Below are 288,358 nucleotides of genomic sequence, written 5' to 3'. Positions count from 1 at the left end.
GTCGTACACGTCGATGAGCCAAAACATTATGACTACCTGCTTAATAGCCTGTTTGCCTGTCTTTGCAACAAAATACATCACTGGTTGTGCTTATCAGGGATCCGACAGTTTGTCCGTAAGTTTGAGGAGATATGTGGTGGCGCAACGGTTAAGTAATTAGCGTAAATAACGAGCTGCTGATTTACGTGCGCGGTGATGGCGCCTGTTAGGAACTTAGACTAATTCCACAGGATTTACGTCAGGCGAAATTGGTCGCCTAGACTTCAACGTGAATTCACTTTAATGCTCCACAAACCACCTTAACTCAGTTCTGGCTCCGAGACGCGGACAACTGTATTGCTGGAAGCTGACATCGCCGTCGGGGAAGACACCAAGCATGAGGGGACGCAGGTGGTTCGCAGCTGTCAGTGTGTCTTCCATTACTACCACAGGTCCCATGCAAGCGCGGGAGAATGTCTCCTATTTCAGTTTACTGCTCCCACCAGCCTGCGTCCGTGGCGTGCTGCACTTTTCGAGCCGCCGTTCACCTCAGTGAGTTGGTGGAGACGGTCATCACACTGAACTGGAACTCTGGAGGAAGACGGTTCAAAACCTCGTCAGGCCAGCAAAAATTACTTTCTCCGTGGTTTCCCTAAATCGCTCCAGGCAAATGCCACGGTGGTCCCCTTGAAAGGGCATGGCCGATTTCCTTCCCCATCCGTGAAACAATCAGAGGCTGTGCTCCTTCTCTAATGACCTCATTGTCTACGTAACATTAAACCCAAATGTCGCTTTCCTTCAGTCAGTACATGAGGTCAGTCTCGTTTTGCTTCGGCTGTAGCTGGTTGTTCCTTCCCGTTTCCACTTCACAATCACTTTACCAACGTTTAGACAGTGCATTGACTTTCCTTGAGCGGTACCACAACGACGGTGATGATTTCTTGAGCCAAATTGTTACGGGCGATGAAACATGGGTGGCCTACGTCACACCAGAATCAAAGCAACAGTCCATGGAAGTTGAGCGAGGGCATCGTTTTGCTGCAAGACAATGCCCGTCCGCATGTGGCGAATCAGACCAAAGATCTCATCACATCTTTTCTATGGGAAACTCTAGATCATCCTCCGTACAGCCCCGATCTTGCGCCTAGTGACTACCATCTGTTCCTTCACTTGAAGAAACACCTGGGCGGTCAGAGTCTTCAAGACGATGACGAAGTCAAAACAGTGGTGACGCAGTCGTTAAAAAGTCAGGTGGAAGACTTCTATGAGGAGGGTATTCAAAACATGGTACAACGTTATGACACGTACCTCAATATTGACGGAAATTCTGTAGAAAAGTAGTTTAAGGTACAGGCTTTCATTTAAAACTAAGATTATTGAGATACCTTAGCACGTCTTTTTTTAATTTCAAAACGGTACTTACTTTTAAAAAAAAAACACGCCTCGTACGTAAGCAGAAACGACAATTTCAAATCGCATTTTATGAAATCCATAGAACGTCCCATTTTAAAAGATAAGTTAGTTACCTCACAAAAATATAGCTTAATACATGAGGTCCGTCTACAATATGTTAGACATTGTTATAAAAATGTATTATTTCTTACTGTATGTGCAGAAAAAACGTGTCTTTCAAGACACAATAGTGATACACTCAGCATGTCGTACATCATCTGTACGAGGGAATAGAGAAAGCGCTGGGCACGGCAGCTTCGTAGGAGCACGTACAATTTGTAATATTTCGATTGTCCTGTGTTTGCAAGACTTATAAAATTCATGCTCCTAAACGCAAACTGCCTCAGACACATCGTGATAAACAACAGTCTATTGCATAACCATATTACACTGACTATAACTGCTGTGCTAAAGATGTCCACAGTCATTAAACGAACATACCTGTGAGAATCTGTGTTGAACGTCCGAGTAGAGCCGCAGTCGATCTGACGCCTGTGATTTGCGATCCACGGGTTTTCAGAACTCAGACGTTTGTTGATGGCTTATCTCGTTACTGCGTCGTCGCTGGGCGCTCTCAATGTATTTCACGGTTTCTTAAAGAGTTTGCTGAATGAAGACGGACACATGCGTGTTGCTCGCCATTCGACTAGTCGCAAACCGTTGCTAAGCAACGGCATGGTCCGCTGCAGAGACCCATATATTGTTAAGAACACTGTCCAGCAATAAAAACAGTGCGTAACTAGGCTGTGACGTCTGTGAGAATGCCTCTGAAGGGAAGGAAAAAAAAAAATGAGAAAATATGAAAGTGGGAAAGAAAAGTGGAAAATTAGTAAAACTTATCAGACAAGACAACTCTAGTGCTATGTTAAAACGAATGGGTTGCGGATGTGAGTAGAAATGCCTAAGATTGCATAAGATGAACATGAAGGAAAGCGACCTAACGTCATCCAGGGCGCTTGGAAGCAGGAGAGGTTGCGTTTTTGTGGGAAGGGGCGATGGAGCTACATGACCAGCTCGACAGAATGTTCTGGAAGGACGACAGGGCACGGGAGACGAGCGTGATTGCGAGGGATTGCATCAGACGAGCCTATATAAGCACGGCCGCTGGTGCTGCTAGAGAGATTTCTTCGACAGTTGCCTCAGACGCTGGACCTGAGTTACTCTGCCCTCGAGACGGGACTTAGATTCTCGTGGCACTTAGCTGCACAGGGTACTTGCAGGGTTGCCCAACTAACACTCAATGTGTTGGTGCCTCTTAGGGTTCGACAGTGGTCTTATCCTACCTCGTGTTTCATCTCAGTTATTTCATCAGAAGTATACGTTCTTTATCCCACTGAGTTCCCTCATCTGCAAAGAATTTCCAGCTTGTTTTCCAGCACGAGGACTTCGAGTTGAACGAGCCACTTCATTACTGGATTTAGCGTCTAGCACCCATCCTGATCCGCTCACAGGAAACTACAGACGCGACAGGTTGTTTTGGAAATCTTTCTGACGTTAAGATGTGATAAGCACTTACTTTACTTGCCCAGGTCGTAGATCAGTCTTGAACATGAGTTAACTGAATCTATAGGAAGAATGGGACAAAATATGAGCAAGTGTTTTTGGTCAATGCTATGACAGAGCATTCATCATGACTGGCGTATATGATGTTGTGAAAAAAAGAATCGAATAACAGTTTGATTTTATTCCTTAAAGGCGCTTCAGAGGCTAAGGGGCTACTCAAAAAACATCCCTATATTTTGAAACGGTTGAGAGCAGTTTGGTGTCTGCACGCTACAGTGATGAACGATTTGTGGGTGACGTCTTGTTAAGCTGGAAAAGGAGGGGGCATGCTGGAGGAGTAGGAGACCTCACTATAGGCATTTGTCCTGGGGTCACTGAGAACCCAGACACCACCATCGGCCTGGTGCCACATCAAACGGACCAGACGAAACGTTTCCATTGATCCACCATCCAATGTCGATGAACATCTGCCCCCCGTAATCGGAATTTACGATTTAGCCAACGTGGGAACAAGTTGGGATTGTATGCCTCGTTGCCCCTTGTCCAACAATGTGCACTGAATGGTGTGCTCTGAAACATTTGCGCGTGCACCAGCATCGTACTCTGCCGTCAGATTTGCTACAGCCCACCGCCTATCTGCATCTGCATCTACATGACCTCTCTGAGATTCACACTTAAGTGACTGGCAGAGCGTTCATCGAATCACTCTCAGACTACAAGCTGTATGAGAAAAGTAACTAGACTGACAACGCTGCAAGCGATCTGGCAACTCTGTGTTGTTCTGCTTCTGTAGGCCGGCGTGTTCATCCCTTCCAGATGCTCAGTCCGAGTTTCAGCTTTATGCAGCCATCACATGATTTTTGTGAGCACCATCAGTGAAGATGTGTTTTTGTTGTGTGTTAAGAAAATAGAACAGCGGAATTTAGAGCAACATTATGCCATCATATTTTGCGTTAAACTTGCGGAACCGGCGCATTTGACCTCTGAATAGTTGAAGCAGGCCTATGGGGAACATTTCTTGTCAAGAGCACAAGTTTTTCGCTGGAAAAAATCATTCTTGGAAGGCCGAGAACGCGTTGAAGATGAACCTCGCTCAGGGAGACTTTCAGCTTCAGAAACGTGTGCGAGCTCTGTTGAGATCAGACCGACATTTACCAATAAAGATGATGGGTGACCTTTTAAACACTTTAACCGTACATTAAATTTTGACCGAAGTTTTATACATGCGAAAGGTTTGTGCCAAAATGGTGCAGGAAATCCTCATAACTGAGCAGAAGGAGAATTGAAGAAAGATGTCCGTTCATCTTGTTGAGATGATTGCCAACGACCACGAATGATTCAGTTGTGCTATCAGAGGTAACCTGTTTTTTTTTAGTACGATCATGAGACAAAGAGGCAATGTGTGGAGTGACACGCTGAGACATCTCCTCGACCGAAAAAAGTTCGAATGAGCAAATCAAAGATCAAAACAATGTTGATTTCCTTTTTTGACAGTAGGGGTACCGTGCGTAAAGAATTTGCTCTTCTAGCACAAATTGTCAACCGACTCTTTTCCAGAGATGTTCTGAAAAGGCTCTGGAAAAGGGTGAACCTAATGAGAGCGGACAATGCAGACAAGTGGATGCTGCAGGATGACAACGCCCCAGATCACACGGTTACTTCCACCACTGAATTTTTGACTGCAAAAGGCATTCATGTTGTTCCACACACCCCTGAGACCTTGTGATTTTCTTTCTTTTTCCGAAATTGAAAAATGTTTTAAAAGGACGTCATTTTGGGACTCTGGAGAATCTGCAAAAGAATGTGACTGACATATAAAGGTCATACCAGTTGAAGTCTCTCAGCGCTGCTACCAAGACTGGGAACAAAGACTCCATCAGTGTAAAGCTGCTGAAGTGGACAACTCTGAAGGGGACAATATTGTTGTCTGAAAAAAAACTTTGGTAGATAAAAATTGAGTCTCATTACTTTTCTCTCACCCCGAGCAGCCCGCGTTTAAAACGAACACTTAAATCTTCAATGCAAGCTCTGTTTTCTCTTATTTTATCACAATGATCATTTTTTGCTATGTAGGCGGGCGTCAATAAAATATTGTCGCATACGAAGGAGGAGCCGGCTGCGTTGGACGAGCGGTTCTAGGCGCTTCAGTTCCTTAACCGCGCTGCTGTTACGGTCGCAGGTTCGAATCCTGCCTCGGGCTTGAATGTGTGTGATGTCCTTAGGACAGTTAATTTTAAGTAGTTCTAAATCTAGGGGACTGATGACGTCAGACGTTAAGTCTCATAGTGCTTAGAGCCATTTGAACCATTTTCTCGGAGGAGGAAGCTGCCGATTCAAATTTCGCAGAAAAACCTCGCCGCAACGAAAAACGCCTGTGTTTTAATGATTACCACCCTAATTCACGCATCAAATCCGTGGCACTTTCTCCCCTATTTCGCGATAATACAAAACGAGTTGTCCTCCTCTGAACTTTTTCTATGTCCTCCGCCAATCCTATTTTTAAGGATCCCATACTGTGTAGCAGTACTCTAGCACAGGACGGAAAAGAGTAGTGTAGACAGTCTCTTTGGTGGGTTCGTCGCATCTTCTAAGTGTTCTGCCAGTGAAACGGAGTCTTTCGTTCGCCTTCCTCACAACACTTTCCTTGTGATGGTTCCAGTTTAACTTGTTCGTAATTGTAATACCTATCTACTTATCTCAATCGACTACATTTACATTTGCATTATATATCGCGTAACGGAAATTTAAATGATACTTTCTTGTTCTCATGTGGAGGACCGCACACTTTTTATTGTATAGGGTCAGCTACCACTTTTAGCAAGACACACATACTTGTCTGAATCACTATGCAATTTGTATTGACCTCCTGATTACTTTACTAGACGATAAGCAACAGTACCAACTCCAAACAATCTAAAAAAGATGCTCAAATTGTCACCTAAACCGTTTACACAGGGTGTTTCCGTAAGAGCGTGCAAAAATGTAACAGGGCGTAGAGACCGCTCCACTGAACAATTTGGGGTAGAGGACGTGGAGTCGGAGAAGCTGGCTTAAGGAGGTATGGAAGTAAACTTGTCTACCGCTTTGTGTAGCTTTACAATTTTCCAGCTTATTTACAGCTAGCATGCGTACAAGTATACACGTGCTGCGCTGTTTATTTAAATGTACATTCCTTATTTCCTGCAAGGTGACAGTCTCATTGGGCCATATCTTCTTCCTGGCCGTCTGAATGGCCACTTGTACTTGAGGTTCGTGCAAAGAGATCTACCTGAGTTGCTGAAGAACGTACCCTTGGCTGTTCGTGAGAGGATGTGGATACAACACAACAGTCCACCGCCTAGCTTCAGTGTGAATGTCCGCAGCCATCTCCATGCTGTATTTCCTGGTTGCTGAATTGGAAGGGTAGATCCTATTTCACGGCCTGCGAGGTCACCTGGCCTGAAACCCCCTTATTATTTCCTATGAGAATATCTAAAGTCACTTGCGTATGAGCCCCAGTGGATGCGGAGATGGAATTAGTTGCCAGAAGCCAGAATTGTAGCTGTATGTGATGTGACCCGAAACAAAAAAATGGTTCAAATGGCTCTGAGCACTATGGGACTTAACATCTGAGGTCATCAATCCCCTAGAACTTAGAACTACTTAAACCTAACTAACCTAAGGACATCACACACATCCATGCCCGAGACAGGATTCGAACCTGCGAGCGTAGCGGTCGCGTGGTTCCGGACTGTAGCGCCTAGAACCGCTCGGCCACTCCGGCCGACTGATCCGAAACACACCAGGGATATTTTTAAGGTGCGTCAGAATCTTGTTCACCGATGTCATGCTTGCATTGAGGTTGACGGTCCTCAGTTTCAGTACGTTTTGTAAGATACAGCACAAATATTACGTCCATTGTGTCAATGATGATATTTGCAGTTAACTGTAACTAATCTAAATAAAAAAGTACACAGTAGTGTGATAACTGTATTCCTGTTATCTCCTTAAGTTGGCTTCTCTGATCCCAGGCTCCCTGCCTCAAATTGTTCAGTGGAGCACCCTCTATGTCCTGTTAAATTTTTGCACGCGCTTACGGAAACACCGTGTATAGATTAGAAACATCAGAGGGCCTATAGCACTTCCTTGGGCAACGCCAGATATCAGTTCTGTTTTAGTCGATCACTTCCTGTCAGTTACCACTAACGGTGACCCTTCTGAGAGGAAATCACGAATCCAGTCGTACAACTAAGGCAATGATTCATAGGCTCTCAGTTTAATAAGAAGTTTCTTGCGGGGAAATGTGTCAAAAGCTTCGAAAATCTAGAAAAAATTGAATCAATTTGAGATCCCTTGTTGGTAGCACTCATTACTCTGCGAAAATAAAGAGCCTGTTGCGTTTCACGGTAAAGATATTTTCTGAATCCTTGCTCTGTGTCAACAGATCGTTTCTTAATGTTTGAACAGAGTAAGTGTTTCAAAATCCTACTGAAAATGAACATGAGTGATGTACTCTATGTGATCAAAAGTATCCGGACACCTGGATGAAAATGACTTACAAGTTCGTGGCACTCTCCATCGGTAATGCAGGAACTCAATATGCTGTTGGCCCACCCTTAGCCTTAATGACAGTTTCCACTCTTGCAGGCATACGTTCAATCGGGTGCTGAAAGGTTTCTTGGGGAATGGCAGCCCATTCTTCACGGAGTGCTCCACTGAGGAGAGGTGTCGATGTCGGTCGGTGATGCCTGGCACGAAGTCGGCGTTTCAAAACATCCTAAAGTTGTTCTATAGGTTTCAGATCAGGACACTGTACAGGCCAGTCCATTACAGGGGTGCTACTGTCGTGTAACCACTCCGCCACAGGCCGTGCATTATGAACAGGTGCTCGATCGTGTTGAAAGATGCAATCGCCATCCCCGAATTGCTCTTCAACAGTAGGAAGCAAGAAGGCGCATAAAACATCAATGTAGGCCTGTGCTGTGATATTGCCATGCAAAGCAACACGAGGTGCAAGCCCCTCCATGAAAAACATAACCACACCACAACACCACCGCTTCCGAATTTTACTTTGGCACTGGACACGCTGGCAGATGACGTTCACCGATCTTTCGCCATACCCACACCCTGCCATCGGATCGCCACATTATGTACTGTGATTCGTCACTCCATACAGCGTTTTTCCACTGTTCAATCGTCCAATATTTACTCTCCTTATACGAAGCTAGGCGAGGTTTGGCATTTACCGGCGTGATGTGTAGCTTATGAGCAGTCGCTCGACCATGAAATCCAAGTTTTCTCTCCTCCCACCCAACTGTCATAGTACATGCAGTGGATCCTGATGCAGTTTGGAATTCCTGTGTAATGGTCTGGATAGATGTCTGCCTACTACACATTACAAAGCTCTTCAACTGTCGGCACCCTCTGTCACTCAACAGACGAGGTCGGTCTGTACGCTTTTGTGCTATAAGTGTCCCTTCAAGTTTCCACTTATCTATCACATCGGAAACAGTGGATCTAGTGATGCTTAGGAGGTTGTAAATCGCGCGTACGGACGTATGACACAACTGACACCAAATCACCTGACCACGTTAGAAGTTCGTGAGTTTCGCGGAGCGCCCCATTCTGCTCTCTCACGATGTCTAATGACTACTGAGGTCGCTGATATGGATTACCTGGCAGTAGGTGGCAGTACAATGCACATAATAAGAAAAACGTATTTTTTGGGGTGTCCGGATAGTTTTGATCACATAGAGTATGTCCATGATTCATCGTATTACTATTATTTCCTTTCTTGAGTATTTGTGTGACCTGTGCACCTTAAAATGCTACAGGGTATAACAGTTAATAGCAAACATTCTTCTTCGTTTCTCTGTGATCACCGGTGCTGGAGAAGCTGGAGAAAAAAAAAATTGGATGTGTCTGTTGCACCAAAATTTGCTGCAACTTGCTGAGTGCTTGGTGGTATAGTTAACAATTTGGTAGTATCAACAGAAATTTCAAGAAATTCAGGTTGACACGACGTTTCTCTTTCAGAATTGTATGTTTATTGCGTGATATAGTTACAAAACTGTTAGAAAACCGGCTCACAAAACTGTCGTAAAACTGAGACACTGATGGCTGATTCGACACTGCTTGTTTTAACGATGAATGCCTGCGTCACCCATTATTACACAAGAAAATTTATGTGCTGGTGTATACAGACTGACAGCACGGAATTACGTATTAATTCGTTCTTCTCACATTGAAGCATGAAGTTTTACACGGCTTTTAGCTTTTAGTATTGAAATTCGTAAAATCAGTTCGTCAACAATGTTTTTATAAAGTTGCTTTTATCATGAACATTGTCCGCAACTCGTGGTCGTGGGGTAGCGTTCTCGCTTCCTGTGGCGGATTCCCGGGTTCGATTCCCGGCGGGTCAGGGATTTTCTCTGCCTCGTGCTGACTGGGTGTTGTGTGCTGTCCTTAGGTTAGTTAGGTTTAAGTAGTTCTAAGTTCTAGTGGACTAATGACCATAGATGTTAAGTCCCATAGTGCTCAGAGCCATTTGAACCATCCTGAACATTAGTAGTTGTAAAATGTTTCCAACATGTAAATGTGTTGTTTTTTTACATAAATACTGACGGAAAGCTAATTTCAGTTCTTGTGAACGGTATTCTGGAATTACAAAATGATAATTGTCTATGTTTTATGTTCAAGTATAGATTACTAATAATCGAACCAGAGAAGAAATGTAATGAAATTAATGACAGTATAATAAACGGATCTTTAAAGTGATCAGATAACTGAAATAACTGAAACCCGGCGTAGGAATCCGTGGCCGCATATGTCGCGGCGATCTCTGCAAGGAAAAGTTCCTATTAATCCACTGGAATCTTCGGCGTGTTTACCTGATGTCTTAGCCTGTTTGTCTGTTGGTTTGTTTCCCTCATGGCGTGGCTGTTATGCGGTGCTGCCTGTCATTTAGGGGAACCCTGTGGCAGACAGTACACTTTTAACCCTTCCAGTCTTTAGTCACAGATATTTTGTCTAACGAGCGGTCGTATACGATTACTAAGTATTGAGCTATCATATCAGCATACTGTAAAAGGAACCTAATTTTATTGATAGACAATCTGAACCGAGTGCCCAGGCCTCCGACCTCTATATTCTGTGTTGAGACGTGGACGTTCTACACATTATAGCCTCTCGTGTTTTCTCCGTCCTTCAACCACTTTTCGTGCTTGCTCACAACAGTAATACGCCGAGAGCCGACCAGATTTACCGTTTCCGAGATTCTCGTTCCCACTTTGTCGAACTCGCTTTTTTCAGTGGATTTCGCCGTTTGCGGGCCGTAACGTCGCTAGAATCATTCCGCATTCGTGTGTGCTCCGAATATGTATCTTCCGTAACGCGTCACGTGCCCTAAATATCTAGAGAAAGTATCACTACTGATCACCATAACTCTTGTCATAAATTCTATGGAGATTTCGTTATGTGAAAGGACAAGAGGCTTGAGTATAGCTGGATAATGGATTTGCAAAACAAACCGTCTGAACAGGGCTAGAAGGCCCAACGGTACCGACCGGCCACCGTGTCATCCACACCTCTTAGGCGTCACCGGATGCGGATCGGCATGTGGTTAGCACACTGCTCTCCCAGCAGTTGTCCGTTTTCGTGACCGGTGCCTCTGCTTCTCAATCAGTTGGCCTTACAAGGGCTGAGCGCACCCAGATTGCCAACAACATTCGGTAGAACCCGGATGATGATCCATCCAAGTGCTAGCCAAGCCCGACAGCGCTTAACTTGGGTGATCTGACGAGAAGCGGTGTTACCACAGCGGCAAGGCCATTGTTGTAATGGATTTAACCTGAACATTTAAATTAAAATATCCTGTTACAGTACTTGCGTATGTCAATATGTTTAGAAGTTAAAATCTTCAATAATGCGTGTAATAATTTCATAAATGACTCAAAATCGTAAGATAGAGCTCATTGTATCGCGACTATTACTATGAACTTCACGCCAGTTCTGCTTCTGTAGCACAAGCTTCAAATTGCTAATCACTGTAGAGTTGGAGGGTGTATTTTGTATTACTTCTTAATCTAAATGGCAACTCTGGCTTCCACTTCGCTTCTCAGGCGCCTAAATAACTAGAGTACGTTACGAAAATTTCTTGCTCAACGTGAGCAAACAGAAATGAAACGAAACTACACAAACGTGCTTGTAACGTTCCAAGTGTAACGTTCTTTAAAAATAATAACTTTGCGATTACGCCGAATAAACGTCTGAACTGTGGAATGGATACAGAACTCGAATTGTCGTCTGGCATGTTGTAACTGCAAGTGGTGTGCTTACTCTGTGTTATTGTTGGCAAACTTTACGAATGGATTGGGCAACGCAACTCCCAATACCAACAGAGAAATACAATCACTGCAAAATACATTCATGCCCTTAGGCACTGAATCATCTGGCCCAGTTCAAAACTGATAACTTTGGTCCCTATGCACATAAAAAATAAATTAAATTGTCTTACCTCTAGAGCAGCAATAGTGGAACGCGATATATTCTGGTACATGCTAGCTGCAGGCTCAACAGTGTGCAGTGCTGGCCATAATAGTTGAAACGCACATGAAACTCACTTGGCTGATAAACAAGAACATTTAAGAAAATCTAACTTCTTTGAAAAGTATATGACCTGGACTGGGAGGCGGTACTGATTATGGTGAATTACTAATGCTCAGTTTTTTCTCCTTTTTTTAGCAAAATTGTATTGCAAGTTAAGTTTTGCTTTTCAGAAACATCTGACAAATGAAGTTACATTACTCACAATTGATTAACAAACAATGATATTTAAACAGCAAGTATTATATAACTTCATTAATCCAACATAAATGCAAATCACCAAATAACACATAGCTCTGTTAACAAATCTTAAAAGCATTTCAAAAATGAAATATCTAGCTAGCCTTTTTCTCAAAACCGTTTACGTACATTGTGGAGTTACTCAACAATTCTAAATTATCAGCCAACTCGTCTATTCTAACGCGCTGGAAAAAACAGAAATAATAATTATTGAACATCTGTACCTTATTTGCGTGAACACTTCTTCTTCCATGTTCAAGAATTTTGACATACCTACATTAATCTGACTCTTGGTGGCTTCACACAGCACACCTCAAAGACTGCCTACTCCATCGTCTTTCCCTCACAGACAGCTACCTACTGCTGTGCGCCAAGTGCTCTTACTTCAACAGAGCAGTATCTTTGGCTCTGTGGTCGCGCACAGTCAGCGATGCGCATTATCGAGCCTGTCAGAGACATTCATCGTTTATAGTATCCTAGTTCCATTTTAATTCATTTATTTTCTTATCTTATTCTGGTGCCACATAGAAGTGTGCCCCAGTATACTCCTTTCATGCTTGACAAATAGAGAAACGAGTCGCAACCATACTGTCACACACCACTGATAATCAGACAGGCAGCCACATCGTTTGCGCGAATCGCTTGCGATCCATCAGATTCCTGGGATTTCTCTGGCACCAGCAACCAGCAAGCGATTAGCCCACACACGTTGTAAGAGTTCTGTAATTAAAGAATTTGTTGCTAGCGCACTCGAGTTGATGTAATTTCGATGTATTGCTCACGCGCAGCCTGGGATATGTAAGCTAGAAGAGAGTCTGAGACCAAAGAGCAGTATTGACTGCAGTAGGAACTGTGTAGCAGTAGCAGTATGTTGTTAGCGAGCAGTCTGGTCTGGTGTATCGTGTTGGCTGGGCCGGTCGTGTGCAGCGATGGCGGAGCCTGAGAGTTATAGGATAAGGTAAAAGCAGCCTCCCGCATATATAGTATTGTTACATCAAGTCCCATGTAAATGTTTAAAAAAAATCTGTTAATAATAATCTTTCTCATAAAAAGTAACTTTCGACATTTATCTCAATTTAAAGAATTCACTAATTTCTCCACTCCTTGGCAATCCCGATTATTGAAAAGAAAAGTCAGTTCTTTCCTTTTTTATAAGACAAATCTATCGGCCAGCATTGCACTTAGCTGCGCCAGGAAAATTTCTTATAGGAGCAGATATATACGCGTTATCCGGCGATCTAATTAAGGTAAGATTTTTCAGTTTATTCAGAATGATGTATCAGGGCCATGACGCAGCATTGCTGACGTCCAAAATTTACCAGGTTAAATTGACTGTCAATTATTGAAAGGTTATAGGTTTGTCACATTGTATTATATTTTCGCTGTTGGGTAGTTACGCTATTATTCATATTATTTTATTTTGTGGGGAGATTACACTATTTTATTTTGTGGGGAGGTTACAACGTGAGATCTACGAAGCGATCGGTCGCCCCTGCGACGGATCGCTAGGATCAGTCGCTCGCGTGTGGGGGCCTTTAGAGTCTTTTATATAAAACAAAGGGGGCTCTCTTACAGTCCTCCCTATTATCCATTTCTTCTTCTTCTGTCTCTATAAATAAGATCGTCATTTTTGTACCTCAGAGTTAACTGCGAATAATAATGTTGATATTGGGATAGTAATAAGCACCCTTGGCGCAGATAAACAACTAAAAGATTTGAAAGCAAATAAATCACCAGATCCGGATAGAGTCCCCATTCAGTTTTACAGAGAGTACTCAACGGCACTGGCCCCTTATCTAGCTTGGGTTTATCGTGAATCTCTCGCCCAGCACAAAGTCCCCAAAGCGCAGGTAGGCCTAACTCCAGTACATAAGAAGGGTAAAAAAACGGATCCGCCAAATTCGGCTTGTTAACTCCTGTTTGCTGCAGAATCCTTTAACATATTCTCAGTTTCGAATATATTAACCTTTCTTGAGACTGATAATCTTATGTCAAAGAATCAGCATGGTTTTAGAAAGCTTCGCTCGTGCGAAACTCAGTTTTCCCTTTGCTCGCACGATATGCCGCGAACTATGGCTGAAGAGCAACAGGCAGATTCCAAATTTATAGGTTTCCGGAAAGTATTTGACACGGTTCCCCGTTGCAGGCCGTTAACGAAGGTACGAGCATATGGAATAAATTTACAGATATGTGAGTGGCTCGAAGACTTCTTAAGCAGTAGAACCCAGTATGTTATCCTCGACGCCGAGTGTTCAAGGGTACCGCTAAGAGCGCCCCAGGGAAGCGTGGTGGGACCGCTGTTGTTCTTTATATACATAAATGATTTGGCGGACGGGGTGGGCAGAAATCTGCGGTTGTTTGTTGATGTTGCTGTGGTATATGGTAAGGTGTCGAAGTTGAGTGACTGTAGGAAGATACAAGACTACTTAGACAAAATTTCCAGTTAATGCGACGAATGGCAGCTAGCTCTAAATATGGAAAAATGTAAGTTGACGCGGATGAGTAGGAAAAACAAACCTGTAATGTTCAGATATAGTGTTACTAGTGTCCCACTTGACACAGTCAAGTCGTTTAAATATCTGGGCGTAACGTTGCAAAGTTACATGAAATGGAACGAGCATGTGAGAACTGTGGTAAGGATGGCGAATGGTCCACTTTATTGAGAGAATTTAAGGAAAGAGTGGTTCACCTGTAAAGGACGCTGGTGAGGCCTATTCTTGAGTACTGCTGGAGTGTTTGGGATCCGTACCATGTCGGGACGAAGGAGACATCGAAGCATTTCAGAGGCGGGCTGCTAGATTTGTTATCGGTAGGTTCGAACAACACGTGACTGTTGCGGAAATGCTTCGGAAACTCAAATGAGAATCCCTGGAGGGAAGGCGACGTTCTTTTTGAAACACGCTATTGAGAAAATTTAGAGAACCGGCATTTGAAGCTGATTGCAGAACGATTCTACCGCCGCCAACATACATTGCGCGTAAGTACCACGAAGATAAGATATGAGAAATTAGGGCCCCTGCGGAGGCATATAGATAGTCGTTTTTCCTTCTCTCTATTTGCGATTGGACAAGGAAAGGAAATGACTAGTGGTGGTACGGGATAGCCTCCGCCGTGCATCGTACGGTGGCTTGAGGAGTATCTAAGATGTAGATATAGATGTATATGAAATGAGTTATTGTCTTACTGGAATGTACCTCATCAATCATGAATAACCAGTACAGATTTAGTCTGTGTTTCAGCAGTTCAATTCCGCTTGGAAGCGAAACACTGGTGCTCCGAAGACTACGCGCCCTCAGCGTGCTATCAAACGCGTGACTGCATCCTTTCTATCTAAATTATTGTATATACGAAGTCCGATTATTCTTGCTGGGCTCTATGACGTATTTTGTCGCATTGTACTGCATATTAACACGGTTCGCAATCACCTAACTTATCGCTTTCCTACAGCGAAATTTGTGCTTGGTTTAATCAGAATAGGAAATTTAACAGGCAACAAAGCTCGGGTTCAGGTTCAGTGTGGAGCTTTGTTTGGATCCAGTCCTAACCGCAAACTAACATGATCATTTTTATTCGTGCTGTAACCTTTGTGATTCATCCCACCTCCGGACAATTGACATTCTCAGGTGAAATGCAATGTAGCATGCCATCTTTATACTGATCTTTTTACAGGATAAATCACACAAACCAGGTTATTTACATCAGCCTTATTGGCAAACACTGAAGATCTTACACATTTCTCTGCGGAAAGGCCAAAGCTACTTCATCTTCTGTCATTTTCTCCACAGTATAAACTATGTGCTAAATTCCGTGTGGTATCACAGACCTGGTGTGATATTCCGTATGCTTGCATTTTGTGCAGTAGTCAGCTCCGGAAATGTATCGAACACCAAGAAACCCAGTGCTACAATGTGGGCACCATTACCTACTGTGTTTTCTATCTCACGAGCTGAATTTCGTAAGGTGACTGTTTGTAGGAACAATGTTGACATTTTTTCAGCTTCACCAACCAGCTTCGTTGTGGGTTTTAGGTGGTTTCCGATACCCATTTAGGCGAAAGTCTATGTCACCAATACTTCTGCGGGACGCTATTAAAAACCAGCGAAGACGGAAATACACTGAACGTATTTCACTCGCACACAGATATTTGCTGAAAACGGAGTTTCTCTTACTGGTTTCATGTGAGGTTGTGATGTGAGGAAGAGCATGTAAACCAAGAAACAAAAATTATATTCAAAATGTTCAAGTGCTGTTTAAATGCAGACCCTGTAGTGTCAGGAAGAAGAGCGAAGAGAAACAGTTTCATGCAGAATTATGAAACTCGTTCTCGAAATCGTAAGATTTCTGACAACAGAAGAAGACATCGTTCAAGTGATTTGCATATCGCTGTTGTTTGGAAGCACTAGCAGATTGTCTATTCGGTGTAGAGAAAATGAAACTGACCCAGAAGATATTTTTAAGACTGACACGCGACTTTATTAACGAACAGGAGAAGTGTCCATCACGGAAAATGCTGGAAACCATGATTTCATGCACCAATCGGCTGCTGTCACGTGTTTGGTCATGCGCATCTCTCGGAAGCTCTGTCCCGAATACTTCGCTGTGTCATTACGTCTGAGTGAGTGACTGGGGCAGATTTGCTTAGTGGCCAGATGGATGCAACACAAAATGGTGCTCACGATCCAACGGGACATGTTCATTTTTGAGTGTTATGCGAAGCTCAGTTCGTGCTGCACTGTTTGCTGAAGTGTTTAAGACCGGAAGTGTTTAGTCGAAACCTCCAGCAGTCTGAAATGAAAACTTAGCGGCAAAGTGGCGCGAAACTGACTCTGTATCGAACAAAAACCGTAATTATCGGCAAGGTATTTGAACACCAGAAACATTTCTCTAAAGAAGATAAGTCTGGAACAAAGTCCTACGAAATTTCAACGCCGTTTTTCTGTGCAAGTGGGAATGAAAACATCACCATGTCGAAACATTATCAATGAGGACCCGAATCTGTTACCTTACAAATTTACTATTGTGCATGCGTTAAGGGGGAACATTCACGAAATTGACCACAAATGTCAATTTTCAATTGATTTTTTATCTATTAGTAGAAGTCATGGACAATGAATTCACAAAGTTTCGATGATGAAGTCACATCCGAAGTGCCTGGAATATAATAAAATGTGTAACGCGACCTTATTGCCACGCCTACTTTTTGAAGCAAAACTGAATACAAGCTCGCTGAACAACGATTCCGTGGATTAATTTCCAGCAAGCTTACACGTGATACATCTAAAAGGCTGTGACAGATACTCTTTGGTTTAACAGATCATCTGTGAATCTGTTCCGTATCTTAATTCACTTATACGGAAACGATGTCCTAAAACTACTCTTTCATCTGCTACAGCTGTCAGGTTTGCAACTTATGGTATACTTCTTGTATTTAATGATGGAAACGTATGGAGCATGAAAGTATTAGAGACAGTGGATCTTTACGACAGGGAATTTTACTCAAGGCGTCATGAGAAATATTGATTTACAGCGCCTCTCTGCAGCTGAAAAGTCAGTTGATAACCTGGTAAAGGGGGGAAGGGAGAAAACAAGACACGAGAATAGTCGCCGTACCGAAAGAGGACCCTGATGACAAATCTGAGGCCTTCTGAAGAGATGAAATATGGAAATACGTTAGGTTGAATCTTAAATTGCATTTCCTGAAAATTATGTTTACTAAAGTTTGTGCACGTTCTCTGAGAATCTATAAAGGCTAGAATTGAGAAGTTTTGTACGTTTATTTCTATAAACCCAATAAAATATTGTCTCAAAAGTAAATTCGAAGCTGAGATACGGGGCAAAGTGCTTGGAATTTTGCGTGGACTTTATATTATGCTTACAGATTTATAATTACAAAATTATTAAAATATAACACAAGGAACAGCAAATGTGTTAATTTTATGTAAATCATGGTACAAAATTTCATTGTCGAATCTTAAAAACTGTGTATTTGGTGCGTCTTTTAAATTGTGTGTGTTATCCATGCACATCCCCCTTTAAAGCGTCCAGACGAATCATCGCATATTGAGTTTTGGCGGTGGTTTTTGAATGAAGTGAAATCAAGACTTTTGGATTCCCAGTTTTCATTTCTTCAGCCGATGCTTGCTTCAGTCCGTCAGTGTACGTGAACACAAAGACCATATACCATCATGCATCGGAAAACAACCATCTTACTGAAAATATTTTCCGGGTGACTTCTGTTTTGCCCGCCCTGTGAATGTGAGAACTTAAATCTGTGCAAAAATTGTGGTTTCGTCGGTTGAATAAACAAATTTTAAAAAGTAGAAATAGTTTTTCTCGTAGCCAACTATGATCGCTATCAGTCTACTATATGCGAAGAAAAGTAGTGTAGTGACATCTGGGACGCATCTTCTTTATGGGTAGACAACATCGTGTTTACAGGCTTTATACAAACATTAATCGTATTGCGTACAGCCGTGGGAAGGTAGTAGGTAGCAATCTCAGACTAGCTGAGCCGTGTTCGCCCACAGAGCGCTAGGAATTACGTAAATACTAATCCAAGGTGACCTGCAGATCTGTATTCCCAGAAGAACCAAGGTACAAAATGTGCTCCTCGCCACAGACAGAGGAAATGCATTTATTGTCCGCGTACAGATTAAAGCTTAAAATTGTCGTACGTGCGTGTAGTCGTCTGCTGAAACGCTGGTAATTGTATTAAGACTATACTCGCTTTCGTAACGCAGGTGGACCGTGTGCATTTCCGGCGAGATGCGTCATCCGGCGTGGACTCATTGTGCCCCTTTGTTGTCGGTGGGTTCCTAGACGCGTGACGTAGTTGCACCGTTCTGACGTCAAAAGAATGACTTCATTTTCTGTTGACGCCAGTGACGTCACTACACGCGTCTGCTCGGTGTGACTGTTTCTGTGACGACAGCGCTACCTCCAGCCCACCTGCCGTGGGAGTCGCCTTCCTGCTGGATGTGTGCCTCACTTCCTGTCTAATTAGAAAAACACAGCGCATGCGGCCTTCAACACGCAATTACAATTCCAGAAACTTGTCAACATGAAACGAAGTCTTGCGTACTCTTCTTCTTGAATTTACGAGCAGAGGCTACCTTTCTTCACGCAGTACGTACACGAATTATAGCAGTTATTGTATGTTGTACGTGGAGCTGTTTACTGTCTTATTTCCAGCTGATGGTAGGAGCAACACTGACACGGCCCGCCATTACGACTTCCAAACGACAGTTTGAAACCCGTCAGAATGAGTCGGACAGTACCCACTGGTGTGCAAAGCCTAAAGACGAAAGTAACTTTGATGTGACGTGTCACTCCTAAGTAACAAAGCTCCATGAAACTCGGATTATACTAGAAAGAACTTCTACTGCATAGTACAGAAGGTAACTGAAAGAAATACGCAATGAGACGAACAGACAACAATTACGCTGAAGTCACAGTGATTCATGGTTGCCCCATGGACGCTGACGCTACAAATGGCGGAACATGCTGCTTAACAGGGTATGCGACTACTACAGACAGACTCTGCAACGTGCTTCCACGCTGGCCACAGGGTCGGTTAGGAGTTCTTGTGGCAGGCCGTTCCATTCCTACACCAGAGCATTTGACAACTGCTGTGTAGTAGTTGGGGCGTGTGGACTTGCAGCAATACGTCAGCTCAATGAATTCCACATGTGCTCAAAGGCGTTTACAAGTAAGTCAGCAGGTCAGTCCATTCGCCGAATGTCCTCTCGTTTCAAAAGCTCCACCACCTGCGCAGTACGATACGGTCGCCCGCTGCCATAGTTGAAAATGAAGCCAAGGCTTAATGCGCCCTGAAAAGATGCACCCGGGGGAGGAGGGTACCTTGTTCGAAGACTCGGAGGTCTGTACACCCACGCAACTTTAACACTCCGTTGCTCGCGTGGATGACACTCATCATCCACATGACTTTCCCGCTCAATTTTGTCTGACAGCGCTGGACTGAGTTCGCGCCATTTTCAGTACCTTTCTGTTAACTCTCCGGCTGTTAGCTCCAATCATTGTTGGCTTTCAGTTACGGAAGATACATTGTTTGTGAAACATTATTGTAGTCTGGAGGACACTTGTCATCCGCGCGAGCTGTGCTACCACAATCTGAAACAAAGTAAGTCTGTATTACTTCATTACTTTCCTAGATTCAATCGATCTTTCATGTGCGTAAATTTAGACGTATTGAAACTGACTGCAGTTACACGCCATGTCACCAAGTATTCTCTTCATTTTTAAATTGTGGAAGAAATGTCAAAGGCAAAAAGCCTCGGACAGAGTTTAGTAGAGATCCTAATGTATGCCGCGCGACAGCTACGGTCGCTGGTTCGAATTCTGCCTCGGGCATGGATGTGTGCGATGTCCTTAGGTTAGTTAGGTTTCAGTAGTTCTAAGTTCTAGGGGACTGATGACCTCAGATGTTAAGTCCCATAGTGCTCAGAGCCATTTGAACCATTTTTTCCTAATGTATGGTTGGAATCGTTCAGTGAGCTGAGTGATGAAGATGCTCACAGTGATAGTGCTGGCTCAGAGACTGAGGATTCTGTTCATGAAAGCGGTCATGATAAAGGGACAGAACAAGAAGTGTCAGAAAATGATGAATACCAATCACAGGAAGAAGTAACTCAAGAGGATGCATATTTTTAGGGAAAGATGGAATAACTAAACGGAGGAAAAATAAATATCCTACCAGTGTTAGCAGCAGATCTTGTAATTTTATTACGCATTTGCCTGGACCAAAAAATCAAGCTCGTGTAAAAAAGACAGAAATAGAAATTCTGCATTTGTTCTTGGATGAAAACATAATAAGCATTATCTGAACATGCACTAATATATATATATATATATATATATATATATATATATATATATATATATATATATATATATATATATCAATTAAGTTCGTGGTAACTTCTCTAGGGAAAGGGACTCTAAAGAAACAGATGCGATAGAGATCAGAGTTTTCATTGGTTTGTATATCTATATGGATCTATGACATGTTCTAGAAAGAGTATATCGAAATTTTGGGATAACACAAAGGGAAACGGACTTGAATCAGGATATTTGTGCATAAGTGAAAACCGATTCAAGTTTCTGCTGAGATGTCTGCGGTTTGGTAATACCCGTTATAAAGGTGTTTGCAGAGAGACTGACAAGCTTTGTTGCTATCAGACACGTACTTGAACTGTTCACGAACAATTGTCAAAAATATTTTTCACCTAGTGAATATCTTACTGTTGACGAACAGCTTTTGGCATTTAGAGGAAACCGCCCATTCAGGCAATACTTTCCTAACAAACCAACAAAGTATGGGTTAAAAGTGTTTGCTTTGGTTGATGTGAAAGCATCTTACACTTTGAATTTAGTACCGTACGTCGCTAAGCAACAAGAGGGACCATGTGATGCCAGTAATTCAACTGAAGATATTATTCTTCGAATGGTCAAACTGTTTCAAACGTTTGAATATATTATACTGTGTACAAATACTAAATGTATTTATATAGATTCAATAAAAAAATCATAAAACCAGTCATAACTACCGTTCAAAGTATACAAATAGACCGCTTGCTTTGTGGATGACATCAGTCATCCGTGCAAGTGACGATGTCACGAATTTTCGCGCGAGTATCAGACGGTTACGTATATTCAAACCATAACACCTGGATCACCAAAAACGAACATGGTTGGTTCAAATAGCTCTCAGCACTATGGGGCTTAACATCTTAGGTCATCAGTCCCCCAGAACTTAGAACTACTTAAACCTAACTAACCTAAGGACATCACACACATCCATGCCCGAGGCAGGATTCGAACCTGCGACCGTAGCAGTCCCGCGGTCCCGGACTGCAGCGCCTAGAACCGCTCGGCCATCGTGGCCGGCAACCAACATGGTCAACAATGTTCCTGGGTGCATTTCGTGATCCCACCTCTCACCATATGAGGGTACCTCAAGCATTCTCGAATATGAACGTTTTGGCGTTATGGTATGGGGAGGCTTAATGTTGTATAGATATAATGATCTGGACGTCCTAGTGTCATTAATGAAGACTTGACGCAAAAGTTGACGAGGCAATTCGCCAAAACAGGCGCTGCACTATTGACGAACTGCATCATAAATTTGCACAAGTTTCAAGATCAGTAGTTTTTCACATTGTTACTGACAATCTTCAATACAAAAAAATGTGTGCGAGAAGGGTGCCGAAAATGCTGACAAAAGAACACAGAACGAAGCAAATGCGACATTCATTGTCCGTTTCGGAGCGCTATCACAAGGATGGTGACGAGTTCTTGAGTCACAGTGTGACCGGTGATGAAACGTGGATTGTGCCCTCCACCCCAGAGAATAAATGGCGATCCAGTAAATGGCATCATTCAAATTCCTCTACGAAACCACGAAAATTCAAACAAAAACCTTCAACACGGGAAATCATGGCCAAAGTTTTTTGGGACCGGAACTCATTCTTCTGCGAGACCAGTGCCAAGAGGAAAGGTAATAAATGCTGAGAAATACTGTGAAACATCATTGAAGCTTAGGCGCGCTATTAAAAATCCCCGATGGGGACTGCTCTCTAGCGACGTCGTTCTGCTTCGCGACAATGCTCGGCGTCGTGTTACAGCAACAACAAAGACAACTGGAGAAGTTTCACTGCAAATTACTGGATCATCCACCATACAGCCTTGACTTCGCACCACCAGACTTCCATCTGCTTCTACAACTGAAGGAATTTCTTGGTGGAATGGGCTTGGAAGATGATGATATGTTGAAAGAAACTGTTACCAACTGGTTTAACTGTCAGGCGACAGAGTTCTTTGATGCTGGAATCCAAAAGCTGGAGCCACTACTCGACAATGTTTAAATGTTCATGGTGACTGTGATGAAAAGTGAAAAAATGTACATATTGTAGTTTGTGAAACAGTTTACGTTCATAAGTAATGTTTCTCTTACTCCCTTACAAATCGATTCTTACTTTAAAAATGACCTTTGTACAACTCCCTACGTATCACTCCCATAGGGATCGTGAGGGTAAGATTAGCTTAATTACAGCACCCACAGAGGCATTTAAACAATAATCTTTTCTGCGCTCCATTCGTGAATGAAAAGGGGGAAACACCTAATTATTGGTACAGTGCGACGTATCCTCAGCCATGCACTTCACAGTTGTTTGCAATGTACACACACAAATGTAGACTAGGTAACGTCACATTCCAATTGAAAGTAGAATGCTTTGTGATCTCGCAGTACGAGCAGGGAAAGTGATGGCGAAGAATTATCTCCCTAAAATTTGTCAACATCGTCAGTTTTACTGATAATGAGGACAAGAAAGGTGTGATAGTACCGACAGAGCAAGCGACGGAATGCAAAAACCAATGGTGACAAGCAGAAATTAAGTAAGTCAATCACGCGTAAATTATGGAAAGAGTGGTAAGATGCCGAGTGGAGTAAGATTCAACTACTTTGTCCCAAAGCAGAATAAGGAAAATTGACACAGTAAATTTTTCCGTGGATGACATATACTGGCCGCGCGGAATTAGCCGAGCGGTCTTCGGCGCTGCAGTCATGTGCGGGTGGTCCCGACGGAGGCTCAAGTCCTCCCACGGGGATAGGTGTGTGTGTTTGTCCTTAGGATAATTTAGGGTAAGTAGCATGTAAGCTTAGGGACTGATGACATTAGCAGTTAAGTCCCATAAGATTTCACACGCATTTGAACTTTTTTTTTTTTTTTACATATACTGACATGACGAAAGCCATGATATTGCGATATGCAGATATACAGGTTTCGGTAGTATCGGGTACACAAGATATAAAAGGAGAGTGCACTGGCGGACTTGTCATTTGTACTCTGGTGATTCATATAGAAATGTTCCCACCGTGATTATGGCCGCTCGACGTGAATTAAAAGACTTTGAACGCGGAATGGTAGACGGTGCTAGATACATGGGTCATTCCATTTCGGAAATTGTTAGCGAACTCAGTATTCCGAGTTCCACAGTGTCAAGACTGTGACAAGAATACCAAGTTTCAGGCATTCGGACAACAGAGTGGCCGATAGCCTTCACATAACGACAGAGAGCAGCGGCGTTTCCTTAGAGTTGTCAGTGCTAACGGACAAACAACACTGAGTGAAATAACCGTTGAAATCCATATGGGACGTACGACGAACGTATTCGTTAGAACAGTGCAGCGGCATTTGGCGTTAATAGGCTATGGCAGCAGACTACCAACACGACTGCCTTTGATATCAATACGACGTGGCCTGCAGTGTCTCTCCTGGGGTCGAGACCATATTTGTTGGACCCTAGACGATTGGTAAACCGTTGCCTGGGCAGATGAGTACCCGTAGTGCGGCGCAGACCCGACGAATCCATGGACGCAAGGCACTGTGCAAGCTGCTGATGACTCCATAATGGTGTGGACTGTGTTTACATGGAATGGACTAGGTCCTCTAGTCCAGCTGAACGCATCATTGACCGGAAATGATTATGTTCGGCTACTTGTAGACCAGTGGTACCCATCCATGGACTTCATGTTCCCAAACAACGATGGAATTTTTATCGATGACAATGCGCCATGTCCGAGGTGAAACGTAACAACCCATTAAGGCCCACTGAACACATACATTCTCCAAATTAATTCGGGATCACTCATGTAAATAAAAAAGCTCGTAATATGTAATATATGCCTGAATAAATTTATAGCAACAAAAATAATTACTACATTATATTTACCTTAAAGTGGAGAAGCTCTCAAAATTAAGGGAATATTTTCCATCAAGGGAGCATCTAGTAATTAATAAAAAATGTAAATGCATTACTGTAATTACGTACCAGAGAAGTTATTATGGAATAAAATAACAGACATGTACTAATATTGTAGCGTACTTACTGTTCTGGAGCAGACATACATTTATATACATATTTTCAGTTTTTATATGTCAATTTTAAATGTTAATTAATCATAAAATGATTCTAAGCAATGCCGAGGATTGTTTGGGGTTGTTTAGATTGTATATATAGGGGTATCCATATTGGCATAGGAAAGTCAGTCTGGTTTTGGTTTTTGAGCAGTGAGCATATAGCTGCTCCATTTGGATTATAAGTATTGTTTGCCTTTGTAATGATGCTTTGATTTTGTTTTGAAAGTAGAATAAATATATTAAAACATAATACGAGATTAATTTTAAAATTAGCTTTTCCGAAGTTAAATGTTACAGTTACTGAAAACTTAGGACTTGGTCTGCAATAGATCATCAGAAAGGATGAGTACACAAGCCCCAACATAAATGTTTAACCCAAGAATAGTTACGTTTTATGTGGTGTATGGAGCTGGGAAGCATTGTAATTCTGTAAACTAATCTTCTATTTTCTTTCAGAGTTAATTCGCTTGTTGAAATACACTCCTGGAAATGGAAAAAAAGAACACATTGACACCGGTGTGTCAGACCCACCATACTTGCTCAGGACACTGCGAGAGGGCTATACAAGCAATGATCACACGCACGGCACAGCGGACACACCAGGAACCGCGGTGTTGGCCGTCGAATGGCGCTAGCTGCGCAGCATTTGTGCACCGCCGCCGTCAGTGTCAGCCAGTTTGCCGTGGCATACGGAGCTCCATCGCAGTCTTTAACACTGGTAGCATGCCGCGACAGCGTGGACGTGAACCGTATGTGCAGTTGACGGACTTTGAGCGAGGGCGTATAGTGGGCATGCGGGAGGCCGGGTGGACGTACCGCCGAATTGCTCAACACGTGGGGCGTGAGGTCTCCACAGTACATCGATGTTGTCGCCAGTGGTCGGCGGAAGGTGCACGTGCCCGTCGACCTGGGACCGGACCGCAGCGACGCACGGATGCACGCCAACACCGTAGGATCCCACGCAGTGCCGTAGGGGACCGCACCGCCACTTCCCAGCAAATTAGGGACACTGTTGCTCCTGGGGTATCGGCGAGGACCATTCGCAAGCGTCTCCATGAAGCTGGGCTACGGTCCCGCACACCGTTAGGCCGTCTTCCGCTCACGCCCCAACATCGTGCAGCCCGCCTCCAGTGGTGTCGCGACAGGCGTGAATGGAGGGACGAATGGAGACGTGTCGTCTTCAGCGATGACAGTCGCTTCTGCCTTGATGCCAATGATGGTCGTATGCGTGTTTGGCGCCGTGCAGGTGAGCGCCACAAACAGGAGGCCTCGGAAAAGTGCGGGATGGGCTGCAATGTCAAAGGGTGCTTGGCAATTACAGGACGTGCTTGGATCAAGGAACAGTCGGAATCATAGTTGTAAATTGTTGTAGTTGCGCTGGAAAAGTCCCTGAGCTTCAAGCGCTAATAGAAAGCACAGAAGCTGATATCGTTATAGGTACAGAAAGCTGGCTAAATCCTGAAGTAAGTTCTGCAGAAATTTTTACGAAGTCTCAGGAAAGATAGATTAGGCAGAATTGGTGGTGGAGTGTTTGTGTCTGTCAGTAGTGGTTTATCTTGTAGTGAAGTCGAAGTAGATACTCCGTGCAAATTGGTGTGGGTGGAGGTTATACTTAACAGCCGAATTAAGTTAATAATTGGCTCCTTCTACCGACCTCCAGACTCCGATGATACAGTTGCGGAACAGTTCAGAGAAAGTTTGAGTCTCGTAACAAATAAATACCCCACTCATACGGTTATAGTTGGTGGGGACTTCAACCTACCCTCGGTATGTTGGCAAAAATACTTGTTCAAAGCCGGTGGTAGGCAGAAAACGTCTTCCGAGATTGTCCTAAATGCGTTCTCCGAAAATTATTTCGAGCAGTTAGTCCACGAACCCACGCGAATTGTAAATGGTTCCGAAAACATACTTGACCTCTTGGCCACAAACAATCCAGAGCTGATAGAGAGCATCATGACTGATACAGGGATTAGTGATCACAAGGTCATTGTAGCTAGGCTCAATACCATTTCTTCCAAATCCATCAGAAACAAACGCAAAATAATTTTATTTAAAAAAGCGGATAAAGTGCCACTAGAAGCCTTCCTAAAAGACAATTTCCATTCCTTCCGAACTGACTATGCGAATGTAGACGAGATGTCGCTCAAATTCAAAGATATAGTAGCAACAGCAATTGAGATATTCATACCTCATAAATTGGTAAGAGATGGAACGGATCCCCCGTGGTACACAAAAAAGTTCCGAACGCTATTGCAGAGGCAACGGAAAAAGCATGCGAAGTTCAAAAGAACGCGAAATCCTGAAGATGGGCTAAAATTTACAGACGCGCGAAATTTGGCACGTACTTCGATGCGAGATGCCTTTAATAGGTTCCACAACGAAACATTGTCTCGAAATTTGGTAGAAAATCCGAAGAAATTCTGGTCGTATGTAAAGTACACAAGCGGCAAGACGCAGTCAATACCTTCGCTGCGCAGTGCCGATGGTACTGTTATCGACGACTGTGCCGCTAAAGCGGAGTTATTGAACGCAGTTTTCCGAAATTCCTTCACCAGGGAAGACGAATGGAATATTCCAGAAATTGAAACACGAACATCTGCTAGCATGAGTTTCTTAGAAGTAGATACCTTAGGGGTTGCGAAGCAACTCAAATCGCTTGATACGGGCAAGTCTTCAGGTCCAGATTGTATACCGATTAGGTTCCTTTCAGATTACGCTGATACTATAGCTCCCTACTTAGCACTCATATACAACCGCTCGCTCACCGATAGATCTGTACCTACAGATTGGAAAATTGCGCAGGTCGCACCAGTGTTCAAGAAGGGTAGTAGGAGTAATCCATTTAACTACAGACCTATATCATTGACGTCGGTTTGCAGTAGGGTTTTGGAGCATATACTGTATTCAAACATTATGAATCACCTCGAAGGGAACGATCTATTGACACGTAATCAGCATGGCTTCAGAAAACATCGCTCTTGTGCAGCTAGCTCTTTATTCGCACGAAGTAATGACCGCTATCGACAGGGGATCTCAAGTTGATTCTGTATTTCTAGATTTCCGGAAAGCTTTTGACACCGTTCCTCACAAGCGACTTCTAATCAAGCTGCGGAGCTATGGGGTATCGTCTCAGTTGTGCGACTGGATTCGTGATTTCCTGTTAGGAAGGTCGCAGTTCGTAGTAATAGACGGCAAATCATCGAGTAAAACTGAAGTGATATCAGGTGTTCCCCAGGGAAGCGTCCTGGGACCTCTGCTGTTCCTGATCTATATAAATGACCTGGGTGACAATCTGAGCAGTTCTCTTAGACTGTTCGCAGATGATGCTGTAATTTACCGTCTAGTAAGGTCATCCGAAGACCAGTATCAGCTGCAAAGCGATTTAGAAAAGATTGCTGTGTGGTGTGTCAGGTGGCAGTTGACGCTAAATAACGAAAAGTGTGAGATGATCCACATGAGTTCCAAAAGAAATCCGTTGGAATTCGATTACTCGATAAATAGTACAATTCTCAAGGCTGTCAATTCAACTAAGTACCTGGGTGTTAAAATTACGAACAACTTCAGTTGGAAGGACCACATAGATAATATTGTCGGGAAGGCGAGCCAAAGGTTGCGTTTCATTGGCAGGACACTTAGAAGATGCAACAAGTCCACTAAAGAGACAGCTTACACGACACTCGTTCGTCGTCTGTTAGAATATTGCTGCGCGGTGTGGGATCCTTACCAGGTGGGATTGACGGAGGACATCGAGAGGGTGCAAAGAAGGGCAGCTCGTTTTGTATTATCGCGTTATAGGGGAGAGAGTGTGGCAGATATGATACGCGAGTTGGGATGGAAGTCATTACAGCATAGACGTTTTTCGTCGCGCGAGAGCTTTTTACGTAATTTCAGTCACCAACTTTCTCTTCCGAATGCGAAAATATTTTGTTGAGCCCAACCTACATAGGTAGGAATGATCATCAAAATAAAATAAGAGAAATCAGAGCTCGAACAGAAAGGTTTAGGTGTTCGTTTTTCCCGCTCGCTGTTCGGGAGTGGAATAGTAGAGAGATTGTATGATTGTGGTTCGATGAACCCTCTGCCAAGCACTTAAATGTGAATTGCAGAGTAGTCATGTAGATGTAGATGTAGATGTAGATGTAGACTGCATACGACCGAGGCACACAGGGCCAACACCCGGCATCATGGTGTGGGGAGCGATCTCCTACACTGGCCGTACACCTCTGGTGATCGTCGAGGGGACACTGAATAGTGCACAGTACATCCAAACCGTCAACGAACCCATCGTTCTACCATTCCTAGACCGCCAAGGGAACTTGCTGTTCCAACAGGACAATGCACGTCCGCATGTATCCCGTGCCACCCAACGTGCTCTAGAAGGTGTAAGTCAACTACCCTGGCCAGCAAGATCTCCGGATCTGTCCCCCATTGAGCATGTTTGGGACTGGATGAAGCGTCGTCTCACGCGGTCTGCACGTCCAGCACGAACGCTGGTCCAACTGAGGCGCCAGGTGGAAATGGCATGGCAAGCCGTTCCACAGGACTACATCCAGCATCTCTACGATCGTCTCCATGGGAGAATAGCAGCCTGCATTGCTGCGAAAGGTGGATATACACTGTACTAGTGCCGACATTGTGCATGCTCTGTTGCCTGTGTCTATGTGCCTGTGGTTCTGTCAGTGTGATCATGTGATGTATCTGACCCCAGGAATGTGTCAATAAAGTTTCCCCTTCCTGGGACAATGGATTCACGGTGTTCTTATTTCAATTTCCAGGAGTGTATATTCCTTTTTTTATGCAACTGGACAATGAAGAAAGTGAGTAACACTATAAAGGACTTAATGATATTTATGTGAAAACGCAACTTGGAGAACTAACTGTGAGTACAAAACGTATTTATTAGTTTACTTGTAGGAAATTTTGACTGCAATTGTTTACAGGGAGAACAATAGGGAAGTTGACCATAATGGGGAGGTTAATGGAAAAGTGCAAAATAGCGTAGATGTTACTGATAACAATGTAGGTATTAGTGCAACGAACCAGGAAATAGACGACATGGGAGAGGACAGTGATCAAAGTAGTGTATGTTCACCCTTTCTTGGATTTCAACCTAATGTATCACCTTTGGATAGTTTAGTTTAGATTATGGAAGAACAAAAACGATCACTGAATGAACAACACGGTCAATTGACGAACATAGAATCACTCTTAATCAAAAACTTGATTCGATCGATAAAAAATTAGACAAACAAGGAATCGAAATTCGTGAGACAAAAGAAAGTTAAGAAAAATGATGGGAAAAAGTAGACGAAAATACAAGAAATGTGTAGACTATACAAGGTGAAATTGTCACCTTGGAACAGGAACACCAAGATTTCGAAGAGAGGTTAGATTCTGTGGACAATTTCGAAAAGGTTGTTACTGCAGAAGTGTTACAATTTAAAAAAACTCAACAAAAATCACGTAAAGAAATTCATGCAAACATGCGAAAGTATACAAAATTTCACTAAAGTTTATGTGAGAATTTCATACAATTTAAAGAGGAAGTATGAACTTTCTTAGCCCAAATTTCGAACTTCAAATCTAAATTCCAAGAAGTCGAAGTTTCTGTTGCTATGAAATCGTTTTGTACTTACAATCTATTGTGGAACAATGTCAACATAAAAACATATTCAGGGGAGGGAAATATACATCCAGTTGATTTTATGTGCCAGATTAAAGATAATTTCGAAAATAGAATGAGTGATAAATTGAAAATTAATTTTTTTAAGTTTTTAGATGGGCAATCAAACCCGAAATGTCGTTTAATGGGGTAGAACATGAATTCATCAACAAATTCTGGTCAGAAATTCGAATGGGTCAAATTTCAAACTGGGTAGTGGACACATGAAAATCTTTTGTGAACAACAATTACGAACTTTGGTGCATCTTGATAAACCACTAGACGAGTTTCTTTTTCTTGTTATCTAGATACGAGTACAAACTTTGGGCAGGTTTAATAATATGTGGTTTGATAATACAACCAGAGTATGAATTTTGAGGGGAGTTCGTGTCATATCTACTCATTATGTCTGAGCAGTTATAATGAAACTCTGTTAATTATGTTTTGGATATAATACTCTCATTGCGCTGATAATTTGGTAAAAGGTTGACACATGTATGAATTTTAAGGAGAATTGATGTGAAGTTCACTTTTGATGTCTGTGTAGTTATAGGGAAACTTTCTCACTTAACAACTGAGATGTGATTACAATTAGGTTAGACTGATTATAATCTCCTATATGTGTTCTCATTTGGCTTGTCCTGTTACTACACCAATTATGTGAAAGTCACTGGATAGATGTTGATTCACTACCATTCATGAAAATATTCTAAATCGTGATCTTGTCCTTTACATGTATTGGAACTACAGTGTACCTGCAAAATAACATGGCTCAAAAGAATTTACTATGTTTGTCACATCAGTGACTCTGTCTGTGGAATGAGCATTATGATTAACCATTGTTAGTCTTCTTCAATTATTGTAATATCCTTTTTGTACTATACGTTAGGGAGAAGGTTTGCTAAATGTCTGGAATCTGTATATGTCATGCTATCTGTTTGGTATAGATATAAGATGTTCCTTGTTATAATGTCCTCTCAAATCGGCAATCTGGCAAGCTATAAATCTCATGTAATGCAGGATATTTGGACTGAAAACTTGTAGTGGTGAAGAAAGTAAATTAGGTATATATATATATATATATATATATATATATATATATATATATATATATATATATATATATATATATATATATATATATATATATAAATCGATCAGGTTTCTACGCATTGTAATTCGAGATTTCCATATTCAAATCTTATTGAAAATACTCTAATGACCACTAAAGATTTATATGTAATGAGTAGCAAAGGAAAAACTAAAGATTGAGGATTTATATTCATGGTATAGCTTTGGTTCTTGCAGACATCTACTTTCAATTGAAGTCTAGTTGATTCATTATTACGGAACTGATGTGGAAATATATATTTATCATACATTTAGAATGGCTGAAGTATTTTCCTCCTAATTTTGACCTATTCATACGTTACCAGTGGTACTTTACCCTTTGCCTTAACCTATGTTGGAATTTGCCTTACCTATGCCCAGTTTTCCAAACTGTCAGATCTGATGATCCTGCATTATGTCAAATGTGGTTATGATCAATGAGAAGTCTGTCAACTAGTTGTTGAGCAATATGTGTTCTGGAAGTAACCTGCTGATACTCAATTTACCGATGTAAATTGAACTCTACAGTTACATGTGACCATGTTGACTCATAGTTACCACTAAAAAAGTATGAAAATTTGAAACGACTACATCTAACCTATGAGAACATGATGCCTTTGACAGTTGTTGTGGGCAAATCCTTTTATCCATCATTGTGGCTTCCTGACCTGAAATTATCATGTCAATTCATTTACTCTGAAGTCTGAGTTTGACTTATAAGAAAGTAAGGACTTTTGATCCTGCAAATTGTACAGTCATTATGTCTTGATGTATTTCAACAGTTGAAAACTGACTTAATTTTTCCATGAAACTAGATGTCTGAAAGACTAACAATTACTGTTTCTTGTAAGTTGCTTGACAACCACTTCCACTTGATATGATACACACTGTAGTCATTTTGTTTGATCTGATCTATCTAGACTTAATATAATGATATACTGTTACAGGTAATGTAATTCTTTTTACTCGCTTATTGTCAATGTATTCTCAAGCTTACGGGAGTTTATCTGTATGCACTGCTGCTTGTAATACCTTCCGCCTATACTTAATACAATGATATACTGTTCAATGCAACATGGTTCACAGTACCCACTCATTATCAATGCTCTTTTCCTTTGGAAAAAATTACTTTAGTTACATCTATAACTTATGGGAACAAAGTTAGAACTAGTAAAGTATTGACATATATTATACCATGATATGCTGTCACATGCAAACTAATTCTCTGTAATCATAAGAGGTAAAAGCTTTCTTGTGGCATACAGCATATCCCAGCTATTATTAACAGCAATATCATGACTATATTTGATTCTATCACTCTGCTAATGACTGTTTATTTATACGTACTGCCACTTGAAAAACATATATATCTTGTATCTCTGCTTTATATAAAATTCTGTAACATTAAAAACGCATGAACTATGTCCTTGAACTTAAAGTAAGACATATATGCCTTGCCAATTGGAAAGGAAGCTTATATATCACTTGGATGAGATTCCAGTAACTTTAATTTTATATCTCAGACCTTCCTCCTGCTTAATTTTGAAAGTGTAACAAAAATTTCTTTTGTTACTATCACACTTGACTTTGTGGTGTTTAGTAAATATATTCATGCATAAGAAAGCATTTCATATAATGTAAACATTGTAACACTTGGTTGATCTGCCCAAAGAGGCAGTTGACGTTGTTTATTTACTAACATGGGATATGCTGTAATTAGATGTATTTGGCTCCCTTAATTCTATATTTTCATGTTTATGTACTAAATATGATTGAGCTGCATCACACATAAGAGGAACATAATAATTGTGTACCTCAGTTTAGATTTTCCATTATCAGTGATGACACAGGTTTCTGTATTTTCATATGTATGTAATTAATTATGTTAAAGAAGATCAGGTATTAGAGGGATTGCTAGTACATCACATGGTATTATCCAGCATTTGTTTCTTGTACTGGCCAACTTAGTGTTAAATATGACATTTACTTTGTCTGGCAGAATGTTAATTGCTTACCCTTCATCGATTAGTCAATAGCGAGTGTTGGGGTTAATTTTTGGGGACTGGGAAGGTGAATCTGTAGCAAGTCCGTTCTGCAGGGAATGCTGATCACTCTTCTCCCTCCAGCCCCACAGGGAAGTACTGGAACAGTAGGGGCCCTAGGGGAAGGGGGGATAGGGGGGGTTTCATGACTTTTGGGTCTGTCATCTTTTCTTTTTTATTCTTCTGCGCCAACACTCCGCTTCTTCTATTTCATTTCTTACTTCTCAGCAGAGTACCAAAATATCCATCCCTCTATCCATAGGCATATGTCTCTATCACTGAGACCCTTCTCATTTACCGTGTCAGCCTATTAGGTGACTAAAGCCTAGTTTATAGGAGGATCCGGGAAACAAGCTAACATTTCTGCGTTATTAAAAGTAACTATGCTCTGTCATATTATTTTATTCATTATGTCTGATTTTGTTGTATGTTGTCACCCAAATGGTAAACATTTACTTATGTATTTATTTTGCTATATACCAACACTCGAAGTTGTGAACACTTACTTATATGCAAGTATGTTCTGTCAATACATTTTTGTGATGAATGGCTCGCTTACATTATTCTCTGCTACATCGTTATGTTTCATTAGTTATGCTGGTCTAATCTGTGGGATCTCTCATATTTTTTTCTTCAACTCCAACACTCCGAATCTTCTATTTCATTTCTTACTTCTCACTAGAGTACCAAGCTATCCTTCCCACTGTCCACATGCATATGTCTCTGTTGCTGAGACCCTTCTAATTTACCATGTCAGCCTATTAAGTGACGAAAGCCTATTTTATAGGAGGATCCAGAAAATAAGCTAACATTTCTGCATTATAAATGTAACTATACTTTGTCATACCACATTATTTATCTATGTCTGACTTGGTTGTGTATTGGCACCCAAATGGTGATCATCTACTTATGTATTTTTTTCGTTTTCCTTGTTGCTATATAGCAGCACTCAAAAATGTGAAGATTTTCTTATATGCAAGTATGCTCTGCAATGCTTTTTAATAATTGTGAGGAATGGATCACTTTCTATACCTTGTACTACCATGCATAATGATTGTTAATTATCATGAGGAATGGCTCACTTACTACACTCATTATAACCATGCATAATGTCTTTTAATTATCGCGAGGAACGGCTCACTTACACTACTCTCTATCACATATATATATATATATATATATATATATATATATATATATATATATATATATATATTCATGACTGTTGGGGTGTGTGTACCACTATATGTTACCACTTACTGTGAAGGAAGAGGCAATGATTGTAATTGTGTAAATATTCATAAAAATAATGATTATATGGTTTGAAAAGACAGAAATGAAGCATTGGAAGTGTCTTGACAAATGTAAAATAGTAAGTTTGGTCATTGGTCAAACATTCCGTTCTGTAAAGCAGTCTGCAAACTGCCAAAAATCATGATTTTCTGTAAAGCTTCCTACGAACTGCCACAATATAAAGATTTTCTGTAAAGCAGTCTGCATACTGTAAATTACATCATACAGTTAAGAAATAAATTTATCTTTGAACCACTCAGTAACAATTTTATACAATGCTTCATATTAATTTACATATTTAATCAAATACTGGATTTATTCATACCATAAGTAAAATGCTTGTTCCTCCATGTGTCAGGAAGAGTTTTGTTCAACTTTCAGTTTCACAAATCCTTTTGGGGGTGTTGAAACGTAACAACCCATTAAAACCCACTGAACACATACATTCTCCAAATTAATTTGGGATCACTCATATAAATAAAAAAGGTTGTAATATGTAATATATGCCTGAATAAATATATAGCAACAAAAATAATTACTACATTTTATTTACTTTAAAGTGGAGAAGTTCTCTAAATTAAGGGAACATTTTCCATGAAGGGGGCCTCAAGTAGTTAATAAAAAATGTAAATGCATTATTGTAATTATGTATTCGAGAAGTTATTATCGAATAAAATAACTGACATGTACTAATATCACAGTGTACTGACTGTTCTTTATCAGACATACGTTTATATGTGTATTTTTAGTTTGTATATGTCAATTTTAATTGTTAATTAATCAAAAAATGATTCTAAGCAGTGCTGAGGATTGTTCAGGATTGTTTAGATTATATATATAGGGGTAGCCATATTGGCATAGGAAAGTCAATGTGGTTTTGGTTTTTGAGCATTGAGCATGTAGCTGCTCCTTTTGTGTTGTAAGTATTGTTTGCCATTGTAAAGATGCTTTGATTTTGGTTTGAAAGTATAATAAATACATTAAAACCTAATAAAAGAGTAATTTTAAAATTAACTTTTTCGAAGTTAAATATTACAGTTACTGAAAACTTAGGACTTCAGCTGCCACAGATCGTCATTAAGGGTGAGTACACAAACCCCAATATAAATGTTTAACCTAAGAATAGTTACGTTTTAGAGGACCACAGTTGTTCATGATTGGTTTGACAAACGTTGTGGACAATTCGAACGAATTATTTGGCCATCCAGGTCGCCCGACGTGAATCCCATTGAACATTTATGGAATATAATCGAGAGGTTAGTTCGTGCACCAGCAACACTTTCGCAATTATGGATGGCTGTAGACGCAACATGGCTCGATATTTCTGCAGGAGACTTAAAGAGTCTATGTCACGTTGAGCTGGTGCACTACACCGGGCAAAAACAAGGTTCAACACGATATTTGTAGGTATCCCATAACTTTTTCCACCTCAGTGTAGATATGTGTGACGTTAGGCAACAATTTCTGCGATTTTATGAACATCATAAGGCAATATCATCTTTGAAAAAAACTTCGCAGCTGTTGTCTCTCAGAAAGAAACTATTCCATCGACGGGATTTTGTTTTAAAAGATGCAACAGTGAACAAGTCATTATGTGCAGACTTATAAAAGAATCGTCAGAATTCTGGGGACCAGTGGTTTACTTAGACCAGGGTTTCCGAAATTGTGTTCTGTGGAACACTGCATCAAGTGCTCCGCGGAAAACAGTGAATAACACGGCATTTGTCCGACTTTTGGACGATACTAACCATTTGCTTTAAATTTTGTTGTGATTTCTATCTTATTATTTATGATTTAAATTCTGAAGTAAACACGGAATAAAAATTTTTTTTCATTTTTAAAAATCTTATCAACCTCCAAAATAAACAAGGTGTTCCATCAAGGCACCAAGATTCTCAAAGTGTTCCATCAGAGGAACAGTTTCGTGACCTCAGACTAAGACGAACCGTGGACTTATACACACTACACTGCAAGTAGTTGTCGCATGGTGGAGCTGCCTCCATTTCTCATAAGAGATAATGGGTGAGAGAGGAGGAGAAATTGTTTCATGTGCTTGCAGCAAACATCAAGAGAAAAATTCATTGAAGCCTGTAGCAGATGACCCTGATAAGCATTTTCTACTGTCATTATTAGATGGTTTTAAACCTTTGCCATAGCACTTGAAGATGGACTCCAAATTTGAAATAATGTAAGTTTTGAGTTCACAGTTTACACTTCATTAGAAAACTGTAATTTTCAATTGACTTCATGCAAACCAATACCTATTCACTCAAATCCCCCTATTACTGTCCTTGCATCCAGTCCAAGCCCAAGTACATCAAATCGTCATACCACAGTTTCTCCTATATCATCTGATTCATCAGTGGTCCCTGAATTATTCTGTCAGTAGTTTAATTATCGAAAAGTTGGTCATATACCAGAGCAGATTACTCTTAAACATACCTTAAAGTAAATGTACATACAAAATAGGAATTTTATCTACCATAAAGTAATCTGGTAATATACTACTAGTACCCATTTATGCACTTTTCTCTATTAGATTAGCCATTACCAGAGCAAATACACACACACACACACACACACATATATATATATATACTCCTGGAAATTGAAATAAGAACACCGTGAATTCATTGTCCCAGGAACGGGAAACTTTATTGACACATTCCTGGGGTCAGATACATCACATGATCACACTGACAGAACCACAGGCACATAGACACAGGCAACAGAGCATGCACAATGTCGGCACTAGTACAGTGTATATCCACCTTTCGCAGCAATGCAGGCTGCTATTCTCCCATGGAGACGATCGTAGAGATGCTGGATGTAGTCCTGTGGAACGGCTTGCCATGCCATTTCCACCTGGCGCCTCAGTTGGACCAGCGTTCGTGCTGGACGTGCAGACCGCGTGAGACGACGCTTCATCCAGTCCCAAACATGCTCAGTGGGGGACACATCCGGAGATCTTGCTGGCCACGGTAGTTGACTTACACCTTCTAGAGCACGTTGGGTGGCTCGGGATACATGCGGACGTGCATTGTCCTGTTGGAACAGCAAGTTCCCTTGCCGGTCTAGGAATGGTAGAACGATGGGTTCGGCGGTACGTCCACCCGGCCTCCCGCATGCCCACTATACGCCCTCGCTCAAAGTCCGTCAACTGCATATACGGTTCACGTCCACGCTGTCGCGGCATGCTACCAGTGTTAAATACTGCGATGGAGCTCCGTATGCCACGGCAAACTGGCTGACACTGACGGCGGCGGTGCACAAATGCTGCGCAGCTAGCGCCATTCGACGGCCAACACCGCGGTTCCTTGTGTGTCCGCTGTGCCGTGCGTGTGATCATTGCTTGTACAGCCCTCTCGCAGTGTCCGGAGCAAGTATGGTGGGTCTGACACACCGGTGTCAATGTGTTCTTTTTTCCATTTCCAGGATTTTATTGCTGTCTGCCACGAATTCATCTCAGGCTAGCACTTGCAACATAGGTACCCAATTATTTCCTTGATGGATTCCTGTCTTTGTCTTCCTCTTCAGTTTTTACCCTCTCCCTCTAGTATAACAAAAGAGTTATTCCTTGATGTCTTAACAGATATCCTCTCTCTTCTTCTCGTCAGTGTTTTCCATATATTCCTTTCCTCGCCGATTATGCTGCAAACCTCCTCATTCTTTACCTTATCAACCGACCTAATCATTTGATCTCAATTCCTTATAAACTGAAAAGAAATTTCCTTATTTCATTTAAGTACTTAACATGGGATACTCCACTATTTTCGTTGATGTCGGTGGTGTTTGTATTTTCCTTTCAATAATAAAACGAAACGCAATACTCCTCATCAGAGTACAATTCCATAATTGTCTCGGACAGGCACAGAGAAGTCTCTTACCACAGAGCTTCTGCTCGCTGCCCAGTCGAGTGCCCGGCAATTCGTCTCCGCAACCCAAACGCTCCATAGACGCGCATTTCAGCGGCTGATCCATTGGACTTAATCGCTGCGATGAAATCTCCAGTGTGGAAGCTGCCTAAGACCTCGCAGAGTACAGACGTTGATGTGGGATAGTGGCAATATATACTATAGAAAACCAGAAGTTGAAAGATTCACGACGCAATCACTCACGTTACAGTAATTGATTTCATGCTTTTGTGTCTTCCTTATCTTCTCGTTTTCGCAACAGATCGCTTGAGAACTTGATATTTGTTCTACGAGTGTTCTCCTAAAAGAGAGACTAAATAAGCGAAAGCAAAATTCGTTTCGGTTTTACAATACCTAGATGCACAACAAGCCTGCACTGCACACAGATAATAATGCAAATAGAAGGAAACAGTATTTGAACTAAAATTATTTTAACAATGAAACATTCAGCACTGTTGGAGAACTTGTAGATATTATAAGGTACTTAAAAAGGTAACAAGACTCAAAAGGACAAACTGGTAAGGCGTCATATACCGTATTAAATACGACCGGTGCTCAATAAGTAACAGAATACTTTTTCTGAAACCAGTTTGGTTTTATTTGGGGTTCCATCAAACCATATTATTTCCCACTTTTTTGGCTACAAAACGCTATTTTTCAACGTAATATCCGCTTAGTGGGACGGCCTTACTCCACCTTATTGGGAGTGCCTGTATGCCTGCATGGTACCACCCTACTCGTCGACGTCAGAGCCAACGTCTTGCTGCGTAAGTAACCTCCCCATCATCAACGTACTGCTTCCTGTGGAGTGCATCCTTCATGCAGCCAAACAGATGAAAGTCACAAGGTGCGAGATCCGGGCTGTAGGGTGGATGAGGAAGAATAGTCTAGTGAAGTTTTGTATGCTCCTTTCGTGTGCACTGACTTGTATGAGGCATTGCATTGCTATGGAGGAGGAGAAATTGAAGATGGTCCTTCTTTGCTCTTTGGCGAGGAACTCTGTGGGCACACACCTTTGAATACCCCAACTAATGGGTGAGTGTCAGCACTACCATCAGAACTTCTGGTTCAGCAGCAACGTGTTTGATTGTGATACGTCCAGGGAGAGTGTCCACACATTCCAACATTGCAGGAGTCACAGTTGTATGCAGCAGGTCGGCATGTGAGACGTCGTATAGGTTTGCGCGACCTTGTTGCGATGATGACAGACACCTCACCCAGCGACTCACCCTCCTTTTGTTCAATGCCAGGTCTCTGCAGGCATCCTGGAAGCGCCTATGAATATCTGCGATGCTCTGGTTTTACTCCAAAAGAAACTCTATGACAGCTCTGTGCTTGGAACGTACCTCCGTCACAGACGCTATTTTGAAGGCTTTGTATAGCGGCGCCACCGATCGGAACTTCAGAAACTATAGGTGCTGAGGCAGGAATAATCCGTGTTGTCTCACAACAAATTCTGCAGTTTTTCAACCGAAACTGGCCGACAGAAAACTGTGTTGCATTACTTATTGAACACTTCTCGTATTATATAGTTTGGTGTGTCTGTATGGAATTACCAGCCCAGGGAAACAAATGTTGATTATATTAATGTTTGGATGACATTTTTCTTACTTTTACAGTGCTCAGCAATGTGGACAATTTACTATACAGTAAAGTGGGGCAAGATTGCACAGTTAAGGTTTAGTTAGCCACGCACTGAAGGAAACTTCACAAATTACAATTGTATTTTAATTGACATTTCATCTGAATTTTGCCTATTACGTAAAATAGTCCGAAAGTCATATGTATAATTTAAACTGTAATTTGCACTTAGAAAAAAGAGTAATGCAAATATGCAGTCTTACCCGACCTTGGGATAAGAGTGCATTTCTTGTGAGGTAAATTAATTTGCACATTGTTATTAAATGAGCAAAATATATGTGTCATTCAGTTCTTCTTCATCGTTTAATTTATAGTATACATAAACATAATACAGGGTTCATCATTTTGGTTTGCAGCTCCTTGGGTTGGCCGTGTTTGCAGTTGAAATTGTTGGATGTGAGGTCCGCCTGTTATGCAAAACACCGTTTTTTCTCAGTACCCAAACATGTTTCGGCACTTCTGTGTCATCATCAGGGGGTTTTCGTTTTTATTTATTCTGTAATGTGAACATTTTTCTTAAATGGTTATAAAATTATGTGGATGTTTAGTTCAAACAATAGATGGTTTCTTTGGTTTCTTTTGTAAATACCTTTACATTTGGTGTGCATGAATTTTCCAGATCACTTGTGTGTTTATTACTACAGGTAGCTTGTCCCCAAACGATGTCGAGGAGAAAGTATTTTGCTAGGAGTTAACCTATCTTCTAGAATGTAATTTAGTTTGTCACGATGTTTTCGCTCCTATATGCGTTTTTACTTAGGTTTTCGTGTGGCAACCACTTTCATTCTCTGGATAGTGATGAGGTGTTGTGATGCACACATAACTATAACAAGTATTTTCCACAAATAACGTAGTAAAACACTTTTCACTTCACCAAAACACAGTGTGATTGTGGTTTATTGTGTCTCCCAGCCCACTCAGTGTTAATTTGTTCACCAGAGAGTTCGGCGGCAAATTTGAGTTTTCTTTGCATTTTATCTTTGTTTATGCATGCATGCATGCGTGTGTGTGTGTGCGTGTTTGTGTGTGTGTGTATGTGTTTTCTGTGCACTTCTTAGCTGTATGTGTTGTCTTTTACATGGTATTCCTTTTGTGCGTAAATGATGCGTCTTTGCAGATTTTAATGCGTCCATTTTTCGTGTGTGTGTGTGTGTGTGTGTGTGTGTGTGTGTGTGTGTGTATGTGTGTGTGTGTGTGTGTGTGTAGATTATAACCTGTTTGTGCTGCTTTGTTTGTAAAGTTCCTTTAATGTGTTAAATAGTGTGCCCTTGCAGAGTGTATTGTATTCGTTTAGGACCTGTTTTCCTTCTGCTAGTGCCTTCTGTATATGGAAGTTTTCCTCAATGGTCAGTTTGCTGTACAGGCTTTGGCTGTGCAAATGGACGCTGTCTGGGCTGGGACTCACAACAAACGACAATCACACTGTGTCCATAAAGTCCCTTTACAATTCAAAATTTTATAACAACGGCAGTTGTTGAAATATTTTAACAACATTTCTTTTATTGTAATCAGTGTTTATAAAAATTTTTTGGCAATGTTTAATAGACCCCTGCAAGGGCCCTTTTAGTTGCATGAAGCATATTAAGATGGTACTCGATCTCTTGCAATGTTCGTTGTAGCATAGCATCATCAATGGTGGCCATGGCATTATGAATGCTTTTCTGCAAGTCAGCAGTGTCCCGTATCTGTGTCTGATAAACGATATCTTTTACATACCCCCATAAAAAGAAGTCCAAGGGAATGATATCTGGAGAACGCGGTGGCCAAGGAATTGGCCCATCCCTCGCAATCCATCTGCCTGTAAATGTTTCATTAAGAAACCGACGAACATGCAGTTCCCAATGTGGTGGTGCACCATCTTGCTGGAAAATGTCAGTTGGTTGTAAGCCAATAAATTTTGTTGTTACATATTCGGGCAGCAGGTCGAGGTAAACGTCTGCAGTAATTGTTGACTCCTTGAAGAAAAATTGACCAATTATTCGGTTGCATATGATTCCACACCACACATTCACTTTTGGACTATCCTGGTGGAGCTCCCTAGTTACATGGGGGTGTTCAGATCCCCAGATTCTCACATTGTGTCTGTTCAGTTTCCCAGAAACATGAAGAGTTTCCTCGTCACTGAAACTAATTCACTTGAGAATGCTTCATCCTCCAAACGGCGTTCCAGCATGCTGAGTGCAAACTCTGTCCGTTTTGACTTGTTAGTTGGCTCAAATGTCTGTAACAGTTGCATTCAGTAAGCGTACAGCCATAATTTCTTGTGGTAGACCATATGCACAGTTGAATGTGGTAGTTGCAACTGTCTGGCAGCAGTGCGGATGGACTTCGTAGGTGAATGAGTGAAGACGTTTAAAACGCGATCGATGTGTTCCTCGGATATTCTTGGTCGCCCGCTCCTTCCTTTATCCAACACTGTCTCTGTCTCCATAAATTTTTTGTGCCATGCACAGATTGAAGGGCGCGATGGTGGATCTCTTCCATACTTCGTTCTGAAGCTTCGTCGAGTCTGAACACCCGACTTTATCTCAATAAACCAGGACACATATTTAGCCTTCTCTTGAGGAGTTGCCATTTTGTAGATATTCAATTCCTTCCATCAACAGAGTATCTGAAACACAAAATTTTAGTATAAATAAAAACATTAGCAAACATTCATTACAATAAAAGAAATTTTGTTAAAATATTTCAACAACTGACGTAATAAAATTTTGAAATTGTAAAGGGACTTTATGGACACCCTGTACGTCTTGTTTCTCAACATATCACAGCTACTTTTGATACAAGATTTGATGTAATGAACAATCCTATGGCGTGTGAATAAAAACCTGCAAAAACTTTCCAATCGGAGGAAAATCTGTTTAACAGAGATCACAAATAAAGTTTCCAGAACCTTCATAACCAGAGGAGGATTCATGCCACCACTCCTCGCGCTAGAGACATTGTGTACACTCTTCTTCTGGAGGATCATTGTACTTTTCAGTAGTGCTGTCTGGACAGTGGAAAGTTTGTGGATTTTTAGTCTTCTTATTTAAGTTATGCTTTGCTTTCTTTTTGTTTGCTTCATCTGAATCAAACAATTTCCTCTTTGGTTTCATTCTTTTTTGTTCTGTTGATTCGGATTCCAGCGGGTTCTTGAATGTGTGCCGGATACTATTTCTGACTTTTCCCATTTCTTCTGTCGTTTTTGGAAATTTTTTTCTTCTTGGCAAAGGAATTATTTCTTTTGGATAAACGTAGGTACTTCGTCCTGGCTATGATTCACTTGTAGATGTCTGTGAAGTTTGACTCTGGAGAGACCCAGTTTCAACTGTGGATGCATCATTAAATTTCTCACTCTCGTCTGCAACAGTCGAAGCCATGAAATCTTCCTCGGTAAATATGCGACTATCGACTGGATATATATCGCATATCTCGAACGCTTTTGTTGTCTTCGTTCTTTTGTAACCGTTTCCCAACAATTCAGCAATAAATTCTTTCGCAATTACGTATGCAGGGTGATTTATGAGCCACTGGTCGCATACTTGTGAACAAAAGTTCTTCAGCAGCTTGAAAAAGCAGTAATCCAATGACCGCAGTTTGTGGCTGTTGTGGCTGCTGTGTGGAGGAATGGTAAGCCCATGACTGTTACAGTCCTTCCAATAAACGACGGCAGTCGTACTCAAATGTGACGAGTGATTGTCCAAAATAAACAAGGCTGGATTTTCTTCTGCTGGCTATATATGTTTCTCAAACTGTTGTGGCCATGTGAGATGCATATGTGAGTTGATATACCCAGTGTCCAAACACATCATTAGTGATCCAGGAGAGGCACCACTCTTCAAACTCTCCTTCGTCATTTTCTAAGGAAATATTATTTCTGGAGGGATGTAAGCCTCCCCCCACACCCCAGCTCTCATACAATATGCAACCTTTATCAACTGACCTCTTCTCCAGATGCAATTTTGCCTTTGTGCTTCTTGCCGCATGTTGCAGTCACTTTCGAAAGTTTGTAAGGATTTACTTCGGGAATTAAACTGATAAATACTAAATATTTGAACTTTTTTGGAATTCGTAGATTGTAATCAGAAAACGGCAGTCAGTATTGCACATTTAGTTCGATCAAAACTTGTGAAACACTCAGTTCTAATCAGTGAATGCCGCGGACAATTTTAAAGCCAGATAATATTAGACGGTCTTATAAAGGCGCTCAGACACATTTTCTGCAGTGAGATCGTCACACAAATTTTCTCTGTGAGCTTTTTATAGCGTTATCTGGAATACTTGCAGCCGAGAGCTGCCATGAAGCAGATACGTTTTTTGGAGTGATTCAACTTCTTTACAACCTGTTTAGTAGCGGTCTACCTGTTCTGAAACAGTCTTGAAAGTTCTTTATATTCCATGTTTGATACCATTTGGAGTGACCTGATCGACGCCGAAATACCAATTGCACCCCATTTGGATAAGATTGGCATTGCTGCTGAAACTCTCAGTTAGTTAAATTCGTCAGATCAAACACATTCTGTGGTATGACGTATTTCGGATAGTGTGGGCCATGGATTAATTTAGCTAAAGATGTTGGTACAAAATGACTATAGAAGCATATTACTATAAGATGCAAATACTACCATTGATATTGAGGTAAGACACTTTGAGAGGTTATTAAATGGCTTAAAATATCTTCGCGAAAATTAGGAGGCCGTTCTCCCAGGTCTAAAGTTGCTGCCAATGCAATTAATATCGATCCTGAATTTCTGGAGGTGCGCAGTAAGAAAAGGAAGTCATTTCATTCTAAACCCAGGAATGAAGTGGCAGAAGATTTATTCAAGATAAATGCATTTATGCTATTGTTCACTCTCTAATGTCTAGCTTGAGAGCCCAATTAGAAACAGTGAAGATTTTAGATGAAACTTTTGGGTTTTATGGAAATACTTAAAGGTGACTAACGAACAGGTCGCTGAGGCATGCAAGTTATTTATCAGTGAATACCCATATGATGTCACAAGAGATTTAGAAGAAGAAATTAAATATCTGAAAATAACTCATACTTCAGAATCTGAATACATTACCTTGGAACTATTAGAACAGTCGAATCAGATGCACAAGATTAAAATTTTAAGCTTGTTACCAAAAGTATGTGTATGTATGCACATCTTTTACACTCTTCCAGTAACTGTAGCTGAAGTAGAAATGTCTTTCAGCACTCTGACTAGTGTTAAAATGTGCGTCAGATCAACTATGCGACTACAACATCTAAACAGATTTGGAAACAAGGAAACTGAATGTACGAGGGTTGCCCAGAAAGTAATGCACTGCATTTATTTCTTCAACAATTCTTTATTGAATGTAATGAAATGATCGTATGGCATTGTTATCCGGGAGGCCCCATGCAGGGAAGTTCGGCTGCCGTATTGCAAGTCCTTTTTACTTGACGCCATTTCGGCGACTTGCAAGCCAATGATGATGAAATGTCATCACGAGGCAGAGAAAATCTCTGACCCCACCGGGAATCGAACACGGGACCCCGTGCGCGGGAAGCGAAGACGCTACCGCAAGACCACGAGATGCGGACATGGAATGCAATGTGAATTACACATACGAAAGAATAGTGTTTTATCTACACAGCCTATTTTTCCACACAATCTCCATCCTGTTCTGTGGCCTTTCTCCAGCGCGAAACAAGAGAATGTATGCCCTGTCTGTACTAATCCTTATAGTGGCGGAGCCAGTGTTTCACTCTGTGTATCACCTCCTCCTCATCCTCCTCCAAATGTCTTCCTCGAATGACGTCCCTTAATGGCCCAAACAAGTGGAAGTCCGAGGGGGCTAAGTCAGGACTGTAGCATGGATGGGGTAACACTGTCAAATCCTGTTTCGCGATGTGTTCAGCAGTCCTCAGAACTGTGTAGGACCAAGCGTCATCGTGATGCTACAAAACCTCTTCTGGTTGCTGTGAGGCCGAAGTCGACGGAAGCGTGCCTTGAGTTTTGTTGATGTATTGACATTTGCTTCTGAATTAATGGTACCGCCTCTTAGCATCACATCAATGAGAATCACGCATTCACAGACACAGAACACGGTGATCATGGCCTTACTGGCGGAAGCACCGGGACAAGAAGGCCGTCCCTTCAGCTTCAAAACGTTGCAACAAATGAAGACAAATGTTTTTTCTGTGCGGTTTGTGGTCCACCGTTAGACAATGCGGGATCCATCTTGCACACAGTTTTGAATATCCAAAGTGCGGATAATTGCATCCACACTTACTTTGCTTATTGGCAGATGCATAACTAACTGCCGAGTCGTAATGCGTCTGTCCTCGCGAATGGCAACATTAACTCGCTGCAAACATGTCAGGTGTGACAACCGTGGGTTGTCTCCACGACCACTGCAAATCGTGCAGCTCCGCCGAATCATCTTCTGATGACTTCACCCTCCGCGCCCAGCGACTAACTGTATCTCTGCAACAGCAGATTCTCCATAGACTTTGCACAAGCGTTTGTGAATATTCCAAACGGTTTCTTTTTCTGCAGTGAGAAATTAAATGACGGCACGTTGCTTGTAACGTATCACCTACAAACGCAATTTTGAAACTGTCCTGCAGCTACACTATCTGTCGGGAGTGACAAAAACTTGGCGCACGCACTTAGGAATCTTCAAATAATACATATGTAACGTTTCGCATTGATAGAATTTTCGGTTGAGAGAAAAATGCGGTGCATTACCTTCAGGGCAACCCTCGTGATTTGCCAATGCAACTAAACTTTGATGCTACTATCCAAACATTTCCTGGACAAAAAGCTCGCAAAGCGGCATTGACAGTGCTGTAGGCAAGTATGTTATAATATGCTCCCCGTAGCACTACTCATGGCGGTTTATATGCCAGTGCGCTGATGTCTATTTACTGCCACGCCACGGAACCCTCCAATATCGCAGCGTTAATGGCACCAGACCTCTCACCAATGTGCAGTTCAGTGTAATACTAAGCCTTTTGTTTTAAAGTGAAGTTAAAATGAATTAAACCAATCTAAAAAAATAAAATTGTATGAAGCTTACAAACGTTTTACAGCAATTCATTACTGAGCAGCCCCTGAAGCCGAACTTCTAAGTTTGTAAGTCATATCAGTTTTCTGCCTCACCACTGCCATTCTCTCCTCTCTTACATAGATTGTCTCTTTTTGTCTTTCTTTGACACTGCCACTCTCTCCAGCGTACCTTGGCAGCACAAAATTCTGTATTCTTCTCCAAATCAATCGATGCACCTTTCCAAAAATGGTTCAAATGGCTCTGAGCACTATGGGACTTAACATCTATGGTCATCAGTCCCCTAGAACTTAGAACTACTTAAACCTAAATAACCTAAGGACATCACACAACACCCAGCCAGATACACCTTTCCATTTTTCGTCTCTAGTGTTTGGTGTTAGCTTCATATCGATGGCTGCAAGATGTTATATCGATGTCATAGCGTGTTCCAACATTGCTAGCCGTAGCTACTAGTCCATAATTTTTTTATTCCTGCCTTAAGGAACTAAAGAGAGCTTTATAATTGTGATTTACAGTTTTGAAGTGTGAAAGATAGTAAGCAATGATTTCGACCGACATTTGACAAATGGTTGTCATTTCTTCAGACTTAAGACAACAATGCAGAGTCTTCATTGTAGCATATTGCGTCCATGTTTGGTTCTTTCGTGCATTCACCGAAGAAGTACATATTCCGAACAAAGCTGCTGAAAATTGCGGATTTAGATGGACGTTGTAGCTGTTTTTCCGATGTTTTGTTTGTTGTTGTGTTCGGTGATGCTGTCATTTTTAGGTTATATTAACTGAAAGAGAGGAAGTAGATATCTATTACCTATTTACGATGCGAAGATATCGGCCTGCATGGGAATCCGAACCACAATTATCTGGTAAGTTTCTGATTTACCAAGGTTTCTAAGTACTTCACTTGATGCAAACTAGAGTTTCAATCTGGTGTAAAAAGCTATAAACAAGCGGTTTGCATTCTATTTTTAGAATAAATGCAGCTATGACGAAATCAGCTGAACGATATCGTACCATTATGATAGTGCGTATTGAGTGAGATCAGTGAACTCTTGATAGAGCGTTGAAATATGAAAGGTTGAGGACTGGCTTGTGTTTTTATTTATACTGGGTTGGCTCGGTAGGTTTTCGTGTTGTTTTGTATGCCATTAAAATAAGAATTAACTACGTATTAATGGAAACTGGATTGCTGGCGTTATGGGCTAATTTTCGTTTTGGCGGAATAATCAGATTCGCTCCCTAAAGCGCCTGTAGACGATAGGACCAGACGATGCTGACCAAACCACACACCATGGATCGACCGAAAATACACATAAATCTCTTTAGTGTGATCTTTAGTCTTTCTGTATTGTCGTCTGAGGCCCCTTTTTGTTTGATTGGTGTTGCCATGTTGCCCCAAGACATACATGACACCTATTTCGTGAAATTAAACTCATATAGCCTCTATTTTTTTGCTGGTTGACTTTAATGTTGCAAAAAAAAAAATACTGTTGCAATTTAATTATGGTAACACGTATTGACTCGATGCCAAACTTGAGACACGAAAATTTGTACTGAGTATAGAAGGATTCTAGAATTCAATGTTTATTTGATAAGTGAAACACCAGTGTGCCTATTTTTCACTGTTTAACAGGAAATGAACATTTTTTTAAAATTTTCATAGTTGTGTTTCTGCGTTCAGTATAAGTAATCCAATGTTACTGTACGCAACGTAACAAAAACTGCTTTAAACGATGGAAGTTGTGCATAGGGTTTAATTTCGGTTGGCACCTCCCAGGTAATTTATTTTGAACGCGATAAAGCAAGTCCACACCGGAGATTTAAAATAGTGCACGTGTATTAAATCGCAATGTAACTATAATTTACCGCTGCGCCTGCGCCAGTGAATGTGGTAATGGGCGACTAACGTGATGTGATGAAATATCTTCACTATCATTCATCGCTAAGTGTTTTATTCATAAGTACGGGACACATGTTCAGCGAGTCATTACAATGCTAAATGAAATTTTCACTCTGCAGCGGAGTGTATGAAACTTCCTGGCAGATTAAAACTGTGTGAGGGGCCGAGACTCGAACTCTGGACCTATGCCTTTCGCAGGCAAGTGCACTACCAATTGAGCTACCCAATCACGACTCACGGATGCCCCGTCCTCACCGTGAGTTCGAGTCTCGGCCCGCCACACTGTTTTAATCTGCCAGGAAGTTTCAGCTGCAATGCAACTGGCTGAACGTTGCGACTGGCGGCAGTTAAAAACATGATCTCGAAGTAACTAGGACTACCGAAATGGGCTGATATATCGAGCAGAAATTGGGAGAAAAGCGAGACTGCTATGGGGACAGACGGTAAAACTTCATTTTTATGTTAAAATCTTGTAGGTTTTTTTGTTTTGATTATAAGCAATTATGTTTCAGAAACCTGAAATTCGTAACAGTCCTCTGAGAAAAAAGATTTCTCATTGAACGTTTTTTTCAAAAATTGGAAACTGATTTTTGGGGGGGGCGGAGGGGGAGGGGATTGTATGATTGAAGAGGTGCGTTCGTGGCTCCCGGCACCTAAAATTTTCAAATTAAGCACTGGACTTGCGTCAACTTCTGTGCTTTTTAGCTTTATCGTTCACTGCCCCCAACGTTGAGATCTCCTTTCTGGCTTCTCGAAAAAAAGCATTTTCTGGCCACACCCCAGACCACTAGTGGAAAAAAATGTCATCAATTTTAAGACGATCGAACAATGACTTGCTTCTGCCTCGAATAAATTCGTAGATGTATTTTTCTAAAATAAAAAAGAGAATGTCAAGTAACAAAATAGTGATCTAAAGAGAAAACTAAAGAGACACAACTTCTGTATTTACTAATTTAACTTAACAGTAGAATGGAACTCAAAAGTTCTTCATTTGACGGGATATAATGTTTACCATAGGCTGGTAAATGCTCTTTCGTTAAATTTTCAACATTTTTTACTTCATCATTGTCAAACAGTGAAAAGGCAGAAATTTTATCAACCAAATACTATAAATACTGGCCTCGTCTCTAAAGCCGTTTTTGAGATACTTTTATCAATTTTTACGTAAGCCTACCACCGACTTCAAAAAGCACAAGCCTTGGTAGGATGCTTTTAATGCCAAAATAGATTGAATCAGTGGCTTGATGTAGGGTGTCACGATGAGCAGGCAAACGTCTAACAGCGCTGCTGCCTTATCCTTGCTCGTAATTTAGCACTGAACACAAACTAATATTTTTACGGAATAAATAGCTCTCGCCTTCCATCGAGCTTGGAGTATTGGACCTGTGTGTCGAATCTTAATTCACTTTTGTCACAGTAATCTCTGTCAATCATGGAGGTAAAAAGAGAAGGGAGGTGTCATTACGTCACCGACTTGAAGCCGATGTCCGCCACCTTAACTAGAGCCGCGGGTATACATCCACGTAACTTCACTTTCCCGAGCCTAGTTCCGACAATGTTGGGTGCTTAAATTACGTGGAGGCTTGGTTGATTCATCAAAAATGCCTGTTTACGTTGTTTACGGGTGTACTAATTGATCCAGTTGTAATCTAATGTTGAAAGGAATAAAATTTCAGCCGGCCGGTGTGACCGAGCGGTTCTAGGCGCTTCAGTCTGGAACCGCGCGACCGCTACGGTCGCAGATTCGAATCCTTCCTCGGGCATGGATGTGTGAGCTGGTGCTGTCCTTAGGTTAGTTAGGTTTAAGTCGTTCTAAGTTCTAGGGGACTGATGACCTCAGATGTTAAGCCCCATAGTGCTCAGAGCCATTTGAACTGTGTTTTGAATAAAATTTCATTCGTAAATGGGGCAATTCAAGCAATATTTACTTTTGTACATATGAATTATTGTTGCACTGTTTACTTTTATTGTAATGGTTTTATTTGACTTTAGATTTGCTCTGGGCCAACTCTAGGGGGGAGGGCGAACTGTGCCATAGCCCAGAGCGGCAGATTTTTGGGGGCGGCAAATACGTCTTGCATAAATAAAGAAATGTGAGAATAGGTGGGAAACACAAATTATTCATAAAATCAAGGGTCTTACTGAAAATTATCTACCGTACAGAAACAGTGTGCTCAGATTTACGAAAGAAACGTTGACTCCCACAAAAAATTGGAAATATTTATTATTGAACAAATTGATAAATGGTTCAAATGGCTCTGAGCACTATGGGACTTAACATCGATGGTCATCAGTCCCGTAGAACTTAGAACCACTCAAACCTAACTAACCTAAGAACATCACACAACACCCAGCCATCACGAGGCAGAGAAAATCCCTGACCCCGCCGGGAATCGAACCCGGGCGTGGGAAGCGAGAACGCTACCGCATGACCACGAGATGCGGGCTGAACAAATTGATATAGATAATAGTTCTATTCGTATGTACAATAAAAACGCGTATATAATCACATAATATTCTATTACTCTTGCTCAAAAGTACGTTTCATTTGTCACACGTAGAACATCACTGGTTGTTATCTCGTTCCCATAACGGATTCGTGAAACAGGTGACAGTCGTATAGCGCCGATGTTAGCGAATTAAAAAAAAAAAAAAAAAAAACGGACTTGAAGTTTTAAGTAGACCATTTGGCTACTGTTTAGTTACTTAACAGTATCTGAACGAATCTTCCACAGACTTCCCCAAGTCAGTTTATGACATGGAGCAATTTTAAACATAATAATATGTTCACTGTGGAGTCCTTCATTTTCAAAAGTACAACAAAGATGTTTAAAAATATGGCCTCTCTTTCTCTTTAATTTGTACTAGGATTATGCATTGTTGTTGTTTTGGTCTTCAGTCCTGAGACTGGTTTGATGCAACTCACCATGCTACTCTATCTTGTGCAAGCTTCTTCATCTCCCAGTACCTACTGCAACCTACATCCTTCTGAATCTGCTTAGTGTAGTCATCTCTTGGTCTCCCTCTACGATTTTTACCCTCCATGCTGCCCTCCAATACTAAATTGGTGATCCCTTGATGCCTCAGAACATGTCCTACCAACCGATCCCTTCTTCTGGTCAAGTTGTGCCACAAACTTCTCTTCTCCCCAATCCTGTTCAATACTTCCTCATTAGTTATGTGATCTACCCATCTAATCTTCAGCATTCTTCTGTAGCACCACATTTCGAAAGCTTCTATTCTCTTCTTGTCCAAAGTATTTATCGTCCATGTTTCACTTCCATACATGGCTACACTCCATACAAATACTTTCAGAAATGACTTCCTGACACTTAAATCTATACTCGATGTTAACAAATTTCTCTTCTTCAGAAACGCTTTCCTTGCCATTGCCAGTCTACATTTTATATCCTCTCTACTTCGACCATCATCAGTTATTTTGCTCCCCAAATAGCAAAACTCCTTTACTACTTTAAGTGTCTCATTTCCTAATCTAATTCCCTCAGCATCACCCAACTTAATTCGACTACATTCCATTATCCTCGTTTTGCTTTTGTTGATGTTCATGTTATATCCTCCTTTCAAGACACTATCAATTCCGTTCAACTGCTCTTCCAAGTCCTTTGCTGTCCCTGACAGAATTACGATGTCGTCGGCGAACGTCTACATTTTGATTTCTTCTCCGAGTTTTTCTTTTGTTTCCTTCACTGCTTGCTCAATATACAGATTGAATAACATCGGGGAGAGACTACAACCCTGTATTACTCCCTTCCCAACCACTACTTCCCTTTCATGTCCCTCGACTCTTTATAACTGCCATCTGGTTTCTGTACAAATTGTAAATAGCCTTTCGCTCCCTGTATTTTACCCCTGCTACCTTCAGAATTTGAAAGAGAATATTCCAGTCAGCATTGTCAAAAGCTTTCCCTAAGTCTACAAATGCTAGAAACGTAGGTTTGCCCTTCCTTAATCTAGCTTCTAAGATAAGTCGTAGGGTCAGTATTGCCTCACGTGTTCCAACATTTCTACGGAATCCAAATTGATCTTACCCGAGGTCGGCTTCTACTAGTTTTTCCATTCGTCTGTAAAGAATTCGCGTTAGTATTTTGCAGCTGTGACTTATTAAATTTATAGTTCGGTAATTTTCACATCTGTCAACACCTGCTTTCTTTGGGATTGGAATTATTATATTCTTCTTGAAGTCTGAGAGTAATTCGCCTGTCTCATAGATCTTGCTCACCAGATGGTAGAGTTTTGTCAGGACTGGCTCTCCCAAGACTGTCAGTAGTTCCAATGGAATGTTGTCTACTCCGGGGGCCTTGTTTCGACTCAGGTCTTTTAGTGCTCTGTCAAACTCTTCACACAGTATCGTATTTCCCATTTCATCTTCATCTACATTCTCTTCCATTTCCATAATATTGTCCTCAAGTATATCGCCCTTGTATAGACCCTCTATATTCTCCTTCCACCTTTCTGCTTTCCCTTCTTTGCTTAGAACTGGGTTTCCATCTGAGGCCTTGATGTTCATACAAGTGATTCTCTTATCTCCAAAGGTCTCTTTAATTTTCCTGTAAGCGGTATCTATCTTACCCTCGTGAGATAAGCCTCTACATCCTTACATTTGTCCTCTAGCCATCCCTGCTTAACCATTTTGCACTTCCTGTCGATCTCATTTTTGAGACGTCTGTATTCCTTTTTGCCTGCTTCATTTACTGCATTTTTATATTTATGCATGTTTTCTATTTACATTATTGTAATTTTTTTTAAAAAAAGCTATGAAGCAGGCTGTGCATTGAAATGCCGAAGACTGCTTTGATGGTTCATATTTCTCTGCAACAAAATGCAAATCTTGTACTACACATAATCCATTCAAAATGCTATGTTTGCTTGGCATTAGCATTAAAATTTAGAGAATGTTTCATAAAAACTGAAATTATGTTTGAAATGTTGGATAATTTTCAAATAAATAAGTAAAATTAACACAAAAATCTGGATACTCTCTTTTAGAGGTTTTAGTTAATTAATACTGAGTCTTGGGGATGTTTCGACTTGCGTTTACGGGGCAAATATTTTTGGGAGTTGGCAGCCGTGCACAGTAGATACGCCGTCTCAGTTGGCATTTTCATTATAGTATAGCGGCAATGGTGGCTTGCATTGTTTGTAAATAGCTAAGTGGCGAGTTAAGTGTTTGATAGAGTGGTCGAATTGTGGATTGTGGCACCAATATAGGTCTGTATGTGTTGCACTTATTGGAGACATTTTATTTGAGAGACACGGTTTACTTTCATCTCTTCACTTCGAACAATAATGGTATAGGTAAAGACAGCTCTATCACCGTCCGTATCATTCCTTTTGGAGGGTGTTCAGTAAAGGCAATAACGATTGTGTTAAAAGCTGATAATTATACATTCAGCAGTCAGTGCCAACGTATTATTAGTTTGGTGTGAAAACGTTTTCTCACTGTGACGCGACGTGTTTTGATTAGGCCGTAAATTATTGCAAATTGTATAAACTGTTGCAGTGTCTGACGGCAAGAAACGCCTTTCAGGCTGCCAGTATAGGAAAAGACGAGCAGAAAGAGAAAATGTAGACAAAAAATTGAAGTATTCTGTAGATAAATTATTCCAACCTAAAGAAGACTTTGATCAGAATGATCCAGGCACAAATCCAGACGCAGACGTAAATCAGGGTAAGCCTTAGATAGATGAAGAAGTACCTAGAACGTCGCTGGGTAAACATGATATTGTATGCAAGCTCTCTGATGAATGTGAAACTGTTTCAGCTGATTATAGCAAGCCCTCATCTGATACTTAAACTGTCAGTGATGTAGTTGATTCAGAACCCGCAAAATGGCCCGACAAAACACATGATTTTGTTAGAGCCTCCAGAACAGATAACGGAAATTGTTCAGAAGAAATAGTTTATTCTAAAAGTTAAAATGCTCCTTTTTGTTTCAGCTATAAACTCTTTTCGAACATTACAAAATTATAGTTTTCAGGTGGTTGTAATAACTGGTGGCACATTTCTGAGACATTAGTTAGCCACAGTAGGTCCCAAGTGCACTTAGAATCGCACCAAAACTGGATAGAGCTCGCCAATTACAATCTCACCAAGTGGGTAGAGCTCGGTAAAAGATTAAAATCTGTCAATACTGTCGATGCAGGAACCCTGCAGATATTAAATGCAGAAACTCGGCATTGGAAAGGTGTAATAGAACGCCTTATAGCAGTTATCCAGTTTTTGGTTAGACAGTGGTTTCCCTTCAGAAGAGCTTCTGACAAACCGTTCACACACAACAAAGGAAATTTTTAAAAATTGGTCGAATTATTTGGTGAATTTGAGTCAGTTCTCGGCGAAAATAGGAGAGCAACGCTTTGTGAAAGTAAGTTTCGTCATTATCTGGATACAAACATACAAAATGAAATAATTCGCATTCTCCACCAAAAAATTAAGAATAAAATTTTGTCTTTATTGAGATCTAAATATTGTAGTTTAAAAAATTTGCCTTTATTGAGATCTGCTAAATATTGTAGTTTAATTTTGGGCTGTACACCAGATAGTTCTGATTTTGTGCAAATGACAATGATAGTGCTTTTTGTGATCTTGGCGTGAGCGATGTAAATATTAGTGAACATACTCTTGGATTTGTACTTGGAAGAGATACGTCTGGTTGGGGGCGTACAGGGGTAGTCTTAAAACAGTTAGCGGAAGTGAAAATACCTTTGGAGGACATGAGGGGCCAGGGCTATGATATCGGTTCTAACATGAAGACTCATCTCATTCTAATGAGAATTTACTATGCCAAGGCTGGAAAGCAAGCTGTTTGTAACGCCGTTATAGACTGATTAAAGAATTACAATATAAGAATTTCGATAGGAATACACAACACGTTAATATTAGTTATGTCAATATAACAGGACCGATCTCGAGGCTCATTCACAGTCGTCCTTGGTATCGTTGGCTGTTACGGTATGGGATATATTTGTTTGTAGTTTAAGTCCTTTTCCAGCCTGTATTTTTTGTAGGCTATATCTTAAATTATATTTGGTATTGTAGCAGAATTTAGGTGTGCTTGTACCAGAAATAACGTTGGCTATCAACATTGCCACGGAGTTGCGCAAACGCGTGCCGCATGCGCAGTGGCAGATAGCACAGAGGCTTGAAACGTAAATGTAGTCGTGTAAACTTCGCTTTTTAAAGCCAACGAAAGTGCCTTGTGTGTTAAATATTTCCTGTAAAGTGATCATCACGTAGCAACAAAAAGCGTTCTGCCACCTACAGATACAAAGTACCTTTAGTTGAGCACTGCAATCATATATATATATATATACTTATGGTGACGTATTTATTATAGTAAACTTGCTGCAGGCACTATAAGCATACAGGATATTATTCACGGTGTCTGATGCGGTTCTATTTTCAATGTCTACACAGAGGTGAATGTAATGTTCAACAGTTTAATTTAGCATTTTAAGGTGGATTTTAGCCCCGAAGTGCGGCGCATAAAGCAAAAACAATAAACATAGGGTGCCTAGAGACGATTCCTATTGATCAAGTACCTTAATCACAATAAACTTGTAAGTCAATCTGTCGGCTAAAACCACGCATCTACAGTCGACAGCTATCGCCGTAGATCGCGCCAAGGTCGCGTTACTGCTCGTTAGTGCACAGACTGAACGGTAGATGGCGTTGAGCGTTGTGCATACTGGATTCGCGTAAAAAAACTGAAAAAAGACTACCTAGGAGAGTAACTAAGACACAATGCTGCATTTCATAAGCAACAAAAGCATTTTTAATATATAATATCGATTCTTAGTTGTGTTAAACCTTTCATTTTATAATATATGGTATATGTGCTCGAATAGAAGCACGAACTTAACGTTTACTTAATGATACCTGAAGCACGTTCTGGTTTAAAAAGGGTGTTCGCCACTTTCATGGTGCATGGGCCTTTACGGCTCGTGGGGTATGGCTATCAAGACATACCCAACACATAATTTTTGTATTTGTGGGGCAGTTGGCTGCCAATAAGCACTGACGCCCCCGCAATATGAAACGAAATATTGGGAGATTGGATACCAACATACATACAGTGTACAATAACACCGATCCGTTTGTGTTAAAAGTTCCCTCTCCAACAGAGGCACTCTTACACTTTGTAATTGGTGAATAAATCATAATTTCTGATACATTGTCATTATGGACCCACCGAACTGGCTCATCCGCGCCGAGTCGGGAAACAAAATTTCCTTGCTTTATGTCAAAGCTTATAGCCATGGAGTCATTTGCAAATGGATACCCAATATAACTCCCAGACTATTAATTCAGAATCAGTTGAAAGCCAGAATACGTCGTTACTCCACTTGCAATTTAAAATACCAGGTGCACTGCGTTTCAAAAGCTTCCAGCAGCACTGTACATTCACTTTGCAAAGTTTTTTACTGTTGTTAGCAACCAGTGTTAAAAACTACTATAAATGTGAACATAGAATGTATTTGCATGTATCTGAATATTGTGTGTGAGATAGCAAACTGCGTAAAACTCAGAAAAACTATACTCACCTGAGCTAAGCATATTAGAGTACTGTTAAAAAAGTGATAGAATTCATTCGTTTTTGAAAATCACTACTGTTTCTAGAAGTGTCTGTGCGCAATAACCAAATCTACATCACAGTTCAGTTTTTATTTCATTAAACACACACACACACACACACACACTGTGAGTGTCTTTCATGCATGAATACCCATTAAATGTCCTAGGCACATCATCAGTAAAGTTGTGTGTTCATTTTCCTGGAAGACTCTGTGCAGAATCAATTAAAATATGAATCAAGTGTACATATGTATGCCCAGTTTTCATTTCATTAAGATTGAAATAGTAATGAACAGGTATAGGACCTTCATGAATAGTGCTCTGTAAGTGTGCAATTACTAAATGAATTGAGTCTAAGACCTGCAGAAATCTAAGCACCTCCACACTTCCTTTGATAGATAGTCCTTAATGAAGAGAGTACAATGCCTTTTTTTTAAAAAATATTGTAACCATCTAATTGAGTCTGGGTGTGCTCCAGTATCACAAGGTGTTTTACTGTTTGGCTAAAACGAGAACCATATTGCCTCACGAGGTTTGCTTACCAAGACATACCCAACATATATTTTTTTTAAATGTGAGGCAGTTGGCCATACAGCACAAATAAACTATTGACTAAACCACAACTGAGTGCTACTCATAGAACTCATGGGAAGTCCAAAATATACCTATACTGAATACTTCACAAGTCAGGTTAACTATTCAAGTTGCTGCATAGATTATCACCGTCTTATTCACATGTTGCATATCATGGGCTTTAACCTCCCTTTGGTGGAAAATTAGATGTTTTCTCAGGCAGTGTGGGTAGGGAAAATGCCAGCCAGTCTTTCAGGAGGCTGTGTTTCATAGATTCGATGTATGTAGAATTAGTTGTCATGCAGAGGTCTGTTCTGAATTGGATGGTCCCATACTACAGATTTTAGTCATTTCATTTGATGATGGCATGAGTGCACTGCCATTTGTGATAAGTCTTATTGGCTGCAGTACTCAGTAATTTCTGCAAGTTCATTTCAAGCTACTATGCTCTCTTCTAAAAACTTGTCAGTATGATGTAACATTTGTGATTACTGCAGTGGCTGTTTATTTTTAGGTGTTTGCATGGTCCTCTTATTGTGTGTTCTACAGCTAACTTGAAATAGCTTACTGTGCATCTTTCATTGACCTCTACTGCTACCTGCACCCTAACTTCAACAGATGCTCTTTTGTCAGTAATCTCAGTTTGTTTAGTGCTACTTACCTCAGATAACTCATTAGTATATTCTCCTTCCTCCTTGCATCTTCACTCACCTTAAAATTCAGAATCACAACCAATTCAAATGAAAAACACATCAGTAGTCATAATCTGAATACTACGATTCAAGGACTGAAAAGCTCTGTTACTAAAATGGCATGAAGCAGTGTTGTTTGCACAATTCCATGACAAGTATTAATGTATTTAAACAAGACTCAGGGTTTACAAAATGTAGGTACTATTTGCATTGAAAAATGCCAGTGTGATCAATGAAGAAGGGCAATATGAATGGTCAAATGACTGTATATCACGAATATCTGAAACATATACCTTAACATGGAAGAAACCAACTATCACACAACACTGTTAAAGACAGGAATCTGGGAATATACTACTGCTCCCTATGTATGGCTTCCGTAGCAAGATTTGACTAATTACAGTATGCACAGGGGCATTTAAGCAGTCATTCTTCCTATACACTGTGAACGGAATTAGAAGAAATCTTAATTCAGTGTACAATGCGAAGTACCCTCTGCCTTGTACTTCATAGTCAACTGCAGAAAGTGGGTGTAAGTGTAAGAATTAAGCTAACAGTGGTACATGAACAGTAGATATTTAGTATAGCTGAAGCAGCAGCTGTCTTTCTTATTTACTTGGTTCAATTTAGCCGACAAACATGAGTAACATTAAGCACTTTAGTGTTATTTTATTGTTAATACTCAGCATAGATTGACTTCCTTGTCTTTCGTTAATGTATTCCTTGACTTGCTATCCTTCCCTGATGGTTCTCTTTTGTGATGTCTACGGAGTATGATGAGTCACCCAAGTCAACCAATCAATGAAAACCTCCATGCTTCGAACCTCTGTTGGCTCTAGGGATTTTTCTCTGTCTCATGTCACTTCTGTCATCTCTAGAAATGGTTTACTCTGATGAGAAATGCCAAGTTGCAGTGTAGTTCAGAGTACATGTTAAACTGTTAAGTTCCCCTCTGACAGACTGTGTAAGTCAGTTCAGTTCAAAGATCAGAGAAAGGCAAAGGCCTATCAACTCTAATATGACCATGTAGATTAAGGCATTGCAGTGTTCAAACCAATCTTTGGGTGAATAGAGGTATACCTTTTCTTAATTTCATACATTGTCATATATCTTGACCTGTGATAAATCAAGGTATACTGCATTTGGGCAGAAAGAACTCCCTATTTTGTATTTTAAGATTTCCTATATTGCTGCAGTGGAAGTTATAGACACTAAAGTATGACACTTTTTTCATATTCCAGATCCTGTGAAGCGCCATGGAGATGCCAGGACAATTAAGCATTGAGAAGAGAGCCACAGTTTGCAACAAGATATGAGGTGTGTCAATCTGTGACTCAGGTCCAAATGTGGTGAAGGGGTCAATACGGGAAGCAAGCTGTTCTGGATGCAAAAACAAAAATTGCCACAGAAAATTAATGCCTACTGGAGGTGTCACGGACACAAAGAGACCAGGAAGGTCCTCAACTTCGGTGTCAGAGAAAAAGGTGGCCACATTGAGGGAGATGTTCAAGCCAAACCCCTCAAAATCAACAAGGTGGGCTGCAAGAGAGAGCGGTGTCACATACTGTTCTGTACGTACAATTGTTCACAAAGTCACATTACAAACTGTGGAAGATTCATTATTCAAATATTGTACCCAAATGACTGAGATAGGCTTGTAGAATTTTGTGAAATGATTTTCGCGTGCCATGATTGTCTACAACTGTATGAAAAAATTCAGTGGAGTGATAATACTGTTTCATGTGGGGGGGGGGGGGGGGGGGAGGGGGGGCAGAGGTTAATTGCAAAGGGACCATTTAAAAAAATTAGGGAAAGCTGAAAGCAAGAGAGTGGTGTGGCCTGACTTCTTCCTGCATTATTGGACCTTGCCTGTTGAGAAACACTACTGACACTGAAAGATATCTAGAAATGTTAGAAAATTTTGTATTGCCTACAATTTCTTAATGAGACATGTCACATGAACTGTTGTTTATGCAAGATGGAGTTCCCCACAATATGCTTTGTCTGTGTTCACAGGACAATGGATAGATCGAAGAAGCCTCAACAAAACGACCAGCACAAACCCCAACCTCACCCACTGAATTTCTGTTTATGGAGGGGGGGGGGGGGGGGGGGGGGAGACGTGTATCACAGCATAGGCCTACAATAAACTCTTGGCAAACTTGAGAAAGAGATTTGTGCAGTCATGAGTGATATTCCTGCTGAGTTCTTGAGGAAGGTCACAGCAAACATACCTGTTCATTTAAGACAGCATCTAGAAAATACTGGAGCATATAAGGAGTTGTAACTTTTGGAAAGACAATGATATATAATAAATCATAAATTAGCAGAAATTTGTATTTATACCTACAATGTTGTAGGAGAGGAAAAATAGAAATAGAATTACTTTCTGCCCACCCTGTAGAATATCAGCTGCCTTAAGTTGCAATATTCTTATTTTCTGAAACATAGTGATGTTCTGAACCACAGTGCCAGTCTTGGTAGTGACTGGGCCTATGATATAGGTTGTGACTCAGACCACTAATGTTAACTTCGTACAGTTGTTCCGGCGTTATGATCAACGATGTGTTTACTGACCAATGTTGACAGTGCTGTGAGGCGAGTTAATATGAGTCTTGAGAGGGCACTGGTGACTTTTTGGTGCCATTGGAGAGTATCTATACTAGACAAAGCCTACACCTGCCTAGGATTGGGAAGGAATAGTTCGTTAAGCTAAAAAGTGCTAGTATACCAAGTGGATCTGGACTCAAGGCCAAATTCCAATGATAAATTTGCAGAATGAGTAGACTTTTTCTAAGGTGAAATCATGTAGGAGGAAAGGTTTTAATAAATGGGAAATGAAGATCAGAAGGAGCAGTAAGCTTATTTCGCCAAAACATTAGAAGAATTAAGTCGATGAATTGCTAATAGATCTTGACTCGGACATTTTTATGCCTCAAAAGTACCTCTTATCTAATTTCTATGCAAAGACTTCACTGCAGAGGAGAAGTGTGGCCAATATTCCCAAATGCAATGATTCATTCAAAATAATCGGAATTCCAAATATTGTAAAGACCAAGTATTTGAAGACTGTGTAGGAGAGTGAGTTTTCAAGGAAAACCTTTGTGTCATACACCGTTGGAGATGACCCCGTTCAGACTACAGGGTTTTACTCTCAGAGTTGACACTGTGCTAGGTTCAGTTCTTACAAAGTGCATAAAGTTGAATTTGTGTCGAAATTTCATTATGAACTTACTTTCTTATTCTTCAGGGAATAGAATGTTAATGGATTTACTTGAAGCACAATCATGGGCAATACTTTGTGGGGTTGTTCTCAAGTTGAAGGGCACAATGTGACTAAAATTAGCAATGGCCTTTCAGGTCATGGTGCATTGATAGTAATACTCTGAACTGAATCAAGGCAGAGCCATATTGTCAAGTACTAAATAAAATATTTAAGAGCTAAGTGCACCTACAATACAGATGGTGGTGGTGGTTAGTGTTTAACGTCCCGTCGACAACGAGGTCATTAGAGACGGAGCGCAAGCTCGAGTTAGGGAAGGATTGGGAAGGAAATCGGCCGTGCCCTTTCAAAGGAACCATCCCGGCATTTGCCTGAAACGATTTAGGGAAATCACAGAAAACCTAAATCAGGATGACCGGAGACGGGATTGAACCGTCGTCCTCCCGAATCCGAGTCCAGTGTGCTAACCACTGCGCCACCTCGCTCGGTACAATACAGACATTTGAATCTTATCTCAAAGGCAAACTTAGCAAGAAGTCTACAATACAAATGACTATCAGTAAATATACATTTCATAACATATTTATCAGTTTCTTTAATAACTAAAAATTGCATGTATGTATGTATGCAGTAATAATAAGAAACCAATTTGGATAATTAATGTTATTAGAATATCATGTAAGATGGAGTGGAGGCTACTGTATCATAATATGAAGGAAAGAATTGCCCGGTTACAAAATTTCACAGCTGATAATACTGGAAAGTGCTAAAGAATGTAATCAGACAGGCTAAAGCACTGCATTAAAGCATGAGAATAAAAACTTCGCCCAAGTTTTCCTGCACAGCTGATGGGCTAACACTCCTGAAAAAAAGGTTCTGGTAGAAGTCATGCTGTGAGGAGGGTCTTAAGTCATGTCTTGATAGGTCAAGTCAGAAGAGTATTTTACGCAAAAGGCAAGGTTCTGGGTTCGAGTATCAGTCGGACAAACAGTCAGTCATTCAGTCTGGAAGTAATAGCAATTTGCTTTATACATGTACAGAGGTAGGGGATAGATAGATAGAGAGAGAGAGAGAGAGAGAGAGAGAGAGAGCAGTTATAAAGGTTTTATAAATGGTATGTGTTATTTTATAAACAGATTTTATTTTAAGAATCTTTTTAAAGGTGAGGCACATAATTCATATGTTTTTTGTTATTCACACACTTCATGGTATACAACTTTCATTAATTTTATTGCCACAAACATATAATACTATGGAGAGTGAAACAGAATTTTTTTTTTTTTTTTTCCACTCAGCAGACAGCTTAAACCGAAGGTGACTAGAAGATCTGTGTTAAATAAACCTCCCTTCATGTAGCTTATAAAATTATTTTATGGTACATAGTATGTTGTACAGTTAACAAATATCACAAATAATGTCAAAAATAAGGTGCACAGTGCCAAGTAAAATCATCAGTTTTAAAAAGCAATGTCACAAAAATAGGGATGTAGAAAATGACGGTGGCTACAAACAAGCTAAAATAAACTTTTCCCCGTTTCTTCCTGTGGAAAACAACCACTGTGGATCACAATTTAAGTTAATAATACTAACAAGATTTTTAGGCTTAAGTCAAATAGCAATAAAGGAATACATATTTTCTATTACAATACATTGCATGTTACATATTAGTATAATCTTTCTTAAACAAAAATGTTTGATGTAGATAATATGCAACAAAAGAACCAGCCTGAGAATAAGTCAACTTTGTCACAGGAACATAGTTCTCCATATTAATGCAATCGTGAAACATCTGTGATCACAGATCAGAAAAAAAGAGGTGGCTCCATTTTTGACATTTCTCTTAACTGTCATGTAGATATAAAATTTCAGGCTACCAACTGTTTATATTTACACAAACTCTTTAAAGGATTAATTTATTCACAAATGATCAAGAGATCAGATCCACAGCCACCTAAGTGAAAAATCCTACCTAGCAAAACTAATTCAGTCTGAATTCTGATTTTTTTTCTCTCCATTACAAAGGAACTTGGAGCTTAATCACAAACAAACACTGATAATAAACAATTTGCATATTTTACTTAAAAGGCACTGGTATCCGATTTTAACATCCACATAAAAACTGGTATCCAGCTGTCCCAGCTCATGTTCCAGTAATAAACACCAGCAAATGACTTCAAAAAAGCACAACATTAACAGTATGCTACGTCCTGGAAGCAATACTACTATTCTGTTAAAAAGAGGTGGAATCTGGACAGCACTAATCTGTATTAATAAATAATTAACTTTGCAGAAATGTTATTTGTACATAACTCTGCTTTTAAACTAATATAGTTGTGTAAAAATATTTATTTGAAGACAAATTTTATGTTAATGCACTATTATTTGTGCTACTTTAACAATGTGATGAAAGTAGTACTCTCTCAACACAGCCACTGGCATCTTCTGTACATAGTCTCGGGCAGTGACTCGCATGACCAGAGATAACTTGTACACTGAGGTCAGAACATTCACTGTCTTCTCTTCCCAATCGCATAACACTCGACAACTGTACAGGAAGCTCTTACACGTTATACTTCCAAGTACGTATACTGCTGTTTTCACTGCATTTTCGAAACCTCAAACTTTGTTGTCATGATTTCCTGGAGGGAGGAAAAAAGCAAATGTTATTAAATTACTTTTCTGAATTATATCTGTTTAAGAAGCTAAATAAACAATTATTTAAGTATATAATAAAGAAATCTGTTTTGAGATTTTGAACACGAACACTGAAATAATAACAGTTTTATCACACTTTAAAGTGACAAATAAATCGAAAGTAAGTATATTTTATCAGCAAACATTGGAAACTACAGGTTGGAATAACATCGATATAAGGAAAAAAACTGCTATCTGTGGCAGCTTGGACCAGAATGCAGATGGTGATCATGTAAGCATGAGGTGTGCTTGCTTGTGTGAATGAATTCTGATTTTGTGTGTGTGTGTGTGTGTGTGTGTGTGTGTGTGTGTGTGTGTGTGTGTGTGTTTATACTTTTATTATGAAGGTCAGGCGAAAAGCTAATATGTAAGTGTCTCTTAGTTTTGGATGTCTGCAACTTAACATATTATCTTTACAGTAAGTAGCAATCTATCTGTTATATTTTATCACCATTAGCAGTAACTTGTGTTGTATGTTACAATGCACGGTCATTAAGGATATGTGACTTAAGAAGTTATGAACTTCACATTAACAAGGCACTAGTGACTAGTGGGTCTGTCATAATTTTTCTTTCCTTTTCAAACAAGTTTCCACTTTTGGCTACTTAAAACCAGTCCTGTATTTCTTTTTTCTTGCCTACCTGCCATACCCAAAGCTCTCAGGTATCCGTACTAAAGTTTTATACAAAAGCCACTGTAGTCTATTCCTGAACCAACTACACCTGCCTACCTGTAATATCCAACCTTTCCATATTCCTTGTGAAATTCTCCACAGTTTTATTTTCTGGTGGTTTAATTTCATCTTGCTTATACTGATTCATCCCAAAACATGTCCCATGAGTCTGCATTTCCATTTTCACAGTCATTTAACACATCATCCTCTCACAGCTGGTTACAATGTTTCCACAACAAGCTCTTCTCCTTTTGCTTACTACCATCTTCAACTGATTGATGCTGTCTTTTTTTCTAAATTCAATCCAACACAGTAATCACTTTCCTTAGCAACTTTCTATAGGTTTTGTCCTATTGTCATTAGGCACTTTCCTTCTCACTATGAATGCAACATTCCCAAACATAAACATTCCCCACTTACCCATACAATACTACCTTCCCCAGTGTAGTCCTCACAGCAAACATACCTTATCTGCAGTGTTTCTTCTTTCAAAGAGAAACCTACAAACAAATCTGCAGAACTGTTACGGTTACCAGCAATGCATCTCCTCCTGCCTAATAGTTTATGAGAGGTGTGAGTAGGACTCATGCTTTCAGGGTTCCATACAAACCTATTTATGTATAAAGGGTGGCCAGAAACATCTTAAAAGCTTGTAATGATGTTGCAGGGTAGATTGTGCTGAAAAATAATTCTTAAGGAAAAAATTCGATACATTGTGCCATTTCTGAGTTAATGCAATAAAGATAGCCAATTAGGTCATTGTGTGCACAAATTCAAGCCACCTGTCACATACAATTAGTGTCCTCTCATAGCGTAGATGATAGTACACGAGACTGCTCAGCCTTCGGCTTGGGTTCGATCCTTACTACTACAGCATGTCTTATTTTGTATTGCTCTCTTGTTGAGTTTTAGAGCACTGTTCGTGACTCCATTCTCTGGCAGGCCACCTGAATTTGCACACAGAACAACCTGACTGGCTAACTTAAGTGCTAATTAACTCTGAAACAGTGCATAGGCCTACAATAAACTCTTGGCAAACTTGAGAAAGAGATTTGTGCAGTCATGAGTGATATTCCTGCTGAGTTCTTGAGGAAGGTCACAGCAAACATACCTGTTCATTTAAGACAGCATCTAGAAAATACTGGAGCATATAAGGAGTTGTAACTTTTGGAAAGACAATGATATATAATAAATCATAAATTAGCAGAAATTTGTATTTATACCTACAATGTTGTAGGAGAGGAAAAATAGAAATAGAATTACTTTCTGCCCACCCTGTAGAATATCAGCTGCCTTAAGTTGCAATATTCTTATTTTCTGAAACATAGTGATGTTCTGAACCACAGTGCCAGTCTTGGTAGTGACTGGGCCTATGATATAGGTTGTGACTCAGACCACTAATGTTAACTTCGTACAGTTGTTCCGGCGTTATGATCAACGATGTGTTTACTGACCAATGTTGACAGTGCTGTGAGGCGAGTTAATATGAGTCTTGAGAGGGCACTGGTGACTTTTTGGTGCCATTGGAGAGTATCTATACTAGACAAAGCCTACACCTGCCTAGGATTGGGAAGGAATAGTTCGTTAAGCTAAAAAGTGCTAGTATACCAAGTGGATCTGGACTCAAGGCCAAATTCCAATGATAAATTTGCAGAATGAGTAGACTTTTTCTAAGGTGAAATCATGTAGGAGGAAAGGTTTTAATAAATGGGAAATGAAGATCAGAAGGAGCAGTAAGCTTATTTCGCCAAAACATTAGAAGAATTAAGTCGATGAATTGCTAATAGATCTTGACTCGGACATTTTTATGCCTCAAAAGTACCTCTTATCTAATTTCTATGCAAAGACTTCACTGCAGAGGAGAAGTGTGGCCAATATTCCCAAATGCAATGATTCATTCAAAATAATCGGAATTCCAAATATTGTAAAGACCAAGTATTTGAAGACTGTGTAGGAGAGTGAGTTTTCAAGGAAAACCTTTGTGTCATACACCGTTGGAGATGACCCCGTTCAGACTACAGGGTTTTACTCTCAGAGTTGACACTGTGCTAGGTTCAGTTCTTACAAAGTGCATAAAGTTGAATTTGTGTCGAAATTTCATTATGAACTTACTTTCTTATTCTTCAGGGAATAGAATGTTAATGGATTTACTTGAAGCACAATCATGGGCAATACTTTGTGGGGTTGTTCTCAAGTTGAAGGGCACAATGTGACTAAAATTAGCAATGGCCTTTCAGGTCATGGTGCATTGATAGTAATACTCTGAACTGAATCAAGGCAGAGCCATATTGTCAAGTACTAAATAAAATATTTAAGAGCTAAGTGCACCTACAATACAGATGGTGGTGGTGGTTAGTGTTTAACGTCCCGTCGACAACGAGGTCATTAGAGACGGAGCGCAAGCTCGAGTTAGGGAAGGATTGGGAAGGAAATCGGCCGTGCCCTTTCAAAGGAACCATCCCGGCATTTGCCTGAAACGATTTAGGGAAATCACAGAAAACCTAAATCAGGATGACCGGAGACGGGATTGAACCGTCGTCCTCCCGAATCCGAGTCCAGTGTGCTAACCACTGCGCCACCTCGCTCGGTACAATACAGACATTTGAATCTTATCTCAAAGGCAAACTTAGCAAGAAGTCTACAATACAAATGACTATCAGTAAATATACATTTCATAACATATTTATCAGTTTCTTTAATAACTAAAAATTGCATGTATGTATGTATGCAGTAATAATAAGAAACCAATTTGGATAATTAATGTTATTAGAATATCATGTAAGATGGAGTGGAGGCTACTGTATCATAATATGAAGGAAAGAATTGCCCGGTTACAAAATTTCACAGCTGATAATACTGGAAAGTGCTAAAGAATGTAATCAGACAGGCTAAAGCACTGCATTAAAGCATGAGAATAAAAACTTCGCCCAAGTTTTCCTGCACAGCTGATGGGCTAACACTCCTGAAAAAAAGGTTCTGGTAGAAGTCATGCTGTGAGGAGGGTCTTAAGTCATGTCTTGATAGGTCAAGTCAGAAGAGTATTTTACGCAAAAGGCAAGGTTCTGGGTTCGAGTATCAGTCGGACAAACAGTCAGTCATTCAGTCTGGAAGTAATAGCAATTTGCTTTATACATGTACAGAGGTAGGGGATAGATAGATAGAGAGAGAGAGAGAGAGAGAGAGAGAGAGAGCAGTTATAAAGGTTTTATAAATGGTATGTGTTATTTTATAAACAGATTTTATTTTAAGAATCTTTTTAAAGGTGAGGCACATAATTCATATGTTTTTTGTTATTCACACACTTCATGGTATACAACTTTCATTAATTTTATTGCCACAAACATATAATACTATGGAGAGTGAAACAGAATTTTTTTTTTTTTTTTTCCACTCAGCAGACAGCTTAAACCGAAGGTGACTAGAAGATCTGTGTTAAATAAACCTCCCTTCATGTAGCTTATAAAATTATTTTATGGTACATAGTATGTTGTACAGTTAACAAATATCACAAATAATGTCAAAAATAAGGTGCACAGTGCCAAGTAAAATCATCAGTTTTAAAAAGCAATGTCACAAAAATAGGGATGTAGAAAATGACGGTGGCTACAAACAAGCTAAAATAAACTTTTCCCCGTTTCTTCCTGTGGAAAACAACCACTGTGGATCACAATTTAAGTTAATAATACTAACAAGATTTTTAGGCTTAAGTCAAATAGCAATAAAGGAATACATATTTTCTATTACAATACATTGCATGTTACATATTAGTATAATCTTTCTTAAACAAAAATGTTTGATGTAGATAATATGCAACAAAAGAACCAGCCTGAGAATAAGTCAACTTTGTCACAGGAACATAGTTCTCCATATTAATGCAATCGTGAAACATCTGTGATCACAGATCAGAAAAAAAGAGGTGGCTCCATTTTTGACATTTCTCTTAACTGTCATGTAGATATAAAATTTCAGGCTACCAACTGTTTATATTTACACAAACTCTTTAAAGGATTAATTTATTCACAAATGATCAAGAGATCAGATCCACAGCCACCTAAGTGAAAAATCCTACCTAGCAAAACTAATTCAGTCTGAATTCTGATTTTTTTTCTCTCCATTACAAAGGAACTTGGAGCTTAATCACAAACAAACACTGATAATAAACAATTTGCATATTTTACTTAAAAGGCACTGGTATCCGATTTTAACATCCACATAAAAACTGGTATCCAGCTGTCCCAGCTCATGTTCCAGTAATAAACACCAGCAAATGACTTCAAAAAAGCACAACATTAACAGTATGCTACGTCCTGGAAGCAATACTACTATTCTGTTAAAAAGAGGTGGAATCTGGACAGCACTAATCTGTATTAATAAATAATTAACTTTGCAGAAATGTTATTTGTACATAACTCTGCTTTTAAACTAATATAGTTGTGTAAAAATATTTATTTGAAGACAAATTTTATGTTAATGCACTATTATTTGTGCTACTTTAACAATGTGATGAAAGTAGTACTCTCTCAACACAGCCACTGGCATCTTCTGTACATAGTCTCGGGCAGTGACTCGCATGACCAGAGATAACTTGTACACTGAGGTCAGAACATTCACTGTCTTCTCTTCCCAATCGCATAACACTCGACAACTGTACAGGAAGCTCTTACACGTTATACTTCCAAGTACGTATACTGCTGTTTTCACTGCATTTTCGAAACCTCAAACTTTGTTGTCATGATTTCCTGGAGGGAGGAAAAAAGCAAATGTTATTAAATTACTTTTCTGAATTATATCTGTTTAAGAAGCTAAATAAACAATTATTTAAGTATATAATAAAGAAATCTGTTTTGAGATTTTGAACACGAACACTGAAATAATAACAGTTTTATCACACTTTAAAGTGACAAATAAATCGAAAGTAAGTATATTTTATCAGCAAACATTGGAAACTACAGGTTGGAATAACATCGATATAAGGAAAAAAACTGCTATCTGTGGCAGCTTGGACCAGAATGCAGATGGTGATCATGTAAGCATGAGGTGTGCTTGCTTGTGTGAATGAATTCTGATTTTGTGTGTGTGTGTGTGTGTGTGTGTGTGTGTGTGTGTGTGTGTGTGTGTGTTTATACTTTTATTATGAAGGTCAGGCGAAAAGCTAATATGTAAGTGTCTCTTAGTTTTGGATGTCTGCAACTTAACATATTATCTTTACAGTAAGTAGCAATCTATCTGTTATATTTTATCACCATTAGCAGTAACTTGTGTTGTATGTTACAATGCACGGTCATTAAGGATATGTGACTTAAGAAGTTATGAACTTCACATTAACAAGGCACTAGTGACTAGTGGGTCTGTCATAATTTTTCTTTCCTTTTCAAACAAGTTTCCACTTTTGGCTACTTAAAACCAGTCCTGTATTTCTTTTTTCTTGCCTACCTGCCATACCCAAAGCTCTCAGGTATCCGTACTAAAGTTTTATACAAAAGCCACTGTAGTCTATTCCTGAACCAACTACACCTGCCTACCTGTAATATCCAACCTTTCCATATTCCTTGTGAAATTCTCCACAGTTTTATTTTCTGGTGGTTTAATTTCATCTTGCTTATACTGATTCATCCCAAAACATGTCCCATGAGTCTGCATTTCCATTTTCACAGTCATTTAACACATCATCCTCTCACAGCTGGTTACAATGTTTCCACAACAAGCTCTTCTCCTTTTGCTTACTACCATCTTCAACTGATTGATGCTGTCTTTTTTTCTAAATTCAATCCAACACAGTAATCACTTTCCTTAGCAACTTTCTATAGGTTTTGTCCTATTGTCATTAGGCACTTTCCTTCTCACTATGAATGCAACATTCCCAAACATAAACATTCCCCACTTACCCATACAATACTACCTTCCCCAGTGTAGTCCTCACAGCAAACATACCTTATCTGCAGTGTTTCTTCTTTCAAAGAGAAACCTACAAACAAATCTGCAGAACTGTTACGGTTACCAGCAATGCATCTCCTCCTGCCTAATAGTTTATGAGAGGTGTGAGTAGGACTCATGCTTTCAGGGTTCCATACAAACCTATTTATGTATAAAGGGTGGCCAGAAACATCTTAAAAGCTTGTAATGATGTTGCAGGGTAGATTGTGCTGAAAAATAATTCTTAAGGAAAAAATTCGATACATTGTGCCATTTCTGAGTTAATGCAATAAAGATAGCCAATTAGGTCATTGTGTGCACAAATTCAAGCCACCTGTCACATACAATTAGTGTCCTCTCATAGCGTAGATGATAGTACACGAGACTGCTCAGCCTTCGGCTTGGGTTCGATCCTTACTACTACAGCATGTCTTATTTTGTATTGCTCTCTTGTTGAGTTTTAGAGCACTGTTCGTGACTCCATTCTCTGGCAGGCCACCTGAATTTGCACACAGAACAACCTGACTGGCTAACTTAAGTGCTAATTAACTCTGAAACAGTGCAGTGTGCCGAGTGTTTTTCTTAACAATTATTTCTCAGCACAAACTACCCTGCAACACCCTTACAACCTTTCCAGCCTGTTTCTAACTGCTTTCTATTAGTCACCACTTTGGTGAGTTGGGTGTCCCTAACCTATCGCCATTATCCAACTGGAGGAAGGGGACCCACAGTTTAATGTGGAATCCAAACCATGTATTGTTTCTGGTGTCTCCTCGCATCACTGAGGGGTGAAAGCTAGGATAAACCGAAGACTGAAAAATCTGTGGTCAGACCAAGATATGATCCAGAGACATCTCAATTTCCAGGCATATGCTTTACCGCTAGAACACCAGGTCCAACATGTGTATAGGAAAGTTCATCTATAGGTTTTGACGAGTAAGTTCAAAGTATGCGACATAAATAATCTTATATTTTGATTGCACTGGCTTGAAGATTCTCCCCCCCCCCCCCCCCCCCAGCTTCAAGGGACCACACCTTACTATGTGTTAATTCAACTTGATACCTGTACCCATTCCTGAGAAAAAAGGGGTCTTAACAGTTGGACGGATGGACAAGAAAGTGATGTTATGTTTTTACTGATGGAATGACCCCCTAGTATGTCAGTTATAGAGGGATTGTATTCCTTAATGTAAGCTACAAAATTATATGTCAGTGTCTACTCAAGAATGATCCCAACGGCAGAAGCAATTATAGGCAGAAGGAATTACAGGAAATTATCAATGTTATTTCAGAAGTAACAGATCAGCCTGTTTTACTCAAACAGATAACCAAGAAAGGCTGGGGACATATCATAGACATTCACATGGTTTTTGTTGACTTCAAAAAAGCTTATGAGAGCACATGTAAGTGTACAATTACCAATGCCTAGAACAAGTTTCAAATTCCAAAAAAGTTAATGTGTCATATGCAGCTATTTTTATAGGTTTCCTTGCACATAAAGTTCAGTACAGGAATGCAAAGATCCCAAACTGGTCTTAAGACAAGGAGACACACTCTGTCCAAATATTTGTTAACTTAATTTTAACAAAGATAGAAAGGGAACTAAAAAAATAAACCTAGCTGGAATAAGACTTGATAATACAATTAATTGGCTTGTGTATGTGGATGATGATGGCGTAATAAGTGACTGTGAAGCGCATTTGCAGTTCATGACAAGCAAGAAAAGCAGGTTTACAAATTGAGGAGGAGAAGGCTGAATACATGGTCATGAGCAAGGCATGCAATGTCCGTTGATGAATTCTTTTTTAAAAGAACAGACTTAATTAAATATTTGTAAAGCATTTATAGTGAACATAATGGAAATTGAGATTAGGGCAAGAATCACAGCAGCAAACAGAGCAATATTTCGGCTTACATTATGTGAAATAAAACTATATCAGTGTAATTTCCCAGTACTTCTACATGGGTCTGAAACATTTACATCACAGAAAACAGTTGCACAAAATGAAGCTCTTTGAGAGAAAGATATCAAGGACAATATTTGCCCCATGTTGATATTGGCCAAAGAAAGACGATATATGTGGGCAGAACATTTAATTAGGATGGAAGAGGTAACACTACAGCGAGTAGCATTCTCAGGATCCGTGGAGGGCAAAAGGAAGGCCACAGATGAGGTGGAAGGACGATAACTGGAATATGGATGCGATTGGACTGAGAAAAGGAGAGTGGACCACGAAAGCCAGGAACAGAAATGATTGGTGGCGAAACATATCAAATGCGTACGGTCTCCCGGGCTCCAAAGCGACAACTGAGAATAATACACTGAGCAGTTTAAGCAGAGAGATAATCCCATTATCCCTTAACTGTATCTTGTAGATCCATATACTGAACAAATTCAGCACCTATGGTGGTGAACTGCGAGTGATTTTCAGAGTTTTGGAAAAGGTGAGATGTATTCCAACTATGGAATTCTTATCCTCTATCCGAGAGCCCTGAAAGCCATCCAGTGCATTTTACCTAGCCCTTTCCACAACACCCTCTTTCACCTACACTACCTATGGGAAGATTGGCACAGGACACTTAACTACCGACTAGTGACTTTCCATATTTTTCTGGCAATGGCAATTAGCAATTTGAAAGTCTAATAAATTTCTGTTCAGGTTGTCATCCACCCCTAAAAATTTCCACACACGCTTCCAACCATCTACTGACAATGCTCTGAAAAAGCAAGCCCCACTTTTGGATATTCCTTACTACATCTTACGTGTTTCAAACTTTTATTACATCCCAGTGTAACACCACATCTATTTATATATAATTTCTATTTACTTCACCTGTAGTGATAATGACCCAAGTGTTGTGCACCTCTAATGAACACAACTACCATCTCTTCAACACTATTATTCTAGATGTGCAACTGATGACTGTGGTGTGCAATAGTAGCCTAAAATTTGTAGTTTTATCATATTATGATGGATGTTGCATATTCAAAAGAATATTACTGAAAGATACTGTGGCGACAAAAGCTTATGCTCATATACATCGCTACCACAGAAATGAGAGTACAGTCTTTTACAATGTCTCAAAGGATGTGAGATGAAGCTACGTATCTGAAAGGTATGAGAACTGGATCCAACTGCTGATTAGCATATAACAGAAACTGATTACAGCAATACATAATGGTATGCAATTACTCTATGATAACTGACTATATGTACTGCGAAGAAAATCATTGTTATTACTATTATAAATATGGAATCAGCACTAGGGAGCCTTCTCTGCAATGATCTGATTTGATGAAATCACAGATGGCATACGGATATATAAACTGCAGCACTCCTCAAATCTCTGTCCAAGTATGTTGATTTATTTTTTCTATGCTGTATCACTTCACTTCATGAGACTGACAAAATCACTTCACCTCATTTTCCCACTGAGGGACTGATCCACCTCAAAATGCATCAGTGAACAGTTACACTATTAACCTCCATCCTTTTGAAATCAGAAAGATAGAAGAAGACATAACTTACCTCATCTGAATCCAAGATAGGTAATGCACTGTAAAGAAGGGAAAGACTCATTTTAGCTCCAATATACAAACGTAATTAACATAGAGTATTTAATATGGCTTATTCACTATTGAAAAATCATTCTACAGGTACAAAAAATAAACTTTATCCTCATGATAAGTAACACATACGTGTCAGGCACAGATGATGGGATGTTTTCTTCAACCCATTTCAGGTCATCTTCCTGCAAAGAAACATAAAACATGACTTTAAAAAATTGGAGAAAAATACCGTATATGAGTCAAGTATAAGGCTGCAAAGCCACCACCAAAAATGTGATCGTCCTTGCACAAACAACAAAGAACAGTTACAACATACAACTTTGTGTTAAACATACATTGCTGATGCTCAATACTTCAGCTTTGTAACTGTAATAATCTTTGAGCTGATTTGCCGTTGTTGTTGTTGTTGTTGTGGTCTTCAGTCCAGAGACTGGTTCCGGCTACTCTATACTGAGCAAGTTTCTTGATCTCCAAGTAACTACTGCAAGCTACATCCTTCTGAATCTGCCTTAGTGTAATCTCTTGGTTTCCTTTATGATTTTTACCCTCCACTCTGCCCCTCCAATACTAAATTAGTGATCCCTTGATGCCTCAGAACATGTCCTACCATCCAATCCCTTCTTCTGGTCAAGTTGTACCACAAATTCCTCTTCTCCCCAATTCTGTTCAGTACCTCCTCATTAGTTATGTGATTTACCAATCTAATCTTCAGCATTCTTCTGTGGCACTGCATTTCGAAAGCTTCTATTCTCTTCTTGTCTAAACTATTTATCATCCATATTTCACTTCCATTCGTAGCTACGCTCCATACAAAGACTTTCAGAAATTTGTCCTTACTCTAACAAATACACTAAACTGTGGTGCTGCTGCTGAAGACATGGGTATGATACAAAAATAATGGTGCTGTGTATCAAATTTCATCTCTGAATCGAACTCAAGACTTTTAGTTAGAAAGATGTAAAACAAGAGCCCCAAGAAATGAATAGTAGAATAAAGACAAATGCATTGTTTAATAGCTAAGATACTTTTAATACACATAAAGTAAAGCACTTACAAAAGCTAACAAAATGCAAACTGTATCAAAACTAAAATGCGAGATTGTGAATCCTCTGTTAAACATGCTTTCTAATTTACAATACTACTTGCAGTGGTTAGTTGAGAATGGCTATGTGAGCCAAAGAGACAATTGCATAACACACAAACAGCAGAACATTCACAGTTTTTTAAATCTCCAATCAAACTATGAACATGTTATAATACATAGTGACGAAAGAAGCAATGAAAATGAAAAAGGATTAAGTTCCACAAAAAGTCGATAATTTGGTACCATTAGAAAATGTATTCCCATGTATGTACAACACGTAAAAACTTAGCAAATCATTAATTTTGTTCGATGGTGAGACATTTTTAATTTCCTACATATGGTGGTTGGTTGGTTTCATGTTCCATAGACCATTTATACGACTAGTCATAATGTAAATAGGCTACATGTTGACTATTTTAAAGAGTTTTTTATGTATTTTTATTTATTTAGTTTTTAAATTACAGATGGGGATTATTAACTCCTAACACCATCTTTTACACGAACAGAAATTCTTCTTCAGAATGGAAGGAGTTATCAAGGAGAAGCTTCAACTTGTTTTCAAATATAACATTATTGTCCAGCAGAGATTTTACGTCACTGGATCAGCAATCAAAAATTCTGGTTACAGCATTGTCCCCTTTTTCTGCTAAAGGCAACTGTAATGTGGAGTAAAGAATGTCATTTTTTTCTTCTGGTATTGTAATTAAGTACATCATTGCTCCGGTTTACCTATAGTGGATCATTCATAAAAAAAAAAAACCTTTATGTGAGGAAATAAACTCACAACTTCTTAAACAGACGTCTACACGATGGATGAGCATCACATATTAATCTTACTACACAATGAAGGCTTTCTTTTCTGAAGATGAGTTACCCCAGTATTGTATTCCATATGACATTACTGAATGAAAAGACACAAAATATGTTATCATACTGATTTTGTCTCCCCCCAGGATTTGCAAGACCAAGTGCAAATGTGGCTGAACTAGGTCGTTGTGTGTGTTCTACATTTTTTTATTATTTTTTTTAGTTTAAATTGTGATCAGAAGGGACACCTAAAATGTTTTTGAAGTTTCATCCTTGTCTATTATTTTCTCACCATGTGTTGTGCTGGTGTAGTATCTTTAGATGTGCACAACTGAATATTTCGTATCTTTTTGAGATCGAGATCATTTGCAGAAAACCATTCAAATATACTTTCAAGAACATTATTTACCATTTATTCTTTTTTCTGTATGTGTTTGGACTGGTTACAATACTGGTGTCATCTACAAAAAGAAATAATTCTTCTTGTATATCAGATGGAAGGTCATTTAAATACTAGAAACAATAGTGAGTGTTAAGACCAAGACTTGGGGAACCCCATATGTGATTTCTCACCCATTTATATTGGCTGAATTACTGAGTACATCTTTCTGCATTCTTTCGGTTTGATACATCACCATCCATTGGTTAACAGTGCCAATTTCATGAAACATCAATTTATTTAGGAGAATGTTATGATACATGTAGTTAAGTGCCTTAAGTTACAGAAAATACCAAACAGTGGCATTATTTAATGCTTGCAAAATGTTGAAAGTGAACTTGTAAATGGCACTGAGCATCTCTTATGAAGTCCAAGTTGTGATTTAATGAGAGTAATAGTGTTGCTCAGGAGGGATGCCATTCTGGAATACATCACCATCTCTTCGGAAAATGTTTATTAGTAAAATGAGTCAAGCAGTTATTAACATTTACAGACAGACTTAACAATAGCATATTACAATATCTTTGGTAAAATGCTCTTGAGTTAATGCTGAATTACAGATTTCAGAAGGGACAAAGCATATCACGTGAGAACAAGTGTTTAATACCTCATTGGAAATACCACCAGATAGATAAAATTTACTTTTGAGAGAATGCACAATTTTCTCAATTTCACTAGGAGATGGCAAAACATTTGTTTGGTTGAATTTTATGAGAATTGCTTTTGCAACATACTGCTTTGATTTTTCTCTTGAACTGCTTGCCCTGTGTTTTCTACTACATTGGAAAAAAATGAGTTTTAAACATACTTTCTACTTATGACAGCATTTGTAGCCCTCCTACTTTCATCAATAGTGATGTTACCCAGTTCTGTAGCCTGTTGTCCTGTCTATCATAATTATTAATTTCTGATGTGATGTTCCTTGACTTATAACAACTTTTCTTAGTAATTTTGAGTACTTTTTGTAGTGTGCAATATTGCAGAACGTTTACTTGTTCTTGCAAACAGGTAATTTCCATTTTCCTTTCACCAACTGCTTCCCCTCTTGTAATCTATGGTTTTTTAGATGGCTGATAAATTTCCTTTCTGACTAACTTAAGAGGAAACCTGTTTTTCAAATAATGATACGAACTTATCATGGAATAGATTAACCTTTACAATAGCATTTGGTTTGGTTTACTACAAACTTCATCCCATGCCAACTCTTGTAAACTATCCTTAAAAATATTTGTGCTGGAGTGCTCAGTTATTAAAACAACTCTGAGCACTATGGGACTAACTTCTGAGGTCATCAGTCCCATAGAACTTACAACTACTTAAACCTAACTAACCTAAGGACATCACACGCATCCATGCCCGAGGCAGGATTTAAACCTGCGACCGTAGTGGTCGCAGTTCCAGACTGTAGGGCCTAGAACCACTCGACCACCTGCTCAGTTATTCTAATTGATTTTCAATGAGGGGAATGTGTACTGTTTTATCCCAATTAACTGTGCGTCATGGTAAGGGAGTTCATTTGCTAAAAGGTATAGAGTTATTTTCTTGCTTTGAGCTTTGTCAAAGGAAACATTATCAATTAGAGTCCTGCTATCTTAATTGAACTATACTGGAAGGTTAATGAGATGAAATTTTAGGATCCAAATAACGTTTCCAGATCGTTTTTCCTATTAATCCTTTAGAAAATCTACATTGAAATGTCACAATTGACTACTTGTTGCTGCATGACAGATAGCATAGTAAGGAATCCACATGTCAAACAGTTCAAAATTTCCCAGTGGAAATCTAAACAGTTACAATTAACATAAACTGTTTTTCGGTATTCATTTAGAAGCACACACTTCCATGTGCTGATCACCACAGAATCTGCTTCTTTAAATATTTCTGAACTTGTGTTTTCTATTTGTATAAGAGACAACTCCTTTTCCTGTATTAGTTCTACATGAGTACGATGCTAACACGTAATCTTGTGTTTTTAACAACACTAACCATGCAGGTATATGATGCTCAGGTAGGCACTGTATGTCTACCTTTTCAGACTTCTCTATAAATTTACCAAACAGACAAGAAACTCTTCTACCTTATTACTCAATCATCTAGTACTCAGACAAGATAAGCTAATCTCACTTTTCCCTATGTTATTGAGCTTTCTGCAGAGCTCTAATGTTTATTTCTTTCACAGTTATCAACAAATTGTCAGTATTCACACAGCCAGTTGATGATATTGTTATCAGGCCAAAGACTGGTTTGGTGTAGCTCTCAACAGTAGCTTGTCTTGTAGAGGATATAATTCACACCATTAGTTCTCTGTCATATAAAACACTGCTTAGGGAATAATATGCAAGATATTACAACACAATGACTAGCAAGTCAGAAGTAAAAAGAAGGCAAGCATACCAGAGTTGAATCATGATTTGTAAAGAGTGCCACACCTATTAAGTATGGTACAATTAGGAAATTGAGCTACTCTCAAGAGCTCCCAATCAAATGCAAGAGCTCCCAATCAAATGCATGCAGCCAACAGAAAAGTTCTGGAAGGAGGAGGGGGGGAGTCAAAAATCAGTATCTTATACAAACAACTTTTCAGCAAAAACAATTTTTGAAAATACAATGTTATTGGATACATAAAAAAAGACTACTCACCAAGTGGTGGCAGGAGAACACACAAAAGGTATCAAAATTTTCAAGTTCAAGGTTTGAAGGGGTAGGAAAAAGGGTGAAGGAAAAGGACTAGTGAGGCGTAGCAAATAGTAAGTCTCCTCTGGACTGGGGTCCCGGGGGACTTTCCCGAACTCTCCTCATTTCTTACATCTCACCAGTCCTTTTGCTTCGTCCCTCTAACTACTTCGTCAACCCGTGTTCCAGAAGAAGGAGCCACTGGCTCCAAAAACTTGTATATTTCAAAACCAATGTATGTGTGATCTGCTGCTGCCGCCTGGTAAGTAGATGGATGATGGAGCAAAATGCAGGCCTGTATTTAACCCTTTCAGTGCCAAATACGATCTAATTGGATCGCGCGGTACGCACAAAAAGTGCCAGGTATGATCTAATCGTACTGCCATTTTTGCACACTTACTTTCAAACTAAGGCAGATTGTGGTATATCGATGTCAGGAAGACAAACGAAGGTCAAAAAATAGTCGTCAAGTACTTCGTTCGATTGTCTTTGCCAATAATCAATATTTTCAAGTTTCAAACACAAGGTTGTTTTTTCATTCATTTCGAAGGTAATATGGTGCACCGCTTCACATTTTTGGAATTGCCAGGCCCCAAACATGTACCAATAAATGCTAAGCCAACTGATTTTTTTAACTTGTTTCCCCCCACCCCCAATGCAACTGTTGACAATAGTGGCAACGAAAACAAACAGATGTGCCCGGCTATTTCAAACTTATCAGTGAACTCTTGTGAGAAAGTAGTATCCTTCCTCAGTGCCAGAAAAGAGGGCTTTTGTGGCAGTAATACTAAGTATGGGACTCGTAAAGAAACAGACAATTTTTAGTTACTGGTCCACAGACGAAAATATGGCAACTCCATGGTTTACCCGAATGTTTTTGCGAAATAGATTTCAGTAGCACCTAAAATTTTTCCACTTGATAGATAATACAAAATTGCACCCTCCTGGGCATTAAGTGTATGACCCCAATGCAAAGTTTGATATTATGCTGAACATTGTCAATAATGTGTTTCGTCACCATTATACGCCTCATCAACAGTTGAGTGTTGACAAAAGTCTTGTTGGCTCTACAACTCATTCTCAACTCATCCAGTATCTCCGTAATAAACATCACCACAGATGGGGTGTTAAGTTCTGGGTGCTATGTGGTTCTGTGGTAAACTACTGCCTTGGATTTTGTGTGTACTGTGGAGCAAGATGTGAAGCTGACAGAGTGGAGGTAAAATAGCACGTATTAGGCTATTTAGTTATTGCAAAATTACTTGCTCTTAGTAATTACATGAACAAGGGGTACCACATTTTCTGTGACAATTTCAATTCCAGTAGTGGAAAAACTGTATTCCATGGGAACCTTCTTCACTGGCACAATACGGAGGAACAGAAAATTCGTCCCACCTAATCTTCTTTCCAAATTTGATATTGGGCATGTCAAATTCTTTAGAAAGGCCTTTGTGCTTCTCTGTGGCTTCAGGGAAAAGAAGTCACAGAAAAATCCAGTTCTGTTGATCAGTTCCTCCTCTACTGCAACAGTGTCAGAGAGAAGTATTTGCAAATGACAACCAATAAAGAAACCTGATGTCATATTTCAATATAATAAATACATGGGAGGGATTAATTCCTCAGATATGACGATGTACTGTTATCTGGATGAGAGGAAGACTGTAAAACTGCGGAAGAAAAGTGATTATCAGCAATAACTGACAGAATGTTTCTGAATGCTTACTTTCTTTATAAAGAAAATCTATATTCGTCCGAGATACCACTCACACGTCTGAAATTCAACAGCAAAATCATCTGCACTTTGTCCCAGATACAAAACTTAGCACCTACTACACCAAGTGCAAATGCGGCACCCCCACAGTGTATGGTGTAGAAATATTACTGGGAAAGAAGGAGCGAGCCTGTGTTGTGTGGCTCTACAAAAGATATGAGGCAACAATCAAGAACAATGTGTGTACTCTGTAAGAAGGGATTACATCCCAAATGTGTTTGTCAACATGTATGTGTCAATACATGGCCCTAAGACTTAATTGGTATTATAGATGTTTTGCCCATTTTTCGCATCAGTTTTTTCAGGGTGCATTATTTTCTAAAATGTGACAGAAACACATCACCAAAAATTATATCATTCAGAATACTATGTATATTGATAATATGAAGACAAATTTTAAGTTCAGTTATATTACATGTGGCTAAATATGACTTAAAACCAAAGTTTTAATTGTTTCCGTACAAAAATACTAATACAAATATTGTTTTCTTTAGAAGTATGAGGCCTAATAGTGTTCTCTGCTCATATTCCTGTAGCTGAAGGTTCTAACTATAAAATTGAGGTCCTATGATAAATGGTTCAGATTTTATGGTAAGTTTAACAAACTTCTGCAATTCACTACAAAATTGCCTGGCACTTTTCAGCTGATTCCTTGAAAATCGCACGGCACCAAAAGGATTAATGTGTAACTGCCAGAAATTTCATCATTGTATCTCTGTTAGTTATTATTCAGTGCTGTATTGAGCAGAATGTTGTGTTGTACAGTTTGTGAATTTCGAGATGACAGAGTTAGAGGAGCAGCAATGTGTCTGTATTAAATGTTGTGTTAAACTCAAGAAAACCTTTACAGAGACACACCAATGATGCAAAAAGCCTACGGCGATGAGTGCTTAAGCCATACTCATTGTTATAAATGGTTCACTCAATTAAAAATGGCTGGACGGAGTTAAAGATGACACAGGTTCAAAACACCTTTCGATGTCTACCAACAACAATCATGTCAGGAACATCAATGAAATTGTGCATGCCAACTGAAAAATGACTGTCCACAAGGTTGCAGAAGGATGTAACATTTCAGTTGGATCGTGTCATAAAATTCTGACAAAGCATCCTGGAATGTATCGTGTTGTCGCCAAGTTTGTCCCACAAAATCGCAGTTTGTCCCACAATGCATGAGTAAAGATCAGGAAGACCTTCGCCTCACAATCTGTGAAGAGCTTTTGGATCACACAAATAAGAACAAGATGTTCCTCAAGAGAACCATAACTGGTGATGAGACATGGTGCTACAGTTACAATGTTGAGACCAAGGTACAATTTCCACAATTGGTCATGAAAGGTTGTAAAAGGCCTAAAGAAGCTCACCAAGTCACGTAAAATGTCTATAAACCATGCTGATAGTTTTCTTTGCCTTTGAAGCATTAGTTCTTTATAAATTTGTGCCACAGGGACAAACTGTTAATGGTACTACTGGGACATATTGCAATGCCTGTGACAGAATGACAGAAGGAAACGGTTTGAAATGTGGGGGGACAATTCATGGCTCTAGCATAATGATAATGCACCTGAACTTTCATCCCTGTTGGTGTGTGACTATTGCACAAACAAAACCAAATCATTGTGCTGCCTCATCCTCTGTACTCTCCACACCTGGCCCATGCAGACTTTTTTTTTATTTCCAAAGTTGAAAACTTGGTTGAAAAGACAAAGATTTGGCAATGACATACGAGATCAAAGAAAATTCGCAGTCGGTGCTTTGCATGATCCAACAAGAGGCATACCAAAACTGATTCCAGAAGTGAAAACAGTGTTGGGTGTGTTGTATCAATTGTGAAAAAGACAATGCACAATAACTAAAAGGTAAGCACAGATAAATTTTGTGGACAGAGTTCCAGAATTTTTTTTGAACAGTCCTCGTATTCCAAGGCTGCAATGCTGGGATGTCCAATCTGATGTTACTGTGCTAGGATGATCTGAAAATAACTGATATGAATAATGTTGAATGTATTACGAAAGTTTGCATGTTAGTATTTAAATTCAGGATATATGCTCCTGGACATTCCTGACTACAGAATTACAGAACTAATTTTACATGCACCAATGGTCAAATCACTGTTGACTGTACTATCATGTTCGTCATTTCTATCTTAGTAATGAATATTCATGAGAAAGCTAATTTTGGAATTTGTGATTGATATTTCCTTATAAAACAAATCATTATTCTACACAAATGCTGCTGGATTCTGAGAAACACTGGTCCTTCACAACTGAATTTTTCCCTCCTCCAAATCGAGATTTAAGATGTTGAGATGGCTGGATGGTGTTGTGTTATAAACATAGATCAAAGTATATGAGGATGATTATGCCACTGGCCTTTAAAAATTGCCTCACGAGTTTGTATGATGAAAAATTAGGAATTTCCCCAGAAGTTCAAAAATTAAACTGTGAATTTCTTTTCTTTTCTTTTTTAGGTGTGTCTCTTCTCTACTACATCCTCCCTCTTAGGGATACTTGTACAAATGCATAGTAGAACAGCTGTGGAGGTTGGGGAATATAAATGGAAGTAGTGGTAAGCTGAGACTTAAGATTCAGTTCATGAGATATACTCAGCCATGAGAATGGCAATGTGCTGCCCACAAAAGATATGGATACAGTAACAGACTTCTTTATTTACATGATATAGTTTTACATTGTCACCAATGGTCATCACAGTGCGTACTCTGTTACAGAGTAAAAATATGTGATACTTCAAGGAAATTAACTTAGAGACAGATATATAGTTGTGGTTATCTGATCGCAAGAAGGACTTCTAGAGTGTCAGCCCATCAACAGTAAAAACTCACTGAGGTGGACCATTCTTTGACAACAAGCTTCAGTTTGTCATGAAAACCACTGAATTACTGCAATATCACTTTCCACACATTAAGTACAAGTTGCTGAAGTTAACATATGTTAACATATCATCTCCTGAACCTAATTATTTATGAATGACCTGCACCCACAAAAATCAGCATACACTGACACGTCATCATCATTATTATCATGTTTGCTGTACACAGTGTGGCAGTGAATCTTTGACAGTCGAAAAAAAAAAAAAAATATTTGGACAGTTTTGAAATTTAGTTTTGGAGAAAACTGTTTAAAACAGAACGGACTGACACTGATTAATAACCAGAATAATAGAAAAGGAAAGAAAACTAATTGAAATGAAAAGACTGACACAATCATCTATGCTGGGACATGTATTCCAAAGAAACTGCATGCAATGAAAGGTCATCTAAGTAAAGATTGTTGGGAAGACAGGGAAAGAGAAACAAAGGCACTGGATAGACAGAGGAAACTAAACATGGATGAAATTACCAGCAGGTTACTGAAGAGGCATAGAAGAGAGGTAAGAGGACGGAATGCAGTACACATCTGCCTTAAGACGTATCTACCAGTGGTGAGATATGGTGTGTAACTTACATCCTCTTTTGTACTGTAGACAAAATTATTTTCATCTATAAATGAACTGGGTGTAGTATTCTGTGATTTTTATATATTCCAGAAATTGCTCATACTGCCTTTCGCTCCAGCATGAGCCTTACTGTTCTCGTAATCTTCTCCCCACATGATGATGAACAACATGAGCAACAGTCAAATGTTAACAAGGTTGGGAAAAGTTTTGCTGTTCAGATGGCTCTGAGCACTAGGGGACTTAACATCTGAGTCATCAGTCCCCTAGAAATTAGAACTATTTAAATCTAACTAACCTAAGGACATCACATACATCCACACCCAAGGCAGGATTCGAACCTGCGACTATAGCGGTTCCAGATTGAAGCGCCTAGAACCGCTTGGCCACACTGGCTGGCAGTTTTGCTGTTACTGGTTCAGCTGTCTGAGGGCAATTCCACTGCACCACATTCAGTATTCAAGTCTGGTACTTCACTCTTTAACATAAGCCTTGAGATGCTTAACAGCAAATTCCACTTCTCATTCAGCACAAGAAGTTTTTTCTCTTAAGGGTTACTTTTGCCATCCTCCACTGCGCTAATTTATCAAGCATGAGTTTAAATTTTAGTATCTTTTATCAAATTAAATTCTTAGCTTCTTATGAAGTTTTTTTTAACAAACAATTCTATTTAGAGCTTATGACAAAATTATTCTAAGTAGAGAAACAAAACGCATGATACTTACAACAGAATTAGAAGACTTTGGCTTAGGAGAATTACTCCTGTTGCCTCGCATTTTCACCCCTAAAATAAAAAACAGGTGTTAATGTAGAACACAACCTAAATACAAAACAAAAGGTTTCCAGCAATGATATTTGTTTTACAAACCAAAAGCATCATTGACAAATTGTTCATCCTCCTCGTCGTCATCTTCTGGTGCATCTAAGAGTGGTGTGAAAGCATACCTGAAGCAACCACAGAGATGAAAAACATGAGAAAGCAGAACATAACCACATAATCCACATCACACACAACGAAATACAAAAAACAACTATAAAAGGAAGACAAAGTTCCAATCATAAAATTACATTTTTCTTAAGTGACATCGTACTGACATAATGTAAATAATGAAAATTTTGGACATATCACAGAAATTCATCAAACTTATGTCTGACATTTTAATAATAAAGGATGATGACCAAAGCCAGGGTACTTTAGTGCATTGTATCTGCAACTTTGCTTCCAATACACAGATAGGAATTCTTAGGAACAGCCTGAACATGCAGTAACTGGTTATAACATGAAACACCACAAACGTAAATGTTTCCATAAACTGCACAACTGAACTGAAGGCATCTGGACAAGTATTCTTGACGTAATAATGGAGTATCACAGCACCTTGATTGCCTGTGCTTCTCATTTATCATATTAATAATGATATTTTTTGTTAAAAAATTAATACTCACTTCAATAGAATTAGACAGAAAGCAACTACATTGGTACAAAATACTCTCCATCTGGCACTGTACAGTTCTTACAGTTTGTTTCAGTCAATTGGTACGTGCATTGTTCAAATGCTGTTTTCGCTTCAACTGACTTGATATTATCAATAGCGCATAAATATTGCTTGGTCAATGGCTGCATCAAAACATGATAGGAACCTCATGGAAATGTTCATTCCTAGCACATTTTGATACAGCAATCGCCCAAGAAATATTCAGGGGCTACTGATATGGATAGCAAAAAGTTACCTTCCTCCCCCCAACAAATAGACATCTGAGGACCTCATTCGAATTATAATTCTTCATTCTTTGTTCTTTTGTTTTCTTCCAGTATGCTGTTATCTGTTCACTATATTTCTTCTTTCTGCTATCAGACCATTTTGAATCAGCCTTTTTAGCTACACTGTCGTGGAATCTTTCCATTTTCAATACTTTTCCTGAAAGTATTCTGTTATTTATATCTCCTATTTTTATACTATTTCTTTCTAAATCATCCTTTACTTCGCTGAACCAGCTTGTTGTGGATTTCTTCCCCCACAAATATTTGAGAATGTTATCAGTTAATTTACGTCCTGCATTTGCAATAAATGTCCAACAAACACGATTTTTCTTTCTCTCATTACATTTTAAATATTTTCTATATTTTGTTATATTTCGGCATTACTTCATAATGTTGCTTATGGTTATTACATGAGAATGAAGACTTGGTTGTCTTGCCAGCTGACAAAGGGAATGCCACCATTGTTCTGAACTCTGCAAACTACCACCTGAAGATGCTATATTTATTAGAAGACACCACGTACCGCAAGCTTAGTCGTGATCCCACACAGGCCATTGTCAGAAAGATAGGGAAGTTATTACAGAATTCTGGTTTGCCAGATGAAGTGGTAAAGAAATTAACACCTTGTGCGTTGTGTATTATCAGCTGTGAAATCAAACTATAATATTAGCCAGGAGGAAGCAGCCGAGACTCGTTTAAACAATAACAATTTCAACAGAGATCAGGGGTACACACTCAGGAGGGCATGGGGGCGGGCGTTGGACATCGAAAGAAAGCAAAGACAGATGCATGGCACGGGAGTGGCTGTTTCAAACGTGGCGCCTGCCCTTGGCACCACCTGACGTCACCGGTGCTGCCATGTGCAAAAGCTCTGCTAGCTGCCCAGGTTGATTTACACACGCGCCACACTGGGTTTATCTGGTTGGCTGCTGCTGATGTTATCATGCCTATATAAGTGAGAAACCGCAGTAGCCCCGGCAGTCAGTGAACTCCTGACGACGATGGTTCAGTGAACTCCTGACGACGATGGTGGAGATGGTCATGAAAAGGACGATGGTGGAGATGGTCATGAAAAGCTCAAGGATTTTATTCGAATTGACGCGGCTTGAAAACCAAGAACATTTTATTCACGATTTCCAGTTGGGTTTGTGTCTTGTATACCAAAGAAAAACAAACCTGTATTGCTCATATCTAGTCTTCCCCACAATGCTCAGATTGATGAATGGACTGGAGAGAAGAAGAAATCAGAGATAAAAATGCTTTATAATTGAATGAAAGGTGGAGTAGGCATTGTAAACAAGTTGTATGATGTAAGACCCAATACAAGAAAATTTCCTCAGACAGTGTTCCATGCAAATTGAATAGGGTTGGCATAAACACTGATATTGTTCATCAATAAAATAATAATAAGACCCAAAAACATTCTAATTTTATCAAAACACAAAGCCATATACTTGTCAATGAATATCTGATAGCCCGAAAAGAAATACCTGGATTCCAGAGGACTTTGCATACGAGAATCTGAGAGTTCAGCAGAGAATCTTCACAGGAATTGACTGCCAGGCTGATTTATTACTGATTATGTGACTAATTTCCCATCTTTTCTTAAAACAGCACCAATAAATACTTATGACTCACCACATCCTTGACATACTGTCTTTCTTTTATCACCTCCTCGCCGGGTTAAGATTCTACAAAAACCTCAAACTTCAGAAAAACAGTCTAAATCGAAATTCAAAGTCTGGAATGAAATACTCTAAACACTCTTCCCAAGTTGATTACATGTATTTTTCTCCAAATCACAGGCAAAATCAAGCTGAAATTTGGTGATTAGTACTACATCAAGTTTATTCCAATTCAACTTTACGTTTGACACAGAATATTATGAAACTATAAATATAGCTTGTCCAGTTGTCTTGTAATTTAGAGGCACTACATCTGTAAGTTTCTCACTTCCACACATCTCCATCTTGACACTAGGTACAAATACTAGAAACATCACAGCAAAATACAGGGTGTAACACAAAGCTATAGCCAAACTTTCAGGAAACAATTCTTACATGTACAGGACGAAAATATGTTACATGGATGTGGGTCAGGAAATGCTTTATTTCCATATTAGAGCTCAGTTTCTACAAGTCACCAACACAATCTTCAAAATGATGCCTGATCTGTGGATAGCACATGTGGGGTTGACACATTGTTGCGATAAAGTACAGGGTTGTCACACTGTTGAATGAAAATCAGCTACTGTTAGTGCCTGCACACACTGCACATGGAACGGATACAGTAGATTCTCATGTAGCACTTTCAGACAGACATGTGGTCAACATTACTTGTTGCACCTGCCATATGCTGACACCAAGGTTGTAGTCAACTGCACAAAGAAATTACTCCTACAGTGAAGATGTCCACGTCCTACATCTCCCCCAGCCATGTGTAGTAGGCTTGAATGTCCCACGTTCCCAAAGACTATAATCAACTGCTTCACATTTGCTCTGTTGGGGCACTACCATTCTGGAAATCTCCTCCACAGTACCATGGTCATTACTATTTGCCAATCCATACAGCAAATGGGCATCTACCAACTCCACATTTGAGTACTCTTCCACTGCATTTTACCGGAAAGCATGTCTGGGGCAAATTCGGAAGAGCTGATGCTATGTGTATGATACTAGTAAAGGAATGAAGTCAGCTGCATGTCAACACAAGCAATGAAGTGAATCTGATATCAACATTATCTTTGTTTAATTGGAACAAAAATCACTGGTGGTGAACCTAAGAATTACAGCTTACTGTACATTCTAACTAAACGTAACCAAGAGGTTATTTTGAAAATTTCATGTAATGCTGGTACGTCCTGTTTCTGTGTTTTTTGATTAATGAGATTATGAAGAAGTAGAAAATTAGCTCAAACATTAAAATAAATTGTTTCTTGACCCATGTCTATATAACATTTTATTCCTCTATGTGCGAGGAATGTTTCCTGAAAGTTTTGCCATGCCTTTTTGTTGCACCCTGTACACCTGTGCTTTTGTCAAACACAGCAGAAAAACCACAAACTTCAAGTGTTTCTTCCAGAGCTAATAAAATATCTATGAACTGCACCGCATGAACTGCTGCAGCAACTCTATAGCAAGAATTTTTTAGACATAGTGTTTCCTGAGGCATTGCCTTTAAGTGTGGCGACTAGCTTTCCGTAAGTTTCAACTTCTACCTGTTCCTGATCCACTGTGAAGAAGTGTAGTGTTGTGCACGTTATACTTCCTGGTAGAATTTGATATGCTCAAACAAATTAATCCAGATAATCAGAGATGTCTTCTCAAATAATAGAGGCATGACACTCCAACTAGTTAAACCTATTGTCATAATCAGAACAAATTGATCAAAGCAAATGTTATATCTGTTTCAAAGCCTTGTGAGCAGAGAACAGAACGACACTTCTCTCTAACACGGGCACCAGGCAGCGAGCAGTCGAAAGTGCTCCCAAGTTGGTAGCAAGCCAGTGCTTGTGCTGCTTTACCGCATTAATAGATACATATTGTTCAAGCAGCACAGTTACTAATTTTAAATAAATTTTATGTCATTTACTGTTGTTAGTTGCTAACAAAAATTGAAAGCCTCTGATGATGCTCTTTCACGAAGCACGCATTTATCTATGCACATAACCAAACCAAAATACTGAGTGCAGGTGCAATTGATGATATAACATACCTTTGGTTGTTGTTTGTTGGTCTCCACAGCACCATTATGACTAACAGGATAATAGAAAATAAAAGATGCCAGTAAGCATCATCAACCCATAGTTCTTTCCAGTCCTGAAAGAAAACAAGACTATTACTAAAGAACTTGCTTGGCCTTCATTAATGATGAAGAATATCAAAATTTCATCCACCAATTCCTAATTGTTCATAACAAATATAAAACTGAACTGTGGTTAAAAATTATCCCAGGCTGTGTAGCAGTATCTTAGCATCAAAACTAAAAACGTAATGTCTACATTTCCAGACCATCCAGTGTCTTTGTTGAGGTTGTGTACTGTCATGTATCGCTACTTCACATTATTGTTTGTGTTATTTTGTTGAAAACTGACATGGTGGGGCCATGGCTGCATGAAAATACAGTTTAATTCTCACAATAAAGTAAAAACAGTGGCTGGTTGCCATGTTTACTTTATTAAAAGAATTAAGCTGTGTTGTTTCTATATTTGGCTATCTCACTTCTTGTTGTTCCCACTTGTAGCTGTTCCAAGCATGTGTGTGTGGGTGCTGCAACCCCAAATGTTGTTAGTACACACACAAATAATTTCTAAATTGGCTATCCCACTGTACCAATGCAATTACTAAAATATAGTCAATCTCCTCTAGAATGTATAGTAAGAAGCTGTTCAATAACACATTTTCACTAGTGCACTATTCAGTCTCTCTCTATGTTATCTCTCTCTCTCTCTCTTTTTAATTGAGAAACACAAAGAGAAAAACAGTTCTGTGAGATGCTTTAATGACTATAGTACACTTCAATGGAAACACGGCATACACCTTACTGTTCACAGTAATTGATAAGCATCTACACAACTTATTTCAAACAAATACAATCTCCCTCCATCTCTTCCACCTAGCCACCACATGAAAACTTTCCACGAACTCCTTACTTCCTTACTGGCTCCAATGACTCTAAATCTCTTACAAATGAGCTCAGTATCATGGTCTCATAAATAAGCCTCTCACTTTCATTCTGCCTGCATAAAATGGCCGCATTACCGTAATCCTGAACCACAATGCAGCAATGGCTTCTCTTACCTATATAAGTGGGAACTATCAATCCAGTACATCAGAAGTTCTCTCAATTCCCTTGGCATAAACCTCTAAGGTCTCCTTAATTCCATTTCATAAATATCTCTTTCTCTTCTACCACTTTGCACATCATCCTGTCAAAATGCCACCTCCTTCCCATCATTCTCCTCTAGCTCTCAGTTCTGTGAACGACACCTTTTCACTCCATATTTTCTACTTCCACCTGTCTTTCCCTCCAATATTCCTCCACACATCTCCCCATGCCTACCTCCTTCCTTGCCAATATTACTGCTTCTCAGTGTGTTTCAGAGCACACTGTTGAACTTGGAACTCCACAGTAGAGCAGTGCTGTGTGTTCACACGTCGACACAAAACATCGTCAATTACAATTGCAGCAGTCATGGGACCATTGGGATTCGATCGTCGCTCAATGTAAACAGGTCGGCTCTTCGGGTGAATCACATTTTTGCTACATTAGGTCGACGGTTGTCTCCACAAACACCATCATTGAGGTGAACAGCAGCTCAAAACATGTTGCACTCTATGGTCGCAGGCTGGTAGGAGCAGTATTATGCTATGGGAGACATTCTCCGGTGTTTGTATGAGACCAGTGGTAGTAATTCTAGACATGCTGACAGCTGCGAACCACCTGCATCCCCTCATGCTTGATGGTGATGTCATCTTTCGGCAATATCACTGTGTGTCTCAGAGCCAGAACCATGCTATAGAGGTTTGAGGAGCATGTTGATGTCTCAGCAACGAAATTAGTCTGATGTAAATCCTATGGAATCCACCTGGGATGCTATCGAATATTGTCTAAGCATAAATCAGCAGCCCATTATTTTTGCGAATTACATGATCCATGCTTAGATATCTAACACTACATCTGCACTAACCTACCAACGAATTGTCGGATCCCTTATATGCAGAATCAGTTATGCATTTCATTCCACAGAAAGACAAATGAGCTATTAACCAGGTGGTCACTATGTTTTGGCTCATCAATGGGTATTTCAACATTAAAGTTTCTATCAAAAGCCAAACTAATTAATAATATCTCAGACAGCTGTCTGGGCCAGTATCAAGAATTAACAGGATTTAAAAAAGGATGTAAGGAATCTGATGGCTGTGGTACACAGCCAAAAGAAAACACCCACATATAAGTATCTTTGGTGATGCATTAGGTTTCTAAGTTATCGAGGGCCAAAGTTCATTATATAACATACAGTTATTTCTACGTCATAAGTCACCAATATCACAAAACAGCTCAAAAACCTAACTACTTACCGTTAAGCAGTTTGTGAATCTGTGGTATTTTATTGAATACAGCATGAATATTACAGAAGCACCCACAGCAAATATAAGTGTGTTGGTGAAATGGTGGTATAATGAAAGCTTCACCAAATTCCTGTGAAGAGCAAAAGTGAAAATTAGATGTAAGTAACAATTGCGACAAATCAAAACACATTTTAGGTCTGTCATTATTCATCACTTCAAGGAAAATGTTCTTACATACTTCACAATTTATCAAGGATACATTATTTCACTTTTTGACTAGTTTGCACTACAATTTAAGGTTCTTGGCCACAGTCTAAAGTTAGTGAATCATTTTCTTTGTTTTAATGATGTATACCTAGAAATAAACAAGAGAAGAAAAGTAAAACCTACTTCAAAAGGAAATTCACCACAAAACACTACCTGAACATATTACAATGATGAGTAACAACCAAAGTCGAAAAGCAGAAGCTAGTTTTGTACAATGGTGGCGTGTAGGCCTTTTATAAAACATTGACACATGGGAAGTAACTTGTGACAAATTTTACAAAATTAATAGTAAAGAAGTAAGCATAAAGAATTCAAAGATAATCCCTACAAACTTGCACTCTGCTCTGATTTTACACATGTACAATTTTTCATGATAGTTCAACAGGAAATAACGGTCTTATGCTGCAGTGAACTATTATGTATCATCTAGTTTTCATGCAAGATGCTTCCACTACGTAAAAAAAAGACAGTGTACTGAGCCTTAAAAAGAAGTTATGCCTCCTCCTCCTCCTCCTCCTCCTCCAGAGTCCACACCTGTTTTTTCCCCTCTTTTGCTGCATCAAATAAACATGATTAATTTTCTGTGGTGGGTAACACTTTTAAATTTCTTATGTCTTCCAGCGTCTTCATAGTACCAGTTGCATACTGTTTAATCATTTTTTGTTGTTGCATGATTTACACACTTTTTTACTCCTGTTTATTGAAACAGTGGAATTAAAAGAAACAAAAATATTAACCTTCAATATTCTAATTGCAGTCCGTCTACCTGGGTCTACTATTGCATCTTCCTGAGCCTACTATTTGTGAGCCAAAACATCAAGTCATATAGTCAATGCAGTGACATATATAATCTGGGGTAGAATATTAACCTTCCTGCTAAAACATGGAATATCAGGATACGTCACAAGCCATCTCGTACACAACACTTAGCTAAAAAAAAATTGTTGTTTTCCTTATGAATCAGGTTCATTTGGTTTGCACACATAACGGACACTAGTGCTGTTTTCTGGAATTGGTATTCTAACCACCGACTCTCAGTATTTATTCCTTAATGAAATTTGTTGCAAATAATGTGTGTGTATTTCCAACCAATATCTCAATACATAGTGTCTATTCTAGGAATAAGAACAATCTACATATAGACCTAAAATCACTTTCCTTGGTCTAAAAAGAAGCCCAATACCCAAACACACACATTTTCAATACATTGCCAGCAACCATTAACAATTTGGTTTCACGTATAGCACATTTCAAAGATAGTTTGAAAGACTTTTTGGTAGACAACTTCTTGTACTAGACAGATTAATATCTTAACAGGGAGTGTTAGACAAGCTTATGTAAAAATGTCTGTCAGATTCCAGTTTTGACAACACTTTGTCACAACAATCATGAGTAGGTATTTTGAGTGTGATAAATTTCTTGAAAGTGCAGAACTATGTTTTAATCTGACAGTGTTTTAATTCTGTAAATATTAGTAGTTCCATTTTACTGTAATGTATTCACATATGTTGACAATCTCATAACAAATGATCAGGGAAGTGAGTATAACATGCAAGTGTTTTTTATGGTATATTCTATATTTTTCACATTATACTTTCTGACATGCTCCCCATCCACAAGAATCATCTCATTTTTGAGTCTGTAGAGGGAAAACTGAAGGTAATCTAATCTACTTTGTGGGACAGAAAACAAACAAGACATGTTGAATCCAACAGTGCCCTGTGAAGGACAGCTACGTTTTGTAGTAGCTTTACTAATAACAGAACAATGATGACACTATTCTCTTTTAATTTTCCCTCATTATACCTAAAACATGAAGCATCTGAGTATTAGTAAACTGACTTTCTTATTGAGGTTATCAGGACAAACCTTTTCATATATTACACAACACAAAGTATGACTGACGCATCAACAAAAACTGCAGTGTGTAACAGTTAGTTTTATAATCAGTTTTGTATTAGTAATCTCATAATTCAATAATGTCAGCAAATCATAAAGCAGAAAATCAGCTTACCTACGAAGTCTCAAAGTTCTAGTTGTTTGAACAAGACTAGTAAATATCCACCAACAAATGATAGAGTCGAGAACAGCAAGTGGAATGCCAGATATAAGAACTTGATTGCTGCGGTCATTCTTCTGGTGCATAACACGGAGATAGCTTTCTATTGATGCTAAGACAAAATATAGAAGTCCAGTCCCCACAACACGGTGCAGCATTGGACCAAGCCGTGGCCTGAAAACACAAAGAGATATTGAAAGTAAATGTACACTTTGAAACAACATATCACACAAAGATATATGGACTCATAAGTACAAGCCCTCCTATCAACTGTGACAAGCAGCTATGGAAGAGCAGACCAAAAAGGATCTGAAGGATTACTCTTGGACTTGTTAAACCTAGGATCGTAAGCTAAGAAATGAAGGCACAATAGGAGAAAACAAATTGTGTAGGAAAGATACAACAGCTGAATAAAATATCTCGCCGCCCACCTGGCCTTAATTTACATTAATTTCTTCCATCTCAGCTTTTCTTCGCTGTAACTACTCTTTGGCTTCACTCTGTTTTAGTTTTCTACATCTTTCATTGTCTTTTCCATCTATTTTTCACTGCCTGCCCCCTCCCACCTCTGTTACGTACAACGCACTTAACTTCTCACTCTTTTAACTTGTGCACGATGTTTTAGTAGTAATCTCTGTATTACATATTACCCTGTCTTCCACCTTTAAGCTATCATGATTTTAAATCTCATCACATGCAGTCCCCAACAATCAGTCTTTCCTTCTCATCCCGTGTTTAAGCCTCCCCCTGACCAGTTCTGGGTGACTTTCCCAAAATCTACACCTTTTCCTAGACCTCTCCAGTCCTTATCCTTCACCCTTCTTCCTTCCCCTTCAACCGTTCTGCCTGAGGAAGGAACCACTGGCTCCGAAAGCTTGCCTATCGCAACAGTGTTTTGTGTGTATGTTCTGCTGTCGCTTGGTGAGTAGATTTTTTATCTATCCAATCAAATAAAAAATTTATCCAGGTACAACAACAAAATGGAAAGGATAGATTGCTACTTATCACGTGGAGGAGCCACTGGGTCACTGACAGGCATAATGAAAATTCAGAAGTTAAACACACACACACACACACACACACACACACACACTAGCACAATATGCACACACTTGTGCTTCTGTGAATTTTCTATGTTCTATCCTTTTCCTACTGTTGTTATTCTATCCTGAACTTTCCATTGTTCAAACCATCCACATGTGTATTTTTAGAACAAGACAAATATCTTGAGAGGAATATTGGCTGAATTTTTTGTTTCCCATCCCAGAAGGTAGCAAGCAATATCAAAACTGAATTTAATACTAATTTTCATGGATACCTAATGATCATGAACCTGGCTCAATTATAGAAAGTATTAGCCTTCAATGTTAAAATAGTTGTGGTGCATGGCTGAAGACTCTTACAATAACAAAGAGGAGGAAAGGATGTGAATGATGAAATATTCCTTCATATCTGTGACAAGTGGACCTTGGTTAACAGACTATTTTCCTATGTTAAAAATATGATTCAGATTGTTGTTCTTCTGATTGATTGTAACTTGGTCACGTGATTGAAATGTTCTGTTACTGGTTGATGCTCTGGTGACATCACAGACTAGAAGTATGATGAAGCTATATGTGTGTTATAGGAGCGTTAGCCGAAGTTATGAGGTGTTCAGTACTTTTTCTGCAAATAGTTTAGCTGTTTAGTGATGGAAAATGCAATTACAACTTTTAAGTAACAATAGAAAGGGATTTTGTGAATACTGATAGCGGAAGCCTTGGGAAAGTTTATGCGGTTGTGCTCCACCCATTTAGAGCAGTGACATGTGCCACGAAGGACAATCTTTCCTGTTCCCTGTAACATCATTAAACTTGCTCAAAACTAAGGAATTGTGGAACTTTTGCAAATGAGTCCACATATTAAATTGTTGACTGTCAGTCATGAGCTATGACCCAAAGCACAATAAAATTATTCTTGGCAAAGCTTAGTGCTGATTTCCTACGTGGAAGACAGTGATTCTACATCTATTGGTTGTTATGTGGCACAGCAGATACAGCATTGGACTGCAGATGAAGATGTCACATGTTCAAATCCCAGATGGGTCATGTGTTTTTAAAGTTTTACATAAAATAGCAAAACTGTAGCAGTTGTTTCGATTGTGGGACATGTTATATATAGCTTCACATTAGTCTCAGTCTGAGAAATGGACAACAGAGGACAAACTCATTACATTTGATATGCCCACAGTAAAACAAGGAGTAGGATGATGAGTTTATACAGAGAGATATAAAGCGTCTACAACAGTCACATGACACAAATGTAAGGGCTGTAATGTTTGTGAGTGTATACTAACGTTACCATCTGAAGCAGACCTACTTCATCTTCATGTAAGATGACAAACCCACGGTAAGTTAATATTAACTTCAAAGGGGAACACATTTTTAATTAAGTTGGTGAACTTGTATGTCAACATCATGGCAATTTGTCGGTCCAATTTCAACCAAATTTCACACATCTTCTCATTCTCTGGAACACTCAAAAACAACTTTTCAGGAGTTTTTATAGATGTATTTGTACAATATGGTACTACACATTGTTTGTAACCCATTTTCCGAAATGTAAATTCCAGAAGAAGACGTAACTGTGAATTAGTGTTATGACAGTCGGAGTGGTCAGCAAGCCAGTGATGTCACGACTCGAATGGAGTGTTTTAGTGGGGTTGCAACTTTTTTGAATTTCAATTTCATTTTTATAAAAGAATACTGACACTCAAGCGGAAAAAAACCATGTCATGAGAACAAAATGACATAATTAATCATTAAGACAATTTCCAGAAGACCGTCAAATACCTTATGGTGAAAATTTTATGGCTGTATAAAAAGGTTGAAAGATCCATTATTGTTTGGTTACATAATTAGTTGTGAATCACTGTACACAACAATAAAATACTTAGGAATACCGATCTGGAGTGCTTGAAATGAAATAACCACATAAAGCTGGTTGTAAGAAAATGAGTTGTCAGGCAGCCAGTCATCCAACGGACCCGAGTGCCTCGCCATATTGAGTTCAACTTTACCTGGACTCTGGAGATGCTAAAGTGGCCCTGTCCACAATATATGTAAAAGTAGCATTGTGATCGCACCTAGAGGATAATGTGACATCGACTAGCTGCAGTGTCATCCTCTGCCATCTGGCATCATTTGGATGCAGTATGGAGGGGCACGGTGTCAGCAAACTACTCTCAGTTGCACAGATACTCAGTCAAGTAGCTCCGGAATTGACTGCATGATGCTGAGTGTACCCCTTTTCAGTCCTCCCACCAGAAAAAAAAATCTCTGTCAATAATGGGAACTGCACTTGGGTTCTCTGTATGGCAGCCATGTGCACTGCCTGCTCAGCTATGGAGCAGACATTCCACAGGACATGCCATGTAAAATCATTCGATAATTTGCAATTAGATTGAAGTTGTGATTCATACATTTGTAGCCGAAGTTGGTAAACACTTGACCACAGTAAACACATGAAAACTGTAGATTAAGTTCAAATTGGCTGCAGTCCACACAAATTTACTATGTACAAATCAATTGTTTTCACTATGTGAAATAACTAGTCTATTAAGAAGCATCAAGAATACGCAGCTGAGGTGATGGCATGCTGTCATACAAAATATGGACTTATCCACACAAAAATAGTACCTCTCACGCAATCCAAAATGATCTGACCATTCAGATTTAAATTTTTTTTAATCAATATTAGTTTACCAACATGAATTGCATGTAAATAGAACTGCACTGAAACATTTAAGCAGTTGTGTGTGTAACTCGTAATAGATTGTAGAAAATATGAGCTTCCCTTTCCTGAAATTCGAGATAATCCCGCCTTTTGTGATAGGCACAGAGGAGACAGCAGAATATCACTCTGGAATAAACTGAGAACAAGTATTCAAGTTATGGAAAATAAAATATTTTCTAACAAAACCTATACAAGTTATATAAAAATGATCCTTCGGTTATACTACCAGATACTTCTAATTCTTGAGTATCCCTAACTGTGCCATTGTTTTACATTTTTATTATATGGTCTGCTAATGTAATATTGAAATAGGTTTCCTGGCTGATTTCCATCACATACACACTCAAGTCATCACTTAATATTTATCTGCATGCCCCATGCTAACTTTGAACATTCTGCTTGTCATTTGCCCTCCAATCCAATTTAGTATGCTAAAAGTGGACATCATAGATATGTATACAGTGAAGAGTAAGCCACAGATGCAATCACAACAGCATTTTGGGCGATGATGAATTGACCTAATGGCTAGTCACCAAAAGGTTTCTGCATATATTCTTGACAATCCTGGTCCTCGCAACTAACTGTTTACTATGACAGTTCAGTAATACAGAACATAGCACTTTGTGAAGGAAATACTTGGTGATTTTGACTCAATTTAAATATCATTTGTGGCTTTTGTCATTTGTGATGAACTTGAGTTTTCACAATATCATTTGTTATATTAAATTTTATAATGGTTATCCATTTCATACTCTTGTGCTTCACTCGAGGAAAGAGTTTATAGCTGACTTTCGTCTTCTTATATGTAACTATTTTCTAAGGTGTTTTCAATCAACAGACATGTAAATTGTTAAGCAGTAACTGCACAAGTAGTTATCTGTATCAAAAGGAGAAGCCACCTGTGAAAACTATGAAACTGCAAGAAGACAACTGGCATGTACTTACTTTTATAAGGTGAATTTTCTGTACTATCACTGAACATACTTACCAGAAGAAATAAAAAGTATTCCTAGCTTTTGGAATTGTTTGTTCCGTCTTTACGGAGGAAAAAATCATTCCAAAAACTTGAAATCTGGGAATTTTTTCTCTCTTTGTAATAGTGTATCTCAACAATATCAAGATGAGTTGTTATGCATTAGTGTCATAATAACAACATAGAATCATCCATGACTTACTTGACAATGCCAAAACCTAAACTGACAATGATTACCAACATGCGTGCCAACATTCGTTTTGCACAAGAAACCAGCTCAGCCATCAAAACAGCACCCTTTACAGACTGCCCCGTTGAATTTATGCTTTGATATTCTGCATAGAATGTGGCCTGCAGAAATGAAAAGACATGTCACAATCAGCCAATAATTCATAACAGTGTACAAAAACAAAGAACTATTCTAAAGAAACATTCAAACTTATCACAACTCTTTAAAAAAATCAGATTTGTTAGAAACATTTATAGCTTAATTTCATGCTTTATGTATAAAATAACTGTGGAAATTCAAACAAAATGATTTGTGGAAAGATGGCAATGAGACCAAGGGTGAGTACAGCATGACGCCAATTACAATTTACTAATAAAGAAAAATCCACAACACATGCAACCAGATAAAAAGCATCAAGTCATCTGCCTTTTTTGATTACTGAGGAATCTACATCTACATACATACATACTCCACAAGCCACAGTACGGTGCATGACAGAGGGGTACTTGACACCACTACTAGTCATTTCCTTTCCTGTTCCACTTGCAAAAAGAGTGAGGGAAAAACGACTTCCTATATGCCTCTATACCTAATCTCACATACCTTACCTTCATGATCCTTAAGCAAAATGTATGTTGGTGGCAGCAGAATTGTTCTGCAGTCACCTTCATATGGCAGTTATCTAAATTTTCTTAACAGTGTTCCTCGAAAAGAACGTTGTCCCCCATGGATTCCCGTTTGATTTCCCGAAGCATCTCCATAATACCTGCGTGTTGTTTGAACCTACTAATAACAAATCTATAGCTCGCTTCTGAATTGCTTTGAAGTCTTCTTTTGATCTGACCTGGTACTTATACCAAACACTCAAGCAGTACTCAAGAATAGGTTGGACTAGTGTCCTAAGTTTCCCAAAATTCTCCCAATAAACCAATGTTAACCATTCACCTTCCCTACCACAACCCTCAAATGCTTGTTCCATTTGGTATCACTTTGCAACGTTCCAGCAAGATATAAAATGTGTGTTTGTCAATAGTGCACTACTAAGCAGTATTTAAACGTCGGGGTATGTTTACCTACTCATCTGCATTAACTTGCATTTTTCTACATTTAGTGCTAGCTGCTCCACTTATCATACCAACTAGTAATTTTTTCTGACTTGTCTTGTATCCTTCTACAGTCACTCTACTTTGCTACCTTCTCTTATACCACAGCACCTTATACGCCAGATCGTTTATGTATATAGGAAATAACAGTGGTCCTATTACAAATCCCTGAGGGATATCTGATGATACTCTTGTCTCTGACAAACATTCACCGTTGAGGACAACATACTGGGTTCTATTACTTAAGTAATTTTCCAGCCATTCACATATTTGGGAACCTATTCCATATGTTCATAACTTCGTTACCAGCCTGCATTGGGACACCATAAAAATGTTTTTCGGCTTTCATTTTACTATCTTCAACTGCAACACCAGACTGGTCAACAAGTGACTGGATGGAAACCTTAGACCCACTTAGTGATTTGACATAGGGTCAGGATTTTCTTGGGTTTTTGGCCAGATCTTTTACTGAGGTATGACAGTGGTAGTAGTTGTATGTTTGAGGCATACAGCATTTCATATACACATTTCATATACACTCACATCTCTACTAACCTCAGCCTGTCATCATTGGCATGTTTTCTTAGATTGCAACAGCCTTTGCTTCCTCAGCATTTTCCCAATTTCATTGTTAAACCATGGTGAGTTTTCTTTATCCTTAATTCACTTACTAGGCACATAGTTCTCCACACAATGATTTACAACCTGTTAAAACTTTGCCTATAATTCCCCTGTGACCATCTTACTTGAAATAAGTGATGTCAGTTCCTTGTCTAAGTGAGATGCTAACAACTGCTTATCTGCTCTTTCTAGCAAAAACACTCTGCTAGCCTTCTTGACTGATTTATTAACTTTCGTAACAATAGTTGCTATAATGACCTCATGATCACTAATCCCTACCTCTATACTGACATTGTGGATAAGGTCCAGTCTGTTTGTAGCTACAAGGTCTAAGATATTTGCATTGCCTATGGTCTGCCAAACTATCTGCTAAAGAGTGTTTTCAGAAAATGCGCTCACAAGAACTTCACAAGACTGTATAACTGCAATGAATCCATAGACACCCTTGCCTGTATTCAGTAGGTTGAAGTTGCCTCCAACTACGACGACGGGAGTGGGGGTGGGGGTGGGGGGAGAAAGTGGGGGAGTATCCAACAATAAGGAGTTGAGCAACATAAATGAAAGTTGGTAGACATCCTTCTGCATCTTAAGGAAGAGGAGATTAGTGTTTAATGTCCTGCTAACAACGAGTTCATTAGGTCATTAAAGATGGAGCACAAGTTCGGATTAGGAAAGAAAACCAGCTGTGCCCTTTCTAAGTAGCTATCCTGACATTTGCCAGAAGCAATTTACGAAAATCACAGAAAATCTATACCAGCATGGCCAGATGCGGGTTTGAAACATTGTAGTCCTGAATGCGCGCCCAGTGTGCTAACCACTGCACCATCTCGCTCGGTCTACATTTGAAAGATGATGTCTATTTGAATCTCACACCAGTCACATAAGAGTGGCACTAGTTGTGGCATTATGAGGATGCAAATCAGGTTTGCTTTAAATGCATGCTCTAATGGTTGTGAGCATTAGTTACCTTTGAGGTTGGACCTGGTGAGCTGATATTAGTCAAGAATGCCTTTAAGGTGACAGAGACGGCATAATCAATACTTCACCAAGTGAGTTTGAACAAGGTCATGTAATAGGGCTATAAGAAGCTGGATGTTCCTTCTGCGATATTGCAGAAACACGTGACAGGATCATAACCACAGTACATGATTGCTGGCAGTGGTGGTCTAGAGACTGTACAGCCTTGAGAAGACCACTTTATGGATGATCATGTAACACTACTGAAGAGGAAGACCATTGTGTTCAGCGCATGGTTTCGTGCATCATACTGCATCTGCAGCAGCAATTTGTGCAGCAGTTGACACCAGTGTGACACAATAAATTGTTACAAGTCAGTTACTTTAAAGACAGCTCTGAGCCAGACACCCTGTAGCGTGCATTCCAGCGACTCCAAACCACCACGATTTTCAGCTTTAGTAGTGTCAAGTGAGAACTCACTGGAGAGCAGGGTGGAGGTATGTTGTTTTTTAGTCAGGAGGCACCCATCTGAGGGCTAGACACACTGGATCTGCACCTGCAGATATGGTCTGGGGTTGCAACTTCGTATTACAGCAACAGTTCTCTCGTAGTTATCACACACACCCTAACTGCAAAATTGTACATCAATCTGGTGATTCAACCTGTTGTGAACAGAATTTCAGAGGAGTTTTCCAACATAATAACACTCACCTAAATACCATGGTTGTAACCCAACCTGCTCTACAGAGTGTTGGCATGTTGTCCATGTTGTCTTGGCCTGCTTGATCACTAGATCTGTCTCTAATCGAGCACATATGGGACACACCATCAGACGACAACTCTGGGGTCATCCACAAACGGTATTGACCATCCCCGGATTGATCAAACAAGTGCAACAGGCACCTGTACAACACAACACATGCATGTTTGCATGGCTGCACTTGGCGTTCTGGCAGTTACATTGGTTATTAATGTATCAGCATTTCACACCTGCAATGGCTTATTTCACACTTACATTAACCTGTGATCTTGCAATGTTAATCACTTAGATACGTTACCTAGACAAATGTATTCCCAATGTTTCATTACTATACATCATTTTTTTTTCTGTGTTACACACAACCAGGTAACCTCACTGTCACATTCAACTTCGACGTCAATAGTGACAATATTTTTGTCAACAGCAATGAGCACTCCCCCTCCTATGGCATCTAATCAAGCCACCAGGATTCCACAATAAATAAGCAACATAAATCACAACCTTAAAGAAGAAGTGAGAGCACTTATAGATAGTTCCTTGAACAAAAGTATTACTATGGCTATTATCACTGTTATGGATACAAAAATACTTCATGCATCTCCCTGAATACTCACGAGAGTCAAAAAAACATTATTGGTTCAAATGGCTCTAAGCACTATGCGAATTAACTAGCGGTCACATGGTTCCAGACTGAAGCGCCTAGATCCACACAGCCACACTGGCCGGCAATTATTGGTAGGTTTATCACACACACTATACAGCCCATAGCTAACGCCATCCAATGGTCACACGTTTGAGATTCTATAGGTAAGTAATCTTACTCAATCTGTCAAATTTTCATGATTCTATTAACAACTTATGGCGGTGGACTAAAGTGCCATTAGTCACTATTAGTAATAATAACCACTGGCACTTCAGTTCATTAAGGATACAGGGTACTTTTCTCACTCAATATTATGTAAAAATCAACACCTATTTTCTTTCAGGCACTGTTTATAATGTATAGGTTTTACAGATTTCTTTTGTTGATATCAGGTAATGCAGCACGCTTTCTAAACAAATTGGAAGTATTTTGAATATTTTTGAACCTGCTTCAGGTTATTAAAAAAATTACAAAGAAACTGACAATTTTTTCCCAAATGCTTCATCAAATTGAGGCCCAATTTAATCCATTTGAAAGAGTCCAAATTTGCATGAAATGATGGCTGAGGTACTAGACCTATTTAATTCCACCTATTATTAGGATAAAAAATATCACATCTTACATTTTAATAAATTTTTCCTAATAAAAATGTTTTTTTTTTCTATAATTTTGTTGATTCTGCAATAAAGCTTAGGTCTACTGCATAAGTATTGGCCATTGCAAGTTACAGAAAAAAATTAGAGAAATGCTTTATAAACTTCAGGAAATATTTGTACCTGAATTCTGAAAAATACAACTTGCGGGAAATGAAGATATAAGATTCTATAATTTTCAATGCGATAGGGTCTGCAGCTGCGATGAATTTTTTTGAATGATTTCATGAATCCTTCAGCTGCCATTTTCTTTATTTCCTGTACAGTTGTACAATTTCGGCCTTAGGCCATTTTCAAGTATTTTATGGATGATTTTTTGGTAACATATTATGTCATATATGTCATTACTCCTATGACATCATGTTATGCTTATAAATTAGTTTGAGGTGTTCACGCTGTTTTAGGAGCATGTTACTTTCAAGCAGTTATTGCAAAGCTCTTATCATATATAATTCCAATTGAACTGTGCCTCATAACATTTTTGAAGCATAATCTTCCTCCTGCAGCATTTCTTCATCTTCAAGCTCCCTCTTGGCATTCCTTTTAGCACTTCTTGCTTCTTTGGTAACTTGAAGAGCGAACCTTTCAGCTTCATGCACCCATTGTCTGTCATACACAAGCAATTGATCTTCCATATTAGAGCAACATTTTATGCCTAAATTTCTCAGGACTTCCAACCTCCCTATCACTCCATCTTTGAAATATATCACTGCTTCTAGTACACAAACTTTTAATGTATTTAGTCCTACAAAAACATTCTTGGTTAATCTTTCCTGAATGTTTTTGAAACTCTCATTTGTATTCTGAGTGCCTCCATGAAAACATTTACTAAAACAGGGTCACTCAGGTCTCTAACAACTGGTTTTATTTCACTAATAACAGGCTCAGGAATAGAATGCTTATGATGGTATATTTGACCACTTTCTTTTGCTTTTTGGTAACCACACCAAGAATCTGCTCCTTTAGGGCAAAGTCCATGAACAGGGTGGTCATCTGTAGGCAACTTACCAAAGTATGTGGCTCATACAGCTTTTCTCATTGCTGTAACATCATTCAGAGATGCATTTCGTCTAATGGCCAGTCCTTAACAACTTTGAAGAAGGTGTATTTCAGTTTCTGTCAATCTGTCTCAGCCAGACAGAGATTTTCCATCAGACAGCAACTTTCCTTTCATTTCTCTTCGTAGCTTCTTCAATCTATCACCCATCATCTTTTGCACATGTCCACAACACTCCAGTTTTGTTACCGAGGTATCACCATAAACATTGAACTCATTAATTTTATTGAAAGCTTCCCATCACCCAGGTACTTCATATAGCTAACATTATAAACATTTTTAGAGCTTCATCACACTCCATACCTCCACTGTAAACATCATAATTCTTAGAACAATGATGTTCAATATGTCCTTCAGTTTTACCATGGCAGGTATGTCAGTAATTAGATAAGCATTCAACATCAACAACTCTTCCATTCTCCAGAGAAATAGCACTTACAACACCATTCAAGGAACGATGTCCTCAACATTGTCATGTCCCATCAAGTGCAACAGCAATGTCCCCTGTTCCACCAATACTTACAGTTTCTTCTACTGCATGTTTCATAGATGCTTTACACACAACCGTCAAGGCACCCAAAAGTATTTTTATGCACTTGCTGAACCTACTGGGAGGAAGAGGAACGCCCATTCAAACCACAAAATGCTTTAGCAGCCTTTTTTCCTTTTCTTATTGCATGCATTGCATACACTAACTTCAAATTCACATCATATGAATTATGCACAATGCTTTGAGTCATTTCTGAGGTAGATTTATTGCAGGATCTACACAGAACAATTAATTTTGACACTAAACCCTTCCTGCTACTTTGTTGTTCAGTTATTTCCAGACAGCCCACTCCATCACATTGTTTACGTTTTGCGACTTCCTTTTATCAAAGAAGATAAGATACCCACATCAACAGCAACAAATCCACTAAAAACAGTGTCATTGTTAACACAAAAATTTGAATCACCAGGAGGCATGCCATGTGGGAGTTTCTTCCCTGAAGAACTGATACATAGGTTACATTCGACAGTGTGGCTTGCTTTGTTTGTGAACTGGTTACCACGGAATTTCCTTTTATTGCATTTCTTAATGTGTGGCATAGTTCATATTTATTGCACATATGTACTTCCACAAATATATGTAGCACTTGGGCAACAAACATTCAGCAACATGTGGACAAACTGCTTCAGTGAAACAGAAGTAAATGCTAGCAAAGATAATCATTTACATACACTAGAAACCTGCATTGGTACCAACATATACAATGTATCATACATATAATTGCTGGAAACAGAAAGTTCACAGTTCTTTTTGAAATGAAACTGGTTTCTCTAGCAGAAATAAAGGGGGCGTGGCAGCATACGTGACCGTAACTTTAAAATTTAATGTGTATATATAGGTCATTTTTCATTTGACACCCTATAATGTATATATCAATGTAATCAGGAAAGACTATAGAATTTAATAAAGTCAGAAAAAAAATTTTGATTTTTCCACCATTTATGAGTACCTGTATCCTTATTGTTACGAATATAATAGAGGGCAACATTCCACGTGGGAAAAAATATATCTAAAAACAAAGATGATGTAACTTACCGTTGGTATGTTGATAGATCTTTGTTGTACATGCTAAAGAGAAGAATTTCTCAATCTCATGTGCAGAATGCCGAGTCAGAAGACTGTGCATCGGTGGTGAAGGAAGCAGAGTAAAAGTGGGAATGGGAAATCCTTGGTGGAATTTAAATAATGGAAGAAGTAAAATATAAATGATAAGTTAATGTTCAATAGACCATATTAAACATGTTCGTATTGTGCTTGGTGGAATGTTTGAAGTGCAATGCAGGTCTCTCAGGCTTACTCTTGGTAACTTACCAAGTAGGGTGCCTTGGGGAAGACAGGTATGGTGTTAAGTGTCCTAGCCACAACAGGGTTCATCCCTTGTGAGTGGTTGCAATACTCAAGACAGATGAAAGACCCTGAGCTTACATTCTCATTTAGCACATGAAACCCAAGTCCTGGCTCCATACAAGAGGACGCTCAGCACGCAAGCTTGATGAATGAGTATTTTTGTGGTCATCATAAGATGTTGACACTGAAGCTTCCCGAAAGTGTTAACAGCTTTGAAAACTCTATGTTTATCTAATCAGCCAGAGAGGGTTCCGACAATAGCGAGCCTAGGTAGCAGAATTTGTAGACTATATTCAACAAGGAGTCATCCAATCTTATGGCAGACAAAACTGTGTATCCTTGCACCATAACCACAGTCTTCTCAACATTCACAGACATAAGGAAGAGCTTGTATGTGGCAGCAAATTTATTCACAAGTCTTTGAAGGTTTTATTGAGTACGTGCTACAAATGGTGCATCAGCAGCAAATAAAAAGTAGTTTACAAGTCCTGATGGTAGCACTAGTATATGAGTAACTAAATGTGAAGTTTCCCCGTCAGTAATGGTATGTAGACGGATGCCTATGTTTGTTTCACCAAAAGCAACTTTGAGAAACAGCAACAAGAATATATTAAACCAGGTAGGAACCAGTACACAGCCTTCTTTGCATAACAAATGGATCAGTTATGGCAAATATTACAGCATCCACCATATCATCATGAAAAGAGCTTTCCATCTTCTAGAGTTTTGGAGAACATTCTATCTTCACTGGAAAAGTCTGACTTGGTCAAATGCCTTTTTTCTATCTTGATCAAAACAATAAATAACAGAGTCTACAGCACACTGCACTTTTCCTGAACCTCCAAAAGTGTGGAGATAATTTCAGGAGTAGATTACCAAGTTTGACACCTCATCAAGACTCACAGTACACATTTTCAGTGAGCTTCTCCAATATGCCTAACTTTGCAAGGGCAAACACTTTCTGAAGATACTCAGCTGTTAAATTCCACACTAGAAATTTTGATTATTGTGATCGGCTTTATCTTTATACAGAGTGACAATGTTGGCATTGCACAATACACTCAGCTCAACATTTCAGTAAAAGGTTGTAGAGCACTTGGAGGAGCAGCGTAATTTTGAGAAGTTCTCTGTGGATGTTGTCTTTGCCAGAGCATTTCTGCATTTGAACAGCATAACAGCTATTTGAGGCTCCTTTTTTCTATTCTTGAAAAGCTGTATGACTACAAGGGTAGTGATAACGTTTTTAATTTTCACCTCAAAAGAATTAAGTTATATAGTTAAATTTTTTGTTTGTTTGCATGTACCATGCCCACAGTTCTTGTACACATTACAATCCTAAGCCCACAGTACCATAACAGGTAAAGAAGTCACAACAAAATATTGCAGCCCACAGGTAAAGTGGAGTATTGTGCAGTAATTTGTTTTACTGCCTCTGAAGTGCGCAGCAGCAATCCAACATCATAGGACAGCTGTTAGGTGATGCAGACATTTCCAGTGTGGTGAAACAAGTCTGAATGATGTCGAACAAAGTGGCTTACCATCTCCCCACAAAGAACTGTAAATTGCAAGACAAGTGAAAGCTCCGATATTCTAAGACTGCATGTCACAACGGAGACAATAGTGGGCAAAGTCATTGATAAGTTTTCAACATCTTGCAAGACATTTTGACCATGGCAAAGTTAGCTGCCTACTGGGTTCCGTAACTGCTCACACTCATTAAAAAAGCTGCCAAACCAGTAAGCAGCAGAAAAGTTGCAGATACGTCCGACCAATTGAGAAAACTTCTTTAGCTGCCTAATGACCATGGATGAGGGGTGAGTATCACTATGATTCCAAGACACACACACTCACTCATGTCCAGAAAAATACAGAGCACACTGAATGACAGGAGACAGGAAGTTCATATTCAGAGGAAATGTACATTAGTATGTTCTGCACAAATGGTTAGCATATCTCACATTTTTCGATTGTCAACAAGTCTGGCAGATCAGTGCAACAGGCTGACATCCTGTGACACCAAGAAGGCACGGGTCCATGCATCAACATGCAATCATGCATTGTCTTGCTCACAAATGGGGTCTGGGGTGTTGTGCAGAAAGGGTACAGCTACAGGTCGCAGGATGTCAATCACGTAATGGATGTCAATCACGTATTTACATTGGTCACAGTGCCCTCGACATGCAACAACTGTGATTTGTGGATGAACCCAATAGCACCCCCCAGCATAAGGCCTTAAGCTGGTGACGTATATCTTGTGCGTATGCAGTCACTGTGGTGCCGTTTCCCCCATCTGCGGCAAACTAAAATGAGGTCATCAGTTTCAAACAAAAAGAACCAGGACTTGACAGAAAACACTATCTGATGCCATTCTTGTCCTCAGTGATGTAGTACCATATGCCATTGCCATCTAGCATGTTTCAGCACATTTGTCAATGTAGGCAGAAAAGTGGACGACACGCATGTAGCCCACGCCCTAATAAATTGCAATGGACTGTCACTCCTAATAGTTGGTTGGTTTGTGAGATTAAAGGGACCAGACTACTATGGTCATAGGTCCCTTGTTCCATAAAAACAAACCACCCGAAGAGAATAAAAAAACGAACAACAGGAAAGACAGCAGACGAAACAGGACATGAAATACTCTGACAGAGACCAGACAAAACAAATTAAAACAGACAGTGTGACAGTGGTTGGCCGACCGTGGAGAAAAAGAGGAAAAGTGGAGAAAAAGAGGAAAAGCCAACCACCAAGAACACTTTAAAAACTCAGTTTAAAATCAGAGGCTGAAAGCCAGAATCAACACTAAAAAAACTCAGATTAAAGGATAAAAACCCTCTGCCTGAATAAAACACAAAACCAAGTCCACCATGGCAGAGTCATCTGATAAAAGAGCAGAGAGCGTGTCAGGCATTGCAAAAGTCTGCCTCAGCACGGTTAAAAGGGCGCACTCCGACAGAATATGGACCACCGTCAAGGACGCCCCACAACGACAAAGAGGGGGATCCTCACGACACAGTAAATAACTGTGCGTGAGTCAGGTGTGGCCAATGCAGAGCCGACGAAGAACGACTGAGTCCCTGCGGTTGGCTCGCATGGATGACCGCCACACAGCCGTCGTGTCCTTGACGGCACGGAGTTTGTTAGGGGTGGTCAGACCGCACCATTCAGCATCCCAAAACGAGATAACTTTGCGGTGTAAGACTGCCCACAAATCAGCCGCCAGGAGGCCAATCTCCAGAGATGGCGCACTGGTGGCCTCTTTCGCCAGGCGGTCAACAGTTTCATTGCCGGGTATACCAACATGGCCTGGGGTCCAACCAAAGACCACAGACCTGCCGCTATGGGCGAGAGTATGCAGGGACTCCTGGATAGCCATCACCAGACGAGAACGAGGGAAACACTGGTCGAGAGCTTGTAAACCGCTCAGGGAATCGCTACAGATAACAAAGGACTCACATGAGCAGGAGCGGATATACTCTAGGGCACGAAAGATGGCGACCAGCTTAGCAGTGTAAACACTGCAGCCAGCTGGCAACGAACGTTGTTCAGAATGGTCCCCTAGAGTTAGTGCATAACCGACTAGACCAGCAACCATCGAACGGTCGGTGTAGACAACGCCAGAGCCCTGATACGTGGCCAGGATGGAATAAAAGCGGCGTCGGAAGACCTCTGGAGGGACTGAATCCTTCGGGCCATGTGCCAAGTCGAGCCGAAGGCAAGGGCGAGGCACACACCACGGGGGTGTACGCACAGGGGCCCGGAAAGGAGGTGGAACAGGGAAACACCCAAGCCAGGAAAGAAGCTGTTTGACACGTACGGCGATCGGACAACCCAACCAGGGCCGAAGTTCTGGCAGATGAATGACTGACTGCGGGAAGAGGACACGATAATTTGGATGCCCGGGCAAGCTAAAAACATGGGCAGCATAAGCAGCCAGTAATTGTTGGCGCCGTAACCGCAGTGGAGGGACACCTGCCTCCACAAGTATGCTGTCCACAGGGCTGGTTCGGAAGGCACCAGTGGCAAGGCGTATCCTGCTGTGGAGGATTGGGTCCAGCACCCGCAACGCAGATGGGGATGCTGAGCCATAAGCCAGACTCCCGTAGTCCAGACGGGACTGGATTAACGCCTGGTAAAGCCGTAGGAGAGTAGATCGGTCGGCACCCCACCTGGTGTGGCTCAGGCATCGCATAGCATTTAGATGCCACCAACACGCCTGTTTAAGCTGCCGAATATGAGGCAGCCAAGTCAACCGGGCATCAAAAACCATCCCCAAAAACCTATGTGACTCCACCACTTTAAGAAGCTCGCTGTCAAGATATAGCCGCGGCTCCGGGTGAACAGTGCGTCGCCGGCAGAAATGCATAACGCAGGTCTTGGCTGCGGAAAACTGAAAACCATGCGCTACAGCCCAAGAGTGCGCCTTGCGGATTGCGCCCTGTAGCCGACGTTCAGTAGCTGCAATGCCAATAGAGCTGTAGTAAAGGCAGAAGTCGTCAGCATACAGGGAAGCGGAGACAGTATTTCCCACGGCCGCAGCGAGCTCGTTAATAGCTATTAAAAACAGACACACACTGAGAACAGAACCCTGTGGCACACCGTTCTCCTGGACTTGGGAGGAACTATATGAGGCCGCGACGTGCGCGCGGAAGGTATGATACGACAGAAAATTGCGGATATAGATCGGCAGAGGGGCCCGAAGACCCCATCCATGAAGCGTAGAAAGGATGTGATGACGCCATGTCGTATCATACGCCTTCCGCATGTCGAAAAAGACAGCAACCAGATGCTGACGGCGGGCAAAGGCGTACGGATGGCCGACTCCAGGCTCACCAGATTGTCGGCGGCGGAGCGGCCTTTACGGAACCCACCCTGAGACGGAGCCAGAAGGCCTCGAGACTCCAGTACCCAATTCAAGCGCCGGCTCACCATCCGTTCAAGCAACTTGCAAAGAACGTTGGTGAGGCTAATGGGACGGTAGCTGTCCACCTCCAAAGGGTTCTTCCCTGGTTTCAGAATGGGGACAACAAGACTTTCCCGCCATTGCGACGGAAACTCACCCTCGACCCAAATGCGGTTGTAAAGATTGAGGAGGCGTCGCTGGCAGTCCACTGAAAGGTGTTTCAGCATCGGAGAGTGGATGCTATCTGGCCCAGGAGCGGTATCAGGACAAGCGGCGAGGGCACTTCGAAATTCCCACTCACTGAATGGAACATTGTACAATCCGACGTTCTATCCGCTCCTTAATGGAGCGGAAGCCCAAGGGGTAGTTGGCAGAAGTGGAAGTCATAGCAAAGTGCTCTGCCAAGCGGTTTGCAATGACATCGGAGTCAGTACAAACTGCTCCATTCAGTGAGAGCGCAGGGGCACTGACAGGGGTCCGATAGCCATAGAGGCGAGAGGCGGCGAATCTTGGCCCAGACCTGCGATGGAGTGACATGGAGGCCAATGGTGGACACATACCGCTCCCAGCACTCCTGCTTGCGTTGTTGGCGGATAATGCAGCGGGCTTGCGCACGCAGCCGTTTGAAGGCGATAAGGTGGTCGATTGAGGGATGTCGCTTGTGACGCTGGAGCGCCCGCCGGCAAGCTTTAATCGCTTCAGCAATCTCAGGCGACCACCAAGGCACAGTCCGCCGCCGAAGGGACCCAGAAGAACGGGGAATGGCAGATTCGGCGGCAGTAACGATGCCGGTGGTGACCGATTGAACCACTGCATCAATGGCGTCGTTAGAGAGATGCTCAATAGCAGTAGTGGAGGAGAACAAGTCCCAGTCAGCCTGATTCATAGCCCATCTGCTAGGGCGCCCAGAAGACTGACACTGTGGCAGTGACAGAAAGATCGGAAAGTGGTCACTACCATACAGGTCGTCATGCACTCTCCATTGGACAGACGGTAAGAGGCTAGGGCTACAGATGGAAAGGTCAATGGCGGAGTATGTGCCATGCGCCACACTGAAGTGTGTGAAGGCACCATCATTTAAGATTGAGAGATCGAGCTGCGCCAATAAATGCTCAACGATGGCGCCTCGACCTGTTGCCACTGACCCACCCCACAGATGGTTATGGGCGTTAAAGTCGCCCAGTAACAGGAAAGGTGGAGGCAATTGAGCTATCAGAGCAGCCAGGACATGCTGCGCGACATCACGATCCGGTGGAAGGTAAAGACTGCAGACGGTAACAGCCTGTGGCATCCACACCCGAACAGCGACAGTCTCTAAAGGTGTGTGGAGAGGTACAGACTCGCTGTGAAGAGAGTTCAGGACATAGATGCAGATGCCACCAGACACCCTTTCATAAGCTGCCCGGTTCTTATAATAACCCCGATAGCCACGGAGGGCGGGGGTTCGCCTTGCCGGAAACCAAGTTTCCTGCAGAGCAATACAGAGGAAAGGGTGAAGGCTAATAAGTTGGCGGAGCTCAGCTAGATGGTGGAAGAAACCGCTGCAGTTCCACTGGAGGATGGTGTTGTCCATGGCTGAGAAAGGCTTGACAGGACTGGGAAGGGAGATTACGCCGCTGGGTCACCTGCTGCCTCCGATTTAGCACCTGTGATAGTGCTTTCCATGGCATCTGATGGAGCAGCGAGATCGAGGTCCTCAGCGGACGCCAGAATCTCCACCGCATCCTAAGACGCAGAGCTGGAAGGTTGCGGTGGGATGGCTGCCACCGCGAGTTCCTTGGGCTGAGAGCTCTTCTTGGGTTTCTCACGCCGTTCCTTGGGTCACACCGGCTGGGAGGGCTTCACCGATTCAGTCTCCGGGACGGAGGAGGATCGTGAAGCCCTACGACCAGCTGATTGCGGGCAGTTACGCCATTGTCGGTCGTCAGGCTTCTCGCTGGTGGAAACCTGGGAAGGGAGGGACCCAAGGGACCCCTTGCGAGCGTGAGAAGCCGAAGAAGTTGGACACTTCTCCGGCTTCGAAGTGGGGACGGACGTCCCCGATGGGTGGGATGGTGTTGCTCCTGAGGTAGATGGCGCAGGAGCAACCCGGTGGGTAGAGCCCCCCACTGGCGAGGGGGCAGGAGGAGTTTTACTACTCGTCGATCCGGCCACAATTGGAGAAACAGACGGGGCTAGCACAGGTGTTGTAGCAGCAGCATAGGAAGATGTCATTCTCACAGGATGGAGTCGGTCGTATTTCCTCTTGGCCTCAGTATAGGTTAGTCGGTCCAGGGTCTTGTATTCCATGATTTTACGCTCTTTCTGGAAAATTCGGCAGTCTGGCGAGCTAGGTGAATGGTGCTCCCCGCAGTCGACACAGATAGGAGGCGGGGCACATTGAGTATTGGGATGTGATGGGCGTCCGCAATCTCGACATGTGAGGCTGGAAATGCAGCGAGAAGACATATGGCCGAACTTCCAGCACTTAAAGCACCGCATCGGGGGAGGGATATAGGGCTTAACGTCACATCGGTAGACCATCACCTTGACTTTTTCCGGTAATGTATCCCCTTCGAAGGCCAAGATGAAGGCACCGGTAGCAATCTGATTTTCCTTCAGACCCCGACAAACGCGCCGGACGAAATGTACACCTCGGCGCTCTAAATTGGCGCGCAGCTCTTCATCGGACTGCAAAAGAAGATCCCTATGGTAAATAACTCCCTGGACCATATTTAAACTCTTATGGGGTGTGACCGTAACGGCAACATCCCCCAACTTGTCACAAGCGAGTAACCGTCGTGACTGGGCAGAGGATGCCGTTTGTATCAGGACTGACCCAGAGCGCATTTTTGACAAGCCCTCCACCTCCCCAAACTTGTCCTCTAACTGCTCGACGAAGAACTGAGGCTTTGTGGAGAGAAAAGACTCCCCATCAACCCTTGTACAAACTAAGAAGTGGGCCGAATAACTGCTACTGCCATCCTGAGACTTACGTTCCTCCCACGTTGTGGCCAGGGAGGGGAATGTTTTCGGATCGTACTTCTGAGCATTAAACTGAGCCCGAGAACGCTTAGAGACTGCTGGCGGCTGGCCACCAGCGAGAGACGATGTACCACGCTTCATTGCGGGTCATCCGCCCTGATGCCACCTACTCCGACCAAGGGCCCTCCCCACGGGCGCCACCCAGCCACGGCAAGAGCCACCTGGCAGGATGGCCGTTGCCGGGAGTCACGATACCCCAGGAGGATAGGCATCTACTCCTTGGCATACGTGGCGAGTTAACGGCGTAGGCATCAGTAGAGCGATCCCTGTGTTGCCAGGGGGCTACAACCAACAGGGTACATGGTGGCCCCACCACAACGGACTGGCTACCGTGCTGGATGTTAGGTAACATGTGGTCCATGGTCGCCGTCGGTGCAGAAAGAGGCACTGCACAGTGCAAGGTGTTATCTGCACGCAGAAAAAGAGTCATGCCCAAGAGATGGAGAGCGGACAGGACTGCAGTTCAACGGTGTATAAGCTGGAGAAACGTCTGATCGCAAGATGGACACAATGCACCAAGTAAGGCGCCCTTCCCCAATCGGCTCGCTCTTCGGAAAATTTTGAGAGATGGAGGTCAAACCCAACAGGGGACCATCATATAAGGCCGAAAAGTTTGAGACTCCTTTTCGTCGCCTCTTACGACAGGCAGGAATACCGTGGGCCTATTCTAACCCCCGAACCCGCAGGGGGTCACTCCTAATAGTGTATATTACACTGATCCATTGTTTTGACAGCAGAGGAGGACACAGGTCTGTCCTGCAATACCACTCAGATGTGTCAACCTTCTCAAGGGGGGAGGATGAAACATTCTCCACACACGTTGCACTGTTGAAACAGTTCCTTCCATATGAGCAGCAATTTCCCGAATGGGTGCGCCACATTCTCTCATGCCAATAATGTGCCCTCTAAAAATCACTGATTTAATGGTACGGTTAGCTCTTATCTCTGTGAGGCATTCTGCGCATCTGCTCAAGTGACACGATCCATTACCTTTGATTTATAGTGACAACGAGAGCCAGAGTCACATTTTACCAGTAGGTGGTGTTGCACTGCAATATCAATGTTGATCTTGAACCCACAGGCCAACATTGTTCAAATGCTAATCATTTCTGCAGGACACACTAATATACATGTTCTGTAAATATGAACATCCAATCTCTAGTCATTCCAGGTGTTCTGTTCTTTTCTGGACATCGATGTAGTGGTAAAGCAAGCAGTGGAAAAGTGGATTCCTTAAGGCCGAAAAAGGTGAACACCCACTGCCATCAGGCATTGTGAAGATGAGTGTTTTTTTTGGGACTGCCATGGCAATGTACTGAAAGACAATACTCATAAGGACAAATCATCACAGGAGCATACTACTGAAACCTCTCCATGAGGTTATGGGAGGCTATCAACATGAACCATCACAGGAAACTGTCCAAGTGGGTGTCTCGACTCAATGGCAACACCGCGGTTCATTCTGAACAGTAGACAACCACACATACTGCTTCTTTGGAGCCATATCCTTGCATAGATGATCTTAATACTTTACAATACTGTTATCTGCAAATTTACTAATGTGGTCCACAGAACAACTCTAAATCTTCACAATATTTTACCTTTTCAAGCATACCCAGAAGTATTACTCCGCCAATCCAAAACTGAATTCTTAGAAGATCTCGCCACTGACAGAAAGAAACAATAAGCCAAGCAATTCCGTAAAGAACATACACCACACACATGGCTCCATAAAACTGTGAACAGAAAAAAAAGATAGAAATAAATCATCACAATAAGACATCAGTATCACATTACATAACATAAAAAGTATGTCAATAAGAATACACTTTCATGTGTGAAACAGTGACTTACTGCAAGAAGTGGCCAATCAGCAGCAGAAAGATAACCATGTGGACCTTTCATATCTATCTGAATAGAAACATTGCAAGGTTTCTCTGGTTTTTCTACAACGACATTGAGGAGATACATACCATCCCTTGGAATTGCTATTATAATTTTGTGGTCATGTTCAACCTGCAAAGATTAACCAATGCAAAAGCATTATAAAATTATAATTGCAGCTTCAAAAAAAGTCCACAATAACAGTAAATGATAAAATTAAGGCTCAACAGTGCCCATAAAAGGTTGATCGATTATGTTTTAGGATTTGATGAGCAAATCTGTATCCTTTCCAGCAAATAGTATTAACATGAGTTTGAGCAGGACTTTGAGTTTGAACACAAGACTATTCACAAAGTGATTACTGTACTTTTATACATATCAATTAAAGATAGAGTAGATGGTCTTACACTGTCCTGGTTGTCAAGCTTCAGTGATGTTGCTTTGGGCTCTGTCTTTTGTGGGGGCTTCTTATCTACATTATCTTGTTTTTCTGCTATAGTTCCACCTTCACTGTCAGGACTCCTCTTTTTCCTGGTTTTACTTGCAGAGCCATTACCATCTCCTTGAGTTTTCTCCTTTGTATTGCCCTGCTGCAAAGCTTTTGATACTGCTCCTTCAGACACGAAGGACTGCAAAATAAAAGAGCGTTGGTTTTCCGGTAAGATGGCTGTGTACGGTGGTAGTAGCAGTAGTGACTAAAGTAAAAATTACTCCACCAAGCAATGAAATCAAGCCCTGCAACACTGGCCAAGAACTAAAACACACACAGCTGAAAGGGTTGCATACTCCCAATTTGTAAAGGAACTAGGTAAAAATTACTTCTGTTCTATTCTCTCAAACAAAATCACTTCTGTTCTATTCTCTTAAACACCAGAAGTATTTACCACTTTACAAGTTCCTTATCGCATTATGTGCAGCATTTAAGTTACATAACACATACAAGATGACATAAACCTATTGGCAACTTTGGGTAAGAGACACTGAATTGTAGCTTGTGATTTAGAAATCATAGAAATGTAGCACGGATATCATGCTCTCAGCCTTCAAAAAATAACTAATGTTAATAATAATTAAACTTTGGCAACAGAGATCCTAAATGCTCCATGCCAAGATAAAGGAAGTCACAGATGAGTAACAAATCTTAAAACACACATACAACTAGGCTCAGCTGGCCCAGCTGATAGTACCACATATCGGTCACTTGCCAGGGTAACAGTGAAGACCTCAATTGTAGTGAAGGCAGAAAAGGTGGTCTCTGGACAGCAAAGCTGGCAAAAGGGGTAGTCTGCTTTCCAACACTAAATGAAAAAGGGGCAAAACAGCTCCACATGTTGGTGGCGGTATCCTGGCTGTGTCTGTTTCACATGTTAGTGGTGGCTGAATCAATAAAATTCCCATTTAACAAACTGGTCTTATTTTGGGTATTCAGAGATAACCCTGGATTTTCTGCTCTCAACAATTTACACCGTTTCCATCTTCATCTTCGTATCATTCCAGCATACCTGGCAGTTGTTTATGATTAATTTGCCTCTATTTTGCTCTGTCTTGATAGATTTCTTATCTTGATATTGTTTCACAGTTTTCTCCTCTGGTCTTCAGATATAGCCATTATCTGCTGCGTCATCATTTTGGTTTCTTTCTCCCGCAAATTTCTATCCAAGTATTGTTTTATACAGGCAGCTATCCTTCATCCTCTTCACATATCTAAACCACTTGAACCATGCGGTACTCTGTCTCTCAGACACTAACAGATCAACCAGTATCTCTCCTCTGATATCTTCATTCATAATTTTCATCTCTTCTAGTCTTCTACAACACTGATTGCTGAAACTTGTTTTCACATGCCTGTAACTTGCTGAAATCTGCCTCATTAACTACACAGCACTCCAAGCTGTCTGTCGTAATAGGCAGGAGACATGTTTTAAACATGGTCTCACAGGAACTCCCTTGTCCTACACAAGATTCTGCACTTGATGAAAAAACTTAGATCTCTTTCTTACTCTGTGCTGTAGTTCTAGTATGGCAGTTTCATTCCTCAATTTAGTACCTCCCAGGTAACTGAAAGCTTCCACACATTCAGTTCTCTCTCCAACTAGCATCAGGTTGCCCTGGGCAGACGTCCTGTTCATAATCGTTGCTACAGTTTTGCTCTTGCTTACTGTCAGCTGGTACTCTTTTAAACTGGAAGTCCCATTCATCAAATCATTCCTGTACCCCGAGTTGTGTTTCTCCCCAAATAGCTAAATGAGAAGGCCTCCCAGTGGGTAGACCTGATCAGCTGGTGCAAGTCTTTTGAGGTGACGTGTCGATGAGGATGAAATGATGATGATAAAGATGACACAAACACCCAGTCCCTGAGTTTCAGGTAGCTGGGGGAACAACAGTCAGCCTCATTAACTTAAGACACCACAATTTGGTGGTACGTGATGGGCTTTCTATTTTCCTACACATATCATGCATCAGCATGTGATCAGTGTCCACCTGGACTGAGGAATGTAATATTTTTGTGTGTTATTAATTTTCTGTATGTAACTGTTTGTTATAGATGATGTATGTGAGGAGGTGGCTGTCTGGCAATTGATGCTTACATCTCCAGCAAAGCAGTGTAATGCATGGCGATGAGTATGCACCCATATCGAGTTTCATGAAAGTGCACATGAATAATATGAATGCTGTTGAAAAAAATGATGACACTAGTCTTCTGTTCAGTTTAATGGTTCTGAACAGGTCTGTCATGACTGTAGAGGGAGTACCATTTTTAATGTGTCACAGGTTGTTGTTCTTGTTGTCTTCAGTCCTGAGACTGGTAAGAACTCAAAATATGTCATTAACTGGCAGGAGTGTTAGCCTTTGGGGAGGCAGGCATATTACTTCACACAGGGTATGTCAAATGCTTGATCTGACATTTGACACTATCACAGAAACAATTAAGTCAGGCCCTAGTTCTCGTTAAATGAGTCCCCGGGTTCCTATAGACAATTTTGGTGGTTTTGTGAGTATTCAGAATTGACAGTATTGCAATGATAATATATCTTCTTCAGAGAGGTTTTACACCAGGTAGTACTTGGGTAGGGCGGTCAGTGGCCATGAATATTTTATATTTGTGATCATCATGAAGATCTAATATGTTGGAAGATTTTGGTAACTGGCAGAATTCCAATACTGTTTTGTAGGGGGGGGAATAGTAGAGCTGCAGAGAACCCCCTGATGAATTGAGTGGGCCTTTCCTAAGTAGCCATAACCACAGAGTCTACTCTAGGGATTTATTTGTTGAGTAGCAGAATAAATTCTTGTTGTTGTTGTTGTCTTCAGTCCTGAGACTGGTTTGATGCAGCTCTCCATGCTACTCTATCCTGTGCAAGCTGCTTCATCTCCCAGTACCTACTGCAACCTACATCCTTCTGAATCTGCTTAGTGTACTCATCTCTCGGTCTCCCTCTACGATTTTTACCCTCCACGCTGCCCTCCAATGCTAAATTTGTGATCCCTTGATGCCTCAAAACATGTCCTACCAACCGATCCCTTCTTCTAGTCAAGTTGTGCCACAAACTTCTCTTCTCCCCAATCCTATTCAATACCTCCTCATTAGTTACGTGCTCTATCCACCTTATCTTCAGTATTCTTCTGTAGCACCACATTTCGAAAGCTTCTATTCTCTTCTTGTCCAAACTAGTTATCGTCCATGTTTCACTTCCATACATGGCTACACTCCAAACAAATACTTTCAGAAACGACTTCCTGATACATAAATCTATATTCGATGTTAACAAATTTCTCTTCTTCAGAAACGCTTTCCTTGCCATTGCCAGTCTACATTTTATATCCTCTCTACTTCGACCATCATCAGTTATTTTACTTCCTAAATAGCAAAAGTCCTTTACTACTTTAAGTGTCTCATTTCCCAGTCTAATTCCCTCTGCATCACCCGATTTAATTTGACTACATTCCATTATCCTCATTTTGCTTAATAATCACAAAAACTGATAGTGGTTAGAGGATTGGATGCTTACTAAACAGTGAACAAGATCCCAAACTCTGCCAGAAAGAGACAAAATAGTGAGCCCATGATTGGAACCATTAACTGAAAAAGATATGTATCATTTTCCTTGAAATACATTTGTGTTGAGAGGCCAAACTTTTCTGCAGTCTTAGTGGAGCACAGTTAAATAGGGGCCAAAGCCTGACCTGGTCAGTTTTACTGAAATATTTTTAGATAAAAAAAGGGGCCACTGTAGCAAGTTTGCTAACAGTACTTAGTGGGGAACACATCTTGAAGTATGTAATAGTTCGCATTCCATGGGTAAAAATTTTTTATGATATTTAAAATCAAAGTAAGTTTTGAATTCTGATTTTACCCCCCCCCCCCCCCAGTTAACTTAAGTAATGAAGGAATAATAAAAGCAGATAGAAAGAAAAATCTTACTTAAAAACAAGGAAGAAAGAATTACAAGAAAAATAATTTGAACTGGAGGAAAAGTAAAGCTTTATTCGTGATCACTTTACAGTTAAATATTATGCAGATAAGCTAGTACTCAGAGACTCAAATGAAATTTGATTTAAAAAAAAAAAAAAAAAAAAAAAAAAAAAAAAAAAAAAAAAAAAAAAAAAAAAAAAAAAAGGTTAAAAAAATTAAAAAATTCCCAAGATTATAAAGGATTATTAAGAGTGGTACAAGTGCATCACTAGTTTGATATTGAGAGCTTTAAGCAAGATAGGTATGACTATTGAGCTTATATTAAAGGCATCAATGTTTGATAAGTAAAAGAAACTGAAAAGAATGGCTCATAACTGAAAGCAAAAGAAAGAAAAATCATAAATAAAGGAACCGTTTAATATGATACACCAATGATGTTATTAATGGTTATATTGCTGACACTAATTGCACAGAATTTTTGTTAGATTGAGTTGCTAAATAACTTCACATTTGATCAACACAGATAGTAAATATTATTTTACTTGGATACAAATATGTCAAATTCGTATGACAAACAATTCATTTGGCTGATGAGGATATTGTGTATCGCAACACGTCAGAGTACAATTGTCAGTTATTTTTCTTCATCCTGTCAGCAATGTGTCTTGAAGGCAATGTAATACTATGGTGGTACAATTTAAAATGTGCTTGGAGTAATGTCAAGGAGATTGTCCTTTTTTGTGTTTAATTTTGCTGTGAGATGAGACATAACTGGACAAGGAGGACTCTCTCAAGAGTAAACTTATTTTTATTTGGTAATAAAATCAGTGGATCATGTGTTTTAATATCAGTAGCCACACCACGGATGAATACTTACTGAATACAGCACTCGGTAATTGTACAAAGTGACCTAGTGCATAAAAGAAGGCAGTAGGATTCACTACAAACAACAACCTTAGGTAGATGCAATTTATTGGGAATGAATACCTGTAGGGAATCAATACTTATGTTAGGTGTCAAAGTGGAGCTTTTGGAGTAAAGAGATAGTACAAACATCTCTTGAGAACCATTTTGGTTATTTACTGAACACATGCCTTAGTGATGTTCTACAAGAATAGACAAAGGATTACTATTTAGAATTAAATTACATGTATGTAAGGTGGTAGAAACTAGTTTCATTTTGTGTGTGCTACTTTTAAAATTTGCCATACCAACTGAACTTGGCTCATTAGAACAGTTCAAACAATGGTCTGATAGCAGTGCCTAAACAAAGTAGACATGTTTATCACACTGGTGCAAATAAATTTTATATATCTGTCCTGGGACAAGAGGTCAGGGTACAGTAGAGCAAGGCTAAAGATTTACAAAACTGGGTGTCTACAGAGTAGTCAATCCCCAGTGAGTCTCCACTGTTTAACTGCTTACGCATTTCTCAGCTTGTCAGTATTAAAAGTACTACTATCAGCTTACCCCTTTGGTCACCTCACCTTGCCCTGTGTTGCAAGGGCCACTACATCTAATAGCGTCCCGTAGTAAACAGCGCATTGATTCGACGGGGCTGTTCTCCATCTCAGCATGTTATGAGAAAGTGGTACAGCAACTTATGTCTCCAGATTGAAATTTTCACTCAGCAGTGGAGTGTGCACTGATATTAAATTTCCTGGCAAATTAAAACTGGGTGGTGGACTGAGACTCAAACTCAGAACCTTTGCCTTTCACGGGCAAGTGCTCTACCATCTGAGCTATCCAAGCACAACTCACAACTTGTCCTCAAAGCTTTAATTTCGCCAGTACCTTGTCTCCTATCTTCCAAACTTCACAGAAGCTCTCCTGCAGACCTTGCAGAACTAGCACTCCTGGAAGAAAGGATACTGCGAAGTCATGGCTTAACCATAGCATGGAGGATGTTTCCACAAAGAAATTTTCACTCTGCAGCGGGGTATGTGGTAATATGAAACTTTCTCGCAGATTAAATCTGTGTGCCGGACCGAGACTCAAACTCAAGACCTTTGTCTTTCATGGGCAAGTGCTCTACCATATGAGCTACGCAAGGAAGGTAGGAGACGAGGTACTGAAAGAAATAAAGCTATGAGGATGGGTCGTGAGTCATGTTTGGGTATCTCAGGTGGCAGAGCAAATATCCCAAGATCGAGTCTTGGTCTGGCACAAAGTTTTAATCTGCCAGGAAGTTTCAGCAACTTACATCGTTAGTAGTTAATTCACTGTGGGCGCAAAATATTTTCAGTTAGATGCCTTTTCCATTTTTGGTTTGAACAAAACACATTTTGTGTCCCAGTCAGTCCCCTCTCAAGAATTGGGCTCCTTACTACTGCCATACAATCAGCTCTTTGAGAATACCTTGGGACTGGCAGAAAATTTCAGGCCATATGTCTCCCTTAGCTGGCAAGCAATACCTAACTTTTATCAACCCTGTCCCATTCCTTTCGACATGAGTGACGAAATCAAAGCTGAGTTGCACAGTTGGTAGGATCTCAGCATCATTCCTCCTGTTTTGTTGAGTCAGTGGGCCATCCCTTTGGTGATGATTCAGACGCCAGACAGCACCGTGTGCCTTTGCACTGAGACAGCCAATGCACAATGTGTCACGGAGCCATATCCAATTTAATGGCCAGAGGAGCTGTTGGCAAAGTTGTCTGGAAAACAATATTTTCCATGCATTGACTTACACAATGCATACCTGCATTTGCTATTTGATGCCGTTTCTCACAATTTCTTGGTGCTACACACACCCTTAGGGGTTTACCAATTTAATCACTTGCTCTTTGGAATTTTGTTTGCACCAGGAATTTATCAATGATATTTGGAGCAACTGAATCAGAATATTTCCTGTTTCATCAACTACCTCAATGACATCTGGTTCAGGCACTCCATGTGAGAAAAACATTTATGAAATCTGCAGGTCATTTTGCAAGACCTTCTGGAGAACAGCCTTCACTATATATCGGAAAAATGTAGTTTCTTCCCCAAAAGCGCAGGAACCTCAAGGATCTCCTGTCTCTTTTGGGGCAAGTTTCTTATTTTACTTAGTTTATTCCCCACACCTCATACATCTGCCATCCTCCCAACTGGCTTCACCAGAAGGGTGTCAAATCTGTATGGTCTGGAGACTATCAATGGGGTTTTCAGTCCCTCAAGCAGTTTTTGTGCTCTGCTCCCTATACGGCTCCTTTTACACCTGTTAAATCATTAATTCTGGCCGCCGGCATGTGCCTATATGGCGGAGTTGTGGTCCCATCACATCAGCACTTAGAGGGCACCAAGCAGCCCATCACAGATCAAAGATGCTTTCAGCAGTGCATTATAATTACTCACAGGTGAAAAGGAGCTACTTCTTTTGCTTGTTGACATAAAAAAGTTTCAGGTTCTCTTGTATGGAGCAAAGTTCCTACTCATCACTGACTGATGCAGAGTCAAAATCTCATTCTGGAAACATCCCCAAGGCTGTGGCTAAGCCATGTCTCAGCAATCCATTTCTTTCAGGAGTGCTAGTCCTGCATGGTTCACAGGAGAGCTTCTGTAAAGTTTGGAAGGTAGGAGACGAGGTACTGGTGGAAGTAAAGCTGTGGGGACAGGGCATGAGTTGTGCTTGGGTAGCTCAGTTGGTAGAGCACTTTCCCGCGAAAGGCAAAGGTCCGAGTTCGAGTCTCAGTCCGGCACACAATTTTAATCTGCCAGGAAGTTTCATATCAGCGCACACTCCGCTGTAGAGTGAAAATCTCATTCCAAATGAAGAAGTTCATGTCTGCATAAAAGAGCTGTCATTATGCATTGTCTAGTTCTCCAGCACTGTACCAGGTGATGCCAATTAATGGCTGCAATTTGTCAGAACATATGCATGGACACCAACTGAGGGGATTTGTTGCAACCTGAGATGAATGCACTGGACTGTCATAGTCTGCGCCATTTTACTTACGGTGCCACCATTTGAGCCAGTCTTTTGATCAGCACCAGGGGTGGCTGCCAGATGAAGTGGTGAGCCACAAAGGTCAGCATTTGTTAGTGGTAGATGTGAGCTGGAAGCAGCTGAGCTGTCATTCTAATCAGTTGTGTCTGCGAACTGTTGACCCTGTGACACTGCCATCTCCACACTCCCAGGTGACATGATCGGTAGCAGCAATTTCCAAATAGGAGGCTCCTAATTCCAACAGCATGCACAAACGCTGCTATCCCTACTGCGCTCTTTGCCATCCTATTTTCGTCTATGGAATACAACGCCGGTGGTAATCACTCCTGCGACCACCTCTCTGGAGCCCATAGAATTTGAACTGACACCCTCCTTTCCCCACTTGGCCATCAATGAGTCCTTGCCCCCACTGATGGAGGCAGACCAGCCTTTGCAACAGCCTCTGCATCCCTCTGCCATTCCACAGGTGTGAGCAGCGTTGGCATTACCTACTTTGGGGGTAGATCTGGGGCTGGGGACCCTGTACCCTCTCTGGTTTTGCAATGGAGGTCGTGGCACAAACCTGAGCATTTTTGGCCCTATGTGGTCTTTTAAGGAGTGATGGATTTAGTATCCCTCACCAGCACACATCGAAGTGTGGCAGGCAGTTATGGATGGTTTGTAAAGCAGAAGGGAGGCAGAACCACTGATCCCGCTGAGCCTCACAAGTTCCCTACTTGCGCAAGCAACATCCTGCAAATGATGAGTAGAGATTTCCTACCCTTTTCTTCTTTCTTCAAATACCAAAAACTTCTGACAGTTGGATGGTTGGGGGAAAGCGACCGAACTGTGAGGTCATCGGTCCCTTGTTCCCAGTATAACAATTACCCAAGGGAAAGAAGACAACAAAGATGATGTACGGCACAATAACAGGAGAAAGGAAGAACCAGAAGTACAACAAACACTACAATGGACAAAACATGACAAGAAAACCAAACAGAGACGAAAGAGACAGGGAGAGGAGATTAAAAACAAGAAAGCGGATTACCATGGCTGGCTGAACATGAGAATAATAAAGGAGAAGCCAGGCACTCTGCAACACATTAAACCCTCTACCGTAAAAGCCCTAGTGTGGAGGACACAGAGGGACAAAGGACATGTGCTAAAACAGATCAAATGATAAAACCCACGCTCATGAATGAAATGTAAAAACTAAAACATCGCCCAACACCAACGGTAGGGTGCTGGAAACATTAAAAGTCCACCATAGAACGGCTAAAACTGGGCAGTCCAGCAAGAGGTCGACAACTGTCATTTGGGAGCCACAGCGATACTGAGCTGGGTCCTCGCAATGGAGGAGGTAACCATGTGTGAGCCACGTACGGTCAATGCGGAATCTGTGGTGTCGCAACTAGTGTGCAATCGCCCATTTGTCTATTAAAAGCTTTACTTCAGAATGTATGTGGGCTGCAATGTAAGCTGGTAGAGTATTATACAGTCAGTAACAGACGAGTTGTGTCCAGCAGACTGACATCACGACCAGCTGTTGCAGCTGTGCGTGTGAAAGCAGTGGAGTAGTGCTGGCAGGCCACTTACATTATACGAAACTAAAAATACTAATAAATAATAAAGGAATAACCTGAGGAAAGTCATATTTGATGTACATCCTTCTGTTGTGAAAACAAACAATATGTCAAAGTCTGATATCAAAAATAGTTGTATTTTGGAAGTTAGTAAAATTAAAAAAAAAGAATGTAATTTTCCGGCAGTCAAGAATTTAAATAAATACAGTGATGTAATAGTTCACCTTCAGTGACTATGTACGATGATCTGATAACACTTTCAGTGTTCATATATAAATTTGGAAAGTTTTTAGTTTCAGAAAACCTCTGTGACTTTTCTATAATAATAATTTCAAGAATCCTAAGTAAATATGTATATTGTATGAATGCAGAGTCTCGCAGCGATAACATTGAATAAAATGTTCTCGGGTTTCCAACTGCATCAATTGGTTAAAACTACACGAGCTTTCGGCCAAGCACTCCTTGGCCCTTATATACGCTAGCTGCCGACTGTGACGTCACAGGCGCCCGTGACATTGCCATATATGGGCATGTTTTGAGTCAGCGTTCGATGTGCACTCTTCAACCTCTCGATCGCTGCATCCCAGCTGAGCTGTAAACCACCATCTCTATTCAGGGTGTTTGTGGTAATTTTTATTTTAATAGCTTCCTGTATTATACTGTCCCAGAAGCCGTTAGTGCGAGCCACAAGAGAGGTATCGTCAAATTTTATGTGGTGACCGTTTTCTAACGCATGCTCAGCTAATGCAGATTTCTCTGCATAGCGTAGGCGATAGTACCTCTCATGTTCTTTCCTGCGTTGTTCCACAGTGCGCACTGTTTGTCCAATGTACTTCTGGCCACACTTAGGCTTCTATGGTGCAGTATCTATGGCAATATCCTCAAAATTCTCCATGAAGAACATCATATAAAAAACACAGCAGAATCAGCCGTACTTTGTAAGTAACGTGGTCGAGCTATTTAGTCGACCTATTTAGGCACACTCTTACGTCATCCTACTTTGTGTACAACGGCCAGTATTACGATCCACAGACGGCGTAGCAATGGGTAGCCCGTTGGCTCCAGCTGTTGCAAATCTCTTCATGGAGAATTTTGAGGATATTGCCATAGATACTGCGTCACTGAAACCTACGTGTTTCTTTCGATACGTTGACGACACTTTCGTCATTTGGCCACACGGACGTGAGAAATTAGACGAGTTTTTGGAACACCTCAATGGCATCAACAGTAATATCCAGTTCACCATGGAGGTGGAAAAAGATAATGCATTGAACTTCCTTGACGTCCTTGTCCACCGTAAACGAAATGGGTGCCTTGGCCACAGCATTTACAGAAAAAACCCACCCACACAGACCTGTATCTGCACGCTACCAGCCATCATCATCTAGCACTAAAGCACACAGTATTGCAAACATTGGCACATCGTGCTAGAGTAATATCAGACGACGACAACCTGCCCCACGAACTGAGCCACCTACACAAGGTTTCCAGGAATAAGGGCTACAGCACCCATCAAGTGAAAGAAGTGATTTCTGGGAAATATCAGAATAAGACCAGCAACGAAGAGCAGGAAAAGGAATTTATTTTTCTGCCATTCTGTGGCTCTGTGTCGGGCAAGATAAGCCGCCTGTTGAAAAGACACAAAATCAAATCAATCTTCAGACCACCAATGAAAATCCGTCAATTACTGAGACCAGTTAAAGACTCTATAGGTCTCAGAACACCTGGAGTTTACGAAATGCCTTGTGAGTGTGGCCTGAAGTACATCGGATAAACAGTGCGCACTGTGGAACAATGCAGGAAAGAACATGAGAGGTATTATCGCCTACGCTATGCAGAGAAATCTGCGTTAGCTGAGTATGCGTTAGAAAACGGTTACCACATAAAATTTGATGATACATCTGTCATGGCTCGCACTAACTGCTTCTGGGACAGTATAATACAGGAAGCTATTAAAATAAAAATTACCACAAACCCCCTGAAGAGAGACGGTGGCTTACAGCTCAGCACTGCGTGGGATCCAACGATCGAGCGGTTGAAGAGGGCACATCGAATGCTGACTCAAAACATGCCCATATATGTCACGGGCACCAGTGACGTCATAGCCGGCAGCTAGCGTATATAAGGGCGCACCAACAGCCCACTGGCGGTCATAACACTTGACAATGGCCAAGGAGTGCTTGGCCGAAAGCTCGTGTAGTTTTAACCAATTGACGCGGTTGGAAACCCGAGAACATTTTATTAAATATGTATATTGTGTGTTAGGGTGCGTGTGAATGAGAATGCGTGCGTGAGAGTATGTGGGACGTTCCGCATTATTAAAAATCATTCATGTAATTCTCTACAGGAACTGGCAAGTGTTCCAACTCTGTAACATGGGAAAGAATGTCCGATGTCCAAGTATGTATGCTTATGTACAAGATAGCCAGAACATTTGCGACTACATAATAAATTTCCAGATGGAGAGTAAAGCTTATAGTTAATTTTGTTTTGTTTATTTAATTAGAGAGCTTTGTGTTACTTAATTTGATGACGTCAATGAGCCTAGAGAAGTGGTTGATGCTTGCTAGATTTTGGCGCAAGCCGCGCCCTAGAAATGAGTTCTCATTGGTCGTAAGTGGTGACAGCCAATGAGAAACGAGACGGTTGGCTGCCTAGCGAGGAGATATAGTTTTGAGTGTGGGAGAGTAAGAGGAGAGTTGTGAGCTAGCTTTGATTGGAGGCGGTTATGATGCTGGATGTGACTTTTGGCATTATGTGTAAGATGAAGTCTTGGGATGACTTCCGCATTATGGTCCAGTGTTAATGGTATCTCGTAGTGACCAGAAACTGTTTATGAAAACTTTAGAGTGTTGTGATAATTCGTTCCGATGAAAATCGCGAGTGAACTTTGAATTATATAGCGTGGCTGTACTGAGTATTTTCTTACTGAGTATTTTATGATGAGCATAAACTTGTACTAAGGACAACCACTGAATATCGTGTGCAGAAGTAATTGGTCGATCATTGACTGTGTTACAAGTAATTGGTTTCGGAATTTGGGAAGGTAAAATTTCTGGCTGCTTTAGGTATGGTGATAACTGTGAGCAAAAACTTTAGTAATTTTCGTAAATGTGGGCTGATGATCTTGCTTAACGGCAATAAAGATCTATTGAAGGTTTAAATTTGAACTTCATGTTTAAAGTACGAGTGACATCCCCTTTCCGAATCATTTCTTTAAAGTACATAGACAATTTTCAGCAAATTTTACTTATAGCGGCTTCCGGCGTGTAGCTATGAGGTTACAGTTTCCTCAACACCGCTTTTCTGTGATGTCGCAAGTAGCTGCAGTCAGGAGTTCACGTGCGAAGATCTACCGCTGTAAAGAGGTAGGTGAACAAAAAGTATAAAAAAAATTGCATTGCAGCAGCAACATAATAATTCGTCAAAATTGGTGCATCGCACACACGCACATAATAATCTGTCGCAAGTCTACAAAGGACAGCTGATAACCTGTGAGAAGCCCGCAGAAAAGACTTCCACACATTCGCAATCTCCTCAATGACACGCAGTTTGTTGTGCATACTGTTATGCCACTCCGTCTCTCAAGGCTGAAAAACCTTGAGGCGTTGGACAGAATGCAGGTCAGTTTCAGAAATGCCCATCTCCAGGAGCAGTTTCCACGTAGTCCTTTGGCCAACCTGTCAGCAAGTTCGATGCCTGGGATACCGATGTGTCCTGGGGTCCACATCAACACCACTTAACAACTGGACCATTCCAGGGCAGAGATGGACTCCTGAATGTTTGCTACTAAAGGATGGGAAGGGTAGCACTGGCCAATAGCGTGTAAGCTGCTTAGGGAGACAGAACAGAGAAGAAAGACTCACTAGAACCCGAACGGGTGTACTGAAGTGCACGATATATGGTCACAAGCTCTGCAGTGAATACACTGCAGCCAGCAGGCAAGGAATGCTGTTCAATATGGCCTCTGTGGATATAGGTGAAACCAACATTACCATCAGCCATCGGTGTAAACAACTTCAAAGCCCCGGAACACGTCAAGAATCGAGGGGAAGTGACAGTGGAGAGTGGCAAGGTTAACAGAGTCCCTAGGGCCATGCAAAAGGTCCATACAAAGCTTCAGCTGAGGTATACACAATGGAGATGTACGTGAATGGACCTCAAGTAAAGGTGGTAAATGGAAGGACTCCAGTTCAGAGAGAATGGATCACACACGAACCACAATCGTGAAGCCTAACCTGGGTTGCCGAGGCAGCAGATGAACTGCCATGGTTGGGAAAAGGAGACGGTAATTCAGATGCTCAGGAGAGCAACAAATGTATGCAACATAACTGGCGAGCAGTTGTGCATGCCAGATACGCAATGGAGGGACTCCGGCCTCCACCAGGTCACTAGTAACCCAACTCGTTCTAAAAGCTCCCGTCGCTAGGCAAACACCACAGTGGTGCAATGGGTCGAGAAAATGCAATGCTGAGGGCTCCACCGAACTGTAAACCAGACTCACGTAGTCAAGGCAGGATTGAACAAGGGCTCTGTACAGCAGCAGCAGCATAGAACAATCTGCACCCCAGTTGATGTTGCTCGGGCAGCAGAGAGCATTGAGAAGCTGATGAAGGTGAGGTAGCCAAGTCAATCGGGCATCAAAAACCAGTCCTAAGAATTGACACATCTCCACTACAGTGAGTGGATTGTCATTCAGGTTCCAGACGAACAGTGCGACATCAACGGATGTGCAGGACACCACAATTCTCTTGGTCTTAGGGGGGCTTCTTTCTGGATTTCTCTCGCTGATCCTTGGGTTTCTCTGGTTGGGAGAGCTTCACTGATTCAGTCTCCGGAACTGAGGAGGATCGTTAAGCCCTATGATCAGCTGCTTTAAGGGCACTTCAGCCACTGGCGGGTGACATCTTTCCCACTAGCAGAAACCTTGGAAGGGGTTGACCCAAGGGACCCCTTCCTAGCAAGAGGAGTCAAAGAAGACTTAAGACTTACACTTCTCTGGCTGAGAAGTGGGGACTGAGGTCAGTCAGTCCAGGGTCTTGTATTCCATGATTTTCCTTTCTCACTGTAAAATATTGCAGTCTGGTGAGCAAGAGGAATGAAGCTCTCCACAGTTGACACAGATGGGAGATGGGGCACATGGAGTATTGGGATGGGATGGACGTCCACAATATCAACATGTGATGATGGAAGTACAGCGGAAAGACATATGGCCGAGCTTCCAGAAATTAAAGCATCGCATTGGGAGAGGGATATCGCAGTGGTAGACCATCACCTTGACCTTCTTGGGTAATGTGTCATCCTCGAAGGCGAAGATGAAGGCACCGGTGATAACCTGATTATCCCTTGGACCCCAGTGGGAACGCTGGATGAAATGAACTCCTCATCGCTCTAAGTTGGCATGCAGCTCGTCGTCAAACTGCAAAAGAAGGTCCCTGTGGAATATAATACCCTGAACCATATTTAACCTCTTATGAGGCACGATGGTAACGGAAAAATCCCCCAGCTTGTCACAAGAGAGTAATACCCGGGACTGGGCAAAGGATGCTGTTTTATCAAGACTGACCCTGACCGCATTTTGGACAAGCCCTCTACCTCCCCAAACTTTACCTCTACAAGCTCTACAAAAAATTGAGGCTTCATCGAGAGAAAGGAGTCCCCATCAGTTCTCATACATATGAGGTACCAGGGCGAATAAGGTTCCCTGGCATCCTTAGCTTTAGCTTGGTGTTCCTCGCACAGTGTGGCCAGGGAGAGGAACGATTTAGCATCATATTGTCTTGCATTGTACTGAGACTTGCAACACTTAGTGACAGCTGGCGTTTGAACACCAGCAAGTGACGACGTGGTATGCTTCATCGCGCATCATCCTCCCTGATGCCACCCACTCCGACCAGGGGCCCTCCCCAAGGGGCACCGCCCAGCTGCAGCAAAGGCCACCTGGCAGGATAGCCATTGCCGGGAGTCCCGATGCCCAAGGTGGCAGGCATCTACTCCTTGGCATATGTGGGGAGTTAATGGTTCAGGCGTCAGCAGAGCAATCCCTGTGTAGTCAGGGGTTACAGCCAACAGGGTACATGGCGGCACCACCACAACAAACTGGCTACTGTGCTGGATATGAAGTGCAAAGAATTCCATGGTCCTAGCTGGCGTAGAAAACTACACTGCATAGTTGGTGGAGGAAAAGCACCCAGGAAGGTGTCCTCATTGAAGAGAAAGTGAGCTAAAGATCTCAATGCACAATGGACCACGCAAGACGCGCTTTCACCAATTGGCTCGCTCTTTGGGAAAATTTTGAAAAATGGAGGTCAAACCCTACAGGGGACTATCACAAAAAGACCGAAAGAATCCTTTTAGTCGCCTCTTAAAACAGACAGAAATACCTCGGGCCTATTCTGACCCCCAGGCCCGCAGGAGGGACAAACTTCTGAAAGAGCATAAAGAGTTCCTTACTTTGGGAGCAAAATTTGTCAGGAAAGCAGCACTTTCTTCTACAGTTCAAGCAAGTGAAACATTATTGCACAACAAATGCAACGTCTTTTAAGGTACACACCTGCCTCGAATTCATGCATCTAAATATCTTCCTGGTCTCTGAAGTTTTGTTGTCAGCTGGGACCTGAGCTTCAATGATTTCATCATCGTATTCCTATGGAAAAAAAAGAAAAAAAAAAATTAGTGAGCTTTGCAGGAACAATGAAAGGTAAGTATCTGCAGAGAAACAAGATTATTGAACTGACTTACAGGGCTCCCTCGCTGAAAAATCTCACTCCAGCAATGCAGTTCATACATTGTTGCTTTTAGCACCAAATCAGTTTCTGATGAGTCAGAAGAGCAATCAACTGCAAACAATAAGGCAACTCAGAATTGAATGGATGTTATCTGAAAACAATTCTAAATATTCAAAGGGAAGAAAAACAGTTATGTATTTCATTGTTTTATTTCATTTAAAAATAAAATTTTAGATTGTGCATAATAAGTTTTAGCAGCTGTGCCTGTTCATTTACTTACTTATTAACTACAAAGCTCAATTAAGAATAAAAATAAACAGTAGTTACAATCAATTTTCAAACTACTGGAGACCCCTCAAAATATATAATTATTCCACAGTACTACAGATACATCTGTTTCCGTACAGCGATTCTGATTAACAAGGAATGCATGAAGTTGGCACTTAATGTCAGGAAGAAGTGGCACCTAACTTCATCTAACTACATTCTGATACAAATGATAACACTAAAGGTCAGGCACGTAAATTTGTAATGAAGTTTTACAAGTAAAAAGCATGTTTCATAGTTGGAATATCTTCCATGGACAACACACTACCACAGTAGTCTGAGCATTGTATGTTAAGACTGTGTGTCAGTATCTCTCTCTCTCTCTCTCTCTCTCTCTCTCTCTCTCTCTCTCTCTCTCTCTCTCTCACACACACACACACACACACACACACACAAGGAAAACAGTCACACATGTGGCATTAAAAAACATGTTTCAGAACTGTATCTCAAATAGCTGTATTCAGCCCTGATATACTGTTGTTCTTGTTGAACTACACATTTTGTGAAAAGAAGCTCCCACTTTCAGGTTCATGGCAAAAATATTTTCCTCCCATTAAAATATATCCAATATCATGCCTCTATCAACACATTAAAGTATAACATTGGGTACCTATGTGTTCTGGGTGTCACGAGTGCACCCTGATTATTGGACAGTGTTGTATGTTAAAAGTAAGACAAAAGTATGGTGTCCTGTATTCCATCAAGTGGCCAGGAAAACTTTTAATGATTGGTGGAACAGCTGACCAAGATATGATGTTGGATTTGTTTTAGTGGGGGAAGTCAGTTAATTTCATTGCAATGTAATACACTTCTGTGTTGACATGAGAACTTTTAATGTCTCGTGAACACATCACATAAACATGACGTTTTCACATAAACATGATTGTGTGTGTGTGTGTGTGTGTGTGTGTGTGTGTGTGTGTGTGTGTGTGTGTTAGGAGGAGATTTAACGGAATTCTGTTACACTGAACTAAGGGTAAAAACTTCAGTTCACAAGAAAAACAATATCACATGCTTGCAATATCAATGATATCTAACAATTGCTAACTCTTGTATGTGAAAATGGACAATATTTGCATACTGTGTCAGAACAAGACTCTTAAAAATTTAGCTGTTAAGATCTGCCCTGATACTGTAGAAAGAGCAAAGAATTATTTTTTATGAATTAATTACTCCATCACACATTTTCACCACAAATATATTGTGTCAATAGTGATGGAGAGATTTAATAAAGGTGGTCAGAGGCCAGTGACGAGCTTGGCTATACAGCATTGAAAAATATTATCCTGGCCATGATTTTGCACTGTTTCAAGAAATGTGGATTCAACAAGAAGCCACACAACCAACAGTAGGAGACTGGAGAAATGGGCTTGGGTTTCCACAATACATTGGGTCTTCTTTCTGACTCAGGAGAAAATACGACATTTGACTGTTTCTTACATTTTGATATCACACGGAAGTCTATAGGGCCTGACACTGAAAAATTCTGACTGTTCCAGATGACAAGAATGAAGAGAATAATGATTCAGAAGAATATGAAAATTGGGATGAAGAAGAAGAAGAAGAAGAAGAAGAAGAAGGAGAGAAAACAATTACATTGTTACTTTGAAAGAGGCAAAGTCTCACTGGAAACATTGCACAAGTATGTCCTTACAACGGAAGTAGACAATGGTGTAGTTTTAACATTGCTTGCAAAAGAGAATGTGGAGCTTCACCAAGAATGCTAGAGTTTACTGAGGTAGCAGAAGATCACTAATTTCTTTGCAAAATAAAACTTAAGTTTCTTGTGTAATTTCAGAAATTCTGTTTTCCCTTCCGCCTGAAATGTTAAAATAGATAAAAGTTAATAAAACTGGTAAAAAAAAGATTATTTTCCTTTTGACCATATAGAGGAGATGTTGAGTTGCAGATAGTCACAACAAAAAGACTGCTTGGCTTTTGGCCAAAAGACCTTCCGATGTAGGAAAGACACACACATTCATACAAAAAGACTGCTATACATTTAAGCTTTCAGCCAAAAAAACACCTCCTTCACAAGACAACACACACACACACACGCACGCACGCACGATCACTGTTCCTGGCCAATGTAGTTGGCTGTAGCTGTGGCCAGGGGCAGTGATTTCATGTGTGTGTTTTCTACTTCTGAAGGATGTCTTCTGAGCGAAAGCTTAAATGCATAGCAGTCTTTTTGTTGTGCCTGTCTGAGACTCAATGGCTCCTCTATATGGTGAGTAGCAATATACCATTTCACAGTATTGTTGTTATTCCATACTGTTTGAATTTCCTTCCAAGTTTATTACTTTTTGCCTCCTCCTCCTCCTCCCCTCACCAACTCCACCTGATGTAATCTCCCACCACAGTCATGCTATAGATATTTTAGAATCATGCTGTCACTTTTTTCTGGTTTTTCAATGTTTGCGTCTACTTGTCACATCAGCTCTGATCAAACAGCCTCTAGTAGGATTGACATTGTTTGTTTTCTCCTGTTCTGGATTATCTTTGATTTGTATCTTCCATCTTTCCTGGCAACTGTTGTTATTTGACACTTCATAAGTTCAATGCTTCTTCAGTTTTTCTCATGTCCAACCAGTACTTTTTAAATGCATGTTCTTTTAATGCCTGGTTTTTCAATTTCTGTTGCCCTAGGTTGCTTTCTTTGGTAAAACCTTTTTATTTTTAGTTATGATCAACATTACAGATTTGGTTGCACAGTGGATTTTATAGGAAGATTCATTTGTTGTAACCCCAGTTCATCTCAGGGCCAGTTCTAGGGTGGGGTGGAGGCATGACAATGCCCAGGGAGCCAGGTTTTTGAGGTAGTTAGGAAAAAAACTTTACCAATATACTTCAAATTTTCACACAATACTCTAATAAAATTTGCATTTCTAAAGGCTATTTTTTTGAAAGATCCTTGACTTGCGCCATAGGGTGGTGGGGTTTCGGGTTCCGCGGAATAGGTCAGTTCACTACACTCAGCTGGCGGCTACACGGGTAGCCGAGGCTGTGTGGCGTGGACTGGGCGGTTTTGTAGGTTAGAAGGCCTCGGGAAAATACGCGATGGGCTGCAATCTCAAAGGATGCATGGCAAGTACAGGACATGCTTGGCTCAAGGAACAGTCGGAATTGTAGTTGTAAATTGTTGTAGTTGTGCTGGGTAAGTCCGTGAGCTTCAAGCGCTAATAGGAAGCACAGAAGCTGAAATCGTTATAGGTACAGAAAGCTGGCTAAAGCCTGAAATAAGTTCTGCAGAAATTTTTACGAAGTCTCAGACGGTGTTCGGGAAAGATAAAATAGGCAGAATTGGTGGTGGAGTGTTTGTGTCTGTCAGTAGTGGTTTATCTTGTAGTGAAGTCGAAGTAGATACTCCTCGTGAATTGGTATGGGTGGAGGTTATACTCAGCACCCGAACTAAGTTAATAATTGGCTCCTTCTACCAACCCCGACTCCGATGATATAGTTGCTGAACAGTTCAGAGAAAATTTGAGTCTTGTAACAAATAAATACCCCACTCATAGTTGGTGAGGACTTCAACCATCCCTCAACATGTTGGCAAAAATACTTGTTCAAAACCGGTGGTATGCAGAAAACATCTTCCGAGATTGTCCTAAATGATTTCTCCGAAAATTATTTCGAGCAGTTAGTCCACGAACCCACGTGAATTGTAAATGGTTGCGAAAACACACTTGACCTCTTAGCCAAAAACAATCCAGAGCTAATAGAGAGCATCATGACTGATACAGGGATTAGTGATCACATGGTCGTCGTAGCTAGGGTCAATACCATTTCTTCCAAATCCACCAGAAACAAACACAAAATAATTTTAATTAAAAAAGCGGATAAAGTGTCACTAGCAGCCTTCCTAAGCGACAATCTCCATTCCTGCCGAACTGACTATGCAAATGTAGACGAGATGTGGCTCAAATTCAAAGATATAGTAGCAACAGCAATTGGGAGATTCATCCTCATAAATTGATAAGAGACGGAACTGATCCCCCATGGTACACAAAACAGGTCCGAACGCTGTTGAAGAGGCAACAGAAAAAGCATGCGAAGTTCAGAAGAACGCGAAATCTCAAAGATTGGCTAAAATTTTCAGACGCGTGAAATTTGGCACAGACATCAATGCGAGATGCCTTTAATAGGTTCTGCAACAAAACATTGTCTTGAAATTTGGTAGAAAATCCGAAGAAGTTCTGGTCGTATGTAAAGTACACAGCAGCAAGACGCAGTCAATACCTTCGCTGCGCAGTGCCGATGGTACTGTTACCGACGACTGTGCTGCTGAAGCGGAGTTATTGAATGCAGTTTTCAGAAATTCCTTCACCAGGGAAGACGAATGCAATATTCCAGAATTTGAAACATGAACAGCTGCTAGCATGAGTTTCTTAGAAGTAGATACCTTAGGAGTTGCGAAGCAACTCAAATCGCTTGATACGAGCAAGTCTTCAGGTCCAGATTGCATACCGATTAGGTTCCTTTCCGATTACGCTCCCTACATAGCAATCATATACAACTGCTCGCTTACCGATAGATCAGTACCTACAGGGTGGAAAATTGCGCAGGTCGCACCACTGTTTAAGAAGGGTAGTAGGAGTAATCGATCGAACTACAGACCTATATCATTGACGTCGGTTTGTAGTAGGGTTTTGGAGCATATACTGTATTCAAACATTATGAATCACCTCGAAGGGAACGATCTATTGATACTTAATCAGCATGGTTTCAGAAAACATCGTTCTTATGCAATGCAGCTAGCTCTTTATTCGCACAAAGTAATGGCCGCTAACAACAGGGGATCTCAAGTTGATTCTATATTTCTAGATTTCTGGAAAGCTTTTGACACCATTCCTCACAAGTGACTTCTAATCAAGCTGAGGGCCTATGGGGTATCGTCTCAGTTGTACAACTGGATTCATGATTTCCTGTCTGGAAGGTCACAGTTCGTAGTAATAGACGGCAAATCATCAAGTAAAACTGAAGTGATATCATGTGTTCCCCAGGGAAGCGTCCTGGGATCTCTGCTGTTCCTGAACTATATAAATGACCTGGGTGACAATCTGAGCAGTTTTCTTAGGTTGTTCGCAGATGATGCTGTAATTTACCATTTAGTGAGGTCATCCGAAGACCAGTATCAGTTGCAAAGCGATTTAGAAAAGATTGCTGTATGGTGTGGCAGGTGGCAGTTGACGCTAAATAACGAAAAGTGTGAGTTCCAAAAGAAATCCACTGGAATTTGATTACTCGATAAATAGTACAATTCTCAAGGCTGTCAATTCAACTAAGTACCTGGGTGTTAAAATTACAAACAACTTCAGTTGGAAAGACCACATAGATAATATTGTGGGGAAGGCGAGCCAAAGGTTGCATTTCATTGGCAGGACACTTAGAAGATGCAACAAGTCCACTAAAGAGACAGCTTACACTACACTCGTTCGTCCTTTGTTAGAATATTGCTGCGCGGTGTGGGATCCTTACCAGGTGGGATTGACGGAGGGCATCGAAAGGGTGCAAAAAAAGGCAGCTCTTTTTGTATTATCGCGTAATAGGGGAGAGAGTGTGGCAGATATGACACGCGAATTGGGATGGAAGTCATTACAGCAAAGACGCTTTTCGTCACGGCGAGATCTATTTACGTAATTTCAGTCACCAACTTTCTCTTCCGGATGCGAAAATATTTCGTTGTCGTTGAGCCCAACCTACATAGATATAAAAGGAGGGAAGTCAGAGCTCCAACAGAAAGGTTTAGGTGTTCGTTTTTCTTGTGCGCTGTTCGGAAGTGGAATGGTAGAGAGATAGTATGATTGTGGTTCGATGAACCCTCTGCCAAGCACTTAAATGTGAATTGCAGAGTAATCATGTATATGTAGATGAATATATAAATATATTAGGACATAATATGCAAATGTTGTTAGCAAAAATCTCGAAAATTTCTTGATCTATTTACTTCAAATTCTTGCACAATACTCTGATAAACCTCCAGACAGATATGAGCCATATATTGTTATATAAAAAAGACACTGCAGTTTTTCTATTAAAACTGATTGTCAGAAAAAAAGTGCTGTGTTGCAGAAACACATGGTTATTTTTCTTTCTCCAAAGCAATTTTAGCAACAATATCGGGGCATTTAAATCATTAGACAAGCTGTTTCTCCTGTATATATTCTTTCTTCTTACATATAATTTTAAACACAATTTGTATGCACAACAATGTGCTGTTTCAATTTATTCCTCATAGTTGGTTTTAACAGAAAACAGGAGACTTATACATTCCTGGAAATGGAAAAAAGAACACATTGACACCGGTGTGTCAGACCCACCATACTTGCTCCGGACACTGCGAGAGGGCTGTACAAGCAATGATCACACGCACGGCACAGCGGACACACCAGGAACCGCGGTGTTGGCCGCCGAATGGCGCTAGCTGCACAGCATTTGTGCACCGCCGCCGTCAGTGTCAGCCAGTTTTCCGTGACATACGGAGCTCCATCGCAGTCTTTAACACTGGTAGCATGCCGCGACAGCGTGGACGTGAACCTAATGTGCAGTTGACGGACTTTGAGCGTGGGCGTATAGTGGGCATGCAGGAGGCCGGGTGGACGTACCGCCGAATTGCTCAACACGTGGGGCGTGAGGTCTCCACAGTCCATCGATGTTGTCGCCAGTGGTCGGCGGAAGGTGCACGTGCCCGTCGACCTGGGACCGGACCGCAGCGACGCACGGATGCACGCCAAGACCGTAGGATCCTACGCAGTGCCGTAGGGGACCGCACCGCCACTTCCCAGCAAATTAGGGACACTGTTGCTCCTGGGGTATCGGCGAGGACCATTCGCAACCGTCTCCATGAAGCTGGGCTACGGTCCCGCACACCGTTAGGCCGTCTTCCACTCACGCCCCAACATTGTGCAGCCCGCCTCCAGTGGTGTCGCGACAGGCGTGAATGGAGGGACGAATGGAGACGTGTCGTCTTCAGCGATGAGAGTCGCTTCTGCCTTGGTGCCAATGATGGTCGTATGCGTGTTTGGCGCCGTGCAGGTGAACGCCACAATCAGGACTGCATACGACCGAGGCACACAGGGCCAACACCCGGCATCATGGTGTGGGGAGCGATCTCCTACACTGGCCGTATACCTCTGGTGATCGTCGAGGGGACACTGAATAGTGCACATTACATCCAAACCGTCATCGAACCCATCGTTCTACCATTCCTAGACCAGCAAGGGAACTTGCTGTTCCAACAGGACAATGCACGTCCGCATGTATCCCGTGCCACCCAACGTGCTCTAGAAGGTGCAGGTCAACTACCCTGGCCAGCAAGATCTCCGGATCTGTCCCCCATTGAGCATGTTTGGGACTGGATGAAGCGGCGTCTCACGCGGTCTCCACGTCCAGCACAAACGCTGGTCCAACTGAGGCGCCAGGTGGGAATGGCATGGCAAGCCGTTCCACAGGACTACATCCAGCATCTCTACGATCGTCTCCATGGGAGAATAGCAGCCTGCATTGCTGCGAAAGGTGGATATACACTGTACTAGTGCCGACATTGTGCATGCTCTGTTGCCTGTGTCTATGTGCCTGTGGTTCTGTCAGTGAGATCATGTGATGTATCTGACCCCAGGAATGTGTCAATACAGTTTCCCCTTCCTGGGACAATGAATTCACGGTGTTCTTATTTCAATTTCCAGGAGTGTACATATAGCTTATTGATTTATGATTAGAATACTACTATTAAGTCTGAATTGTCTGAAACTTTGTATTTCTATCCATTTGAAGATTAAAACCATGCAAAATACTATTGCTGAATTGCTATACTGATAAATCCAGTACCTGAAAAAGTCTCTCTCATGGCCTCTATACCAATGACCCAATTGATTTAACCATTAACTTTAAGAGACTTCAATTCGTAATCAAGGTTTCCTTAGCAACACCAATAAACAAAACTCAAAGTCTGACAAAAGAGGAGATGGGCAAAGAAGGAGGAGGAAATGAACGTAGATAGGGGGAAGGAGGAGATGGACAGAGAGAGGAAGGAGAATGAGAACAAGAGAGAGAGGGAGGAGGGAGTGATGGGCAGAGAAAAGGATAGGGAACGAGATAGATATAGAAAGGGTAAGGAACGGATTAAGACGTACATCCAATTCCCATACACATTTAGCAATTGCAAACCTTTGTCGGGTTCACTTGACATTCATAAAATCCACTGTCTTACAGGATGACAAATGAAGCACTGCAGTTCGTCACCGTGGGCTGCGTCTTTCAAAATACTAAAGCTTGCTAGCAGCATGTTGTCATCCCTATTTCTAAAATGCATGTACACAACGCTGTCATGACAGATCACATGGCTGCATCCCCAATACATGGTTCCATACAGATCGGAGAAGCGATCACTATGATATGTTTTGTTTTGGACCCACCCGCTACACTGGAATCTGGCAGTTTTTAATACATGACATACTGTCCTTCAGCGGTGTTTTGTTTTGATCGAAAATGAATGCTAGCAAAAAAAAGATTCAGAGATTTTCAAATAGAGCTGAAGTGGTTAGTAATACCCTAGAGGAATAATCATAGCTGTGGTTTCCCCACCTACAAGGTTGTTTGCATTAGAGGAATGTGTCGACTTAGATTTAATATATTTAATATGTCAATATCTTAAAGCACTGCCATGATGTGTGTTTTTATTAATATAACTCTTTCAAATGCCTTTGTTAGGCAACAAAATATGAACAACAAATACATGGTGAGAGGAGTATTATGTCAGACAGAAAAGACAAGCTTAGGAAACTGGCTATGGCTCTTCAAGAACAATCTGGCATTTACCTGAAGCAATTTACAGAAGCCACTGAGAATTTGGAAACTCTGGTTGCCTGCTGACAACTATTATTGGATAACAAGCAGTCAAATGAAAATGAGGCACATGGAAAAAAGTAAGTAAACTGTGTATTATATAAAACTAAATCGCCGTAACTGTAAATACATTTATCCCGCTGTGAGACAATACAGTCAAAGCCTGCATGGAAAAATGTTTGTGGTTGTATAAAGAGCCATTATTGTACCCAGGCATGCACCTCTTTGTGAGAAGCAAATCGATGGCCGTGAATCTCTTTCTTTATGTCTCCACACATATCTTAATTGTGTTGGGAGGGATCAGAGCTGTTTGGAGGATGTATAGAGGGTGCCTGTCAACATGCATTAGGAGCACTTCAGTTTTTGCAGTGTGTCCACATACCACTGTGTGTTAATTGTGGCACAGTGCTCCAGAAAGTCAATGAGCAGGAGGCCCTTGCAGTTAAAGAAAACGGTCACCATGACTTTCACAGTGCTGGTATGCACGAGTTTGGATTTTTTCTGTGTGGATGAATCCAAATGTATTGCCTCTGGCAATTGCTCTCCAGCTCTAAATGATCACACCACACATTATCACCTGTGACAATATGGGGCACGGAACGACCATCTTAATCAGGATACTGTTCCCAGTTCTCCTGTGATTATGACATTCTGCCCAACTTCTGCTCTTCTGGTTAAGTGTGCGGAGCCCACTATGACAGATTTTTCAGAACTTCACTTGCTATGACACAATGGTGTGAGCAGTAGCATGACTGATGCCCAACATGAGCAAAATGTCTTTCACCATCCACTGTCAGTCATTTCTAAGCTGGTCCTGGCTTTCAAAAACATCCGTCCCGGCCTTCTCAAAATCATTTGTTCCATGCAAACATATGCAAAAGTGACATACTGTGTTCGCCATACAAAGCAGGTAGTTGGACATGAATTTCACTTCATGAAACCCTCTCCACAGTTAAAATTCATACTGCACCTCGCTGTTCCTCTTTTCTGGACCCCACAGTAAAGTCTGATGCACACACAACTCGCTTACCTCACATTGAACACATCTATCAAACATATGCCCCCATCGGTGATTGTTCACACTGTTCCTTACTGCTTCCCAGTAGAAAGCACTCGTATACAAACACCTACCTGCATTACCAATGTCCACGCAATGCTCATTATATAGTCTGCCTCGTGGTCATTTGGCTGCCTTTATATATACACTAAGCAGATACAATGAGTATGTGTTGACAAACAAAGAAAACACACACACACACACACACACACACACACACACACACACAAATAAATTTGTTCTTACCTCTTACAGTTGCCACTGATCCATTGAACAAACTCTTGGGAATAGACTCATGATATTCTTCAATCATCTAAAAAGTAAGAAAAATTGAGTAGAATATTCCCTCCAAATGGCAATAAACAAACAAAAAATGCATAAGAAACAACAGAGGACACACACAATCCTCCTGGCACAAATCTGAGTACAGACAAATATTATTTTGGCTAATGGGATGACTTAATGCTCGATGCCTCCACTTGGAATTATTAAACCAGTTTCAAAATGATACTGTCGATATGTTATTAATAACTCAATGAGCGTGTGCTTGTAGCAACTGAAAACAAAAAGGTAATGTTTTGGATTAGCATTCCAGCATGACTCAGTTTTAATCTGCCAGGAAGTTAAATTGGAAATTCCTTTGGGAAGGGAATCTAAAGGTACTATAAGCAAAAGCAGCCAATCAGCTGATTGCCTCTACTTTCCTGGACTCCAGATTGATAGAGAAAATCTGGGGAGTGTAAAATAATTTTTACTCCATCAAACAAATAAAAAGTAAAAGATACTGGACCCAACTAATAGCAAAGGTGAATTCCAGTCCCGGATTTATGGCATTACTGCACGCCTCACTGGAAATGCTAGCTATTCCTTGCTCTGATCACAAAACATCTTGTCCCTATTCTATAGCTTATGACTTAAGTTCAGACACTGTTCAAGCAGTAATTAAAATCTGGTTACTGTGGGAGCAACTTGGCCTTATCAGCATCTCGTTGTTGTTGTGGTGGTCTTCAGTCCTGAGACTGGTTTGATACAGCTCTCCATGCAACTCTATCCTGTGCAAGCTGCTTCATCTCCCAGTACTTACTGCAACCTACATCCTCCTGAATCTGCTTAGTGTATTCATCTCTTGGTCTCCTCCTGTGATTTTTACCCTCCACGCTGCCCTCCAGTGCTAAATTTGTGATGCCTTGATGCCTCAGAACATGTCCTACCAACTGGTCCCTTCTTCTTGACAAGTTGTGTCACAAACTCCTCTTTTCCCCAATTCTATTCAATACCTCCTCATTAGTTATGTGATCTACCCATCTATCTTCAGCATTTTTCTGTAGCACACATTTCGAAAGCGATTCTCTTCTTGTCCAAACTATTTATCGTCCATGTTCCACTTCCATACATGGCTACACTCCATACAAATACTTTCAGAAATGACTTCCTGACACTTAAATCTATACTTGGTGCTAACAAATTTCGCTTCTTCAGAAACACTTTCCTTGCCATTGCCAGTCCACAATTTATATCCTCTCTACTTCGAACATCGTGAGTTATTTGGTTCCCCAAATAGCAAAACTCCTTTACTACTTTAAGTGTCTCATTTCCTAATCTAATTCCCTCAGCATCACCCGACTTAATTCGACTACATTCCATTATCCTTGTTTTGCTTTTGTTGATGTTTATCTTATATCCTCCTTCCAAGACATTGTCCATTCCGTTCAACTGCTCTTCCAAGTCCTTTGTTGTCTCTGACAGAATTACAATGTCACTGGTGGACCTCAAAGTTTTTATTTCATCTCCATGGATTTTAATACCTACTCCAAATTTTCCTTTAATTTCCTTTACTGCTTGCTCAATATACAGATTGAATAACATCGGTGAGAGGCTACAACACTGTCTCCCTCCCTTCCCAACCACTGCTTCCCTTTCATGCCCCTTGACTTATAACTCCCATCTGGTTTCTATACAAATTGTAAATAGCCTTTCGCTCCCTGTATTTTACCCCTGCCACCTTTAGAATTTGGAAGAGAGTATTCCAGTCAGCATTGTCAAAAGCTTTCCCTAAGTCTACAAAAGCTAGAAATGTAGGATTGCCTTTCCTTAATCTATTTTCTAGATAAGTCGTAAGGTCAGTATTGCGTCAGGTGTTCCAACATTTCTACGGAATTCAAACTGATCTTCCCCGAGGTCAGCTTCTACTAGTTTTTTCATTCATCTGTAAACAATTCGCGTTAGTATTTTGCGGCCGTGACTTATTAAACTGATAGTTTGATAATTTTCACATCTGTCAACACCTGCTTTCTTTGGGATTGGAATTATTATATTCTTCTTGAAGTCAGGGGATATTGGGCCTTGTTTCGAATCAAGTCTTTCAGTGCTCTGTCAAACTCTTCATACCTCCCATCATACCTCCCAATTCATCATCATCTACATCCTCTTCCATTTCCATAATATTGTCCTCAAGTACATCGCCCTTGTATAGACCCTCTATATACTCCCACCTCTCTGCTTTCCCTTCTTTGCTTAGAGCTGGTTTCCATCTGAGCTCTTGATATTCGTACTAGTGCTTCTCTTTTCTCCAAGGATCTCTTTAATTTTCCTGTAGGCAGTATCTATCTTACCCGTAGTGAGATAAGCCTCTCCATCCTTACATTTGTCCTCTAGCCATCCCTGCTTAACCATTTTGCACTTCCTGTTGATCTCATTTTTGAGACATTTGTATTCATTTTTGCCTGCTTCATTCACTGCATTTTTATATTTTCTCCTTTCATCAATTTAATTCAATATTTCTTCTGTTACCCAAGGATTTCTACTAGCCCTCATGTTTTTACCTACTTGATCCTCTGCTGCCTTCACTACTTCATCCCTCAAAGCTACCCATTCTTCTTCTACTGTATGTCTTTCCCCCCTCCTTGTCAATTGTTCCCTTATGCTCTGTCTGAAACTCTGTACAACCTCTGCTTTAGTTAGTTTATCCAGGTCCCATCTCCTTAAATTACCACCTTTTTGTAGTTTCTTCAGTTTTGATCTACAGTTCATAACCAATAGATTGTGGTCAGAGTCTGCCCCTGTAAATGTCTTACAATTTAAAACCTGGTACCTAAATCTCTGTCTTACCACTATATGATCTATCTGAAACCTGTCAGTATCTCCAGGCTTCTTCCATGTATACAACCTCCTTTTATGATTCTTGAACCAAGTGTTAGCTATGATTATGTTGTGCTCTGTGCAAAATTCTACCAGACGGCTTCCTCTTTCATTTCTTAGCCCCAATCCATATTCACCTATTACGTTTCCTTCTCTCCCTTTTCCTACTGACGAATTCCATTCACCCATGACTATTAATTTTTTGTCTCCCTTCACTATCTGAATAATTTCTTTGATTTCATCATACATCTCTTCAATTTCTTCGTCATCAGCAGAGCTAGTCGGCATATAAACTTGTACTACTGTGGTAGGCGTGGGCTTCGTATCTATCTTGGCCACAATAATGCGTTCACTAGCATTACTCCTATTTGATTGTGTGTTTATAACCCTGTAGTCACTTGACCAGAAGTCTTGTCCCTCCTGCCACCGAACTTCACTAATTCCCACTATATCTAACTTCAACCTATCCATTTCCCTTTTTAAATTTTCTAACCTAACTGCCCAATTAAGCGATCTGACATTCCACGCTTTGATCCGTAGAACGCCAGTTTTCTTTCTCCTGATAATGACATCCTCTTGAGTAGTCCCCGCCCGGAGATCCGAATGGGAGACTATTTTACCTCCGAAATATTTTATCCAAGAGGACACCATAATCATTTAACTCAGGAAAAATTACGGCTATAGTTTCCCCTTGCTTTCAGCCGTTTGCAGTACCAGTACAGCAAGGCTGTTTTGGTTAGTGATACAAGGCCAGATCAGTCAGTCATCCAGACTGTTGCCCCTGCAACTACTGAAAAGGCTGCCCCTCTTCAGGAACCACATGTTTGTCTGGCCTCTCAACAGATACCCCTACCTTGTGGTTGCACCTACGGTACGGCTATCTGTATCGCTGAGGCACGCAAGCCTCCCCACCAACGGCAAGGTACGTGGTTCATGGGAGGAATGAATTTCTATCAATAGAAAGTGCATCTCGGTGGTTTTGGTATATTCATAATACCTAGGGTGCACATTCTTGAGAGTGCTGGTTGCAAGGCTAATGTCTTCCCAGAGACTGGTATCTAACCTTCTCAGATAACGAGATTGTGCCAGTGTATATGTTGTACAACTAGTGTCCGGTCACAATCTAAGGCAAGCAAAGGGCAATAAAATGGTTTAAGCAACAGGGAGAAAAACTCTACCCAATTCTAATACTGAAGACTTGGAACTGAAAGTAGGTAGCATGAAATAAGTTTCTCTGGCCCTCCACCAATAGCTGTGGCCTCAGAAACACTGCAAAGGCAAAAATACAAAGGGAAGAAAAATAACGTCAGTAATAGAGGAAATAGTGGGGTGTAGGTTGAGTGCGTTCAGCCTCAGTACTAAAAGGAACAAACCAAGAGAGATGGTGCAGCAATAATACACTGGACTCATATTCATGAGAGTGGTGGTCCAAATCTTCTTTTGTTTTCCACAGTTTCTGTAAATTGTTGATGCAAAATGGAGGATGTTTTCTTTGAAAAGACATGACTGATTTCATTCCCCATCCATCCTCATCCAAACATTTTTATTTGATGACCTCATCACTGCTGGGATGTTAAACCCCAAACTTGTTCTCTTATTTTTGAAAGACTGAAAGAGAATGGGCAGTGTTAAATAATAATTCACATCGTTCTCCACCTGTCACCTTAACCACCACACAGGCCACTAGAGCTGCCAGTAAAAGTGTGCTCCATTTATCTGATACCACAAAAGATATTAGGCAGTGAGACAGCCAAAGAGCTCATCAACAACTTCCCTTGACCGTTTCTTCTTTTGAATGACTACAGTGCTTGTAGTACTCTATGGGGCTATAATTCGACTTGCCTAAGGCAATGAGTCGTTGAGTACACTGTATACTCAAAAGATTATGTGCCTCCTTAACACAGGATAAATGACACGCTTTAACAAGGGAAGAGAAATGTTCTCCTCAATTTATCTCTTAGTTTAGTCTCTTGCCCATGCACATTTCAATGGCCACTTCTTAATTCCTCTCCTCTTATACAGAGAACAGGGCCAGAAAGAAAAATACCAAAATGAGTGCTCAGCAGCACAAACTGGACACTGTATAGCTATATGGGTGTAGTTGAGTAATAAGGCAATGTTCAGTATTGTATGGATCACATTACTACTCCTGACAAATCTGTTTACAAATCTTCATGTCACCAAAGAAGACAGCCATTCCTTTAAATCACAGTTTCTCTCTGCTATAAGACACAAGAAAGCTGTATCACAGCCTGAAGACAAGTCCATCTGCACATAATGTTACAAAGTATAGAACAGCGCGCACAAAAGACTGAAAAACAATTGAAGGAAACAAGAAGGTATCATGGCTCAGATTTCTGAAATCTCTCCATTGGTCAGTTGTGCTCCTACATGGTATTATAATCAGTAAGGGGGATTTGAGGCAAATATACGATATCCATTGGCTGCCATGTGGAATAGCAGAGTTCTTAGTCAAGCCACAGTAGATATAGCATAGGTCATGCCTGAGCACTTTCACAGCACTAAATTTTCTGGTCCTAGGCCTGCTGAGTAGCTACGAAGAAGAGTATAATTAATTTCCATTTTGTAAATGAAGAACTCTACAAACCCTCACCAGTGTGGGAACTCAATTCCATACTTCCTGTGGCATGTGATGATACTCTTGGGATGTACATGATCTGTTACAGCACACTGTGACATCTTAAAATCCAAAAATAGCTCCTTGTTTAAGAAGAAAGGAAAGAAAAATAAGGCCAATATCCTGAATTAAGTAAGGAATTGATAAACGTTCAGTTCACTAACCCAAGGATAGATCACTTAACACCCCAGCAGCTAATGTAATATTCCCCTTGCCAACTGTTTAGAGGCAGCACAAGATTGGGTTGTCCACCTTATCTAGGTTTTAGAATCAATAGGTTGCCTTCAGGGGATGTCATTCTACTCTTGATAATCTAGAGTTAGAGGTGACATACAGGAGGCATTAAAAATGTGTGTGATTCAACCTGGAGAAATTATCTACCAAATGCACGAATGGATATTCCTTGGTATAATCTTTCCCCTTGGGGGTCCTCCTTTGTTGAGCAATATTTTAGAGGGGTTGTAAGAATGGACAACAGAAGAAAATGTTTTAAATTTCTCTACCTAAAACTATATGTTGACTTAATTGCAATTGTTCTGTTTTTACTTATCCTCAGTTTGAAACTGCAGTGTGTCATTTTAAGCTTCAAAATTCTGTGAGGTTCCTTGGCAATTCATTAAAAGAAAAATTTGTTTCATTGCCTAAACTAAGGGATGTGGAAATATTAGCTTTTAAAGTGGTGACTCCTCTGGTACAAATCATAACAATTAGGTTCAGGCATAAAAGTGGTACAAAGTACACTGTCAAGGAGGCTCCTTGCAGCTAACTAAGTAAATAAACTTCGGTTGTTGCCACAGTAACTGGCCTTCCTTGCAACTGTTAACATTTTTCTATCTGTTCAGATTCTCCGAGTCCTCTTCAGGCAATCCAACAACTATGTCCAACAAATAAAACTAATCAGAAAGTCTGGGACAACACTTCCCAGTTCCAAAAACAGAAAAATATGATGGCATTCTGCTGTGTAATAGAGAATGAGAGAATCTGTGGAAACAAGCAGTGGGTTTTCACTGACGTAGGCAAGTAGGTTTCACAATGACACTCAATATGCTATGCAACTACACACACTGATGTTGTCGCTGAGATTATGTTTTGTACCAATATGATCATGAGTGGAAGGAGATGATGAATGTAAAATTGTGTCAATAAAAGAAACTCTAAGACAATGGTGCTCATCCTCCCAGCTACTTATGCGTGAAGAAATCATTTTGACATAATGTCTAAATATAACACATCCCCATAACACAAAGCTTCTGTTAATGACAGGAGGTGTCACCACTATAGCGCTTTTTTTGTAAGTTGGGATACATCAACAATGGCCATTTCTAATAATTAGTCAGATTTGTAGGCTACTTATCCGATGAGAAACTTAAGTGCTTCCCAAACTTAAGAGATCGTCAAAAGCATGAAAGATGTTTAGCAGTTACTCCCAGTAACATGATTTGCTATTCCCTGCATTCTATCATTATATTCAAATACAGCAAGTTCACTGCACAGTGCAAAGGTAGCTCTTCTAAGGACTCATTTTCACAGCTTACTTTTGAAGGCAGAGATATGGATACTTAGGTGTCACCACCCAACAGTGGAGCACTCCCTGATCCATAGAAATTACCTTTGAAGAGTTATTTGTGACTAATGAAAATGAAATGGAGGGTGTCTATCCCCAGCAGTGGACTTCAAATGTCTGCTAACAAGGATTAACACATGTTTCTTCTAAAGTTTAAACTGACACATCGAATATCACTGCAAAAATTAACTGTTGTTGAATTATTAACTATCTAACTAACACTATCAATGTAACACAAACACACAAAAAAAAGAAACAGTATATTCACTGGCACCAAGAGTGGCAGGTCAAAGAATATCCAGCAAGAGAAAATAACTCACTACTAATGAAGTAGTGTTTACTTCCCATTCACTCTGTCCTGCTGTGCTTCATGTGACATTAAAACCTTTATTACATGTCTAGCAAATCAGTAGATGTGTTAATTTGTCTTATCTACACCATTCTTTTGCCAGTTGAAGAAATCTGTGTTCAGGAAAGATCTTGTTGGTTCCTATTTGTGTCTGCACCCACAGCCACATGAGAAGTGATTAATATGATTCCAGAGGAAATAAATCACCACAGAAATCATTAGCTCGTACCAAGCTACTCATAAAACTGAAAACATTCGATTTTTATAGTGTTGAAATATTGACATCAACATTAAAGAATGGTAATACTGGAAGAGGGAGGTTTGATAGGGTAGTTTTCTTTGAAGAGCATTAAAACTTCACAGTGTTCTTAGTCTCACGGAACACGATTAAATGCAGCACATATGGCACGACAGGATATCTGGCTTTGCAATCTGTCATAAATATTCGTCGCAAAAATAACTTCACTGTGACAGTGATTCACCGTGTCATGGAAAAGCTGGATGCCATGCTTTCGGTACTAGGATCAATACACACAGTTCACTACTATAAAATTAGGGCTTAAATGTTGACATCAGCCGAAACGTGACATATTTCAGGACATAATGTAAGCTGGGAGATTACGGTGGCAACAATTGCGCAAGTGATGACAAACATGAACAGTGGTTCGATGATCCTGAAAATATTGCGCTGTCGGTAAATTTTTCTCCGGCGAAAGATCTCGCGGATACATCATGCACCTGAGTCACGAAGATTAGATATGATGCAAATCACTGCGGACCGAATAATACACGTATACAGGGCAACCTATAAACCTGTAACTTATTTGCAAATTTCAACTTCAAGTCTCTACACATGCCAAACATTTGTGACTATTGTTGCATTAAATAAGTCGTGAATTCAACAGAAAATTACTCACATCATACAAGTTCAAAACCCATTTTCCTTGTTCTGGAAAACCGTTAATAACTTGCGTATTAAACACAACGCAGGCAACAAAAAGAGCTAACAACGAAGAAAAACTCATATTTCTCTTAAAAACTTCACTTTCTGTAACAATTGTGTCCACTTTAAATATTTCAAACGCAACCACAGTTTCACTCTTCCCCCTCTGACACGCCGCTTCCACGAAAACCTCCCACCACAACAAACCTGACACTGCACACCAAAGATATTCCACCCTCTTGTCATTTTTAAGTCAACATCGCATGGGTGGCTTTGGTACAACAAGCGTTCGGATGAAATCGATCTGTTATAAACGTAGCGAATGTAAACTTTATGGTAGACTACTGGTCATTCCGTTACCGCAACATTCATTTAGCATTCACATTCGTTGGCTTTGCCAACTTACTACCAAATTATTACTACCTTTCGACCAGAACTCGACCGCATGTAATACTACAGATTAGTCTGTCACCACAGCCAAGTCGACGACTTCTGCCGAAAGCCAACAGTACCGTACTCATTTTAATAATAAACAGTTTTATCATCTGGCTCTATTTTTGACCCACGGAAGGAATGTCATTTTATTTCAATTATTCTTTACTGAAGTAAACATGAAGTTCACAGCCTACAAGTAGTCATGGTATCAATCAGATAAATTCAATCTTAATATAAGCTAAGACAAAGAAGATAAAATAAAAGTCTTACAGAGCCACAATTCAGAAACAGGTATTCAATAACGCTACCTCACGATCATGGAAGCAGATTCTGTTCCTTGCTCGACATCGTGATACAAACCGATGCCAGAAGTGCAAACGTCAGTAAAATAATTATGTTTACTCGTCCTACAGGAAGAAATCCTAAGGACCAATTCAGACTTGATGGAAGGGAAAGGAATTTTCCGTCAAAACAATCCAAAATGCATTTCAAACCGTAGCATTTAAGCAGGCCGCCAACGGTGTGGAACAGGACGCAATGGAACAGGTCGTCGCCGTCACCGTCCCTCGGAAAGGAAGTTTTCCCATTGACATTGGAAGGCGTGGAGGAGGGAGGGGAATTTTACAGTCGTCTGCTAACATCGGAAGTTAACTTATTTTCCCCGCACTCTCTAATGTTGTTGTTGTTCTCGTGGTCTTCAGTACTGAGACTGGTTTGATGCAGCTCTTCATGCTACTCTATCCTGTGCAAGCTTCATCATCTACCAGTACCTACTGCAACCTACATCCTCCTGAATCTGCTTAGTGTATTCATCTCTTGGACACCCTCTACAATTTTTACCCTCCACGCTGCCCTCCAATACTAAATTGCTGATCCCTTGATGCCTCAGAACATGTCCTACCAACCGATCCCTTCTTCTAGTCGAGTTGTGTCACAAACTCCTCTTCTCCACAATTCTATTTAATACCTCCTCATTAGTTATGTGATCTACCCATCTAATCTTCAGCATTCTTCTGTAGCACCATGTTTCAAAAAGCTTCTATTCTCTTCTTGTGCAAACTATTTATCGTCCACGTTTCACTTCCATACATGGCTACATTCCACACAAATATTTTCAGAAATGACTTCTTGACACTTAAATCTATACTCGATGTTAACAAATTTCTCTTCTTCAGAAACGCTTTCCTTGCCACTGCCAGTCCACATTTTATATTCTCTCTACTTCGACCATCATCAGTTATTTTGCTCCCCATATAGCAAAACTCCTTTACTACTTTAAGTGTCTCATTTCCTAATCTAATTCCCTCAGCATCACCCGACTTAATTCGACTACATTCCATTATCCTTGTTTTGCTTTTGTTGATGTTTATCTTATATCCTCCTTCCAAGACATTGTCCATTCCGTTCAACTGCTCTTCCAAGTCCTTTGTTGTCTCTGACAGAATTACAATGTCACTGGTGGACCTCAAAGTTTTTATTTCATCTCCATGGATTTTAATGCCTACTACGAATTTTTCTTTTGCTACCTTTACTGCTTGCTCAATATACAGATTGAATAACATTGGGGAGAAGCTACAACCCTGTCTCACTCCCTTCCCAACCACTTCTTCCCTTTCACACCCATCGACTCTTATAACTGCCATCTTCTTTCTGTACAAATTGTAAGTAGCCCTTCGCTCCCTGTGTTTTACCCCTACCACCTTCAGAATTTGAAAGAGAGTATTCCAGTCAACATTGTCAAAAGCTTTCTCTAAGTCTACAAATGCTAGGAATGTAGGTTTGCCTTTACTTAATCTTTCTTCTAAGATAAGTCGTAGGGTCAGTATTGCCTCACGTGTTCCAGTATTTCTACGGAATCCAAACGGATCTTCCCCGAGTTCGGCTTCTACCAGTTTTTCCATTCATCTGTAAAGATTTCGGGTTAGTATTTTGCAGGTGTGACTTATTAAACTGGTAGTTTGGTAATTTTCACATCTCTCAACACGTGCATTCTTTGGGATTGGATCTCTAATGTTATCGTAATGGATTGAGTGCTTCTGAGTCTTCTTAGCAAAATTATAGCGACTTCGTGACACACTGCAAATGTTTCAAGAAGATTAAGAACTTTTTATACTGATTAATCTTGCATACAAGAGGTCAGATATCTGAAAGACAAAAATGTTTTAGGTTCTACAGTAATTGATCAGAAGAGTTGGTGAATAATATTTTCCAAATAATTATTAAATGGTTCTATGAAAAACGACTCCCCAGAACATTCAGTTCTGTATAACAAATTCATACCAATAACTCATGTATTACATGAACATGAGTCAGTGAATATGGTAGTACACTCCAAATTTTTGGGCGTACATACTGATGCAAACTCTAATGGAGGAAGTATGTTACTGCGCTACTCAAACAATTAAGCCAGCTACTTTTGCTCTTCGTAAAATTGCTAATCTTGGAAACAAAAGTATCAATCTCCTGACATATTCTGTCTACATCCACTCTAGAAATAACAACTGCAAATGTAAATAAAATTTCCTTTTAAATTATTAACTAGTTTTCTCCAAATGGACCATTACTGAACTTTGATACAACAGAATAAACGTACTTCTGTATTTTACTAGGCTTGACCACAACATTAAAAATAACCCATCAGGCAAAATTATTAAAGTAAACAGAATATTCGAAACTGGTTCGTTTTTACTGATACCAGTCTGAAATGGAAGTCACATTTTGGAGATGTTATTAAATCAGTAAGTCCTGCAACATTCACATTAACGATAATAACAGCTTCTGGAGATGAAAAATTTCAAAAAGTTTACTTACTTTTTCTTTTCTCACTCAATAATGCAAATGGCACAACTTTTCACTGAATAAAGTGTTAATTGCATGTAAGGGTTTAAGAAATTAATATGTGGTGACCATTTTAGAACCTCTTGTAGATAGTTCTTAAAACAGTACATTTAGTCCCTTATGATGTTAATAGTCAACAAGTAATCACTGATGGAATACAAAAGTGGCATTCATAAATTAATACTCAGAGAAGAAATAACTTACACTCTCCATCTCTTAGCCTAATGTGACACAGAAGATTGTTAATAACTTTCCTCATCATACCATTGTAATAGGAGGTGCCTTCAACTTTCCAGGTATAGATTGGGAGAGTCATTCTGCCAAAATTGGTGCCAGAGACCGGGATTAGATGACGTTATTCTGAATGTCTCATCCTAAAATTACTCCAAGCAAATAATTAGAAAACCAACTCGAGAAGAAAATTCTTGGACTTCCTAGTTATGAACAGAACTGCAAAGGTCGAATCAACTGACCTAGGGGAAGGTATCAGTTATCATAAGGCAGTGATAGCAACTTTGAGTACAGGTGTTACGATGAATGTTAAGCAAGGAAGAAAATATTTTTGCTTACCAAAAGTGACCAGATACAAATTGCAGCTGAACATAGCTAAACTGAGCCCCGGGATAGCAAAGAGGCGCATTCAATGACTTTGAAAGTAAAATTTCGTCAACCGATCTGACTGAGAATCCTAACATGGTTTGGTCATACATAAAATCACTGAGGGAGGCAAAATCATCTGTTCAGTCACTCAGTGATCATACAGAGACCGAAACAGAAAACAAACGATCGAGAACGCTTAAATGCTGAGTTGAGTCTTACGAAATTGTTGCACCACGGAAAATCGTAATACAGTCTCTCATCTCAATCATCATACGAATGTTGAAATGACAAGTAGTGAGATAACCAACCACAGAATACAAATGCAGCTACAATCGGTTAATAGTTAAAAGGCAGTAGGAGCAGATGAGATACCTGTGCTGTTGTAGAAAGCATTCGAAGCTCTTTAAGCTGTTCACAGATGTTATGGATGTCTATAAGAAAGTAGCAAAGACAGAAAACGTTATCGATGTGTAGAATTATCTGCGGAGGTCTGATAAATGGTGAAGTTTCTGGCAGTTGACCCCGAACCTAAATAAATGTAACAAATTGCTCATACATGGGAAAAGATGTCCACTACTGTACAACTACACTATTGACGACAAATTGCTGGAAACAATGTATACCATAAAATATCTAGGCATAACTACCCAGAGCGACCTTAAGTGGGATGACAGTGTAGCACACACAGTAGAAGAAGCAGACAACAGACTCATAGGAAGAATCTTAAGGAAATGTAACTCATGCACGAAGGAAGCTTATTCGGCTGATTCCTGGGTATTGTCTATCAGTCTGGCACCCTTAGCAGGCTGGATTAATAGAAGAGTTAGATAAGATCCAATGATCAGCGGCAAGTTTCGTAACAGGGTCGTTTAGCCGGCATGAGAGCGTTACACAGATGCTCAACAAACTCCAGTGGCAGACACTACAAGAGAGGCGTTGTGGATCACAGAGAGGTTTACTATTGAAATTTCGAGAAGGTACTTTCCGGAAAACCGTACGACAACATAATTTATTACGTCCTTTCACATACATCTTGCCCAATGACCAAAATGAACTCCAGAAATTATAGATAATACAGAGGCTTACCGAGAATCATTCTTCCCACGCGCCATTCGTGAGTGGCCAGGGGAGAGTGATCATTTAGTGGTACCCAAAGTACCTGATTACACACCATCAGATGGTTTGTGGAGTATTGATGTAAATGTACAGAAATTGAGCTACTTAACTATAAAATTCTTTGACGCTTCACCGAGTGATGTGCAGAATGTTATAGATAATAAAATTAACTTGGAACACAAACTCAAATAATATATAGTTGACAATACCTTCTGTTCCATATCAAAATCTTCTGTGTGTATTTGAGATTGCACTTGGCTTAAGATTTTTGAAAAAGGCAGTCGTGTAAATTATCAGCATATTACAAAAGTTGTCATTAAGAGAATTTATTACATTTATGAACTAACGTAACACGCTACTCGTGACAGAAAGATATCGCAGATATGAAAAGGAGCAAATGAAGAATTAATTTATTAACTCCACTAACACAACCAACTTAGATCTATAACCATGCCGAGTCGACCACACTAATTCGGTGGTTCCCCTTTTAGCACATTTAAATAATATTCCTATTCCAGAATGAGATTTTCACTCTGCAGCGGAGTGTGCGCTGATATGAAACTTCCTGGCAGATTAAAACTGTGTGCCCGACCGAGACTCGAACTCGGGACCTTTGCCTTTCGCGGGCAAGTGCTCTACCAACTGAGCTACCGAAGCACGACTCACGTCCGGTACTCACAGCTTTACTTCTGCCAGTATCCGTCTCCTACCTTCCAAACTTTACAGAAGCTCTTCTGCGAACCTTGCAGAACTAGCACTCCTGAAAGAAAGGATACTGCGGAGACATGGCTTAGCCACAGCCTGGGGGATGTTTCCAGAATGAGATTTTCACTCTGCAGCGGAGTGTGCGCTGATATGAAACTTCCTGGCAGATTAAAACTGTGTGCCCGACCGAGACTCGAACTCGGGACCTTTGTCTTTCGCGGGCAAGTGCTCTACCAACTGAGCTACCGAAGCACGACTCACGTCCGGTACTCACAGCTTTACTTCTGCCAGTATCCGTCTCCTACCTTCCAAACTTTACAGAAGCTCTTCTGCGAACCTTGCAGAACTAGCACTCCTGAAAGAAAGGATACTGCGGAGACATGGCTTAGCCACAGCCTGGGGGATGTTTCCAGAATGAGATTTTCACTCTGCAGCGGAGTGTGCGCTGATATGAAACTTCCTGGCAGATTAAAACTGTGTGCCCGACCGAGACTCGAACTCGGGACCTTTGCCTTTCACGGGCAAGTGCTCCACCAACTGAGCTACCGAAGCACGACTCACGTCCGGTACTCACAGCTTTACTTCTGACAGTATCCGTCTCCTACCTTCCAAACTTTACAGAAGCTCTTCTGCGAACCTTGCAGAACTAGCACTCCTGAAAGAAAGGATACTGCGGAGACATGGCTTAGCCACAGCCTGGGGGATGTTTCCAGAATGAGATTTTCACTCTGCAGCGGAGTGTGCGCTGATATGAAACTTCCTGGCAGATTAAAAATGTGTGCCCGACCGAGACTCGAACTCGGGACCTTTGCCTTTCGCGGGCAAGTGCTCTACCAACTGAGCTACCGAAGCACGACTCACGTCCGGTACTCACAGCTTTACTTCTGCCAGTATCCGTCTCCTACCTTCCAAACTTTACAGAAGCTCTTCTGCGAACCTTGCAGAACTAGCACTCCTGAAAGAAAGGATACTGCGGAGACATGGCTTAGCCACAGCCTGGGGGATGTTTCCAGAATGAGATTTTCAGTCTGCAGCGGAGTGTACGCTGATATGAAACTTCCTGGCAGATTAAAACTGTGTGCCCGACCGAGACTCGAACTCGGGACCTTTGCCTTTCGCGGGCAAGTGCTCTACCAACTGAGCGCACACTCCGCTGCAGACTGAAAATCTCATTCTGGAAACATCCCCCAGGCTGTGGCTAAGCCATGTCTCCGCAGTATCCTTTCTTTCAGGAGTGCTAGTTCTGCAAGGTTCGCAGAAGAGCTTCTGTAAAGTTTGGAAGGTAGGAGACGGATACTGGCAGAAGTAAAGCTGTGAGTACCGGACGTGAGTCGTGCTTCGGTAGCTCAGTTGGTAGAGCACTTGCCCGCGAAAGGCAAAGGTCCCGAGTTCGAGTGTCGGTCGGGCACACAGTTTTAATCTGCCAGGAAGTTTAATATTCCTATTGTACCGAAGGAAATGCATTTTAATTTACGTTTATGTAAACAACAGTAATTTGAAGGTTTCGAGAGCTGTGATGTCGTTCCAATCAGGTGCTCTGCCAGCTTCTTCCCACAGCGAAGAAGCAGACCACCGGCAGCATGCATGATCTCATCGAGATGAGGACGAATTACCGAAAAGTCTAGGACATTACACAAAGACTTAGTGACAGCCTTCTAATTCTGTATACCTTTCATGAAGTCGATGAAGTAATACTGACTACTTTCTGTCCTTTTGAGGATAATATTTCTATATCTATCTGTGTTTTCCGCTGTTCAGCTTTTGTTTTTCAATTTGACCTACCATTGGGCTTCTTATGCTGAGTATTTTCACATGTAGAACGGTCGTCTTTAATAGATCACTTTTCAATGAACTCTTTCGTTTGCACTGCCAGCAACAATCATGCAGTTGAATAAGTAAACGAAAGGTGAAAAATAAAGTACTGGTGCTTCATTTAAAGAACAACTTTTTTCGATTATGGGCCCAATAATGGTAAAGACATGGATTTTTCGAGTCACAAGTCTCTAGTTAAATTTCAAACACCTCCCTCTTTATATTTAAGGAGAAAATGTGCATGTGTGGCCATCCTAATTTTTCTTGTTTAATTTGGTGACAGAGTTATCATTTTGCTTTCCTTGAATGATTGTTTAAAGTTGATTTCAAACTGTTTATGTCTCACTTATTTTGAGCTATGTTTCAATAAGTGTGTAAAAACAACATATTAACAATAGCACTAAATTAATTTGTCACGTGTTTAATATCCTGTCTTTAGGCTACACGTCTCTGAAACCATTTCGAACATGATAGGGCTTTATTGTGACATATTTACAAATGTGGGAGTTTTTCCCTGGCAACTGCTAACCTGGAAGATGCCTACATACAATTAGAAATGCCAAGAATGTTGATATTTCATAGCATCGCCGAACACTAATCGCAGATGCTGTTATTTATCCGGAGATCACAGATGTTATGCCTTTCAAGTGACAATAATGACGGAGATGCCAATGTTTATGTTTACAAAGTTGGCCATGCGATGGATTGTTATGTGTTGTGTTTGAGTGTACAAGCTGTTTCACAGTCATAGTTAATAATGGATGATAAAATAAACTCAGCATTTATTTATGCTGAATCATTGCCACAATGTATATAGCAGTAACTGGACATTTGTATGTATGTCCCGATGAAGGATGTTAACGTTGTTAAGTCAAGCTCGATTCTGGACACTGAAAGATGAAATAGTTATTAAAGACACAGACTTCGGTGCTTTCAGGTAGTTATTGATTTAACGTTATTCGATCTTCGTGGCTAACCATATACGTACAATAAATATATAGCTCCAATTTCGTTTCAGGTATTTAGAAAAAAAGGACGTGTCTGATTCGCCCTACAATGAAGGGAAGCGTTCATTTGCGGAACAAAGAGGAATCACATGCGTGGTTCGAAATAAAAGACCAAACAAGTTAAGAGAGTCAATTAAAGATTTAGAGGTAACTATGGAAAAACACTAAGTTGTATATCCATTTTAAACATTTTGTGAAATACATAGGTTACTTTCTTACAGGAACATTTGATTCAGCATAAAGTGATCTATTGTCACTGGAGGGACAACAGCCTCTTGCAACTGATTTTCAGCTCTGGGCTTATTGCTAAAATATGTATAAACATTTTTACTGGTGACATACTAAAAATTTCATTTGACAAGTATCTTGTTGGAAAACTTCTTTCTGAGTATATTGCTGATGGTAAGTTTTGCATATTGTTTGTGTTGTGTTGTTTAAGTTATGCAAACTATTGAAGTGTGGCGAGTAACTGTGACATTAGTAGTAGTAATTTTAAAAAATGAAATAGGATTGTAGACCTAATGCTTACTTGCAGTAAATTTTGTGTGGGGGTGGCAATCAAATTGTATAACTGTTGCTATTACATTGCAGTCATAGTCTTCCACTATTATCTGTCCATGATCTGATTTTGTTTTACTCTCCCTCTAATTTCCAGCATGCATCTCCTCATTGCTTGCTGAACAACATTAAGTTTTTGAAGATGTTTCTGTATCAAAGCCCATGTCTCACTGCCATAAGTCAAAATTGGTAATACATATTTCTTGTACACTTTCCATATCAGTTGTGGTGGGGAGAGGGAGTACATGGTTCATGGGGAGATGGTAAATCATTATTTTTAGTTATTAACACTGATAGTTAATAGTATATTCGGCAACATGTATAAGGAAACTGATTGAAATGTACCCCCACCATGAGACATTTTTCAAAGGGAGAGAGGGGGGGTGATGTATCTTTTGGTATCTAATCAACAGCTGTTGTTATTTTTAAATCAAGCAGGAAGAGGGTTGGGGGTGGGTAGTTGCCACTTGGAGGGCAGCAGCAGGTTGCAAGGCCACCTGTGGAAGCAGCCACATCGTGTACCAACTGTTCTGCAGTGACTGCTCAATTTTTTTTATATTGGTATGACAACCACGCAGCTGTTCACCTGAATGAATGACCACTGCTGAACTCTGGCCAAAAACAAAGGTGACCACCCAGTGATACAACACACTACTGAACACAACATTCTCAAGTCCAGTGGCTGCTTCACAACTTGCACTACCAGTATCTACATCTAGATCTGCAAACAATCATGAAGTGCATGGGAGAGGGTATGTCCCATTGTACCTGTTATTAGGTTCTGTTCACATATGGAGCGTGGGAAGAATGATTGTTTCAGTGCTTCGGTGCATGCAGTAATTATTTTAACCTTATCCTCAATATCTCTATGTAAGTGACATTTAGGCGATTGTAGTATATTCCTAGAGTCATCACTTAAAGCCGGTTCTTGAAACTCTCTTGGGTTCATGAAAGCTCCCACTTTCTAATTGAAGATCTGTATATTACAACATAACTAACATTTAAATTTCTGGTATTAATACTATTAGTTTTGTGTAGGCCAAAGTATACAGGATCTTCCAAGTAGTGTAGGCTACTTTTTGAATTTATGCTCATGTTTCATGAATATGATATCTCCCACTTTATCAACATTGCATATGTGTATAATAAAAGCCAATTGCAGTTACTTTTGCACAGAAGAGAATTAACTGTTGTTTGTTTTATTTTTCAGCTATTTTCACAAAAACGCACTTAATTTTTTCATACAATGATAACCAGGTAACACTTGTTTACTTTGTGAAACCACTAACAAACTGCAATGTATCAGAAAAAATTAGTCGTTTGGAACCAAAAGTACAAAATCTGGAGTTGGCTGGACCATCTGGCCGGCGCTTGGAGAGAAAATTGTCATCAAATGTTAATGGAGACATGGTAAGTTTGCGTATTCTTCAAGACGGGATTATGATTATCTTGGTTGCTCATCACTTCTTACTGTTATGAAATGCACTAAAACTCATTAAAAAAATACAAAAAGAACAACTGGGTGTTAGTTAGTTGCAGGCACCCTTTGTTTGTAGTAGTGACATTATGTGATTAAGTAACCAGCACGAAAGAAACCTGTTGAACTTTGCATCAAAATAAGCAACTCACTTTACTCCTTAACATAGTCTGCTTTGAGTTATATACACTTGGTCCAGTGATCCTCCAGCTTTCTCAACCCATCGGAAAAATAGGTTCTGTTAGGCTATGCAAAATTCTTGCATAGAGCTTCTTCTGTTTGATAAAAATTTCTTTGCTATTGCCCAGTACCACGTGTTCTTTGAATCCCCATGACTGGAAAGTTGAAACCATGCTTTATCACTCAAGATTTAGTTGAAAGAATGTAACAAACCATGATTGATGTTATTCAAAAGCCATGTGCATTAATCTCCACATTCCTGACTGTTCATCCTTCCATAATTACTGCACAACCATCACACAATATTACTTCAGATCAAGACTTTTAAATACCCACTGGCAACTCCTCCTATTTACATGCACCTGTTGGGCCAATTTGCGTGTCTCAGAGTTTTTTGGGCTCTGAAAATTCTTTGGTGAATGTCTGCAATAACTTCTGGTGTGCGAAATGAAGGAAATCTTTGTCATTCTATATTTTGTATTGACTGCAGGTGCGCCAATTTTTATACAGACTCTGTATTCCTCTCTTTGCGGGTACTTGACCCTGAAAATGTTGTGAGTTTCCTTAATCTGTCCCCACATATGCTTGCACAATTTCAGTTATTTCTTCTATTGAGAAACCCATTTTGCAGACCCCTAAGAGAAACATCTAACTTCACTGATGAAATAAACTGAAATGCTGACAGAAGAATGTTAACAATTGATTATTGCATAAAAAACGGCATTCAAATTCAGAGGGGAGGGGTGCTAATTTTAACTGTGCCTCCTGTATTACATTGTATATTTCACATGTATATGACAGTTTAGTAGTGCAGATATTTTCTTATCCCAATGACATCTATCAGTGAAACCCAACTGACATGACATACTTGAAAGCTTCGGTTCAAGGCAGTCAGATAGACGCAGTATTTCTTGATATCTGAAGAGCATTTGACTTTGTACCATGCCTACACTTATTGTCAAAAGTACAGTTATATGGGGTGTCAAATGAAATTTGTGACTGGATTGAGGACCTCTTGGTAGGGAGGATGCAGCATGTTATCTTGGATAGAGAGCCATTGTCAGATAGGCCTATACAAGTAATTGTAGTTGTGTCTCAGGGAATTGTGTTGGAATTTTGCTGTTCATGTTGTATATTGACGACCTTGCAGGCAATATTAATAGTAACCTCAGGCTTTTTGCAGATGATGCAGTTATCTATAATGAAGTACTATCTGAAAGAGGCTGCATAAATATTCAGTCAGATCTTGATAAGATTTCAATGTGATGCAAAGATTGGCAACTTGCTTTAAATGTTCAGAAATTTCTTGCTTGTTCATAAACAATTTATTTTTATCTGTTATTACTTTTATGTTGTAATTTCATGTACTGACATGTTTCATGACCTTGGTTATTTGTTCCTCAATTTGGTCGTACGGAACTTGATGTGTAAATAAAAATAAATACAGGACTCAAGGACCTGGATTTATTAAAAATTCCAATAAAATCGGAATCTTCTGATACGGACAGCTCTTCCCTTAGTTGTGTCATAAATGATGTAAAAACCAATAAATGTATTTGTAATAGCTCTCAAAATTAATAATAAATGTTAATTTCAGACGTATTACAATAAACAGAAACACACCACTAGATATTAAAATAATTTCCACTGGATTTCACAGCCCTGTGTAAGAGTTGTAGAAGTGTTCTGTTTCAGTGCAAGTGTTTTTAAGAAGTTGGATGTGTATATGACCTTGATATCATATATATATATATTTGAAGTAACCTTTCGTAGGGTGGTGTGTTTATTATTGGGCCAGCACCACTTCAAATCTTATATATGCTACTATTTGATCTCCCACCCCCCCCCCCCCCCCCCAAAAAAAAAAAAAAAAAAAATAATAATATATGCCCACATTAACTAAGAGGGTCATCAGATCAGTGGTGAAGGATGCTTTAAGATGTAACTGCAGAAACTACAAACTGCTTTTAAGATACAAATGCTACCAGTATGAAGTCAATCTAATTAGCAAACAATGGAAAATCCAGGATGGAATGTAACAATATTATGAGAATGGAAGTTGCTGCTCACCATATAGTGGAGATGCTGTCACCGATAGGCACAACAAAAAGATTTTTACACTTAAAGCTTTTGACCAATGGCCTTTCTCAGCAATAGACACACATACGCACATGCACACACTCTCTCACACAATGACCCAATAATAAACACACCACCCCGAGAAACAGAACACTACTCTGACTCTTACACAGGGCTGTGAAATTCGGTGGAAATTATTTTAATATCTAGTGGTGTGTTTCTGTTTATTGCAATATGTCTGAAATTAACATTTATTATTAATTTTGGGTGCTATTGCAAATAAATTTACTGATTTTCACATCATTTATGACACAACTAAGGGAAGAGCTGTCTATATCAGAAGATTCAGATTTATTGAAATTTGTAATAAAGCCGGGTCCTTGAGTCCTCTATTTATTTTTTATTTACACCTCAATTGAGGAGCAAATCTCCAAGGTCATGAAACATATCAGTACATGAAATTACCACATAAAAGTAATAACAGATAAAAATAAAATGTTTATTAACCCGAAAAAAGTCAATGCATAAGTTTAAGTAAACGCAATCAACAATACAACATAAATCAGCTTAATTTTTCAAGAAACATCTTGACAAAATAGGAGTGAACCATGAGGAAACTCTTCAGTTTCAATTTGAAAGCACGTGGATTACTGCTAAGATTTTTGAATTCGAGTGGTAGCTTATTGAAAATGGATGCAGCAGTATACTGCCCACTTCTCTGCCCAAGTGTTAAGGAAGTTCGATCCAAATGCAGGTTTGATTTCTGCTGAGTATTAACTGAGTGGAAGCTGCTTATTCTTCGGATAAGCTAATTTTGTTGACAAAAAATGACAGTAAGGAATATATATATTGAGAGGCCAGTGTCAAAATACCCAGACTCGTGAACAGGGGTCAACAAGAGGTTCGTGAACTTACGCCAATTATTGCCCGAACCGCCCATGTCTGTGCCAATAATCTCCTTTTAGAATCGGAAGAGTTACCCCAAAATGTAATACCATACAACGTGAGCAAATGAAAATAAGCAAAGTAGACTAATTTTCGTGTTGAACGATCACTCACTTCACACGCCGTTCTCGAATAGCAAAAATGACAGCATTAAGTCTTTGAGCAAGATCCTGAATGTGGGTTTTCAACGACAGTTTACTATCTATCTAAACACCAAGAAATCGGAACTGTTCAGTTTCACTAATCATATGCCCATTCTGTGAAATTAAAACATCAGGTTTTATTGAATTGTCTGTTAGAAATTGTAAAAACTGAGTGTTACTGTGATTTAGCATTTGTTTATTTACTACCAGCCATGCACTATTTGAAACTGAACTAATGTTGTACACAACATCCCTTACTACCAAGCTATTGTAATCAGCAAACAGAAATATTTTAGTTACCCGTAATATTATAGGTGATACCATTTATATAAATAAGGAACAGGAGTGGTCCCAACACTGATCCCTGAGGAACCCCCCACTTGACTGTACTCACTCAGACTCCACATCACAGTCATTCTCAACATCGTGGATAATGACCTTTCACTGTCTGTTGCTAAAGTAAGAGGTGAACCAATTGTGAGCTATTTGCCGTATTCTGTAATGGTCCAACTTCTGGAGCAATATTTTGTGATCAATACAATTGAACGCCTTAGTTAAATAAAAAAATATGCGTAGCATTCAAAACCTTTTGTTTAACCCATCCAGTACCTCACAGAGAAAAGAGATTATAGCATTTTCAGTTGTTAAACGATTTCTAAAGCCGACCTGTACATTGATAGCAAATTGTGATATAAAATGCTCAGTTATCCTGACGTGCACAGCCTTTTCAATAACTTAAGCAAACACTGATGGCATAGAAATAGGCCTAAAATTGTCTAAATTACCCCTTTTCCCTTTTTATAGAGTGGCTTTACTGCTGAGTACTTTAATTGTTCAGGAAACTGACCATTCCTAAAGGAAAAAATACAAATACAATACTTTTATATTCTGCTAGGCACTCCATTATATCCATGAGAGTCCTTAGTCTTCAGTGATTTAATTAATGACTCAATCTCTACGTTGTCTGTGTCACAGGGGTGTATTTGAGACATCAATCTCGGAAAGACATTTGCCAAGAAAGTTACGTGATTCCCTGTAGAAACTAAATTTTTATATAATTCACCAGCAATGCTCAGAAAATGATTGTTAGATACTGCACATATATCTGATTTATAGGTAACAGAAATATTTTTAATATGAACTGACTTTATATCGTCAACCTTGTACTGCTGACCAGACACTTCCCTTGCAGCTGACCATATGGTTCTAATTTTATCCTGTGAATTAGCTATTCTATTTACATACAACATCCTTTTTGCATTCCTAATAACATTTTTAAGCATCTTAGAATACTGTTTGTAATGGGGCTACTGTAACTTGATTGTGACTTCTACAAACATTTTGGTATAATTCCCACTTTGTTCTACACGATATCCTTATCCCACTAGTCAGCCACCTGGGCTGCCTATTACTGTAGTACCCCATTTAGAATGTTTTAAGGGAAAGCAGCTCTCAAAGAGCATGAGAAATGTTTTAAGGAAGGTATTATATTTATCATTTGTGGTATCAGCATTGTAAACATCCTGCCACTCTTGTTCCTTGACAAGGTTTAAAAAACATCTACTGCTATTGGATTAACTTCCCTACATAGTTTGTAATTACATGCAACATTTGTTAGAGTACAAAATCCTTTTAGTGGTAACATTTGTGCACCATGGTCTGAAAGGCCATTCACCCTTTTACTAACAGAAGGCCCATTTAGTAGTGAAGAACGAATAAAACAGTTGTTTTTCCAGATCGTGTCTTCATGGTCCGCCTGCCTCAGACTTTCGCTGTCATTGATGCAGAATTGTCTGCGATCTTGCGAGCACTGGAGCACATGAGACATTCTTCCTCTCCTAAATTTCTTGTCTGTTCCGATTCACTCAGTGCCCTTCACTTTTTACAACGTTTGTATCCGGCAGACAAAACTGTCCAGACCATCCAGGATGCCTTCCTCCGACTACAGCGACTGGGGAAGGTTGTAGCTTTCTGCTGGGTTCCGGGGCATGTCGGCATTGCTGGGAATGAAAGGGCAGATCTCGCAGCCAAGGAGGCGTGTCTCGCCGCACAAGTATCTCAGTGTGCTATCCCCTTGCACGCACTCACCTCGCTGTTGAGCTCACGGGTTATGTGTCGGTGGGAGGATGAGTGGCTGGAAGTGACTGACAATAAGCTCCGTATAGTCAAGCCCACAACGCGTGTGTGGTGTACTTCCTTTCAGCCCCATCGACGGGACGAGGTTCTCCTCATTCGGCTTCGAATATAGGCCACAGCCCTATGACGCATGGCTACCTGCTCTGTCGAGAGGACCCTCCAATGTGTGGTGCTTGCGGCGTCCAGGTCACTGTGCGCCACATTTTATTGGATTGTGTTTTATTTTCTGACTAGCGGGCCGCAGCTGACTTGCCAGCGGACCTGCCATCTCTTTTAGGCAACACTCGGACGAATGTGGCTAAAGTTTTAAAGTTCTGTGACATTTCAAATGTTTTTACAAAGATTTGCTCACTGTGTGACAAGCTCGCCCATATTTTATGTAAGTGGCCAGCCAATAACAATTTCCTGTGACATTCTTGTTGCTATGTTTCCCCTTTCCTTAGGTTTTACTTTCTTATGTAGCATTTTCCTTCTTTTCCTGCTTTCTTTGAGTGTGTGCTTTAGTTTTATTAGGTCTGTCCACGTTCGTTCCTTTTAATGTGTGTCAGGGCGCTGATGACCTCGATGTTGAGCGCCCATAAGCCCCAACACACCACACCACACCAAAAATATTGTCTATGGCTGTGCTACTATTCCCTTGCACCCTAATTGGAAAAAACTCAGTCTGCATCAAATCACATGAATGTAGGAGATCTACCAACATCCTTTTCCTTGCACCATCATATACAAAATTTGTATTGAAGTCACTACATATAACTAATTTCAGATACTTTCTACAAAGTGAATCAAGAACCCTCTGCAGCTTGAGCAGAAATGTTCTGAAGTCAGAGTTACGGGACCTATAAACAACAATGATTTGAAGTTTATTTTCACTAAATTCAACTGCCCCTGCACAACATTCAAATATCAGTTCAGTGCAGTGTCGTGATATGTCTATGGACTCAAATAGAATACTGTTTTTAACATACATAGCCACTCCCCCACCCTGCAAGGAACTCCTTGAAAAACAGCCAGCTAATCTGTATCCTGGTAAAGGAAGCCTCTAAATTGTTAAATTATTTAAGTGGTGCTCCAATATACCAATAATTTCAGAGTCACCATCTATAAGCAGTTCACTAACTTTTTCTGTAATACCTCTTGTATTTTGATGAAATTCACTACTTCCTTCTCTACTTGGAAACATGATATTCATTTGTAGACTATATAGAGCTTTATTGGCCCTCCTTATTACAGAATGCATGCTTAATTGCTTTTGGCTGTTTTGTCTCCCAAAAATGGCTTGTAACACATCAGATAATGAAAAAATACAGTATTATACTGTAACAGTTATTAAAGCGTAACTGTGAAATACAGAAAGAGAAGGTGGGCAGAGTATGTAGCTGTAGCTGCACTGCACTGAAAGTCCTCACACTTGAAGAAGTCACTGTTAAACAGGGTCAGGTTTGTAGAGACAGATGATTCTGCTGCATTCATCAATACTAGCTCTCCTGACTAAACAGTACCTCAAGGCAGCTGAGTCTTGCCGTTTCTTAAAGCATTCCTATAGGGAGAATGTTGATTACCATGACTTGTCACAGAATAAATATTGTAGGGAGATACTTACTTTGATTGGAGATGTCAGTTGTGTGAAGAGAGGAGTTCTATGTTTACATCTACATCTATACTCTGTGAAGTGCATGGCAGAGGGTATGTTCCACTTACCAGTTATTATGACTTTTTTGCAAATAATTCGTGTATGACGTGTGGGAAGAATGATTATATGCTATTATTAAGCTAATCTGATCCTCATGATCCCTATGGGAGTGATATTTAGGTGGTTCTAGTATATTCCTAGAGACATCTTTTAAAGCCGGTGTGTGAAAGTCTGTCATTAGATTTTCTTGGGATAGTTTCCGTCTATCTTCAAGAGTCTGCCAGTTCAGTTGTCTCATCATCTCTGTGACACTTCTTGTAGGTCAAAGAAACCTGTGACCGTTCATGCCACCTTTCTCACTGTATGTTCAGTAACCTCTGCTAGTCCTGTTTGGTACTGATTGTATTTCCCCATTGTTCTATCTATAAATAATGACTGACCCTATGTGATCATTAAAGACTATTATAAAGATGATAGGTTGCTACACACCTTATAGAGGACATGTTGAGTCGCAGACAGGCACAACATAAAGACTGCTATGCATTTGAGCTTTCGACCAAAAGGCCTTTTTCTAAAGTAAAATACTCACAGTATTCACACAAGTGCAACTCACACACACGACCAGTGTTGTCTTTGGCCGATGGGACCAGACTGCGAGCATCTGCGAATGATAATAGAACAACTCTGTGGTTGTTGGGGTATGGAGGAGACTAGGGTGGGGAGGGGGAGAAATAGTAGGGTAGGGTTGGGGAAGGGTGTAACACTGCTTGTGGGAGTGTGCAGGGATGTGGTGGGGACAGCTGGATGCAGTCAGGAGGGTTGAGGAGGGTTGTTGGTTGGGGGATCAGTAAACACCCTGTTCTCTGTTCCTTATCTACCCTGTAAAGTACGCATGAATCTACAACTGTCATGCCACTCACGGTCAAGTGGACGAGCAATGAAAGATCCTGTACTTCAGATAGAGGAGACAGTGTCCACAGGAGAGGATAGTACTTGAAGTACATTAGATACTAGTACGACAGGTACCGGGGAGCTGATTTGCAGCAGGTGCCATTCATTTGACAGTAGACATGGTGATTTCCAGATGCTTTTGAGCATCAACCAAATTGACCTGTGTTTGAGAACAGTATTCACAGTATGGCTGCATTATGGCTCATGCAGTTTATTACAGTACACGACAGTGAACAAATAACATTAAAATAAGCCTACTGACTACATTTTAATCCTTTGAGCTAAAAATTACTAATTCCCTATAAAAATTGAAGCAAACACACAAGTTGAGATTTCTGTCAAGGCAACAGCTAAACCTGTGATAAAAATTGCTAGTTTCCTAAAACTTTTTGAGGTTAGTAATAGTCATTAACAAACTCAAAAATAAGAGTTAATTTACAATTAATGATAAACACTCTTCTTGCAGGGAAAACCAGATGTAACTTAATGTCTAAGTTACAGTAATTAATCACAAACGTGGATTTACTGCGAATTAGGTTATACACGGGACAATAACAACTTCCGAAAATTCTCAGAAATGTTAATTTATTTGTGTTGATATACACTTAAATTTGGGGTGATCGATTCTTTGGCAGTAACTGCGTGTCATAAGTGCTGATTTGCTACGAAACAAGTTATTCACAATACTTGTACCACAGACTTAAGAAAATTTTCAAAAATATAGCTCTGTAAGCATGCAAAAATTCTCAAGAATGACCTATTTCTCATGGAATTATACAGTGAAATTCAAGAATGATTATTTTGAATGAGAATAGGCCTACGGTTCTCAAAAATTTTAAACGAGTATAAATATGTTCAAACATACAGTTGACAATAACAATATGAGATTATTATGGAGAAATTTTCTAATTATCAAATGAAGATGTTATAATCAGTTTAAAGAATAAGAGAAGAGAACATTTAGTTAATGATTTCTTCATGTTTCTTGATTAACAAACACCAATATTTCCCTTGATGTCACTTGTCCATCCAATCTCTTGACTCTTGATCAATCCTAATTTGGAACTTCTTCACTCTTACTTCCTTGGTTTCCACAGACATTTCCTCTTCACTTTTGCTTTCCAGGATTGTGATATTGGCCTACTACAACAGTGACGTTTTCTATTTAAGACAATGACGAAACCCAAAGTAAGTGCCCACACACAAAAAGACAAAAACTGAAATGAAATTCCACAGATAGTGAGTTCAACTCCTTCTCTAGGGTAATATGACCCCCCCCCCCCCCCTCTTAATTGAAAGCATAGACCTTATTTGAAAGTATCATTTAAATAGGAGTCTGAGAAATGCATGTAAATCCTAACAAAGGACAGATGTGTCTTTTGTGAACTTTGATGTTAAGATAATGAAAGCCATACAAGTAATGGAATGATTTAGCTTATATCTGTTCTGAATTGCAGATACTTATTTGGTGGCGGTGCACTCGTGATGAAGTTTATCCGTGGAGTCCCGTCGTTAAAGATCAGGACAGAGCAAATGTTCATGTGTATATGGTCACTGGGTAAGTCATTATGTGTTTATGCTCCTTTCACAGTCTTGCTTCATTCACTGTGCTCTGCATTGTTTTTCTTTTATTTTTCTTACATTTTCCCCCTGTTTTTTGTTTTGAGAAGGAAGAAACTTTCAATTAAGTTTAACAGCCATGCCTTTTAATAAGAATTAAATGTCTTTGATTTTTCAATCATTGGTGGTATATTATTAAGTATAAAGGATGAAGACTGTGATGCATTGTATTAAGTTAAGGAGTGGGTACGAAGGAGGGGAAAATATGCGGAGTACTATCAGTGTCGTATCAGTAACGGCCATCCTCAGATCTGAATGTTGGCAGAATGTTGAGGCGGTAGAGCTGTTTGTTACTACTTTAAATATCATCTACACTTCACCATTCACTGAAAGACACCCTGCTGCCTTGAGGTACCAGGCTCCTAAAACATGTTATTTTTTTGTGAATCATCCTAGCGTGTTGACAGACTGCTGATTTAGACAACTGACTATCAGAAGTTCTACAATAATAAGAAGATGGAGTGTGATTTTAATTCCAGCATTATTTATTAAGCAACCATTTTGCACAGGATATACTGCACAAAGCCAACTTTGGATGGTTCCTTTTGTGACCATCTTACTTTAACTTTTTGCCCTTTTCCTTTGGAGTATATTACAGGGTATTCTTAACAGTAAGTTTGGTTGTAGTTTTCATGACATAGGTTAGTTCAATATAGACTGTGCAAAACCCCATACTTGTCTCCCATTATGATGGATAAGTTTGAATTTTGGCATGGAGCGTCTACAACCTTCCTCTGTGATGGTACAAAAATGTGACAGCCTGCAATGTCACCCTCAGGCTCAGTGACACTTCAGACAGCAGGGTGATGACACATGTGGAAAAAGTACACTGTGCACATGCACCTCCCCCCCCCCCCCCCCCACACACACACACAACACTCACACACACAAACTTAACAAGGAAATAAGGGGTTTTCCAGCATGATAGTCTTCAAAAGGTAAATGTGAGAGAAGGCTGAACTGTTTTGTCAAATTTCATTTGCAGTTACCTGATGAAAGCTCTAACTTTTCGTGGTGTTCGTGAAGTTTTCATTATGTTGTCTTTTATAGTTTGGCTCACAGAAAAGTCAGAACAACTTCACTTAACCTTATGCTTATGTAACCAATGCTTTTTATTTTATTCTGTGCGTGTTGTGTTTAATTTTATAAAAACATCTTTTATTTATTTATTTATTTATTTTAGGACAAAATTCGAGCTGCTGTGCTACTATAGAACAGAATTTGATCCAGTCAGTGTATCTTTCAGCTGTATACAGCCAAATGTCATTCATTCAGTAGAGCAGAAGGTGTCAAGAAAAGTGAGTCCTACTATTGTCTTATCTGTATGTTCTTTTTCCTGCAGTCATATTAACAAGCCTTCAACAATAATAAATGTCCATTCATTCTTAGGGAGAAGTGACAGTGGAGAGCTGCACGTACGAGATAAGTAAATCACGTTTACAGCGAACAGCAGTTACTTCTGTCCCTCTACAGACTCAAGTTTGCTGCCACAGCTTCAGTCCGGATGAAGAGAAACTTTTGCTTGGCTGTATTGATGGCTCCCTAGTGCTGTTTGATGAGGGAAGAGGAGTTACACATACAGTAAAGGCAGCATTTGTGAGTGTTGTATCCACTGTGGGAAATTATCAACTCTAATGGTGGTGATTATTGTAGATTAAGTATCGTGTATGCTGCCATATATTGCTCGACTAGTGTCTCCCATTTTAACACTGAAGGGTCTGCTCTCTCTTAGGCATCTATGTACAGACTCAAAAGTCATATGACATGGCTCCTGTCGCTTTGGTACCAGCTGAGTGTAGTGTCATAGTGCCACTCTTGCAATGAATTCAGTGAACTAACAATGCACATGTGACATTCCAAGCAATTCTTTATCATTAAACCTATCCAAAATGCTGAGTATCACTGTTAACAATTTTGCTGCTTTGGGCATGTATACACATCTTGTTCCCCCCATGAACCATGGACCTTGCTGTTGGTGGGGAGGCTTGTGTGCCTCAGAAATACAGATAGCCGTACCATAGGTGCAACCACAATCGAGGGGTATCTGTTAAGATGCCAGACAAATGTGTGGTTACTGAAGAGGGGCAGCAGCCTTTTCAGTAGTTGAAGGGGCAACAGTCTGGATGATTAACTGATTTGGCCTTGTAACACTAACCAAAACAGCCTTGCTGTTGTGGTACTGTGAATGGCTGAAAGCAAGGGGAAACTTCAGCTGTAATTTTTCCCGATGGCATGCAGCTTTACTGTCTGGTTAAATGATGATGGCGTCATCTTGGGTAAAATATTCCGGACCTAAAATAGTCCCCCATTTGGATCTCTGGGTGGGGACTACTCAGGAGGACGTTGTTATCAGGAGAAAGAAAATTGACATTCTACAGGTCGGAGCGTGGAATGTCAGATCCCGTAATCGGGCAGGTCAGTTAGAAAATCTAAACAGGGAAATGGTTATAGGTTAAAGTTAGATATAGTGGGAATTAGTGCAGTTCGGTAGCAGGAGGAACAAACTTCTGGTCAGGTGAATACAGGGTTATAAATACAAATCAAATAGGGGTAATTCAGGAGTAGGTTTAATAATGAATTAAAAAAATAGGAATGCAGGTAAACTACTACAAACAGCGTAGTGAACGCATTATTGTGGCCAATATAGAAATGAAGCCCACGCCTACCACAGTAGTACAAGTTTATATGCCACCTAGCTCTACAGATGATGAAGAGACTGATGAAATGTGTAATGAGATAAAATAAATCATTCAGATCGTGAAGGGAGACGAAAATTTAATAGTCATGGGTGACTGGAATTCGATAGTAGGAAAAGGAAGAGAAGGAAACATAGTAGGTGAATATGAAATGGGGGTAAGGAATGAAAGAGGAAGCCGCCTGGCAGAATTTTGCACAGAGTATAACTTAATCATAGCTAACACTTGGTTCAAGAATCATGAAAGAAGGTTGTATACATAGAAGAAGCCTGGAGATACTGGAAGGTTTCAGATAGGTTACATAATGGTAAAACAGAGATTTAGGGACCAGACTTTAACATGTAAGACATTTCCAGGGGTAGATGTAGACTCAGACCACAATCTATTGGCTATGAACTGTAGATTAAAACTGAAGAAACTGCAAAAAAGTTGGAATTTAAGGAGATGGGACCTGGATAAACTGACAGAACCAGAGGTTTTAGAGAGTTTCAGGAAGAGCATTAGGGAACGGTTTACAAGAATGGGGGAAAAAATACAGTAGAAGAAGGATGGGTAGCTTTGAGAGATGAAATACGAAGGCAACAGAGGATCAGGTAGGTAAAAAGACAAGGGCTAATAGAAATCCTTGGGTAAAGGAAGAGAAATGGAATTTAATTGATGAAAGAAGAAAATACAAAAATGCAGTAAATGTTGTTGTTGTTGTGGTCTTCAGTCATGAGACTGGTTCGATGCAGCTCTCCACACTACTCTATCCTGTGTAAGCTTCTTCATCTCCCAGTACTTACTGCAACCTACATCCTCCTGAATCTGCTTAGTGTATTCATCTCTTGGTGTCCTTCTACGATTTTTACCCTCCACGCTGCCCTCCAGTGCTAAATTTGTGATCCCTTGATGCCTCAGAACATGTCCTACCAACTGGTCCCTTCTTCTTGTCAAGTTGTGTCACAAACTCCTCTTTTCCCCAATTCTATTCAATACCTCCTCATTAGTTATGTGATCTACCCATCTATCTTCAGCATTCTTCTGTAGCACCACATTTCGAAAGCTTCTATTCTCTTCTTGTCCAAACTATTTATCGTCCTTGTTCCACTTCCATACATGGCTACACTCCATACAAAATACTTTCAGAAATGTCTTACTGACACTTAAATCTATACTTGATGTTAACAAATTTCTCTTCTTCAGAAACACTTTCCTTGCCATTGCCAGTCCACATTTTATATCCTCCCTACTTCGAACATCGTGAGTTATTTGGCTCCCAAAATAGCAAAACTCCTTTACTACTTTAATCTAATTCCCTCAGCATCACTCGACTTAATTAGACTACATTCCATTATTCTCGTTTTGCTTTTGTTGATGTTCATCTTATATCCTCCTTTCAAGAGACTGTCCATTCCGTTCAGCTGCTATTCAAAGTCTTTTGCTGTCTCTGACAGAATTACAATGTCATCAGCGAACCTCAAAGTTTTTATTTCTTCTCCATGGATTTTAATATCTACTCCAAAATTTTCTTTTGTTTCCTTTACTGCTTGCTCAATATACAGATTGAATGACATCGGGCAGAGGCTACAACCCTGTCTCACTCCCTTCCCAACCACTGCTTCCTTTTCACGCCCATCGACTCTTATAACTGCCAACTGGTTTCTGTACAAATTGTAAATATCCTTTCGCTCCCTGTATTTTATCCCTGCCACCTTTAGAATTTGAAAGAGAGTATTCCAGTCAACATTGTCAAAAGCTTTCTATAAGTCTACAAATGCTAGAAATGTAGGTTTGCCTTTCCTTAATCTATTTTCTAAGATAAGTCTTAAGGTCAGTATTGCCTCACGTGTTCCAATATTTCTATGGAATCCAAACTGATCTTCCCCAAGGTCGGCTTCTACCAGTTTTTCCATTCGTCTGTAAAGAATTCGTGTTAGTATTTTGCAGCTGTGACTAATTGCACTGATAGTTTGGTAATTTTCACATCTGTCAACACCTGTTTTATTTGGGATTGAAATTATTATATTCTTCTTGAAGTCTGGGGGTATTTCGCCTGTCTCATACATCTTGCTCACCAGATGGTAGAGTTTTGTCAGGACTGGCTCTCCAAGGCCATCAGTAGTTCTAATGGAATGTTGTCTAATCCCGGTACATTGTTTCGACTCAGGTCTTTCAGTGCTCTGTCAAACTCTTCACGCGGTATTGTACCGCCCATTTCATCTTCATCTACATCCTCTTCCATTTCCATAATATTGTCCTCAAGTACATCGCCTTTGTATAGTCCCTCTATATACTCCTTCCACCTTTCTGCTTTTCCTTCTTTGCTTAGAGCTGGGTTTCCATCTGAGCTCTTGTTATTCATATAAGTGGTTCTCTTTTCCCCAAAGGTCTCTTTAATTTTCCTGTAGGCAGTATCTATCTTACCCGTAGTGAGATAAGCCTCTCCATCCTTAAATTTGTCCTCTAACCATCCCTGCTTAGCCATTTTGCCCTTCCTGTTGATCTCATTTTTGAGACGTTTGTATTTGGTTTTGCCTGCTTCATTCACTGAATTTTTATATTTTCTCCTTTTATCAATTAAATTCAATATTTCTTTTACTACCCAAGGATTTCTACTAGCCCTCGTCTTTTTACCTACTTGATCGTCTGCTGCCTGCGCTATTTCATCCCTCAGAGCTGCCCATCCTTCTTCTACTGTGTTTCTTTCCCCCATTCCTGTCAATTGTTCCCTTATGCCCTCCCTGAAACTCTACAACCTCTGATTTAGTCAGTTTATCCAGGTCCCATCTCCTTAAATTCCCACCGTTTTCCAGCTCCTTCAGTTTTAATGTACAGTTCATAACCAACAGATTGTGGTCAGAGTCCACATCTGCCCCTGGAAATGTCTTACAATTAAAAACCTGGTACCTAAATCTCTGTCTTACCATTATATAACCTATCTGAAACCTTCCAGTATCTCCAGGCTTCTTCTATGTATACAACCTTCTTTCATGATTCTTGAACCAAGTGTTAGCTATGATTAAGTTATACTCTGTGCAAAATTCTACCAGACGGCTTCCTCTTTCATTTGTTACCCCCAATCCATATTCACCTACTGTGTATCATTCTCTCCCTTTTCCTACTTCTGATTCCAGACACCCTTCACTACCTGAATAATTTCTTTTATGTCATCATACATTTAATCAATTTCTTCATCTGCAGAGCTAGTGGGCATACAAACTTGTACTACTGTAGTATTCATGGGCTTCGTGTCTATCTTGGTCATAATAATGTGTTCATTATGCTGTTTGTAGCAGCTTACCCGCACTCCTATTTTTTTATTCATTATTAAACCTACTCCTGCATTACCCTTATTTGATTTTGTATTGATAACCTTGCATTCACCTGACCAAAAGACTTTCTCCTCCTGCTACTGAATTTCACTAATTCCCACTATATCTAACTTTAACCTATCCATTTCCCTTTTTAAATTTTCTTACCTGCAGTAAATGAAGCAGGAAAAAAGGAATACAAACGTCTCAAAAATGAGATCGACAGGAAGTGCAAAATGGCTAAGTAGGGGTGGCTAGAGGGCAAATGTAAGGATGTAGAGGCTTATCTCACAAGGGGTAAGATAGATACTGCCTTAAGGAAAATTAGAGAGACCTTTGGAGAAAAGAGAAGCACTTGTATGAATATCAAGAGTTCAGATGGAAACCCAGTTCTAAGAAAAGAAGGGAAAGCAGAAAGGTGGAAGGAGTATATAGAGGATCATACAAGGGCGATGTTCTTGAGGACAGTATTATGTAAATGGAAGAGGATGTAGATGATGATGAAATGGGAGATATGATACTGCGTGAGGTGTTTGACAGAGCACTGAAAGACCTAAGTCGAAACTAGGCCCTGGGAGTAAACAACATTCTACATTCTAGAATTTAATCTTCAGCATTCTTCTGTAGCACCACATTTTTGAAAGCTTCTATTGCCTTCTTGTCTAAACTATTTATCGTGAACGTTTCACTTCCATACATGGCTACACTCCTTACAAATACTTTCAGAAATGACTTCCTGAAACTTAAATCTATACTCGATGTTAACAAATTTCTCTTCTTCAGAAATGCTTGCCTTGCCATTGCCAGTCTACACTTTAAATCCTCTCTACTTTGACCATTATCAGTTATTTTGCTCCCCAAATAGCAAAACTCCTTTACTACTTTAAGTGTTTCATTTCCTAATCTAATTCCCTCAGCATCACCTGATTTAATTCGACTACATTCCATTATCCTCGTTTTGCTTTTGTCGATGTTGATCTTATATCCCTCTTTTAAGACACTGTCCATCCCGTTCAACTGCTATTCCAGGTCTTTTGCTGTCTCTGACAGAATTACAATGTCATCAGCAAACCCCAAGGTTTTTATTTCTTCTCTTTGGATTTTAATACCTACTCCGAATATTTCTTTTGTTTCCTTTACGACTTGCTCAAGATAGGCACAACAAAAACACTGACAAATAAAGTTTCTGGAAAGTAAGGCTTTTGTCAACAATAGATGGCACACACACACACACACACACACACACACACACACACACACATACACACACATACACACACACATAAATATGCAAGTTGCACATACGACTGCAGTCTTAGCACCACTGCATGATAGGAGTGGTGATTGGGTGGGGGTAAGAAGGAGACTGGGGCATGGATGCGGGGGGATAGTAGGGTAGGGGTGTTGGACAGCGAAGTACTGCAGGTTAGGTTGAGGGCAGGGGAGAGGTGGGGAGGGCGGGGGGGGGGGGGGGGGGGGTGTAGCGGAAAAATGGAGAAGTAAAAAAACTTAATGTGATGGTGGAAAGACGGGTGTCTATTGCTGGAATGGGAACAGGGAAGTGGCCTTTATTGTATTTCAAGTGAATTTTATGTATTTGCATACATGTATTACACATTTGACGTACAGTAGTTCTAGCAAGAGAAAGGATATATTTAGTGCATGTGCAAATGTTTCTAATTGTTAAAAGTGTTTACTAATAAGTTACATCTCATTATTAATGTGACCAGTGTTGGCATTTCACTGTAAGTAAGGTTGGATTCCTCCTACATGTTAGTCAGGGGGCCTAAAGATGGCATAGTGTAGTGCTGAAACTGGTTCCATAAATAAATTACATTCAAAATATAGACAGCTGAAGGTGTTTTTAATTTTACCTTTAAAAAAAAAAATCATAACATTATCAAACACTACAGTTTATTATTTACCTACAGTCATCTGTAGCTGGAAAATGATTTGAAGCCTGTTGATAATACACCATAAAATTCATGGCGGAAGAAAGTATGTAGCCAGTGTAGCGTGTTACAGTGCACATTTATTCCTGTATCAAACCTCAGTGTTCTTCTTTATTTATGTAATTTAAAAAATAAAAGATATGTGGTAGACACTGCAGACCTATCTTAGCAAGGGCTGTTTGAGTGTGGTTTTCATCTTTGAGTTTTTTTTATATTATGCACCATATTTGCTGGGCCCCCTTTCATTTAATTGATTATGTAAATACTATATTGTTCTAGATATCCACAACAGTATCTTGGCACCCTGATGGCATGTTAGTTGTAGTTGCCAATGAAAGGTGTCAGCTACAGTGTTTCGACACAGCACTGGGCTGTATCAGGAATCAATTGGTGAGTGAAGATATTACACCATCGAGTTTGTTGGACCTCGGATCCTACTTTAGGACTCAGCCAACCCTTCTGCACATGGAATGGAATAAGAAGACCGATGTCAGCCAATATGCAGAAAACTTTTGCCAGACAGATGGGTTCCTTTTACTTCAGTTCGAAAGGTAAGTTGGTGTACGACGATTTTATTATTAAGAGTAGATCATAAAAACAGATTAGTATTTAAAGAATAATTAGGTTTTAAGTACCCAACATGGTAGTTGCCCTTACTGTATTTCATGTCATCAAAAAATTATGTTTCACGTTTGATAAAGTTTGAGCAGTTTCATGTCCAAAAGTGTTGAAAGAAATATCCACTTACATCAACAGGTCAGACCAGTAACTTATAAGAGAAGTACTTGTTTGTAAATGCTGGAAATTAACTGTTGGAAAGTGAATTTTAGAACAGGAATTGTATACATGCAGTGCTGGGTCATCCAAAGGTGCATTGTTTCTTTCACCTACCAGAGACCTGCGTTTTTACCATTCCACATTTAAAATGAGGTTTGGATTTTCCTTTTGATATTGTGGCAGCCTTCAGAGCAGACTTACTAAATATTTTACTTACTGCTAGCACTGGTTATACAAACTTTCTTATTTGCAATAACAGCCTAACTTGTAATAAGCCATATCACTGAATACAATGTTTGTTCTTCTACATCTACATCTACATCTACATCCATACTCCGCAAGCCACCTGACGGTGTGTGGCGGAGGGTACCCTGAGTACCTCTATCGGTTCTCCCTTCTATTCCAGTCTCGTATTGTACGTGGAAAGAAGGATTGTCGGTATGCTTCTGTGTGGGCTCTAATCTCTCTGATTTTATCCTCATGGTCTCTTTACGAGATATACGTAGGAGGGAGCAATATACTGCTTGACTCTTCGGTGAAGGAATGTTTTCGGAACTTTAAGAAAAGCCCGTACCGAGCTACTGAGCGTCTCTCCTGCAGAGTCTTCCACTGGAGTTTATCTATCATCTCCGTAACGCTTTTGCGATTACTAAATGATCCTGTAACGAAGCGCGCTGCTCTCCGTTGGATCTTCTCTATCTCTTCTATCAACCCTATCTGGTGCGGATCCCACACTGCTGAGCAGTACTCAAGCAGTGGGTGAACAAGCGTACTGTAACCTACTTCCTTTGTTGTCGGATTGCATTTCCTTAGGATTCTTCCAATGAATCTCAGTCTGGCATCTGGTTTACCGACGATCAACTTTATATGATCATTCCATTTTAAATCACTCCTAATGCGTACTCCCAGATAATTTATGGAATTAACTGCTTCCAGTTGCTGACCTGCTATTTTGTAGCTAAATGATAAGGGACCTATCTTTCTATGTATTCGCATCACATTACACTTGTCTACATTGAGATTCAATTGCCATTCCATGCACCATGCGTCCATTCGCTGCAGATCCTCCCGCATTTCAGTACAATTTTCCATTGTTGCAACCTCTCGATACACCACAGCATTATCTGCAAAAAGCCTTAATGAACTGCCAATGTCATCCACCAGGTCATTTATGTATATTGTGAATAGCAACGGTCGTATGACACTCCCCTGTGGCACACCTGAAATCACTCTTACTTCGGAAGACTTCTCTCCATTGAGAATGACATGCTGCGTTCTGTTATCTAGGAACTTCTCAATCCAATCACACAATTGATCTGAGTGTCCATATGCTCTTACTTTGTTCATTAAACGACTGTGGGGAACTGTGTCAAACGCCTTGCGGAAGTCAAGAAACACGGCATCTACCTGTGAACCCATGTCTAAGGCCCTCTGAGTCTCGTGGACGAATAGCGTGAGCTGGGTTTCACACGACTGTCTTTTTCGAAACCCATGCTGATTCCTACAGAGTAGATTTCTAGTCTCCAGAAAAGACATTATACTCGAACATAATACGTGTTCCAAAATTCTACAACTGATCGACGTTAGAGATATAGGTCTATAGTTCTGCACATCTGGTCGACGTCCCTTCTTGAAAACGGGGATGACCTGTGCCCTTTTCCAATCCTCTCTACTTTGACCATTATCAGTTATTTTGCTCCCCAAATAGCAAAACTCCTTTACTACTTTAAGTGTCTCATTTCCTAATCTAATTCCCTCAGCATCACCCAACTTAATTCGACTACATTCCATTATCCTCGTTTTGCTTTTGTTCATGTTTATCTTATATCCTCCTTCCAAGACACTATCCATTCCGTTCAACTGCTCTTCCAAGTCCTTTGTTGTCTCTGACAGAATTACAATGTCACTTGTGGACCTCAAAGTTTTTATTTCTTCTCCATGTATTTTAATACCTACTCCAAATTTTCCTTTATTTTCCTTTACTGCTTGCTCAATATACAGATTGAATAACATCGGTGAGAGGCTACAACCCTGTCTCACTCCCTTCCCAACCACTGCTTCCCTTTCATGCCCCTTGACTTATAACTGCCATCTGGTTTCTATACAAATTGTAAATAGCTTTTCGCTCCCTGTATTTTACCCCTGCCACCTTCAGAATTTGAAAGAGAATATTCCAGTCAGCATTGTCAAAAGCTTTCCCTAAGTCTACACATGCTAGAAACGTAGGTTTGCCTTTCCTTAATCTATTTTCTAAGATAAGTCTTAAGGTCAGTATTGCCTCACGTGTTCCAATATTTCTGTGGAATCCAAACTGATCTTCCCTGAGATCAGCTTCTACCAGATTTTCCATTCCTCTATAAAGACTAAACTAGAGGTTGTACAGAGTTTCAGGGAGAGCATAAGGTAACAATTGACAGGGATGGGGGAAAGAAATACAGTAGAAGAAGAATGGGTAGCTCTGAGGGATGAAGTAGTGAAGGCAGCAGCGGATCAAGTAGGTAAAAAGACGCGGTTTAGTAGAAATCCTTGGGTAATAGAAGAAATATTGAATATAATTGATGAAAGGAGAAAATATAAAAATGCAGTAAATGAAGCAGGCAAAAAGGAATACAAACGTCTCAAAAACGAGATAGACAGGAAGTGAAAAAGGGCTAAGCAGGGATGGCTCGAGGACAAATGTAAGGATGTAGAGGCGTATCTCACTAGGGGTAAGATAGATACTGCCTACAGGAAAATTAAAGAGAGCTTTGGAGAAAAGAGAACCACTTGTATAAATATTAAATGGCTCTGAGCACTATGGGACTTAACATCTATGGTCATCAGTCCCCTAGAACTTAGAACTACTTAAACGCAACTAACCTAAGGACTTCACACAACACCCAGTCATCACGAGGCAGAGAAAATCCCTGACCCTGCTGGGAATCGAACCCGGGCATGGGAAGCGAGAACACTACCGCACAACCACGTGCTGCGGACATATGAATATCAAGGGCTCAGATGGAAACCCGGTTCTAAGCAAAGAAGGGAAAGCAGTAAGGTGGAAGGAGTATATAGAGGGTCTATACAGCGATGTACTTGAGAACAATATTATAGAAACGGAACAGGATGTAGATGAAGATGAAATGGGAGATAGGATACTGCGTGAAGAGTTTGACAGAGCACTGAAAGACCTGAGTCGAAACAGGGTACCGGGAGTTGACTACATTTCATTAGAACTACTGACGGCCTTGGGAGACAAAACTCTACCATCTGGTGAGCAACATGTATGAGACAGGCAAAATACCCCCAGACTTCAAGAAGAATATAATAGTGATCGAAAGTCTTGTTCCTCCTGCCACCAAACTTCACTAATTCCCACCTTATCTAACTTTAACCTATCCATTTCTCTTTTTAAATTTTTTAACCTACCTGCCTGATTAAAGGATCTGACATTCCACAATCCGATCCGTAGAACACCAGTTTTCTTTCTCCTGATAATGTGAAATACTATGTTCAGATTCTATCCTAATTTTGTTTTCTTCTCTGTCTCCATGTGTGTGGAGATATATTTAGAAACTTGTTATCAGCAAGTTTTGAAACTTACAGAACTTTGAAACATCAGTTTGATGAAATAAATTAATAATATGATGTATATTTGAAATAGAGGTACACCATGGTAGTATGGTTTATCTTAGGAAAATTAAACTGAGTGTTAACAACTGTGAACTTCTCAGTCCCTAACTCATCTATCTGTTGTTATGAGCGGTTAGGTTGACTATACCATTGTGTGTAATATCTCCTAACAGTCAATCCTGTATCAGCTACTTCATTTGCGTCCACATGTTGGGCATGACGATGAGTGATTATGAAGTCCTGCAATTCATCTAAGCACTTATTAATAATATTAAGAAAAGGATAGATTGCTATTTGCTGTAATGATAACACATTGAGTCACAGACAGGCACAATGAAAAGACTGTTAAAGGTTCACCAATGTCACTAAAAACTCAGTGAGTCAGGAAAATAAATTCAGTGTTAGTCTTGCCATATCTACTGGAGATTCTCTCGGTTCAGTTGTTGGATGAGTGTGCACTATAAAAACTTTTGTGACTTGCTGTTTATCTTTCAAAAACAGAGCAGGAAGGGACTTAAACTAAGAACAATGAAAATAATCCCTTAATCAAAATATACTGTTTTGTTTTGAAGGGTGTGACTTGCCCCATTTTGCTAATGTATTAAAGTGCATATGACTTTCACCACACATATCTAATATATTTCGTCTATGGAAAACTCATTTAGACTGCTACAGTAATTTGCCCCCAGTCTTATACTAATAACATCTATAATTTGTCAAAAAATAGATAAAATTAAGGAAAAGCAATCATTCACCTCTAGCTGATTGATGTGTGGTGCATAGAAACATGCAGCAGAGAGGATTATTTGCACTGGCTTTTGAGTGTGTGTTCTTTCTCTAGCGAAACACGCATTCACACACAGACACCCAAACATACCCATCTGCGGCCATGGCAAATGTGTGTGGCCCAAATAATCCTTTTCTGTTGCTTGTTTCTATGCACCTCGTATAAGTCAGCCATAGGTCAGAGATTGCGCTTCCTTAATTTTACGTATGATTTCATCCAGCCATTTCTATTAATGTTATACATTGTTCTATTACTGTTATACATTGCTGTTCCAGATCTCTTCCACCCCATTCCATTTTATATTTTTTGCTGTTACTCTTTACATATCTACAACTCATTGGTCCATTATTTATTCCTTAAAATGTCTATACTTTCCCCTCCTCTATAGTACCTGCCTTAGTATTGCTGTAGCTGTGGGTGTACACATTTGTGTGTCTATGTGGTTGTGTGTGTGGGAGCATGTAATTTTCACTAGAGAAAGGGCAAGAGCACAAAAGCTAATGCAAATAATCTTTTTTGTTGAATGTTCCTGTGCATCACACACCAGCTGTAGGTGAGTGATTGCCTTTTGCTGGCAGATTTCAAGCATGCCAGCTGATATTCATGTTGAGTGACAAGCACTTTGATCAGTCTCAACCCTCCGAACAGCGTAACACTTTTAGGACTGAGAGCAGTAACCCCACCTAACCTGTCAGTTCTCTATTTATGTGCAGTCTCTTGAGATTTTTGTGTAGCAATCTCTTGCAGATGGCATACCTTAATCATCTGTTATATGCTGCTGCTGTTGTTGTTGTTATTATTATTGTTATTGTTGTCATCAGTCCAGTGACTGGTTTGATGCAGCTCTTCACAATACTGTATCCTGTGCTAATCTCTTCATCCCTGAATCTACATTCATTTGTAACTGCTTACTGTATTTGCTTTTTGGTCTTCCTCTACAATTTTACTCCCTGCACAGCCCTCGAATACTAATTTGATGATTCCTTGATGTCGCAAATGTGTCCTGTCAGCTGATCCCTTCTTTTAGTCAAGTTATGTCATAAATTTCTTTTCTCTCTGTATTTCTATTCAGTGCTTCTTGATTAGTTACATGATATACCCACCTAACCTTCAGCATTCTTCTGTAAAAGCTTCTATGATCTTGTATGAAATATTATTGGCCATATTTCACTTCAGTACAAGCGTACACTGCAGGCAGATAACTTGAGGAAACCTCCCCAACACTTAAATCCCCCCCCCCCCCCCCCCCCCCTGTACAACCTCCCGATGTTGCCTCTAGCAGCACTATCGATCCCACCATGCCCCTGCACGCTCTCTCAGCCAGCACTAGCTTCTCCTTCCCCCCTTCCCACACCTATCCTTCTGTCCCTACTACCCTCATCCCCTCCCCTTTCCACACGCTTCTTTCTTACCCCCACTATCCATCCCAGCTTAATTACTGATCTCGACAGATGCCGCTGCAGTAGGATCTTAATGCCCAGAGACAGGGGTCATGTATGTGAGTTTTTGTTGTGTGAATATGTGTGTGTTTTCTAAGAAGGACTTCTTCCAAAACCTGAAATACTTCTACCATTTTTTTCATTATGCCTGTCTGTGACTCTTAGCCTCCTCTGTGTGGTAAGTAACAATCTATCCTTTCCATATGTTGTTATTCCCTCCTGGGCTTTCAGTTGATAAATTTGTATTCTATGTTATCAAATTTTTCTTTGTCAGAATCACTTTTCTTGCCAATGCCAGTGTACATTTGATATCCTCTCTACTTTGGCCATCATCAGTAGTTTAGTGCCCAAATAGCAAAACTCACATAATACTTTCAGTGTCTCATTTACTGATTGAACTCCCTCAGCACTGCTGGATTTGACTGCGTTCTTTACCATTGTGTGATTTTTCTCGTTCATCTCATACCTTCCTTTCAAGACACTTTCAGTTCCATTCTGTCTCTGACGGAAGTACATGTCATTGGCAAACCTCAAAGTTTTTGTTTCTTCTCCCTGAACTTAAATTCCTTTTTGATTTTTTCCTCTTTGTTCACTGCTTGCTCAAGGTACAGATTAAATAACGTCAGGGATAGGCTACAATGCCGTTACCCGCTCCCTTCTTAACCACTGCTTTCCTTTTATGTCCGTAGACTCTTATAACTGCTGTAAAATTTACATGTAACCTTTCAATCCCTGTAATTGACCTCTGCTACCTCCAGAATTTCAGATGTATTTGTCATCATTCTCAGAAGCTTTCTTTAAGTTTACAAATGGTAGGATTGTCTTTCTGGAACCTGTCTTCTGAGATAAGTCTTTGGGTCAGTAGGCTTTGCATGTTCCCACATTTGTCTGGAACCCAAACTAATCTTCCCCAAGGTTGACTTCTACTAGTTTTTCCATTCTTTTGTAAATAATTAGGGTCAGTTTTTTGAAATCATGACTAATTAAACTGATAGTTCAGTAGTATTCATACCTGTCAGTACTTGTCTCCTTTGGAATAGAAATTCTTAAATTCTTCTTGAAGTCTGTGGATATTTTGCTTGTCTCATACATGTTGCGCACAAGTTGGAATAGGTTTGTCATGGCTGGCTCTCCCAAGGATATCTATTCCAAGGGATTTCTTTTGATTTAGTCTTTCAGCACTCTATCAAATTCTTCTTGCTGTGTCATATCTCCCATCTCATCCTCGTCTACTTCCTCTTCCATTTCTATAATATTGCCTTGAAGTTAATTTCCCTTGTATAGTCCCTTTATATGATTCTTCCATTTTAGACTTTCCATCAGTCTCATTTTTTAAACATTTGTATTCCCTTTTACCTGCTTCATTTGTTTGCATTTTTATATGTTCTCCTTTCATCAATTAAATTCAATATCTCCTGTAATATCCAATGATTTCTACTATGCCTTGTCTTTTTACCTATTTGATCCTCTTGCTGCGTTCACTGTTTCATCTCTCAGAGCTACTCATTTGCCTCATACTGTATTCCTTTCCCCTGTTTCAGTCAGGCGTTGCCTAATGCTCCCTTTGAAACTCTCAACAACCTCTGGTTCTTTCATCTTATCCATATTCCACCACCTTAATTTTCCACCTTTTTGCAGTTTCTTATATCAAATGTTAGTGATGATTAGACATGGTGTGTGCCGAATTCTACATATTGGGTTCTTTCATTCCAATCCATTTTCTCCCAACTTTTTTTTTCCCTTCTCTTCCTTTTTTTACTATTGAATTCCAGTCCCCCATCACAATTAAATTTTCCTCTCCATTGTATATCCCCTGTATTCATCAGTTCAAATGCATTTACTAAGTCAAAGACAAGCCTTCTGATCTCAGCAATGTAAAAAGCCAGCTGGTGGCATTGCAATATCATCATCATCATCATTGCCACCATCACCACTGTCACCATCACCTTTTTCTTCTTCTTCTTCTTCTTCTTCTGTACCCACATTCCATTTTATCATTACCTCAATGTCTTCAACTATCTCAGAATCTAGCAAAGAACTTTTTTGGTGCATTTACTCTCTCTTGTCTCATCTACCATCCAATTGCCTAACAAGTCACACCTTCATCCTATCTGTTTTCATACAATCAAAGGCATACCCAGTAAGGCACAGGGGAAAAAACCCTCAATAGTAAGTTACCTAGAGCTACTTGCTATGAAATTTAAAACTATTTTTTTATTCACCTCAAAAACTAAACATGAGTTTTGCATTAAAAGTCTATTTCTCTCTGACCTAATTCAAGACTGATAATGCTAAATTTTGTTTTTATACAAATCACAGACTTAGTTTTGAAAACTTTGTTTGGTCTACCAGAAGCTCTCCATGGTGTTTTTATTACTCTGTTCATTTCTCTTGCAGACCATACAGATGTTCTCTTTAACTAATTTAAACTAACTAATTTAAAATAACTAATTTAAATTAAACAGAATACAAATATTCATTGATTGTTTCTGTTACTTAATTGCTAATTTGTGCTATTTTCTTTTAATTTTGTTGTGTATACATTGTGTTAATCATAACACAGTTGATTATCAGGCCTACTTCCAAGTTTTTTCTATTATGTTATTCCATTTGTTGTTTTCTTAAGATAATTATCAAATGTTCTGTATGGATCAGTGGAACTGAATAAAGGAACTGCAACAGGAGAAAGGACAAACTGATAAAATTGAATGCACTGACTAGAAACTGGTACAAATGCAATATTTTCCTGTAACCATTTCAAGAACAGCTCAACAATCTTCAACCCATCAAGCAGCTCACATGCCAACAATATCTTCCATTAATGGAGGCTCATCTAAAAATAAATATTGTCAACATCATGGAAAAGAAAAAAATTATGGACTGATCACTAAAATTGTACAATTAGCTTTTTTGGCATGCAAGAAATTAAGTTCTCTAAAAAGACAATTGTTGTGACTCGCCGATCTTTCAAAGTGACGCCGTGCAGTTATGTCCTCTATATGCGGCGCTGTCTGCCAGCCATGCAGCAGCCACACCACCTAAGCGGCCAAGTAGCCAGCGGCTGCCAGACTTGGACTCAGTGCTGATTTGACTGTAATTGTGTACACATGTCTTACTTTGTCTGCTTACTCAGTGACTTACATGTATTGTGTCGTTTGAAATATATGTGTGCAACTTGACGTTATAACAACAATGTCTTGCCATATTTATCACACCATTTTTCAGAGACATGAAGACAATTATTCTAGGGTGTATATGCTCCGGGACAACCGGGAAATGAGGGAAAAACCCGGGAATTTTTTCATCCGGCCTAAAACAGGGAAAAACACAGGAATTTTTAAGAATTCTGGGAATTTTTTGCTGTTTTAGTTTTCAGTTAAATTTTTGTAGTTTTGATTGGTAAGAACTGATTCTCTAACAAAGAATTTTACTTTAGCCCATTACTGCAATATAATACTGCACCAATAAAACGTAAATGAGGGGAAAAAAATGAAACTTAAGTTGAGAAGGAAATGCACCATTTGCCGCAAAAAAGCACAGCACACACACAAGCACCTGATAGCAACATGTGTTGAAGCCTATTGGACGAAGACTATGCAATAATTCATAACAATGAACTGATTCCGACGGGCGTGATGTCACAAGGGTTGACATTAGGTTTGTTTGAGAAGTTGCCAGCGGGCTTATGCGCATGCACAGTTGAGTCGCATATGAGCAGTACCTTCTCACGCTTCTGGCTACTTGAAGAAGTGTGGCTGTTAGCTGTATCAGCAGTAGCAACAAGTAGCCAGATGCTACCCAGAAATATTTTTCTGATGCACCCCAAGCTTCCAGATTCTCGCATGCGCAGAGCAGTCTGAGTTGTAATGGGATGAGTGGCAATCTCCACATGAACCATGTTTATGTTTAGTGATTTTGATGTTTCCTCTTGGTTTACAGCTATCAAAAACAAAATGGATTTCTGTGTCCGGGAGCTGTAAAGTGAATTAAAATATTAACATAATTATGGAAGACTAAAATACAATTTTCTGATATTATTTTATTTCCAGGTTTTTGGCGGCTGGGTAGTAATTGCCTTCCAGAACAGTGAAGTTATTTTTGTTGTTTTGCTAAAAAAATAGTGCTTAATTAATCTTTTCTGCAGAGGTCAATTTATTTGAAACACTATTGTCTAGTGTAAAGTGCACATATGGCATTATGCCATAGAACTAAACATGAGACAAAACAGTACTGATACTTCAAGAAAATTTGTATTCCGAAAATCAAATTTCCAGAATCAATTTTGAAGTGTTTATGTGACCACCCAGGAGCGGTATTGGGAGATTTGTTGTGGTTAGCAGGAGAGCCAACACAGGATTACTAAAGGAGGCCAAAATGCACGCGTTTAAGCTCACGCAGGCTGGCGTGAGGTCTGGAACATGGCAAGGGAATTAGAATTGAGAAAGACGGACGTAGCTGGTGGAATACTTAACTTTAATCCATTAATGATGAACATCGCTCTTGACATTACATGACTCACAGTATCAATAGTAACAGATAATGGCGCCTTGCTAGGTCGTAGCAAATCACGTAGCTGAAGGCTATGCTAACTATCGTCTCAGCAAATGAGAGCGTATTTACTCAGTGAACCATTGCTAGCAAAGTCGGCTGTACAACTGGGGCGAGTGCTAGGAAGTCTCTCTAGACCTGCCGTGTGGCGGCGATTGGTCTGCAATTACTGATATTGGCGACACGCGGGTCCTACGTATACTACCAAACTGCGGCCAATTTAAAGGCTACCACCTACCAAGTGTGGTGTCTGGCGGTGACACCACATTCCTCCCCCGCAAATCGGCGTACGGTTGTGGCATAAGGCTTTCGCCCGCAGTGGGGAGGACCCCATGTTGACGTATGCGATGAGGTGGGGAGCCTAACAACAGGCGAGGCTGTGCCACCCGCACCCTGCCATTCGGACTGCGGGGAGCTAGGAAACACCAACATCGGTGTATGCGCCCGTAGGGAGACAGGAGGGGCCGAAGGGTTGACCTCCATCGGGCCGGGGCACCCGACAGCGAAGACGACATATGGTCCGGAGCGGGCAAGAGTTCCATGTCGGAGGAAAAGTGGTCACGGGAAGCGATCGGCTGTGCGTGACCCAGGGAGGCGCCTGGCGGTTGCAGCGACACGTCCACTGTGGGAGAAAGGGAGGCAGCGACGGTGGCGTCTGTAACACCTGGGGCTGAGGTGAGCCAGTAGATGGGTCCCCGGGGCGCTGACCGGACGACTCCGTCGCTGAAAGCAGACGACGAGTGGCAGATCCCGTGCGACGACAGAGGCGCAGCTGATTGAGATGCCGACGCACCTCACCAGAGGCCCTCAAAACCAGATACATAGCGTGGCCGAGGCAGCGAAGAATGCGCCCTTCGAGCCAACGCTGTGAACCTCGATAGTGGCGATAGTAGACAAAGTCGCCTGACGCAAAAGCAGGAGTCTGCCGCTGCGGATGGAGCAAAGACAGCAAGGTTCGATGATGACGACCATGGAGCAACTCAGCCGGCGAGCGACCATCTCTGGGCTGAGAGCGATACGAGGACAAAAAGAGCAATAACGCGTCCTCCCGAGAATGCGACTCTTTCAACTTCAACTGTGACTTGAAAGTCCTGACCAATCGTTCAGCGGCACCGTTTGACTGTGGCAAAATGGCGCGGACGTCAGATGTTGATTGCCATTGGCCTTGCAGAATGACTGAAATTGTGGGCCATTGTCGGAAACAATAGTCTGTGGAAGACCTTCAGTGCAAAAGATAGCGGATAACGCTTGGATGGTGGCAGATGACATCGTGGAAGACATCCGGACAACAAAAGGAAAATTACTGAATGAATCTACCACAACCAACCATCGAGCATTCCAGAATGGACCAGCAAAATCGATGTGTAAGCGTTGCCAAGGGAAAGTGGCTTTTGGCCATGCAAAGAATTTCTGCGATGGTGCTGATTGTTGTTCGGCACACACCAAGCAAGAAGAGCACATATTCGTAATCGCGTCATTGGTTCTGAACCAAGCACAGTGCTGACAAGCAAGTTGTTTTGTTCTCACTATACCCCAATGTCCTTGGTGGATAAGCTGTAAGACAGAGGACTGTAACGAACGTGGTACCATGATCCAGGACTGACCATTATCAGAACGCAACAGCAAAACACCACGTCGTACAAAAAGTCTCTCCTTGTGTGCAAAAAATCGGCGAACCAACGGGTCCCCAACCATGACTTTGGCAAGGGCCATTGCGTAGCAACAAAACGCAGAATGGGAGCAAGGACAGGGTCGGCAGCTGTGGCTGTAGCTACATGACGAAAATTAATCGGAAACAATTCGACCACGTCATCGGTTTCCGCATCAGTGAACATGCAAGCAAGTTCGGAGGAATCGAATGCCCTATCCTCACAACAGGCAAGCGGGACAACGCATCGGCGTTTCCGTGCTTAGCAGTGGACCGATACAAGATATCGTAGTGGTACTGCGAGAGGTAAATAGACCAGCGAATGAATTTCTGCGCTGTACGTGGAGGTACAGGCTTGGTCGGATGAAAAAGCGATGTCAAAGGTTTGTGGTCTGTGATTACGGTAAAGTGACGACCATACAAGAAATCATGAAACTTTGTAACACCCAAGATGAGAGCCAATGCTTCTTTCTCGATCTGTGAATAATTTCTTTAAGCAGACGAGAGCAATTTGGACGCAAAGGCAATAGGGCGATCTTGCGATCCATCTTTGTGCACAAGCACACCACCGATCCCGAAATCCGATGCATCCACCATCAACAAAAGGGGCTTCTGGGGATCGAATGGCGTAAGGCAAGTATTGGAAAGCAACGCCGATTTCAACTGGCGAAAGGCGCGTTCGCATTCCGTTGTCCAGACGAACGGAACACCTTTACGGCGTAAGCGATGAAGCGGATCTGTAAGCAATGATGCGGAGCTGAAATGGAAGAGGCATATGGAACATAGTGGTTATAATATGTAATTTTTCCCAGCACACTCTGTAGCTGCTTCAAATTCTGAGGCGAAGGCAAGTCTTGTATGGCACGTAGGTGCGTTGGACTGGGATGTATGCCTTGGGTATTGAGTACATGTGCCAAGTATGGCAAGTCCCGAGCAAAAAACACACATTTGTCCTTCCGCAAGCGAAGACCATTTTGTCGCAAGACTTGAAATAATGTTCTGAGATTGGCCAAATGTTCTTCTTCCGTCTTTCCAGAGATCACAATATCGTCCAGATAATTTGCTGAAGTAGGGACCGACACACAGACCGTTTGTAGATATTGCTGAAACAATGCAGGGGCAGATGCACACACGAATGGCAGTCGTTTGAATTGATACAACCCAAGATGCATGTTAACCACCAAAATGCGCTGGGATTCTTCGTCCACCGGTATTTGCAAGTACGCACCGGCGATGTCCAACTTCGAAAAATATTTACTCAGGCACAATTTGTCAAAAAGATCTTCCGGGCGGGGTAAAGGAAAAGTTGCAATCACTAGTTGTGGATTCACTGTTGCCTTGAAGTCCACACAAAGTCTCAACTTTTCGGAAGGTTTTGGCAAAATTACTAAGGGTGATGCCCAGAGAGAAGCCTGCACAAGTTCAATTACACCTTGTGATTCCAAATCGTGTAATGTTTTTGCGACCTCATCATGCAATGTGTGGGGAACATTGCGTGCCCTGAAAAATTTTGGTTGCGCGTTCACTTTCAGTTCCAAATGTTCTTTATAGTTCTTAGCACAACCGAGGCCCGGTGCAAAAATGTCTGCAAATTCTTCACATAGACAAGAAACACTGTCTGAAGGCACAGTCTGGTTCACTGATAGGACCTGATTTACTATAGACAAGTGAAACAACTGATATAAACCGAAACCAAACAAGTTCACTGCAGAAGTAGAACGAAGGACGTAAAATGACACAAGTTTTGTTTGTCCTTTGTATGTTGCAAGAAGGCTGCACTGTCCTAACACAGGGATCCCTTGTCCTGAATAGCTAGTTAGCTTAACATTTGCAGTATGCAACGGAGGTGTTCCCAGCAGTTTGTAAGTATCTTGATTGATCAGTGAAACTGCAGCTCCGGTATCGAGCTGGAATGGTATCACTTTGCCGTTAATGTCCAAGTCCACAAAAAGTTTATTGTCCTGCTGACGACAAGAGCGACTGTCTCATGCAACGTGAACTGACACTGGTACATAATCACTTGCGACTTGACCGGAGTTCCGGCGATGTCGACGCACACTATTTTTGGGACGAACACAGTCACTGTTAGAGAGAGTGGAATGAACTACATGAATTTCCATGGGCGAAGTTTCGCGAGCCTGAGTATCCTTGGTTCGATTCCGATTCCGGCGCGTAGCAAAGGGCCTGGAACAGTTTTGAGCTTCCGATCAGATCTTTTTCTGGCAAACACTCTGAACATGTCCTTTTTTATTACAATAAAAGCAAATAGCTTGGCGTGACGGGCAATCTCACGTGAATGTTTAGTAGCACACTGCGGACATGATTTGATCACTGCATTTGCTTGCCTGCGCGGCACACGTGGCTGAGAGCCTGGTGGCAGCGGCGTGGCCGGGTGCGAGTGCTGTTTACTGCCCCGCGCAGCTCGCTCGGCGGGCCGGGTAACCTGACACACTGCTGGCGAAGTTTCACATGATTCCTGAGCAAAGGCAAGTGTGTCCTGCCGATCCAATATGTCCATCACTTGTTGAAGGGAGGGATTTACTAGTTTCAAAATCTGTTCCCTTATACGAACATCACACACGTTCTGTGCAATTGCGTCACGTACCATAGTATCTGAATAAGGGAGTCCACATTGACACTCAAAAGTACAATCCCTAGTAAGGCCTTGCAAGGTTGCAACCCACTCCCGATTAGTCTGACCTGCCGTACGTTTTGTACGAAAGAAGGTATACCGTTTGGCAACTACATTGACTGAATCCTTGAAATATGCATCCAATGCAGACAAAATTTCTTTGTAGGACAGATATGCTATGTCACGTCGGGTAAATAATTTGACTATTACACGGTACGTAGTCACGCTGACCGACGATAACAAAAAAGGCTGCCGCTCATTACCTTGAATTCTGTAGGCGGCGAGATGGAATCCAAATTGGTGTGACCACTCTGTCCAGCTTTCCAGTGAAGCATCAAAAGGTCGAAAAGTGGGTGCAACAGCGTGTAGTGGCTGCGGCAGCGGTGAAGCGGCTGCCGCCGCATCGTTTTGCATCGCAAGTTGACCCTGGACGAGCTGTACAAGGGCATCCAGTCTGCTGATTCTGTAAGCGATAAAATTTGGACAGTACATCTGGAGATTGTGGCGAAGCCATTACACAAGTAAATCAGGGCAATATTGATAAGGACACTTTTACTCTTGTCAACAATGTTGTGGTTGGCAGGAGAGCCAACACAGGGTTACTAAAGGAGGCCGAAATGCTCGCGTTTTAGCTCACGCAGGCTGGTGTGAGGTCTGTAACGTGGCAAGGGAATTAGAATTGAGGAAAACGTACGTAGCTGGTGGAATACTTAACTTTAATCCATTAATGACGAATGTTGCTCTTGACATTACATGACTGACAGTATCAATAGTAACAGATAATGGCGCCTTACTAGGTCATAGCAAATCACGTAGCTGAAGGCTATGCTAACTATCGTCTCGGCAAATGAGAGCGTATTTACTCAGTGAACCATCGCTAGCAAAGTCGGCTGTACAACTGGGGCGAGTGCTAGGAAGTCTCTCTAGACCTGCTGTGTGGCGGCGCTTGGTCTGCAATCACTGATAGTGGCGACACATGGGTCCGACATATACTACCGGACCACGGCCGATTTAAAGGCTACCACCTAGCAAGTGTGGTGTCTGGTGGTGATACCACAAGATTGATTTACGAAATCAGGTTTTGGGAGCCCCATGTAAACGCTATGAATATCTGGTATCATCGGTTGGTGAGATCACATGACATAGCTATGATTGGCTTACAAAAGCACATGGCGATCTCGATTTCAATGCTTCGGAAACTAATGTTCTGTGTTTGGTGGAAGTCGACTATATACTTTCGTAATATGAAAATATGCAGTGTACATGTTGTTGCAAATCAAAGATCTTTCCAAAACACATTTTTTTTCTGGGGTTTGTTTCCTAAAGTGGTCGGAGGTTCTACACCGGTCTATGAAACCTTAACCGTTCAAAGGACTGATAAGTTTTATGATCCTGAGGGAAAGTATTTTGTCACTCAACACGGAAAAAATGTATTTTCACCCGGGAGAAAGTGTATTTTTTAACCGGAAAATCTGGGAATTTTTTTTTCCTTGTCCACATATACACACTGTAATCGATACCAAAGAGATCTTGTAGTAAGGGAACTTCTAAGCAAGTTATGGGCCATCACAATTAATAGCAGTGTTCCTGAACCTCCTCATAAAAGAAAATGGGGCAGTTTGGTAATACTTTTGGTGAATGGATGAATGAGGCACTATGTTATAGTAATCCTGATGGATTTGATATTTACAACAGGATTTAGTACATTAATTCTAACATTTTGGCTATTTGAAAAAGACCAGGTAGTGTGTGAAGAACTTTAATGTTGATTACTGAGATTCATAATGCACATTTCTAATACTTTTGTTTGGGCTTATGTTCTGAGAGTGAGTGACAGAATATCATCTTGATATTCTAGAAGAATTTCTAAAAGCTTTTAGTCATGGTGTAGATCGGATTCTTGTGCAATAAAATACAGGTGGCAGTAAATAAAACAATTTATGTACTCCTGGAAGATAGACTGTTTATGATAGGTAATCCCATTATAAGGATAAATAACATTACAATCAAAAGATAAGGGCTCTGTCAGTATCTTGGTTTCTCATCTGGCTTTAAAGTCCAGAAAAAATCAGTGTGAATGAAAGGTGCATTCTGTGTCAATAGATACGTATTCATTATCTTGGGAATATATTCCACAGACTGCAGATACAAAAGAGAGGAACCGTGTACAGGTTCCCCACAGAAAATATACGGACAGAAGATAACACATTCTTCGCGGCCTGTTTGCGAGAGTGAGTGCATTAAATCATTCCCATTAAAGTGGATAAGCAGTGACGTAAGTGCATTTCAAGCATGACCTATTGTCAAAACCTTGTAATCCATTTCCATGTAATATTCACCTTTATGCCAAAGGGCAGTTGAGAGGCTTTGTGTGAGATATAATGATCTGAAATCCTGGGGAATACTTTTCTATTTGCATCCTCATTCATGATAAAATGAAGATGTTTTGATAAATTATATACAACACGGACCCAAAGACTTAAGTCCATTTAGGTGACCACTTGCCAATCCACATATGCACAAATTCTACTCAGTGCTCATGCAGATACTGTTGACAGATGTGTAGTGGGCTGCCTGTGATGTAGTAGTTAAGGAACATACATTATGAAAAATGCAGGACAAATTCCATACTTAGGTAATAACCATATCAGCATTATGCAAGACACTGATATACAGCTCAGTTCTGCGATGTACTGAAACAATACTAGAAGTTAATAGTTACTTTGAATTGTAATGCATTCTCAGACAAGGTTATGACCTCTTTTTGCTAAATTTAACGTATGACTTCTGAAAAATAATGAAGATGAAAAATAAGTTCCTTCTCTTTCTGACTTATCCTAGTAGTATGAGTCCCTGTAACCTCTTCCAACTCTTCTTTATATTGAGTAACCTGAAATAAGTTGCAATGGTTCTTTTCTTATTTTTGCCATTTCTGAATTATTCTGATGAATTATGTGTCCAGTTTGTTTTGAGATAGTTGGTATTTTTTTATTTATTTTTATTTTTATTTTTTTTCCCAGGGGACCACTAGCTGTTGTTCAGTTGGTTGGGGGTGGTGGCCTTATTGGAGATCTTCATGGAAGTGGTCTCACTGCAGACACTATGGTTGCAAAGTACCTGATGTTCAATCAGGTTGACCGGGCGATCAATTTGTTGCTAAGTCTCAACTGGGATTCGTATGGTCAGCAGTGTATTTCTTGTCTCAACCGTATCATTAATTACCTCTTCCGGCAACCACTCACACCAGAAAGAGAAGGTGAATGAACTTTTCTTTACTGCATTTTTAGTGTACAAAACTGTTAATACAGAATGGAACTGGTACCAACATGTTTGCCATGTCAATATGCAATAGTTTGAGGCATCACCTATCTCTTTAACATTTGCCTCTCATTTGTGAATGTTTTTCTATAAAATACCTACCTTTCTCCTCTGCATTTCCATTAAATAAGAACACAAGCTGTATATATAATAAACATAACTGTAAGAAAATTTCAAAACACTCATGTCATAAAAAACACAGTACACAATAAAATGCAGAGTAGCACATTTGTTAACATTAGCTGGATATGTTCTAATCATTGAAGATCCACCTTAGATAGTATATAAGGTGTAGCTATATGCCACCTAAGGCGGATCTTCAATGCTTAGAACATGTCCAGCTAACATTAGCAGATGTGCTACTATGCATTTTATTGTGTACTGTGTTTTTTTGTGACGTAACAATCATCCGTGAATGCTACTTATATGCACATGACCATGTGCACAAGGTGCTTTTTGATTTTAAATGTTTTATTTATGATGGATCTTGATATTATGTGCTACTTTTTATCTGCATGACAATTTGGTATGAGGTACAACTAAAAAAGAACACATTTTATGACAAAATTTTTGAAGACCTGAAGATGGCAGCAAAATTGAAATGTTCAAATGGCTCTGAGCACTATGCGACTTAACATCTGAGGTCATCAGTCCCCTAGAACTTAGAATTACTTAAACATAACTAACCTAAGGACATCACACACATCCATGCCCGAGGCAGGTTTCAAACCTGTGACTGAAGCGGTTGCGTGGTTCCAGACTGAAGCGCCTAGAACCGCTCAGCCACCGGCCGGCGGCATCAAAGTCTATTAAAATTGTTGTTTGTAAATAAATAATTATTTATGCAATATTGGCTGTAGAAAGCTTTTACCAAGTAAAACAGATTGCCCCTTCTAATTTCTCAGCATGAGAAAATTCAACTGAAACAAAATGGTTCAGCCAAACGATAAAGTGGAGTATCTTATGGTAATTTATTTTCAGCAACAATGGGCATGTTGCAGTTGTGTCAGGCCAATGCAGATGACTTCTTTTCCTCTCTGCTAAAGCTGTGTGCTTCATATTTGCTGCTTCCAGAACTGTAGTACTGTTAATTCAAAATAAACTTACATAACTTCTCATTAGTCTTACAAGGGGAGGCCGCCAATTGTGAAATTCAAATTTGATTCATACTGCGCATGATAAAAGCTCTTGGCCAGAGGTGTAATGTGGCAGAGCACCAAGATGCACTTCTCAGCCGTTGTCGAGAAAATCGACAATTAAAATAAACCGTTGCGGTGAAATACTCTCTACGATTTATAATTTCCTACAGCGTCATGGCGCAGCGGTAAGTGCTCGGGTTCGTAATCCGAAGGTCACCGGATTGAATCTCGCGCCATGCAACTTTTTTTTTAGTATTTGTTTTTTGTAATTCAAATGTGTGTGTGTATATATATAAAATTCCTGACAATCAGTTGCATCAATTATGCATATAATAAGTTGTTGAAAGTCGTTTGTCATGGAAAAACTGGTGACTTCGAACATGATTATGTTTTCCGCAAACAAAGTTGTATTTCACAAATGTTATTAATTGTCTTCATAGTGTTTACACGTGTAGTTAATGGAAGACGTAGAAACGATATTCCGAAACGAATACGTATAAAGACGATGTGACTTACCAAACAAAAGTGCTGGCAGGTGGATAGACACACAAACGAACACAAACATATACACAAAATTCGAGCTTTCGCAACCGGCGGTTGCTTCGTCAGGAAAGAGGGAAGGAGAGGGAAAGATGAAAGGATGTGGGTTTTAAGGGAGAGGGTAAGGAGTCATTCCAATCCCGGGAGCGGAAAGACTTACCTTAGGGGGAAAAAAGGATAGGTATACACTCGTGCACACACACACATCCATCCGCACATACACAGACACAAGCAGACATTTGTAAAGGCAAAGAGTTTGGGCAGAGATGTCAGTCGAGGCGGAAGTACAGATGCAAAGAGGTTGTTGAAAGACAGGTGAGGTATGAGCGGCGGCTACTTGAAATTAGCGGAGGTTGAGGCCTGGCAGATATCGAGAAGAGAGGATATACTGAAGGGAAAGTTCCCATCTCCGGAGTTCTGACAGGTTGCTGTTAGTGGGAAGTATCCAGATAACTCGGACGGTGTAACACTGTGCCAAGATGTGCTGGCCGTGCACCAAGGCATGTTTAGCCACAGGGTGATCCTCATTACCAACAAACACTGTCTGCCAGTGTCCATTCATGCGAGTGGACAGTTTGTTGCTGGTCATTCCCACATAGAAAGCTTCACAGTGTAGGCAGGTCAGTTGGTAAATCGTGTGGGTGCTTTCACACATGGCTCTGCTTTTGATCGTGTACACCTTCCGGGTTACAGGACTGGAGTAGGTGGTGGTGGGAGGGTGCATGGGACAGGTTTTTGGGACCTCACCTGTCTTTCAAACATTCTTTGCCTCAGTACTTCCGCCTTGACTGACATCTCTGCCCAAACTCTTTGCCTTTACAAATGTCTGCTTGTGTCTGTGTATGTGCGGATGGATATGTGTGTGTGTGCGAGTGTATACCTATTCTTTTTTCACCCTAAGGTAAGTCTTTCCGCTCCCGGGAGTGGAATGACTCCTTACCCTCTCCCTTAAAACCCACATCCTTTCATCTTTCCCTCTCCTTCCCTCTTTCCTGACGAAGCAACCGCCGGTTGCGAAAGCTCTAATTTTGTGTGTATGTTTGTGTTCGTTTGTGTGTCTATCGACCTGCCAGCGCTTTTGTTTGGTAAGTCACATCGTCTTTGTTTTTAGATATATTTTTCCCACATTCCAGCCTTTACAAATGTCTGCTTGTGTGTGTGTGTGTGTGTGTGTGTGTGTGTGTGTGTGTGTGTGTGTGTGCGTGCGTGCGTATACCTGTCCTTTTTTCCCCCCTAAGGTGGGTCTTTCTGCTCCCGGAATCGGAGTGACTCCTTGCCCTCTCCCTTAGAACCCACATCCTTTCATCTTTCCCTCTCCTTCCCTCTTTCCTGACAAAGCAACCGCCGGTTGCGAAAGCTCGAATTTTGTGTGTATGTTTGTGTTTGTTTGTGTGTCTATCGACCTGCCAGCGCTTTTGTTTGGTAAGTCACATCATATATATATATATATATATATATATATATATATATATATATATATACACACTAAAAAAAAAAAAAAAAAAAAGGTTGCATGGCGCGAAATTCGATCTGGCGACTTTCGGATTACTAACCCGAGCGCTTACTGCTGTGCCACGACGCTGTAGGAAATCATAAATCGTAGAGAGTATTTCACCGCAACGGTTTCTTTTAACTGTCGATTTTCTCGACAACGGCTGGGAAGTGCATCTTGGTGCTTTGCCACGTTACACCTCTGGCCGTTAGCTTTTATTATGTGCAGTATGAATCGAATCTGAATTTCACAATTGGCGGCCTCCCCTTGTTAGTGTGCTATGTATTCTTTCCAGCAGAACATATTCCTGTGTCTTTATAACTCCAGCCCAGTTTACTTGCAGTGGAACTGTGTGATTTACCTTCAGGACTGTGGATTAACAGCTTGTACAAGTATTGGAAGTGTAACAACAACTAGGCGCATTATTCTGGAACGTTTACAATATTGAGAAAATAGTGTACTTACCTGCATGCTATTTTGAATGGCCTCAAAATTTTATTTCCATTACAGACCAAGATTAATTTTGAAATAAGTAGTAACTGGTGATTGTTCTTGTTTATTGTTAGTGAGTTGTTCTCCCTTCATACTCCTGGTTTGGTTGTAACATTCATAATTTTTTTTACAGTCACTACAGAACACTTTCTTTATAACTTTATTTATTTTTACCTGCTATCATTTAATATTATCACTGGTCTCTCTACAGTGCAGCTTCAAACAGCTTTAGGCAGCTTTCTTTTGCCTCCACGGCCCCTTTGCCATGCTACGGAGGAGGAGTTTGGAAGCACTGTACGTGATTTGGCAAGACGTTTCTTTCACCACCTGCTGCGCCATCGGCTACTTGATAAGGCTTTCAGACTGGCCATTGACTTGGATGATGGTGATCTGTTTTCTGATATATGGCACTGTGCCAAAGGAATGGGTGAGACCGTTATAGCTGATGCTGCCCGCGAACGTGCACGTCTGATATTTAGCCGCTGTAGCAGCCGGTCGAGCTCACACTCAGGTCTGTTCCTGTAAATTTTTGTTTCTTTATTTTTGTTTTCTTGTGTAAGCCCCACCTTACCCCAGTAAATACCACTTAAAAATTATTTGCTTCATTTAATGCTCTAAAACAGAGGGGAATTCATGGTTCAGCTCTGATTTGTTTATTCCTTAATAAGCAACAGGATGCAAAATGTTACTTTGAGGCTCTCCTCGAAATTCACATCAGTGAGAAATTACATTGGGCATTTACAGGGTTTGATCATGGATCCATTACTGTTCTTACTCCATACTGATGATTCCCCATTTGATTTGGAAAAAAAATAAATCATTTTACAAATGGTACAAGTATTGTTAATATTTTCAAATGCAAATTTAAATTGTTACTTTCTGGAACTCTTTCACCATAGAGAATTTCTAGATTAAATATATGTATTGATTTTCAGATATGAATAGGCTAGTGCATAGCCATTTACAAAGGAAATACAAGCAGTTTTTGTTCAAATAACACTTTCCACATCATGTTTTTCTTGAATCTGTCTGTATAACATACAACTAATTTAAAGTAAAATTTAAAGTTTTCAGTAAATAAGCCACAATTTCAAATTAATTTGATATACTTTATGTGTCAGTAGCATTAACCATCGTAGGAAAAAATGCTTTTGTAATAATATAAAACTTAGGTTCTCTACCTTCCTATCCTTCTATTCTGCCTTCATTGGCCTGGGGCCTAGGCTACTTTATGCTTAAATAGTCGTGCGTCCTTCAAATATTTTCTCAATCTTTTTTGGAAGGAGGTATTTCAGATGATTCCATGTCTGTTGTCACTTGTAACTAAACAGTTATTTTCCTTTCTGTATTCGACTACACTTACGAGCAGTTAAGTTGTGACAGCTGCCTAGTGGTGTGTAGCACAACCTTTCATCCAGATAGTGATGTGTTATGTGTATTCTTATTTAAAATAGATGCAAAAATAAATGTACTGTTATTTCAAATAAGAGTAAATATACCATATCACTATCAGGTTGGAAAGTTATGCTGCACACTACTATAGTCCATGGCACATAGGAAGGCGATTCTGCTTAGAGAACCAGAGTGATAGGGAAGCATGGAGGTTTGTGAAAGTGCGGCAGAAGAGACTGGGCAAACAAAGCCCCCGTTGTCAAACCCTGTTGCCATGGACAACACTCAGGTTCATTTGCCTATGGTACATCATACACATTCAAATCTAAGAGGAGAATAATAATTTTAAAACTGATGTCAGTTAATCAACTAGCCTTCTTACTGACTTTTGATGTTTTATGAATTCTTTTAATATGTGACAATGGTGTGACTAAATGTAAATTGTTGTGACATTTTCCATTACAGTAGTTATCATATGGACTGTACTAGGAGTAATGCTCATTCCTGTGCCCCACGATCTTGTGAAAGGGCTCTGATGTCCACACTGTTTAACATCTGAGAATTGTAATAAGTATAAAATAAATTTATAAGTATAAATCACTGTGGGCAAAGGAAGAATTACTGATAGAAAAGACATTTGCAAAAGATTATTGTATAAATGATCAGTACGTTGTCATATTTTTCGCTGTAAAAGAACTAACGTGTTCGACATTACCATGAGAGACCACTTTTTGATACACTGACGAAACAAACAACTAACCATCTTTGATTATCTCAAAGGAATGCTACTGGATGATGTCGAAAACCACCAGTATCTCGGCAGGGATAACGCTCCCGGTTATTTTAAGGACATTTTTTCCAATTTATGTTTTGATGAGTTTATCCAGCCACATTCTGGTGAGTTATAGAACACATTTGGAAATGCTCAAATTTCTCAACTAACTTGCTAGTTAGTTCTCTGTGGACAACATGTTGAAAATAGTAACAAGTGATTGTCTGCGTACTTCTTAGAATACAAATTACCAGTCAGTAATGGCTGGGAAGTTCTCACAGGTATTTATGCAGTTGATCTGTTGACAAACAAAATCATTTTTTTAAACCACGGATCGGATAAGCTTGACATTTTCTTCAAATGAGTGTGACCGATCAGTGCTCTTCCTTTCTTATATGCAACCAACTCTGAAGAATTTTGTATGCCAGTCATGAATCTGCTTGTGCAGAGTTACCTTCTTGCTGAATCAACAGTGGATGTACGTTGCACGTGAGCAATTGATTGACTTTGAACAAATGCCAATACAGAAAATTATCTCTGTTATGATGCAGTTGCCATGTTGCTACAAACAAACAACTGTGCAGCTGTGTCAAAACTTTGAACCTTCCTCTGTCTAGTGACATGTACAATATGTTTCTGTCTTTTATAGTGAGCCATAAACAACTGAAATCTGTTATTTCTTTTTGAATCACCTGGTATTATATTAGTTTGTTCCAAAGTCTACAGCGTAATACCATCGTCACTGTAACCAACTCTGTCCACATCATATGATCGTAAATTTATGGTGCTAGGTTCAAGGCTTACATCCATCTTCACCTCCCTATCAAAGTCTTCTTTATGAAGTTTTTCAGTGTTGCACTCTCTTATTTCATTCATCTTTCTCAGGAATGTGGCTTGTGCTGCAGCTATGTCACTCCTTCCATTAGATACTTTCTTCCATCATTAATTTTAACATATTTGAAACCATTGTCTTTTAAAAATCTTTGTATTGGTGATCTGCACTGTTGAATTCAATTTTCCCATGAGTAATTATCACAAGTTTTTGTGATGCTGGACGGTCACTATCTCTATACATTTCATACACAGAGTGCCTTAAAACATCCTTGCCAAAATATCCATTCGTGTTATAGTTTTCTTGTGATTTCAGTTCTTTTCAGGTGACACAAAACCTATTTTTCATGAGCTTTCTACATCTCTGACACTTTTGTCTACAATTCGTTGTATAGTTCTCTTGCTCAAACCACATGCTTCTGCAGTCCATTCTTGTGTCTTCAGAATATCAGCACAGGAGTCCCACTTTTAAAGTCACATTTGAAAAATTTATAAATGCGGTAAATAATTCTCCTCACCTGCTTGTGGAGCACTTCACATTAGTTCCATCGGCTGACATATTTATTATGAAATCCCACTAACACATTTGTAGATACATCTTCACAGCTACACTGTTACAAGAAAATAAGTGGCAGATGAATTAATGATTCAGTCAAATCAATGAAACTACATCAATGTGAAGAATGGGAAAAGTGCAGCCTGCAGAAGAGTGTGATTCATGCGTTCTCTTGTAAAGGTGAACCACTCTTTCCAAAAATTCTCCCAATAAACTGAAGTCGACCATTTGACTTTCCTAACAGTTCTCACATGCTTGTTCCATTTCATATGAGTTTGCAATGGTTACGCCCAGATATTTAAATGACTTGACTGTCTCAAGCAGGACACTACTAACATTACAGGTTTGATCTTCCTACTAATCTGCATTAACTTATATTTTTCCACATTTAGGACTAGCTGCCATTCGCTACACCAACTGGAAATTTTGTCTAAGTCGTCTCGCATCTTCCTACTGTCACTCAACTTCGACACCTTACTGTATACCATGGCATCATCAGCAGACAACCGCAGATTGAGCCACACTCTGCCAGCGCTGCACTCCGAGGTAGCAGCATGAAGGTGACTGACCATAGCCAAAAGTGCATTCAGCTGTTCGCGAACTGCGGCCAGCTCCTCCTTTGTCTGCACACATCCTAGCAAGACTAACTTAGGAAGTAATGAACACACACCGTCGAGACCAAGTACTGGGTTCTATTATTTAAGAAGTCTTCGAGCCACTCATATATCTGTGAACTGATTCCATATGCTTGTACCTTCCTTAACAGCCTGCAGTGGGGTGCCATGGAAAATGCTTTCTGGAAATCTAGAAATATGGAATCTGCCTGTTGCCCTTCGTCCATAGTTCACAGTACTTCTAAAACCGTGCTTATTTGTGGATGTAAGCTTCTCAGTATCGAGCAAACTTATTATATTCGAACTGAGAATAGGTTCAAGGATTCTGTAGCAAACAGAGGTTAGTGATATTAGTCTGTAATTTTGCAGGTCCATTCTTTTACCCTTCTTACATACTGGAGTCACCTATGCTTTTTTCGAGTTGCTTGTACTTTGTGCTGGGTGATAGATTCTTTGTAAAATCTAACTGGGATTCCATCTGGAACTGGTGATTTATTTACTTTCAAATTTTTCAGTTTCCGTACAGCAAGGATGGTTATTACTATGTTGTCCATATAGGAGTCTGTCCAATTCTCAAATGATGGTAAGCGATTTTCCTGTGTGAATGATTTCTTGAACGTGAAATTTTAACTTCGCCTCTTGTTTTGCTATCTTTGACTGCCACACCAGACTGGTCAACAAGGGATTGAATGGAAGCCTTAGACAAACTTAGTGATTTTACTTAAGCTCAGAATTTCCTTGGGTTCTCTGACAGATCTCTTGCTAAGGTGTGATGGTGGTACGTGTATGCTTCGTGCACAGATCTTTTCACAGACACCTAATGCATTCCCTTTTGAACCGCGAGAGCAACTGCCTCTGATACCTCAGCATCCTCCAATTTTAGTGATTAAGCTGTAGTGGGTCTTCTCCATCCTTTATCCACTTACTTGGCTCATAACTCACCAGATCACGACATAATGTGCTTAAACTTTGCCAATAATACCTCTACAGCCATCTAACTGTAACTAAGACAAATGCCAATTCACTGTCTAAGTGAGATACTAATAACTGCTTATCGCTCTATCTAGCAGAAACATCCTCCTAGCCTTCTCAACTGATAAACTTCCATAATCATAGTTGCTATAATGACATCATATTTGCTAATCCCCTTTTCAATACTGACTTTGTCGATAAGGTCCAGCCTGTTTGTAGCTACAAGATCTAAGATATTTCCATTGCATGTGAGCTGCCGAGCTAGCTGTTCAAGACAGTTCTCACGTTAAAAAGTATTTTGCAAGACTACCCACCTGTATCCCCCGCAACGAATCCATAGACATCCCAGTTTATACTTAGTAGGTTAAAGTCGCCTCCAACTAATATTGCATGTACTGGGTATTTACAAACTATTGACCCTAGACTTTCTTTGAATGGCTCTAGAATTGTCACAGCATTATCATGTGGGCAGTGAAAATGTCCAACAATTAACTTGGTTTCGCCTACATCTGTTATACTTAACTAGATAACTTCACTGTCAAACTCAACTTCGACCTCAGTAGAGACAATATTTTTGTCAATTTCAATGAGCACTCCCCCTCCTATGGTCTCTAATCTGTCTTTCCAATGTACATTCCATGGCTCTCTAAATACCTCAGAGCTTTCCACTTTGGTCTTCAGCTGGCTCTCGGTCCCAAGAATAATTTGAGCATGAGAACTTTCCTGGAGAGCAGTAAATTCACGAACCTTATCACAAATACTTTGACAGTTTACTGATAAAATTATGATAGTTGAAGCGTCTTTATTCTGAACGCTGTTTAACTTCCCTCACTGCAAATCAAATGTCAATTTTCATCAGAGCACCTCAGATTACTGCCTAGACTAAAAAGCTCTCATGTGCACTCCACATGTAGTCTGGCTTACCTGATTAGCTGCTCCCTTTGTGTAGTGCACCCTTGACCTATCAAGGGGTGTGCCACAAATCCCCAGATAGATCTAGCAATCTGCAGCCAAGACTGTCACAGAGTTGATGAACTCTTTGGTTGAGACCCTCCATTTAGCTCCGAACCAAAAGACCCCGATCAACACTGTGAACAATGCTGCAAATTGCAAGCTCTACTTGCACCCCACATGCGAGGCCAGCAGTCTTCACCACTTCTGCCAGCCACCCGTACGAACGCATGCGACAGGTGTCGTTGGTGCCGATGTGAGTGACAACGTGCAGACTACTGCACACATCATGCTTGATAGCTGCAGGCAAGGCTGCCTCCACATTTTGGATGAGGCCTCCCAGCAGACATACCAAGTCCACATTGGCTTTCTTTCCAGCCCTGAACACTATATGCCTAAGGGTCTCCAAATGTGCCTAACAGAGAAGCTCCCAATAACTAGTAAATGCTTCCCCCCATGTGCCTGCTCAGAGCCTGCTGGAGGAGTGGCCATCTGTCCACTCACAGGGTGAATGGATGAGGCCAGGTGGCCTGTCTCCACATTGGCCCTCTGCCTCGAGCGACGTGAATGCCTTACCGCCCACCACTCACCCTACTGTGAGGGCGGATCCACAACATCAGGAGCACTAGGAGGTGTCTCGGAAGCAGAGCCAGTGGACAAAACAAGCAACACCTGAGATGTCCCAAGCAACACGGCACGTTCTGTGCCAGCACTGCACCCCGAGGTAGCAGCCTGAAGGTGACTGACCATAGCCAAAAGTGCATTCAGCTGTTTGCAAACTGTGGCCAGCTCCTCCTTGGTCTGCACACAGCAAGCACACACCCTAGCAAGACTAAATAAGTAAACTATTAAATTAGCAGACTCCTTCTGCAAAATCCTGAAGAAAGTTTCAGTAGGAGAGAAAATTCTATAAGTGGTTAAACAAATACAGTATCCAAAGTTAAATTTCTTTGAATAACTTCTAGGTCCTTCCAAATTGTACCAGGAGTCACACAAATAGACGGTTTGACACCATTGTTATTCAACTGAGTGTTGGAAAAAGTTATAAGAGAATGAAAAATATAAGAAGGAAAATAAAAAGTTAACTACATTAAGTTGGATAGATTGAAAGAAGCAATAAAGTTTTTGGCCTCCACAGATTATCTTGTAATACTAGATTGGAATCTCAGAGAATGCAATGAAAAGACTAGAAATTCTGAAAGAACCGGCTGAGAAGGCAGGTTTACAAATATTGTTTGCAAAGACAGGGTATATGACCAAGAAATTAGAGAACCAAGTATGGCAACATCAAGAAAACAAGCAACTTAAAATATCTGGATGAAAATATAAACATAAAATGTGTAAAAGAAACAATTAAAATCAGAACTGAAAAAAATGAAAATAAATGAAACTGAGAAACCAGTACAATAAAAAATGTTTTTCTAAAGATGTTAAATGAAGGCATTATAATACAGTTGTTAAACCAGAAGCCCCCTATGAATTAGAAACACCACATTTATCTAGAAGCAAAATGACAAAAGAAGATTCAGAAAAGATAGAAAGAAGTGTCCAAAAGATATTAGGTCCAATCAAGAACAAAGATGACAATTTGGTTTTGAGGCCAAATAAGGAAGTCATTACATGCCAAAATAACAGATAATTTCGGGGAAAGACATCTTCCACTCTGTGAACACCTAGAGAGAATGGAAGGTGAAATATTAACAATAAAGGTCCATACAATCTTGCAAACCAGGAAAACATAGAAGAAAATGGGTGGGGAGGCAAGAGAAAAACGAACTTGGAAGAACTGCATATTGAACAGGAGAAATTACTCCACGGAGACAAAGAAAACAAATGAGAAGCAAGTGGTGTCAAATGGTTGATGATTAGAGCTCATCTGAGAAAATGAAAGTGTCCTGAAGAAGGATGAAAAAGGAAAGGAGAAGTAAATAACTGTCTTGACATGGTCATTAGGTGGCCTTTAGCACAATGAAAAGCTAAGTTAACTGTATGTTGATCAGAAATAGGATGCTTCCTTTTCAGATGCCAATATACGGGCAACTGATACATGATAAATATGATCAAATCTACAGTTTTCAGAACTTTTAACTAGTTTCTTGAGAGGAGAATGAGAGAGTCAGGAAATGAGGAAAGAATGCATAAGAAATACGTGCTTTTGAGAGAAGAAAATGTTCTTTCAAACCTCGGGTTACTAGAGTCACAAAATAAAGGCAATACTGAGATTCCAGAGTATAACTGATAGTGACCTGCCGGTAATCAGTGTGCCAAAGATGAGAAACGAATAGAAATAGATGACTGAAAATGAAAGATAAGTAGGCAGAAGTAAGATAAGAAAATTTAGTGAATACAGCGAGCAGGTTCCATGTTAACAAATGTGGGGAGTGGGGGGAAGGGGGGGAGGGGAGGGAGGCTAAAATGAAATACAGAATTTTCTTGTAATCTTCTTGAAAACAAATCAGCTTTGTGTATTTCAAGGAAATCTCACTGGAACAGGACAGGCCACGCTGTGGGCCTGATGTGTGTTGTGAATTCAAGTTTGATTTCGCTGTAACTTATACTGATGCTCATCGTAGTCAAAATTGGGCTACTGTTGCTATTGTTCATGTCAGTAAGGCCAGAGTTCTCAGTGTTTATAATGTGTACGACTGCCTTTAGACAATTACATTCTTATTAATAAATGTGAAACCTATTTTTGTTTGTGTCAAGCAGCTCCATGGCCAGGTTTAATATTTTTCAGATTCATCTCAGTGTTCTCGTTCCTGTTGTTCTGGATGCTCTGGTTGTGATAGCCGTGATACAACGAGTGACGACTCACCGGAACCACCACCTCAGCCACCACCTCCTCTTCCAGTACCAAGACAGCAAGGGAGTTCTGTGAGAACACCGGGAGAGAAACCAAAAGTGAAGTTCTCTGACACTGTCACTCACATTCTTGTGCCTGTGAGTATTAAAAACGTGATGCAATATATTGTTGCTGCCTATATCTCCCACACATGTTTCGGTTTCTAATGCCCTCTTATTTCTGTTTTGACCTCACATGTGTAACTATGGTAACATCTTGAAAGCCATTTCATTTAGGTTGAGCTGTGAACGTATTCAGTATTGTTATATTCATGAACTTTATTTGCGTGTAATGTTCCTGCTATCTTCCTATACCTTTGAGGTATGGGGAGATAGGCAAAGGTGAAGGAAAACATGTTAAAATGATTGAGAGGTCAAAAATAGAATCAAATGATGCCTCAGTTCCTCAAGCACCCTTTCCTCTATCTTGGCCTCCTGAAGTTCCATAAGTCTCTTTCAGTCTGTAAATGGAGTGGACTATCTCCCTCACCCCTTTCCACAGCTCTCTGTCCTCACTTTTAGAGGAGAAACCTGTGGTTCACATCAACTGCAATATTTTACATCCTCAACCTTACAGTAATTGCACTGCCAAGATTGTACCACCCACAAGAGCCAAAGTGGTTTTTACCTTGTAAGCTTCAGCAAAACTAGAGATAGTTGAAAGTTGTATGGTTCATTTAATGAGGCAAAACTAGAGATAATTGAAAGTTGTATGGTTCATTTAATGAAGCAGATATTTTTGTTATAATAAAGTGGGAGGATGGTCATGTGAGGAAATACAGGGTGTCCATACTTAAAGTTCCAGTTTAAAAATGCTGTAGAAAGAGAACCATTGCTCAGAATGACATAAAATTTGAGCAGCATATTGACGCAGGGGGAAATATCAAGCAGAATAATAATAATAATAATAATAATAATAAACAAAAATTTGACCAATAGATAGTACTGTAAGTGTCACAATATGCACACCAACAGACACAAGCCATGCAGCTGTTCCTCAGTTTGTCTCTGAGACGCTCAACATGACTGTGTCCATGAAGGATCACACACTGCTGGTTAGCTCTTTAACAAGAATGGTGACTGCACCAGTAGCCGTGCAGTAGTTTCGGACACTCAAGGGTATGAAAAAAGGCATTAGTGGGATGCCTGTTTAGGGTTTGGAGAAAGGATTACAAGATTCGAAGACATGGATCCTTTCGAGGTGCAGTATGGCAGAAGGAGGAAATTAGTTGATCTGATCTCTGTCAAAGATGTGGTACAGCATCGCAAGAGTGGTTGACTGATGGTGTGTGAACATTCAGTGCACAGAGAATTGCTGGAACACTGGATGTGGCTGCAAGCACTTTGTAAAAGGGATATTCAAATGAAACCTGGTCACTGGAGTAAAGGAACACTGGTTATTTTGTTAACTCAAAAATGAAGTTACACACAGTACACATACTCAAAAATGGTCACATTTATCCTATTGCAACTCTAGTCTGTCGAATCCATGCTTGAAGAAGCTAGTAGGCTGCTGTCAGATCCAAGCCTGGACCCAGTCACACACTTTGTCGTCCGTTGCAAATCGATGTCTGCAAATAGCTTTTGTTAGAGGTCCAGACACATGAAAGGTTGGGGCTGTACAGTGGATGTCCCAGTGTTCCCCACGGAAACTGCTGCAATGTCGTCTTCATCGCATTAGTCGTGTGTGGGTTGGCATTACCATGCAGGAGGATAACACAATTGGACAACATGCCTCGGTGTTTTGACTTAATGGCTCGTCTAAGGTTCTGTGAAGTGGTTTGATAACTGTGGGCAATGATGGTGGTTCCCAGTTCCAGGAACTCGACAAGCAGTGGGTCCTTGTGGTCAAAAAAGGAGGACATCATGACCTTACCATAACTGATGTGCACAACCTTTGGTTTCTTTGGAGGTGGTGAAGTTGCATGTTTCCACTGCTTGCTCTGACACTTGCTATCTGGTTCAAAATGGTGACACCGTGTTTCGTCACCTGTGACAATACACGACAGAAATCCGTATTCCTCCTTATGATAACATTGCAGATGACTCAAAGAAAGCGCCATTCGAGTATTGCGCTGTTAGGCAGTCAGTTGGTGGGGAACCCAGTGCACACAGATTTTTCGAAAGTTCCAGTGTTGATGCAGTATGGTGTGGGTGGTGCCCATGCTAATACCCAATAACCAATGGATCTCATCCACTTGATTCTGCAGTTGTCCAAGACTAAAGCATTCACTTTCACAGCCATTTCCGTGTGTTGACACGGTCCAGGATGAGCATCGTCTTCTAGTGAATTGCACCCCTCAAGGAATTGTTTGTGCCATTCCACAGCACTTGAACGACTCAGACCATGCACAGCCTTCATCTGTCGATACATTTCATGGCTTCCAACTCCCTGTGCCGCCAAAAATTGAATCACTCCTCATTGTTCCTACTTACTTGCCTGCAGGTTCAGTAGTGGACAACAACTTGTGAGACCACCTTCTCTTTGGCGTGAAACCACACTGGCGCTAAGCAACATCAAACGGTGTGCACGCATCAGTCTCTCTACCAGTAGACGGTGCCACCGTACCCACAGTTACGTGGTGCCACCTTATGTGTAAGCCAAAGGTAGACGCATTGACCAGGTTTCATATGAATGAACCTCATATAAAAATCCTAAGGAAAGTCCTGCATTGATATCCATACGGAATCACCCATAAACAGGAGCTGCTTCCTGCTGACCTGCCAGCAAGACAAACATTTGCTCCGGAATTTCTTGTTGTCATGGAAGTGGGCAATAACTGGCCATGGAACATTGTGTGGATAGACAAAGCCCATTTCCACGTCCAGGGACATGTCAGTTTGCAGAATAAGGGCAACAGAAAATATGAACACACATCATCAACTGGTACCACTCATTCTGGAAAGGTGACTTTGTGGGGCATGTTGATGGCATCGTTTATCTTAGGATCATATTTCTTCAAGGAGAGGAGTACTGTGGATTTTGATCACTCATAAATGCTACGCATATATTTTGCACTCCGATGTCATTACAACCCTTCAACACTGTGGATGGCCGGCCGCGGTGGTCTAGCGGTTCAGGCACTCAGTCCGGAACCGCGGGACTGCTACGGTCGCAGGTTCGAATCCTGCCTCGAGCATGGATGTGTGTGATGTCCTTAGGTTAGTTAGGTTTAAGTAGTTCTAAGTTCTAGGGGACTGATGACCACAGATGTTAAGTTCCGTAGTGCTCAGAGCCATTTGAATCACTGTGGATGTGTGGGTAAGATCATTTTTATGCATCTTCATCTGATGGGGTTATCTGAAAGATGTTGTGTTCAATGCTCCATTTGTGAACGTGGCTGAATGTGACCCCTGAGACACCCCAATCGGTTGTGGAATATGCTTGATTTCAGCTTGTGCTAGGAGGTGGCGCAGTGGTTAGACACTGGACTCGCATTCGGGAGGATGACGGTTCAATCCCGCGTCCGGCCATCCTGATTTAGGTTTTCCGTGATTTCCCTAAATTGCTCCAGGCAAATGCCAGGATGGTTCCTTTGAAAGGGCACAGTGTGCTTGGCATCCCCCCCCCCTGCCCCCCCCCATGCGCCCCCTCCCACTGCCCCTGTGTCAATAATATGCAGTTCAAACTTGACATCATCTTTCTACAGCATTCTGAAACTGGAACCTTCATTATCGGCACTCCAGATGCAAAAATGACTGTATATGCTGATGGGACAAATGAAATCTCTTACACCCCTTTGGAACAGGACACTCTTTATGTAAACAGTCTCATAGTACCAAGCTCATGAACTATGTGGCTGATGGCAACTGTATGTGTTTTTGAGCAGGAGATTAGTGTTTAACGTCCCGTCGATAATGAGGTCATTAGAGACGGAGTGCAAGCTCGGGTGAGGGAAGGAAATCGGCCGTGCCCTTTCAAAGGAACCATCCGGGCATTTGCCTGAAGCGATTTTAGGGAAATCACAGAAAAACCTAAATCAGGATGGCCGGGGACGGGATTGAACCGTCGTCCTCCTGAATGCGAGTCCAGTGTGCTAACCACTGCGCCACCTCGCTTGGTGTGTTTTTGAGTGGGTTGGTTGAATTGATCTGGATATATGAAGGTAGGCAGTGGGACATGCACATTAACTGTAGTCAGATTAAAATTACCTGTTAGTTGATGTCTGTCATTTGCTACTACAGTGTTGCCACATCAGCTGCTGGCTACCTCTCAGTTACAGGTGAATCGAACATGGCGGGCCACTTTACGAATGCTTTTAATGAGTTACGTGGAGTAATGTTGGAAGTGGCCGATGCGAGGGATGTTGTAAATGCGAGATGCTCTGCTGACAGCTGGTTTTAAGTGACCATGGCTAAACTGCGACAGGCATTTTTATAGCTCTGAATTTAAACTCGTCTTCTAAGCTAACCACAACCTCGTTATATGCAATGTGTCCCAGAGAACGGCAATCAACAATCTGTGGCTGAACTAAAATTGTGATCGCTTTGTTCATGGTGATTAAAGCTTACCTCGTGTATTAGAAAAAAAAAAAAAAAAAAAAAAAAAAAATCATTTACTCAATTAACTGAATAACAGTAGTAATCAAACCCTTTTAATTAGATTTATAGATAAAAAATTTTTCACTGCTTTTGATGAGATCCAAACCTGTGACCTTCAATACGTCAGGTTTACACGTTAACTGTTGCACTGTTCCACAACGCTGTGTTAAATAGTTATATTTGTAACTGTGGTGACCCAATCACAACAATGAATTGCAGCCTAAAAAAATTTGGCTTCATGCAATGTTTTGCAAAGCTTATCTAATGTAAGCCGATCTCTGTGATTATGACAACTGAATGTGTGACACTGAATCACATCATGTGCGGAAGTATCCAGTAGTGTTTGCTTAGTGCTGTGTTTTGAAACACATGTATTTCATTAACATTGTTGTGTGTGTTTGTTGTTTTTGGCATGGTTATCATATGCGATTAACTACAAAATAAAAATGGCATACCCATGATTTGGGATCTGAACGCATCAGGAAAGAAAGACGGAGAAGGAAAAGGAAATGGAAATGAAGTGGCCCGTTATTGTGGCAGCTTCGCAACAGCGAATGATTTAGGCTTGATATTGAGCGCTGTGAAAGGACAAAACCAGCTCCGGCACTTGATGAAGTGTCAACTATCACATAATTTTATCGGGCTACAATGAATGTGTATTAGAGACTATAATGCAGAAACTGAGTACTCACATGTAGGCATGTGCCAGTTGAAGCCACTGTAAGATATTGTTGGGTACTCAGATAGAAAACTGCCAATGTTGCAGTGTATAATATACTGCTCATCCAGCTTCATTTCAGCACATTACTGTATGAAAAGGTCAGCTCTGTTCTTTTGTTGATTGCTACAATGTCAGACTTTAGTGTGTAAGCCAAGAAATGAGGTTCAACAGGAAAGGGAGGGGAATGGAATTTTCTTGAATGTGGAAGGGAAAATTGGGAGACATGTTTTTGACGTTTAATATATCTTGTTATATTTAAAACATTCCTTGCCATGGTGTGATCTATGACATTTTTAGAGAATTGCTGGATGTCAATAACTTTCTGCCACCAGGTCAGGGTTCCTGACTCTAGACCACATGGCACTGGGTTCAGTTCCTGGCGAGGTTCTCCAGACATGACTAAGGTGTGTGTATTGTCCTGATCTACATCGATGCACAAGTTGCCGAATTGGCATCAAATAAAATACTTGTACTAGGTGTCCAACATCCCAGATGTGATCTTGTTGTGAATAATGCTGTGCACACATTTCATTTTCTTTACTGGCATCTTGCAGTTCTCCCAAAATTAACAGTTTTATTTGTCTCTGAAGGGTCTTCCAGTATAGTATCTAAGGTGTTGCATGCAAGTCTGCTGAGACCTGCTGTTCTATATGCTGTTACACATAGCACAGATATATTCTAAAAATGTGTCCAGTCTATTTTCCATTAAAAGTGAATTTTACAGTAAGTTCATTATAACAGATGAATCATATTCATGTGTTCTAAAAATAAAAAATTAGTTGTAGACAGTCATAGTGTCAACAGAAAAGTCCTTTCTGGAAACACACACACACACACACACACACACACACACACACACACACATACTGTCTCCAGCCGCTGTGGCCCAAGTTGAGCCACACTGGCTGCAGGCAGTGGCCATGTGCGCGTGTGTTTTTGTATTTCTGAAGGATGACTTTTTTGCCCAAAAGTTTAAATTTTTAGCAGTCCTGTCATTGTGCCTGTTTGCTTCTCTGTGTGGTAAGTAGCAACCTATCTTTTTTCATAATACTTGTTGCTATTCCACCTTGGACTTTCGATTGTTTGATTAAAAATGAAATTTTTAGGATTCAAGACCATCATTGACAGAAGAGGAGGATTTTTGCCTGAATGTGAAACCATCTGGCAGTGCTTTACAATTGCAGAAAGACCACTCCAAGAGACAGCATGTTTACATTCCAGACACGCAGCAGGAACTTGCTGACAGTCTGCCACTGTGCCTTGGCAACAAAGACTACTTGAAAGATTTTTCAACCAGTGCAGGTAGCATGTTTCTGATTACAAACAGATTAACACTATATTTTATGTGGTTTAAAATTTTATACACATTTTAAATTGTTTTACAGATATATCTGAGGAAGAGGACAATGGAAATGGCACCATAAAAGTTGTCCATTTTGGTGTTGTATAAGAAAAAAAAAAACCCCTCTTGTTTGGATTTTCAGGCCAACAGTTCAAGTGCCTTACCAGTGTGCAGTTGTAGCCAAGTGGCTTTATGATGTGCCTTACTCATCTGTGTGCCAAAGTAAATGTTTCATTTATTCAGTATTTTGCACAATATATTTATAGAAATGATTTTTATTTATCCCTTCTCACTGCATTTTCCAAATAATGTGAATATGCTGTTCTTGGTGATATTATCAATGCTCTAGGTACTGTGGATAACCACTCACTTCTCTTGTTGTGGTATTAATTCACTAAATGTACATCTAGTATACACCTGACAAGTACTGTGTTTATTCTGTGCGGAGTATACCTTTACAAATGGACTGATAGATCTAATGTAGGAGCCTTACAGCCCAGGGATGAACAAGTTATTTGTTTTTGCATATTACTGATGCATATCTGTTGTGAGATGTTATAACTCTGGTACTTACCAATGCCAACATTTATTGATGTGAATCCCAGAGGTCCAATTTTAACCTCCACATATCTACTGAAAATAACTCGTGTCAACTGTGGATAATTTCTATCTGAACTGCAGAGTTTGGAGTACTTTAAAGAAAATATGTCTGTAGTGCACTTTGATTAATCGTTATACTCGTTGAAAATACTTCCCTCATTTTATCCCTACTGTATGGAGCAAATATTGCTTCTCTTTCCTACTGTTTTTAACTGAAAGCATTAAAAAATGCTGTCTAAATTTAATATTTATACTTGGACAGAAGCTATTAACCCTTTCGTGTTGCTCATTCACTGTGGACGAGCACCAGTCCCGCCCGGCCCTGGCCCACTGCACAGCGCATTTTTCGCGCTCCCCGCCTTTACTCTGCCGTGCTTTCATACTCATAGTGTTATTGCAGTTATTGGACTGTATACTAGATATTTGTTTGGGAAAATATTTATTCAAATCACACGTTTTTGATATTCATTTTGAATAAAAACAGTTTTCTTGGAGTTTTCAGATAAATGGCATAATTTTTTCTTACGTTCTATAAGATCTGTGTTTTGATTCAGCTCTGGTGGGGTGGGTGCTTTATTATTTGAAACATAAATTGAATAGTGTTTTTGTTTTCACTACTTCAATAATATTTATTTATAATTGGTTTGCATTACATTCCAGTAGGATTACATTATGAGAATATCATTGCACTGCGTTACATTTCAAGAGTCTTTTGTGTATGGTAAATCATACAGCAGGGAAAGGCGCATAGTGTCGTATTGCATTCCTTACAACACATTTCAGTCTGCTTCCGCTTCTTGTGCACTCTGCAGACAAGCAAGTTCTGTAGCTGCTCCAATCGTCAGGTAGGTGAGGCCCTGCTCCCAGTCTCAAGGGACATGCTGATAGTTTTCCTCTGCTGGTTCTTCTTTTTTCTACTTTATATTTTTCCAGGATTCCCTGTATGACTACCATTTGAAAGTTGGCATAGCTAATGTTCGTTACAAGTTTCTTATATAAGAAGTAAGCATTGAAAATGGACATGTGCACGATGTGAATAAACAGTTTGTGATATCATTTAGTGGATTTTCTTATGCTTTCTAAGGTCTTTAGTACTGTGCCACTTTTATTCTCAGATCCCATTGATTTAATGTAGTCTAATACTACTGAATGTTTCAATTGCTTCTAGCGTGTTGGACGATCCATCTTCAATGTTTCGAACATTTCTGCAGAGTGGACTGTCGAAGGCATACATACATCTTTTTTGTCACGCCATTTTAGTGCCAACAGAAATTCCGATGCAGAATGGAAAGTAAGCCCTCCATCCTTTAGTTTCTCAGGAATATTAGACATACCTTTTCTTGTCTGCCTGACTGTACCACAAGCATTAGTTGCCCGGTCAGACAACCACCAGAACAGGGCAGGACTCGTATACCAATTGTCACAGTACAGGGTGTGTCCCTTCTGTAAATATGGCTCTACCAATGTAGCTACAACATTTCCTGAGGTACCAAGGTCATAGTTTTCAATACCTGTGTGTCAGCCACAGTAGACAATAAAATCTAAAATATAATTTTTGTGAACATCGCGCAGATAACAAATATGTTTATCCCAAAATGGCTACGTTTAGCAGGTATTACTGCTTGACTTTTAGCCTGCCTTTAAATAATAGGAAACTTTCGTCTATGCATAACTTTCCATAAAGATAAAAATTTTCCTTATATTGTTTTCTAAAGTGGTAAGTTACTGGCCATAGCTTGTTCAAATAGTTATTGTCGTGAGGCTTTCCATTATTGGCGAAATGTAAAAACTGCACTCCATACTCCTTGGATCCTTTCTGGAACACGACCAGCAGCCACCATTTGAGAAAAGTATCTGTTAGTTTCCTTGCACAAAATGTTTTGTGATATCCATGTTAAAGAACAACTGAAAGAAACTGAGCTACTGTCATTGTTTATGATACCTTTCAGTCCAGAAGTAGCTGCGTCGAACGCGCGTGTTTCTTCAGATTCAAGTTGTCATTTTTGTCTTGTTCAGCAATTCTGATGCCTCTTCATCTATCTCATTGTTTGTAGTTTCATCTTCCATGCACAAATCCAAGTCTGGTGATGTCAATGGAACAGCTGGGGTAGCATGTGTACCGGATGTAGAAGGCCTATAATTGGTGTTTCATGTTCATCGTTAGATTTTGACGATGATTCGCTTTCATCTTCAAAGTCACTACCCAGTATATCGCTTATCTGCTATATTACTTCTAGTAGAAACTAACGTCACTTCAGATTAAAAATAAGGTGGGAAATGAGCAGTCCAACTCAAGCGAAACCAATGTTTTGAAACTGCCACACAGTTACTCTATTGTTAACTAAGGACTTTGAACAAAGCCACTAGATGGTGCATTGGTCAAACTTCACACAAGTTGAGCATAGTGAAGTGGAGAAATATGATGCTACAGCAGTCCACCAGCTGAGTGACTCTTGACTTCTGTAGTTCACAGGAGTGAAAGGGTTAAAGGATGTGGCAGTCCACTGTACCTGATCATTGTGCAAAAGCTTCCAGAAACAAAAAAAAAGATCAGTTCAGTCTGTGGTAACAGAGCATAATTCTGTTTAAGTCTATGATACTTGTATAGATGGCTCATAATTGGAATGATTGAGGTAGTGTGAATGACACTAATGGCAGAAACAGCATATTCCTTAAACTGAAAAGAGAACATGTAGTTCTGAAAGTGTTGTGTTTCAGTTTGGATTACTTAATGTATCTAAAAGAGAAAAAGTAATTTTTTTAAAATGTATATTTTTACAAAAAACTTATATTTTTTACAACTTTATAAATTTTGTACATACATTAAAAGTGAATACCTCATTCTGTTATTATTTCTTTCTTGGTCCCCCAAGAGCTTCTAATTGGCTTTTCAACTCAAGTAATTCTTGATCTGGTACATAACGAATTTCTTCATGTTCTGGCGAATGCTCATGAACACTGAGATTGACTCCCTCTGGTAATGTAGCTCTCAGGATATTAAGAAGAACTGCCAGTGTAGTAGAAGGTACATCGACTATCTGTAAAAGTAGTGCAGTCGTTGGAAATATAGTACACTGCAGTCGTTGGAAATATAGTACACTGTAAACAATGGCAAAGATTTGTTACTTTTAAAAAAAGAAAAAGTTTAAATTGGGTTACTTTTTTCCACTTTCTGAAAAAATGTCACAAATGCTCTCTTGGGCAGCAAAGTGTCATTCTTTGTTTTTATGTATTTGTGTTTTGATGCATGGGAAGACACATGTTGTAGTTTAAGCTATGTTTATAATTAAGTAAAATGCAAATATTACAATAGAAAAAAAATTGTTTTGCAACCACATTTCGCTTTCCTTGTTAGCGTCTATGACCGATTTTCAGAGGAACTGGGGAAAAACACAGCTAAAACTAATCTTCGTTGTTCGTTTTTTTATTTGGTTTTCAATGAATGAAACAATTAATTGCTAAAATTATAAAAAATTTTAAAACCAGGATTGTGCAAAATTAATTGCAAGGGCTTTTCTTTTCTTTATGGCCGTGGTAGAAGCAGGAAATAGATGGGCAAAGTTTACGCGAAAGTTACAAATGCCTGACCTAAGATATATTTGATTGCCCTAGCGATAATAATTTGACTAATTCTTTGAGGTTAGCAGTCTTTTGGAATATTGACTGTAGGGATTAAAGGTCTTTACAACCTTAATACTATTTTTAATAGGTTTTCAAACTTTATCAATTAAAATTATTGCCTACAAAACAGCAAACTAAGGATCTGATGTCTAAACTTTGAAAAGGGATATGTACAAATAGGAAGAATGAAACTCTATATCCCTTACGTAAAACTATTTCTAAAACTAGTTCATTTAAGAAATTGATATATCTTTCAGAAAATGCATACTGGACATATGATGAGTGTTCATATACAATACAAATAGAATCAACTACTAAGTTGTTTTGGATATTGTTTTCTAAAGCTTTGTGTAGTAATTCTTCCACACAAACGCTAATTGTTACCTAAACAGTAAATGGTTTCCTTGTTTTACCGCTCATTGACCACTTTTACGGAGCTGCGCTTCCTATGTTATTTTGTTTACATTGGATCTGACCGCAGGACAGTCTCAGGCAGAGCAGTGCTGTGCAGTCTCACTCACTCCACCACTAACTCTCTCGCTCCTATGCCAACATTAGCAACACAGGGTCACGTACGGACGCTGAACCACACTGCCTTGCGCCCATGGGGCATTCGGGCACAGCTGCTGCTCCCAATTCTTGGATGAGCCTGTTCTAGTATGTGTTAGTTTGTTGTTTCTGTGGATTATTTGTTGTTTTTTTTCATTTTAGTTGTTTTCTGGAGACTTCTTTTATTTTCACCACTAATGTTGCTCTTTCCCTTCCCCTTAGATGTGGTTTATTGTCTGTCAAAGTACTGATTAAATTTTGCCCAGGTGAGCCATTCTTGCCTTTCAATCTTGACTACTCATTCTCAAAACATAGTTTACAGCGGCATTTAACTGTGTAATGGACTGACTACTGACACGGTGGCAGTAATTTGCACAAGAAACTTAAAAATTGCAGGAACCTATCTTGGGCCTCTTTCCATACATCACTTAGCTGCCCACGATAGTTTTGACATTTGCAGTATAACATCCACCAGGCACTAACAGTGTTGCAGAGGGAATGAAGCATGTTAAACTCTCTCTTAACTTTTTATTTTCAGTTCACACCACTAAAAAAAACACTTCCAAAGTGTTAACAATTTAGTCAATCAAATAATCTGACAACAAAATGTCATCCTCTCCATAAGCACTCTTTCACCTAATTTTGCATAAAAGCGGCAATTGAACTCTCATTCTGTGCTTTGTGCAAATGTCTTGTAAAGGTTATGCCTGAGAAAATATTTGTGTAAACCAAAAGCCAATAAAATGAGGACAAGCAAGTAACCACCCACCTATACATCCAACATGCACTATATGTATGGACACACAGTAAGATTAGTAATTCATAGCTTTTGGATCGTACGCCTGCACACCACTGAGGTTCAGGGTACTAAGAAGAAACTGCTAAGTACTAGTGCAAGAAAGTACGAATGTGCTGTCTGTACTAATTGCCATTGACAGTACTCAGAATTTTGCCTGCAAGGTAAGTACTAACCGGCCATTCTGCTTCTTTGTAATCTGATAGTATTCATAAGTGTTATAAAGTAAGGTGATCATTAACTCAAAAGTCGATTTCAACTTGTCATTTTTCACATGCAGAAATTGTTGCCAAAAGTGAAAAAAGTGAGCAACAGGAAAAAAATCTAAGAACCAACTGGAGATTGAACCTTGAACATTTGAATTACCAGTCTGATACTACCCAATCAGCCAACAACCCACCAGATCCAAAAGTAAAATTTTATGTGATTGACAATATGTATTTTGATTGCATTTCATAACTTACACGCATAATACCATGTAAAATAACACAGTGTAAAAGCTAAGTTGTTATTTATAACACCATGTGCTCACGAAATGTAAAACCTTGTTACCTGTACATTTCTCTCGTAAATGGATAGTTTATATTCTGAATCAACAACAGTGCTCTGGGGTTTGAATCGCTGCACTGTCTGTGTCTGAGCTGGCAAAGCCCACCTGGAAGAAACAGACTCAATTTAGATTTAGTTTTAGATGTCAGTTATCTGCATGGCATTAGAAGTATTACTTACCCATCTTCTACTTCTATGTTCAAATTTTCTGAGAGATTGTGAATAAATTTTTGATAGTGTTCCAAAACAGGATAATCATAGCCTTTTATCTGAATGTTTATAGCATCATAAACTGGAATTTTTGGTTTTAAGGCCTGAAATATTTAATGTTTGACATTATACAATTTCTTTTCACAAGTACAAAATCTAACTTATATGCAGTTTTTTTTATATTTGAAGCTTGACTTGACACGTTTACATGCTGATGACTTTGCTACCAATTCTAAAAGCTAACTTCATCAGTAATTATTGTATTTTTAGGGTGATTTTGTGGTGAAAAACCCACGCATGTAATTTCCTTTCTTTCCTTGTGATTGAGTGAGTGAGTGAGTGAGTGAGAGAGAGAGAGAGAGAGAGAGAGAGAGAGAGATCACCTCTCTGAAAGATTATGTGAATCAGAAACTAGAAGTCCCTAATTTTTGTAACAACGTAGAACTCATCATATATAGAAAAAGTGTAATGGAAGTGCACCTTCTCCGCATGCTGATGTCAGGGACTAAATATTTGCAATCAAATTCAGCAAAATGTTTATGTTCCAGATTTTGGACATTCAGCTGAAAGGGAACTTATTGCACCCATCTGTTGGGCAAATATGTGTTATCCGATAATTAAGGGTAGCAATGTAGAGAAAAAATTTTATGCTCTAAAGTAAGGTAACAAGATTCTGTGGACAAATTATAAATGATGTACTCTATAAGCTACACAAAATCTCAGTGCATGTGCAGATACAGTGACTTATTTAAAAGTGAGTTATGTTAACTTGTGTTTGGTCAAACTGATAAAGGATCACTATCAACTTATTTAAAGGGTGCAACTGATTATTTAGTTGAGATCTGGCAAATGCATGTCAGTTGTAGTTAAAGCTGAAAGACGATATACACTGCAGTTTGGATAATATGTTCCAAGAAGAAGAATAATAGACTGCAAATACCCACACTGTTTTAATGGCACCACTCTGAGAATGTTGGGAAAACAGATGTAACTACTACTACTCTTGCTATCCAGGGGAACTGTTAGATGGAAGTTAATAACAACTTGTACATCCGTGAGGAGGGGCACATGAAGCCTAGTGCAATTTTCACAATCGTATCCTGAGGAAAGATCTATCAGAAAATCTTGTGAATTTCTGGTCACAAGCCAATGAATATGTCCAAACCTTCCATTCAGTATCCATCTGGTGTTGAAACTGAAGGCATCAGAGGGAAAGCGGAAATTTAAAAATGTATTCACACACAGGAGCCCCAATTTCCGACAAACTGCAGAACTCACAAATGAGATATATTGACTTTAGCACCCCCAGTATTGAAAAACAATGATGACTATTTAAAGTGAACAAGGCACCAGCCCTGACAGAATTCCAGTTAGATTTTACATTGAATACACCACATAATCAGCTCCTTTCCCAGCTCATATTTATCGAGAATCTCTCGCGCAGAAAATAGCCGCATGTGACAGGAAAAGAATGCTGGTCAGCCCTGTTTACAAAAAAAAGTAAAAGATTGGGTGCACAAAATTACAGAGCAATATCACAGACACCTGTATGCTGCAACATCCTAGGGAGATACTATAAACATTATGATGTTCCTGGAGGAAAACAAACATCTCTCAGATACTCAGTGTGGATTCGAGAAAAATCAGTCTTGTGAAACACGGCTTGCTTTATTCATACCTGTTGCAAACAACAGATGCATATGAATGGGCAGATTCGGTCTTCTAGAATTCTGAAAGGTGTATAACAGTGTACCACACCGTTCACTACTAACCAAGTTATGATCACATGAATCAGTCTGCTATAATGAATGGCAAATGTTCAATTGAGCTGCACAGAAGTGTGATAGGACATAAACTATTTATCTAACACGGTCCCGCTGTGTTGTCTGAGGCGCCTTCTCACGGTTTGCGCGGCTCCTCCAGTTGGATGGTTTGAGTACTTCCTCGGGCATGGATGTGCGTGTTGTCCTTAGTGTAAGTTAGTTTAAGTAGTATGTAAGGCTAGGGACCAATGACTTCAGCAGTTTGGTCCCATAGGAACTTAACACAAACTGAGAGAGAGAGAGATCTGCAGCAGTATAAGATGTTAAACAAAGGTGATATTATGTACAGGAAAGTATTGTGATTGGGCAACTGCAAGGAACTTCAACAAAATTTCAATTTGGTGTAATGAATGGCAGTGCCCTTTAAATGTTGGTAAATGATAGTGGCTGAATACAAGGTTAGTGGTGGACATCTTGAACACGTGTCATCCATATAAATATTTTGTGGTAACACAAAGAAGCAAGATGACACGAGATGAAAAATAACAATAACAGTATTCAATTATTCAGTGAAATACAGAGGAGCAACCACGTCTGTGTAGTCTGGTGGTCATATACTGCTGTGCACTGCTACAATGAACTGCTGATGTTTTTATAGTGATGCCCAACTGTTGGCAGCACTTGCACATGAAGAAAGGACTGAACATTAACAAAAGAGTTCATCAGGTTTCCATTGGGGAAAAAAATACTTCTGTTGCAGTTAAAACAGAATAAAAGTTCCAATGCGTACACAATTGCTGCCAGAGGGTCTGAAAGGGTTAAGTTCTTCCACTCAGTGTTGAAGTTTATCTGCACTACAGGAAACAATACAGGATAACCAGTTTAAATTTCTGCTTTGCATCTTGTGCCTGTCCCCAATGAATTATTTATAAGTGTGACATCTGCAAAGTTTTGCAGTTCTTAATAGGCAGGAAAAATAAACAGCCATGGATGTGTTCAAAACTAACATTATCTCAAACATGTGCCTAGGAAAACAAAATGAATATTCAACTGACAATGTTGTGAAGGCTAATTCACTTAGGTTACTTGTTTAAATAAAATAGAAAGAAACTTCCACATGGGAAAAATATATTAAAAACAAAGATTCCCAGACTTACCAAGCGGGAAAGCGCCGGTAGACAGGCACAATAAAATAACACACAAACACACACACAAAATTTCAAGCTTTCACAACCGGTGGTTGCTTCGTCAGGAAAGAGGGAAGGAAAAGGAAAGATGAAAGGATGTGGGTTTTTAGGGAGAGGGTAAGGAGTCATTCCAATCCCGGGAGTGGAAAGACTTACCTTAGGGGGAAAAAGGATAAGTATATACTCGCGCGCGCACGCGCACACACACACACACACACACACACACACAAACACACACACACACACACACATCCATCCATACATATACAGTCACAAGCAGACATTTTAAAGGCAAAGAGTTTGGGCAGAGATGTCAGTCGAGGCGGAAGTGCAGAGGCAAAGATGATGTTGAATGACACGTGAGGTATGAGTGGCGGCAACTTGAAATTAGCGGAGACTGAGGCCTGGTGGATAACGGGAAGAGAGGATATATTGAAGGGCAAGTTCCCATCTCCGGAGTTCGGATAGGTTGGTGTTGGTGGGAAGTATCCAGGTAACCCGGACGGTGTAACACTGTGCCAAGATGTGATGGCCGTGCACCAAGGCATGTTTAGCCACAGGGTGATCCTCATTACCAACAAACACTGTCTGCCTGTGTCCATTCATGCGAATGGACAGTTTGTTGCTGGTCATTCCCACATAGAAAGCGTCACAGTGTAGGCAGGTCAGTTGGTAAATCACGTGGGTGCTTTCACAATTGGCTCTGCCTTTGATCGTGTACACCTTCCGGGTTACAGGACTGGAGTAGTCCTAAAATCCTGCCCCGAAATGAGATCCATCCTTCATGAAATCCGCCCCACTACGCAAAGAGTGTCTTTCCGCCATCCACCTAACCGTCATAACCTCTTGGTTCATCCGTATGAAATCCCCAAACCACCTTACCTACCTTCTGGCTCCTACCCTTGTAACTGCCCCCGGTGTAAAACCTGTCCTATGCACCCTCCCACCACCACCTACTCCAGTCCTGTAACCCGGAAGGTGTACACGATCAAAGGCAGAGCCAATTGTGAAAGCACCCACGTGATGCTTAATCTTAGTTAAAATATTCTCTTCACAAAGTTTTAATTTCTTGTCATCAACACAAGAAAAGAACGTGTAGGACACTTTTACTTATAATTTTCTCAAATTTATTAACAAGAAAATAACTATTTACGGCAAAGCATTTCATCTAACATCTAAGTAATCCGGTTCATATATGCTGTAATTCCGGACTCTTCCTCTCTGATTCTGTGCCAACGAGAACTTCTGCAAACAGTCATTAAGGTGAAATGATCTTGTGACCTGCAAAAGAAGCAATACCTATATAGAGCTACTCCCAATATACAATTCATCATCAATATTGCAAAAAAAGGTCAGGCACCATACAGTTTTGAATTACATGTTTGTTTGCAGTATTTATCCCATTTCATTCTAATTTTTTGTGGATTACCTAGAAATCTAAATTCTGTGACAGACCATTTGCAAAAGGCAAGTTATCAATTTCCTTACTCATGGATCAACACTACAGCAAGTCAAAGAAAGTTTCCTTGTCATCAAAATAAATATATATATTTTTAGTTTCAGCATCTAAATGGGCTGCCATACACATGTCACTTATCTTGTACAGTTTTCACCATTCATCAGGTACAAAAAAGCACTTGTGGACAGAGCATTTTGAGTTGACATTTCAAAAACATTTACAAAGACATCTTCTTTTACCAGGAGATAAGTTCCTCTACATGACTCCTGAAATCACTCAAGTGGCATTGTATAATTGGAGTTGTAGGATCACCACCACCTATCGTGTTTCTCTCGTTCCATTACAACAGGGCACCGGAGGTAACGGCAGTTGTCTTTGCTGGTAATGCAAGTATTATAATTAAGCCTAAACAAGTAACTTCAACACTTGAAAATGTAAATAACTTGCCTCACAGTCTATCCTTTTCATAATATTGTCATTATTCCATCCTGAATTTTCCACTGTTTGAAAATGTAAATAACATTTTCTTGAAAATTGATAATGGGTTCTCTGCAAATGGTCTGTCACTGAATTTAGGTAAAGCACAAAGCATGCAATTCAGTACTGCACAGGGTCTCTGGCCACACCTCTAAAAATAATAAACAAGTGTAAATCAATATATGAAACAGAATATTCTGATTTATTTAATTGATAAGAACCTTAGTGTGAAGTCAAATTGATACAGATGTTCTTAAATGTCTAAGTTAAACAACGTCTGCATTACATATAATATAGTTTGGAGATGAAAATGTCAAAGTTGACTTTCCTTTTTTCATAAACTAATGACATATAGCATCATATTCTGGGCTAACTTGTCATTGAGGAAAAACTGTGTGTTGCACAGTGATGTGTAATAAGAATAATGTGTGGTGTCACCTCTAGAGGATGTAATTGACAACTCTATAAACAGTTAACACAGCACATTCACCGTTGATTTACTCCTCTATGATGTTTGTTAGCAACAACAAGCCACAGTGTAGAAACAACAGTAACATTGATAAATACAATACTAGAAGATGAAATGATTCAAATTATCTGTAACTCAGCATTAATGTAGCACAGAAAGTAACGAGATCTTTCATCATCTACCCAGTGGTGCAAAGAATTTAAAAGATACTGTTGATCACTGGAAAGGGAGGAGAGGGGGCACACAACTTACGAAATCATGCAAATGGTCAGCTTGCTGCCATATTTTTCATGGAGAAAGTGTAACATAATTGTAAAACAGACTCATTCCATGTCATAGCAAGTTGTGACAATTATGATCCACAGAACACACAAATAACTTAACTACAAAGAAAAATCGGTGTAAGAGGACTCCTGGCAATTGCAGTGGACTGGGTGTGGCTGCTGCATGCACCTACCTCAATCAGTCACTTAAAGTGATTTTGTAAATGTCTATGGCAATGTCTCAGTATTGCCAGAGCTCCATAGATGGTTACTGTTTTCACTTGCAGCCCTTGGTGCTTGCTTTGGACTTGAAAGCTGGCAACAGCACTTCAAGCAGTCAGGGATAATCTTATGCTGAGTCAACAATAGTTGGGAATGAGTTAACAGATTCTCCACTACAAATTATGCAAGCACGAATTTGATCAGCATCTCTGAATAATTAAGAAGTTTGAGCAGTGGCTCAACATGGAAGCTTGGAAACTATTATCACTAGTGGGACCCTTTGCCATTTTACTCTTGAAAGTGTTAATGTTGCATTCCCATGTGATCTCACCACAGAGGGCACAAACCAGGATAGCTGGAAAAGCACAAGTACCTTCTGCTGCATCAGATAACATTCAAATTTTGTTGAATGGTTTTAGGTGGTCCCTAGTGGTTCCAACCTGTACATGAGAGCATTGCACTCCAAAGGGTTGCAACCACATTCAATAGGGGTGCAGCCCCACATTGTCTTCAAGAAGGGTCAAGACGTGAGGGAGTCAGCAATGTCACAGGTTGTCAAGAGCTCCTCCCTCTTGGTTACTGTACTGCAATCTGTTGTTTTCAGTAACGAAATGAGCGGGAATCAATGCCTCGGGGAAAGGGTGGTTTCATTGACATTGTTTATGACATCCACTGGGGCCTTTTCATGTTGGTCAGATTCTGAGTGATGGTGTGTCTGAAATGTTTTCCTTGGTCAGCCATAACAAAATCACACAATTTCAATGTCGGTGGCGAGATTCTGACTTCCATAGCAGAGGTGTCAAAAGAAGGGATGAAATGTAGGTAAGAGGGCTATGATGACCTTCTCACATATGTGGCACACCCAAGGTGCCATTGAGTAGAATTGTCACGAAATTCGGTTCCAATGGACATCACTAACCCACCTTATGCCCCCCATGGCGTTCTTAGCTGTAGCCTTTTTCTCGCACTCTTACTGTTCAAAGTGTAGCCAAGTCCAAGTGTGACACTGCAGGGTGCCACACTTTTTTACCTTTACATAGGAATTTTCTAGGCACATCTGATCCTGATTTTAAACTTATGTACAGGGTGATTCAAAAAGAATACCACAACTTTAAGAATTTAAAACTCTGCAACGACAAAAGGCAGAGCTAAGCACTATCTGTCAGCGAATTAAGGGAGCTATAAAGTTTCATTTAGTTGTACATTTGTTCGCTTGAGGCGCTGTTGACTAGGCGTCAGCGTCAGTTGATGCTAAGATGGCGACCGCTCATCAGAAAGCTTTTTTGTGTTATTGAGTACGGCAGAAGTGAATCGACGACAGTTGTTCAGCGTGCATTTCGAACGAAGTATGGTGTTAAACCTCCTGATAGGTGGTGTATTAAACGTTGGTATAAACAGTTTACAGAGAATGGGTGTTTGTGCAAAGGGAAAAGTTCTGAACGGCCAAGAACGAGTGATGAAAATGTAGCACGCATCCAGCAAGCATTTATTCGCAGACCAGGAAAATTGACTCGCAGAGCTAGCAGAGAGCTGCAAATTCCACAATCAACTGTATGGAGAGTCCTACGAAAAAGTTTAGTTATGAAACCTTATCGTCTGAAATTGGTTCAAGCACTGTCTGCAGCTGATAAGATTAAGAGAATCGATTTCTGTGATTTTATCCTTGCTCAAATGGAAACATGAATTTTTCGTTTCAAAGATTGTGTTTAGTGATGAAGCAACTTTCCACACTAACGGGAAAGTCAACCGTCACAATGTCTGTATATGGGGCACTGAGAATCTGCGGGAAACAACTCACTATGAACGTGACTCGCCTAAGGTGAACGTTTTCTGTGCCATTTCAGCCAATAAAGTTTTTGGCCCCTTTTTCTTCGAAGGTGTTACTGTAACTGGGCTACAGTATCTGGAGATGTTACAGAACTGGCTGTTCCTTCAGCTCGAACAAGAAGCAGGATGGAGCGCCACCACATTGGCACTTATCTGTCCGTAACTACCTGAACGTCAACTAGCCGAGGCGATGGATCGGCCGCCAGGCAGCCCCTGACAGAGCACTTCATCACTGGCCTCCAAGAAGCCCTGACCTTACCCCCTGTGATTTTTTCTTATGGGAGTATGTTAAGGATATGGTGTTTCGGCCACCTCTCCCAGCCACCATTGATGATTTGAAACAAGAAATAACAGCAGCTATCCAAACTGTTACGCCTGATATGCTACAGAGAGTGTGGAACGAGTTGGAGTATCGGGTTGATATTGCTCAAGTGTCTGGACGGGGCCATATTGAACATCTCTGAACTTGTTTTTGAGTGAAAAAAAACCTTTTTAAATACTCTTTGTAATGATGTATAACAGAAGGTTATATTATGTTTCTTTCATTAAATACACATTTTTAAAGTTGTGGTATTCTTTTTGAATCACCCTGTATATCCGTGTTGTCCCCCCCCCCCCCTTTTTTTTGGCTTGTGTTTATCATGCAGCTACTGAGGTTGAGTGGATGCAAACATGAAAAATATGGTCACTACTGTTTCACAGAATGAGGTACAGGCAATTCTTTATATTTTAGTCTAGGAGCAAACAAAATATTGTCTGCAGGTTTCTACTAAGATCAGTCTATTAGCTAAAGCAACAATGGAAGCACCTACAAACTGCACCCAGATGTTAGCAGCATCAGACTTACTCATTAACAGAAATTATAAGATTGTTATAATGTAAAATTCAGCTACTCACAGAGATCTACTGTGGGCTGTAATTATCATATGCCAGCAAAACTTGGTAGATATACTACTGTGTTAATGCAGAACCAATTTAGATGGAAAAAAATTAGTTCCAATTTTGGCCACCAGATGCAAATCTGGTGCTGTGAAAGAAGAAAGGCATATTGAAATGTTTCCGTATTTAATGGACTAAGAACAGAATATGGGCAAAAACGTCAAACACGTGAGAAAGACATAATGTTTATTTTATTATTAATTGCCACTTACACAATTTGTTCAATATGAGCACCAGAGAAGTTGATGAGATGATGCATCCATAAAACAATGTGATCAGCAGTTGCTCTCAGTTCTAGTGGAATCTGAGTAATTCTGGCCTTCAGATCAGGTAGAGACTGAACATATCCCTGGTGAACGTGTTCTTTTAGATACCCCCCAGTCAAGATCATGTGATCTTGCAGGCCACTCATCTGGGAAACCTCTGGAGATAACATGTTTGTGGAAGGTTGCATTAAGCAAATCTTTCACTGAGCAAACGACATGGAAGTGTTGTCACATCTTGCCTGAGGAAAGATGTTTCCACACAGTTGTGTTCTTCCAAAGCAGGAATCACATCCTATACACGGTGATTTTGATAATGTACCGATGCTGCGGTACAGCTGACAGACCCTCTGGGTGTGCTCTCTTCAAAGAACAACCAACCAAGAATAAAAAGCACTTGTGATGGGAATAAAAGATGATTATGTATCCATACAACACAGTAACATAAAGCGAATGCAATAGCTCTTTGTGCACAACAGATGGTTTAATGGTACCCTGAATTTGTGTATTCACTGCACCCTGTAATGTAAAATGTGCTTCATCTCTCCACAGAATAATGCCCGTCCACATGCCATCAACTTCAGTCTGTGCCAGAAACCAAAGAGCAAATTCAGAACATTGCTGCGTATCGTGATGTTTTAGTTGCTGCACCATCTGGATCTTGTTTGGGTACCTGTGTAGAACAGACTGCAAAACTTTCTGTAATGTTGACCTTGGGATGTTAATTCTCATGGAACTGCACTATCCGCAGGCATATGTCGCATGATCAGTTAAAGCAACAGTAACCACATCAATAACTTCCATTAGGATAGGACGCTTCCTCTTCCAGGTGCCACACCAAAGTCACCCGTATTTCCAAATCTCATCATCATCTTGTATAAACCACTTAATGACACTGAGCCTCTCCTTGGACCTTTCAGACAGTGATACTCTATGCAGCACTGTAATTGCTGCTGTTCGCGAATAGCAGTTTCACTAACAGCACATGATAGTTCTTCTCGACAGCCATACTGTTCACTTGTGTCATGGCTTGTCAAATGACAGCGTGTATGTTGTACTGTCATACAAACACAGTACAGCACCAGATTTGCACCTGGTGGTCAAAACGGGAACTATTTTTTCCCCCGTATAAATCAGTTCTGCATTAATGCGTTAGCAGACCTACCAAGTTTCACTGTCATAAGAAGAGGCCACAATGGACCTTTGTGAGTAGCTACACTTTAATACTAACCACCTGATTCCTGAAGAACAAGCTTAGTCATTATACTGGTAAATGTCCACATATTCACAAATCTGTGGATGTTGTGGAACATTTCAACAGTCAGAGGCTAAAGAATCCCACCATTCTTGTTAGTTCTGATGTCATGTCTCTTTTTACCAGAGTTCAGTTACATAAATCCTTGAAGCTTATTGCACAGATATGTAACTTTGAGGCCTGCATGCATGCAAGTCATACTCTGCCGTACTTTCTTTTCGATGGGGCTTATTAGCTCAGCACTGCTGGCACTTGGAACATGGAACACTTCAAGGAGGATGCCCTGAAACAGGTCAATGGAAACCGATTTGTTTCTTTCATTACGTTGACTACAATTTTGTATTGTGGCCACATGGAAGAGGCAAGCTGGATGAATTCCTTAGACACCACAACTCTAAATATCGGAACATCAACTTTGGCATGGAAATCTAAGTGGACGGAGTGCTTCCCTTTCTGTATGTCTTGATGAAGAGGAGAATTGACGATACATTTGGGCACACCGTATGTCGTAGAAGATGTGCACCAACTTGTTCTTACACACAGACAGCTAGGACCACACAGTGCTGAGGAACAGAGGCCTCAAACCAAGGGAATACAGGGCCCAGAACCTCTCAGATATGGAGAGTCTCTCCTGAGGACAGTTTTCCATAAGAATGGCTTCACAGGATGGCAGATTCAGTGAGCCATCCATTAACAGTACAACTGGCATAAATGTAAAGTTGAAGAAGGCTGTAGCTGCTGCAATTGCTCCAAGACAGACTTTTTCCACCCAGCGTCAAAACACGAGACCTACTTGTAGAGTCATGGGCAGCCTCATAATATGGAAATCTAATGCTTACTAAATATCCTGTCAACAAAGCATGGCATACATACCATCAGAGATGGCTACAGTTAATATCAATGGCATACCGGACTACTGTGCCCAACAAGTTCACAGTTGCACAGCACTTTCTACATGAAATGAGTTACAGCAGCACTAAGATTCTCACACAGATGGCAAAATAACACAACTGTATCACTGTGGAATCCACCAAGATAGAAAAAGGTGACCAGCTGATAAATTGTGACTGTAGCCTTAATAAGGCATTGGAACTTGCACTTGATGATGGCAACATGGTTGTTGGCCAAAATATTGTGGCCACTGGACACTTAGACCCAGTCATACAACATAGAATTATTTTATTATTACAATAATATAAGTAAGAAATAGATTGCCACTAACCGTAAAGATGACATTAAGCTGCAGACAGGCACAATGAAAAGACACTTACACAATAGCTTTCAGCCACAGCCTTCATCAGAAAAGGAAACACTCTCTCTCTCTCTCTCTCTCACACACACACACACACACACACACACACACACACACACACACACACACACACACATCAATTCACACAAGCAAGCACACCTCACACATACAGGACTGGCAGTTCCCGAGCTGTAGTGTGAGATGGCGTTCATATGTGCGTCAGACGTGCGTGCTTGCTTGTGTGAATGTGTATGTTTGTTTTTCCTTATCTAACAAAGGCTGGATGAAGGCTGTAGTGTATATGTCTTTTCATTGTGCCTGTTCGAATCTTAATGTGTCATCTTTACAGTAAGTAGCAATCTATCTTTTCCTTTGTATTGTTGACATCCCAGCTTTGAGTTTGCATTGTTTTATTACTACAATTTTAGCTATATATTATGTTCCTGGTTTGGAATAAGGAAGATGAACACAGTTTATAACTAAAAGAAAAATAGTCATGCTGAATGCTGCAGTGAGAGATTGCAGTTATTTTTCTATTTACTAAGCATGTATGTTCAACAAAAATGTTGAATAGTTTGCTTGTCTGGTCCCACTAGACTGTAATAAAACTCCCAAAAGTGATATGAATAATTCTGACTGATCACACTCTTTTTATGTGGCACATATGATATTGTCACTCTTGCCCAAAAAATATATTACTGCAGTGATTTTTATCCCTTGCACTCTAACAAGAGATTTCAAGTTCCATGTCACATAATGAAAATTTATGTTTATTATAAGCACAATATTTAGAAGCATCAATCTGAAGAAGATCCTTTACCTGTTCATGTTCCAACACAATGATTTGTGCAAGAACAAACTACCCAAAATCATTGGGTCTCTTCTCGTCATACATATGTAAAGGTTGGCTATGTCAAATAAAATATTATAGACTTAAGAATGCTGTAGATCAAAGCTAAACCAACACAACTTGAATATGAGGGTTTAAAACAGTGGTGTTCAACCTATTAGTTTGCTTGGGCCACTTTCGGAAAAAAATCAAGTATTTCTGGACTGCACGTTATAGACTAAGAAAAAGAAAGGATTGAGTGGAGAAAGTGGCAGGAATTTCAAAATAAAAATATTCAATTTCTTGTATGTTTACATAACATGATTTTATTAATTTTTTTCTTTCTTTTACCGATTGTTTGTTAGATGCTTATTTTTTGGAGCACATGCAGCCTGCACCTACAGTTTTAATTTACTCATTAGTAACTAGCTACTCTTATCAGTTTGTTTTTAACTCTCTGCAATTAAGGTTGCAATATATGAAGTCTTCATGGGTTGTCAGTTGTGTAGCATCGTCGTCTCGTAGTAACGTTTTGACGGAATGCGTCTCCATCATCTTCGCCTGAAAGTGATGGAGACACATTCCATCAAAACGTTACTACGAGACGACGATGCTACTCGGCTGACAACCCGTGAAGACTTCATATATGAAATTCACCGAGAAAGCCTGCACTCATGTATAAGGTTGCAATAGACTGGATTTTTCTTTCAATTTCTACCTCCTCTCAATTTATGGTAATGGACAAATTTCTTGAGACACTTCAGTATGGGTATAGAAATGACATTTCTTAAATATGTCTGTCCAGTAAGTAGCGGATAGATGAAAGAACGATTCAGACAATTTGCACCATTCCATGTGGTATGCAAGGGAACTTCAAGAGGAAACCGCTGCCAGCTAAAAACAGCATTTTCGAATTTTATGGACATATTTCTTTGTCCTGTATTGTTTCCATACTCTTTTCTGCAGATTGCATGTAGAAGGAGAAAAAATGTTGAGTCTGACAGTGTACCCTTTTGAAATCATGGCTGTGGTGACAGACTCACGTATAGTGTAGCTTCAGGTCCAGGTTAAGTTGGTCACTGACAATTTTGTTATGAGTTGGCAAAAGCAATGCATGTGAATACAAAATAAAGGTTGTGGAAACAGCGTACACTAGCTTCTACATTTATTCCATATTTAATGCAGTTTTCATTGTAAGTAACTAAAACTACAAAGTTCTTAGCTATGAAGGCTGTATTAAATAAGAAACAAATCACTGATAATTTTGATGAATATTTTGTACATACATCATTCATCCTGTGGTTACTCAGCTGCAAGTAATTCACATAAAAGTGTCTTCACTGGGGAATACTATCTAAAGAGTAATTTCTTCAACAGAATAATGCACAGATGACTGCTTCACGGTCACTGTTTACTTCTGCTGAAACTTCTGATATGGCAGGCCATGACTGACTTATAAAAGTATTTTGTCCCAACTTGCATCAGGTGCCTTCAGGTAAAAAAAACTAGAGATTTCACTCTACCACAGATGGGGATAAAATGTTAGAAAATAATTTTGTACATCAATCCTGATCTTCAGCCCAGATGTTTTAATAAAGTTTTACAACAGAAGTGAATGACAATAAGAAAACTGGCAGCTACACGGCCTCATATTCTCTCTCTGTATTTGCATTCTTTATAATTCTGGTACTTCTCCCTTCCTCTGCACGTAAATTTCACAATGAGTGGTTACCGGGCAGTTCTTGCATTCACTATTGTATTCCATATGCACTGAAGCATAACAACAGTACTCTGAAAATTGAATCTGAAACGTCAGTCCACTATTGCTTCTGACTCTCAAGTTCCAAAACCCAAAGGTACTATCATATTTTGTAGTCTCAGCTAAGGAATAATACACAGCATTGTAATGATGTAATTGACTTAAGTCTTAGAAGTCATGGTGCATCAAATAAATAATGTGTCCTGACTCCCAGAAAGCCTATTGCCAGTGTTCTATACTTCAATGATAATTCTACTCATTTAAATATATAAAAAGGAATAAAATAAGCTTGGCATTGGTTATTTGAATGTTCCTTGGATAATATTTGTGACATGTCACTAGGAACCATAATAGGTCAGTTTTACAATCACAATACACTGGCAACATGATGACCAAGGTAATTTTATTATTAAAATTCTTTACATACTGGGTATGTGGACGGACATTATTATGGCTAAATACCTCACTTCTTTCAAGGCCAAACTAAGGGTGATAGATGGACGGAGTAAATAATTTCTCCTTATAGGATTAGATTTACTGTTGCTACTGTTATTTTGGCTAGACTGACAGTGCATCTGCCTGTGAAACTGGCTGTAGTGACAGACATACTTGTAGCGTAGTCCGTGGGGGGATTGATTGTAGACGACAAACTTAATGAGAATAAATGTACGACGAGCATATTGTCAATCGAGACCGCCTGTATAAACACCTGTCGCATTACGTTCTAGAGTGGACACCAGACATTATCACTAAGAAGCATATATAAACTACGATGGAACCGCACACAGAGGCATAAAAAAAGTCTACTCCAAATAAATTTGTCTAAATTCCAAAAAATTATTAGCTAAAACTGTGAAGTGTTTGCATTATTAAAGAAAAGCAATGTACTTACACTTCTTTGCAAGAGGCGCAACATTGTTTAAGACGATTGTGAATGCTCAATAAGTATGTAAGCCTTTAAAAGAAAAAGAACTTCGATTACTCAGTATTACGTGCCATACAACAGCACTGTATTCCTCACAACCCGCACATTATTTACTTTCTAGCTCGGAAGTCGGAACCAAGCCAATAACATTCGACTGTAAAACGTAAACAACTGCAACAATCGATAACAATGTATCGAAAAGCGCACTCGCGACAAACAGCTGTCCTTATCGACTAACTGTCTCGTAGTATCGAATGTACAGTTCCGTATGGAAGCATAGAATGACAGCAGCGCCCCTGGTGCCATGTCAGTGAACTTCGAATACTGCAAAATTTGGTGCCGAAATGCGTATTCATGCTTTCCGAAACACTTGTATTTCTGGCAATATTTTTAATTTATACTTTATGGTCAGTCTCATAGTCTAGTGGTAAAGTGAGTGACTGGGAACGTTTTCGTGACCTAGCAAATCTCAATCAAAAACCAAAGTTAACTTTTCGTAGCCGGGATTCACACTCATGTAATATTTTATAAATGACATCGCGGTCGCCTTTTGAGGATAACATTATTTATTTATGAAAACTTACATTGTAGTTTTGACTGTTTGGAAATAACTGCCCTTTATCACATTGCGAAACCTAAAAATTGCCTGACATGACACAGAAAATGGCTTCATCACATTGTGTTCTTGATTACGACTTCTTTTGTGTATTGCGCTCTTTGAACTGTGTTGTAAGTATGCTGTTCGGATTCTGAAGGATTTTTGCTCGCATCCGTAATGTTGGGTAGAATAAATGATGCCAAAGGCGAGGTGCATCTGCTCCACTTAATGAGCATTTTTTTTATGGCTTCAAACAAAGAAAAGGAAAAGATTGTGATAAATCAGTCTGAAAACTTGCAGATAAAGGACAAGCATCAGGAAAAAAGCAGCACATTATCAGGTAATGACGAAAATGAAAATACTTGTGAACTGTTTAGGATAATATGTCAAAATATACAGTGCCTCAAGAACAGAGTGTTAGATCTAGAAGTAGATTTAAATAATTATGCTGGTGTCCCATGTACCAGTTTATCTGAAAACTAGTGCAAAGGCAGTTGGTTGATTCAGTGGAAGAGACCAAAGAGTGAGGTTATCGCTCTCATCGGATTAGGGAGGGATGGGGAAGGAAGACAGCTGTGCCCTTTCAAAGGGATCACCCTGGCATTTGCCTGAAGCAATTTAGAGAAATCACGGAGAACCTAAAACAGGATGGCTGTACACAGGACTGAACCACCATCCTCCCAAATGAGAGTCCAGTGTGCTAACCAGTGTGCCACCTCACTTGGTGCAAGGGCAGTGAATTAAGTAGTATAAATATAAGCAAATTTAAACAATCATCTCATTACTGCCACAGTGTATGTAAAACTGGTGGACTATGCATTTGTACAAGATCAGGATTATAGTTGAAAGCAAAAACAGAAGTGGACCATCTAAATACTGAAAAAAAAAACCATTGTGAATCATGTGCCATAGGGGAAAAACTGAGGAGGATAGTATAAAACTAATGGTCATATCAATATATAGTTCAACAGTGGGTGATAAAAACACATTTTTAAGAAGCTAGAACTACTGTTAACCACTTTATGTAATAATGCAGTGAAATTATTATCAAGGTGGGTTTCAATGTTAATATATTAATTGAAATTGGAGAAAAGAAACAGCTTCTAAGTATCCTAAACAGCTTTCACATGAAAACACTCTTTACAGACCCCAGCAGAATAACAGAGCCATCATCTTCCCTATTAGATAATATCTTCATAAATATGGAAAATGGTTCCACTGAGGCACTAAATGTAAACTTTAGTGTTTCAAATCAGAACATACTCATCACACGTGTAATTTTTCTATACCTGAGGTATTAAAATATAAGTAGGGATATAAAAGGAGCTTCTGCAGTGGAAAAGTAAATACTTTTATTCAGATGATAACAAAAGAAACCTGGGAAAATGTATTTTCAAAAACAACAGCTAATGACTCATATAAACATTTTCTAGTACTTGCAATCCCTATTTGAGATGTGCATTCCAAAAATCCATTACAAATATCAATTTCATGCCAAGGAACAATAGCCACTGGATATCACCTGCTTTGAATGTGTCGAGTCAAACCCTAACACATCTCAGTCAAATCGAAAAGGACAAAAAAGATGAACACTTAACAAGCTATGTTAAGACATATAAGAACATTTGTAGGCAGATGATTAAAAAACTAAAACAATGGACAATGCCAAAGTAATTTTAGGGTCAGCAAACACATAAAAACAATGTAGAATGTAGTAAAAAATAAACAAAAATGTTAAAAGTGAAAATCACATTTTTCTAGAAGATGATAACAGTGTGTTACTCCAAAATCTTGATCTGGCAAACTACATAAATCAGTACTTTACAAACAGTCCAGTCAACCTCAGTAAAAATTGTCTTATGGATAATGAAACCCCTGTTCCAAGAGAACAAAGTGTCAACTCAAGATTGCTATGCCCCACACACAAATCAGAAGCTCTCAGGATAATAAAAACAGACTGATGAGATAAGTGGTTCAGTTATAATAAATTGTGCTAGTGTCGTATCAGAACCACTCTCATATTTCATAAACATGTTATTATCAGAAGGAGTCCCCCTTCAAAGATTGACAATTTCAAAAATAAAACCAGTGTATAAAAAGGGCAATATATATGATTAATAAACCAATAGCTTTGTTATTTGTATTTTCAAAAGTAATAGAGGCAGTCATGAAATCTCGAAAATTCAATCTCTTGTTTGTAAACTAGCACTTTTTTGTGAAGGACTGAGTACAGAATCAGCTATCACCCATTTCACCGAAAAAATTGTAATGGTACTAGACAGAAACAATAATACAATAGGAATAAATTTGGACTTATTAAGGGCATTTGATACTGTCCAACATGCTGTCTTGCTAGACAAATTAGAAGCTGTTGGTATATGAGGGGTTGCAAAAAAATTGTTTCAGTCTTATCTCCAAAGTAGAAAACAGATACTAGAAATCACTTCACCCAACATTAAAACCCATAGTATAGCTTACAGGTCTGATTTTCAAATTGTTAGGGTGTGCCATAGGGAAGTGTTCTACGATCTCTCTTATTTTTTATTTATGTAAATAACATCGAAAGTCCGATGAATGGCACACATATAACTGAGGTTGATGATGATATGAATGTTGTCACTGATGCAAGAGAAATATTGCCATTATCTGTAACTAGAGTTCGGGAATATTCATGAAACTGGTTTGAAACGAACAAGTTAACCTTAAATATTTTAAATACTAATTACATCCATTACATGAAAACAGTCACAAAATGACCTGGACCTCGGAATACAAAATAAAGTGTAAAACTACATGTAGCTAAATACTTTGTGTACATAGCTTAATAATGTACATTATAGGAAGCAATATGATATGGATACCACATGACAGTGGACTCAGCACCAGCACAGCATCTAACTATACTTGGTGCACAACATAATGTTTTTGTAACACCTCCATCTTATGATAACTGTGCAGCGGCTTGAAAACATGTTCATGGTTGAATAAATTGTAAAAAAGCGACTGGTTGCATATTTATTACCAGATAAACTTCAACAAAATAAACAAGTTAAGAGAGTAGCTATCATAAGATTTTTCGGTGTCCACATAGATGAAAATTTACTCTGGAAAGCCAACATCCACTATCACACTAACAAGTTATGTTCTGCTTGCTTTGGACTACGCACATATAGTAACGTGTCCAGTAAACTGTGTAGCAGAAATATCTACTTTGCTTATATTCACACTGCTGTTATGTTTAGACTACAGAAATGAGGTGTTTTAATAATTACCAATGGTTCAAGGCTAACGTCCTCCAAGTTGTTATTCCAACAGCTAAATGTTCTACCTGTACCGTGCCTCTACATACAAAAAAGTATAATTAATATAAAAAGGTGCAGTGAAAATTTCAAAATCAACTCAGATCTGCATACATATAACACACAACTGGTATTGCCATATAAATGAATACCTTCAACAACATAGTAGTAAATAATTATATTTGTGTGCTATATGCCATAGTCAATGTTAATAGTATTTTCAGTCAAATGTTTGCTATGATTCGAATTAATATTTTGAACAGAATTGTCACAACAATTATGTCTTTATTTAAATCTCAACTAAATATTCTATGTACAATATCTTTTATGTAAATAATCAAAAATGCATATGCGATTTTAATGTGAGATTTTGTGGGGTATTATGCACCCTTATATCTCCAGGATACAGTGAATACTTATAACTATATATATATATATATATATATATATATATATATATATATATATATAATTTAGTTTATTTACTATGTATTTTCTGATGAAAACCATGCAGTGTAAATTGTCTATGAATGAATAAACTACTACTACTGCAGCGACATATAAACAGAAGCTGGTTTCTTTACATTGTGTTCTAAGGGGCTGATATATATTTGGTTATTTTTGTTCCTGCTTGTGAACCCACATGTGTACTACATGATTTAATTGCACTATAAGTGTATTGCTCGTATTCTAGTTTATTTTTGTTCACTTCCATTTTTTGTAGTTTCATTTAATGGAGAGTTCCATGTTTGAAGCTTTTGACATACTGGCATTCGGCTTTCGCTCGTTTCTGTTTTATTTTTGTTCACTTCCATTTTTTGTACTTTCATTTAATGGAGAATTCTACATTAAAAGCTTTTGATAGTACTGGTATTCGACTTTACTACATGTTGTCACACAATGAATATGTAATTCTGCTTTGAATGCTGCTGTTTCTTGCCACTGAATATGCTTTATAGTCTTAATGATAAAATATTACTATTACACAGAAAAATATTCTACATCGAAGTCCATATTTGTACATGGTATTGTATGATTTAGTGTGAATGTACTTCCATCATATCGAATGGTACTGCATTTGGTCAACTCTAGTTATACATAATAAACTAAACAAAGCATGATAGTGTGTATTATTTACTTTGAAATTTTCACTTTAGTGGGAGGATGATCCTACTACATTATTTTATGTTTAAATGTATTGTGCATAGTACCTGTTAATAACACGTAAATACATTTGTCTAACTACTGGTGTATTTCAAGCATTTACAAGGGAAAATGCTCTAGACCAGGATTGGGCATCTTTAGGTGCATCGTGGTATTGCGTATCGCAGTGCGGCAACGATGGGCCCGCATCTTGTGAAAGGAACTGAGAACTTCCGATAACACGCAATCGACAAATGACGCTCGACTTTGTGGTCATGTTAGTTTTTTTTGCATTGTCGTAATTATTATAGTACAACAATGCAATGAATATTCATCACACAATATAAAATGTGATTTGCTTAGTAATGCAGAAGCGTAGCCATAAAGACCAATCCTGTGCTATTCTAAAGTGTCATTGAACGAAAAAGTAATAATAGTTAGCTTCTAACAATAGTGAAGAAAAGCAGACGAATTTACATTATTGTGCACACTTTTCTGAGGTAGCTCTTCGTGTGCACGCTTTTATAAGAAACCTCTTCACGTGTGACTTTGCATGTCAATTATTATGTTGCAAAATAGCTGCATAGTTTTCCTGAAGGTAACATTCCGTGCACAATGACAGCGACAGTCGACAGAGACAGGCAAAAGAGAGAAGTGTCGCCTGGCGACAGCGACACAACTGATCTCTATTGTTTCTGATGTGAGCTCGTTCACAGGCATGACAAGTGTTGCACTGCACGTCATGCCTGTACCTATCGCGCACACGACGGGCGACACTGCTACTCCCAGGCCAGTGTGTCGCGTGTCGCCGAGCGTAAATATGTATTTTTCTCGAGAGGAAGACAAGAAACTGATCAATTTGGCCTCTGTCAACCCCCATCTATATTACATCAAATTAGATGCATACAAAAATACACTTGCGAAGGACAATACTGGGTGTTACAAAAACGTACGGCCAAACTTTCAGGAAACATTCCTCACACGCAAAGAAAGAAAATATGTTATGTGGAATTGTGTCCAGAAATGCTTACTTTCCATGTTAGAGCTCATTTTATTATTTCTCTTCAAATCAAATTAATCATGGAATGGAAACACACAGCAACAGAACGTACCAGTGTGACTTAAAACACTTTGTCACAGGAAATGTTCAAAATGTACTCCATTAGCGAGGATACATGCATCCACCCTCTGTCGCACTGAATCCCTGATGTGCTGATGCAGTCCTGGAGAACGGCGTATTGTATCAAAGCCATCCACAATATGAGCACGAAGAGTCTCTACAATTCGTACCGGGATTGCGTTGATAAGAGCTTTCAAATGCCCCCATAAATGAAAGTCAAGAGGGTTGAGGTCAGGAGAGCGTGGAGGCCATGGAATTGGTCCGCCTCTACCAGCCCATTGGTCACCGAATCTGTTGTTGAGGAGTGTATGAACACTTCGACTGAAATGTGCAGGATCTCCATTGTGCATGAACCACATGTTGTGACATACTTGTAAGGACACATGTTCTAGCAGCACAGGTAGAGTATCCCATATTAAATCATGATATCATGCTCCATTGAGTGTAGGTCGAAGAACATGGGGCCCAATCAAGACACCACCAACAATGCCTGCGCAAACGTTCACAGAAAACCTGTGTTGACGACGTGATTGCACAATTGCGTGCGGATTCTCGTCAACCCACACATGTTGATTGTGAAAATTTACAATTTGATCATGTTGGAATGAAGCCGCATCCGTAAAGAGAACATTTGCACTGAAATGAGGATTGACACATTGTTGGATGAACCATTCGCAGAAGTGTACCCGTGGAGGCCAATCATCTGCTGATAGTGCCTGCACACACTGTACATGGTACAGAAACAACTGGTTCCCCCATAGCACTCTCCATTCAGTGACGTGGTCAACGTTACCTTGTACAGTAGCAACTTCCTGACGCTGACATTAGGGTTATCGTCAACTGCACGAAGAATTGCCTCGTCCATTCCAGGTGTCCTTGTCGTTCTAGGTCTTCCCCAGTCGCGAGTCATAGGCTGGAATGGTCCGTGCTCCCTAAGACTCCGATCAATTGCTTCGAACGTCTTCCTGTCGGGACACCTTCGTTCTGGAAATCTGTCTCGATACAAACGTACAACGCCACGGCTATTACCCCGTGCTAATCCATACATCAAATGGGCATCTGCCAACTCCCCATTTGTAAACATTGCACTGACTGCAAAACCACGTTCGTGATGAACACTAACCTGTTGATGCTACGTACTGATGTGCTTGATGCTAGTACTGTAGAGCAATGAGTCGCATGTCAACACAAGCACCGAAGTCAACATTACTTTCCTTCAATTGGGCCAACTGGTGGTGGATCGAGGATGTACAGCACATACTGATGAAACTAAAATGAGCTATAACATGGAAATTAAGCATTTCTGGACACATGTCCACATAACATCTTTTCTTTATTTGTGTGTGAGGAATGTTTCCTGAAAGTTTCGCCGTACCTTTATGTAACACCCTGTGTATGGAAAGATATAGGGAAGGAGCTCAATAAAAACAGTGAATATTATATATTTAACCACACATTTTATTTGCCAAGTATTCACATTTATATAAGTATGTACAAACATGATATATAATCAAATTAATTTCGTAAATAAATAATATATACATATCGTTATGTATGTTTCTTGTAACTAGTATTCAAAGTAACTATGAAAGTTCAATGAGGATCAATTACCATTATGTACAGCATTATCTCGGTATGGTGCTCCACCCTGTGTACAACAAAATAACCATTTAAGCTTGTCTCTCACCTCAAATCCAACACTGTTTGTAAAACCTCCATTATGCGCCAATTCTATCATACTTGTTGACTGAGTCGATGTTTCACATTGACAGAAGGGAATTGGTTGATCTTCAAGATAAGCATCTCGCAGAGTATTATGTAGGCAACAAGCTGTTGTAATTAGGTCATCTACTAATTGTAGTAAAATTGCAATTGGTGTAGAAAACTCTCTAAACACTTGGGGCAATGACTCAAAGGCATTTTCTACTACTCTATGAGCACGGCACAAATGGTTGTTAAAAATTTCTTTTTCCGATCCATTCATGCAACTCTTCGAGAGTATGGCTTCAACACGTAATTACTAAGTGCAAATGCTTCATCGCCGATTATGAAGTGCAGCATTAAAGTATCAGTGTTGGAAAGGCATTGAGATGCAGGGAAATTAAAATTGTTTGTGACAATCTTTTTCCCCATTTCGGATTTTTGAAAAATACAGCTTTGCCATAAGAACCAACATCTACAACAATGAATTTGTAATTGGCGTAAACTATTTCAAACAGAACAACAGAAAAGTAATTATTATAGTTGGAAAAAAACCAAATACGCTGTTTTTTTATGTGGATATGTTTGCCATCACATAGTTTGGTATATTCCATTTCTGCCAGAAATCTTGTTGAACCTGTTTAAAAGTATTTTCATTTTGCACGGGCAGTGCTATTGGCATCAGTTTTGTTCTCAATACATTCAAAACTTTCCTAACGATCTGGGAGATATAGCCATCTGATATGCGATAGGCATATGACAAGGACTTAAATGTTTCCCCTGTGGCCATGAATCTGTAAAAAAGGAAAAAGAATTCCTTATCATTATTTGTATAGACAATATGTGTTTTTTAAATGTACACAACATACGTAAGAAATTGTGATTAGTATTTGAATGTTAACATGTAAAATGCATGTCATCATTTTCGTCACTGGTGAGGATTGTAAAAGATGGTGGAAATACCAAAAGACTCCTACAATAGATTGAAGCGCAACAATAAATCAGGAACAGGATCTGCTGCACCTAAGACAATATATAAACAGTTCAGTTTTCTTGAGACGGTATCTCACCATAGAATTGGCGGAACTAACATAGTGAAAGACAGGGTACACAGAGATGATACTGCTGAGCAATCTGGGGGTGAAAATATTGTCACTTACAGGGAGGGGAATGAGGAAGGAGTTGCGAATGAAACTCTTACAGGCCGCCAACCTACAACAAGTACTGTGGCTACTAATACTAAACGATGACTCCGAAACAAAAAAAGGTGATACCATTCTCAATTACTTAAAAAAGAAGGATGACAGTCGGCAGACATTGTTCAATAAAATAACACAGAAACATGATATTGAAATACATTTATTTTGTAATCACGTCGGAGATTTTTTGCGCTCGCTACCACAAATTTACAAACTAAAAGAGAAGCAAGAAATTTTTAACATCCTGATTTAGTATCAAATGATGGGAGCTGAGAATCCTGATTCTTTTATTCAGCAGTTCAGTACCGAAGTGTCATTTAACTCTAGTTCATGTCACTCAAATTCCCCAAGTCAAACTGCAAGTGCTCCTGATTACATAATTTGAAAGCCTTCTGTTTCCACCAATTTCATTGCCATGTATGCATACTCGCCCCAGAAGCCTACTGATTTGACGCTACCACATGTTCAAGAACAGCGTAATTTCAGTGTAGAAGAAATTGAAAATATGATATAAGACGATACAAATACAATACCTTAACGTTAAGAATAATTTTTGTCGACTGTAATCACATCTCTTGTAGTTCTTGGTTGTAATTCTTCATGAATTAAATTCAAAATAAAATTAAATTGTTTTTTATTTAATCTGTAATATTATCTAAATTTTTCTTCATCACTTCGTAAATGTTTTTCTAACATGTAGAAACCTTCCTTGCGTCGTTCCTTGAACATCGAGTTAACAGGGCGTCTCCTCTTTAAACATTGGTACAAAAGCAAATCATCATCTTCCTCCTCTTCAATAAGTAAACGCACAATTTTATTAGTCGACATGTTTTCGCAGACAACCGTCGTCTTCGAATTCGAACGACCCACTGTAGAGTCTGTCGCTGGGTACAGCAACAACATGTCGCTGTCATAGGTGACATCTGTCTCTGTCGCCTGTCTATGTCGCCTGTCTCCCTTTTTTAGATTAGATTAGATTAGTTTTCGTTCCATAGATCCATGTTGAGGAGATCCTTGTGGATGTGGAAATTGTCACCTTTTTTTATTTTTTTAAGCTGAAATAACAATACTAATAGTATAAATATATACAACACATCATTTGTTTCTATTAAAAAATTCGTCAATGGAGTAGAAGGAGTTGGCTACTAGTAAGTCTTTCAGGCTCCTTTTAAACTGATCTCTGTTTGTAACTAAATTTTTTATGTTTGCTGGCAAATTATTGAAGATGAGTGTTCCTCAGTAGTGGACCCCTTTTTGAACTAAAGTAAGTGCTTTTAAGTCCTTGTGCAGATCATTTTTGTTCCTGGTATTGTATGTAGGAACTGAGCTGTTTGTTGGAAAAAGAGATATATTATTTAGGACAAATTTCATTAAGGAGTAAATATACTGACAGGCAGTAGTTAGTATACCCAGTTCTTTGAAGAGGTTTGTACAAGACGTCCGTGAGTTTACGCCACAAATAATACGTATTACACGCTTTTGGACTCTGTTAACTTTTGTTTGACTTGAAGAGTTACCCCAAAATATTATACCATATGACATTATGGAATGAAAGTAGGCAAAGTATGCAAGCTTTTTCACTTTTATGTCGCCTATGTCTGCTAACACTCGAATTTGCAAATACAGATTTGTTAAGGCGTTTCTGCAGTTCTGTGGTGTGTTCCTCCCAACTGAATTTATTATCAAGTTATAATCCCAGGAATTTAAGACTGTCAACCTCTTCTATGCGCTGTTCTTCGTACTTTATGCATATGCTGGGTGGAAAGCTCTTACAGGTTCTGAATTGCATATAGTGAGTCTTTTCGAACTTAAATGTCAGTGAGTTGGCTTTAAACCATTTATTAATATCCATGAAAATATCATTAGCAGATATTTCTAGAACTACACTCGACATACTATTTATTGCAATACTTGTGTCATCTGCAAACAAAACGAACTCTGCTTCTGGCAGTGTAACTGATGAGAGATCATTAATGTACACAAGAAAAAGCAATGGCCCTAAGATGGATCCTTGTGGGACACCACATGTAATTTCTTCCCATTCTGATGATGACTGATGACTTAATTCATTAGTCCCTTGCACTGACACCCTTTGTTTCCTGTTAAGGAGGTATGACTTGAACCATTTTGCAGCACTGCCTGTGACACCATAGAATTCTAATTTATTTAAAAGGATGTTGTGGTTTACACAATCGAATGCCTTTGACAAATCACAGAAAATTCCTGCTTCTTGTAACTTGTTATTTAATGAATTAAGTACATTTTCGCTGTAGGTGTAAATAGCCTTTTCGATATCAGAACCCTTCAGAAATCCAAACTGTTTTCTTGATAATATGTTATTTGTGGTCAGATGGTTGAGAAGCTGCCTGTAGATTACTTTTTCTAAAATTTTTGAGAATGCTGGCAAAAGTGAAATCGGTCTGTAGTTTGATGGCATCTCTTTGTCCCCTTTCTTGAATAGAGGCTTAACATCTGCATATTTCAGCCAGTCAGGAAATGTCCCAGTTATAATTGACTGGTTACACAAGTAACTTAGAATTGTATTAAACTCACAAGAACATGCCTTAATTAACTTTGTTGATATTTCATCGTAACCACTAGAATGCTTTGTTTTTAAAGATTTTATTATGGAAGTTATTTTTTTGGTGATGTGAGTGACATATTCATGTTCCTAAAGCTATTTGTAAAGGCTAGTTTCAGATATTCAAGGGCATTATTTACTGATCCTGACAATTCCATTCTATTAGTAACAGATATAAAGTACTTGTTAAATAGATTTGCCACACTATGCCCATCGGTTACTAATGTGTCATCTACCCTTAGTGCTATTTGCTCCTGTTCCTCTCTGGTTCTGCCAGTCTCCTCTTTCACTATATCTCATATTGTTTTTATTTTGTTCCCTGACATTGCTATCTTCTTCTCGTAGTGTATCTGTTTAGATGCCTGAATTACTTTTTTAAATATTTTACAGTATTCCTTGTGTTTAGCTAAATCATCAGCGTTGGAGCTATTCTTGGTCGACAGATACATTTTCCTTTTTGTCTTACAAGAAATCTTTATTCCTTGTGTGATCCATGGTTTTATTATAGACTTCTGTTTAATTTGAGTAACTTTTAGAGGAAAACAGTTTTCAAACATGGTACTGACATTGTTCATGAATGTGTTATATTTTTCATTCATGTCATGAGCACTATAAACATCTCTCCAGTTCATATCTTTGAGCAGTTTTCTAAAACACTCAATTTTTGGTTGATTGAATACTCTCCTGTACTCAGATTTAGCAGTCTTGATAATCTGCTTAGAATTTACATCTAAAACAAGGAGCTGCATGTCATGATCTGATAGTCCATTTATTACAGGTTTTATAATATGATTTTGTCCCTTTGATTTGTCTATAAAAATGTTATCAATGGCTGTCCTTGAGGATTTAGTGATCCTAGTTGGAAAGTTTACAGCGTGAGTTAGATTGAAAGACAATATTACCAACTGCAGTAAATGTTTACTGGAAGACTGAATTAGAAAATCTTTATTAAAGTCACCAGCAGTCAAAATTTCTTTGTTTCTTACTGTTAAATAACCCAAAAGAGCTTCTAGATGATTTATGAATAGATTATAATTTTCTGCAGGTGCTCGGTAAATAGTTACTATTATATAGGGTCTGTTATGGAACTCTACTTCTGTTGCACATGCTTCTAGATGCTGCTCTAAACAGAATTTATTAATGTCAATGTTCTTGAATTTATGGCAGCTTTTAATAAATGTGGCAACTCCTCCTGCCTCCATATCTACTCTGCAGAAGTAGGAAGCTAGGTTAAATCCTGAAATGTCTAACATATCTATACCAGTGGTCACTTGATGTCCAGAGAGGCAGATTATGTCAATTTCGTTAGATGAATTCATTTCATCGATACAAATGAGTAGTTCATCAACTTTATTTCTGAGTCCCGGAATGTTCTGGTGTAATAAAGATAACTGATACTGCATACTAATGCGATTATAACTGCTTTGGTGAAGATGAACTGGCAGTTTCTGATTACTTTCTGTTAAACATTGTTTAAATGGAGGCTGTATGCTAAAATGTGACTTCTGTTCATCTATTTTCTCAAACTGAGTCTGACTGCCAATCTCTCTTAAAACTCGTTTTCTATCCCCCTTCCCTATCCTAAAAAAGGCATTCCTCTGACACCTGTGACCACTGGAATTTTACCACTTGTGACAGTGTCCCCCCTTAAGTTTTTTGCAATCAAGCCAGACAGTTTTCCGTTCCCTTTCCTATTGAGGTGAAGGCCGTGCCTAGTGTAATCCCTCCTATCAATAGCATCCACAGGAATCGAACCAATATGGGACCCTATATCCGTCCTAAGCAGCCACTCCAACTCCAAGTACAGAAAAGTTAAAATGAGCCCGATCATGGCGTCTCAACACAGACACAAATCCCACACTCATATGCTTCGTTGCTGATGCTATCTTCACCAGGTCACTCTCTATGGAATATTCAGAGTCTCTGTCAATGCTGTTTCCCGGACCACCCACTATAACCACGGCATCCTCCTTTGTGAAATCCTTGCATAGAGAACCTGTATCCTCTGTTACCTGACCCAGATCTACACTAGGCTTGAAAAAGTTTGTGACCTGGTACTCTGGACCTAGATTTTCCTGCAGTAGTTGGCCAACATCTCTACCATGGGAACTACCTAACAACAGAACTTTCTTTCTCTTTTCAAATTTCCCTACCTTTTTCATGTCCTTGAAAGCTTGTTGTGCCTTTTCTACAGCTTTAGCTACACGAGGCTCATCCGATTCTGACTGAGGCAACAGGTCAAATCTATTTTCAAGATTTATCACAAAGCTGTCTGATGCTCTCCTTTGCCTGTTCCCCCTATTACCTGTTGCCACTTCCCACCTCTCTTAACCCTTCTCCCTCTTTAATCTGTCCAGATCCTCCCTTGCCTTGTCTAGGTCAGCTTGAAGAGGTGCAATTTTCCCTTCCTGTTCCAGTATTTTCCTATCTCTACTGCAGATTCTACAATACCATTGGTGAGCCTCATTTATGTCCCCATTTCCCACGCCACTACATTCACCCCAATGAAAGAAACTACAACACCCATCACACCATATCCCGGAACTAACGATCCTACGGCATGTCACACACTTCTCACTCATGGCAAAAACAGAAATCGTATAAACTGATTTAAGTACTGGCTAATACGTAAACAAAGGACCCTAGAGACTATTCAGGCAGATATAAATAAGTTGAAAGCGTAATGAATAATAAACACTGGTGATTACATATAAGTTTAAGTCACTGTTTACTTACGATACGCGCGCGTGAAATTAAGCCTAAAGTTTGTGCTATAGGCGCGAGAAGGAAAATAAACTTCTTACCCCGTTTAATCTTATTTAACACTTCCACTAATGTAACAACACTTATAATATATTTATACCAACTGGAAACGTTTACCTATAAGTTTCATTCACTGCTTACTTACGATTCGCGCGCATGAAATTAGACCTAGGATTCGTGCTACAGGCGCGAGAAGAAAAATACGCTTCTTACACCGTTTAATCTTATTTTATACTTCACTAACACTTCCACTAATTCAACAACACTTATATTATATTTATAACACCTTTATTCGTTTAAAAATAGCTTAATAACAGCGCTTTTTATAATTATTTAATGCAGCAAATACTGGAAGAGTCCGCGTCGGCGCAGTGTTGCCAACCCGTCGCTGTCGATGCTCTCGGCATGTTACCTTGAGTTTGTCAGTGAGTGAAATTTTATTTTTGATTTTTTCGCTGTGCCACCAGCATGAATGAATCTTTCCAGCTTCGTGCAGATTGCACTATGGACTGTAGAAACGCGATTGATAGTCTGCAGTTCGATAGAAGCACAATGCAGCGACAGAGAAAGAAATAATAAACTTTTCATTGCGTATTGCCGTCCATAAAGAGTACTGCAGCACCACCAAGTGATACGTTGCTTCAGTAGAGAACGGGGGAGGGGGGGGGGGGGGGGTGAGGGGGTTAGGCAGTACAGGGCTCAGGGCTCAAGAAAAAGAAATTAAATACCACTACCGTCGACTCAAGTTCGTGGTCATAAACGCAACACATATATAAAGTGATAAGCAAAGAACACATGTTTTTTTATCAAACATCAGATTTAATGTAAATGAGAAGTCTTAAGTTCGGAGGTGGCCTGCTACTCATGAAAAATAAATGAGCATCTCTTTTAGTTACACTACTTTTGTCTTCAAATATTTTTAACTAGCATCACGATGTTTTGAGTTAGATTACTGGTCATCAAACGCATTGCACCTTGGCAGATAAATAGTAACATTTAATTTTGTTAATTTCAACAAATGCAGAAACTGTTTTCAGGGGATGTTCACGTAAAATGCGAAACCTGTCTGTGAGCACGCTACTAAAGAGTCAATGACCTCCAACTGAATTTTGAGAGGTGCGCTTTCAACGTCCGTTGCAAAAAACTAAAATAAAGTTCCAATCGATTTAGTCACAAAAATCTTCTGGCAAAGTTTAGTAACAATGTCTGTGGCAGCGTAACAAACTCATCAAAATGTTCACTGAATATATTCTATTCAAGATCCCTTTAATTTATAACTTGTGCAAAATTTGAAAAGTACATAAATTACGCTTTTGAAAGTTGCTTTATCCACAGAGCAATATTCTTTTAAAACGCAAAGCTGATGTCAAAAACATCTTTAATAAGTTAATGTCTACCCTACAAAGCTGTACTCACGACATTAAAGTGCCTCGTAAGGTCAGTTAGAAATGAAGATCTAATAAATATCCACTGGAGGTCATAAAAGTCTTTTCTTTACTTGGCGTTTCTTTAATGTCCATGAATGATGCTACGTTTTTACGTAAGGTGAAAAAACGTTTTAAAACAACTGTTTCACACGATGAGAGCACTTAAAAAAAGTACAGAACACCATGATAATCTCACGTCAGCTCCTCGCGGAAGGATTTAAACTGCGGATGTCCCAAACCGTGCGATCTCAGTTCGTTAACTGTTTTTGCAACGGAGTAAATGACATCACTTATTGTGCCACATTTTGGCAGCAGATTAACGCGATATAGGGCGCAGTATATTGCTGGTATTTCCTGTTGGCTATCAACTTATTTTACCTCAAATAATAATTAACTGAAACCCTCAGCTGCCGACAGGTGTCGTTGATATACCTGTTTGATGGGGACAGCAGGAGAGCCCGGGTTCGAGTTCTGGCCAGGGGCACACATTTTTCAGCTGTCACCATCGAGGTATATCACTGACACTATCGGCAGCTGAGGGTTTCAGTTAACTATCATTTACTCTAGAGAAGCTGCACGGTCATCAGTGGTATCTGTTCTTTCGAGAAATTTACTGTCTTCATATATAGTTAACTGGCCACCCGGCATTGACCTTCGCCTGTGCCAACGCGCACAGGTTGCCCTGACTCTTACGAGAATATTCCAGAATGATTCCAGAGGAGACGAGTTACTGGCAAAAGTAACGCTGTGAGGACGGGGCTTGAGTCGTGCTTGGGTAACTCAGTTGGTAGAGCACTTGCCCGCGAAAGGCAAAGGTCCCGAGTTGGAGTCTCACAGTCTCGCACTATAGAAATCTGTTCCACGCTTCTCAGAACAGCACAGGGTGCATTGTACCTAGAGATCCTGATGGGACATGTGAGACGCCTCCAGTCGTGCACATGTTTACTGTGATTGACATCTACCTGCCAGTCCAGAGAGAGATGTCTACATAGCGGCTCACACGCACAAACACATGTAAAAGGTTCTCAATGTTACTCTGACGTCACATGGCAATGTAAATAAGAGCTAAGTCGCCTTCTCGGAAATTGCAAAGTGTTGTATAAATAGTTAACGGCCTTTTTTGTACGAGCTTTCGTGATGTCTCATCTTTTCGACATGGAAATTCTTGTCCTAACAAAACCTGTTTACGAAAATAGACCCAGAATAACGCCGAATGCATTCCTCCTGATGGTCCTAACGTTGCACCCCGTCCATCATGTGTTACCCTTGCTGGAAATCGTTATGTCCTGCTTTCAACAAACATCTCCGAAATGCAAACGTTCTCACCGCTATATAGAGGCTCCTATGCCCCGTCACGAAGGATGTCTTTTGAATGAATGGAGCATTATGATCGACTCTTACTGAATTTACCCACCAAATTACTGATGCTGCCAATGTGGAAGCACTGTCCGCCTTTTTGTTTCTGCAGAAGAGACTTTTTTTGTGCAAAACTATTTTGTACACGTCACTGTATTCCACTGACAGTTAAACCGCGCAAAGTGGCCTAGAGATCGTCAAATACAGAAATACCCTTACTCAATTACACTTCTCTGGCACTGAGGATGGAAGCCTGAATATTAGAGCTCGAAACCAATCTCCAACACGGCATTATATCACAGCGTACCGTGTCGATGAACTAAACGTACAATTCATATCCTGCACCATACAAAATCGTCCGGTTTGAATCATTCAGAAAGCTATCGACTGCCAGACATTCGTACATATACCACGAAGACAGACAGTGCTGCATTATACACTCCTGGAAATTGAAATAAGAACACCGCGAATTCATTGTCCCAGGAAGGGGAAACTTTATTGACACATTCCTGGGGTCAGATACATCACATGATCACACTGACAGAACCACAGGCACATAGACACAGGCACAGAGCATGCACAATGTCGGCACTAGTACAGTGTATATCCACCTTTCGCAGCAATGCAGGCTGCTATTCTCCCATGGAGACGATCGTAGAGATGCTGGATGTAGTCCTGTGGAACGGCTTGCCATGCCATTCCCACCTGGCGCCTCAGTTGGACCAGCGTTCGTGCTGGACGTGCAGACCGCGTGAGACGACGCTTCATCCAGTACCAAACATGCTCAATGGGGGACAGATCCGGAGATCTTGCTGGTCAGGGTAGTTGACTTACACCTTCTAGAGCACGTTGGGTGGCACGGGATACATGCGGACGTGCATTGTCCTGTTGGAACAGCAAGTTCCCTTGCCGGTCTAGGAATGGTAGAACGATGGGTTCGATGACGGTTTGGATGTACCGTGCACTATTCAGTGTCCCCTCGACGATCACCAGAGGTGTACGGCCAGTGTAGGAGATCGCTCCCCACACCATGATGCCGGGTGTTGGCCCTGTGTGCCTCGGTCGTATGCAGTCCTGATTGTGGCGCTCACCTGCACGGCGCCAAACACGCATACAACCATCATTGGCACCAAGGCAGAAGCGCTCTCATCGCTGAAGACGACACGTCTCCATTCGTCCCTCCATTCACGCCTGTCGCGACACCACTGGAGGCGGGCTGCACGATGTTGGGGCGTGAGCGGAAGACGGCCTAACGGTGTGCGGGACCGTAGCCCAGCTTCATGGAGACGGTTGCGAATGGTCCTCGCCGATACCCCAGGAGCAACAGTGTCCCTAATTTGCTGGGAAGTGGCGGTGCGGTCCCCTACGGCACTGCGTAGGATCCTACGGTCTTGACGTGCATCCGTGCGTCATTGCGGTCCGGTCCCAGGTCGACGGGCACGTGCACCTTCCGCCGACCACTGGCGACAACATCGATGTACTGTGGAGACCTCACGCCCCATGTGTTGAGCAATTCGGCGGTACGCCCACCCGGCCTCCCGCATGCCCACTATACGCCCTCGCTCAAAGTCCGTCAACTGCACATACGGTTCACGTCCACGCTGTCGCGGCATGCTACCAGTGTTAAAGACTGCGATGGAGCTCCGTATGCCACGGCAAACTGGCTGACACTGACGGCAGCGGTGCACAAATGCTGCGCAGCTAGCGCCATTCGACGGCCAACACCGCGTTTCCTGGTGTGTCCGCTGTGCCGTGCGTGTGATCATTGCTTGTACAGCTCTCTCGCAGTGTCCGGAGCAAGTATGGTGGGTCTGACACACCGGTGTCAATGTGTTCTTTTTTTCCATTTCCAGGAGTGTAGTAGACTCTGGAGAAATCATTTTGTGACATGTGATACCATGAAAATCATCAATGAGGTCGCCCCACGTTGGGCACCAAAAATGTAGTGAACTCGAGAAATTAAATGAAATCAAACACAAAGAGTACAAAATTAAGGAATTCATTTATGAATGTAAAAGATTTGTTATATGATCAAAACATGAAAGAAATGTATTTATTTTCGTGCTGTTTAGACAAAACAAAACAAAATTATAAATCTCAGGGCCGATTTGACTGGGCGTGTTCACGACTCAGTTATTAAGGGGAAGGAGGAGGAGACGAATCGTCTCACCATTCTCCGTTATCGTTCTTCATATACTGCTGTCAGCGGCAGGCGCTGCGTTGGTGCGGCGCGTGGCGTTGGAGCTGTGCTGAACTGGTTGTCTGCCCTCATCAGCAATCGCAGCTTTGGGGTGGTGCCCAGGTAAGATCTCCGAGTTGGTTGCCCTTTGTCGGTTGCATGGCCAAAGCTGTGCTGACACAGTGTCAGAAGGCTGGTGTTCCTCTGGGTGGAAGAGCGCCCATGTCCTCTCGGTTCCGCTGTATCTCCACGACTTTTTTCACTTCTCATCCATTTCTCAGCTCCACTCCTCTTAGAAACATTATACCTTTTGGAGTTGTCATTGGTGGACTCGAACCTCCGCCGGGACCAGCAGCACAGTCCATGACTGCAGCGCCTAAGACCGCTCGGCTAATCCCGCGCGGCTTATTTTTCTAGTATCGCGAGACTCCGATCTAGTGGACTCTGCGTATCCCCCACAAACGTGACTTATGTTTCCTCGAACTCCCCCGAACTTTTCTCAACTGTATTGACTGTTTCCATATTTAACAGTGTTCCAGTCCTCAGTTGCATAGAGAAACTAAACTAAAAACTAAAGGCACTTCACAGAACGAACAGAGACAGTACAACGCTAATGAGAACACTGGTAACAGCAAACAGAACAATGGAAATTGTGGAACAGTATATTCGCTACAACAACCTACACACTCTAAAACTACTTAAAAAATTACGAGAAGGCAATGGGAGCCAAAAATGACAACACTAACTACCGCTGTATCTAATGTATATGCCCATTTTCAACGCACTTAGCACACACAAACACACCATCCGTGCCCTGACATCTCACACAATGAGGTTAACATACGCTAATAATGGAACGGGGATTCTTTCTGAGTCGTGTCTCGAAACTTAGACGTTCTCACACTAACAACAACGTGAGAATGAAGTCAAATCGTGCCCCACGCTGGGCGCCAAAAATGTAGTAGAATCTGTAGAAATTATTTTGTGACACGTGATACCATGAAAATTATCAGAGAGGTCGCACAAAATTCAAATGGCTCTAAGCACTATGGGGCTTAACATCTGAGGTCATCAGTTCCCTACGCTATCATGTTTTTGGGATTTTTCTCGATAGCGGATAAAAATGGTTCAAATGGTTCTGAGCACTATGGGACTTAACATCTGAGGTCATAAGTCTCCTAGAACTTAAAACCTTTAAACCTAGCTAGCCTAAGGACATCACACACATCCATGCCTGAGACAGGATTCGAACCTGCGACCGTAGCAGCGGACTGAAGCGCCTAGAACCGCTCGCTCACAGCGGCCGGCTGAGGTCGCCCTAAGTTGGGTGCCACAGATGTAGTGACGTCGAGAAATTAAATGAAATCAAACACAAAGGGAACAAAATGAAGGAGTTCATTTACGAATGTAAAGATTTCTTGTATGATCGAAACATGAAAGGAATATATTTATTTTCGTGCTGTTTAGAAAAAACAAAACAAGATTATAAATCTCAGGGCCGATTTCACTGGGCGTGTACACATCTCAGTTATTAAGGGAAAGGAAGAGGGGACGAATCGTCTCACTATTCTGCGTTATCGTTCGTCGTATACTGCTGTCGGCGGCAGGCGCTGCGCCGGCGCGGGGCGTCGGGTCGGAGCTGTCGGGTTGGCTGCCCTCATCAGCAGTAGCGGCTGTGCGGCGAGGCCGAGGTACGAAGTCCGCGTTGGTTGCCTGTTGTCAGTTGCGTGGCCGAAGCTGTGCTGTCATGGTTTCAGAAGGCGGGTGTTCCTCTGGGTGTAAGAGCGCCCGTGTCCTCTCATCCGAGGTATCTCCACGGCTTCCATTTTTCCCCCCGCTGGCTTATTATTATATGCAGAACAATAAAACTCCACAAAAATAATTCTTGCTTTTTTCAGACAAGTTATATACAATACTGTCCATTAAAATTACGACACCACGAAGATGACGTGCTACAGTCGCGAAATTTTAACCGACAGGAAGAAGATGCTGTGATATGCAAATGATTAGCTTTTCAGAGCATTCACACAAGGTTGGCGCCGGTGGCGACACCTACAACGTGCTGACATGACGAAAGTTTCCAACCGATTTCTCATACACAAACAGCAGTTGACCGGTGTTGCCTGGTGAAACGTTGCGGTGATGCCTCGTGTAAGGAGGAGAAATGCGTACCATCACGTTTCCGACTTTGATAAAGGCCGGATTGTAGCCTATCGCGATTGCGGTTTATCGTATCGCGACATTGCTGCTCGCGTTGGTCGAGATCCAATGACTGTTAGCAGAATATGGAATCGGTGGGTTCAGGAGGGTAAGACGGAACGCCGTTCTGGATCCCAACGGCCTCGTATCACTAGCAGTCGAGATGGCAGGCATCTTATCCGCATGGCTGTAACGGATCGTGAAGCCACGTCTCGATCCCTGAGCCAACAGATGGGGACGTTTGCAAGACAACAACCATCTACACGAACAGTTTGACGACGTTTGGAGCACCATGGACTATCAGCTCGCGGAGACCATGGCTGCGGTTACCCTAGACGCTGCATCACAGACAGGAGCGCCTGCGATGGTGTACTCAACGACTAACCTAGGTGCAGGAATGGCAAAACCATATTTTCGGATGAATCCAGGATCTGTTTACAGCATCATGATGGTCGCATCCGTGTTTGGCGACAATGCGGTGAACGGACATTGGAAGAGTGTATTCGTCATCGCCATACTGGCGTATCACCCGGCGTGATGGTATGGGGTGCCATTAGTTACACGTCTTGGTCACCTCTTGTTCGCATTGACGGCACTTTGAACAGTGGACGTTACATTTCAGATGTTTTACGACCCGTGGCTCTACCCTTCGTTCGATCCCTGCGAAACTCTACATTTCAGCAGGATAATGCACGACCGCACGTTGCAGGTCCTGTACGGACCTTTCTGGATACCGATAATGTTCGGTTGCTGCCCTGGTCAGCACATTCTTCAGATCTCTCACCAACTGAAGACGTCTAGTCAATGGTGGCTGAGCAACTGGCTCGTCACAATACGCCAGTCACTACTCTTGTTGAACTGTGGTATCGTGTTGATGCTGCATAGGCTGCTGTACCTGTACAAGCCATCCATGCTCTGTTTGACTCAATGCCCAGGCGTATCAAGGCCATTATTACGGCCAGAGGTGGTTGTGCTGGGTACTGATTTCTCAGGATATATGCATCCAAATTGGGTGAAAATGTAATCACATGTCAGTTGTAGTATATTTGTCCAATGAATACCCGTTTATCATCTGTATTTCTTCTTGGCGTGGCAATTTTAATGGCCAGTGGTTTATTTTATTATTGTTGTTGTTGTTACTGACAGCGGCTGAAGTTGTATAAAATTGTTGATAAGTGTAACTATTATACAGCAGCTGCCATTAATTTCACACTCTCATGTTTATGTGAATCTAAAAATTTGTGAAGACCCAGAATGTATACTCAAGAGCCAGCACTGCTAAGACTACAAAGCACACTTGGTGGCAAAAAGCAACACCGTTGAAAGCAGAATGACATACCGTACTCAATCCATGACAACATGTCATAAAGTTGAATAATGATTCCATTTAAAGTTGCTAACATGCGGCTCTCCGTTAAGCGTAAGAAAGTACAAGAAATGGATGTGAATAAAAATAAAGTACAATACGAGCAATATACTTACAACACAGTCAAATGGAGCAGTTCACACATGGATTCATGAAGAGGAACAAATGTACGTGAGTTCACAGAACATCACGCAGCAAAACCTGCTTCTGTTCTATAGGAAAAATAATATGGAATCATTTACTACACCCAACATTACAGATGCGAACAAAAATCAACCAAATATGAGGAACATGTTTACTTTGCAATCCAAAAAGTGCAATACACACAAGAAATCACAATCAGGAACACAATACGATGAACCCAGCTTCTGTGTACTATCAAACAAAAACAGATACGGAAGACGTTAAATCATCCACTCAAAAAACGAAATCATGAAGGATTAATAAACTTTCAATGTTCTAAATGGCATGGCAGTGAACCAAGGTCGTGTTACTGGGAGTCCCTACATGAGTTTCGCCACCCTGAGACAACTCATTCCATTGCAGATCGGCTTAGCAACACTCCAGACCAGAACGAAAATAAAGCTACAAACATGACTAATGGAATTCGGGCAACTGTTTTCACTTGTTGTGCAAAGTTGGTCTTTGCACTGTAGTTTCTGTACGAAAGAATTAATTCTTTTCCTTTTTGCAAGAAAAAACATATTCATTAATTTGTTAACATTTATTTGAAAACAATCTCATCGAATTTCATTATGAATTGTAAAATTAAAAGCAAATAGTAAAATAGAAAAAGAAAGAAAACAAAAGCAAAATCGGAGCCATGACTTGGCAACTATAAATGCTGAAAGTTACTTCCGTGTGTCACAAAAGTTGCCACAACGTCCGCTATAGCGAAAACAGTACCTCGATATATTTACTTATTCTGGTTCCATATGGGGTGGCCTGTCTTGGCTGCCTCACAGTTTTTTGATAAGTGCAGATCAGTACTCATGAATCAACGTTGTGAATAAAGTGAAGAATTGAAACCTCAGATAGGCAAGACAGGTACTGGGGATGTCTAATGGAGAAAAATTACATGGAGCATTGGACGACAGCAGGAGATGTGGGAGACCTTGGGTAAGACAGGTAGGCCAGGGGTAAAATGTGATCATAACATTGACAAAGACACTGTAGAACTGTGATTGATGAGAAACAAGCTACCGACAAGAAAGCATACAGCAGAGGTAAAGTCCAAGCATATAGTCACCTGACAAGAATTACAAGAATTACGATATGTAACAAGCCAGGAATTAACTAAAATTACTGGTTCTACCATCTTTCGGTTGTGGGTGTCATAGATTAGATTAGAGATTAGAGTAGATTAGATTAGTATTTGTTCCATAGATCATGAATACGACACTTCGTAATGATGTGGAACGTGTCAGGTTAATAAAAGGTGTCTATACAAGATAATACATTAGACAAAATATTACATGACACTAAGTATTTTTAATTTTTTGTGGGGGTTGGAAATTACCCACTTACTATATCCAAAAATTCGTCTAATGAGTAGAAGGAGTTGCCATTAAGAAATTCTTTTAATTTCCTTTTAAATGCTAAATGGCTATCTGTCCGACTTTGGATGCTATTAGGTAAGTGACCAAAGATTTTGTGTCAGCATAATTTACCCCATTCTGAGCCAAAGTTAGATTTAACCTTGAGTAGTGAAGATCATCCTTTCTCCTAGTGTTGTAGCCATGTACACTGTTATTACTTTTGAATTCATTCGGGTTGCTAATAACAAATTTCATAAGTGAATATATATATTGTGAGGCTACACTGAAGATTTCTAGATCTTTAAATAACTGTCTGCAGGATGATCTTGGATGAGCTCCAGCAATTATTCTGATTACACGCTTTTGTGCAATGTACACTATTTTACTCAATGATGAGTTCCTCCAAAATATGATGCCATACGAAAGCAGTGAATGAAAATAGGCGTGGTAAGCTAATTTACTCAGATGTTTATAGCCAAAATTTGCAGTGACCCTAATGGCATAAGTAGCTCAACTCAAACGTTTCAGCAGATTCTAGAGAATACTCAGCCCTCTGCACATCGATCAGTCTTATCAATTTCTACCGCTTACTGTATAACTGATTGTATCTGCATTTACTTCTGTGCTCTGCAAATAATCTTGTGTCACTGGGTGGGATGGGTTATCGTGGTTCTTCTGAGATTGACTTATACGAATATTTTTTTCTCCTCACTAAGCAGCTTGAGGCATCCTATTACAAATTCCTCTCTTCTGACAGCCTCTTCATCTCAGAGTAGCACTTGCAACATAAGTCCTCATTTCTTTTCTGGATGTATTCCAAGCTCTGTCTTCCTCTACAGTTTTTACCCTCTACAGCTTCCCTCTAGTACCATAGAAGTTATTCCCTGATGTCTTAGCAGATGTCCTACCATACTGCCCTTCGTCTTGTCAGTGTTGCCCATATATTCTTTTCCTCATCGATCCTGCGGAGGACGTCTTCATTTCTTATTTTATCAGCCCACCAAATTTTCAACATCCTTCTGTAGCATCACATCTCAAACGCTTTGATTCTCTTGTTTTCCAACTTTCCACAGTTCATGATTCACTACCACATGATGCAGTGCTTCAAACTTACAATCTCTTTCTCAAATCAATGTCTATCTTTGATGTTAATATACTACTTTTAACCAAGAATGTCCTCTTCGCCTGTGCTAGTTTGCTTATGACGTCCTCCTTGCTCTCTTAGTCATGTGTTACTTTGCTTCCACGGCAGCAGAATTCCATAACTTCGCCTACTTTGACTTCACCAGTTTTTGTTTTAACTTTATCGATGATTTCATTTCTTCTACACACCATTACTTTCATCTTTATTCGGTTTACTCTCAATCCATGTTCTTTACTTAGTTGACTGTTAATTTCATCCCATACAAGAGGTTCTCTACTTCTTCTTCACTTCCACTGAAGCCTTTGAGTGTTGGCTACAACAAAGATAGCTGATAGTGTAACTCCGATGTAATGAGGGTTGCAGGCAGAGTAGGCGTAAGCCCATGACACTGCACCACCCACGAAAAACTCCTCCATCTCGTAACACCTTCTCCATCGTACTTCATTTCTGGCGCTGCGCATGATGGCACGTGACGTTCTGCAGGTACTGGCCAAACCCAAACCCTCCCATCGGACTGAAACAGAGTAGCGTGCTTCATCTCTCCAAATCACACATTGCCAGTCATCCACTGTCTCTCTTTACCCCTCCTTGTGGCTTATGAGCAGCTGATCGACCACTGCATCCCGTTTTTTTTAACTCACCCCGCACAGCCGATGTGCCAGATGGACTGCTTGTAGCACTCTGGAGCTCAGAAGTGATTCCTTCCGCTGATTTATTACGATTTTTTACAACCAAACACCACAATGTTTAACAGTCGCTGTCTGTCAATACATGAGGTCAGTCTGGTCCTGGGTTAGCCCTGGTTGTTCATTCACGTTTACACTTCCCAATCTCATCACCAGCAGTCGGCTTCGGTAGCAAACAGAAGACTTGAAATATTCTTGATCCATCTACATCTACATCAGCACTCTGCAAGCCATCTGACAGTGTGTGGCTCACGGTACTTCTGGAACCACTAAATGATCCCCCTTTCCTGTTCCGTTCGCGAATGGCGCGTGGGAGGAATGATTGACGGTAAGCCTATACATTAGCTCTAATTTCTCAAATTTCTCGTCGTGGTCATTTTCCGAGATGTATGAGGGAGGAAGTAATATATTGTCCAATTATTCCGGGAAAGTAGTCTCAGGAAATTTCAATAGTAGACCTCTCCGCGACGCACAACCCATCTCTTACAGTGTAAGCTACTGCAATTTGTTGAGCATCTCTGTAACGCTCTCACGCCGTTCAAACAACGCGCCCCTCTTCGTTGCATTTTCTCTATCTCTTCTATCAGTCCTACCTCGTATGGTTCCCAGACAGATGGACGATATTCAACAATCGATCCAACAAGCCCTTTGTAAGCCATTTCTTTCATGAATGAATTACATATTTTTGTTCATATGGTCGCCCCACTTAAGGTCTCTCTACGTATTTACGCCTACATATTTTACGGTATATACTGTTTCCAGAAATCTGTAATCAATAGCGAAGTTGTACAGCTGTGAATTTCTTTTCCTATGTAAGCATAATATGTTACATTTATTGACTTTCAGAGTCAATTGCCAGAGCCTGCACCATTCCTCAACCCTCGGTCATTCTTCAAATCGGTATTGTCTTCTGGTGTTGCTTCTTTCTTATAGACGACCGCATCATCTTAAAGAGCTTTCGACATTTTCTACTAGATTGTTTATATACGAGGGTTGGAACTTTAATAGTGGCAGCTATTTATTGCCGGCCGCGGTGGCCGAGCGGTTCTAGGCGCTTCAGTCCGGAACCGCGCGACTGCTACGGTCGCAGGTTCGAATCCTGCCTCCGACATGGATGTGTGTGATGTCCTTAGGTTAGTTAGGTTTAAGTAGTTCTAAGTTCTAGGGGACTGCTGACCTCAGATGTTGAGTCCCATAGTGCTCAGAGCCATTTGAACCATTTCTTTGAACTATTTATTTACGGCTCGTACAAAATAGAGAGGTGTTTCAAAGTTTTACTGACCTTCAGGGTAGTCACCAGCATTGTGTATAACCCGATGCCAGCGATGTGGAAGTCGTAAGATACTCTTAGCAGTGCCAGTTGTGTTGACAGTTCGAGCGGCGCGGTCTATTGCCCGACGAATTTGTAGCAGTTCTGAAGCTAATGCCGTGAAATGTTTCCTTCATTTTAGAAATAGAGTTGAACCTACGAATGCTTAAGTCAGGAGAGTGCAGTAGGTGGTATAGCACTTAGCAGGGAAAGTCAAACAAATTAGTAACAGCCTGCACTCTACGTGATTGAACATTGTCCTGCAAAATTATGGTCAGGTCGTGCAGAAAGTGTCATCACTTCTGTCTCTAACCTGGTCTTAGGTTGTGTTCCAAAAATGAACACCATAGAGACAGAAGTGATGACACTTTCTGCAGGACCTGACCATCATTTTTCGGGACAATGCTCAAGCACGTACAGTGCAAGCTGTTACTGATTTGTTTGACTGATGGGTCTGCTAAGTGCTTTACCACCTACTGCAGTCCACTGACTTAAGCCCTCGTGAGTTCAACTCGATTTCTAGACTGAAGGAAACATTTTCCGGCATTCGCTTCAGAACTACTACAAATTCGTCGGGCAACAGACCGCGCCGCTGGAACTGTCAACACAACTGGCACTGCTAAGAGTATCCTACGACTTCCACATCGCTGGCAGCGGGTTATACACAATGCTGGTGACTCCTTTGAAGGTCAGTAAAACTTTGAAACACGTATCCATTTTGTACGAGCCGTAAATAAATAGTTGCCACTATTAAAGTTCCAGCCCTCGTACACTGTAACGCTGCTACTACACTTCCTTGGGCTCTCCCGGAAGTGATCTTTCAATCTGCCGATTTTGTTCCGTTAAGGAACACGTGTTGAATTATAACTGCATGGAAGTCTTCAGTCCAGCTGCAAATCTGGTCCGATGCTTGGTAAGCTCGTGCTTGTTTCACTAAACGGCAGTGCGGAACGCTGTCAAACGCCTTATTGGAGTCAAGGAACACGGAATCAACCTGAGCGCTGTTGTCTATGGCACTATGGATCTCTTGAAGGAACAGAGCGAGCTGAGTTTCGCAAGATATCTGCTCACGGAATTAACGACATAATTCTTGATTGGAAAGCATGTTCGGTAATTCTGTAAGAGATTGACTTCAACGATATATGCCTATAATTAAGTGCATCTCTCCTACGACCTTTCTCGACACCGGGAATGACCTGTCCTTTCTTTGTGGTCGCCGGGTACCCTACGTTGCCCCAGCGCTCTTTGATAAACTGCTGCTGGAAGGGGAGCATATTCTTTCGCACAATCCTTGTAGAATCATACAGGTATTTCGTCTGGTCCCGGTGTCTTCTCACTACTAAGCGACTGTAGTTGCTTTTCTATTCCGCGTTCTGCTGCGGCGACGGAGCGTGAATCGCATAGTTTCACTCACCTGATGGTGGATCTCTTCTCTACATGTACGCCTCCTTGAAGTTACTGGAATCCAGCTCTCAGGCGGTACAAGCTATAGAAGAAACAGTTCTACACACCATAACGTCAAGTCGTACTAAAATTCTTTTGGCGGTGGAACGAATAGTTAAATGAATATATTACTGTATTACGGTAAGCTTGCGTACACCAGTCACTGCCAAGCCTTACTTTAAGCTGTACACAGTCTGCAAAGTCTACACGCACACTTCATTCATAATCGTAGCCGGTTTATGGTAATCCTTCACCGAAAGTTAGCAAACGGATTGTGTCTTCTAAAAGTTTGCCCTCATACAATCACTCTTTCCACCCCCCCCCCCCCCCCTCTCTCTCTCTCTCTCTCACACACACACACACACACACACACACACACACACACACACACACACACACACACTTTCTCTTCCTCTCCTTCTACCTCCAGCCTTTCATATCTATCTATGAATCCCAACCAAAACTGTTATTTGTGTATAATTTTACCACTTTAGTCAATATGATTATTGTACTTAAAGTTTGTAACATGTCGCCTCATTGTATAAACGAGTATGAAGTTTAAGCTATTTTAACTTGTCAAAATCGGATTTATATGCTACCTGAAGTATTTATTCGAATATATTCGACATCTCACAACAAACATCTCCAAATCATTTAAAATTTATTCTGTTATAATGTTGTTACGACATATATTCTTTGTACTTTGCGACAATTTTTTCTCTTCTCCTATACGATCTTTGCACCCAATAGTTTCCAGACGCTATATTTGTTTACAAAATATGACAGTATGCATGTGATGTGACCACTGGAGGTACTCTGTTTTACTTATTTTATGTTTACCGTTAGATATACGTTTAATCTTTTGTCAAAAGAAACCCAAATCAACGTCCTGAAATAGTGTTTTGTTTCTCCATTAGACAGTGCCACAAGTTCCCCTAAAAATCGTAACACAACACACACACGAATGTCATACTAACAAATGTAAATCCACCTAAAGATGGAGGTTTAACTTTTGAAACGCGTCATGGGGCTAAATAAACAATGACTGGTAACAGTAAACTTGAATGAGATTATCAATCTGCAGCGGATTGTACGCTGATATGAAACTTCCTGGCAGATTAAAACTGTGTGCCGGACCGAGACTCGAACTCGGGACCTTTGCTTTTCGCGGGCAAGTGCTCTACCAACTGAGCTACCCAAACACAACTCCCAGCCCGTACTCACAGCTCTACTTCTGCCAGTACCTCGACTCCTACCTTCCAAACTTTACAGAAGCTCTCCTGCGAACCTTGCAGAACTAGCACTCCTGAAAGAAAGGACATTGCGGGGACATGGCTTAGCCACAGCCTGGGGGATCTTTCCAGATTGAGATTTTCGCTCTGCAGCGGAGTGTGCGCTGATATGAAACTTCCTGGCAGATTCATAACAGTAAACTTATAGTTTCATTTAATGTCAATGTCACGGCAAAGCCGAACCTAAAATTTCGCATTTAAAGACTTCTAAAATTGTTCACTCAAATGTTGCTAACGTCAGTCTCACGTAACAAAATGTTCAAGTTTATGAGTAAGCAATACGCCGTGCGGTGGTTAGTTGTTTAAATGTCCCATGTTCTGAATTTCACCTTGTGCATTAACTCGAGTTACCTTCCACAGATTACGGCACTTCTCAAACATTTTAGTACCGAACTATCAAAATGTTAATAATTTTAAACGCAGCACATTTCAATAGTCTGATCCGTATGAGATACAAACCACGATTCTGTTCCTCTTTCTACACAAAAGAAGTTTCTAGTTCCCGAAACAACGCTCCAATATGCTAATTTCTGATTGGCAGAGAAACATCATAGCCAACTGGAGAGCAGCATCAAACCGCACAGCCCTGCGCATATATAAGGAACCAATCAAAATCTGTCACTGAACCATGACAGTAAATTACAATAAATAAATTTTGAAAACCCACAAATATAAAATTAATTACCTGTTAACAAAACTACTGTACCGAAATCATAGTCTGAGTTCCCCAGTACCATAAAGTGACGAAATAGTTCATAACAAATTCCCCTGTATGAATGAGTAACACACACGCATTCTCGAACATTTCTCACGTGACCAATAACCTCGCTGTACAGTATAGGAAGTTTACATAAAATTGTATTTCACATCCACATCTTTCTTTCACTCTCGTAATGAAACACAATAATAGTAGTAATTACTAAACAATTAGAAAATTAAACAAACAAAACCGGAAATAAAATTAACAGTACTTTGACTGCAACTCCAACATTGTCCGTCAGCTGTTAATGTCTATCATATGGCGTAGAAGTTATATACACTCGAGCTTTCTCACGCCACCCGTCTTACACGTGACTCATACTGCATGTCCAATCAGCGCTGTAATGTCCCATCTGAATAAGCATGATGCGAGGAGCTACGTCTCACGGTTATCTCAATATCTGTCATTCCGGCTATCGTACGATGACTGAAAGGAGACACCGTATTACGATCTTCCACGGTGAAACAATTCCGGATGACCGAATTCAGTGTTCCGACCTTCCCACGGTTACCTTCCGTTTCGGTGTCATACGGCCACTGAGCGAATGAATAGAAGATTTCGAACCACTCACTGATTTTACGTAATACCAAAATCTCTTAGGCCTTTTAATCGGACCGGCTGACAAGATTTTACTTTCAAAGTCATTGAACGTTTGTCTCATTAATCTCCATACGCTCATTTTCGCTTCGTTGAGCTTTTGTTTGTCAGCTAGGTTTTGACTTCTTTGGTATCTGTGATGAAACTCTTTTTGTTTTCGTAGCAATTTTCTAACACGACTATTATGTCAAGGTGTCTTTCCCATCCATTATGACCTTCCTCGGAACATAGTTGTCTAAGGCGTATTGAAAGATGTTTTTCAATCCATCCCACTTCTGCGCCACATATTCGTTCTCAGCACCGAATATTTGATTTTGACTGCTCGGATGCTGTGGAATTTATATCCTGTCACTCTTGCTAAGGAAGAAGATCTTCCTGTCTTTACCAAGCGTGGTGGCGCAGTGGTTAGCAAGCTGGACTCGCATTCGGGAGGACGACGGTTGAATCTTGTGTCCAGCCAGCCTGATTTAGGTTTTCCGTGATACCTCTAAATCGCTCCAGGCAATTCCGGGATGGTTTCTTTGAAAGGGCACGGCCGACTTCCTTCCCCGTCCTTCCCCAATTCGATGAGACCGCTGTTTGGTCTCTTCCCCGAAACAACCCCTCTTCCTGTCTTTCTTGACATTCCATGTAAAACCTGTGGTAATAATTTCTATCAAAGTCTTATTATCACTGACACCTTACTCTACGTTAACTGATTCGAAAAGTTCAGGTATGTGTGTTGTTAGGAGGTCTAAGACGTTGCCTTCACGAGTTGGTTCTCTAATTACGTGCTTGATGTAATTTTTGGACAAGACATTCGGAATAATATGACACGAATCCCCTGCCTCTGGCACCGGTTTTGATGGCATCACTCTCCCTATCTATGCCTGGAATGTTTCGTCGCCCTCTATTATAATGGCATGATCAGGCAAGTCATTAACGATACTGGGTAAGTTATCTCCGACGCGTTCTACCACCCAGGTGATATCACATGAGTAGCGTACGTTCGAAATTGCTGAGCTCTCCTGCCCATCTCATTCTGCCGCCGCTTCCTTTTATAGAGGAGAGTATGCCTCTAGTGACATCTGGTGGTCAGTTCCGCGTTACATAGGGGTCACCGATTACTTTTGATCAGTGTGTAACGCACCTACACTTCCGGGTAATCAGGATTTTTAAATGAGACGTGCGTCTAGTATTCCATGTTGTTTTGGAAAAACATCTATTGCGAAGAATAATGAAAATCAGGATAAGCGCAGCTACAGTTATAAGCTAGTCGTTACCTCTCGACTACTTACGCCAGATAACAACCGCAAGAAATTTTGACAAAAGAGGTAAAAATAAGAAATAGACAGTGAAATTTGAATAAGTAAACTGAATCTGTTATAATTTTAGATTGCAAATCACTTAAGAACGGTCACCAGCTCACTGCGTCGGCAAAAAATTGTTTATCGACTGTAATTAAAAAATAATCACTGAATTCTAGGCAGGCGAGAACGTAACCAATAACATTGACTCGAGCTCAGAAATAAAAACGCAATTAATACTATGACTTAAAGTTAGTCAGAATAAATTTATACTGAACACATTCACGTAAAAGTTAATTGTTTGCAAAACAGTTCGCTTAATGTTCATAAATACTTGTTTTCTATTATAGTAAGTTATTTCTGGATAGTTCTTGACGTTTCTTTTAGCGAAGAATAAGTAATATAGGACTACACTGCTAAGTAATTTGTAAATGTGCGCAGAGTTCGCAGTTGACCCAAAAAACATGAAATCTATTATTCTGCAGCAATACTTTTTCAACATTCATTAAAATTATACTTTTACTCCTTTACTGTTAGTCATAATTTTTTAACTAGTTGGTGTATCAAGCAACAAAGTTCATTGCTGTTAAACGACAGTTTTGGATAGTTCTCAGTTCTGCAAATTGCTCTTCTTTATCTCAGTTAGCGAAATTAAATAATCTCATTACTTTCAATATTTTACTGTTCTTTCACTGCTGGCATTCTCACAGTCAATCACGGTGATAGGATAGGACGCCTTTAGGTAAGTGATTGAGGTAAAGTTGACGGCCGGTGTGACCGAGCGGTTCTAGGTGCTACAGTCTGGAAACGCACGACCGCTGCAGTCGCCGGTTCGAATCCTGCCTCGGGCATGGAAGTGTGTGATGTCCTTAGGTTAGTTAGGTTTAAGTAGTTCCAAGTTCTAGGTGACTGATGACCTCAGAAGTTAAGTCCCATCGTACTCAGAGCCATTTGAACCATTTTTTAAAGGTAAAGTTCATTTACACTATAGCAGTTGCTACACTAAACAGTCTGTTAACCAATTAATAAAAAGTACTACGCCGGCAAGCCTTGTCCAATCTAAAGATGAAACTGATAGAATCTTACTTTGATGAGTTGCTACTGGTGCGATGTAAGACATTATTCGTCGACAATGTATGACAACAGGCTCTTCTTTATCATCCCTCAAGATAGGAAGTTTAGGCCTACAGTACTCTCCTTAAATATTAATTTCTCTTGAAGACGATGTATTGTGCTCATTACAACGACATAATATGCCTGGCTATATATTAAAAACATTGCACCGAGCGAGGTGGCGCAGTGGTTCGCTCACTGGAGTCGTGTTCGAGAGCACGTCGGTTCAAATCTGCGTCCAGCTATCCTGATTTGGGTTTTCCGTGATTGCCCTAAATCGCTTAAGGCAAATCCTGGGATGGTTCCTTTGAAAGGGCACGGCCGACTTCCCTCCCCATCCTTCCCTAATCCGATGGTACCGATGACCTCGCTGTTTGGTCCTCTTCCCAAACCAACCAATCAACCAAAAATGTTGCAGTTTATTCCTTACACAGCGTCTGCATGTGAACACTTGTCACTAGCATCTCTCTCCGCCAACTACTTCCATCCGACTCCGCGCTTATTCGTGCAGCGTCAATACTCCTTATTTCAAAGGTGTTCTCGTGCTCTGTACAACAGCAGACTTCCCTAACTAGACCAATGTTTTTTCTGTATCATAATTACAATATGCTTTTTTAATTAGTTGGTTTGAATTAGTTTTTTACCATTTAATTACATGACAACATTAATAAAATGAAGAAAGGTACATATGACAGAAATTAGATCACAGTTAGATTATGGTTACAGAATTAATTATGCGAAAAATATTTTTAGGCACTGTGTTGTTGTTTTACAAGTGTATTCAGAATTCACAATATCGATATGGTCGCGAATGGAACAGTGACCCGAAAATGTAGAATAAACTTCTTTATTTCACGTCTATGGTCAAAAACTTGTAGGTCCTCGACTACCGGTTTCGGCCAGCAATGACCATCTTCAGATCTGTTTTATAAAAACATATCCTAATATACTGGAGCTGTAGTGGCATCGTCAAATATGGGGTGATCATAATTAAAGTTAAACTTTCAAACCGCAGTAGAAATAACACCACCGGTCAGAATGACGTCAAATTGCAACGGAATGTTATCGGAGAAGGGAATAAACGTATAGTAAAAGAAAAATAAATAGTAACAAAATGTAGCAATAGATATCGCTGTAAGCATCATAATTTAATGCTGGTCCACTACAAATGACAAATGAATCATACAACAATGCTTAACATGTACGTTTGACGTTAAACTAATTGTACTACTCAGTGTGCATGGATGTACAGGTGTGATACTGTAAGTTACGTAAGCCCATCCACCACGGCAAAGTCATGTTGCATCGGATGGGAAAAATCGGTTTTTCATTGTCCTAATGCCAGAAACCGCATAAAAAGCATCACTCACATCGCTTTTTAGTTGACCTGAGGCCAAAAACCGCATAAAAGCATCAATCACATCGGTTTTTAATTTCCTCAGGCCAAAAAACGCATAAAAATGGATTATTAATATCTGTGTGACTGGCGCAAAACATGTTCAATATGCTGTCCACCGTTTTCTGCAACAAGATGTCCATTGACAGTGGCACGTAAAGTGCCCTCCGCCACACACCTTTGGGTGGCTTGCGGAGTATAAATGTAGATGTAGAACAGTATGTTCCACAGCTGATCGAAGTTGTTCCGGGATCACATACAGAATGTGTTGCGCAATGCGTGCCTTCAGAGCAGTTAAGTTTGCAATTGGAACACTGGACACATCATGTTTCATATAGCACCACAGCCAGAAATCACACGGATTAAGGTCAAGTGATCGGGACGGTCAGGCTGTAGGGAAATGGTGGCTGATAATTCTAGCATTTCCGAAATGGTGCTTCAACAGCTGCTTAACCGGATTTCCAATGCGCGGACTAGCACCATATTGCATAAAAATGATCCCATCCATGCACATCCACACTGTTGGAGAGCTGAAATGATGTGTTTGCGCAAAAGACTCACAGCGCTTACCAGTGACGGTACAGGTAACAGGACCGGAAGCACCTGTCTCTTCGAAAAAATATGGCCCTCTGATAAATCATGCCGTAAACCCGCACCACACAGTGACCTTTACAGGATGAAGTGGTACTGGCAGATTAGCGTATGAATTTTCCGTTGCCCATATTCGACAATTCTGTGTATTGAAATATCCTGTCAGGTGGAAGTGGGCTTCGTCTGTCCACAAAATCTTCCACGCTCTATCGTTGTCCACTTCCATGCGAGCAAGAAATTCTAAAGCAGAGGTCTCGCTTGCTGGCAGGTCAACAGGCAGCAACTCGTGCACGTGAGTAATTTTGAATGGATAGCAAAGAAGGATGTTTCGTAGGATTTCACGCACCGTGTTCACGGGTATGTTCAATGTTCGGGCAATTCTCCGTGCACTACACGTTTGCACACCACCACTCGTCTCTTTCTGCATTTCTGTGCCCACTGCTTCCACTGACGTCGAATCAATTAGTTTCCTCCCTCTACCAGGTTGCACTAAAAAAGAACCCGTATTTTCGAATTTACGAATCATTTTCTACAGACCCACGGCAGTCATCGGACCAAAGTCTTTTTTCAAACCATTCAGTGTCCGGAACTTCTGCACCTTTACAAGCAGTGCGCGATCCTGCATTGAGACAGTCATGCAAACGCAGATACGAAAGGAGGAAAAACCGTGTACCCGGCGTGTTTATACCAAATTCAATGGGTTGTGCGTATGACAGGTGTTTTCATTTACCTATTCTGACACATGCAGCGCCATCTATGAATCAATTTTCACACTATTTTCTTCTTCTGCCATACGTTTTCCCTCTTCTCCGACAATATTCTGTTGCAATTTGACGTCATTCTGAACAGCGGTGTTATTTCTAAAGCGTTTGGAAAGTTTAACTTTAATTGTAATCACCCTGTACTAAACATAAAATCAGCGCCAGCATCGTCACACAGACGTAAATTATAATATATGTTGGAGCCATACTGTTAACAGCACTACAAACCATTCTGAACATTAGCTCTGTTAACAAGGTGATTCCGATGTATGCTATAATTTATAAAGGCTGTTTCCCTAAGAGCGTTAAAAAATCTAACAGGACACAGAGAATGCTTCACTGAACAATTTGGCATAGGGAACCTGGGATCGGACGAGCTAGCTAAAGAAGATGTGGACGTAGACCTGTCGACTTGTAGAACAGTAGGAATGGCCACGTGTAAAGAGAGGAAAATAATCACGCAGTAGCAGTCACACAACAAAGTACGTTTTGTTGTCAATATCTGGATCGCATTGTAGGCGACAATTTCGCTGGGCCGTATCTTCTACCTGGCCATCTGAATGGCCGCATGTGTTTGAGGTTCGTGCAAAGAGCTCTTCCTGAGTTGTTGGAGGAGGTACCTTTGGATACTTGTGAGAATATGTGGATACAGCATTATGATGCACCGCCTCACATCAGTGTGGATGTTCGCAACCATCTCAATACTGTATTTCCAATCCGCTGGATTGGAAGGGGAGATCCTATTCCATGGCCTGCGAGGTCACCTGACCTGAATCCCGTCGAATATTTCCTATGAGGATGTTTAAAGTCACTTGTGTACGAGGCGCCAGTCGATACGGAGATGGATTTAGTTATCAGATCTGTAGCTGCCTGTTATGTGATTCGAACACACCAGTGATATTTGTCGTCAGAATCTTATTCGCCGATGTCATGCTTGCATTGTGGTTGATGGCCATCAGTTTGAGAACATTTAGTAAGATATCGGTACAGTACAAATGTCGCAAGTTCATTGTCTCAGTGATAGTATATGCAGTTAAGCGTAACAAATGCAGTAATTTTATTCCTGTTATTTTCTTAAGCTGGTTTCTCGGACCCTAGATTCCCTACCTCAAGTTGTTCAGTGGAGCATCCTCTACAAACTGTTCAGTGGAACATGCTCTATGTCCTGTTACATTGTTGCCAGCTCTAGCGGAAACACCGTGTAGATGTGTGACGACGCTGATGCTGATTTTATGTTTAACATTTGACGATGCCTCTATGGACTTAATACACACCAAAGAGACAAAGAAACTGGTATAGACATGCGTATTCAAATACAGAGATACGTGAACAGGGAGAATACGGCGCTGCGGTCGGCAACGCTTATATAAAACAACAAGAGTCTGCCGAAATTGTTAGGGCGCTTACTGCTGCAATAATGGCAGATTATCAAGATTTAAGTGAGTTTGAACTTGGTGCTATAGTCGGCGCCCGAGCGATGAGACACAACATTTGCGAGATAGCGATGAAATGGGGATTTTCCCATACGTTCATTTCCTGAGAGTACCATTAATATCAGGAATCCGGTAAAATATCAAATCTCAGACCTCGCTGCGGCCGAAAAAAATATCCTGCAAGAACAGGACCAACGACAACCGATGTGCAACCCTTCTGCAAACTGCTACAGATTTCAGCGCTGGGCCATCAGCAAGTGTCAGCGTGCAAACCATTGAACGAAACATCACCGATATGAGCTATCGCAGCCGAAGGCCCATTCGCGTACCCTTGATGACTCCACGACACAAAGATTTACGCCTCGCTTGGTCCGTCAACACCGACAATGGACTGTTGATGACTGGAAACATGTTGCCTGGCCGGAAGAGTGTCGTTTCCAATTGTATTGAGCGGATGGACGTGTACGAGTATGGAGACAACCTCTTGGATCCGTGGACCCTGCATGTCAACGGGGAACTGTTCAAGCTCGTGGAGGCCCTGTAATGGTGTGTGGCGTGTGCATCTGTAGTGATATGGGACCCCATATGCGTGTAGATACGAATCTGATAGGTGACATGTACGTAAGCATCCCGTCCATCAGCTCCATCGATTCATGTCCATTGTGCATTCTGACGGACTTGGGCAATTCCACCAGGACAATGCGACACCCTAGAATTGTTACAAAATGGCTTCAGGAGCACTCTTCTGAGGCTGCCCTATGTGGCCGAGCGGTTCTAGACGCTTCAGTCTGGAACCGCGTGACAGCTATGGTCGCAGGTTCGAATCCTGCCTCGGGCATGGATGTGTATGATGTCCTCAGGTTAGTTAGGTTTAAGTAGTTCTAAGTCTAAGGGACTGATGACCTCAGATGTTAAGTCCCATAGTACTAAGAGGCATCTGAACACTCTCAGTTTAAACACTTTCGCTGGCCACCAAACTCGCCAGACGTGAACATTATTGAGCATATCTGGGACTCCTTGCAACGTGCTGTTCAGAAGTAATCTCCACCACCTCGTACTCTTATGGATTTATGGACAGCCCTGCAGGATTCATGGTGTCAGTTCCCTCCAGCACTACTTCAGACGTTAGTCGAGCCCATGCAACGTCGTATTGCGGCACTTCTGCATGCTCGCGGGGCCCTACACGATACTAGGTGTACCAGTTTCTTTGGCTCTGCAGTGTTTTAGGACACGTTTTTATAAAACGGATCTGAAGATGGTCATTGAAGACTGAAACCCGTAGTATATGGACTTACAAATTTTTGACCGTGAGAGGTGGCATGCCTCTACGATGCACACAGTGACTTGCCCCCTGTCATATTTATATCTTACTCTGGGTAATTCGATTTGGGGAAGCATAGCCGAGTATTGTCATTAGAAGGCTGGTATTGAGAACTCAGAAGATGTGGATATTTTCCTCTCTAATTGGATGCCGTGGCTATTCCTTCACACATGGACTTCCCACGCAGCGTCTCTCGTCACCCGGGTGGCCCGGTGACAGGCGTGTTTTGCTGATCTTGAAAGGGTTAAGCCGACGTGTGTGAGGGAGTTGAGTGGATGCTGTCCAGACCCCGACATTGTCATAAGAGCGGTGGCGGCACGCCCACAGGGACCTGAAGGAGTGACTGGGGTTAAAGATTCCGTTACTTCGCAGAAACTTAGTGAAAACACTTTCTGATGGGCTATCAGGGAGGCATGGGAATGGCTTGTGTTCCCAGGCAGTCTTGGCGGGCAAATCCCCGCGTTTTCTGCAAAATATAACTGTGATTGGCTTGCTCTGGTGATAGCTCCGTGACGTGGCAAAATCGGCGCAGAAATTGGCGCCACGTATCTCCATTGGTGGAATAGTAGTGCTTCGGCAATAGAGTGGAATTTTCCACCGGTTTTCGAGTTGCTGATTGGCACGTTTAACCATGGCCACTGTCGTGGGGGCGGGAATGTTCTGTGTTCGCCTTATACGGGTGCTCTTGATAGAGTCAGCTCTCGCCTTTTGGTCGGAGTAGGTTACAAGACTGAGCTCTCGCTGCTCTGGACAGCCTGCCTTCCGTTGGCTGTCTAACATACTTTCATTTAATTGTAACTCTTTGACGAAGTTGCTGAAGTTTCGACTTCAACATAACTTTCCGAGTACAGATTGCAATTGAGCGTTCTGTGTTCAAGCGGCATATGTTGTCCGTCTTGAGTAGTTTTGGCTAAAGTTGACTGCATCGGAGTTACTGTGTGACTTTGCTTTTTAAAATCAATCACTGTACCGTCAGTGATTGTGTGACGGGCCTTCTTCGTCTCTCTCAGAGGCGCATTTGTATTGCTAGGAAGTCTTTAGTGTGGAACAACCAGACCAGGATAATTTGTTTCGGGCTATACTCGCGGCATTATCATCGCCACGACGGGACGCCGAAGCAACCAGCCATTACCTCCGGTACGCCAGATCGTGTCCTTGCAGTTAAGAAGACAGCTTGGTAATGTATGTCCGCAGCACCGGCAGATTAGGCAATTTGCTCTGTGATAATCAGAGCTCAGCAGAGCGTGCCTGTTCCCGTCTTTTCAAACGTGGTTTTGTCTTGGGTGTTCATTGTCTGAGTTCTCACTACTGTAGCAGCAATCAATGTTGGGTTGGCTGGGTGTTTATCTTAAGATTTGAGTTGCAAGGAATTGGCTCCACATACCACTTGGCCATAAAAGTCACAAGCTAGTTTATGGACAACTTCACCTTCACAGCATTTATTTGGGTATCCTCTTTGACGTATTGTAAATGTTTCATGTGTTTTGTTTATTATTTTGAGTTTAGTCATAATAAAACAAATTGTTATTTTGTACAGAACTTTCATTCTGTAGAACGGTAGAACAAGACCCTCATTTCTCACTACGTTAATGAAACTTTCCTTTATCATATTAATTTCTATCGAATTATATTACTACAGGTGCCAAACTCTTTTCTACTCCGCTTGCAGGGTCGATTACAGTCAGTTCGCGTTTCTTCTTAATCCATGTGCAACAGCAAAAGTCGGAGTTAGAAAAGGGGGTGGGGCGGCGTGGTTCTTTCCGTCCCTTTACGACGAATCTGCACCTACCTGTGAACATTGTCTCAGCAGATCATCAGTAGGAAAGCCGAGTGAACCTACTGTACTTCGACGTGAACCAGGCTGCAATTTAAGTCACTAATCTACGTTTCGGGAGAAAGTTTCCACACGAAATGAAAGGTTGGAAATTTTGTCCTCAATTAATATATTCTGAAACTTAGGTGTACCAGTATCACTGCCAAGCCCGTGCTAGTCTTAACACAGTCACTCACAATCCCTTTCACTCACGTTAGCAAGTTTATGGTGTTGCATTTCCCGAAAACGTAATATCTACAAAAATACTGATTGTTTTTGATTGGTAATGCTCGCCAAATATTAAGTCTGTCGGTACCTAATGCAGTCACAGTTTTTAGCCACCGACCTGCTCAATACGCCACGCGGAATATAAGTCTTTTCTCTTCACAGAATTCACTTAAAAATTTCCGAAATTTCTACACGCCCATCGGATAATTATGCCGTCACTTTACCACACTTTTGATGTATGAAACACGGCTAGATCCGGCAACTTATCAATCCATCGGAACTACTACTACACACGTCCGAACTGTTTCATGGCTAGGCTCCCACTCTTCTCTAAAATACTGTAAGTCTTCTCTACCAGCAGAGAAAGGAGCGTGAAGAATATTGCTTTATCAATGGTCAGTTTACTCAACAGTCAATAGCAAAACAACATTCTCCCGCGTCAATCCGCGCTTTTCATCAATAATCAATCGCAAAATAGTAAACCTAACGACTACACTTTTTAGAGACGCAATTATCTAATATGCTGAAGTTTTGCTTATGTATAAAGTTATTTACTATTGTTATTTACAGTGGAATTAACTTTCCCTTTACCATAAACGTATGGTTCATATGCCTCTGAGCTCTATGGGACTTAACATCTGAGGTCATCAGTCCCCTAGAACTTAGAACTACTTAAACCTAACTAACCTAAGGACATCACACACATCCATGCCCAAGGCAGGATTCAACCTGCGACCGTTGCAGTCGCGCGGTTCCGGACTGAAGCGCCTAGAACCGCTCGGCCACACCGGCCGGCCACTATAAACTTACTTTACAAATCTATTCTACAAAAATCCCCTTTGTCCATATCCATACTTCTTCGAAATGTTTCCACACTACATCCGACTACATAAATCGTTAAACAATTATCTTTATATTAACCTTAAACCACACTCTCGCATCATTCATACTGCTAAAACACATTTTACATACATAAAAGACATAATAACACTTTATGAAAATACTAGAACAGTTTATGAAAAACATTCTATTACTTTCGTGCACTCTAGTGGGCACAATCGAAACTAACATCACACTACCCCTATCCAATTATGTCCTCTATCGGCTGATATATAAACTACGTGTGCGTCCAGTCTCGCGTCACCATCTGTCACTATCCAGCTTTGAGACACATCTCCCACTTAACCGCCTCCAAGGCAGGATCGGTATACGGCACTACGCCTCTGGGGTGGGGGGGTGCTTAGAGCATCATTTCCATATGAAGATTCTAGAAGAATTTAGTGTTAAATACATTGCTAGCCCCGGCAACTGGCAACCGTAGACATGAAATAAAAGAATTCAGAACTGACAAGTGGGAAGAGGATGACGAGCGGAATAGGCAGAGCGCAGGCAGAATGGGAGCCATTGGCGTGACGACTCGAGGAACTGTAGGTGTCGGCAACACCGATTCAAAGGAAGGCCTCGGCGCTTGTTGGTGACGTCACGTCAGCTAGGCACGGCGAACGCCAGGTCTGTTGCAGGCAGAAACGCCTGGGCGTGCTTATCGCTATAAATCTCTTATTTTTGGACAAAATGTTTGGTATTGTTTTGGATTCTGCAGTTTTATTTAGGTGAAAGATTTTCTTACTATCGTAAAGCTACAAATGAAGATCATAGTTCTGTATTACTGAATCCTGTCGAAACAAACGTAGATCAATTTGAAAAGATGCTTTGCCCCATTTCAAGCTTCGGAAATTTTACGTTCAAGTAACTATATTTACGTGATCCTTTTTGTCATCGAAACTTACCTCAACCCCTCACAATTAACTCGTTTCTTTTATTTATTTATTTTCGTTTGACGTCGACACTGGGAATGTGAACTAATTTACATGAGTAAATGTACAACTGTTGCCAGTCATTAGATTACAGTTCTTTTAAACGAAAGGAATTGTAAACAGGAAACATAATAGCTTCATACATCGAAAGTACTTCTGAGCTTAAACTTTTTTAAACATGCACATTAGCACTCCGTCTTCAGGCCACAAGTGGCCCATCGGGACCATCCGACCGTCGTGTCATCCTCAGATGATGATGCGGGTAGGAGGGGCGTGTGGTCAGCACACCGCTCTCCCGGTCGTTATGATGGTTTTCTTTGACCGGAGCCGCTAATATTCGGGCGAGTATCTCCTCAATTGGCATCACGAGTCTGAGTGCATCCCGAAAAATGGCAACAGCATATGGCGGCTAGATAGTCACCCATCCAAGTGCCGGCCACGGCGGTGATCTTACGGGAACCGGTGTATCCACTGCAGCAAGGCCGTTGCCCAAACATGAACATTAGAAAAGATAGATATTCCCCTCTTGCAACTGAAAGGAGAAATCTTATAAGATAAAAAAAATTGATAAAACAAGTACCTCTGTTTTGCCTGTTTTTCTGTCCCCCGCTCCCTCCCCCAAAGTGTACAATCGCAAGATAATTCATTAACATTCAGTGCTCCTCACCCCATAGTCAACCAAGATATCTAAAGAAGAGCACCAATATGTTCAGTTTCTTGTAAAAGCACCCCAGTACAAAAGTAGCTTCCTCAGATTTACAGATAAAGCAAAGAAGCAAGAATTCTATTGCTGCTGGACCATGAAGTTATTTTTGTATGTCAATCCTTAAAACAGGTGGAAATTGAAGTTCAGGAGTACACTATTTGTTAAGAAGTGTAATGAATTGCACAATTATTTGATTGCAGAAATCTCTCAGAACAATGTGCGTTGGTCAGCTACCGCCTGTGTCAGAGAGGGAGACACCACCATTATGAGTATGCCTGTAACACACCTGGCGTTCGCCGTGCCTAGCTGACGTGACGTCACGAACAAGCGCAGAGGCCTTCCTCTGAGTCGGTGTTGGTGTCGGGCACATACGTCTGAGGGCCGGCGCCCGTTTGCCCGGGCCCTGTCAGCCTGCAGCAGGCGGCGGCGCAGTCCGTCAGTTTGTTAGCCCCGCGGCGCGTGCAGCGACTCGCGGTTCCCGGAACTGCGCGCGGCGGCCCGCGTCATCGGACTGCGTCACAGCGCCACAGGCGCTTCGCCGCAGCCGCGGGCCACACGGGGGCGACAGCCTTGGCAGCCGGTGACCCGGGTCATCGGCTGCGGGCGCGGGCGGCCCCCGTCACAGGGCAGGGAGCGCCAGACCGCAGGCAAACTCCTCCTCCCGGGCAGGTTGTTCACCGCATCTGAGCCCTAAATGTTTCTGCCGGCATCAACGCACACGAAGAATGGCCCCGACTGGGGATGCGAAGTCAGCTGAGCTCTACCTACGTTTAGTGTTCAGAATTTGTACTGAGGCGACAGAAGTCACGGGGTAGCGATAGTATCGCGAACACAACATACACAACTGGCCATTAAAATTGATACACCACGAAGATGACGTGCTACAGACGCTAAATGTAACCGACAGGAAGAAGATGCTGTGGTATGCAAATGATTAGCTTTTCAGAGCATTCACACAAGGTTGGCGCCGGTGGCGACACCTACAACTTGACATGAGGAAAGTTTCCAACCCATTTCTCATACACAAACTTCAGCTGATCGGCGTTGCCTGGTGAAACGTTGTTGTGATGCCTCGTGAAAGGAGGAGAAATGCGTACCATCACGTTTCCTACTTTGGTAAAGATCGGATTGTAGCCTACCGCGATTGCACGAGACAGTCGCTCTTGTCGTCAGCAGGACAATAAACTTTTTGTGGACTTGGACATTAACGGCAAAGTGATACCTTTCCAGCTCGATACCGGAGCTGCAGTTTCACTGATCAATCAAGACACTTACAAACTGCTGGGCAAACCTCCGTTGCGTGCCGCAAATGTTACGTTAAATAGCTACTCCGGTCAAGATATCCCTGTGTTAGGACAGTGCAGCCTTCTGGCAACATACAAAGGACAATCAAAACTTGTGTCATTTTACGTCCTTCGTTCTTCTTCTGCAGTGAACTTGTTTGGTTTCGATTTATTTCACTTGTTGAACTTCTGTATAGTAAATCAGGTCCTATCAGTGAACCAGACTGTGCCTTCAGACAGTGTTTCTCGTCTATGTGAAGAATTTGCAGACATTTTTGCTCCGGGCCTCGGTTGCGTTAAGAACTATAAAGCACGTATGGAACTGACAGTAAACGCGCAATCGAAATTTTTCAGAGCGCGCAATGCTCCCCACGCATTGCGTGATGAGGTCGCGAAAACATTACACGATTTGGAATCACAAGGTGTAATTGAACGTGTGCAGGCTTCTCTCTGGGCATCACCTTTAGTAATTTTGCCAAAACCTTCCGGCAAATTGAGACTTTGTGTGGACTTCAAGGCAACAGTGAATCCACAACTAGTGATTGCAACTTTTCCTTTACCCCGCCCGGAAGATCTTTTTGACAAACTGTGTCCGGGTAAATATTTTTCGAAGTTGGACCTCGCAGATGCGTACTTGCACATACCGGTGGACGAAGAATCCCAGAGCGTTTTGGTGGTTAACACGCATCTTGGTTTGTATCAATTCAAACGACTGCCATTCGGGTGTGCATTCGCTCCTGCAGTGTTTCAGCAATATCTACAAACTGTTTGTGCGTCGGTCCCAACTGCAGCAAATTATCTGGACGATATTGTGATCTCTGGAAAGACGGAAGAAGAACATTTGGCCAATCTCAGAACATTATTTCATGTATTGCGACAAAATGGTTTTCGCTTACGGAAGGACAAATGTGTGTTTTTTGCTCGGCACTTGCCATACTTGGCACATGTACTCAGTGCCCAAGGCATACATCCCAGTCCAACGCACCTTCGTGCCATACAAGACTTGCCTTCGCCGCAGAATTTGAAGCAGCTACAGAGTGTGCTGGGAAAATCAACTATTATAATAAATATATACCGCATGCATCTTCCATTTCAGCTCCACTTCATCGCTTACGCCATAAAGGTGTTCCGTTCGTCTGGACAACGGAATGCGAACGCGCCTTTCGCCAGTTGAAATCGGCGTTGCTTTCCAATACTTGCCTGATGCCATTCGATCCCCAGAAGGCCCTCTTGTTGATGGTGGATGCATCGGATTTCGGGATCGGTGCTGTGCTTGCGCACAAAGATGGATCGCACGATCGCCCTATTGCCCTTGCGTCCAAATTACTCTCGTCTGCTCAAAGAAATTATTCACAGATCGAGGAAGAAGCATTGGCTCTCGTATTTGGTGTTACAAAGTTTCATGATTTCTTGTATGGTCGTCATATTACCATCATCACAGACCACAAACCTTTGACATCGCTTTTTCATCCGACCAAGCCTGTACCTCCAAGTACAGGGCAGAAACTAATTCGCTGGTCTATTTTCCTCTCACAGTACCGCTACGATCTCTTGTATCGGTCCACTGCTAAGCACGGAAACGCCGATGCGTTGTCCCACTTGCCTGTTGCTGAGGATAGGGCATTCGATTCCTCCAAACTTGCTTGCATGTTCATTGATGCGGAAACCGATGACGTGGTCGAATCGTTTCCGATTGATTTTCGTCGTGTAGCTACAGCCACAGCTGCCGACCCTGTCCTTGCTCCCGTACTGCGTTTTGTTGCTACGCAATGGCCCTTATCAAAGTCACGGATCGGGGACCCGTTGGTTCGCCGATTTTTTGCTCACAAGGAGAGACTTTTTGTACGACGTGGTGTTTTGCTGTTGCGTTTTGATAATGATCAGTCCAGGGTCGTGGTACCACGTTCGTTACAGTCCTCTCTTACAGCTTCTCCACCAAGGACATTGGGGTATAGTGAGAACGGAACAACTTGCTAGTCAGCACTGTGCTTGGTTCGGAAT

At 40.5% G+C, this 288,358-nt stretch overlaps 3 protein-coding genes and 1 non-coding gene across 7 annotated transcripts; 2 read left to right on the top strand and 2 right to left on the bottom strand.

The window, feature by feature from the left end:
• The first annotated feature begins 57,195 nt into the window (after positions 1–57,195).
• On the top strand, positions 57,196–57,325 carry LOC126279764 (U11 spliceosomal RNA). The gene has a single exon (XR_007551215.1). It is a non-coding gene; the product is annotated as a U11 spliceosomal RNA (small nuclear RNA).
• Positions 57,326–63,477: 6,152 nt separating this feature from the next.
• LOC126277993 (transmembrane protein 87A) lies at positions 63,478–153,907 on the bottom strand. 2 transcript variants are annotated; one of them, XM_049977667.1, is made up of 16 exons: positions 153,539–153,770; positions 145,179–145,245; positions 134,718–134,815; positions 134,530–134,622; positions 118,483–118,704; positions 118,046–118,207; positions 117,793–117,927; positions 100,547–100,695; positions 95,553–95,771; positions 93,281–93,401; positions 90,915–91,018; positions 86,307–86,383; positions 86,164–86,222; positions 75,341–75,393; positions 75,171–75,198; positions 63,478–64,999 (listed from the first exon to the last, which is right to left on the bottom strand). In XM_049977667.1, the coding sequence occupies exons 1-16, from the start codon at positions 153,644–153,646 to the stop codon at positions 64,958–64,960; spliced, it is 1,737 nt and encodes a 578-aa protein (XP_049833624.1). In that variant the 5' UTR covers positions 153,647–153,770; the 3' UTR covers positions 63,478–64,957. The 2 variants fall into 2 exon arrangements, with proteins under 2 accessions (XP_049833624.1, XP_049833623.1); XM_049977666.1 differs by lacking the exon at positions 63,478–64,999 and adding an exon at positions 68,945–70,466 and having other exon boundaries at positions 153,539–153,907.
• Positions 153,908–161,550: 7,643 nt separating this feature from the next.
• On the top strand, positions 161,551–223,142 carry LOC126278081 (WD repeat-containing and planar cell polarity effector protein fritz). Its single transcript, XM_049977919.1, has 13 exons — positions 161,551–162,007; positions 162,089–162,224; positions 162,299–162,479; positions 163,846–164,045; positions 173,637–173,737; positions 174,983–175,097; positions 175,189–175,395; positions 182,020–182,291; positions 200,204–200,439; positions 204,376–204,675; positions 212,990–213,192; positions 219,463–219,658; positions 219,742–223,142. Exons 1-13 carry the CDS (start codon positions 161,925–161,927, stop codon positions 219,804–219,806), a joined length of 2,295 nt encoding a protein of 764 aa, XP_049833876.1. The 5' UTR covers positions 161,551–161,924; the 3' UTR covers positions 219,807–223,142.
• Positions 223,051–241,103, bottom strand: LOC126278082 (39S ribosomal protein L48, mitochondrial). Of its 3 annotated transcripts, XM_049977921.1 has the most exons (6): positions 241,027–241,103; positions 240,880–240,942; positions 230,147–230,254; positions 225,994–226,127; positions 225,817–225,919; positions 223,051–223,336 (listed from the first exon to the last, which is right to left on the bottom strand). In XM_049977921.1, exons 2-6 carry the CDS (start codon positions 240,901–240,903, stop codon positions 223,148–223,150), a joined length of 558 nt encoding a protein of 185 aa, XP_049833878.1. In that variant the 5' UTR covers positions 240,904–240,942; positions 241,027–241,103; the 3' UTR covers positions 223,051–223,147. The 3 variants fall into 3 exon arrangements, with proteins under 3 accessions (XP_049833878.1, XP_049833877.1, XP_049833879.1); XM_049977920.1 differs by having other exon boundaries at positions 240,880–241,100; XM_049977922.1 differs by lacking the exons at positions 240,880–240,942; positions 241,027–241,103 and having other exon boundaries at positions 230,127–230,199.
• Positions 241,104–288,358: the final 47,255 nt, after the last annotated feature.

The sequence above is a fragment of the Schistocerca gregaria genome, chromosome 6 (genome assembly GCF_023897955.1).
Source record: "Schistocerca gregaria isolate iqSchGreg1 chromosome 6, iqSchGreg1.2, whole genome shotgun sequence".
NCBI classification, from domain to species: Eukaryota; Metazoa; Arthropoda; class Insecta; order Orthoptera; family Acrididae; genus Schistocerca; species Schistocerca gregaria.
Note: the sequence above shows the minus strand (reverse complement) of the source record. Positions and strands in the feature narration are given on the sequence as shown.

Coding starts and splice junctions, on each gene's coding strand:
- LOC126278081 (XM_049977919.1), top strand. CDS start 161,925: ATGTTAACGTTGTTAAGTCAAGCTCGATTCTGGACACTGAAAGATGAA. Junction 173,738..174,982: donor CATGTGTATATGGTCACTGG/GTAAGTCATTAT, acceptor TATTTATTTTAG/GACAAAATTCGAGCTGCTGT. Junction 213,193..219,462: donor TCACTCACATTCTTGTGCCT/GTGAGTATTAAA, acceptor TGAAATTTTTAG/GATTCAAGACCATCATTGAC.
- LOC126277993 (XM_049977666.1), bottom strand. CDS start 153,646: ATGAGTTTTTCTTCGTTGTTAGCTCTTTTTGTTGCCTGCGTTGTGTTT. Junction 100,696..117,792: donor TTCTGGGTATGCTTGAAAAG/GTAAAATATTGT, acceptor TCATTTCTGCAG/GCCACATTCTATGCAGAATA. Junction 70,467..75,170: donor CTATCTTGGATTCAGATGAG/GTAAGTTATGTC, acceptor TCCTCCCTCCAG/GAAATCATGACAACAAAGTT.
- LOC126278082 (XM_049977921.1), bottom strand. CDS start 240,903: ATGTTGCGCCTCTTGCAAAGAAGT. Junction 230,255..240,879: donor TGCGCCTCTTGCAAAGAAGT/GTAAGTACATTG, acceptor CTTCTTTTGCAG/GTCACAAGATCATTTCACCT. Junction 225,920..225,993: donor AACATAGAAGTAGAAGATGG/GTAAGTAATACT, acceptor TGTTTCTTCCAG/GTGGGCTTTGCCAGCTCAGA.